Genomic DNA, 216,183 nt, shown 5'->3' with positions numbered 1-216,183 from the left:
CGCCCCGCCCTCGGAACCCGAAGCTCTAAAGCCGAGATTAGAGGCTGGGGGTTGTGGGCGGGCGCCACGCCCAGGCCAGGTGTGCGCGACTCCAACAGGTGCTCGGCCGCCCTCCCCCGGCCCTGGGAGCTCGGCGTAATGGCTGAGAGCTGGGGGCCAGGCAGTGCCCTGCGGCCCGCCGCGCCTCCAGGTGTCCGGCTCCCCCAGGGCAGCCTGCGGGCACCCGGGGCGGGGAGGACGGCAGGTGCTGACACCGGAGCCGCGCTGGGGTACGCGGCCTCTCCTGGGACCGAGGGCCCTGGCCCGCTCCCTCCCTTCTCCCGCGCAGGGCCGGCCGAGCCGCGCGGCGTCCTCCGCGACGCTGGGGGCGCTGCAGCCGCGCTGGGCTGGGGGACGCCGCGACCCCGTTGACCCTGCGCTAGCCTCCCTGCGCGCCGGTCCGCCATGGCCGCAGCGTTTGTGCTTCGGAACCTGTACCGCGCGCGACCCGCGCTTCGCAGTCCGCCCTCGGAGCTGCCATGGTGAGCCCGGACGCGGTGTCCCTGACCACCCGCCCCACGGCCGGCCATTCCCGGCCCCCTGACAGTACCTCTCCGCAGGGCCCCGCGGCGGGGACATCGGCTCACGCCAGCGGATGACGAGCTGTATCAACGGACGCGCATCTCACTGCTGCAGCGCGAGTCCCCGCTCGCCATGTACATCGACAGCTACAGCAGCCGCGGCTTCGTGGTCAACGGGAATCGCGTGTTTGGACCCTGCGCGCTCCTCCCACAGTCGGTGGTGCAGTGGAACGTGAGCGCTTCCCTACAATGAGGAAACCGAGAGCCCGAGTCACGGGCCTGCCTGTCCCTAGCAAACCTGGCTTTTCTTTCATCCCGCTCTGGAGCAGGTACAGGGTCTCTGGGAAAACCTACGTGGGCTTATATTTAACTTGCCGCCTCCCCACACAGGTAGGTTCCTACCAGGACATCACCGAGGAAAGCTTCTCTCTCTTTTGGATGCTGGAGCCCCGGATAGGTATTGAAGGAGGGGAGGGCTGAAGTGCTGAGCCCCAGAAAGGCACCCTCTCGACCGAGCTGGTTGTAGACTAGCCGAGCCTATCCTTTCCTAGAGATTGTTGTGGTGGGCACTGGAGACCGGACTGAGCGGCTGCAGCCCCACGTGCTGCGAGCCATGAGGCAGAGGGGCATCGCGGTGGAGGTGCAGGATACAGTACGTCCGGGACTGGGGATCGTAGAGGGGGAGCCCAGGCCGAGCCCTGGCCCTGCTGACGCTAGCTTTCTCTTTGCAGCCCAATGCCTGTGCCACTTTCAACTTCCTCTGTCATGAAGGCCGAGTGACAGGAGCTGCTCTCATTCCCCCACCTGGAGGGACTGCACTCACATCTCAGGCCCAAGCTGCAGAATGAACAACCAGAACTTAACCCGACTTGTCCAGGAGGGCCTTGTCACCTTCTGCAGAATGCAGCGATGCCGAGCTTTTACTAGCCCCTCCCCTTTGGCACTGTAAGACTTGTTTTGCTTACCAGCAAATTAATAACTTAAGCTGCTTGTCTGATTGTCTACTAGCTGTGTTGCTGGCCAGGAGCTGTTGGCTCAATGGGTTCTTGGAGGGGGTTGTGAACGAACCAGGGGGTCATGGCTTGGCCTCTGAGAGGCCAGGGGGCAATACAGGCACCTGTTCCAAACTGTAGGTCTATCTATTTGCTCACATACAGATTTGAGGGGACCTCTGTGCTTCCTCCGTGATGTCCCTTAGAGACTTACATTAGAGAATACATGAAAAGTGAAAGTGTTAGTCACTTAGTCGTGTCCAACTCTTTGTGACCCCATGGACTGCAGCCCACCAGGCTCCTCTGTCTATGGAATTCTCCAGGCAAGAATACTGGAGCGGGTTGTCATTTCCTTCTCCAGGGGATCTTCCCCACCCAGGGATAGAACCTGGGTCTTCCACATTGCAGGCAGACTCTTTACCAACTAAGCCATCAGGGAAGGTTGAGAGAACATATGTGGGTCTAAACCTGGTCCCATGTGGCCAAACTTTGGGCTAGCAGGAGGTCCTGTGGATGCCAGTCCAAAGCCCCATGGACTTTTCCATGACCCTTTGTAAATACCCACAGTCAGATTCTCAGTGTGAGACCAAACTCTTGGGGGCTAGAGCTGATCTGAACTGCCTTTTGAGTTACCCTAGGAGGAGCTTTTGAATCTAGTTAGCAACCCCCACTTCCAGCTCCTTAGAGCATCCTTATCTCAAGGCCAGAGGCCTTCTGTGGAAGGACAGTATTGTGTGTTTGTGTGTCTGTGACAGCAGCAGCTGCAGAGCCCCACCTGCTTGTTGACCTCAAAGATCAGGCATCACTTTTTTTCAAACTTTTATTGAAAAATCGACGGGATGTGCTGTATAATTGCTTTTCAGAAAAGACGCTTCTCATACCTGTAGGCAGAAGAACCAGCTGTGAAATGAGGGCATGAGGATGGAGGCAGGGGAGAGACCTCTATCCCAAGGACAGAGGAGTAGACAGGGTTGCCACTTACGAATGGAGGCTGTGGACACCACCTTCCACCTGGGCTGAGGATGTTCTCTTCTCAAACTTGAGCTCCCCAGAATACATCATGGCTCTGAAGAGGGGCAGATGTCAGATGTGGACAGCTGGCCCTGGGCCAGCCCCGCTACCCAAGGTCCTAGCTCCCTAAGCTTACCGAACTTGGGTCAGACTCTTGGCACCAATATCCTGGCAGGAGTGCTGGATGCCAGCAATCAGGTAGGGAACAAACTTATGGATGGATCCTTTATCCTGAACAGCCCCAGACACCCCCTGGGCCACCTTGATTTTGTCTGCTTCACTGCAGGGAGAGCCAGGGAAACATGGGTAAAGTCAAAACACGGATGATGATGCTGGTGCAAGATTAGCAAGGGGTAACTGAACTGCCTGTCCCACCTGAAATATCGATTCTGGCTGCTGAGATGCTTGTCCATGGCATCGAGAGAACCCATACCACGGTACTTCTTTAGCCGAATTCCATCAGAGAAGAAGTACTCGCCAGGGGCCTCAGTGGTAGCAGCCAGGAGGGAGCCCATCATAACTATGGACAGAAGGAGTGCTGGGGGAAGACCCTGAATGGCATTAGCAAAGGAGTCCCACCAGGCTTCCTGAGTGTTGGGTCTCACCTGTGGAGGCTCCAAGGGCCAAAGCTTTGGCAATATGGCCCACATTTTGGATTCCTCCGTCAGCAATGACAGGAACACCAAAACGCCGCGCATATTCTGACACCTTGTAAACAGCTGTTGCTTGGGGCCGCCCGCAGGCCAGCACTGTTAAGACATGGAGGACGAATGGAGGGCTGGAGTTAGTGGGGACAGACAAGAGGCTCTGGTGCCACAAATCAGCATCCAGGAGCTCTCAGCTCCACCTGCACCAGCCTGGTTGAGAAAAGTCTTGCCTGGGATGGCTGCTGCCCCGTCTGCCTTAAATAATACAAATAGCTGTGATGGCCTCCACTCACCCTTGGCATGTGCGCGTGCATGTGTGCATGGCCCAGGGCAGCCTCAGGCACGTGCAGTCCGCAGCCGGGAAAGCCCCACCCAACTGGTATCAGATGGGGTAGGGGTCACCGTGCAGTTAGTACCCAGAGACCCACCCCTTGCTCCCTGCATGGTGGGCTGCTCAGGCAAGATCAGAGCAGTGGTTGTGTGGAAAGGGAAGCCCAGAGTTGGTCCTGAAGCTGTGCCTACTGCAGAAGATGTGGGCAGAGCAGGGCCTACCTGGAGAAGGGCCTGCCCTATAAACACCCAAGAAGAGGAGGGAGCTGTGTTCTTGAGCAGCTCCCAAAACCATGGTCTGTCATTCACTCTGCCTTGCCCACCCGTCAGCACCACAAACCCCGGGAGCTACAGCTACAGTCAACCAAGCAGCCGGGCAGTGGGCAGCTGGGCCGGGCCAGTGGGCCGGGCCGGACTTACTATAGCAGCCCGTGACAGTAGAAGGGCATTTGGGGCTGTGGGACTTTATGTCTGGAGGGATCTTGGGAGCCGCTAAATAAAACAAATAGACCAGAGTTTAGAGAGGGCACGGAGCAGGAGCGAGGAGGCCAGGCGGGGGAAGTGGCAGGTGAAGGACGAGAGCTTGTCTTGCTGTTACCCATCCAAGGGGCCTGTGTGGCCCTGGGGCTGCCCCTACTGTTGGACTCTGTAGCTCCCAAAAGAGCACTTGGCTCTGAGGCATGTGGGGCTAAGGGCCCTGCTAAAGCCTGGTCTTTGAGGCCCTTGCCAAAGCATTTTCTTACCTTCCTGAGTGATGCAGATGGAGCCACTGCCCATTCCCACCCGCAGGGCATCTACGCCAGCATCAATGAGGTTCTTGGCCTGAGCAGCCGTGACCACTATAGGGAGAAACAGGGAAAGGCTCATGTGAAGGTCTACATGGGACCTAGCTCCCCAACTCTCGCCCCACATACATCAGTGCCCCCTCTTATCTCACCATTCCCTCCAATGACTTGGATACTGGGGTATTTCTCTTTGATGTACTTGATCATGTTGATCTGGAAGATGGAGTTTCCTTGGGAAGAATCCTGGGACAGAAATGTAGCCCCAGTGAGACTGGTATGGCAGCTGCTCCTACCACCCCACCTTGCCTGGGCTGCAGCTCACCAAAACCACTACGTCCACACCGGCCTGGGACAGCAAGTCTAGCCGATACTTGTCATCCTCATGAGTGCCAATGGCTGCTCCACACAGCAGCTGCTTCTTGGCATCTTTGGAGGCCAGTGGGTAATCTCGGTTTTTCTTCAGGTCTGTCCGGGCAATGATGGCCACCAGCTCATCATTTTCATTTACAATGGGTAACTTTCCTGAGGGTAGGCAAGACATAAATCAGGACATTGGTCTTTGGTTCCTAAACCCTTCCTACCTCGAGGACTCACCCTTCTTGCTACGCTGCAGAATTTCATTTGCTTCTTTCAATGTGATGCCTGCAGGGGCTACCACCAAGTCTTCCCTCTTTGTCATGATCTATGAGAAAGGAGAGTTATGAGGAGGGACATTAAGAGATCAAGTCTCGCAACAGACCTTGCCCTAACTCAAGGGTGAGGCTCCAAACACCACCATGTTTAGACACCTGCATCCAGCCTACCCTCGTCAAGTAAACACAACAGTCTGTCTATTGGCAAGAGAAAGAGTTTAGTAGAAACGACACCAGGTACATGGAGCACATTACAGAGAAAGAGCCATACCAAAGCAATGACAAAGAAGAGGCTTAAGTTCGTCCTTGAACACTGGCCCCCTCTGGGAGTGGCAAAAAACTGGGGTATGCCTGCAAACATTTTGGCAGATTCAAAGCTTTTGGTGGAGAAGGGATGCAGGAGTCCTATTAAAGGGTCAGAAACTTGAGCATTCGTCCTTCCTGAACACTAGCGCCCTCAGAGATGCCACTTGGGCACCAGAATAGAAGCCTCTAATCTTTAGCCCTGGGCTGTCAGGCTTTGGATGTGCTATTACCCACCTCTCCCAAAAGCCGGTCATGCTCTTCCTCCTTGAGAAAATCAATGTCCCTTGAGGAGATGATGCCCACCAGGTGGCTTCCCATCCGGCCTGTGTCAGTGATGGGGATACCACAGAACCCATGCCGGGCCTTGGCTTCAAACACATCCCTCACGCGATCCCTGGGACTGAGGACCACAGGGTCTGTGATGAATCCCTGCTCATATTTCTGGAAAGGGTGGTAAAAAAAGGTACTTCTGAACCATTTTCATCCAGCTCTTGGTCTGAAGCCTGGGATCTGTGCCAACTCCCCCTTTGGCAGTGCCACAGGATCAAATCACAATCACACAAACACTTCAAACCCAGAGCTAGGAAACATGAGTGGACTGTAGGCACTGTCCACGTGGTCCTCTTCTGCAGCTGTAAGACACAAAGTCTCAGGCTCCTCCTCAGGAAATGAACCCCCACAGTGAGAAAAAAGTGAGCAGAATAGATCACCCATCCCCACCCCACTCCACCACCGTGAAATTCCCAGGAACTCATGATCATGATCCTCGCCGTTCTGACCTTCACTTTCCGAACTTCATTGGCCTGGAATTCTGGTGTACAATTGTGATGAATGAAGCCAATACCACCCGTAAGCTGCAGGATACACAGAAAGAAAACAGGGAAAAAGTGACCAAAAAACTGTATCATGATTGTATGCCTCTGGGAAAGACAGATGTGGCCCCTGCTTCTGCCCTCACACTGTAGTGCTCACCGCCATTGCTATGGCCATCCCAGCCTCTGTGACTGTGTCCATGGGTGAGGAAACCAGTGGGGTCTTCAGAGTGATCTTTTTAGTTAGAGCAGAGGTCAGGTCCTAAAGAAATAAAACAGACTAATGTGCAACAGCACTTCATATACCTCAAGGCAGTACCATGTTCCCCACAAAACAGGTGCTCTGTATGACCTGCATGCCAGTAAAACCCTTCCATAGGCATCCACCCCCAAACACAATCTACTGAGGTAGCCGAGAGGGGATAGCAGCACCTTATCCAACCCTGACACTCAGGATCCTGCTCCTGTCCATACTCACCACTTGGTCTGCAGTGAAGTCGATGTACCCGGGGAGAATGAGAAAGTCACTATGGGAGGGGAATTGGGAATAAGGGTTAGGCTTACGGCAGCCTGCGATGCCATCCTCACAGATCATCTCTGAAGGCGTTTGAGCAGAAAGGGCAATGATCTAAACCGAATATCACAAGCAAGGCAGAAGTAGAGAACAAGACAGAGATGGAGACCGGGGACCTTTTCTGCCACCAGCTGTCATCAGCACCCCTGGCCAACTGACAACTCCATGTGCCCAGAGAACGGAGTTCCTAGGCTGGAAATCCCGGGCGCTACCAAGATGCCTTCTCCATCCCGCCCGCTTCAGACCTGTCAAACCAAACCTCAGATACCAGTGGGGAATTTCTGGAACCCTCCCCCCACGCCCAACCTAAGCGGGCTCAGTGGAGGCCCCACCCGGCCTCCCTAGCACGCCGCCCCTCTCCTTGCCCAGGTGAGCCCGCGAGGCCCGCACTTGTAGGTGAGGCCGTCCCCGCAGTTGAACAGCTGCTGTGCCGTGAGCCCGTCGTCCGGCACGTAAGACGTGCCCCCGCTAATCAGGTAGTCGGCCATGGCTAGGCGGGGAAAAGCCGCGTGTCTCCGAGGACTGCACCGCAGAGGCCTCTGTCTTCTGGGCCGCGCGAATATAAACTCACCGATATCGTCACTGCGCCATGCGCGTCGCTTACGTCAGGACGCAGCACGCAAAGGCGGAGCCCATTGGCCTCTAGGGCGGGGCTGGCGGGGGGAGCGCATGCGCACAGTACGCCCTAACCGAGTCGCCGGGGAGTTCGAATGTTTCCCGTCGCAACCCCCTCCCGGAGGACCTTGCCCTGAGCAATTAACAGGCAAGGCTTGGCTTCCACTGTCCCGCCAGACTCTTCCCAAATAAAGAGGCGTTGTTCACTAGCATGTTGAAAAGACGTGCTTGTCATTCTTAATAAACAACTAGATTAAGAATACATAAGAGAAACAGAGTGGTATCTTTATATGATACACAAGTGTATGTTACAAGAATTCCATCAGGCACAGAAGCCTCAGGTTTAAGGCCTCAGTGTTAGGCCGGAGTAGGGGGGAAAAAAAGGCATGGTAAAGTTTTTACTTTAACATCTAAAATGTCACTTGTCATAAAGGAGGGTGTAATAGAAATTGTCTTTAATAAATCATAATTGAAGTTCCCCTCATTTTCCTTCCATTAAGATGCTAGGTTTGTGTCTGAGCATAAAGAAAGAAAAGACCGTGGCTCCCCCGTGGTCAGCGAAGTCTGCCAGTCAGAGAGGAAGCCAGCTGGGGAGATTCCCTGGAAGGTCCATCCATCATTAATTCCATCTTTCTGGAGGAAAGGAAGGGGCCACATTTCTCCTAACAGTCCAAGCCCTTTCCTCAAGCCCCACACACACACAAAAAAGTCAGCCAGCAACTTTGCAGGACATCTGGCTCTCAGGAAACCCTGAGCCCCTATGGGCTGAGGAGTCCCCACAGCAGGTTTATGAAGATGCACAAGGGGGCAAAGTTTCCTTTTACATTTGAAACAGAAGCAGTCTGAAAGGCTTCATAACTATACCAATAAAAAAGAAAAGAAAAAAAATGGAGGCCTCTTCTTTAGTGTGAAAGTCTGTCCGTTTTTTTCCTGGATGGTCTCCCATGCACCATGGCTGAGGGGTCTCTCAGTGCATGGTGCTGGCGCTGGCCACTGCAATGGCCTCCTGAATTTCTCGTATCACCAGGATCCGAGTCAGCATCTGCCCCATCTGCTCTCTGCTGATAGGCTGGACTGAGTACCAGATCGGGCTGTTGGGGGCCACCACCGGCTCGGGCGTCAGGTAAAAGGTGTCATTCCGGCCTTTCACACTCTGGGGGCTGGAGAATATATGGGTAAAAAGCTGGGTAAAAGTGTCATAATCTCAACCTTCCCACCTTGAACCTCCTGGACAGATGCTATCTACAAAAGATGGGAAGTTCTGGAAAGAATGGTGGCATAACTCCTAAGCTCCACGCAGCCAGGGCACACTACCTCTAAGATGTCCTTACTTTCTGCTCCCCACCTCGCACGCTGAGTCTTCTGATGAGGCCTCCCCTGGCTCAGCTACTTGAGTCCAGCCATATCTGACGCTGAACCAGTTTCACCACCTATCTCCAAGTCTTTGCTTATGCTGTTTCCTCTACCCCATCCATTCATTTCTCAACTTTATCTATCTGACTTCTCAGCTTGCTGTGATGCTGTGGCCTCTACCTGGACTCACACCCACCCCCAATGTTGTGCTGTAGCATATGCCATCCTCTAACAGTTATTCATCCACTGATTCAAAGTTTATCAAGGGCTACTGTGTGCCAGGCCTGCACTAGGTGCTGATGTTAAAAGAAGTGAATAAGACCGAAGAGTTCCCATATAATGAAGTGTAGTTACAGGTAAGAGGGGAGACAGACAGCAATCAAAACAGTTACATAAAGACAAAATAACAAGCAGTGGTAAGGGCTACAGAAGAAACAGCCAGAGGGAACAGGTAGGCAATCTGGAAATACTTCTCTAATAAAGTTCTTTTAGGAAGAACGGATAGGATGAATAGGAGCTAACTGACCAAACGTTGGGGGTGGCATGGTAAGCCCAACAGGGAAAAATTCTGTGCACAGGTCTTGAGGAAGGGAGAGTAAGATACCCTTCAGTAGAGAAAAGCAGTGTGACTAGAGAGCCAAGAGCTATGAGGACAAGAGGTTAGCAAGGGAGCGTGCATGAAAGGCCCTGTGGTAATTAGGGCAGTAATTAGGATTACTGTCTTTCTTTGTAGAATAAAAGGAAATCACTGAAGGTTTTCATCTAAGTAACACAGTAAGACCTACCATGTTGAAAGATCTGCTGGCAGTGTTGTGAGGATGATATGCCCAACTGCAGAAGCAAGAAAGAGCAAAAGCCAGGAAGAGGATCTCCCCTAGACCTATGGTGTAGTGACCAAAGGTCAAGACCAGGAAAACAGGGCTATATGTTCACTATGTGACAGAGGCAGCCTCTCTGTACCTTCCCCCCTTCACCTTCACCCCCTCTCCACTAAAGTGGACCAGCAGGGAGCAGCCCTGGGCACATGCTTTGGGAAAACCAGTAAGTGTGCTTCTATATTTAGCCTTTTGAAATCTGCTGTTACTTAGCCTGGGAACTGAGAATGCTTCTGTGAGCACGTGTGTGCACACACACCCACACGCAGATACACACATGCACACACACACAGGCGTGCACATACCCACACCCACACCCCCAGTCACACTCAGCTTCCTCACCATTTAAAGAGGTAGAAATCGTAGAGCTTGATTGGGCATCTCAGTGGGTTCTCTGGATTTTCCGTCTGCTCTGCATACATGTCATCTGTAACTATAAAACATACCCCCCACCACAGACAGGGCATCAGACTGCCTTTACTTAGGCTCAGATTAGGAACCTCAGGCTTTCAGCCATCCCAACTAGGAAATACCGGGAAGGAAAAGGGTATGAGGCATGGGCGGTGAATATGAAAGGAAAAGGCAGCTATCATTTCTGGGGCATCTCTGCTTCTAGAAGAGTTTGACGTCAGTGACTGGGGAGAAGGGAAGGGAGCATTCCTATCTGCAAATCCCCTAGTGACACTCGTCACTAGCCCCCCAGGCACGAGGGCTGGGCAGAACTAGTAGCACCTGTTTCTGCAACCCCTGCCTCCTTCCCTACCTTTCTGGCCAGTCTGGTGTATCCCAAGTGCCTTCAGGTACCGAATACTCGTGCTTTTATCCTTGGGATTAGAGGGGTTCTTCTTTGTCTGTCGTAAGACCTTGGAGAAGGCCAGCTTCATGTGCTGGTCCACTGTCTTCAACAGGAAGTATCTGCACCACAAGCGAAAGCAAGGCAAAGGGAGGGGTGCCAGGAGGAGACCATGACTTACCCTCCGCCATCGGTGCTTCAGAGGAGCTGCTGCCCACATTCCCACAATCTGGGCAGGCCCACACCCAAATACACTCTCCAGTGGAGGAGTCTCATAAGGACTGATGGTAGGGACCTGGCAAGGCTGTCTGCCTTACTGGTCACCACACAAAATGTAGCCAAGTGGGGTGGAGGGCTTCACTAGCCCAAAGGCTCTCAAGCATGTCAAAGGATCTCAGAAGTCCATCTGGATAGTTTCTACCCTCTTCACTGGGCAGATGCTAGCACTGGCTAAGCATGGAGCCTCTGGAACACTTACTTGGTGTTAAAGAACATGAGGGTGGTCAGCAAGGTGGAAGGGGAGTGAGCCCCGAGCTGCTTGCACTCCCACAGCATCTCCTCAGTCACGTGGCTGGGCAGGACATAGCCTAGGAGGAACAGAGTACTGCTACAACAAGAGGATGGCAGGATGGGAGGCATGAGGCACAGCGAGCACCACAAGGGAGTACAAGTTTAACTGGAGAAGTCTTCCTGAGATATAGCAGAATCATCTGGAAAGCTTGTTAAAACACAAACAGCTGAGTCCCAACCCAAGTTTCTGGGGGAGGACCCAAAAATGTGTGTTTTCAACAAGTTCCTAACACCACACTTTGAGAACCCCGGCCCTCCATTATCGCTCTCACTGGATGTTAATTCTTCCTCTAATTCCAGGTTAATATCAGGTAAAAGGACATCCCTCAGAGAGCTGGCAAAGTATAAATCAACCTCTGCACATATGCAAACTTCTCTGAAAAGAGCATACAGAGCTTTCATCATAGCTTCCAAGGTGTCCAGACCAGGGCCCAAAGAACTGGTATACATGCCCCTGTTTGTCTTTGTTAAACCTCTATGTAATCCATTCTCATCCCCCTCTGGAAATAGAGGAGAATGATATTCAGATCCCTGATAGGTTTCCCCGACAGGGTAGGTTTTACTTTCATGAGCTAACTGAAAGCTGGACAGGGACAAAGGCAGTGGTTTGATCAAGGGCTCTGGACACGCAGGTCTATACCAAAGATGACACAGGTTGATCACCAAGCCCCCTTCATGTGTTCATAAAACAGTCAATGTCCAAGTGTGTGTGTACCAGGCACTGAGAACATGGTGAAACAGCAGCAAACACCAGCATTCTCCTACAGGAGTTTCAGGATTCTCCAGGCAGGCACCAAGGGTGGCTGTTTCTAGAAGCAGGGGAAAACATGTTCTGCCCAATACATTCCTTTTCTCTGGTCTTGACAAAGCTGGCCCTCTGATTTCATTAGTACTCTTCCACCTCTTTAGGGCTCGTCTGCCTCTACTCTTCTATTCTGTGGCCCAATAGCAATAAGATAAACTTCCTCGCGGCTGCTGTTTAGTTGTGAAGTTGTGTCCGACTCTGCGACCCCAACAACTGTAGCCCGCCAGGTTCCTCTGTCCATGGGATCTCCCAGGCAAGAATACTGGAGAGGATTCCCATCTCCTTCTCCAGGGGATCTCCCTTAGTCTCAGACAAATCTTAAGCAGGATGAGTGACAGAAGATGCTCTCCTTGGGGAAGGCTAGCCCTAGGAATGGTCCAGGCATACATTTAGGATTGCTCTATTTTCTCTGGGTTCTCTCTGCCACCTTGTCACTTCCCTACCTTTAATCACTTCTGAACAGCACAACTTAAAGTGAACTTCAGTATCTGAAAATCAGAACTCCTAGCGTGGGTGACAGGAGTTACAGATAGAAACAACATATAAAAGCCTCATAGTTCTGAATCTGAACTGTAAAGTATCAAAATGTTCTATTTTATATTTATTTTTGTAGTTCTGCCTAGAAACTATGACCAACCCAAGAAGCAACGAGCACCCCTACCACCCAGATGGTGGTAATGAAATACCATTTAACACTGAAAGGAACCAGCCTCCATGGAGAGCTGACTGATTCCACACTGGGAGACAGAAAATGGCCAAGATAAGCCTGGAACATTTTTGGTGAACCAGAAATCAAGGAAGTAGGGTCATGTCAAATAGACTTAAGAGCCAATTTAAACAGGCTCCAAATGGCCAGACAGAACAATTTGTACACCATTAAAGATACCAAGTGCAATGAATTGAATCATTAAATATGTTTAAATTAACTTGCTCACAATGATTCTTTAAACAAAGAAATCCCAGCTGAAGGAAGCTGGTAAACCAACTCATTACTGTCAAAACTGCTAAACAAAGGAGAAGGAATAAGCCCTCATCCTGCTTCTTCTATATAATCTCTACTGCTAGGAAATCAAAGAGCTGATGAGGGAAATTTTCTCTTTGTATTTCAGCTAATAAGGAAGTAATAACATTAGAATACCAATGCTTGCAACTCCTAATGAACCAATGGATCCAGACATCATGGGCACCCACCTAGGATGTAACCCTGCCAAGAAGAAACACACAGAAAAACCAAAACCTGATTTATCAAGTCTTTATATGCAACTACCAATAAACTGTAAATACAGGGGACAGAAGAAAATGTTAAATTACAGCATGGAGATATTAATAGCAAAAATTAGACTGTAATAATTTAAAAGCCTCATTTCTTCCATAAATAAACTGCAAGAAAAGTTAAGTTTATTTTTGAATTTAATTAAAAGTTATTAAATTAGGATTAAAACTAAACATTAAAAGGTATCTATGCAATTTCAATGTGTGGACCTTATTTGCACCTTGACTCAAACAAAGAAAAGTGACATTTATGGGACAATTGGAAATGTGAAAACGGGCAGATTTTGATGACACTGTGGACTATTCTTTTTCTAAAAAAGTAAAATAATGGCACTGTGGTACATCAATTATGCTAAAATATTTATGGATAAAGTGTCTGGGATTTACTTCAAAATAATATGGGAGGGAGAAACAGATAATGTATAAATGGAACAAGATTTGCCATGGGTATATGGGAATGTCATTATTCTGTTCTGCTTATTTTTATATGTGCTTGAAATTTCCTTAACAAAACTTTTAAAAAAGCGTATTTTATACAGCCACACTTGGTCTGAAAATCTGCAAATCATGTATAGAAATTCACTTACTCAGGTGTCTGTTCTAATGATATCTGCTTAGAGAGGCTTCCTTCCTAACGCCCTTAACACTTTCCATTCTCTGTGCTTTGTCCTTTGAAGTACTTAATTATCATAAATTAACTTGATTATTTATACAGTCTCCCCATATTAGACTGCAAGCTTCATTTTTTCACTACTGAATTGTATAATCTACACTTGGAACTGCCTGGCACATAGTAGACACTCAAAAGACATTTGTTTAAATGATCCTTTTTTTTTTTTTTTTTACCAGTTAAGCAGTAATTATGATGACAGATGATAACTAGATTACATCGTTTCACAGTATGACCAACCGTATCAAGTCTGTTGTACACCTGAAACTACTACGTCAATTTTATCTCATTTTTAAAACTTAATCAGTATACATTTTATTAAATGCCAGAGCCAGGCTTAAAACTCAGATATTTGTGTGGACCTAAGTTTTTACATCATCTGGGTAAATAAGAAGAAGCATGACTGGTGCTTCCTAAGGTAACATAATGTTTGGGAATTCAGCCATTCTAACAGGTATATAATGATATATCACTGTATCTATGTATGTATGCACATATGTATCAATATTTATGCCAGCCGCTTGCTGAATCTCAGTTCCCCAACCAGAGACTGAACCCAGGCCACAGCAGTGAAAACATCGAAATCTAACCATTAGGCCACCAGGGAAGTCCCATCACTGTTGTGTTTAAATTTGCAACTGACTGATGATATATGATAAGTATCTTTTCAGATACTTATCTGCCACCTTCTTTGGTGAATCATGTGTTCAGATCCTTTACCTATTTTTTAATAGGTAAAGGTTCTTTCTTTGTTTTGTTATTATTGACTGTTTGACATTTGGGTCTATGATTCTTTTCTTTTTTTTTATGTGGTTGTCCAGCTGTTCCAGTAGTGTTAGTTGAAAAGACCATCCTGGGAATTTCCTGGAGGTTCAGTGGTTAGTATTCGACACTTTCACTACAAGGCCCGGGGTTGAATCCCTGGTCAGGGAACTAAGATCCCATGAGCTGCAAAATAAAGCCAAAAAACAGAGAAAAAGAAAAAAGGACTATCCTTTCTCCATTTAACTGCCTTTGCCCCTTAGTCAAAGATAAATTGATTACACTCATGTGGCTTTATTTCTGGACTCTGTATTCTGTCCCATGGATCTGTCTATTGTTTCACCAAAGACCTGCACACAATGTTTACAGCTGCTTTATTTTAACTGCCAAAACACTGAAGCAACCAAAATGCCCTTTAATTGGTGAACAGAAAAACAAACTGTGGCACATTCATACAATGGGATACTATTCAGCAATAAAAAGAAACGAGCTATCAAGCCATGAAAAGACATGCAGGAACATTAAATGTATATTGCTAAGTGAAATACTGAAGTATTACTTAATACTGAAGTATTCTAACTATGTGACATTCTGAACAAGGCAAAACTATGGAGACAGTAAAACAGATCAGAGGTTGCCAGGGATTCAGGGGGATAAAGGGAGGGACGAATTAAGTGGAACCCTGGGGATTTGAGAGCAGCAAAACTTGTATGTGATACTGAATTGTAGGTACATGTCATTATACACTGTCAAAATCCACAGAATATACAACAGAAGGGTGTGAACTCTAATGTGAACTACAGACTTTAGTTAACAATAAGGTATCAAATGTTGGCTCCTCGATGTTAACAAATATATAATACAAGATACTAATAACAGGGGACACTCGGTGTGATGGAATATATGGGATGCCTTGTATATTCCACTCAGTTTTCCTGTAAACCTAAAACTGCTCTTAAATATATTATTAAAAAAAATTATAATAAACAGCTCAAACATTCTCCTGTGAAACTCATGTTCTTTCCAACACAATATGATGCCTAGGTTATTCATGGGTAAAGCAAAAATTATATTCTATATATGCAGAAAAAGCCCTATATGTAATATAATTAATCTACAGATGAAATAGTTCATAATTTCTAACTTTTGCAAGGATTCTAATTTTAATCAATAAATTTAAATAGAAAAAAATGGAGTAACCACTCCACAGTCCGCATGCCCCTGTGTCCTTGCCACACCACACCAGCCAGGTTCCCTGGTGAGCCATGCCCCTCCGTACTGGGCCAAGCAGCACAGAGACCAACGCTGGGGCCTGCAATGTACAGCCCCCTCACCCACATGCTATTATCACAGCAAGCCACACAAGCAGCTCATCTTTTTTAAACCCAGGTTCAAAAGACATCCAAGGACTAGGAAGATTCTTACCAAGTGGAGTGACTCGGGGCTGAACGTCCTTCAGAACTTCATGCAGCCACTCCGTAAATCGAACATAATAAAGATCGGAGAAAATGTCATCAACCCGTCCATTCTCAAAAAGATACTAAAAGGAAAATAATCAATAAAAGCTGTTGGTAGACTCTTAACAAGATGCTGAGGGAAGCAAATAATTTTCGAGCAGTACCCTCACATGTCCCTACCCATTCGTCCCCCATTAACAAACCAGCACACTGAGTCAAAACCGCCCAGTGCACAGTACTTCCACAGCATACTTCAGGATGGGAACTAACTCTCACAACACTCTTGAAAGTTGGCCAATGGAGCAGATTTCGTGAATGCTACTTCACCCAAGCAAGGCACTGTCTTATGGTAGCAAAAAAACATGATGCAGGCTCCAGGGCCAGTCTCTTACTAGCTATGGTTAAGTTATGTAACTCACGTGAGTCTTGTAACTTTGGGGGCTCAGTTTCCTTGTTTGTAAATGGAGAGGACTATGCCTGCCTTGCATGAGTAAGAGAGCATGGAATGAGACAAAGCATATACCGTAATTCACCCAGTGCTCCCAGTGACTGCTAAGAAAGAGTAACAAAATGGGAGATGGGTTTTTCTCAGGCCTCAGCAACAGGGTGAGTCCCAGTCAGCAAGTGTTCTTCCATTACACCGTGGGCTTCTCTACAATAGCATTCAAACACTAGGAAATCCCCATCTGGTCTCTGACACTGCTGGTCCTAAAATGAATCTCCCTGTTCATCTTCATCTTAGATATCTTGAAAACCTAACTACAGTTGTATAGTCTAGCTAGACTCTTTCAAATAATTATTTTGCATTAATGCAGGAAACAATGAGAAAATGAACTATATGTCAGCACCAGACTGTTCTGGGAGAATTGCTTTCCTGCAAACTAGATGTTTAACAAAAAGTGTTACATAAATGTTTCATGATTTTTAAAAAAAAGTCTCTAATGTAATATATCATATTTTAACAAACATTTCTCCAGATTGAGGGATTATTTTATTATCTGATTTTCTAAAGTGAACATGTAGATCTTTTCCAATCTAAAAAAAAAATACATTTAAAAACATTTCCAATTTTTAAAAAATGTACATTTAAAACCTCATTATATAGTTGGAAGAGAGTATCTTTATTGTTACCACTTCTAATTTGACTACACAGCAAATACCCAATGGGAACACAAGGCAAACAGGTTCCTATGAAGCTGTTTCCTACCTTTTGAATACACAGGAAAATATAGTACAGCACATCTGGGTCATAGGGTTCACCTTCTCCATTTCGAGCTTCCCGTGTCATCAGACAGAGCCCATAATTCAACTCAGCCACAGCAGAAGAGATGAGATCTTCCTGGAATCGTAGCAACTGACGCCCTACAACATAAGTCCCAAAGGTCAGTGAGGGTCCTGGCAACAGCCATTTCTTTATTGGCTTCTTATATCCCTGGAAGGAGGTTACAGAGCAGATACCACCCATCAAGGCACTGGGGTGAAAACAATCACTTGTATCTGTGATCAAAACTAGCCTACAAAGACAATAATCCTGTTTGCCCTATTACCAAAAGGGTTCCCTTCCCATCTCACATATCCCCCAATGATTAGAGCCAAGAAATGAAAGCAAAAACACAAAACCCACCCTCTGTAATATGAGAAAGTATATGAGGATAATGCTAAGTAAGAAGGGCCCTAAGAACACTCACTAGTTCTTGTCTCCTCCCAGAAGTCTCTGCCCCAGAAATACATATGTACAAAAATGCCTGATCTTGGGCACACCCCACAAATCCTGCTTGTTTATAGTAGGTCCAGCCTGCCTCTTGTCTTGGATTCAGCACACTAATTCAGATGGAGCGCCCAAGTGCCCAGAGCCAAGGGATACACTTTCCTGCCATCCGTCTTCCTGCTGCTTCAGTGCCACTGCATTTCACACACAGTCCAACCCCCCTGCCCTCCCGAACACTTACTCCCAATGGGTGCCAGTCTGTTCTGAGCATCCTTCTCAAGCTCAGCATTCTTGGTCTGCGCCCAGTTTTTCCACACCTCAAGCCCTTCTTCTGGCTTCAAAGAATTTGGAAGCAGAAGTTCTGGTGAAGGCTGTGGCTGTGACTGTGGTTCAACTTCAGCAACCTGGACAGTCTGAGCCTATGAGAGAGAAATCATCAAAACGTGTCAATAGGTCATTTGACAAAACTGCCAGAAAAATGCTCTAACTCTTTTAACTAAAAAGCTGCACTTCTGCTTGCTGTCCTAAACTTTGGAGTCCTGTTCTTTATTTCAGAGACAGCAATGGCTAGTGCAAAGCTTCTTAATCTTAACTGTACTTTTGAATCTCTTATTTTAAAACACCAATACCTGAGCTCCACCTCAGAATCTCTTTTTAAAGAGGTATCAGACAAATCTTCCCATGTAAAAAGGCAATTCTAATCTTTGGTCATTGCCCAGAGCTACTGGCACAAAGCACTGCTCATCAACTACAATGTGCAAATAAATTTTATTAAAACGTGGATTCTGATTAGGAAGATCTCACGTGGGACCTGAGATTCTGCATTTCTAAGAAACCCCCAAGGAAGGGAGCTGGTCTTCAGACTACACTTTCAGTACCAAGTGTCCAGACTGTTAAACTTAGTTGCACCTTAAAATCATCTGGGCTGCTTTTAAAAAATATCCATGCCTGGGCCTTGTCCCTAGGGATCCTGATTTAATTGGTCTAAGGTGGTGGCCTGCCATCGGTATTTTTAAAAGCTCTCTGGGTTATTCTAATGTCCAGTCCTGGTTGAGAATCATCATGTTCCTTCTCAATAATACTGCTTTGGCTCATAAGGACATTTTCTGAAGACAGGAAGCACTGTCTGAGCTTCCCACCTCCAAATCAAGAACAGTCCCATCCTCAATGGTCTGAGAGCCAAACTGTGCAGACAAAAGGACAGAGAATGTCCATGACCCTCAATCACAGTCCCCATCAGGCAGGATAGACACCAACACAGATACAAAGCACAGGTTCTTGGGTCTCACAAACCTGTCTACATTGTAAAACAAATTCCCTTGAACAATTTTCTATGCCAGGGCCTACCTAAAGGGCTGAAAAATGCCAAATCATTCAACTTGAAGGCTAAACAATGAATATATGACACATACATTTGCTTATCAATCAATAAAAATAAAAACTGTCCTACTAGCTTTGATATAAGATACATTATTAAACAAGGAGATAAACAAGGAGATAAACAAATACCAGTGCCAGACTCTTAAATGTCTGTTGACCCTGGAGCTCCCCTCCAGACACACTTCTCAGTTCAACCACCATTCTTCTTGGTGAGTCTCCAAAACTTGCCCAGTTAGGATCTCCATGTTTGTGGAAATGATTGCTAACTACGTGCCTCTAAGCTAGACCATGCCTTAATATACTCAATGGGTACTGTGTATCTCGGACTGAACATCCCAAAGCCACCTCAAACTACTATCTAGGGAGAGAATTCATCACTTTGCCCACCCAGAAGTATTCTCCTCAGACTTTCCTCCCTGTTGCTCAATGGCAACACCATCTACCCAAGTAAGAAATCTAGGAGTCTGACAGGGTTAGTAGGTGAGAGCAGTGCTTCTCTACTGTCTTAGCAGCCAGGTTCTCTTCACAGTGTGCCTCCACTCACTACATGTAACACTCCCAACCACCTTGACAACCAGAATTCTTCCACACACATTCAAATGTCTATCAGTGGGTAGGGGAAACACAAGTTTCATCCAGGTTAAAAACTACTGATACAAGTGCACCCCTGGTGTAGAGTTTTTCCTATTTAAAATGGAGCCCTTAAAGAGTTGGGAAGTGACATAATCCTACATTTTAAAAATATTATTCTTGATCTATAGAAAATGGAATAGTGGAAGTAGGTGCTGGTGGCCAAGACCAGGATGGTGGCAGTGAAATGATTTAAGAGATTCTGAGAAGTTTGGTGGCAGAACTAATGTGGCTTGTTGATGAACTGACTCTGAGGAGGAAGGGAACGCAGACTCAAGGACTCTGGCTTACATAACTAGGTAGATGATGGTATCATTTTCTGAGACGAATAGTTTTTGATAGTGGTAGAGGAGATGCTGACGAAGAGCTGAGATATCTTTACCAAACGCAGGTAAATAATAAGTGGGCTGCTGAAAGTATAGTAAGGGTCTGAAGGGGAAAGGCACAGTCTAGAGATAAAGAGCTATGCGTCACTGCAGTACATGGACTGCACATAGGTTAAGACATGGGCTCAGGAGCCCACCTATCCAAGGCTGAATGTCAACTCTGCCACTTGCTAAAAGGTGACTTTAATCTCTGTACCTCAGTTTCTTCATTTGTAAAATGGAGATAGTAGTACATACCTCTTAAGGTTGGTGTGAGAATTAAAAGAGTTATTACATGTAACGCTATGGACAGTGCCTGGCAGAAGGTGTCAGGGATTATTACCTTCTGCAGCAGTCATCTAGAGGATTCTGAAAATCATGGCAATGGACAGAAATCCCCTAGGGGAGAAAAGAGCATTAGTACTGAGCTCTGAGAAATACCAACGTGTATGGTTCAGACAGAGGAGATAGAGACTTCAGCAAAGTCTCCTGAGAAGGACAAATAACCAGTAGGGTGGGAGGAAATAACACAGAAGTCCAGAGGAGAGTTTCAAGAAGGCAGGCTTGGTCTGCTCTATTGTGTGTTGCTGTTAATGAGATAAAAACAGACATGCCTGCTGGATCTGGCCATGGGGAGGCAGGTCAACGATGACCTTGACAAGAGCAGACTGGGTTGGTCATGAGCTGGAAGAGGAAACTGGTCAGCGAGTAGAGACAGCCTGTGCAGATAATGCTTGTGAAAACTCTGGGAATAAAGCAAAGTGGAGAAACAGGGGAACAGATGGAGGTGGGTGTGAGGTCAAGGGAGGGAGGTTTTGTCACAAATCTGGTTTTAAAGACAAGTTATAAAAAACCTTTCAAAAGGGGTATGTCAGGTGAAGGAACACATCAGCTCTCCCTAGGGTTCAACTCACATCACAGCACAATTATCTTCACATGGGCTATGAGGGCTCCAAAGGCAGAGGCTGTCTTATTCATCTCTGTTCCCCAAAACCTAGAACAGAGCCCAATAAGGGGAACAGAGGGATATCTGTGGTGTAAATGGGCAAGCTAATCTTTCCTGCATGATGGGCATTCTTCCCAATATTTCTTTTCCTGGCAATAATCTTTGACATATGTCCCTATAAAGGGACATGTGTGTCTCCTTTGCTAAAGGAGATACAGCCTCTGAAGAACATGAAGAGCACAGGCTTACTAAAATGGACTCTAGAATAAGATTTTCCAGTTGAAGGGCCCAGATGTGCAAATTACTAGTAGAGCCCGTTGAGCAACAAAAGAGCCCTGAACTGCAAACTGGATCATCAGGCCCAGGAGAGTGGAGGAGAGGCTGAAGTTCAGCACAGTGCACCATGACAAGTCTCTGGGTGGTCTCTCCTACACGCGAATCTATTCCACACACCACTATCTGATTCTTCTGAATACCATCACTCAGGCAGGATTCTGGAAATTTTCCCACCACAGACCATACCAACTCTTCACTTCAGGAAGACAGTCCCTTTGCCCCCTCCACTAACTCCTCTCCCACAGTTTTCCCTCCTCTCATGTTAACCTAGGCATACCCCTTGTGCCCACCCGTAGCTCTGCATTCATGCTGTGCCATTCTGTCAATCTAAGCTATAAACAAGAGATCAAATGCCAGTTTTTCCACAAAGATGCTCCTGTTTTAACCCAGAACGATTTCTGAATTCCCGCCTGACTTTTGTGTTAGTATACATTCACACTTGATTATGTTGCTCTATAAAGAGTTTATAAAGAAACAGAAACCATGAATTCTTACTTCCACCAGATTATCAGCCATCTGAAGCAATGACTCTGTCCTATTCTTCTCCTAGGCCTGACAGCTGGATTTTAACAGGTCCTTAATAAAGTCACCTAGGATTAATACACTGTTGCCTCTATGAAACCACTTGGCCAGATGTTGCTTATCCAATCATTTACTGCTTGAGTTTCTGAGTGTGGTCCCTGGTCTGACAGTGCTTTGTTGGTGCCAGCTCCCTCACATGCACTCCCAGAGCACCTGTGCTGAGGCACATTGCCTTCAGCAGTCTCATGAGACCAGAGGCTCTACATCTAGTCTAAATGTCTGCTAGACAAGGGACCAGAAACTTTACTAATAGTCTTAACAGGCGGACCTATGACAGCCTCAAGAAGACTAACAATTAGCAAAAAGAGCCAAGCAATTTTAAAATTAAAATTTCGACAGGTCTATTTTAGCAACTTATCTATAAATCTAAAATCATTTCAAAAGAAAAAGTTAAAAAACTTAGCTCAACATAGATGCCATGACAGAAAACTCATTAACCATGACCTATCTTAGTATTTTTAAGAAACATAAAAATATCGTTGGAAAGTCCCACTTGTAAAGGTTGCTTATTTAAGAGTCCCAAAGATAATCACTTTTTTCTTTTTTTCGGCCATGCTACAAGGCTAGAGGATTTCAGTCGTCTGACCAGAGATCGAACCCATGCCATTTGCAGTGGGAGCACAGAGTCCTAACCACTGGACTACCAGAGAATTCCCCAAAGATAATCACTTTTAACAGGCCCACCAGGAAATCTTTTAGATCTCCTACTTCACCTATACTGTGTCCAGTGTAGTCCATCTTTAGATGACAACTAAAGAAGGAACAATTTAACAGCTTCTCCACTGTAATGAATTTACAGCCTGTATGTTCAACTACAGAAGTTCCACTAGATCTGTTCATTTGCGATGCAGAAAGCAGCTTCTGGGACAAAAATAACACTTGGGGTGACCCGTTAGTCTCAACCTAAAACTTTACTTTTCCTAAAAAGAGATCACAAAAAAGCACTCTGAGCATTTACCCCCAAAGCAGTTTCTGGTCATTTACCTCCAGACACCAGGCTAGAATGCCTGCCTATTCCATACCCTCACCCCGTTCCCTCTCCCCAATCCTAATTAAAACACTAAATACTGTATTACTACTGCAAGGCCAACATCACTCTAGTAAACAAGCCAGAGGTTGCCAAGCAAGTTCGGTGTGGCACTGGGCCCCAGGGAGGCAGGCTGCCCTACAGGTAAGTCTCACTTACTGAACAAGTAACCTGGAGCTGCTGCTGCTGCTGCTGCTGAGGCGGCGGCGGCGTCTGTTCCTGGGGGGTCTGTTGCTGTGGCTGCTGCTGGGGGTCCCATATATGGACAGTCTGAGCTGTATTCTGGTATGTGCCTGCCACGGCCTGCACAGCCACTGGAATGTGGATGTTGCCATTCATGAACTGTGCTGGAAAGAGAGAGTTTGCAAGGGTCTGCACTACCTCTTCATGGGAGTTTTTCACTACAGATGTGGTGCCCACCATCTTCTCCTTGTCATCCTCCAGCTTCACAGCTGCCAGGGCTGTGGGTGAGCCACTGACGTGAACTGCGTTGTAGGCTTCCTGGGGAATGGCAATGTGGGTAATGCTCTGCTGCTGAGGGTCCCCCCGGGGCTGGGCAGAGTAAACAGGTATGGTCCAAGTTTCTCCTGTAGGGCTAGTAATGGTCCCAGTGGCACTGTACAGGTGGGCACTGTCTACCGTCAGTAAGTCGGGCCTCAAAGACACGTAACTCTGCTGCTGGCCCTGTGGAATGGCCAGTACAGTGGCCACTGGCTGCCCTGAGATGGCGTAGGACACAGTGATGGGCATGTCCACTTTGCGCTTCTTCACTGGCTGGAGGACACTGGCTGTGCCAACCCGCCGTTCCCCTTCCCGAGGTGAGCCCTGCTGAGACGGCGGTGGGGAAAGGGCACCCACAGTCTGGATTTGGATCTGCTGACCCCCAGCAAGAGACTGGCCAGCCACCAGCTGAGCCTGGATCTGCTGGTGCGGGATGTGCTCCTCCGGGATCTCTGGAGCCTGGATCTGCTGGGCCGCCTGCATGTGCTGCACCTGGATCTGGGCCGCCTGCAGCTGCGAAGGGCTGGGGCTCTGCAGAGATGGGGTCTGGATGGAGGGGGCTGCCGGCTGTGCTGCTTGGCCTTGGATCTGCACCTGGACGTGGATGGGCTGCTCAGCAGGCTGGTGAACGGTGAGTTGCGGGGAGAGCTGCTGAGCCGAGACCTGCTGCGGAGACTGCTGTACCTGTACCTGTACCTGCAGCAACAAGATGTGGCAGTGAGTGAACTGGACAACACAGAGAACCCAGTCCCGAAGGGCAGAGATCTCAGGCAGGAGCCCTGCGTACTGTGAGGAGGAGGGGCTGCCATACTCCAGCCTTCTGAGGAAGCCGTAATCTCTGAATATGCTGCGTTCAGAGCAACACACAGCCACCTGAGAGCACTCAAGACTAGCACACGAGAAATATCAAAACTCTTGCTCATTTCTTACCTTCTTTTTAAAAGTCAGCCCTTTTGTTTTCGCATACTCATATAGTAGTATAAGAATACAATGTATAAATATATACTTAGGTGTATATTCAAAAAATAGTTTATCCATGTGGTTAGTGATTGAAAGTGTGGGGACGTTGTTCTAAAGGGTCAGAAAGAGAAGTACATTCCACAGGCATTCAACTCCCAACTCAGGATCAAAACTACTCCCACCACAGACAAACCACAGTAGAGACAAAATACTTGAAATCCCTTTATGAGACATCTCCAATTTTGCTGCTGTAAGACAGGCACAGATTCTTTAGAGCGCTTATTTACGATACCTTTATTTTACAGGAGAAGCCACTCGATTCCTGATAATTTAATCTAACTAAGGTGACTATATCCCAGATAACACATTTCTGATGATAATGCAGTTCATGTCTTACTGCTGTACTTCAGCACACAGAATGGCATGAAAAGATGCTACACATGGTATGTAACTTTAAAACAGACCATATTTTTCCATCAGACATTTATCTAAATTATTCTGAATGCATGTAGGAATTAGGAAGGTAGAAAATAAGAAGGTAGATCAGTGATTGTATACATCACAAAAGATAACCAAAGATGATGCTGGGACAATTGGCTGTCCACATAAAAAGAATGAAGTTGGACTTTTTTCTCACATCATACACAGAAAATGGTAAAGGATCTGAACAATTCTCCCAAGATAAGAAAATGGCTGGCAAGCACATGAAAAGTTGTTCAACATCATTAACTGTCAGGGAAATGCAAAGCAAAAGAAGATACCATTTAAACCCACTAGGACAACTGTAATAAACAGATAACAGGGGTCTCCCTGGCGGTTCAGTGGTCAAGACTTTCAATGAGGTGGGCCTGGGTTCCATTCCTGGTCTAGGAACTAGGATCCCACATGCTGTGTGGCACAGTCAAAAAATAAAATTAAAAAAGAAAAAAAAAAGACCACAATTTTTTTAAGAATAAAAGATACTGTTAGCACGTATACAAAAAAAATTGGAATTTTCACACACTGCTGGTGGGAATGTAAAATTGGTATAGCTGCTTTGGAACAAAAGTCTGGCAGATCATAAAAAAGTTAAACATAGCATATGACAAAGATATGAAAAACAAACCGTATGACCCAGCAGTTGCATTCCTAGGTACATACTCAAGAGAAAGAAAAACTATACTCACAAAAAACTTGGACATAAATGTTAATAACAGCATTATTTATAGTAAGTGAAAAGTGGAAACAACCCAAATACCCATCAACTGATGAATAAAATAAAATGTAGTACTTCCATACAAAAGAATGTTGTCTAGTAAGAAAAAAATAAAACGCTGATAAAAAGCTACAACACAGATGAACCCTGAAAACATTATGCCAAATGAAGTTAATCGCAAAAGACTACATATTGTATAATTCCATTTATATGAGTGTCCAAAATAGGCAAATCTACAGAAATAAAGTAGATTAGTGCCTGTCCAGGAGATAGGGATTGGGGGAAATATGAAGTAACGGCTAAAGCCACAAGCTTTCTTTCTGGGATGATGGGAATGTTCTAAAATTGATGTGATAATGGTTGTACAACTCTGTGAATAGACTAAAAACTATGAAGTTGTACACTTTACATGGAAATGAATGAATTGATATGAGAATTATACATCAAGAAAGCCATGACTAATTAAAAAAAAAATCATAGGCAAGGAGGAAGTCACATAAAGAGCATAGACCTTGAGAGCTGTCTTGAAATGCTGCTGTACTTTCCTGGCTACAAGTCCCTGAAGCTTCTGTTTCCTGAGGAACAATAAAAAGGGCCTACCTGCTTACCTCCTCACAGAGTGGTCATGAGCATGAAATAATCTTTACTGACATATAGTAGGTGTTCAAAACGAGAAGGCAATGGCAACCCACTCCAGTACTCTTGCCTGGAAAATCCCATGGACGGAGGAGCCTGGTAGGCTGCAGTCCACGGGGTCGCTAAAAGTTGGGCACAACTGAGCAACTTAATTTTCAGTTTTCACTTTCATGCATTGGAGAAGGAAATGGCAACCCACTCCAGTGTTCTTGCCTAGAGAATCCCAGGGACAGAGGAGCCTAGTGGGCTGCCGTCTATGGGGTCGCACAGAGTCGGACATGACTGAAGTGACTTAGCAGCTTAGCAGCAGCAGCAGGTGTTCAAAAAGTTGGTTTGCTTCCTCATAAGCAGTACACCAGTGAGTCTCAAAATGTAGTTTCCAGGCCAACATCATCATCACCCATGCAACTTGTCAGAAATATAAACTTTTAGGTGGAACAATTAAAACAGAAACTCTAGGGAATGGGATCAGCAATCTGATGCATGCTCAAATTTGAGAATCAGTGCTTTACACCAAGGACATAAAGGAAAGTATGAAGCCAATTACTAAAGAAGAGCTGCTTTCAAGTTTTCTGGTCTCAGGACTCTTTTAAAAAAATGACTGAAGACGCCAAAGAGCTTTTCTATAGATAGCAATATTTACTACATTAGAAATTAAAACTAGGAAACTTAGAAAAATATTAATTCATTAAAAATTACCATATAAACCAATATAAATGTCAACATAAATCATAAATTCTTATGAAAAGTAACTTTATTTTCCAAAACAAAAAATCTATAATAAGAGTTGCATAAAATTTTACATCTTTGCAAACCTCTTTAATGGCTGACTTAATTGAAGACAGCTGAATTCTTTGTATTTGCTTTTGCAATCTGTTGTGCACACGTCACACATGGTCTCTGCAAAACCCCACTGTACACTCATGAGAGAACGAGAGTGAAAAAGGCATATAAACATCTTCATATTATAATAATAACAGCCTTAACTTTAAGGAATCACTCTTAACACTGTAAGAGCAATTAAAATTTCAGAGTGCTGGGAACTACCAGTCCCTGAACTACCCTTTAAGAATCACTGTTGTAGAGTTAAATACACAGTATGTTTTTTAACTATATTATTACTGGCTTAGAAACAAAAGTTCAAAATCTGGTTATTATCATTGAATTGTAGTTCATATTCTTAATGATTTTACTCTATCTCTTTACAATGACTTTTCCTAGAAAGCATTTATCAATATTCAATCTTCCAACACAAACAAGTTAGCAAAGTACTAAGGAATCAGAACTGAAGGCATTTACCCAAATGAGGCATTTACTCAAATCAGAATAAACAGGTAAAGATAATCTGATGCTACTTTATATCCTAAGTAGTTAGAATTTACAATTAAAAGAGTAAAAGTTAAAGCACTTTCTGACATTTCCTTACCAATGTCAACATACTGTACAGGGTATCAATTATATGTTTATAACCTTTACCCATTAAGAATCATGTCAATAAAAAATTAAATATTACTTGTAATACCTTTCATATCTTTATTTATATAAAAATATAACTTTTATCTGATTAGGTAATTACTACAGAGTCACTGCAAAATCACTGCAGAGGGCAAATGCAACTATGAAATTAAAAAACATTTGCTCCTTGGAAGAAAAGTTATGACCAACCTAGACAGCATATTAAAAAGCAGAGACATTACTTTAGCCAACAAAGGTCCATCTAGTCAAAGTTATGGTTTTTCCAGCAGTCATGTATGGAGGTGAGAGTAGAACTATAAAGAAAGCTGAAAGCCAAAGAATTGATCCTTTTGAACTGTGGTGCTGGAGAAGACTTTTGAGAGTCCCTTGGACTGCAAGGAGATCCAACCGGTCCATCCTCAAGGAAATCAGCCCTGAATATTCATTGGAAGGACCCATGCTGAAGCTGACACTCCAATACTTTGGCCACCTGATGCAAAGAACTGACTCATTTGAAAAGACCCTGATGCTGGAAAAGATTGAAGGCGGGAGGAGAAGGGGACGACAGAGGATGAGATGGTTGGATGGCATCACCGACTCAATGGACATGAGTTTGAATAAACTCTGGGAGTTGGCAACGAACAGGGAAGCCTGGAGTGCTGCAGTCTGTGGGGTCGCAAAGAGTCAGACACGACTGAGCGACTGAACTGAACAGAGTCACACTGAAAATCTGAAAAGTCAGTGAAGTAAAAAAAGTTTTTTAAATTTTACTTGAACTTATGAGGAAATGAAATTAAAACTGAAGGAATAGCTGAACTTTGAATATTTCTTCACACCAAGAAGCTCTGACAAGATTTCTCTTAAAAAGAAAAAAAAAAAAAAAAAGACAAAAATCTAAGACAGACATTCAGAGCTGATACTGTCTTTATTAACTACTTAATTTTCAAGGTAGGTAAACTGTCTCAGAAAACAAACTGACACACTGAAACCTTAACAAAAAATTAAAGAGAAAAAAAAGGCAGTTTGAAACTTAAGCTTAGATTTGAAATGATTCTAAAGAAACACAAAAAGAAAAAAGACCATCCCAAAGATACGCATGTACTAGGAAAGTGATATATTGATGGGGGAGAAGGACATTTCCGGAGAAGGTGAATTTGGTTTTATTGTTTTAAAAAGCACTATTTCTTACCTTCTATCAATCCCTCATAAATCACACTATATTTCAGTTCCCTTCACATCTGAATCCGTACTTCTCATTCAGCAACCCCCACCATCTTTCCCAGAGTTTTTCAATTGCTCTTCTTCCCCTCTGTTGATCAGAACAGATACACTTTATTATCCATCTGGGCTTTTGATGACATAGTATGTACAACGCTAATTACTTTCTTCTTGAGCATTCTGACTTCCTTTTCAACCTGGACAGACTGCATTCTAAGTCTTCTGTACAGACTTAAGATTTAGATTTCAATTCTGAGCTGGTTCTGTTTCTTTTATTCTCATGACTTTTTTAAAAATTTATTTTTTAATTGAAGGAATAATTGCTTTATAGAATTTCGTTGGTTTCTGCCAGACATCAACATCTCATGACTTCTTTCCTATATTTTTTTTTTGATTGAGTATATTAAGTTTTTCAGATATGTTTGAATGTGGTCTTCAGATTAGCAGCATCAGCACCAACCTGGAATTTGTTAGAAATGCACATTTTCTGGAAATGAAAAAACTGCTGGAGATAACTGCATTGCCAAATTCACATCAGCATTATTTACAATGGCCAAGACATGGAAACAATCTTAAGTGTCTGTCAATACAATGAATATTATTCAGCCATATAAAGGGGGGAAATGCTGTCATCTGTGACAACATGGATGAATGGTGAAGGCATTATGCTAAGTGAAATCAGAGAGAGAAAGACAAATACCACATGATCTCATTTATATATAAAAACCTAAAAAAAAAAAAACAACCCCAACCAAACTCAGAAAAACAGATCAGATTTGTGGCTACTGAGGCAGAGGCAAAGACAAGAGGAATTGGATGAAGATGGTCAAAAGGTACAAACTTCCTAGATAACTAAGTACTAGGGATTTATTTATTTAGTTGGCTATACCAAGTCTTAGTTGCAGCATGCAGGATTAGTTCCTGACCAGGGATGGAACCCAGGCACCCTGAGCTGGAAGTACGGAGTCTTCACTGCTGGACCACCAGAGAAGTTCTGTTCTAGGGATATAATGTACTACATGATAACTAGTTAACACTGCTGGATAGTGAACGTGAAAGTTAAGTGAAAGTTAAGAGAGTAAATCCTAAGTTCTCATTACAAAGGAAAAAATGTTTCTTTCTTACTCTGTATATGAGATGATGGATGTTAACTAAATTTATTGTGGTCACCATCTCATGATATATATAAATGAAATAATTGAGCTGTACACCTTAAACTTATACATTGCTGTATGTCAACTATATGTCAATAAAACTAGGGGGCAGGGGGATATAAATTCTCAGCAGTGACCCCAGACCAGCTGAATTTGTAGTGGGAGAAGGATGGCCATTTCTGTTTTAAGAAACCCTCCAGGTGATTCTAATGTACCCTGAAGTTTGATAACCAATAGTGTAAAAGTTTTATTGGACCTCACTAGCTTAGGTTCTTCGGAGCAGGCAATGGCACCCCACTCCAGTACTCTTGCCTGGAAAATCCCATGGACGGAGGAGCCTGGTAGGCTGGAGTCCATGAGGTCGCTAAGAGTTGGACAGGACTGAGTGACTTCACTTTCATGCACTGGAGAAGGAAATGGCAACCCACTCCAGTATTCTTGCCTGGAGAATCCCAGGGACGGGGGAGCCTGGTGGGTTGCCATCTATGGGGTCGCAGAGTCGGACACGACTGAAGCGACTTAGCAGCAGCAGCTTAGGTTCTTAACCTGTTTGCAGATGAATAATCTATTTCCTTTTCCTCAGTGTCATTCAGAACCTAAGTAATACAGAGCTCAACACAACATAAGGACTGAGTACTCCAACTAAAAAGCAATGAGAAAAACCAAGAAGTAATACATGTACTACCCCGCTTAGGAATCTTTTCTTCCAATCACTGACACTAAAAACAGTAATATTTTTTGTTCTGTTCTGTTTTTGGCTACTTTGAGTATAAAGCCAGTATTTTATGTAAGAATAAACCGGCTGAGTGTGCTGGGTCAATTCTGAAATTCCATCCCATAAACAATTTTAAAAGTTACTTTCTTATTTCCACAAAAAAAAAAGAATAAACAATTCTTCTCTCGTATTTCCCCAAAGCTGCATTTGTTACACATTTTTAGCAATCACTTAAAATGTGGTTAGTCCAAATTACATTGTGCTCACAAGTTCAAAACACAAAAAGATTTCAAAGATTTGTGCCAAAAAATGGTAAAATAATTTATCAACAATATACAACTTAATGCTGAAATAACATATTAGTTTAAATAAAATGTGATTTTATTTTTTTAAACGTGATTTTAAAAAGTCAATATCACCTCATTCTTCCCTCTTTTTCCATTTAAAATTTTTTTCTTGAAATATAGTTGATATACATCTTTCCCCTCTTGTATAAAACAGGCTACTAAAAATTTTGGAGAAGGAAATGGCAACCCACTCCAGTACTCCTGCCTGGAGAATCCCATGGACAAAGGAGCCTGGTAGGCTACAGTCCATGGGGTTGCAAAAGAGTCAGATACAACTGAGCAACTAACACTCACACTAAAAATTTTAGAATAACAAATGTGACTTACATTCAATTTCATCCTCTGAGTTTCACTGAGGAGGGACTGAGGAGAGGACAGTGCTCAGTGTGGCAGAAGAGATCCCACTAAGTGAGGAATCACAGCACCTGGGATCCAAATACACCTGTGCCTTTTAACAACTAGTCCGCAAATCCTTGGCTGAACTTTACTGTTCAAAAAAACGCTCTTCTGAAAGTGGTAAAAATCTTTATCCAAGTATCAAACATTTACCAAATTCTTAATATACAAATGAATAATCTACATATGGTGAGGGAAGAGATTTAAACATGGGTAAAAGGCTAACATGTCCACTGACAGACAAATGGACAAAGATGAGATATATATACATTTATATATATATAAATACACACACACACACCACTATTCCTCAGTCATTACAAAGAATGAAATAATGCCATGTGCAGCAACATGGATGGACCTAGAGATTACCATACTAAGTGAAGTAAGTCAGACAAATATCACATATATCACTTCTATGTGGAATCTAAAAATATGACACAAACTTATCTTCAAAACAGAAACAGACTCACAGATATAAAGAACAGACTTGTGGTTGCCAAGGGGGAGGAGGGGGGGAAGAGGCAAGTATTGGGACTTTGGAACTAGCAAGATGTAAAGTATTATATATAGGATGGATAAACAAGGGACTACTGGATAGCACAGGGAACTATATTCAATGTCCTGTGATAAACCATAGTGGAAAAGAAAAAAAAATATATATATGTATGTGTATGTGTAACTGTGTCACTCTGCTATATAACAAAAACTAACATATCATCATAAATCAACTATACTTCAATAACATTAAAAAAGAAAAGACTGGACATGAAGGGCCAGAAAAGGCAGCAATAAACGGCCCACCAATCTGAAGTGATGATCAGGATCTCAATCAGCTCACAAAATGCCAGTGAGAGAGTAGCTGATTTTAGTCCTATTTTTGGCTGCAGAATACACATTCTGACTTCTGCCTCCCCCAGGCAGAAGCTGGAATCACTCTTTCAACATCTCCCACAGCTAGAGTGCAGGCCTGTGACCAAGACTTCCCAATTTAGACACTGCATGAAATTTGGACTCAGAAAGGAGCAACATGAGGCAGCAGGAACCACAACCTCCTTTTCTGGTGAGAGCGGAGGACTGTGGCAGAAATGGAACAGGATGGCATAAATCCCAATGAGAGACCATGGTAGGACAAGGACCTGTGCCCAAGGGTGTGGCTGCACGTCTTTGGCAAAGCCAGCCAGCAATGTGACCTGAGTCCTTTCCTGGCCGTGCAGCCTCCAAAATCCATTCTCTGACCCTCCTATAAATTTCCTGAGCTAACTACTACCCTTTAGCCAATTCTTCTGAGTAAACTAGGAGGAGGGAGGTGGGGGACTAATTGCCTGATACTTGTAACTAAAAGTCAAAACTCAGATGGATACAGAAAATGTAACAAGTTGGAAACTTTAAAACAGTGTTCAGGGGAGGAGGGTTCAGGATGGGGAACACATGTATACCTGTGGCGGATTCATTTTGATATTTGGCAAAACTAATACAATTATGTAAAGTTTAAAAATAAAAAAAAATAATACAAAAATTAAAAAACAAACAAACAAACAAAAAAAACAGCGTTTACCTTAGGAGAGGAAGATGTGCAAAGCGGTACTAGAGATCTGAATTGCACCTGCAAAATTTTATGTCTTTAAAAAAAAAAGGCAAACTGCCAAAAACAGCACAAACACTTGTTATAAAGATTTGTCTGGATACTTTTCAAATGTCTGAAAAGCAACTAGGGCCCTAGGTAGGAATTGAACTAATGAGCAGAGCAGGAAGAAAAAACAACAGTAGCTATGATTTATTTATTGAAGGCTTACTATGTGCCAGGCGGTGTACTTAAGACGTAGCATTTTATGTAGTCCTTAAAATAACTACAATATAAATTATTTTATTCTTATGATATAGATAAGGAAATGGACTCAAAGAGGTTAAATCGCCTGCCTGTGACCACATATCTAAAGAATCAGAGGAGGATCAAACTCATCTTTGTCTAAGAGCCAAGCCTGGCTCGTAATTACCTTCTTCCTCACTCTCAGCAACTCTACACGGTGGTGAGAGGATACTGCTGCTAAGTCACTTCAGTCATGTCCAACTCTGTGCGACCCCATAGACAGTAGCCCACCAGGCTCCCCTGTCCCTGGGATTCTCCAAGCAAGAACACTGGAGTGGGTTGCCATTTCCTTCTCCAATGCATGAAAGTGAAAAGTGAAAGTGAAGTCGTTCAGTCCGACCCTCAGGGACCCCATGGACTGCAGCCTTCCAGGCTCCTCTGTCCATGGGATTTTCCAGACAAGAGTAATGGAGTGGGGTGCATTGCCTTCTCCTGGTGATGGGTTAGGGAGTGACTATACCAGCACAGAGAGAATGTGCAACAGCAAAAGAGGAAGAGGGACAGAAGTTGGGATGACAAATGAAGAAGAGCTGCACTTTGATCTATGAACCTTGAGATCTTTACTTTTAACAACAAAAGAGTTGAGTGCTGAGAAATCCCCTTCCTCAAAGCATCCTACATTGAGTAGGACCAGACTGAACCAGCCTTATCTGAAGCCTCAGTTCCTGCCCTGGAGAGAAATGTAGGGAAGAAACAACCAATTCTGTGGGTGCTAAGTAGAATCAGACTCCTAGAATTCACCAGTGGGTCTTCTCTCTGGCACACAGATTTAATTCCATGTGGACGCTTCAGGAAGTACCCAACTCAAGAGGGTTCTTGAACATGAAGTTTCAAATGAACCATTTTCACCTAGCTCAGGCAGACCTATCCACAACAGGAAACTTAAACCTTTCCTAGTATTGTACAAACTGTTAAGGTATTTACATGAGAGCGCTACCTTTTGCCTTCAGATAGTACCCCCGTCTTAAACAAACATATGCTACTTGATATAATGAGAAATAACAACTTTTGGTCTTTTCTCTGATTCCTCGTCAGAGCTCCTAAGACCTTTGTAATTTTCGAAGTGATAATATAAATGCTAGGACCATATTATGTTCTAATGAGGTGACTCTTGGTGGGTTCCTGGATGAGGGCTCATCACCTCAAAGACAAAGCTAAGACTAGAAACTTGATACTTTCAGCCCCACCCCCCTTTCTCTGGAAAGGGAAGAGGGGCTAGAAATTGAGTTACTAATCGATCATACCTACATGACGTAGCCTCCACAAAAATCCCCAAAGTAAGAGGTTTAGGGAGCTCCTGGGTTGGTGAATATATCCATGTGCCGAGAAGGTGGTACACCCCACCCCCATGATGAAAGAAGCACCTGTGTTCATAACCCTTCAGAACCTCACCCTATGTGTATCTTTATCTGGTTGTTCATCCATATCCTTTATCATTTCCTTAATTATATAATAAACTGGTAATGTGTTTCCCTGACTTCTGTGAGCTGTTCCAGCAAATCATCAAACCCAAGGAGGGATAGTAAGAACCGCAACTTATAGCCAGTTAGTCAGAAGTACAGCTGAGATAATCTGGGACTGGCAACTCTGAACTGGGGGTGGGGGTGGGGGGCAGTTGTGTCAAACTGACCCCTTAACTTGTGGGGATCTGACACCAACTCCAAGCAAATAGTGTCAGAACTGAACTGAATTATACACAAGCCAGCTGATATGGAGAACTGGTCATTGTGGAGGAAACCACACACACATTTGGGGGCCAAAACTGTTGAGGGTGGTAGGAACAGAGACTGAACAGACACAGTGAGTTTTACTCTGACAGCTACTCTAATTAACCTTTGACACATACCTTTCTCTCCCATCAATTCACTAGAACTATTCTAGGGATATAATTACTTTGTCAAATATTATGTGGCTGCTTCTAGACTGGAAAGATGAGAAATTTATGGGGGCAGAACAAACTCTCTGGGATGGTGACAGATGGTTTTAAAAAAGCAATCTAATTTTATCACTTTTTTTTTTAAGGTAATCTAGAAAACTGCCTCTGCCCTCAAGGCAATAAACTGTTTTGAAATTTCAAATGACGTTAAGATAGGCATAATTTTACATTCTTATCAAAAGGGTTAGGTTGAGACACAATACTATGGGCAAAGAGTCTTAACAACTGAACTGAGAAGGCAGGCCTGCTCAGCTCCGTGTTTCAGTGGACACGTCACCTCTTTAGTCTCATCCTTTTACTCAGTGCACTCTACTTACGCAGCCATTCTGCTGTTTTTTCAAATGAGCAGGCTCCTGCCTTAGCGCTTTCTGACTTCGAATGCTCTTTCCTCAGATAGCCATATGGTTCATTCACCAACTCTCTTTGGTCTTAACTCACATGTCACCAGCATATTAAGGCTCACCCTGGCCACCTGCATTTGCTCTGTTTCTCTTTTTCATTTATCACTATATAACAAGATTTTTTAAAATCTTATGTATCATCTTACCCCTCCCAGCTATAATACATGTTCCACAAGGTCAGGAAGCTTCGTCTTGTTCAATGTTGTCCCTAAGCATCTAGCAAAAGGCTTTACACATAAACACAAATACATGGAGGTGTCTAGGAAAGAGAAGAAAAGGTTAAAAAACCATAGTCCTACACAAGTTCAAAGCAAAATATTCCCAAGCAACACCTTTTTTTTAATTACAAAGAAGTTCATGTTTAATCAAATAATTTAATAATTTAAATAATCAAATAATTTAATAATTCAAGAACTCTTTCTTAGTCTCCTACCCCTTCAATTCCTCTCAGGCTTTATTACTACTATTTAAGGACTACCACATTCTACATATGTTAAAAGCCAGTGATACTAAACTGCTTATAACACTCTACAATCTGTTAAACATCCCACTTTGTCAACATACATAGATCCACCTCATTCTTCTGGCTACACAGGACAATATACTACAGATGTATCATTATTTCCCATGTCCTTTACTGAAAGTGACTTGTTCCCAGTAGCACTACTATAAGTAATGCAGCACTGAATATCCTTATACACGTTTATCTGTGAACACAAATGTAAGGCCAAAGGTATGCATACTTAATACATTTGACAAGTATTGCCAAATTAACTGTCAAGAAAATCCCACTAATTTATCCTCTCATACCTTTACTGCCCTGGGTAAACTCTTCATAAATGTTTTCCTATCTAATAAATAAAACATATTTCATTTTAAAAACTTACACTTCCATAGTCACCAGAAGCATGAAGTGTCTTTTCATATGCTTACTAGTACAATCTGTATTTCTTCCTCCATGAACTACCTATTTATATTCTTTGTTCATATTTCTAATTATTTTTTCTATTTTGCATGCTCCTTGTGTAGTAGAACCAGTAGTTAGGAGCACAGACTCGAGTTAAAACAGCTTGAGTGCAAATGCTAGCTACGGGAAGATGAGTTAACCTTCCTATGTCCCATGTGCTTATTTTAGTTTCAAAAATATACTTTAAAGAAAGAATATATAAACCTATAAAAGAGATCAGAAAACCAACATGTGTATAAAATAATTTTATAATTGCTAGGCCCATATTTGAGCCTGCTGTCACTCAAAAAGAAAATGTTTTTTCAAAAAAAAAAAAAAGAAAATGTTTTTTCAGTCTTACATAAAGTTGTATCTTTAGTCATATATTTATGCAAATAATCTGGTTTAGTTTTTTTTTTTTTAAACAAACAAATTTTTATCATATTTAAGACACTCGGGGTTTTTTTGGCTGCACTGCATAGCTTGTGGGATCTTAATTTCCTGACCAGGGATTGAACTCAGGCCCTTGGCAGTGAAAGTTCAGAGTCCCTAACCACTGGACCTCTAGGGAATTCCCTTAAAAGGTCATTTTTAATTTTAAATATGGGGGGGGGGGGGGACTGCTATTGCACATATCATATACCACAAACCATATCTCAGCAACTTGTACCAGTAGAAATTTATAATAAGATTTTTAGGACTACTTGAATAAACAAAAACAAAAACCCCTTCAAATAGGAAAAAAAAAATTTTTAAGGAAAAAATGAGGTTTACTCTACCTACACAAATAACTTGAATTAAAATCGATGACCTGTGTGAGAAAGGGAACCACACATAAAACGTAGCCTAACAAGTTAGCCAAAATGTAGATACACAGAAAAAAAATACGATTTTTACCGAAAGAGCATTGATAATTATTACTCAATTATTATATCAACTGCTGATCAAGCTAAGATTCCATGAGCTGTATATACAATTAATTTTTATGCAGGAGTTCCCTGAGACCTCAGAATTAGTTCAAAGATTCTTTCAGGGTAAAAAAAGATTGAGGAAAACTATTTTAGAGTTTACTTTCTTCCTTAGGAAGGCTCTTCACAACCTAAAAACCACAAAAAGTTTCTATACTGCCCTTTCATAATTCATTGCTTTCTTTTTATCTGACTCTTTAACCCACCTGGACCTAATTTGTATTATGAAAGATATCCAACTTTATTTCCAAAAGAGGAGTAGATGCCTTACTCTACTAATAGAATATATCTTTTCCTCACTGATCAGCAGAGCCATTTTCATCCTATACCTGGTAGCTACTCATTATGTATACCGACACATAAACGTGCTTTGAAGTCCTTGGTGAAGTTCCAGCTTCTCAGGTTAGGGGACCCTAAGAACTGCTCTATCTTTCGTAAAAGTTTCCTCCTACATGAATTCCTCTATCACCTGATGCTGTTTGCTTCCTCTCTTGTGGCAATTTCTTAGATTTAGTGGATTTTAAAAAAAAAATCATTCCCTATTATTTTTATTTAAGTATCAGATCAGTCACTCAGTCGTGTCCGACTCTGCGACCCCATGAATCGCAGCACGCCAGGCCTCCCTGTCCATCACCAACTCCTGGAGTTCACTCAGACTCACATCCATCGAGTCAGTGATGCCATCCAGCCATCTCATCCTCTGTCGTCCCCTTCTCCTCCTGCCCCCAATCCCTCCCAGCATCAGAGTCTTTTCCAATGAGTCAGCTCTTCGCATGAGGTAGCCAAAGTACTGGAGTTTCAGCTTTAGCATCATTCCTTCCAAAGAAATCCCAGGGCTGATCTCCTTCAGAATGGACTGGTTGGATCTCCGTGCACTCCAAGGGACTCTCAAGAGTCTTCTCCAACACCACAGTTCAAAAGCATCAATTCTTCAGCGCTCAGCCTTCTTCACAGTCCAACTCTCACATCCATACATGACCACAGGAAAAACCATAACCTTGACTAGACGAACCTTTGTTGGCAAAGTAATGTCTCTGCGTTTGAATATACTATCTAGGTTGGATAGCTACTATATAATTTTATAAGATACAGGTGTACAATATAGTGACTCGCAATTTCTAAAAGTTGTTTTAGTTAGATTTCTGATGGCATTTTTTTTTTCCAGCACGGATAGAAAAAAAATTTTTAAGTATCTCTGTAGTCACTAAGAATGGGAAAATCTGAGTCCATGATATTGGAACCTATCTCATGGATTTATTATTGTACTTCTTCATCCATTTACAAGAGCTTTGGGTTACAATGATGATGCTAATAGGTGATCTCAATTAGCCATCTTGAATATAAAGTCTCAAAAAACACATTAAAGTCAAATTCCAAACTATTTTAATCTTATGAAAAAGATCCAAGCTATAGATAACAGAATAATTTTTTTTTTATAATAATTTCTTAAACCGAAAAGTCAGCCTTCTCTTTTTACTTTTCCTGTATCCTTCCTTTCTCATAAAGATCAGAATTAACAACTTCATCCCTCCATGTGCCAGATGTTTTCCTGCTATCTCTTTCAGTCTCACTGAATGGTACTATCCCTACCAACACATAAAAAAACTAGAACTGAGAAGATTAAGATCATATCAACAAATAAGAGGTCAGGTCAAATTCAAGCCCAGGAATGTAACTCCAGAGCTCAGGTCCTTCCAATACACCCACTTACTTTGCTAAGGAGCAAAGTCTTCTATCTTACCAAACACACCTCTTCACACTCGGCCTCTCCATCATGTTCCACGTCCTTTCCTATTCTCCTGGTAGAAATCATCGAGGGCAAAGTGATATGCAACCACAGTAGAAAGTAGCAAGAAAGCAGCATTTGTAACTGGAGGAGACTTTCAGTTTCATGTGTGGAAGTGTTAGTCAGTTCACATAAGGACTCCCTAAAGACGACAACTTGTATCTTCTCAATAAATGTATTAAGTTTCTTCTTCTTCAGTAAGCTTACTATCAATTAGCATTATCTCTTGAGGCTTATATCAAATGCAGGCCTAGAAATCTACAGGTGACCTGAGTCATGGAACTATACAACTAAATGAAGGTCACTAAAATATAATAGCCTTTCCATTAAAAAAAAAAAGTTTAAAATATTCTACTTTTAGTAATGAGCTAAGATGAGCCCTCCTATATTCCTGATCGGCTCAGGGTGACACAGACAAGAAGGGAAGCTCTGGTCACATGCCGTTGTGACATATCCAAATCCAGTCCCAGAAGACCTCTTCATGTCTGTACTGCTCAGTTCTCCAAAGCAAATGGTAAGTTCAGTTTACAGAAGTGACAAATATTTTTAGTGTTAACGATGAAAGCCCTCGTGTAAAATAATATGTTTTGAAAAATAGAATATTCTTCTTAGTGAAAATAACCTGACATTTGTATACAGATGTGATGCTCTACTAACCAAAAACCTAATGGCAAATTCCATTCAATAGGATGCACCTCAACAGTGATCTCCCCTTTACCTGAACCTGCTGTGGCTGTTGAACCTGGATCTGCTGTTCTGGCTGGGTTTGAGGCTGAACACTCGTGGTGACTGGACAGGCAAGTTCAAGCAAAGACCCGGCCACTTCGGTGCTGTCTGTGTAAATGCAGTTCCCACCCTGCTGGTACACCATGGTAGTGGTGGCTGTCTGCTGGAACTCCTGAAGGGCTTCTGGCCCCTTAGAGGCTAGCGAGTCCAGAAATTCCTTCATCCTGTGTTGCGGGACAGACCGCGCCTTCACTCGGATGTATTCTTCAAAGGAGATGGTGTTCTCCAGAGAATTATTCATATTGCAGAGTCCTCAGGGTTCCTAGGAATAAAACAAATGAACAGAAGTCAAAACTATGCCATGGTTTTAACATACTGAAATGCACAGAGCAACCATTCTAGCATTGGATTGGAAATATTCAGGGCAGCTGCATACATAAGGAATCCGAAGTACAATTTTATTAAATAACCTTTTTTTTTTTCAATTATTGGCATCTGAAATTTGTTTCCATTAACATTTCTTAAATCAAACTATCACACTGAAAACAAAAAACAAAAGCATTTGTCACAGTACTGGATGAAATGGGCTGAAAACACATACTCCACCCATCACTTGGCCAGGCCAATCCCATCTTCTCTGCAGAATCAAGCACTAGACAGTGAAAGCCATAGGCAACACTACTCTGTAACCATCAGAAGACTCCAAGGAAGGTAGGAGCTGGGATTCCTACCAATATGTTCTAGTTCCACTGCCAACTATGTTTTACACTGAAGGGACACGTATGCCACCTAGCTGTGGCATGACCCTAGACACAAGGGATGTGTTCATCTCCCCCACTCCCCCAAACACCACAAAACCTCATTTTGCTATCAACTGCTCACACTCTTTTGTTGCATAGCTTACTGGTTAAGAGCATGGATTTTGGAGCCAAACTTCTTGGGTTTAAAACCCAGCTCAAACTCTCCTTTGCTGTGTTATCTTGGACAAGTCAGTTAACTTTGGTTTTGTCTATAAAAGAGGGATTAAAATAATATTTGCACCATAGACATGAGGATTAAATATGTGTAACGCACTTACAAAAGTACCTGACATATAGACAGTGCCATATAAATATTAACTAATACTACTTAAATAAGTAGGAGACGGAAGTTGAATAGTACCTTAAGTAACTAGGTTACTTCCAAAACTCAGAAATCAATTTTGCAAGTTTTTCATCAGGGTGTTTACCTTAAGGTACAAGGGTGGATAATAGCCCTCAAGCAGCTGGGGGACAACCACTATCTATCCGTGAATGCTGAGTGTCCTGTACGCTTTCATACCATTCTCTCTTGACCACTACCACCTCCCAAACAAAAGCAATGAAAGGGTATGAAAGTAACACAAACCAAGTGAGTCTCTTTGCCCAAAAAAAGACTCTCGGTCAATCTCAAATATCTAAAAAAGTGATTTGTTCCCTTGAGCCATCAGACTAGAAATATCAGTCTTTCACTGCCCGGATGCTGTCTTCTGTTAACAGATACAAAGTGGGTGGGTAATCCTCTCATTATTATCTTCCACCTGGCTCTAAACTCTAGTAGACAAGACTGTATCCTGGTCCTCTCTGAATGGCTGACACACGTAGGTACTTATCTGTTGCATCTGGAATTCAGTGTGGAACAAGAAGGATTATGACTCTTTGTTCCTGTGACATGTATAACTTACAACAATAAAATTTTCTGCTTTTCCCTAGTAAATGGTTAATCTATACCTTGAAGGGAAAAAAAAACCCACCATATATTCAGGGCAAGAGACCAAAGGAAAAATATGATCCGTACTCCTATTAATTTCCTAACACTGGTAATACTTCTGTGGGATGCTGTTTAAGTATATAGTATACAAATTATATTCAGGTACTTTCAAAGAGAACAGACCCCAGCAAGAAATCTTTTATTATGAGACCCATAATACATTGCAAATATATTTCTCCATAAATAAAGAATACTATATATACCTTATCCTGTCTAAGATGCCTAGACCACTACTCTCAGGGAAGCCTCCACACAACAGGAGTTAGGAAACCCCAAGCACAACAGAGTACAGAAAATGCCAAGTACAGGTCAGGGGAGTGAAAGGTGAAGCTGTTGCTGATGGCCTCTTATCTTTTGAAACTTAACTCCTATCTGTCCCTTTCTCATCTCTTCTAACCACCTCTCCTGCCCAGGTCTCCCTTCTCTCTGATGCAGAGACTCTCAGTTATCTTTCCCAGAACAGAAAATTAGGAGGTCTGCTACGAGACTTCAAGATTAAGCTATCAATAATGCCCATGGCACATAAAACAGGGGCAGCATCAGGGTTTCCCAGGTGGTGCAGCAGTAAAGAACCACCTGCCAGTGCAGGAGACTTTAGAAACATGGGTTTGATCCCTGCGTTGGGAAGATGCCTTGGAGGAGGGCATGGCAACCCATTCCAGTACTTCTGCCTGGAGTATCCCATGGACAGAGGAGCCTGGAAGGCTATAGTCCATTGGGTGGCAGAGCATCAGACCCAACTAAAGCAATGGCATGCACGCACTCAAGGCCAAGCACTTCATATTCAGAGCAGGCCACTCCAGCACAGGTGACCCACAGTCACTAACCACATTGGCATAGACTGTGTCAAAGCTTCCCTCTGATAAGAGCATCATAACTGAAACTTCCTTCTTAAGGAAGCATCTCTCATACTATAGATCTAATAACATTACAAAGTTCACAGTATGTGACCCTAATACTCAAGTACATACAACCTTCTGCTCAAAAAGGGATAAAGGAGAGAATTGTGTGAACCACCATTTACCAGTTCTTTACTATGCCGGTACATATTTCAGTTTTTCACCTCCATTACAGAAGACCAGCAGGGGGCAACTGAAATTTACACTTCTCCAAATTCATTTTTTTCAATAATTAGTTGTATTCCTGTAAAATTCTTAAGAGATGGCTTGAAATGTGAAGATTGTCTGTGCTAGAATGGTAGCTATTGTTTCAAGCAATTTTTTAAGAAGTATAGAAAATCAGGCAAAAAAAAACCTTTTCTTGCTTCAAATCTGGGAGAAGGTAAGTATGAACAAGCACAAAGAAACAGAGTAAGTTAACTTTACAGAATCGGAAACCTTCACACAAATACTGCTTGGTAAAGGTAGTCCACAGAATCTTCTGAGTGACCTTGTTTCCCTTCACTCTTTCAAGTTTCAGTAATCAAGGAGGCTTAAACCTCATCTGAAGTCTGACATTAAGTACAAGCAGAATTATACCAACTCTTCTTCCCAGAATCAAGCTTTCTTCAGTTTTCAGTGTAGAATTCCACCTAGTTTTGTTTCCTATTTTTTGTCTTTGTTTTTGTGAAAGTGAAAGTGAAGTCGCTCAGTCCCATCCGACTCTGTGCAACCCCATGGACTGCAGCACCCCAGGCTTCTCTGTCCATGGATTTTCCAGGCAAAAGTACCGGAGTGGGTTGCCAACCCAGGAATCGAACCCGGTCTCCCACACTGCAGGCAGACGCTTTAGCGGGGAGGGTTAAAGTAACACACCTATTGTTTTTAAAAAAACTGCTCAAATAGTACAGGAAGGTATAAAATGAAAAGTAAAACCAGCTAAGTATGCTATGACCTCTGCTTCCTGATCTATGAATTTTAAACACTCATCTATCCTCTAGGAAAGGTAAGTTTAGGGCATTTAAAACACCTTCCTCTCACTAATCCCTGCCAGCCATATTTTAGTTTTTGTCACGATCAGTTTCACCACAAGAATAGTCCAAATATAAATGTATTCCCTAAGCAGGACAGCAAATAAAACACTCATCTCTCAGAAAGAATGGGATAAAACCTTGGAAAAGTATCTGCTATAAAGCCTCAAAGTTCATTCTTTAATTTTCCATCAAAAAAAGAGAAAACACCAACAGTTTTAATTAGGAAAAATTCTATAAAACTTAGAAAATGTTGATAAAGGTTCATACACAAGTTCATTATATTCTTCTCTGTTCTTATGAAAATATTTGAAATAGCCTATGACAAAATCACCTTTTGTTTTATAGCCAGCCATGTATTTTAAGTAGCTGAGACTGTCAAGTATAAAACCCTCTGCAGTGCTTCAAGCTTAGAGTCTATCGTTGGCTCTAAGCAGAAGCCATTACTTGCAATTCCCATTGCTTTTTCCTTTCACTAAGCTCCCAGCAAGTTCTTCACTGGCTATACAAGTGCACAGAATCATGTGAGAACCACTAAATCAGAGGAAGCTAAAGAATATTAACAAATAATGGATTCGATGCAGAACTTAAAAATTATATAATGGAAAAGTCCAATTTGAAACAACATTTCAATCTGCTCATTTATACACAAGGCTTCATTTCTTGTCCTTTTAACCTGCTCACTTGGCATTATCTACCAGACCAACACATCCCAATAATGAAAGTACACTAAGTCAGCATTTGACCTGATACAAAAGTACTGCTTAGAAGGGGGTTGAGAAAAAGGCTTCAGAAATACATTTAAATATTTGAGACCAGACAGTGATTAAAAACAACACTGAGATAAATTAAGGAAATTCTCAATAGGAGTGATATTTCTTTGTTTTTATGCTCAGAAAAAGTCTACCTTTACCATAAACTTATTCACCTACAATTTTTAAATTTATAGTATATCTTTTATCAAATGCTTTGATTTAGAATTTCTTTTGCATCTGAGGTAAAACTCTTAAGTTTATTTTTTTCAAAGACCCAACAACTTGTCCCTGTATCATTTACTAAATTACTGAAATTTCTTTGCCCAATGATTTAAAATGCAACTCTGATTATACACCAAATTCATATAAAGGTCTGTTTGTTTCCAAGCTTTTTGTTGATTCAGCAGATCTTTCTGTAACATAGTAACTTTAAAAAAAAATTTTTTAAGCATGTTAATACCTACAAGATCTACTTTCCCACAACCAAAATGTGTGGTTTCAAACTAAAAAAATGTAATGACACAGAAAGTACATTATGTGTGAAAAAGAAGGCTAATACAATTGTATTTATATATCCTGGTATGGCTTAATTACATACCTAAGAAGAAAAACTGGCATAACAGCAGCTATGCCTGGGTGGTGTGGAATAACGGAAGACTTAAATTTCTTCCTGTTTAATACACTCCTGCATTTTCCACAACTTGTATTAAATTAAAAAAGCAGTTAAAAAAATAATCCTTTTTGTACAGTGGTTATACCACAGTAAGAGACACACGAAACAATTTTGGTTGATCATAGTTTGATTCCCACCGCCCCTCAAAATCTGGAACTCTGAAAGACAAAACCATCAAGCTACATAAGTCTGCATAATAATGAAGACTGTTCGCTTCAAGATGTTGCTCACAAGATACAAAAGGCTGAGCCCTGGTAACAGAGAAAGAAAAATGGATAAACTTAATGAAACTACAACTTATAACTCCCAGAGAAACAAGATTCTTAATTAGCTTCAAGGCAAAGACTTAAGTGAGGAGCAATAAATAAACTGATTAACTAAAATAGTTCTGAAAAACATGAAGCTGGAGGGTTAGTTGAGTACTCTCAATTTTTGGAAGTGAGAAATGAAGGGGGAAACACTCTGCAGCTCTTTGAGGTACAGTCTGTAACTAAGCATTTGCTTCTGAATGAATACTTTAAGTACAGCTGCTTTGCAAAACAATAAACAGATGAACCAACCCCCCACCAACAGACCCAGGAAATTTTCCCTATAACCGCACATATTTTTATGGGTTATTTCCCCTATACTTCCTTCTACAAGAACTAAGAGCAGGTCGTCAGTATACCACAGTAATCATCATTCCAATTACTTTACCTCTAGTCCACAAGAGGAAAAAGTCACTCCAAAGCAACAATTCTACATTTCTGTTTGCTGATTTTTTTTTTTTTTTCTATTTAGGTACCACGGGAAGGCCTACGTGCTCAGGGGAATCACCCCTTCTTGAGTGCCCTCAAATCTGATAGCTCTTCCTGGCTCCCCCATGCAGCTCTGCGGAGTGGGTCTTGAACATGTGATGAACTAAGAGAAGACGCTCAGAGCTGCCTCAGAGCCCTCCTCTTCCTATTTACCCAATGGTCGTGCTTCTGGGCTCCCTCTCAAGGTTCACATCTACTAGCAATGGATCCTGATAGCTTAGTTCTGGTTTGAAGAACACATTCCAAAGGAAAAAAAAATCAATTTCCATTTTAAGGAGTCAAGAGTCACAGTCACATTTGTCCTAATTAACAACTAAGGAATCATTTCAAAGAAGGAAATTGGGAGACACTGTTCTATTCTTAAAGATATCAACCCACCATAGGGTTTGTGATAGAAATTAGCCCATTAGGACATTCACTAGACAGAGAAGCTCCTCATTTAGGGGTATTTTCACTATGGATCTAGTTGTGGACAACACACTTTCAACCAGGAACTTAAATTCACATTCCTACCAACGACTGATGAAATGTAAACTGGTACAACTGTTTGCATTATCTAAATGAAGCTGAAAATATGACCCAGCAATTCTATCCCTACATGTACATGACACACACCCATACAAAGGTACATAAACAAGAATGTTCATAACAGTATTGTTAACAGCCCCAAACTGGAGGGAATCTACATGTCTACCAATAATAGAATGAATAAATTATGGTTTGTTCGAACAGCAGACTACTACACAGAAATGGGAATGAATGAACCACAGCTGCACACAATGCTGAAAGATACAAAGCACAAGCACAATGCTAAAAGATACAAACAGCATGACTCCATTTATATAAAATTCAAAATTAAATAAAACTATGTTGTCGAGGGATACAAAGGTAGTAAAAAGAAAAACAAAGAACAGGATTATCACAGAAATCAGAATAGTAACTGTCCCTAGGGAGTGAGAAGCTATAACCAAGAAAGGACTCATGAAAGGTTCAAAAGTGGCGGCATTATTCTATTTCTTGAAGAGGTGCTAGTTACACAGTGGTTCACTTTAAAATTTTTCACTAGATTGTACACAGACCAACTGAATTAATATGTATAGACAGATATTTCACATACACATGCCAAAAAAAGAGCTTTCTGACACAGCCTAGCAGCTCTACATACAGTTGTGCACTAGCCTAAAGTGTGACACCAAAGGACCATTCTTGTTCCCTTTTCAGCAAAGCAAGGGGTTAATCTATCATTTCTTCATGCACTTACAATTAGAAAGCACAATGCAATGTGACAGGAAAAAACTAGCTAAGCATTTAAGTGAAGCCTGGACTTAAAACATCTGGAACAAAATGCAGGGCACCTACCTATAATGAAATGGAAAAGAACAGGAGTTCACCTAACATTTGAAGCAAAGAAATAAAAGACCATTACAGAGAGAGGCTGGCCATTTAAAAAGTATACAAGCAAGATGCATGGCACATCAAAGACAAACTAGTATTTGATTCAACTTAAAGAAGGCATGCAAGCCTGAAGGAAGAAATCACTGATTCTGAAGTTGTCATGATGGAGGACAGCCACACCCAAAGCCCCTTAACTTTGGTTACCTTTTGGAGCAATTCAAATTTACATGAAACTTCAATCACTATTTGATCTTTTCTTTAAAATAGCAACATATGTGGAAAGGGGCTGTGGAAAGGCAGAGGTTCGTGGAGACACACTAATTATGCATCACAGAGGAGTGGAAGTAGGACATCTTGTAATGGGGAAATTTTAGCTAATGAGCTTATGGAAAAGTATTATCTACAGACACCAATTTAAAATGCAGACTTCAAACGTTAATGGTTAAAAATTTCAGAAAAAGTAGTCTTAAATGGTATATTAATATTTTTAAGTGTATCCTAGATAAACTTGCTGCTTGTCTTTGAAACATTCTGATCCTTTGAAAAGGTGATGCCTTGTCATGCTAAAGCCTGAAAGTTGCACTGACATAGTTTAAGAGGAAAAAACTGTTCAAGCAGCAAACTGGCTGGATTCGAAGATGCAGTTCTCCCACATACTCAATTTTCTAGCACCAAGTCGTTTCTGGCAGACAGCACCCAGAATGATTGGCAGGATTTGTAATGTTTCAATATTATCAGGAAAAAAACTGCACACATATTCCCAGCATATGAATAATTTTAACTCACCAGTCACCATGGTGCATACATTTCTGCTGCTTGTCCTGAGTTCTTAAGACTTGTAACATTCTGAAGAAGACAGAACAAAGAAGTCCTTCCATCCCCAGCCTCTTTTCAAATTTTAACTTGTTCTTAAGATAATATCGTATATTAGGAAAAACTACCCCCATCATTTTCAAGTTTGATTGCTAATTTTAGTTCCTCTTAGCTTCTTTTCCCTTAAATTTAATGAAGCAAGACTGTAAAACATAAACTAGCAGATAGTCCGACTTAGAAAAAAGAAGTGTCTATTTCTCTGAACAAACCTAGATTTTCCCTGAAACCAGAACACAGTAAAGGGATTTTTAAAAAAAACAAAAAACAAAAAAAAACGCTGAAAAGGACTGAAATCCTAAAGTGAAATCAAAAGCGACTTTTCCAGGTAGATTTCAGGAATTTCTGCTGAGGATCTTTGGAATTACGAAAGAAGGCAAAACACTGACTCGGGTTGTTCAATTCTGTTCTGGGCAACTTTTTGGCTGAGCAATAGCGGGCCCTTTAACCTAAGAGAGTACAAGTAAGCCCCTCCCAACCACACAGAGGAAAAGGCTGCATTTCAGGATTTAAAGCGGCATTTTAGAGCTCGGGTAGTTTCACAGCGTCCACAGAAGCGGATCCCCTTCCGGAGCGCACAGAGGTGACGTGTAAGAATTGCGCTTTAATGAAGAATTACTTTCTAATAACAAGAAAACAGGTATCACTGACGGGCCTTCTAGGATTTGCCTTCCCTTTCCAACACAAAGCATCAAAACAAGGTGAGAAAAGTCGAGGGGTTTCGCTGCCCTCAGACAAACAGCGATCGGTTTCAGAATCAGGGTAGCACCCTCCAAGCACCCACCCCGCACATGGGCCTCGGGACACCGCATTCTGAAGAGTACCAGCAATCTCGCCCACTTCGCTGAGGAGCGGGGCCGCAAGCTAGCCCGCAAAGCAGGTTGGTTTCTCCTCAGGCCTAGGCCCCGGCGATCCGGGGACGTCACCTGAGCTGCAAGGGTCCAACCCACAACCTTCTTTAAACTGCAAGCCGCCCGTCCGCCCGCCGCCCCTCCCCGCAGCTGGGGTGTCTTGCGCGCCGTCGCACCGGTGCCGCCACCCAACAGCACGGCGCGCGCCTGCCCGCGACCCTCGACTTCTGGGCGCGCGCCCCAGGAAGCCGCAGCGGCCCACGGGCTGCAGCTCCAGGAGCCGAGATATCCGGGCCGGGAACGCGCACGTCAGCGGCCACGCGCACCGGGAGGGCCGCACAGCGCGCGCGCGCCCGAGCGTATAAACAGGCCCGGACGCGCGCGCCCACCAGCGCGCATTCGCGCGCCGCGCCCACCCGAATCCCCGGGCCGCCCCTCCCCCACCCAGGGGGCGGGGGCGCGCGAGCCCAGGGACGTTCTCGGCTCCGGAGCCGCCCCGAGGTCTCCTGGGCCCAGCGGCAGCGGCCCGCCCGCCCCCGCCCGCCGTTGTGTCGGGTGGGCCCGCTGTCTCAGGCCCGCAACCCCGCTGCATCCCTGCCCCCACTGGAGTCCTCACCCGGCGACGTCGCCGCCGCCGCCACCGCCGCCGTTCTACCCGCCGGCCCCGCCGCACCGCTCGGGGCCCCGGTTCTGCCGTCGCCGCTCCAAGACCGACAGGATTTTCCCCTCACAGCTCCCTGGGCGCCATCTTACATTCAACCCTCACAGCCAATGAGTGCCGAAAGCCTCTCTCGCGATAATTGGTGCGTCGAATCCCGCGAGAATTAAGGCTGCCTCCTGGCCAGACTTAAAGGGAACGCTTCTGCCGAGGAGAGAGGCCGAGCGTAGGGCTGCAGTAGCGGCAAGAGCCTGGGGTGTAGGGCGGAGCGCCCCGCCCTCAGACGCCCCTCCACGTGGGGCGGAGCCAGGGCCGGAGATCGGCCTAGCCTTGGAGCCAAGGCAGGCCGGGGCTTGAAGCTCAGTCTCAGGACCCTTCTGCCGCCTGCCTGGGCCTCCTTAGCGCAGCCTCACGCGGTGCGGAGAGCGGCCTCTTACTTAAGGTGGCCCCCACAACCTCTGACCTAGGCCCAGCGCCTCCAGCTGCTCAACCCACCTGGGAAGCCCCAGGTCACTCTCCTCCAGGACCCCCTAGCATCTGGGACCCACGCCTCACCCTCCATCTGCTGTCATCCTAATTGAACCTTCCGCAGCCCAGTCCACCTTAAAGCGGGCCTCGGGTAGTCTGGTGTTTGTATACAGCGAAAATGTGGAGGGTGTTAAAGCTGCAGGCACATGCGGGCCTCACCAGTAGCCCACACTGCCCCAGAGGGGAACAGACTGCCATATACCCTTTCTTAAAAAGGCCTCTGGACCTTTGCACTTGTTCCTCCTTCCTGGCAAACCCCTAGTCTTTTGAGGTTCCCCTCAGGAGGCACCTCCTGAGAATAGTCTTCTGAGGCTCAGGCTGGATCAGGAACCCCGGATCAGCGTCACACAGGCCCCAGGGCCACGTCTTCTGCACAATGCCTGGTCACCCTCTGTCTCCCCAACTAGATGGTGGACTTAGAAGGGCACCACACAGGTCTTCCTCATTCTGCTGTGCCTGGCACATAGTAGGTGCTCAATAGTTTTAGATGATTGGACTAGGAGCCAGACCTCTCCATCTGCCTAGGCATGCAGGCAGACACAAACCTTCTAGGTTCCTCTGACACAGGGCTTCTAACGGTGCAGCAGCATCCAGGACCCACGGTTCCCTCAGACTAGGAGCAGAAGGTACCAGTCAGGCCCAGGCCTCTCCCCCAAGTGCACCGGTGATTTCAAAGCTGTCAGTACTGCTCTGTGTGCAGTATACCTTCCCTCCACCCCACGGCATGACTCCAAGGCCCTCGGGTGCTAGGAGAGCAGAGAGATAATACACAGACTCCAGGGGATTCAGCTGTTCTTTATTGACATGGAGTCTGGGTACCCCTAGCCTCCAAAAGGATGAGGTAGGTCCACAGGACTTGCAGTTCACACTTTTCCTGGGTCCTCCTTCAGTGTGACGGTTCGGTTGAAGACAAGCTGGAGGACAGATGGGCAAGAATGACCACCAAGCCCGAACCAGGCCAGGAGGCCCGGGTGAGTCTCACCAGACACCCCACTCCAACCCTCACTTCATCCCAGAGGAGCTGAGCGCCGAAGAACTCTAGTTCTCAGTAACTTTTTGACTTTGGTTAAAGGACTGGCTGGCTCTGGGTCTCCATTTTGTAAGAATTATAACAATCCCTATGCCAGCCTATCTTGAGGAATAAGTAAGGAAGGGTTCATAGAAAATGTGCATAGCCTTAACCTCTGAGCCTATTTTCTCCTCAGTGGAACGTGGATCCCACTGCAGGTGGGGAGGATTAAGTAAGAAAATGTCAGCATAGTGCTTGGGGTAGAGAATGGCGGCTACCATCGGCATTGTGGTGGAAAGGTAGATTCAAGCACCTGTCCCTGGTTGCTGTCTGGATCCACGGAAAAGTAACCAAGGCGCTCAAATTGGAACTTGTCGAAGGGCTTTGCCAGGGCCACAGAACAGTCCACTAATGCAGCCTCCACCACTTGTAGCGAGGCCTGTGGGCAGAGAACTCAGGTGGCTATCGAGCCAGAAAGGCCCACCACCCTCACCCCATACCCCATGAGCCTACCGGGTTCAGGTCACTTAAGAATCCACCAGGCACCTCAGCAGGATCCTCGGGGTTCTTGTGCTGAAATCTGTAGCCAGAGTGAAGGTCAGACTGCACTGAGCAGCCACAGCAAGCAATGCCCATCTCATAACCTGCCCCAACCCCAGCTCTGCTCACTCACAGTCGCTCATAGAGGCGGATCTCACATGTCAGAGGCTGTGATACCCAGTGAATAAATGCCTTGGGCTTTTCACCAGCATCTGCGCGCCTGCAGGTCACCTTGAGGCTTTCCACACAGCCACTGGGGCCCTGGGAAGTCACGGGGCCTGCGATCAGACTTGGACCCTGCTACCAGGACTGCACGCTGCACCAGATCCTCACCCCAGCAGGCACTGCAGCAGGAAGCCTGCAGCTGGCTCTCACCTTGACAACATGCTGCAGCTCGATGACGTAGCCTGTATGCCTCAGGCCCACGGGCTGGCCCCATGCCAGGCGCTTATAGCCTGGCTCTGGCTCCTAGAGTTAGGAAGGTGGAGAAACACAAGAGGCTACAAAGGTCAGAAACACAAGAGGCTTCTTCCACCCCTATGTCTGGCAGAGACTGGTTTGAAGAAGGGATGATGGGTCCTCAGGACTGAGCTCAGGAGCAAACCGGACCCTTCACCCCACCCCCAACTCACCTCTTTGAAGTCCATCCTTTCAATGAAAACAGTGGATCCAAAAGGAACCTGATGGAAGCCCTTGGTCTCATCAGCTGGGAAGTTGGGCACCTGGATGTCCAAGGCCTGGCGCAGAAGTGTGAGTCACACTAGGCACTGGGATGCCCACACCCAAATCCAGGTGCACACCCCCCTCCCCCGCTCCCCCCCACACACACACCTTGAAGGAGACTTACCTTGGTGGCAGGAAAATTGGTGATGACCACCTGTAACGGCTCCAGCACAGCCATGGCCCGAGGGGCTGTGTCATTCAGCACATCACGCACACAGGCTTCTAGCAGATGTGGTTCCATTGTGGTCTGTGCCACTGTCACTCCCACCTAGCAGGAAAGGTCAGCTTCAGTCGCAGCCATGACCACACACTGCTGTGCTCAGCCCCCAGCTGCCCACCCAGACCACTGGGCTATACCCGAGCACAGAAGTTGTTGATGGCCTCGGGCGGAAAGCCCCGGCGTCGTAAGGCTGTGAGCGTGAAGAGCCGGGGATCGTCCCAATCCCTGTGGGCAAAGAGGAGACGAGAAGGCCGTTGGCGGCACATGCTACTAGTACCGCCAACCTTTGATAAGCCAAAAAGCCACACGCACCGCACAGCGCCAGCCGCCACAAGCTGGAGAATCTTCCTCTTGGAGACGACAGCATAGTGCAGATTGAGGCGGCCGTACTCCCACTGCACGGGACAGTAGACGTCCAGCGCATTGCACAGCCAGAAGTAGGAGGAGCGTCTGGGTGGGGGCGCAGAGTCAGGGCTGGCCACCTCCAACCCAGGACAGACTGCCGGAAGGGCTGCTGGAATCCCACTGGCCCGCCCCTCCCCACCGGCCCAGCTCCCTCACCGGGCCTGGAATTCCTTGGTGCAGAGTGAGTGGGTGATGTGCTCGATGGAGTCACAGAGGCAGTGCGTGTAGTCATAGGTGGGGTAGATGCACCTGCAGGGCACAGGCAGTGGGCCCCACCATCCAGCCCCACTCTGCCCGACCCACGGCCCACCCCGCCCCCAACTCCGCAAGCCCACCCCAAGCTCCCGCTCACCAGGTGTCCCCTGTGCGGTGGTGCGGCGTGTACTTGACGCGGTAGGCCACGGGGTCCATCTTGCCATCCTCCATCACCAGCTTCATCCGCAATGTGGCCTCACCCTCAGCAAACTTGCCCTTGCGCATTGCCTGAGTGGGAACAAGGGTTCGGGATGCAACTCAGCCTGACGGCATCTCATTCCCAGCATTCTGGCCCACCCAGACCCAACTGCACCCCCAGATCCCCACCTCGAAGAGCAGCAGCGACTCCTCTATGGGACGGTCTCTCCAGGGTGAGGGCAGTGGGTTGTGGCCTTTGAGCTCCTCTCCTCGCTGGTGGCACACGTAGGCCTGATCCCTACGAGGAAGGGGTGTGAATGCCCGGCATGGCTGCACCCTGGTCAGCCTGTCTGGCTCCATACTGTGGCCTCACCTGCGGATAAGCTCCACAGCCCAGGCATACAGCTGGTCAAAATAATCGGAGGCATATGTCACCTTGTAAGGGGTGTAACCTGGGGGACAATGGGACAGTATTAGCAACCAGGCAGGAGCACCCAATGGCAAGCTGTGGCCCAGTGAGAGGCCCATGGATAATCAGTTTGGCCCAGGCCCTCCCCAGCCCATACCCAGCCAGGCCACCATGTCGTATATGGCAGTGAAGAACTTTGCTTCCTCTTTCTCAGGGTTGGTGTCATCAAAGCGCAGGAAACAGATCCCATTGTTGGCCTAGGAGAATTGCAGTATCTGTGAGCTCCCGTTATCATCAGCTCCTACGATCCAGCTCATTAAACTGGGACCTTCTCAGAGCTCACCCATGTCAGAATTGAAAATATCTTTCACTCACCTTCCTATATCTAAATGCCCTAAACAAGGCATCTCATACGAATGTGAGATACAACACAGTCTCATCCTAACTCCGAGAAGTGGCACTGGGAATTTCCCAAGATTTGAACTTACTGCCTCACCAAGATCTTTTTCTCAATGAGCCCAATTGGGTGGATTCTGAGGTATCTGTCACACATTTCTAGGTATTCCCTTCAAGGCCTCTTTCTGCTCTGGGACACTTTATGGGAGCAGCAAGAAAAGTAGGGACAGACACCCCTCTGGTACCTGCTCATGGGAGCAACAAGCAGTCATCCTGCTTGCCAGGTCCCCAGACACACTCACCTTGGCATAGCCAAAATTGAAATTGATTGCTTTGGCATGTCCAATGTGCAGGATTCCATTGGGTTCTGGCGGGAACCGGGTACGAACCTGAGATTAGGGGAATGGGAGCAGAGGAAGCAGGTCAGAGCTCAGACTATACTAAAGGATGACCCTTCCTGGGGAGGCCATCATGACAGGTAAGGTGGAGTAGCATGTAGGCAGCCCAAACCGCAGGCAAGTGATGATGGCATAGCTTGCCTGCCAATACTGCCACACACCTGTCCTCCGGTGATGTCCAGGTGCTGCTTCAGTAGATCCATGGTATGAGGAGTGGTCACATAGCCCGGGGTCTTGTAGTTCTCACCTGCCAGGGCCAGAACAAGCCTGATGACACCAGGCTACAGCCCAGGGCTTCCAACCCCAGGGACTTGGCTATAAGAATTGCTACTAAGACCCAGCAATTGGTCTAAGACCTCGGAGGCACAAGAAAAAGAACCTCTCTTACAATATTGAGAATGTCAACTGATGAAGCCATATGGAAAATAGTATGGCGGTTCCTCAAAAAACTAAAGAGAGTTGCAAAGGAATTAACAATCTTACTTGTGGGCATGTATCCAGACAAAACTATTATTTGAAAAGATACACACACCACTACACTCAAAGCATTCAATAGCCTTGTCTTGGTTACATTTAATAGCCTTACCCTGGCTATGTTCAATAGCCAAGACATCGAAACAGCCTAGATGTCCACCACCAGATGAATGGATCAAGAGGATGTGGTACATAGATACAATGAAATATTACTCAGCTACCAGAAAGAATGAAATAATGTCATTTGCAGCAACATGGACAGGCTTGAAGAGATTGTCATATACTAAGTGAAGAAAGTCAGAAAAACAAATACCATATGATACCATATGATACCACTTACATGTGGAATCTAAATAACGACACAAACGAACATACCTACAAAACAGACTCACAGACACAGAGAACAGACTTGTGGTTTCCAAAGGAAAGGAGGGGAAAGGGAGAGAGAGAATGGGAGTCTGGCATGAGCAATGTAAACTGTAATACGTAGGATGACCAAACAACAAGGTCCTATGGGATAGCACAAGGAATTATATTCAACATCCAGTGATAAACAACAATGGGAAAGAACGTGAAAAAGAATATATAACTGAATTGGTTTGTTGTACAGCAGAAATTACTCATTATAAATCAACTATACTTAGTAAAATTGAAAAACAAGATCCAGCCCTCCACAGAGTTTTTCAATCTGCATGCTCACCAGGTTTGTGGAACTTAAGTGCCTCGCCTCGGAGCTGCTCCATCAGAGACAGGGTCTGAACAACAGCCTCACCTGCAGAGAAGAAACAAGGAAAACTTATTCTCTGGATACAGCTATCACATCCAGCTCCAGGAGGTGCCTGTCAATAATATCCATATCCTGTAACCAGAACAGAACCAAGCAGTCCCCTCTTCCTCCAACCCCAGAAACAAGAGATACATAGCCAGACTCCTCAGGCCTCCTCTGGCTAGTTTCTGAGTAAAGGAAAGGAAGGAAACACCAGAAATTCCAGTCTTGCAGCAGAAGACAGACGAGTAAATGACAGCCTGAGGAGACTGGGCTGTAAGGATCCAGCAGGTGGAAAACCCAGAAATCGGGGAGCTGAATGCAACAGGAGCCTCAAGCCTCTCACCATTCTCCACCACATCCTTTGCTGTCCTTTGGTCTGTCTCTTCTGGCCGAGCCTTTGCCACCTGAGAGAAGTTCAAAAGTTGGTCAAGGTCTTAGGATTATTGGATTCAAATACCCCCTTCCCCAAACTGAAATTTCACCCTACCCTACCTCCTCCCCAGGGACCCCAGACCATACTCAGTCCCACCTTGGGCTTCTTCTCCAGATCAGTCTCTGTCTTGGGACCCAGAAGATGGAGGACCTGAGCAGAGACCAGAGTCAGAGCTGGGACAGGACGCCATGACTTGTCCCACCCACACACCCACCAAAGGGCTCCTGGGCCTATTTACCAGCACCACCTTGAAAAACCTACCTAGCCCATCCCACCTCTGCTCGTCACATGTTTCTGTGGCCTCAAATACTCTTTCCCTCCTGAGGGTCCATATTAGGCTCAGGTAACAGAAACAGCCATTTACACAGAGGAACTGTGGGGCCAGCATCGAGATAAGCCATCTACCTCAGCCATCACCCTCCTGTGATTCTCTGCCAGCATCCTGAGATGAAGGCCACATCACCCCTATTTACAAGATGAGGAAACTGAGGTTCAGAGTAAAGCAACTCATCCCAAATTAGGCATAACCCAGGGGCCCGGGTCTTTGATTGTTCGCCAGGTGCTCCCCCCTCTACCCTAGGCACTACTATCCACCATGAGAAGAGGAACAGGCTCTCTTCCCCTCCCAGCCCTGTGTACCCCTCAGTGGACTCGACATTCTGACAGGGCCTTTGCCTGCTTCAGCTCAAAGAGGCACCCACCTGCATGTCTACTTCATGCTTGATCATTTTGCCATCTGCCCACTTGAGTGCAGCCCGAGCCTCTCCTAGAAACATGGACAGAAGGAGATGCAAAAAGGCAAAGCAGGACATTTCCCATCCTCTTTCCCAAGAATAAGGGCCTGGCTGACCTCAGAAACCAGAGCGAGACCACTTCTAAGGTGCTCCTATTCCTCCTCCCACCTCCCTCTCACTCATCCCCAGAAGAAAAGGCATGTCCAGCGAGAAGAACATAGTCCCTTGCCCTAGGCCCTGCTCACCCATCAGCAGCCCCATGCTGAAATGGTAACGCTCTACCAGGAGCTTGGCTCGGTGGCGATTTATGGCAGCCTCCACCTACAGAAAGCCAAACCATGTGGTTCAGAAATGCTCCGGGAACCCACACTCTCACCCTGGGGTCTTCCTGATTGGAAAAGCTGAGCCACTCCTGTTCAGGGTCAGTCCTAAGGAGGTAACTGATGGCTGGGGAAAGACTCACGGCCTCTTCAATCTGTTCTGGGGTCACCACAACGCCCACACCGCATTCCTGCTCGAAGTCCTCAGTGTTGATGGGATCCAAGGGATGACTCCGCACATACTCAAGGGCAGCTGAAAAAGAGCGAACGGATTTGTGGCATCTCAGCTCCAAGAAATAAGACAAGACCCTAATCCATCCAGGAAACCCCAATAAATTTGGCTCCTGGGAAATTAAGTCGTGCCCCTCTAGAGAAGCTCTGAGGCCTCAGGAAAGAAGCATGTATTCTGAGGGAAATTCCTCATCAGACCTAGGTTTCTCTAAGTCAGTCTCACCGGAGGTGGCCCTCTCCATCTGTCAGTGCCAGGGCCTCGGTTTAGAGAACTAGTAATCTAGAGAGACACCGAGGGACTTCTCAGAAGGGACAGAAAGGGGTCTGGGCTGAGAGAAGTTTGAGGTGGAAGCGCAGGTCAGGGAGGGGTCTCACCGCTCAGCTGGGTCTCAGTGTGGATCTTCCTACTGGTTATGTAGCTCACGAGGAAAGAAAGGCGCCGAGGATCCCGGAGTCGGGAGGCCAATCCATAGAGCAGGGTCCCGGTAGCCTTGTCGATGGAGGAGCCCAGAGTCTGCTGCGCCTGGGGTCAGAGGGGTCAGAGATAAGCCCCACGCCCAGTAAGAAAAGCCTGGGCAAGACAAGGTGGGCTGCTTGGGGTTGGGACCCGACCCGGCGTTGCGCTGGGGCACAGTCGGCAGCCGGGGCCAGGGACTTAGGTTGGCACCTGGGTCGCCGCCTCGCGTAGCTGCGCGCTCAGAACCGTGTTCTTGAGCGTTTCGCGGGCCTTCTGCTCGCTCAGGCCGAGGCCAGTGAAGAGCGACAAGGAGTCCAGAGCCGCCATTGCTGGGACGCCGGAAACCGAAAGAAAACTTTGGGGCCAATCTGAACGTTGGCATTAGCCCACGGACCAATAGGAGAGCAATGCTGTCAGGGAGAGCCAATAGTGTCCTTCCTTGGCGGGAGGGGGTGGGGCTCTCTAGGGTTACTAGCTCCATTTAAAGGGCTGAGGGCGGCCTTTCCGGACGCTTCACTTCCGTCTTCGTAGTGGCGACCGGGCTTTTAGGAGGTGCTTTGCCGCGGATCAGGAAACAAACATAGACATGGGCCTTTGCTCTTCGACCTTTCCCTTTCAGCCCTGGAACCCTCGTGACCATCCCAGTTCTGTTCTTGGGAATATGTGAGTCCCTATCATCTTTCTGACGTCACAGCTTTGGAGTTGTCATGGAAACAGTTGAACAAAATGAAGCCCGGGAAATCCTGTTAAAGATTCCAGAGAATGTCTGAAATGGCCCATATGATGGGCCCCACTAGTCTGGCACTTCACTTCTTCAGCACCCACCTCACCACACACCTGGCCAGGAGGGACCTCAAAACGTTCTGTGATGATTTGGTTTAAAATCTTCTCTGGGAATTCCCTGGTGATCCAGTGGTTAGGACTCTGCAGCTCACTGGTGAAGGCCTGGGTTTTCGTCCCTGGTCGGGGAACTAAGATCCCACAAACCACGCGGTGCGGCAAAAAAAAAAAAAAAAAGTCATACTTAGCACCCTTACCAAACCATCCATGTCAGGAGGACCACAAGATCAGACCTTGAAATTCATATATAGGTGTTGGACAGGATGTTTTATCAAAGCTGAGATAAGGTGGGACAGAGGAGGAAACAAGGAGAATAGCCTGATAATGCAGAAGCGGCAGTGGCCATAGAGCTGAGACTCAGAGAAGCCTTGTGCGGAGGCCCGGCCCGGGGAAGGGTCATGGGGCAGGCTCAGCAGCAGCAGAGCTATGGTCAGAGGGGGACAGAGCCCCTTAAGCAGTGCATCCAGCACATGCAGCCCACCAGGGTCCAGACACTTAGGGCTGCACCCAGTGAAGGCCCAGGACAATCCTGTTGCTGCCCACACCTAGCAGACCCTCCTCCAGCAGTGTGTCAGCACCAACAGCCAGCTTAGCAATTCCACTATTACTGCAGGGCCTCACACCCAGCTCTCCAGGCCCCTCTCCATGACCAGTAACCCCACGTGGTCCTTGTGCTATTATTCCAATAGAAAATAACCAACTCTGGTCACAGGGTTAGCTTTCTCCAGGAGCTCCTGCTCACCACCACCCCCTAACTCCAGCCAAGGCTGAGGGGTACTAGCAGGGCCCACATGCTGGGCTTTTCGTAACACTGACCCAGGCTTGGGGGCAGGGATGGACCACTGCGGTTGCAGGGCCCTGCCCCACCCTTCCCTGCCTTACACTCTTTCTGGCTTGCTTGAACACCTGCCTATGACTACTTTGTTGCTCCCCATCCCCCTCCAGCTGGAGATACCCACTCCTAACCCTGTGCAGTTGGAGACGGAAGTCTCACGAGACTTGCCCTTGCCTTGCAGTATGTGTGCACAAAGGCAAGTGTGCTGGGACATGCCTGCTGACCCACTGTGGGCAAACAGCCTGGGATACCTGCCAGAAGCCAAAGTCTCAAGGAATCAAGGGAGGAAATGGCCTGGCAGGGGCCTGCACCCTCCCTTCCACAGGAAGCCAGCCAAGATTAGCTCTGGTCCTCTCTGCCTATCCTTTTGGAGCAGGGTCTCCTTCCCCAAAACCCAGTTTTTTTCCTGCTCTATTCTCCCAAGGGATCCAGATGTTTTGCAAACTACAGCAAAGAAATACCTGAGAAAAGGAGGGACTGCCCTCCACCCACATGTCCTTCCTGTTCCCCAATAAGTCCTTCCTGACCTGCTATCTGTTTGTCAGCCCCAGTGCCTACACCTTTTATTCCATGCTGTCAGCTTCTGGAGTTTCATGGGGTAGAGTCCACCTCTTGGGTCTGAGGTACTGATGTTGCCAACCATAGCTGCCTCCAGGCAGGACTCAGAATCAGTGGAATCAAAGGGCAGAAGTCAGGCCCCAAACATCTGCTGGCACTGGGGGCTTGGCTTTATGATCCAAAGGGCCTGAACTGGAACCTCATCATTTTTCCTCAGACCAGAGCACTTTACAGGATCTTTGACACACACTCACTCACTCACTCTCTCTCACACACAGATGCTGCAAAGGGGAGGTGGCCACAGGACCTAGTGTATCACAGTGACTAAGTCTGCTTATTTGTCATTTATTTTTAAAATATATTTAAACAGCAGCAATCACTTCCAAAATGCCAAAAAAAAAATTACAGTTTTTTAGAATAAAATTATAACGTTTATAATGCGAGTGAGAAAGAACCGAAGGTACAACTGAGAATCAAACCACGCAGCACTGGGGGTGGCTGGAGAAGCCAAGGCCCACTGGTTGGGGTGGGGGGGTGGGTCAAGGTGACAAGAGGTCCCAACCTGTGAGGCTTCCACCCTCAAATCATCCCCCCAACTCCCCATTGACGAAGCCAGTGTCCTCTAGGTTAGAGAAGGAGAAGCGGCAAAGCGCTGGCCCTCTGGGGGGGATCCCACAAACCCAGTCCCCCCACCAGCCAGGGACCTGCTAATCGACCTCCTCCATGTTGCTGTAGGTGGGGGCTGGGCGGTCCACAGGGGGGGCGAAGCGTTCAGGGGCTGTCCGCGTGGGGGCCACCTCGGGGGCCTGGCCAGGGCCTAGTCCCTGCAACAGAATATGAGGACAGGGGTTGGGGGCTGCCCAGTATGCCGCCTGGCATCCCGGGGGTGCTGGCTTTGAGCCCTGGCACCCAGGGGAGGGCCCCAAGGCAGGCGCAGACAGCAGCGGCGTTGAGACAGAGAGACGAGATCGGGCCTGAACAGTCTCGCTTTATTAACACTTTAAATACAAGAAGCTGCTTGAGTAGGGCTAAGCCCTAGGTCAAGGGTAGGAGCAGCAGGACAAACGGACAGACGGCTGGAAGGGATACCCACCCTGGGATGCTCTGCCCCTGCAAGAGCCACAGTCCCCACCCTGTCCCCTCAGAGGCACCCACTGAGCCCCAAGTCAGTCCCCACCACAGAGGCAGGCATGGCCTGGTGGGGAAGGTAGGTGGACCAGCTCACAGCAGCTGCCTGCCGGTGAGCTCATCTCCAAGGGCTCTGGGATACCAGAGGATAGAACACGTTGAGCACAAGGGCCACCAAAGCTGCCACGGTGCCCAGAACAAAGTATCGGAGACAGCCCTCGTCTGGTGTGGTAGGGCCACGTGGCGGGGGGCCCACCCAGTCTTGGGGCCCCCAGGGACCCAGAGGTGCAGGCCCCTCGGGTACCGGCTCCTCCTCGGCCTCCAGCTCCTGCCAAATCCGGGAAGCCTACGGTGTGCGGAAACGGCCATCAGCGCCCAGGGCAGGGGTGAGTGGGGAGGGAGACCCAGTGTCCCTAAGACCCCTGGCCACAACAGTCCCACCCAAGATAACTGGCGCTAACCCCCTACATCCCAGGTCAGGCGGCACAGAGGGCAGGCAGGAGCCAAGTGGGTCACTCGCTGGGTTGTTGAGACAGAGCACCAACCGTGACAGGTGAACCCTGAAGGCACTGTGGCCTCAGGACACCCCCCAGTGGACATGCAGCTTCCCGTTGGGGTGCAGTTAGTGTTGGGGGCTAGCCGGTCAGTGTTTTAGCCCAGGCTCCCCACAGAGGAGACTGGCTCATGGAGGACATAACTGCCAAGCCCAGAGTCATCTCCTGGCTCCCTCCCACCTATGTGCAGATCCTGATCACAGTCTCAGAGTCTGCGCATAGAGGGCTGAAGGGAGAGCAGCGCCAGGAGGAGACTAGTCCAGGAAAGAGTTGGGGCTGTGCCCACCAACCAGGCCTGGGACCCACGTCAGCAAGAGACAGAAGATCCTGAAGGCCCAGCAGGAACAGATGCCCACCTCAGAGAGGGGGACGGCCACACAAGGCTATGGACTGCTGGCGCAGCCCTGGCCTGAGTGCATGTCAGAACTCGGGGACAGTCATAAGGGAGGGTCTGTGGGCCAGCGTGTGGGGAGCAGCACAGGGAAAGCTGGGAGTGCTGGGTACAGTCCATTCACAGCCCGGTCAAGTCTGTAGCAGCTCCTGGCCTGTATTTGATGCACACGCCCCTGGCCACGTGTTGGTGTGTATGTGCCTCTGTGAGTGTCCCTACAGCCGGTAATGGCTCTGGCTAAGGCTGCAATGTGAGGGAACCCCATCTGTGGCTTAAAAAGCCAGGGCTTTAGGGGCTGAAGGAGAAGAAGCTGTGCTCTATGCGCCGCCCCCCAACATCTGAGAGTTGGGCCCCCCTAGCCTGTGAAGCCTCCCCGTGCCTCACCTGGCTGGCAGCTGACTCAGCTGCAGGGCCCAGGTCAGGGTGGTGCTCAGAGTGACCTGCCCGGGGGGGCCTCTCCACGGGAGAGTTCCGCCGGCGGTAGAAGAGGACATAGGCATAACGCGTCACCACCTGGCTCTCGTCTACCGTTGTCACCGTGCTGTCGTCGAACAGGCGCCAGCCTACGGCAAGGCGGGGAGAGTGTGAACAGGGCCTGCGCCACCGCCCCTCCCGTCCGTCCTGTCGGCGCGTGTGCCCTCACCCACGTCGCTGCGCTGGCTGCTGCGGTCATTGGGCAGGCGTGCACAGGCGGTGTAGTGGCCGCCAATCATGCCCCCGTAGTGGTTGATGACGGCGTACAGGTCGTAGCTGGGCAGCTGCTCCTCTTTCTGACCGATACAGAACTTGCCCAGGTCCAGGTTCCTGCGGGGCCGGCCCGAGAGTGGTCAGCCAGTCAGCAAGTGTCCCTCCCCGCCGCCACCACCAGCCCTGACTGCAGGCAGCAGGGCCCTGGCTCACCGGACGGGAAACTCCACCAGGTCGTTGATCTTGTCACGCCAGATGAAGCTGCGGAAGGAGAAGCGCTTGAGCTGCACGATGAGCACATTGGGCAGGCGCCACAGCAGCAGCTGCTTGGAGGCCTCGCGGTGCTGTTTGCACTGCGGGCAGTACCTGAGCGGGGATGGGGCACGGTCAGGGGTGGCAGAGCGCCTGGCGCCCTCGCCCCCCACCTGCCGGCCACCCTGGCCTCACCAAGCCTCCTCGGGTGCCAACACCTCCGGCCGTGTGAAGAGGTTGAGGCACTGGTCCAGCGTGAAGTGGCCGGCACGGGCAGCCTCGCCGGCAGACCCAGGGTCCTCGGCGCACTCCAGCTCCTTGGAGGCCACCAGCACAAACTCCTGCAGGCGCTCATTGTTGCGCCAGACCAGGGCCAGGCTGCAGTCGTCTCCCAGGTCCAGTGGGACGTCTCCTGGAAACGGGCAGGAGGGGAGTCACACTGCTGTGGGGAGCTGCCGGCCCAACCCACACCAGGGCTCCCCCGCCTGCCGGCCTCAACCTTTGTCCTCTAGCCGCTGCTCTCGGTTGGACGCATCAATTCTGTAGATGAAGAACTGTGGAGTGTGGGCACTCAGGGCTTCACTTGGGTGTTGGTACCCGGGCACAGCAGCTGAGAAAGGACACAATAATCGGAGCTCTCCTGTCTACCAGGGCCTGACCCAGCTCTCCCCTACCTTCCCTACCCCAGAGCCTTTCAGCAGACTTTTACCTTCAGGCCGGGACACCCTCTCACCAACAGTCAAGGCGCCAACTTCAACAGGCCCACTGGCCACCATCTCAGAAGAAATGCCGCTGGTGCTGGGCACAGGGCCCCGATCAGGGGATGCCCATGCCCGGGAGGCCCCAGTGTCCCCCTCAGCCACAGGGGTCACCAACTGGAGCTCTGGTGGCTGAATGGGGTCCCTGTCACTGTCCCCGGCCTCCAGGGAGCTAGTGGAGAGTAGCGTGGTGCAGCCAGGGCCCTGGGACTCCAAGGCCATGCGGCCGGGCTGGAAGGGCGGCTGGAACACACTCACAGAGTACCTGGCGACGGGCCGCAAAAGCCAGTAAGAATCCAGACCAGCATGGCTGGCGCCTCTGCCTTCCACCCCGCCTTAACCCAGGTCCTGGGCACTTACCGGGCATAGCCCTCTAGCAGCTGAGCGAGACGGGCGTAGGTGAGGCGCGAGGCGGGGACACTGACCAGGAAGGGGTAGCCAATGTTCTCGGGGCGGCAGAGGCCCTTGTGGTCAGGCCAGTGGGTTTTCTGACAGAGCCTGGAAGGAAAGTGGAGGGAAGAAGGGGGCTTCAGCCCTACCTCTGCACCAGGGCCAGCCCAGCTTCCCCAGGGGTCTGGGAGAGTGGCAGCAGATGGGGACAGGTAGAGGACTTAAGACACCCAGGCTTTACATGAAGAGGTAAGGTGGCAGGTGGAAGCAGGAGCAGGGACGGGGCAACACGGGAGTCCTCACTGGTTGCAGTAGCCCACGCGGTAGCACCGGGTACAGCGCTTCAGCTTCTCGTCCTCTGACTGCTGCTTCCGCTGGCAGGCTGCACACTTGGAGATGGGGATGCTGGGCACCTGGGGGCGCTGGGGTGGGTGGCCTGGCTCAGCGAGGGCAGGCGGGGCAGGCAGGCCATCCCCGCCCCCCCCAGGACCCTGGGTCAGCGGGGTGGCCCCTACTCACCTGTTGTACCTCTAGCACCACCACCCGCTCCTTGGCCAACTCTGGGGACAGCAACTCGAAGCAGAGGAGTGTGTCGGACGGGGACACGGTGTCCAGTGAGTGGGAGGGCAGGAACACACGGTGGAAGCGATTCTTAATCACCTGGGGATAGAGAACACACAGATCCGATGTGAGGACGAGCACTTCCCCTAGCCCTGCTCCAAACCACAAGATCTGGCCTTGATCTTGGATCACTGGGGACTTGTCAGGGGTAAGAAATATACGCCTCCACTGGCAGCAGCCTCAGTGCCCAATAGAGTAAGGAGCCTGGTGCATACAGAGGATGTAAGATCAGGATTGGGACAGCTATGAACCGTACCAGCTCTCCACACCAAGGGCCTCAACCCTGCTGTCACCCCAGTGGGCCCTGTGGAGACTGCAACGTGGTTACTCTGAAGGGGCCACCTTCCAAGAAGTGTGCCCCAACCTCTACCCCGGTGAGGAACAGGACACTGCCAGGCAGCAGCACACAGATCGGGGAAAACAGGAGGGAGAAGCACAATGCAGAAGAACCAGAGCTGGTGGACGGCTAGTCCTGTGGCCCAAGGTCCTTATCTAAAGAAGAGCAGCTGGGGGCCACCACCAAGAGGGGGAATATATTCAGATGATGGCAGGGAACTGAGGGAACCTCATGTGCATCGCCCAAGTGCCTGGTTTCAACCACGCCTCATCTGGCAGCATCCCACCTGTCTGTGCAGTCACATGCACATCTGCGTGGACACATACAGATGCTAACAACTGCACACACGTTATCTGTGTGCTGCGAACACAGACACACATCCCTGTGCAGAAGGGGCAGGGAAGGACAGACACACCTCAGCCAGACGCAGGTTCTCAGGCTTCACATGGACACTCTGAGATAGGGAGTCCAACACTTCGCTCGCACTGGAGTTCTCTTTGCTGACGCTCACCAGAAACTGTGGTGACAAGAGGAGAGTGTCCGTCGGGGAGGGAGGCCAGGGTCTAAGGCCATAGCCCGGAAGTACAGGCCAAGTTCTCACCTTGATGGGCTTGCTGTGGGGCTCCCGGGCGAAATAGAAGACAGGGAGAACCTTTTGCTTCTGGGGCAAGGGCACTGGCAGGTACAGGAACGGGTCAAAAGTGATGGAGACCTGCAAATGCACAGGTGCCACTGGGTGGCCGCACAGGGAGTGGAGGGGCAGGCTGCTGGTGCCCAGAGCGCCCGATCCAAGCCCGGGGATGGCTCTCGGGCCTCACCGCCCAGCCTCAGGCTGAGTATGTTGGACAGACCAGGAGAACCGGTACGAGAGAAGGATCCCTGTTTCTGACACTGGAAGCCTGCTCCGCCAGGCCCCTCCCATGTGCCTTTCCAATTTTTCCCATACCCCACTCCATCTCAAGTCACCCAAAGAGCGCTTTCCCCTCAGTCAGGAAGCCCTTGCAGCCTGACCTCTGCAGCCCACAGGGCCTCAGGCCTCGCCCGAGCTTCTCTGCCCAAACTGTGCTCTGCAGCACCTAAAGGTACCCGCGCCTCTGAGCCCATTCTGAGTAGGCTAACCAGGACAAGCGAGGGGGTGCCTTTTTTTCTAGGGAGCCCGTCACACCTTTGCACACACGGGGCACACCAGCTTCGACTTGTACTGGCCCTGAAACAGGTCCACGATGAAAGAGTCGTTCCTCATCTTGTGCCGCTGCCAGGCTTCCTCAGCCACCACCTGAGAAGCAGAGTGGTGAGGGCCGAGGAGATCCGGGGGCCGGGACGGGAGGGACACAGGCGCACCGCTGCCCCCAACTCTGACCTCATCAGGCCGCCCATCTGAGTCCACAGTCTCCGTGTAGGGCTTATTCTGAATGCGGTTCAAGTCCTCGTGCAGCCCATCCAGCAGGAAAGCCATGAACTCCTGGGCATCGTGCTGGGCGTAGCCTGTGAACTGGCTGGCCTTGCTCGCCACGATGGCCTGGATACATGGGCAAGGTGTGAGCCCAGAGCCCCAGCACCGGCTGGCTGGCCCTCCCCACCCTCTCCAGGAGTGGCCACAGATCACCTTCAACTTGGAGGGCTGGAAGGCATGGTGGGTGCCCTTCCACAGCGCCCGGAGCAGCACAGCAAAGCCGATGGCCAGACGCCCACCAGTCCCCAGCGGGTTGTTGTAGTTGATCTCAGCCTCGAAGGAGCGGTCTAGGGACAGCAGCCCAGCAGAGATGTGAGCGGGGGCAGGTGTCCCCCGTCCCTGGGCTCCAGGTGCTGCTCTCACCATGGAAGAAGTCCCGCAGCTCCCGCGTGTTGGACAGAGACTGAATGACGCTGTTCATGAAGCAGGTGTTGCCTAAGTTGACGAGGCCGGTGAAGCCTGGCAGACACACCTTCTTCTCTTCCTCCTCTTCTTCCTCCACGCTGTCTCCACTCACCGGGCTGTGGGGCATTGGAGGCACCATACATGTGGGCTTGGGCTGTGGGAGCAAGAGAAGCATGAGAGAGCAGCCCTGAGCTCTCCAGCCTCCAGCCCTGGCCCTCTGCACCCCGAGATTCTCACCGACGCCAGGTGTGGCTCTGACTTTGGGGCTACATGCTCCACGGGGGTGCGGGTGGCCACCCCATCGAGGCCTGTGTCCTCAGATCGAGCCTTGGGTTTCTCCTTCTCCACGGCCCGGGCTTCCTCCTGGCCTGTCAAGGGATGGGGTGTACCTCCCGGTGGGGCTGAATCCAGGGGGGATGGACCTGTCGGCACGGCGACCTTTGCACCACCCACTGCACCTTAAAAAGGGGGAATGGGGGGCTGGTGGTTAGCAGCATGTGGCAGGGGGTGGGGGTCCGAGTCCCAAGGACCAGGCAACGAAAGGAGCTCGTGGGCAGACCTCGTGCAGCCGGGGCCTCCAGGCCCCCCCAGCGCTGGCTCTGCCGCTTGCGGAGGCAGATGTCGATGCGCGAGGCCGTGAAGCAGAAGGTGCACTGCTCGGGCTCGATCAGGTTCCTGCAGGGGAAGGCTGCACTCAGGGCCTCTGGTGGCCAGACGGCCCAGGGACATGAACTGCAGGGCAGCAGGACAGGCAGAGGGGCGGGGCTGGGCACCACCCACCTGAGCTTCACCTGCCAACGGAAGATGGTGTGGGGTCCACAGCCCGGATGCAGTCTCAGGAAGTTTCCGTCCCTGCAGGGGCAGGGCAGGAGAAGGAGCGTGAGACACACTGCCCTGCCTGAAGCACACTGTCTGCCCCAGGTCTGCCCACCCACCCACCTGGTCTGGAAGATAAGCGTGAAGTCCTGCTCACGGAAGAGCACTCGAGAGGTGTCCCTGCGGATTTCCTTCACATACACGTGCACCACCACTGAGTCCGGCCCCTTCTCGTACGAATCATTCTTGACAAATGCCAGGTTCACCGTGGACTCGGGCTCTATATTGAGACCACAGCTCAATGCCACCCAGGACAAGTTCCAGCCTGTTCCTATTCTACTCCCTGCCCACCCACTCACCCACCCACCTTGCAGCTCGAGCTCGGCCTGCCCAACCCCAGCCCCACCTTTACCATCCACCAAGGCTGCAGCATCTGTGGCCACTGCCATCTCCTCCTTGGAACAATCGTCCTTCTCAGGGTCTCTGCTCCGAGCCACGGTAGGGGACACTGGGTCGCTCCTGGGGGCTGCTGCCTTCTTTCCTGTCAAAAGTGCTAGATTCTCCTCTGAGCCCAGGAGGCAGGTCTGGGGGGTCAGTGGTGGTACACGGAGCTGTTCCTCAGCCTCAGCCTATTCATGGCGAGATCATGGGCAAGATCAGCCTTGGGTCTGGCGGGCGGCTCCCTCTCCACTGGAGTCCACACCCTTCCCCCCTCACCTCCCAATCCCCAAGCAGGCACCCCACTCTCACCTGGGTGGCCGGCTCAGCCAGGAATTGGGGGGCATCACCCCGAGGCCCAGGGCCATCTCTGGGCCCTTCCCCCTCTGGCCCTCTGCGGAGATGCACGGCCCTCTTGGCGCTGGGCCCTGCCTGGGCCCCAGGACCAGCCCCAGCGCCTACCTCACCACGGCCCTGGGCCCGCTTCTGGTTGCGGGCTTCCTGCTTAGCCCGCCGGGGCTCAGGGCCTGGCTCCAGGGCAACGGGAGATGGCTCCTGCCCATTCTCCTGGCACCGCAACCCTGGCACCAACTCCTGGGTCCCTAGAGGTTTCTTCTGCCAGAGATACAGCAGTCAGGCTCTGTCAACTACACTGGGGATCCCTGCCTCTCCCCTCCCACCACTCTGGGACTTACCAGCAGAGAGGGCCACGTAAGCAGAGGCACCTTCTTGGGCAGTGACAGCTGCAGGAGGCCACCTTTGCGAGCCTGCACTTTGGTGCAAGAACTCTCTATCTCGGCATAGAAAACACCACCCCACTGCCGACCATCTGGCAACAGAGTGGAGGAGTCAGCTGGGGCAGGGGATATCAAGGGGCTCACATACACTGCTGGCCTCGGAGCAGAGGGACGTACCTGGGAGCCGCAGCACACAGTCCGTGTCTGTGAAAGCAGCGTCAACTTCCTCCAGCCGCAGGGGACCGGTTCCCACGCGCAGCTTGACAATCACCTCATCAGCACTCTGCCTCCAATCGAGCCCTAAGTCTATACAGGGAGTGACCAAAAGATTGTGAGGGTCTCGGTGAGCTTCTGGTGAGGATCAGCAGGTACCAGACACCAGCCCTAATGGAACTGCTCTAGACAAGGGCTATACCCCCACAGCGCCCACCACCACTCTCCCACCAACCAAAGCACTCTAGCATCCAAAAGGCCTATTCTTTACTCACCCTCTTTGGTCTGCTCCTCCCGAGGAGTGAATGCTGACCCTGACAACAAAGGAAAGAACAGGGAAACGAAGATAGACAGGTAGCCTCCGAGACTCGAACACCCCATCAAACACCATGTTGAGGACTTCAGTCAAGTACTACAAACTTGAAAGCTGATGCTGTACCCAGCCTGCCACTGATCCATCTCTCAGCATCAGATGAGGATGGAAGGAAGAACAAAAAGAGTCATCTCCCAACCCCCCATGTGTATGCTCAATAGGAAGGGAGGAGGAGAAGGCCACAAAGGCTCCAGGAATGCCACTCCCACCTCTCCTAGGATCGCCGTCTTTGCTCTCCTGGTTTGCTCGATCCTTCTGCTTTTTCTTACTGGTTGCCTCCTCCAGTCCTGGGGGCCCTCTCCTTGGGCCTGTAGCGCTGGCCCCACCAGACATCTTGAGCCGCTTGGTCGACAGCCAGAGTGCCCCGGGGTCGGCAACGGCGTCTGGGTCAGGGCTACGACGCTTTCTTCCTGGCCCAGCTATCTTGGCAACTCTTTGTGGACAAATTCTCCAGCAAGGAACAGACAGCCTAATGAGAAGGGGACCAGTGATCACTACCAAGGGCCGGAGTTTGCTCCCTGGTTACACCCAGGGCTCGGCAACCTAGGACATTTCTAACCCTCCAGAGCAGTGTCTCTCCAATACCTGAGGCAGCCCTGGCTACTCTCAGACGATTCCTAAGGGGGACTAAATAATGCACGTAGGAGCAACCACTTCTGGCTGAGCCTCCTAGACGCTGCCGCACAGACCCACAGAGAAAGAAGCCTCACTAAGGAGGAGCCAGGTCAGGGCAGCCATGGCCTGGGACCAGGCTCCTTCATCAATCTGGAGACGAGCCATGGCTCCAGCCCACAGGGCTGGCGCTCTGAACAGGGTGCTCACTTTTCCTTCACTCTCACTGGCTGCTTAGTCACCACCCAAGAAGTAGGAGGTGGAGGAGGAAGCCAGGAAAGGAGGAGACAGACAATTAAACAGCAGGAGGCCGGGGCATTGTAGCTGAAAACAGGCCCAGCCCAGGTGCTACCACTGCCCAGGCACGGTCTTCAGGTTAAGGTGCCCCACCTGCCACATGACAGTTTCCACCCTTCTCTGAACCTGGTTCTATGCACTGCTTGCTTTTGTTTTCTTTTTTCCCTATGTCTGAAGAGATTCTGCTCTCCAGCTGCTGTCCTATGCAGAGAGGGTCTTGCAAAAGCTAAGGTGAAAAGGGTATTCAGATGTCACACTTCCCTTTCAGCAATATCCTCACCTCAAGGCGCCCTGAGGTAGAGACTGAAACAGACGTTATCCCCTTCCTTCCCAGGTCCGCCCCCTCATCAGCTCTGAGCCAGAGACTTCTACCCACTTTCCCACAGACCCACAAGGGGATTCTGGGCTGTTTCTCCACCCAATATAAAGTTCTCAAAACTAAGATGAGGGTGGGGATGAAGAAGGTGTGTATCCAGGATCCCTGGCAGCCCCCAGCACGGCCTGAGACAGTGGCAGGGCAGATAGTGACCAGTCTGTGTTCCCCAGTGTGAGTGTGTGTGTGGGGGTGAGTGGGGGGAAATGTCGGGGGCGGAAAGAGATTCTTCTACGGGTCTGATGTGGGACTGGTGGGCTGGATCTCCAATCACGACAGATCCAGAGTCGAGAGATGGACATCCTCCGCCTCTTTGCTCCCATGCCCCAGCTGAAGGTCGCGTCCCTCCCCTATCCTCTTGGGACGTTGAGGAGGGAAAGGGGCTGCCTAGAGACCCAAGGTAGCCTAATCCGGCCGCGCCGGGTTACTGACCACAGACTAGCGCCCCAGCCGGGCTGCGACCCAGTTCCAGCCTCCGAACCCCGGGCCCACCACCACCTCCTCCAGAAAGCCGCCCTCAGTCGCCGCCAGCCCTCTCGGAGACGGCCGGCCGGCCACAGGCTGAGTGTAACAACCCAGCCTGCAGTAGTGGGCCCAGCAGGCCGCCGGACTCGAGGGGTGGAGACTGGACGGCCCGTGACCTTGAATAGGCCGCCCCGGGCCCGCGTTGCGGCCTCCCCGCTCCGGCGCGACAGGCGAGCAGCGGCCAGCCCCACTCACCGAGCGAGGCCGCCGCCGCCGCCGCCGCCAGCCCTCTTCGGGCCTTGGCAACCCGCTCTCGGTTCCGGTTCCGGCGTCAGGTCGGTTCCGGTTCCGGCGCGCCCCTCCCCCGTCCCGGCGCCGCCGCCACCACCTCAGCTGCTTGTTTTGTTTCGACTTCCAGTTACGGCCGCGGGTGGCTGCACGCAGGGCCGGTGACGCACATCCGGCGGGAGCGGGCACGCGGCGCCGGGCAGCTTCGGGGGCGGGCCGAGCGGAGGGGGCGGGGCTCCGGTGCCTGGGCCTCGCTGGGGCCCGGCGGTGGCCGCCTCTACAGACTCCTCCCAGAGACCCCGCCCTCCCCAAATCAGAGTCCAGACCACACCCGGGAATTCACACTGGTTTATTGGGGGGGCCTTGCCAGGCTGAGGACTGTTCATGCACAGGCGATCATGCGTGCGGGGTAAGGCTAGGGACCGGGGGGCGCCTCGGGCAGGGGTCACTGGCAGGTGTTGTAGATCTGGACCTGCAAGTTGATGGCCTGAAGCACACTGCGCATCCTGGCCTCCAGCCCGTCCAGCTGAGCCGCTTTGCCCTCCAGCGCCCGCTCGTTCTCCTCATAAGTGCCTTCCAGCTCTGGCAGAGACGGGTCTCAGATGAAGGGTCCTTCTCCCAGAGAGCCTCACCTTTCTGGGGCCCTCCCACCCCCATCCTCACCTTGCAGCCGCTGCAGCTTGTCTTGAGCGGCTTGCAACAAGCCCCGAGCCTCGTCCCGCAGTTGCTCTGCCCGCGCCTGCGCAGCCAGCACACCCTGGGCCTTGCGCTCAGCCAGGGCCCTCACTGTCTGGTACTGGTCCCCCAGGGGGCCCTGCAGCAGCTGTGGATGTAGAAGCCGGGGGCTGAGTGGTGGCCCAGTGGAGGCCCAGCCTCTATCCCCAGCCCTTCCAGCTGGCTCTGCCTCAACCCACCTGTTCAGCTTCCCGGGCACGATCCTGGGCACTGCCAGCCGTTTCTTCGGCACTCGAGGCTGCCAGGCTATTCCCTGCTCGCTTCAGTTTCAGAGCCTCCAGGAGACCATCCAGTTGCTGAGCCCGCTCACCTGCGGAGCTCAGTGCCTGCTCAGCACCTGCCATCCTCTCCTGCACCTGCCGTGGGTGGGCCCAGGATTAAAGGGGTTTATGTGGTGTGCTCCTAACCTGGGCCCACTGGTGTCCAGGGAGGCCACACCTGGTGTAGGGTCTGCTCTGTGTCCTGTGTGTCAACCACTGCCCCCTGGATGGCACCCTGAGCAGCACCCTGTGCCCGCTGGGCCTCCTCCAGTGCTGCCTGGACTGTCTCTGCCTTCTGTTTCTCACCCTCAGCCCGGCTCCTAGGGAAGAGAGGGAGTCAGAGCCTGCCAGTATCAGGATCAGGTGTCAAGGAGGGGGCAGCGGGGGTGCAGGAGGGTCCAAGGTTGGGGATCAGACCGTGCCCGCCGCGCGTCGTTCAGGAGCTGCTCGGCCCGGCGCACGTCTCCCACAGTGCGCGCCAGGATTGTGTCCACATCTGCCAGGCTCCGGACCCTCTCTGCAATCTCACCCGCCAGCTGCTGGATCTGCTCAGGCGACGCTGGGATGGAGAGTTCTAGCACCCGGGTGGCCACCATCTCAATGCTATCAGGGTCAGCCCCCTCCTCTATGGGGACACAGGCAAGGACTTAAGGTCAGAGCTTGGGCACAGGGACACCATCTGGGGATATGGACTCAGAGACCACACATGGGGTATGGATTTGCTAGCAGGCAGAAGGACAGTAACCAGCAGCTAGTAACCACAAGGACAGGACTCTACATGGGACACAGATTTGGGGCCATGGACTTTGGGATGACATAAAGGCAGGGCTCGGGGTCCACACATCCTGGGTCCCTGCCCATTGGTGGTCACAAACACAGGTGCCGTGTGGGCTCTGACTCAAGTATGAACACAGACACAAGGGAAACACCACGTGGCCTGGGCCACAGGGAGGCTCACGGCTGAGGAAGTCTTTCACATTCTGGATAAGTTGCCGCAGTTCCTGGTTGGCCTGCTCCACCTGGCCCCTGGACGCATGAGCCTTGTCCAGGGCTGCCTGGGCCCGCTGCTGGGCCTCGCCTGCCTGTCGACGGGTTTCAGCTACCTGGCTGAGGATGCCACCGCCTTCTGCCAACGCCCGCTGCAGCTCTGCCTGTGTGTGGCGGGCCCGACCCAGCGCCAGGTCCGCCATGGCTGCTGCCCCACTGCAGCTGAGGCCCCCACAGCGGGGCTGCCCCTCCTCATCCCGGCAGCCGGCACCCCCGCAGGGGCTCGTAGCACAGGGCGCATCTCCTGGGGACCCACACACCTGCCAGGCACAGAACAAGTCAGGGCTGGGGGAAGGAACAGCCACACCCACATGTCCCACCCCACACTGAGCCTTACCAGTTCGTTGATGCCTGTCAGACTCAGGGCGTGGGTACGGGCAGAGAGCTCGCCCAGGGCCCGCTGGTTGGCTATGTGCCTGCGGTTGAAATCCTCCCTCCGGGCACTCATCAGGGACTCTGTCCGGTGCCGGGTGTCTGCTGAGTTGCTCACAGGGCTGGGCACTATCAGGGCCGACATGTTGGCACGGCGTTCTGCCTCTGCAGACAGGCTGTGGGCCTGGCGGATGGTGTCATAGGCACCTGAGTTGGGCAGAGGCGGGCAGTCAGCTGAAGATCCACCCTGATCCAACTGCCTCAGGGGTCACCAACTCACCCAGGAAGTTTGAATGCTTGAGCAGGTCCAGATGCTGGTCAAGCTGCCGCAGCGTGAGATTAAGTGCAAGCCCGTCTCGCTCTAGACTACTCAGTGCGTGGTTGGCGTTGAAATTGTCATCCTGCACGTCTGTAAGCTCAGCCTCCAGCCGGGTCAGGTGCTCCGTGGCCTCCCCGATTTCGCGCCTGTGTGAAGTGATACAGAATTCAGGCCTGGCGCGTTGGGCCCCTGCCCCATCCCACCACTCATCCTCGGGTTCGTCCGCACCGCAGCTCCTTTGTGGCCTCCACGAGCTGTGCAGTGGAGGCGGCGGAGGCGTTTCGGGCAGCCACGATGCCCTGCACAGTGCCCAGCTTCTCCTGCAGGTGCCGGAAACTGCTCTCAAAGGCACCCAGCACGCCCGTCTGCTGCAGCTCTTGCGTCCACTGCTCCAGGCGCCGTGTGCGGGCCGCCAGATCCTGCACCACGCGGTCCCAGTCCCCAAAGCACGCGTGGCAGGGATGGCAGGTGGGAAAGACTCCCGAGAAGCCACGGGCACACTGGTCACAGCGCACGCCAGACACGCCAGGGCGGCAGCTGCAGTGGCCCGTGGAACGATGACACTGAGGTGTATCTATCCCACGAGGGTCACAGTCACAGGCTGTGTGGGCAAAGGACAGACCACAGGGTCAGGGTGCCAGTGGAGCACCCTGGGAAGCACCCCCCCATCTACTCTGGCCCCTCTAGCCCCCTTACCTCGGCACTGCAACCCAGGGTCTCCCCAGTGGAGCTCCTGGCACTCAGAACAGGTCCGCCCGCCGAAACCAGCACGGCAGTGGCACTGACCTGTGAACTAGAGTGGGAACAGGCAGAGGTCAATCAGGGGCAGAGCCGAGACCGGAGGCAGGCAGCTGGCCCCACCCACCCAGGGGTCCACAGGAAGTGCCCTACCTCGTTGCAGGCAGGGCCTCTGGCTCGGCTCGGGTGGCAGGCACAGGGCTGGCAGCCACGGCCACTGGTGAGGTTCCAGAAGTTGGGGGCACAGCGGTCACAGCTCAGGCCCTGGACGTTGGGGAGGCATGGGCACTGCCCACTGCTTGGGTCACAGTTGCAGTGGTCAGTGGATGGACACTGCCGGGCATCTGTGCCCAGCAGGTTGCAGGTACAGCCTGTGCCAGCCGAGATGGGGACACCAGTCAAGGGGTGCACACCAGTCAAGGGGAGCCCCACCCAGTGGTCCTCTCCCATCCCCACACTCACGGTGACAGCTCTGTCGGGCAGCCTGCCCATGGAAGCCAGGCTTGCAGTGGGCACAGCGCGGCCCCTCCGTGTGGTATAAGCAGTGCAGGCATTGCCCCGAGTGGGGGTCACAGGCATCCGGGTCCGTGGGGTCAATGTTCCCACTGCACTCGCATGGTTGGCACCCGCCGCCTGGCCTTGATGGGTCCCCAAAGTGCCCGGGGGCACAAGCTTCGCATCGCAGCCCTGCCCACGGTCGGAGGGTGGGGGGGAGGCGTGAGTGCTCAGCCCAGCTGCTCCACCCTGGTCCCGCGCCTGAACCTCCTCACTCACCTGTGTAGCCTGCCCGGCAGTGGCACACAACCTGCTGCGAGTACCCATCCCTGTGGCAGGAAGTAGCAAAGTGCCGCCGACTCCCGGGGCCTTCGGGGCAGGGGCAGGGCCGGCACTGGCCCCCGTAGGGCAGCCGGGGGTCCCCATGGTAGCCAGCAATGCACCTGCAGGGAGCAGAGGGAAACGCTGCATCCTCCCTGAGCGGTGTGCCTACCCACCCGCTCGTCCACGGCTGCTCCAGGCTCACCTTTCACAGTGCTCACCCCCAGTGTGGTCCCGGCAGCCCAGGCAAGTGCCAGTGTTGGGGTCGCACTCGTCTGCGTGCCCATGGCAGACACAGGGCCGGCAGCTCGGGAACCCCCACTGGCCTCGTTGGCAGCGGTCACAGCGAAGCCCAAAGGCACCAGCTCGGCAGGGGCACTGCCCACTGGTGGCATCACACAGGCCACTGAGCGCCCCCTCGGGGCTGCACTGGCAGGCTGGGGGCAAGGCAGAGACTGAGCCAGGGAGGGGCTTTGAGGGGAAGCTGGGTGAGGTCAGGGTGGAAGGTCAGGGGATGGAAGAGAAGGTCAAGTGATCAGGGCTGAGGATGTGGGGTCCGAAGCCAGAATGAGAAGGAAGAAGTAGCACCAGAAAAAGGAGGAAGAACAGTAGTGGGGAGGGGGGCAGACAACTGGAGGGATGAGGCCAGTGAATACCTTGACAACCCGTGGGGCCAAAGCCATAGTAGCCAGGGGCACAGAGGTCACAGTGGCGCCCAACCACTGCAGGTTTGCACCGACACTGACCGCCATGGGGGTTGCACTCGGAGCTCAGGGAGCCCTGGGGGTCACACTGACAGGCTGTGGGGAGAGGGAACAGGGCAGGTCAGGCTGAGCCCCCACACCTCCACCCCACCAGCCACACCACACACACTCACGCAGAGCTCCGTTGTAGAGCAGCGTGGACAGGCTGATGAGGAGGGGGGCACAGGCCTCAGAAGGAAGGGGCTTGCTGGGCATCAAACCCTCCTCGTGGCAGCGGTAGCGTTCAAAGGTGGCCCGGCGCTCGAGAGAGGCTGCGTCACCCCCGCTAAACATCTCCAGCACCAGGACACGGGGCAGCAGCACCAGCTTGAGAGATGAGAAGGAAGAGTGCAGTTCAGAGCCTGGACCACGTGGGACCACCAGGACACGAAGCTGGGTCCCCCCAGACCTGCCTGTTCCATCCCCAGCGCTGTCCATCTGGCCACCACTACGAGACCCAGCCCACAGGCCCCACCATCTTGGTAGGTATGGGAAGAAGGAGGTGTTCACCGAGTCAATGAGTAGGCTGGCTCCGGAATAGGGGGCCTCAGGCTGGGCACTTCCTCCTGTTCGCACCAGCTTGAGATGTAGCTTGTAGGAGATGCCAGGCTCCAGGCAGACAGGTCTGGGAAACACCATGTGCCTGGGGTAGGGGAGGACAGGTATGGGGGTCACCCAGAGTTCCCCTATGCCTCTTCTTGGGCCTCCCCTCGCCACACCCAGCAACCAAACCACTGGCCAAGAAACAGACTGCGCTGGGCCACTGTCTGGGCCACAGCTGACAACCAGGCAGAGAATCTGTATAGAAGATTCCCATAAACGTGCCTTCACTGGGATCATCACCTGTGCTGAAAATACTTCATATGGCCTTGCAACCCCACAGCATTTCCCTGGCACAAATATTCAGTTCAGTTCAGTTGCCCAGTTGTGCCCGACTCTTTGTGACCCCGAGGACTGCAGCATGCCAGGCTTCCCTGTTCATCACCAACTCCCGGAGTTTACTCAGACTCATGTCCATCGAGTCGGTAATGCCATCCAACCATCTCATCCTCTGTCATCCCCTTCTCCTCCTGCCTTCAATCTTTCCCAGAATCAAGGTTTTTTTCTGAGTCAGTTCTTCACATCAGGTGGCCAGAGTATTGGAGTTTCAGCTTCACCATCAGTCCTTAATAGCTTCCAGTTTTCCCCCAGGTCCTTTTTACGCTTCCTTCAACCCCCACCTCCAACCTTTGACCAAGGCTCCTCTTCATCAAGACTGCATCACCTCCCCCTGCCCCAGGTCATTCCCAGCAGCTTCTAAACCCACCCTAGGGTTCTTCTTCGATTCTCCCTGAAAAAATCTTTACTCAAGATTCAGGTCTCCCTCAGCTGCTGCTCTTTGTTCTCCTGCCCAACACAGCCCTAAAATGTAACCGTAGTCACTGCGTCCACTCTCTAAGCCTCCCACTCCCGAGGAGCTTGTGTCCCAACATGCCATGCAGTCGGCCTGTCCCAAGGTCACCGGTGACCTCCCTGTAGCCAAACCCAGCAGCTACTTCTCTATTCTTATCTGCTGAGGCGTCCAGCACCATGCAGTGAGAACCGTACGCCTTCCTTCCTCAGACGCTCTTCTCAGTTTCTGGGACCTTGTCCAGACTCCTGACTTTTCCCCATCCCCCAGCTGCTCCCTCTCTACTGGGTTCTAACACTAGAGTACCCCAAAGCTTGCTTCTGCTCCTCCTTCCTTTTTCTGGTCATTTAATTGAGAACCACCTCTTTACAGACAAGTCTTACATCTCCAACGTGAGCCCTCCAGTAATTCCAGACACACAAATCCAACCACCCCCGGCCTTGTCCCCTCATGTCTCAGCATCTCAGAAGTGCTCCCCGCTAGGTCTCCATCTCAGAAAAGAGCCCATGCCACCCAGACGCCCAAGCCCCAAACCCTGGAGACACCTTTCCACATTTTCTCCCTTTCCTACATGTCTAAGCTGTCAGCTCTGCCACCAGAACCCTATGGAAACTTCCTTTCCTTGCCACCTCAACTGCTACACCTGTGTCCAGCCTGCTGTCATTCGGCTAACTCAGTAACTTCTAGCAGAGCTCCCACCTTCCACCTGGGCCCTTTAGGTCTATCCTCCACTGGGAAACCAGATGAGTCTTTGTTAAATGTAAAGTTGGCCAAATGTCCATGGTGGGTACAGCCAGGCTCATTATGCTATTCTCTCTGCTTCTATGTATTTCTATTTTTCAGTTCAGTTCAGTCGCTCAGTCATGTCCGACTCTTTGCGACCCCAAGAATCTCAGCACGCCAGGCCTCCCTGTCCATCACCAACTCCCGGAGTTCACCCGACTCACGTCCATCGAGTCAGTGATGCCATCCAGCCATCTCATCCTCTGTTGTCCCCTTCTCCTCCTGCCCCCAATCCCTTCCAGCATCAGAGTCTTTTCCAATGAGTCAACTCTTCACATGAGGTGGCCAAAGTACTGGAGTTTCAGCTTTAGCATCATTCCTTCCAAAGAAATCCCAGGGCTGATCTCCTTCAGAATGGACTGGTTGGATCTCCTTGCAGTCCAAGGGACTCTCAAGAGTCTTCTCCAACACCACAGTTCAAAAGCATCAATTCTTCGGCGCACAGCTTTCTTCACAGTCCAACTCTCACATCCATACATGACCACTGGAAAAACCATAGCCTTGACTAGACGGACCTTTGTTGGCAAAGTAATGTCTCTGCTTTTGAATATGCTATCTAGATTGGTCATAACTTTCCTTCCAAGGAGTAAGCATCTTTTAATTTCATGGCTGCAATCACCATCTGCAGTGATTTTGGAGCCCCCAAAAATAAAGTCTGACACTATTTCCACTGTTTCCCCATCTATTTCCCATGAAGTGATGGGACCGGATGCCATGATCTTTGTTTTCTGAATGTTGAGCTTTAAGCCAACTTTTTCACTCTCCACTTTCACTGTCATCAAGAGGCTTTTGAGTTCTTCTTCACTTTCTGCCATAAGGGTGGTGTCATCTGCATATCTAAGGTTATTGATATTTCTCCTGGCAATCTTGATTCAGCTTGTGCTTCTTCCAGTCCAGTGTTTCTCATGATGTACTCTGCATAGAAGTTAAATAAGCAGGGTGATAATATACAGCGTTGATGTACTCCTTTTCCTATTTGGAACCAGTCTGTTGTTCCATGGCCAGTTCTAACTGTTGCTTCCTGACCTGCATACAGATTTCTCAAGAGGCAGATCATGTGGTCTGGTATTTCCATCTCTTTCAGAATTTTCCACAGTTTATTGTGATCCACACAGTCAAAGGCTTTGGCATAGTCAATAAAGCAGAAATAGATGTTTTTCTGGAACTCTCTTGCTTTTTCCATGATCCAGCAGATGTTGGCAATTTGATCTCTGGTTCCTCTGCCTTTTCTAAAACCAGCTTGAACATCTGGAAGTTCACGGTTCACATATTGCTGAAGCCTGGCTTGGAGAATTTTGAGCATTACTTTACTAGCGTGTGAGATGAGTGCAATTGTGCAGTAGTTTGAGCATTCTTTGGCATTGCCTTTCTTTGGGATTGGAGTGAAAACTGACCTTTTCCAGTCCTGTGGCTACTGCTGAGTTTTCCAAATTTGCTGGCATATTGAGTGCAGCACTTTCACAGCATCATCTTTCAGGATTTGGAATAGCTCAACTGGAATTCCATCACCTCCACTAGCTTTGTTCATAGTGATGCTTTCTAAGGCCCACTTGACTTCACATTCCAGGATGTCTGGCTCTAGGTCAGTGATCACACTATTGTGATTATCTGAGTCATGAAGATCTTTTTTGTACAGTTCTTCTGTGTATTCTTGCCATCTCTTCTTAATATCTTCTGCTTCTGTTAGGTCCATACCATTTCTGTCCTTTATCGAGCCCATCTTTGCATGAAATGTTCCCTTGGTATCTCTAATTTTCTTGAAGAGATCTCTAGTCTTTCCCATTCTGTTGTTTTCCTCTATTTCTTTGCATTGATCGCTGAAGAAGGCTTTCTTATCTCTTCTTGCTATTCTCTGGAACTCTACATTCAGATGCTTATATCTTTCCTTTTCTCCTTTGCTTTTCGCTTCTCTTCACAGCTATTTGTAAGGCCTCCCCAGACAGCCATTTTGCTTTTTTGCATTTCTTTTCCATGGGGATGGTCTTGATCCCTGTCTCCTGTACAATGTCACGAACCTCCGTCCATAGTTCATCAGGTACTCTATCTATCAGATCTAGGCCCTTAAATCTATTTCTCACTTCCACTGTATAATCATAAGGGATTTGATTTCTATTTTTACAGGATAAAAAGTTTAAAAGAAATAATGATTTTAAAAAAAAGATCCATGAAACAAATACGAACCCCCCAATATAATAAAAACCTTAATCAGGCCAGTTACATCCCTGCTCAGAGCACTCTGACACCCTCCCAAGCCCCTACAGGCACCCCCCAATCCTGACACTGAATGGGCTCCCCTCAATTCCTGCCTTGGCCTCTGGAACTTGGGCCCCTGAAGGAGCAGACCTGGTTCTCTCTACTTCCTTCCTCTGAGCCACACCGTGCCCAGCAGCATCGGCAAACAGCAGCCAGGAGGAGCAGGCACTCAAAGGAACAGATGAATGAGCAGTTGGAGTGGAGCAGCCGACCCACAACCCACCCCCCAAACAGTGGTAGGTGCTCCCACTAGCGTCCTCACCTGCTGCCTGGCCGTAGGGTCCCTGGGATGTGGTCGTCTTGGGGCAGCACGTGCCCACATGGGCTGCGGGCAGACACAGGCCCTGGACGCTGCACGGTCAGTTCCATCTCTGCCCACTGCTCTGGCACCTGGGGGGACACGGGATGATGGAGGAGGTGCTCTCACGTGCAGAGGGTGAGCTCTGGGTTAGGTGTCGCAGGATCTGACCTGGGGCTCCAAGCGCAGGAGCACGTCGTAGTCCATGGCTCTCGGTACAGAGGCCACCACGAACTCCAGCACCTGGCCTTCCTGCAGCCTAACAAAGCCCGGGCCGGTCCAAGATGGAGTGCCCCCAGGGGTCACCAGACGCTCCACCACATCGAGCACCTGGGAGGCAATGCAGCCGGGGGTGGGGGGATCTTCTGCCACAGCCTGTCCCCAGGCCCCAGCTCTCCAGTGGACGCCCTGCTCAAGGCAGACACCCTCCCTCCACCAGGCGCCACCCATAACCCAGCCTCTCCATCCATAGTGCCATCCATGCCCTGCCCCCCAACAGTGCCCCGCTTACTTGCCCCCGGGGTTCCTCAGCCTCCCAAGTTAGGTGGTCAAGGAAGGGCCGGAAATAACCAGGCTGCACCTGCTCGCAGCGTCGCCCCACCATGTGCTGGCGGCAGCGGCACTGACCCGTGGCCTCGTTGCACCTGGGGAACACGTGGTTACTCCAGAGGATCCCGCCCTCCTGCCCAGGATCCTCTCCCCAACCACCCAGGGCCCCTTATACAGCAACTCACTGGGGATCCAAGGCACCACCGATGTCGCAGTCACATGGACGGCAGCCGAGCAGGTCGTGGCTCAGCCCCCAGTGGCCAGGCTGCGGGACAAGAGGTTGCTGAGGGCCCAAAACAGACTCCCCTCTCTGCCCAGAAGAGAGTCCGATGATGACTCTCAGCCTCTACACTCCTTGGGGAAAGCATGGTCCCCAGACCACTGGCTCCCACCCTTGGCCTCTCACCCAGGTTCAGGCCCTAAGCCCTCAGCACCCACCCAGGGGGGCATGGACACCACCCCCCAGCCCTGTGCTCTGAGGACAAGCGCAGAACTCCGGCCCCCCTCCAGTCACACCAGGCAGCGGTTGCAGCCCTGGCCGGTCACCAGACGCTTGCAGAAACAGGCTCCACTGTTGCGGTCACAAGGGGTGCCCCCCGGCACCGTGCCCCGTGGGTCACACTGACATCCTGCAGGGAAGGAGACATCAGCACTGTGGGGAGCTGGAGCAGTGCTCGTGTCTGGCTGGGTCAAGAGTAAGAGGTCCAGGGTCAAGGTCAGGACTGGAATCAGGATAGGAGGCACATACGCTGGCAGCCCAGGGGGTTGTTGGCACTGAGCCCAAAGAAGCCGTCGCGGCACTGCTGGCAGCGAGAGCCCACCACGTGTTCTTTGCAGCGACACTGGCCCGAGACCAGCCCCAGGGCAGGGTCATCGTGGGGATCACAGCGGCCCCCGTCTTGGGAACCCATGGGGTCACAGTCACAGGCTGAGGGCACAAAGAAGTGCAGAGTTACCCTAGGCCAATGAGCCCAGCACCAGTCAAGTCTCAAGCCCCACCCTAGATTCCCAGTCTGGCCCCCACCACTCCCCCACCCTCCACCCCAAATCTCTGTAACTTGGCCATAGTCTGGCACATCCTCTGCTCTAACCCGGGGACAGCCTTCCTGCTCCAGGGTTCAGTTCCCGCCTTACAGCGGCACACAGCAGGGTCACGCAGGTCCTTGGTTGGGTCCCGGTAGAAGAAGGGCCGGCAGAGCTCACATTGGCGCCCGGCTGTGTTGTGCTGACACCCATCACACACACCTCCGCTCACATTGCCAGATGCCAGGTATATGGCCATGTCGAAGTGACAACTGTGGGCGTGCCCGTGGCACTCGCACTCTTGGGAGAGGGGAAGGAAGAGAGGGCAAAGGTCACTGGAGGGACCGTGCCCTGAGAGGAAGGGACTTAGGGACCCCCAGTGCCACCTTAGGTCCCTGCCACCGGCCAGAATTTGTGGGTGGGGGTTTGGCTTTCTACTGGGCCCCTCATCAGAGCACGCTGTTGAGAAGGGTTGAAGGAGTCCCCGGGGGCATTGAGACCAGGATGAAAAGTGAAAGTGTTAGTTGCTCAGTTGTGTCTGACTCTTTGTGACCCCATGGACCATAGCCCACCAGGCTTCCCTGCCCATGGAATTCTCCAGCAAGAATACTGGAGTGGGTTGCCATTTCCTTCTCTAAGGGATCTTCCTGACCCAGGGTCAAACCCAGGTCTCCTGCATCGCAGGAAGTTTCTTTAACCATCTGAGCCACCAAGGAAGGCCCCTTCACAAATCCTTTTTTTTTTTTTTTTTGGCTTCAGGATCTTAGTTCCCTGACCAGGGATTGAACCCAGGCCCTGGCAGTGAAAGCGCTGAGTCCTAACGACTGGGCCACCAGGGAATTCCTTCCTGATATCCTTCAGACACAATCTAGGTGTTAGGGACTTAACCAACCATCTCTAGGTTGTGCCCTGGGCATAGCCAGGCCACAGAGTTTTGGGGCAGTGGGGGCTGGGGTCTTACTCACTCTTGCAGGCATGACTATGGCGGTCCTCAGCCGGGTGCCAGGGCAAGTCGTGATAGAAATCCTGACACTGCTCACAGTTAAGGCCGCGAGTGTTGTGTTTGCAGACGCAGGCCCCATGAACCTAGGAGGGTGGGCAGGCGAGTGGTCAGCACGGCCCAGCCGGGCCCGCCCCTGCCCACAGCCCAGCTCAGCCAGCCGAAGGCCCTCACCATGCCCTCAGCGTGGGCTGGTGCCCCTGGGGCAGGCGCACACTGTGAGGCGTGTCCGTAGCAGAAGCAGTTGCCACGCACGACCAGCTCATAGAGGGCATAATAGTACTTCTCGCGGATCTCCCGCCGGGGGTCAAGCAGGTTGTCCCCAAGTGTGTGTAGCCGTGTCAGGTTTACCCGCAAGTTGGTGATCTTCAGCAGGTCTAAGCAGAGGGAAGAAGACTGGGAACCCACTGGCCCACACCCAGCCAGGGGGCTGAAGCTGCCAAGGTCACCTTGGGAGACCTCCTGTCTCTAGCTGTATGAGCTAAACTGGACTTGGCACCTGCCCTAGGAAACACCCAAAATAGCTCCCAAGGCCCCAGAGAGTTAGCAGCCGGACTCTGGGACTGTGCCAGGCTCAGAGAAGGGAGCACTCACTCTGGATCCGTGGGCTGTAGGGGTCTGGAATGGGGATGGCAGGGTCCAGCACCCGATAGATGACCTGGGAGGGCATGGAGGCATTGCAGACACTGGACCTGTGTCCAAGGGCACGCCCACCGTGCCCCCTCTCTGCCCCAAGCCCAGAGGCCAGCCCTCACCTCGCCTTCAGTGGATGGCTCAATCTCTGAGTAGCGGGACTCACAGACAACATCGTCCCAATGCCGTGGTGGGGCCAGCGGGACTCCAGGGAAGTCTGCCGCACAGTCATAGGAGAAATAGCGGTACACGCGCCACGTGCGTCCAAAGTCAGCCGAGCGCTCCACCAGCATGGCAGCGGGGCGAAATGTCTGGGTGGGGAGCACGGCTCATCAGCGGGCACCAGGACCCAAGTCCAGCCCAGGCCTGTCAAGAACCCTGTCCAGCTGGGGCCTGCTCTCAAGCAGCTCATGGAGAGGTAGGGGTGACCAAAGTGAGCCAAGAAAGAATCGGGAAGGAAAGCCACCCCGAGTGGGGAAGTCAGGATCCCCAGGGAGACAGCGCCTGACCCAGCCTGGGATTGGAGCAGCGTGTACACAGGCCTGGAGGTGGGAGGCAACAGAACTGTGGGAGGTGAAAGGGCCTCCCATCTAGCCAGGGCACAGCATATGAGTACAGAGAGGCTGGACTGAAGATCTGGGACTCTGTTCATGGGCACTGGGGAGCCAAGCAGGGTGCTTCAAGCAGGCTCCCAGACATGCGGGCACCTTGAAGGTCATGATGAGGTGTGTGAAATGGAACTCAGCCTCCAAGTCCAGCTGGATGGTGACCATGGGGACACCTGGGGCAGGAGTCAGAGGTCAGGGCCTTGAGGCTATTTGGTGGGCAGCCCTGCTCCCCCCATACCCCACCCGCAGCCTCACCATTCTCTGACTGCCACCAGGCTGCCCGGCGCTGTGGTGCAAAGCTGGTAACTACATTCTGGATGCGATGGCTGTTTGGGTTGTCTCTGGCAGAGAAGGGGCGCCGGGAGTCACACAGAAAGCATTTCTTCTCATCCTGGGTCGGATCAGGGTCAGGGTCAATGTCTCAGCCACTGCTAGTCCATCCTGACTCGGACCCCCACCTCCACCCCAGTCCCACCTGCAGGTGACTGACGATGCAGTAGGGCTGGGGGCCGCGCAAACCACAGGTGGACGAGGCGGTCAGTCTGTCAGCGCGGCCCACCAGCAGGTCGCCTGTGGCAGGGTAGCAGCTTCCCCGAGAACAGCTTGGCACATCCGGGGCTGGGGCCTGGGCCAGGGCGGTGACCAGCACTGGGAACAGGGGGTCAGCTGGTTCTACTACACTACCCCACTCCCCGCAGCCCCTGATCCAGCTACCCCAGGACCCACCATCACATCCCACCCCCGCCAGGCCTTCACCGGGCCCTCTCACCGCTCAGCAGCAGGCCCAGATGAAGCTGCCAGGGCCCAGGCTGTCCCGGCAGGTCCCTCCCTCGTCCCCCTGCTGCGACCCACTCCATCCTGAAGAGGAGAGGAAGAGGATGATGGGGGATGAGAGGCCTGGGGCCCGTGCCCTCCTATCCCCTCCCTTGGGGTCCCATGTTGACTCTGCCTGTGTGGGTCCTTGGCTGATTCCCCACTCGGTCCTCTGTCGGTCCAGCGGTCCCTCCACTAGCGCGGAGTCCAGCGACTTTGAGCAAAGTTGGGAAGTATGGCAGGAAGTAAAGCATGGAGCGGATCTCGGGCGGGAGCGCAGCTTTGTACAGAAAACCCCTACCTCTCTGGGAACTCTCACTCTAGAAACTAGACACAGACCGGCTCACCTGGAAACCTTTATTGTGCCCCCAGGCCCAGGTCTGCACAAAGCCAGGGGAACACTGGGGTTTGGGGTCCTAGGCCACTGTAGTTCAGGGACAAACCAAGTAGGGGTTGTGGCATAAGCCAAGGAGAGGAGTGTCATCTTGGAGACCTCAAGGGGCCATGGAGACTGTGTCCCCAGTGTCGTCGGTGCTATGCGCGTCTCCATCACTTAGGCTTTTCAGTCCCAGGGCTCCAGCATCAGGGGGGCGGTGGAAAGGCGCACTCAGGGTGCCAAGCCCCCTCTTCCGGGACTGTGAGAAGCTTTAGGACAGCATGACCGGAAGGGCAGGACAACATGAGGGTTTGGGAGAGGTGGAGAAAGGCCATCCCCTGTCCAGGCTCTCTGCCTCCCCCAGTCGCTACAACAAGTAGGCATGAGAAGAACTGTTTCCTGGTATGAAAAAGGGAGCTGGGCACCGACAACAGACCACAGCGGTAGCGAGTGAATCCAGATCTTCCGGCTATTCATCCACTCCGGACGTTTCGGCCCACCGGGAGCGCCCAGATCCGGGCTTGGAATGCGGGCTGCGGGAGCGTGTGCCCCACCCAGGCCCCTGGGACCTCGGCGGGGACCAGACTCCGGGGTCCATAGGGCCCTGTCGGGACAACTTTGAGCTTGCTACATCTGCGCCTACTGTCTTGAGTCAGGTGGAGAGTACCCTGGAGTGGCAGGCCCAGGGAAAAAAGCTGGGGTTCTTTAGGGGAAACATCAAGGTTCACCAGTTATCTGGAGTGGGGTCACCAGACACCAGGGGGGTCACGTGGTCAATCTAAGGGGCTCAGGGATACTAGAGGGCGCTCAGAATTATGGATCACTCAGAGATAAGGCTCTATCAGGATCTCGGGGAGCACTAGATGGCCTCAGGGAGTTGTCCGTGACCCCTCCTATTTGTCAAGATCAGCGCACCACTAAATGACAGGCTGTCACATGGATCACTCAGGGTCAGCAGGCACTCTGGTGTCTCTGGGCTCTCAAGGTCAGGGGATTCCTGGGTCACTGTGGGGTCACTTGGAGTCAGACCGAAGTCAGCAGGTGCCGTATGCCCTGGCCCACAGCCGCATGTGGCCCAGTAGCTCTGCTGCCCGCTGCTCGAGAGCCCACAGCGTGGCCACTTTCTTGCCCAGTGCCTCCTCATTCTGAGCCAGGCGGCGTTCCAACCCTGGGGATTAAGGTCATCTGAGCCAGGCTCTGACCTCTGGCCCTAATCTCTGACCCTGGTCCTCATCTCCATCAAGACCCTGACTCTGATCCCAGCCCTAAATAAGCTCTAACACTAATCAACATTTGACCCCTCTGTTCTGGACTTTGACCCCAGCCTGATCCTCATATGAATATGGACCCAACCTGGATCCAGCCCTGACCCTCCCACACCATCCCTCTAACTCTGACCCTGACCACCCCCTGTACCCACCCATCCTGGCCCAGCCACATACCCTCCAGTCTTCTCCAGCTGTTCTGTACCAGTGTTAGCAGCTCTCGGGCCTCAGCGCGCGCCCGGTGTGCCCGCTCTCCTGCATCCTGCACCGCGGCCACAAGGCTGTCCGTGCCCTCCTGCAACTCCATCACACCCAGCTGGGCCACCTGCAGCTCCTAGGGCAGGGCTGGCTCTGAAAGCCCACCCACCTGGACCCTACCATCCCAAAAGCACTGCCTCCTGAAGTTCCCGGGAGGAAGCAGGGCTTTAGAACTGAGACCCTGCCTCAGCCCAGTGTAGCCCAGTCCCACCTAAACTCCAATTCATGCTACTCCACAGGGGTCCCTGGGACCCTGAAGTCCGCTTTTCCCATCTCACCTGGCCCAGGCTCCTGGCCATGCCCAGGGCATGCGTGGCTTGCTCTTCTGCCTCCCGGGCCTGCCGCTGAGTCAGGGCCAAACGGGTCCTGAGAGCCACAGGTCCACTGGACAGATGTCCCAGTACTGGGGTCACATCCCCTGCCAGTGCAACCTGGGCCAGGTGGCTGGCCACCTGGGGTGGAGATCAGGGGATCACAAAGAGCTCACAGCACGGCAGGGTATTTAGCACTGTGTTGTCAGAATAGGTCAAGGATCTCAGGGGAAGAATAGAGATAGCAGCCTCTGAACAAGAGGCGTGAGGGACTGAAGGGCATGGGGGCGGGGCGCGGATCACCTCCTGTACACTGGCCTCCAGACCGTGAAGTCTCTGTTTCACCACCTGCAGCCCTTGCTCTGCAGCCCTTGCATGAGTTCCCGCCTCAGCCAGCACTCCCTCCAAATCCAGCGCTTGGTGCAGAGCCCTGGCTGTACCCACCCTGAAGGATGCAGGCAATCAGTCTGGCATTCCCTTCCTCCCCACCCTCTGACCTCTACCACCAGCCTCCTGGCCCTTCACCTGGTCTGCTGTGCCCAATGGAGGACACCTTCAGCTTTGGGCAGCTCCTGACCCTCGGCATCTGGTGCAGGGAGGGCACCCTGGATCTGATCCAGCAGGAAGGCAAGGCCCGCTGCCCCATCTTGGGGGACAGGCACCACCAGCCCACGCCATGCCACCAGCTCTATGCTCACAGCATCTGCACCTTCAGCTGTGGGAATGGAGGTAGGGATCCTGGACGTGAACTCTGATCCCTGACTCAACGAGCCTTGACCCTAACCTTTCACTGACCCTGCCTCTGATATGACTATACTGTGTGCTAGAGACTGTGTGCATGCTCAGTCATGTCCAGTTCTTTGTGACCCCATGGACTGGAGCCCGCCAGGCTCCTCTGTCCATGGGATTCCCCAGGCAAGAATACTGGAATGGGTTGCCATTTCCTCCTCCAAGGGATCTTCCCAACTCAGGGACCGAACCCATGTCTCCTGCACTGGCAGGTGAATTCTTTACCACTGAGCCATCTGGGAAGCTCATGCTAGACGCTTCCAAGAACCAATTGTTACATTTTCAGGAATTATATTAAGCGCTTGTTAAATAATGTGTGTGTGTGTGTGTGTGTTCAGTCACTCAGTCTTGTCCAACTCTTTGTGATCCCTATGGACTGTGGCCCACCAGGCTCCTCTGTCCATGGGATTCCCCAGGCAAGAATACTGGAGTGGGCTGCCATTTCCTCCTCCAGTTGTTAAATAATAGGTAGGCTGATATCAGCCATGATGGGAATTACTCATACCATGAAAATTGACAAACATTACAAATCAAGTCCTCCTGACCCCTAGGTCTAACCTGTTCAAGATTCGCTAGCACACTAGTGCTCCCACTGGACCCCTGGTCAGCCCTGACAAGTCTTCCTCATTCTAGGAGTATCCTAGCAGGGTCCTGGAGACCCACCTGCCCCTGCCCTCAGCAGTGAACAGACATATAACCAGCAGACATGTACCCAAGAGGAAATGCTGGACGGTCTGCACAGTTGCTTGCACACGAGCCATGGTGGCCACGCCCCAGGGCCCCCTTGCACGACGCCACGTCTCCCAGGCCTGGATTCCTGTGGAGCTTGCAGTGGCCTGGGTCTGCCGTAGCTGGTAGGGGTGGGCCATATATGGAATGTGTCTCTTGTGAGCCCATGGCCAAGGCATCGTACCCTGTGACTCCCCCAGGCCCCCCTCCACAGACCCCACAGCTCTGTACCAGATGCTGGCACTGCTCCAAGGTGATGAATGCTATGTCCAGGCTATGGGAGGAGTCACGGGAGGCAATGAGAGCCCACTGGGAGGTAGGCAGGGTCCCAGGGCAAGAGGGAACACCAGAGGGCACAGGAACATGGGCCAGCCCAGGTCCCTGACCCCTGCATCCCTGCCAACAAGATCAGGGTCCCAGTGAGGAATTTATGTCCTGGATCTCGAATGGCCCTACATTCAGTTTAGCCCCAGGAGAGAGTCCTCTCCTTGGCAAAACATCCCCCAGTGACCCATATTTCCACCCACCACTCCAGCTTTGTCTAGCAGTCCCAGAAGCCGAGGGCTCAGCCTCTGGACCCTGTCAACCAGCCCCTTCAATTTCAGCCGCAACACAGCTGGCCCTCTGGGCCGGCCTGTTGCCCACAGTAGCTGCTCTGTCCACCGCCGGGCCTCCTGGGCCTGTCCCAGGAGGCTTTCTGGTCCTCCAAGTGTGGCCACGACCTGGACTGTACGCAGGGCCTCTTGAGAAAGCAGGGCAGCTGAGGAGACCTGGGCCTTAGCATCTGTAGGTGATGGGAATGACAGAGGGGTGGCTCGGGGCTCCACTGGCTGAGGTGGGGTCCATCAGCCTCCTGGGCCCCCCAGATACATAAGCAAAGGCACCTATTCCCTTCCTCCTGGCCCAGCCTTGCCCCCACCCTCACCTGTGGCCCATCTACCTTGGCCTCACCTTGGGCTCCCATGGCCTTCCTGGGCCAGGCCAGGCCCTTGACACAGTCTAACTCCTGGGATAATTCTTCCAGATGTTCACACTGTCCCCTAACCCATGAGTCTCTCTCTGCCACAACCTGTGCTGTGACCCATAGTGTCTGGCCCAATGTGGTTCTTTCTGTCCTGTGGGAAGATGGAATATCAGCCTGGCCACAGATGCCCTTTTCCCCCTGTCTCCTCACTCCAGAGGACTCACCTCACTTTCGAACCCAGGACTCAGATAGCCAGCCAGAGACCGTCTGAGTCCCTGACCCTGGGAGGCCAGCTGCAGCCCTCCTCCCTAATGACCCCAGACCCCTTGCCTGAGTCCGGTGATCCACTCTGTAAATTGTTGCAGGGGACCTCTGGTGGGGGAAGGTGATTCCAGGAGTGTCTAGGCCTGCTGGAGTTTACCCTCCAGGGCCTGCAGCTGATCTCCCCGGAGCCCAGCACCCCAGCCAGGCATGCCCTGGCGCAGGGCAGCCACCTCATGGACCATGGTGTCCAGATGCAGCTGGAGGGGAGCCAGGCGTTGGTCCCAGGAGGCGAAGCAGGGAGGGCAGGACGTGCAGTGTGGGAAGCTTCCTGTGGAGCCACGGGCACACGCCTGGCACCTCGGCCCTGAGATACCCTCTCGGCAGCGGCAGGTGCCTGTGTGCGGGTCACAGCTGGGCGAGATGGAGCCCTGGGGGTCACAGGCACAGGCTGTGCCAAGAGAGACAGGGTCAGGGCAGGGAGCAGGTGGCGCTCACCCCAGCCCCGCCCCCACCAAGCCAGGAAGAGGAAAACTGCCCTGTGTGAGCGTGGTGGTCTCTCCTAAGCCACTGCTCCGACGGCCAGGGGTACTGGCATCTACCCCGGCCAGAGGGGCCATCCCGAGTGGCTGCCTTTGGGCAGGAAGACAGCCTGGGGCTCCAAGGGCTCTGCAGCCCAGGCTGGGGTCAGCTCGGGTCAAGACTGGCAGGTGGGGTCAGGAGAGAACCACCCAGCATGTCTGCTCCACAGACCCACCTGACATGGCCTTGCCTACACTCTTTCCCTGTAGCTGTTTTCACGACTATTACTTTAAGTTTTGGAGGAAACAGCCATGAACACGTTGTGCACTCCCTCAGGTCAAGCCCAGGGTTCCCCTGCCCCCGCCACCCCACCCCAAGGGCCCTGTCAGGACGGCCTCACCCCTGGTGGTGGTGGAGCGTGTGAACCAGTGTGCCCCGCTCACCTCTGCACTCCTGCTCCGGGTCACCCCAGTACCCATCCTGACACCGGGAGCACGTGCGGCCCCCAAATCCTGCCCGGCAGGGGCACTGACCCGTGACCTGAGGGAAAAGAGTGTGGCCAGTCAGTGAAACAACGAGGGAGGGAGAAGGGCAAGAGGGCCCAGAGCAGCACACTGGTGCCGCCCCTCAGCCCTGTCCCAGCCAGGCAGTACCCACACTTGTGCTTGGCAGCAGGCTCCTCCCCTCCTTCTGCCTCTGGTCTGAGCCCCAGGCCAGCCCCCACTTTCCCACCATCCCCCGACGGGCCCTCTGCGTTCTCAGCTCCTGACAGGCCCCTGTGTGTCCCGAGTTGAGCGCCCCGCTGTCTCCACACCCTCTGACTCCCTGACTCCCACCCTGTCCACACCAGGGACCCGAGAACACACTTCAGATCTTGTCTCCTTCAGGCACCAAATGAATGGGGTTGGACCTGTGTGGTCTCAGGTTTGCTCACAGCTCACGTCACACGAGAGCACAGACACACAGCTGTTCGCAGCCCTGTACACCTCTGTGTTAACACTCACACCGGCCCTAAATCACACCATGTCACAGGCATGGACATGCACTCACACCTGGCCACGGCCGCGTGCCACGCACAACACGGGCTGACTCACCGGGTGACACCCCGGCTGCAAAGTGTGTCGGGCGTGGCAGCTGCAGGGCTCACAGCCCCGGGGCCCCCCGAGGTTCCAGAAGAGGGGGGCACAGCGGCTACAGTCCCGCCCCAGTGTGTGGGGGCGGCAGGGGCACTGCCCGCTGACCGGGTCACAGAAGCAGGCTTCAGCCTCAGGTGGGCACCTTACAGGGCTGGTGCCCCGGGGGTCACAGCTGCAGCCTGGGGACAGGAAGGGCTTGACAGGGGCTGAGGAATGCAAATCCACCCCTCCCCCACCTGGGACGCCCTCACCCACCCCACCCACACACTCACGCCGGCAGCCCCCTGGGCGCAGGGCACTGCCGTGGAAGCCAGGCCGGCAGTGGGCACAGCCAGCGCCGTGGCTGTGGTGCAGACAGCGCTGGCAATGTCCGCTGTGGGGGTCACAGGCGGCTGGGTCACGGGGATCAATATTGTTGTTGCACTGGCAGGGCCGGCAGGGACTCCTTCTGGGGTCATCTCCAGGCCAGGGGCGCCCAAAGTAGCCGGGGGAGCAGCGGTCACAGCGGGGTCCTGGAGTGGATGGAAGTGAGAGGGGGTTATGTTAGGTGTCTTCCTATACCTTCGGGGCCTCTGGGTCCCACTTAACCAGCCAAAAAGTCTGCCATCCAGCCAGGAGGGCAGAGGATAGGATAGACACACTGTGGCCCATCTTCTTGGTCTACAAGTTCCACGCCTCTAATGCATTAAGAATGGGAACTCTCGGGACTTCCCAGGTGGTCCAATGGTAAAGGATTCACCTTCCAATGCAGGGGACACGGGTTCAATCCCTGATCGGGGAACTAAGATTCTATATGCCCCATGGCAAGTAAGCCCACGCGCCACAACTAGAAAAGCCTGCTCACTGCACCCACTGAGCCTGTGCATCACAACAAAGACCCAGCACAGCCAGAAAAAAAGAATGGGAACTCCTTGAAGAGAGGAGCCCAGCCTGTAGCTCAAACACACAGGTGGCACTGGCAGAGATTTGCTTTGTGGACCTAACAGGACTGTGAACAAGTGAGCGGGGCTGTGGGTTGGTCACTGCCAACCGTGCCTCACCTGCATAGCCGGGGGCACAGAGGCACAGGACACGTCCACTGGTGCTGTCCACATGGCAGGAGGTCCCATGATAGAGGCCTGAGCCAGGGTGCCCAGGACAGGGGCAGGGCTGGCACCGCTGGCCTGAGCCCAGGGTGGGGTCTCCATAGTAGCCATCCAAGCACCTGGGGGCAGTGGCATGTGGAGCGGGGGCCTAGACCCTCATCCTGACCCCTCCCCAACCCTTCCAGGGCAGCCTCACCTCTCACAATGCCGGCCTGTGGTGGCTCCGCGGCAGTCCTGGCAGACGCCTGTGAGTGGGTGGCACAACTCGGCGTGTCCATTGCAGGCACAGGGCTGGCAGCGTGGGAAGCCCCACCGGCCAGAGAGGCAACGGTCACAGCGGCGACCAGCACAGCCTGCCCAACACGTGCACTGCCCACTCGTAGAGTTACAGACGGCACTGGCAGCCCCCTCGGGGTGGCAGCGGCACTCTGGGAAGTGACAGGGCAATCAAGCCACATAGAGAAATGACATGCTGGTCCCAGACCCCACACCCACGGGCCCTGAAGGCTCACCATGGCACCCGGTGGGCCCGAGGCCAAATGTCCCAGGCAAGCAGCGGTCACAGGTACGACCTGTGATATTAGGGCGGCAGGGGCATTGCCCCCCCAGTGGGGCACACTCGGTGCTCAGTGAACCCTGCAGGTGGCACTCACATGCTGGCAGGAGAAATGGCAAAATCAGATGAACCCTGCGGGGCCCACTGCAACCCCCATCCTCCAGTCCCCCTCCAGCCATGGCCACACGCTCACCGAGGCCACCTCCATGGAGCAGGGCTGAGATGCTGCAGGCGAGGCGGGCACAGGCCTCAGGCATGCTTTGGGGTGGGCTCACCCTCGCTGCCTCCAGGCAGCCCGCCTCGTGGAGCTCCTGCAAGCGCCTCAGGGCCCCCGGGTCCACGGACCTCAGTCCAGGCAACTCTCCAACCCGCGGCAGGAGCACTACCTAGTAGGAGGGTAGAGGGTGGAGGGCAGGGGACAGTAAGCCCCGTCCCACTTACTCACACCTGTGCTGGAACTTCCGTTTGTACACACGTTGGCCTTCACAGCCCCTTCCTGCCGCTTTCCTGTTTCTCTTTTGAGTCTATTTCTCTTTCCTCTCTAGTGGCCCCAGGGATTCCCTGGTGGCTGAGACAGCAAAGAATCTGCCCACAATGCAGGAGATCGGGGTTCGATCTCTGGGTCAGGAAGATACCCTGGAGTAGGGAACGGCTACCCACTCCAGTATTCTTGCCTGGAGAATTCCATGGGGTTACAGAGTTGAATATGACTGAGAGACTCACACACACATCAGTGGCCCCAAACCAATCTAGGCACTGCCACCCTCACTCCGAATCACTGCAGCAGCCACCCTCTAGCAGTGTCTTCCCTGCTCCAATCCCTTCCAGGGCTCCCACTTCCCCAGGACAAGCCCCTCCTCTGGCCCACAAGGTCCTGTGAGGCCTGGTGCCTGCCTGGCTGACCTGCCCTTGGCACATGTGTTCTCCCTGCCTGGATCCTCCTCCTTCCCTCTCTCCACCTACCTCAGGCCTCTTGGTGCAACTCTAGGCCTCCATGACTCCCTGTCCCTGGGCCCACTGCACCCACACTGTCCTGCTATAATTTGTGTCTCCCCCAGATGTGGCGGGGAGCCCCTAGGAGCTCACTGAATCCAGGAGGATCGTGCCCCCTTCGGGTCTCCGCCCCTCCTTGGTCCGCCACAGCCGCAGGGTCACGGAGTAGCGGGTTCCGGGTTCAAAGCAGAACGGTCTGGAAAGAACCACGGCTCTGCAGGGACCGGGGAGAGGAGTAAGGGTGGGCTGAGGAGGTCATGATCACGCGGTCCAGGAACGCTCCATTTCCACTGTGCAGACGTGGGGTCTGGTGTTTCATCATACGAGCAGTGAAGAAACATTAAGGTGGAACTAAACCCTGCCCTGTTTTACATTAGGTCCCTGTTTTGAATGTTCTATGACATGTTAGCTTCCCTGGTGGCTCAGTGGTAAAGAACCTGCATTGGCAGGCGACGCGGGTTTGATCCCTGGACTGGGAAGATCTCCCAGAGGAGGGCATGGCAACCCACTCCAGTATTCTTGCCTGGAGAATTCCATGGACAGAGGAACCTGGCGGGCTACAGTCTATGGGGTTGCAAAAGAGTCGGACATGATTTATCAACTAAAGATGTAACATGTTGGGCGTTTCCCACTTCGTTTGGGTATTGCTTCAGATGTGTTGGCTACATAATAGAGTCTTGGTTTGGGGGTCACAGGGTTCCCCCTACCTGCGCGCATGGGTCAAGGTCGCCTGGAACAGCTGCTCTGAGGGCAACGGACGGGCACAGTGGGTACTGCGGGGCTGTGACTGGGCACGGACCCGGACTAATGCCTGCCACACTTCAGGTGCCTAGGATCAGGAGCCAGCAGTCAAGAAGCTGCCCCAACCCACCACCTGGCACCACCCACCTACCTGGCTGGCAACCATGCCACTGACCTGGGTCTCATAGCGTAGGACGATGTCATAGTCCAGGGTGCGAGGCACTGTGGGTGCCAGCAGAGAGAGGCCAGCCCCGTCCACCACACGTGCGAAGTCTGAGCCCCTCCCCAGTGCAAAGCCAGATCCCTGATGCAGGGGCGGGGGCTTCCCTGGGGTCTGGATGTGAGACACAGACTCCTAGGCCCAAACCATTCCAGGACCGAGAACACTCAGGATTCAGGTTCCCATTCCTCTAAGATCCCAGTGACCCACAGCCCCAGGGCTTGGGCCCCTCCCTACTAAGACCTAGCGACCTATGACCCAACCCTGCCCCTCGGAGTCCTTACCCTGGGCAGCTGGTGGCTGTACCGGGCTTGCCTGGCACGTTGGAGGACACAGTCAGGGTCACGCTGTCTCCAAAGTCGGGGCCCGAGCCAACCAGAGGAGGTCCCTGGGGCTGGTGTACAGTAGCGGGGAGCAGGCCAGGGGGCTCCCTGGGGGCAAGTCAATTGTCAGTGTCCTCCCATACTGTCCTGGCTGGGGATTTTTTTTTTCTTTTGGCCACAGTTTGCAACTTGTGGAATCTTACTTCCCTGAGCAGGGATTGAACCCACCACCCTCAGCAGTGAGAGCTCAAAGTTCTAACCACTGGACCACCAGGGAAAACCTGTCATGGGAATATGTTCCCACTCTGTTCAAGTCACCAAACTTCCAGCCATGCTGATTCCACCCCTACCTGGACCTGCCTCACCTTCCTAACCCTGTCCGGCCTCTTCTTCCAACTAGCTCTCTCTGGACGTGCTCTCCCTGCCCTGAGCCCCAAGGTGTGAGCCTTGATTTCCCCCTGCCCCTGCTGGACACTCACAGGCAGCTGGGGGTCAGCAGGCTGGAGGCTGCGGCCATGCTCTGCTTCGGCAGTGGCCTGGTCGAGGGTGGCGCAGAAGTACCCAGACTGGAGTTCCTGGCAGCGGCGGCCATGCAGGTGGGGGCGGCAGAGGCAGAGGCCCTGCCCTGCAGAACACCTGGGCCAGAGTGGGGACGGGGATGGGACACAGTCGACTCCCCAACTCTCTCCGCTGGACCCAGACCCCCAGGCCCTGCCCTGTACCTGTTGCTGTAGGCACCCCCAAAGTCACAGTCACAGGGCCGACAGCCTAGAGAGTCACTGCTCAGACCCCAGAACTCAGGCTGTAAAAGAAGAAGGTGGGTGGAGGAAGGAGAGGAAGATGTGGGCAATGAGAGGACCATCAGGAGCCTGGGGCTGAAAGTATACGGGGACCAGTAGTAGGAAGAAGCTGGTGGGGGAGCTCAGGGCTTGAATGCTCTTCTGTGTCCATCTGGGAAGGCCAGAGGGGCCCCTGGTGGACTCCTGCACGGCTCCACAGAGGGGAGGTAAGAGGAGGAGGACACAACCAGGAGTAAAATAAAAGTTAAAGGACTTGAAACGTTCAAGGAGAGGCAAGAAGGGGATGCTCCGAGTGCCTCTTCAACCTCTTTTACTGTGAAACACCTTTAAACTCAGTGCACCATACTTCTGCCACTCCTTTTAACTGCTTTTCCTTCTTTTGTTACCAAAGCTCCCCCATGCTGGCTCAGCTAGCCAGGGCGGCGCTGACTCTGGTGACCAGGTCAGGAAGTGGCACCGACCCACCTTCAAGGCTCAGTCTGCACTCACACTTGTTACAACCTGGTACTTGCCAGCTTCTAGAAGCTCAGCACCCCATTTCAAGGTCAGATCAGAAGCGGGGGGTGGGGGGGTGGGGGGAGGTTCAAGCCTCACCAGACAGCGGCTGCAGTCCCGTCCAGAGACAAAGCGTTTGCAGTGACAGGCACCGCTGGATGGATCACAGGCCTGAGTGCTGGGGACCCGGCCCCGGGCGTTGCACCTGCAGGCTAGGGCACACAGCTGTCAGAGTGCTTCGGGACTGCTGCGGGGGCCGGGGTGCTATTAGGGCAGTAACTGGGGACAGAGCAAGGAGGACCTGGGGATGGGGGTCACGCTGAGGGTCACTCACGCTGGCAGCCTTCTGACTGGGTGAGGCTCAGGCCATAGTGACCTGGCCGGCAGGAGTCACAGCGCTGGCCCCAGACGTGAACTTTGCAGCGACACTGCCCAGAGAGGAGACCCTGGGTGGTGTCTGTGTAGGCATCACACAAACCCCCTTCCAGGGCACCCATAGGGTTGCAGTCACAGGCTGGGTCAGGGGTCAGAAGTGGGGACAGAGTCAGGTCAGAGGTCATGTGAAGTTTAAGGATCAAGGTCACAACTGGGATCGGGGACTGGAGGGCTCACGTTTGCAGGAGTGAAGGGAGCGGGGGTCCTCCAGGGGGTCCCGGTGGAAGAAGGGCTGGCAGAGCTCACAGTGGCGCCCGGCCGTGTTGTGTTGACATGCATCGCACACACCTCCACTCACGTTGCCAGATGCGAGATACAGGGCCATGTCAAAGTGACAACTGCGGGCGTGCCCATGGCACTTGCATTCTGGAGCCGGGCAAAGAAGGTGGGCATGGAGTGGGCTGACCCATGGCAGGTGTGGCCAGACAAAGCGGGGCATGGCACCTACCCTGGCAGGTGTGGGGGTACCCAGGCTCTGCTGCCTGCCACGGGTGGTCCTGGTACAGGCCCTGGCAACGTTCACAGTGGGTACCAGTGGTGTGGTGGCGGCAGACACAATGGCCATGCACCTAACAGGGATGAGGGCAAGATGAGTCGGCCCTGGTTCCCTGGCTTACCCTCCCACCAGCCACTGGTGCCCCTCCGGGAGTACTCACCATGCCTTCCACGCTGGGTGGGGACCCGGGTGCGGGCCTGCACTCGGAAGCATGGCCGTGGCACAGGCAGCTGCCTGCAATCACTAGCTCATAGAGAGCATAGTAGTAGAAGGGGTGGCCCCTGAGGCCCCCCAGGGGCCTGTCACCCAGTGTGTGCAGCTTGGAGAAGTTCACACGGAGGTTAGTCACACGCAGGAGTTCTGGAGACATATGGAGAGCCCTCAGGTGCACAGAGGTTGTGACCCCTCTATGCCAAAGGTGGAGGCGGCACTGTGGGGTTTCTCCCCTCTCTACATCACTGAAGCCACTCCTCCAGCACCTGCGCTGTGCGATTCTCCCACCCCAACCCCCTGAGTATACCGTTTTAGGATGAGCACATCCCAGTGGCGATTATCCCACCTCTGCGCTGCGTCAGACCTGCCATCACCCCGGGGCTGAGACAGGCACACCCCACTGCTCCCTGGACACCCCTTTCCAGTATCACTAGATACGGGAAACCTGCTTCCCCAGTGCAGTAAAGGGCCCCATTCCCCAGCCTGTCACTAGACTCAGAGATCAGGTCTTCACCCAGCCAAACCACTTGCGGTATGTGTATTTATTGACTGCCCATCTTATTTGTTATGTGAGCTCCAAGACAGTTACCCTGTCTATCCTCTCCACTGAGCACTGCCCAGATGCCAGGCCCACAGTGGGGCTCCATGGGTCCACGGCCCCCTTTCTCTACACAGCTTAACTCAGTTACCAAGCCAAGGCCACCTCCTGTATCTCTTTGCCAGAGGTCCCTTTTCTTCTCATCAGAGGAACACGCTCTAGGCCTTAGAAGGGTGAAAGGTGTGTGTGCACATGCATGCCCAGTAGCTGGTAGTAATCTAAGTAAGTCAAGGTGGGTGGAGATCGTAGAACATAGATAAAAAGCTACTTTGGGGTTTGTCATCCTGTTCTGGCCCTCTCCTGGCCTGGTTCTGGGCTGCCCTGCTGGGTTATGTTATGTTTCTCTTGTCCTTTAACAAGATTTATTTCACAAGGAAGAGATCCCACCCAGAGACATGATGGCACCACCTGGTGGCAGCTTCCGGAATGCAGTAAACTAAGGCGGGGTGGGAGGGCAGACAGGACCATGAAGGGGCTGTGATGGGGAACAGGGACAGTGGCTCACAGTTTACGGGGTACAGTGTGATACAAGTAGAGGTGGGGGAAAAAGATTGGTCTGGCAGGGCCAGGAGTGATGGGGACCACAGTAGGGCCTCCTCACAAAGGACTTCAGTGATGGGGCAGAAATATAAACTGCTAGCATGCTGGTCCCTATGCATTGGGCACAGGTATGGGGAGCACTAACGGGACATGCATGGGGAGCCCTGACAGGGGCCACAGTAAAGGACCAGGATGCGGCAAGGCTGCGAAACAATCGCTGGGGGGGCTGAGCTGGTTTGCCTGCCGCTCTGCCCAACTAGTGCACAAACTTAGGCAGGATCTCTCCTCCCACAGGTAGGTTTCTGGTTTTCCTGACACACAAGGAATCCAGGACTGACCGTGGGATAGTTACCCTGAATCTCCGCATTGTTTGTGTTCTCCGCCAGAAAGGATGGGTCCAGAACTTGGAAAATTACCTGGGAAGAAGCAAGCCTGAGCCTCTGGCTTCATGCCAGGGCCCCACCCTCCTTCCTCTGGGCCTGACCTCTCCCTCAGTGGCAGGCTCGATGTCTGAGTAACGCTGGTCACAGACGAGGTCACTGACTCTGCGGCCAGGGGCAGGAGGGATCCCAGGAAAGAGGCCTGAGCAGTTGTGGGCAAAGTAGCGGAACACATGCCAGGAGTGGCCATGGTCCACTGAGCGCTCAAGGAGCAGAGCTGCTGGGCGGAATGTCTGGGGACAAGAGAGGGTCCTTGGGTCACCAGGGGTACCCATCAGTGGTGGCCATCGGGTCAGGATCAGGAGGCAGAGAATAAGACTTCAGGGTGGGGCGCTGGGTCACCTTAAAAGTCATGATGAGGTGGGTAAAGTAAAAGGCACCTTCTAGGTCCAACTGGATGGTGACATTCTCAACACCTGTAACCACAAGGGCTGCTCAGTGGCCAGGCCTTGACCCGAGCCCAGACCTGCACACAGGGGCACACGAGGACCCTCACCACTCTCTGCTTGCCACCAGGTCTTTCTGCCATCAGGGTCACTCCGGGAGACCACATTCTCAATGCCATGGCTTTTCCCATCCCGAGAATCACAAAAGCAGCAATTCTGAGAGTCCTGGAGAAGCGCCTGAGGAGAGTTACTCAGCAGAAAGTGTATGGTTGGCCCCTACCCGCCTCCAAAACTTCACAGCAATGACCTGAACTCCCATGGGAGCTGAACTTGTCCAAAAAACCCAAAGATACCACCTCCAGAGGCCATACCCTTCTCCCTACCTGTAGTTTACTGACAACACAGTAGAGTTCAGGGCCATGGAGGCCACAGGTAGATGAGGTTCGAAGGCTCTGGCCACGGCCAATAACCAGGTTGCCAGTAGGTGGGTGGCAGTTGCCACCTGAGCAGCCGGGAGGAGGCATCATGTCTGGTACCTCCTGGGCACTTGTTCTGGGAGCCGGGACTTGGAGGGGGCAGGGTCTGAGTAGAGATCCTAGGGGTACCCTCCCCCCACCTCACCCCATCCCCCAGGAAAGCCTGGTGATTTCTCCTCCCCCTCCAAAAGGCTCTCAGGGAAAAAGACTCATCTCTCACCCATGGGTGGCAGCAGCAGCAGCAGGGCTAAGAGAAGGGGGCCTAGCCCGGCTGGGGCTCCTGGGCAGTGGGAGCCAGCATCAGGCCTGAGAAAGAGGATGCAGAGTGGGGCCCTAGCTGGGCCGTCCCCAGGATCTGAGTGCGGCCCTCAGTCCCATACCCATACTCACATGGTAGCTGAACGCAAGGCTATCAGAGCCAGGGAGCATGCAGGGTGGGGCCACGGCGCAGCTGGGAGCAGGGAGGTCCCCAGAGCCGGAGAAACCAAGGGAGGCCGTGGATGGGGACAGGATATTAATGGCGGCCACCAGATGCAGACGGAGGGTGGGGAGGGCAAGCGGCACACAGAGCTTCTCCGCCATCCAACGCAGCTGGCGCTAGTGGGGCCTAGTGGGGCCGCGGTTCAGACTAACCCACACGGGCAGAAAAGACCTGATTCTCATTCAAATGAGCTTCCACCCCAGCCCTGAAAGGCTGTTCTCTAGGAGCCTCTGGGGAATGTGTCCCCCTCCCCACCAGCCCCAGACGCTGCCTTTCAGGCTGGGCAGCCAGTGAAGGGCTGGCAGATGGGCAGGGAGCTTGTTTTGTCCAGGGCCCAGGGCCCTACCCCCTCTCCAAAGCAGACAGAACCAATAATGTTTGAAACGCACAGGCCCCCGTTGGAAAACGTGCTGAGACTGGACCTGGAAACGGAGCACTTGGAACCCAGGCAGAGTACAGAGAGAAGCAGTGTGCAAACTTTCCAGGCTCAGCAATCACAGCACTCCACCCACCCAAGAGTGTCCTGGTCAGTGAGGAGACTCTGGCCCTACAACCCAGAGCCACCCTGACCTCTGACTCAACCCCCAACCCCTTGCCACCAACTGGGGAAATTCAAGCTAGACCCTCTCCTGAAAGGAGCAGAACACAGAACAGGCAGAAGTACTTCAGCCCATTTAGGCCTGGCTCTGCCCCAGACAAGCCCCGACAAGGCCCCAAGGTTTCAGCCACAGTAGACAAGGCCAGCTGTCTGCACCACCCGTTCCCTGGACTAAAAACCTGTGGCTGCAAGCTGCCCCATGTAGTCACCTGCTGTCCTCCTCCAAGGGGCCTATCTGGGCAACACACCAGGGCAGCCCCAAGGGGAGGTGTCCCACTTGAGTGGCTCGGCCGCCCCCCTTTCACTCATACCCATGACGTTCCCCAGGCTACCAGGCTCCTCTCTGGCATCCTTGTTCCTGGGGCTACTTTTCCTATCCGCTCAAGCTGGCCTCCCAGCAGTCACATATGCGAAAAAGACCAGAAAGGGCAGGCGGGGAGACTGGAAGGTGGAAAGGTATAAAACGTGATAGGTGGACAGCAGACATACAACTTGAAGAATAAATCACAGTGCGCGGCGCCATGAGACCGCCCCTCCCGTCTGCCCGCCCACCCCACCTCCTCCAGTCTCTGCAAGGAGGTCAGTGGCCCTCAGGGCCCTGGAGAGGCACCCGGAGTCCTCGGGCTTGTGGAATCCATGTGCATTGCACACTGTGTCGCTGGCCACACACACAACAGGGCTTGGTTTCCCCAAACACTGCTGTGTCAAGGAGTCAGGGTGCTGAGTGTGGTGGCAAAGGCTGCAGTCGTATTACAGGGGAAAGGTTCACACGGAGGATCCGCTGAGCCTGCTGCCGCACCTCGTCATCTGAGGCCAGTCTGTCCACCTTGATGGCCCTGAACTTCAGCAGCCTTGCTGTTCCAGGTCCGAGCTGCACCTTAGGGGATCGGGGCCCAAGCCGTGTTCTCTTGCGGGGAGAAAGGTCCTTTGCTTCCTCTGTTCTTTTCCTCTTCTGCCCCACAGTCTCAGGGCGGCTTTTCCGGCTCCTCCTTGCAGTCCTGCCCTGAATAGACCCTTTTGGCCTGCCCCTGCCCCTGGGCTGGGTCCGAGCCACCTTTGCCTTGGCCTGCACTGCTTTGGCCTTGGCCCTGGCCCGCACTTCTCTGGCCTTGATCCGAGCTGCCTTAGCCTTGGCCCTGGCCCGCACAGCCTTGGCTTTGGCCCGGGCCTGGGTGGCTGTGGCCTGTGTTTGAGCCACCTTGGCCTGGGCACAGGCAGCTTTGGCCTGAGCCGCTTTCGTGCCCAGAGCACCGCCATCTTTCACTCGTGGGCCACCGAGAGACCCAGTGACTTTGCAGGTCTTGCTCTGGAGCCCAGCGCCTTGTCGGGGTCCAGACCTGGGGCCTCTTTGAGCCAGACACTTGGAGCCCTTGCTTGTGGCTTTTCTGGGAGCTTTGAGCTGGGCATTCCCCAGCCTCTTCCCTGGACCTTTCCTCACCTTCAGGGGGGAGTCCCCAAGTGACAGCTGCAGTGATTGCGCCTTGGGTTTGGCACCCAAGCAGGCCACAGGAGTTTTGATGGGAACTAGGGCCTCAAGGACAACGGAGAGTCGCATGGCAGGGTAAACACCTGGGTAGAGGTGGGTGGGAAAGCCCACCGCCGCACCCTGGGCACGGCCGGCACTTGATTGCTTCAGGGAGCTCAGCAGCAGGTTGGTGGTAGCATGCTTGGCGAGGCCTGGGGTGGACGCTTTGGCCAGCCTGCCAGACAGTGGCATGGGGAGCAGCGTGGCCCGGCCCGCAGGCAGCCGCACGGCAGTTTGGGGAGCACTGGCTGGAGGTGATGTGGCAGCTGGGGTGGGGGCACGAGCCTGAAGTTTTGTCTGGCTTGGAGGGTTGGCTGTGCACGAACTATAGCCATAGACATCGCCGCTGCGCAGGATAGTAGGCTGGAAGCCATCATCCCGCAGGCCCTGCAGGAAGGCCACAAGCTGGGCCTCAGTGGCACTGAGATCCTGGCTCATGGGGTTGAAGACAAGCAGCGCTTCCTCCAAGGCCTTCTTCCCCGCCGTGGAGATCCGTGACCAGGAGTGCACAGCTTTCTCCTCCACATGCTGCACCACCACGCTCATGGCATTAGGCACTACAGGTCTGTCTGGGGATCCACAAACCAGCAGCTGGCACCTCCAAGGCAAGAGGAAGAGAGTCAAGAAGGGCACCATGAGAGGGGCCAGGACAGACAGGTCAATCAGGGCCAGCATTCATAATATCCATGGACACACAGGGGCCTGGTCAGAGTGAGACAAACACTCCATAGAGCAAAACCTCAAGCTTTCCCACCTACCAAGGTGAGGCGTGCGTTGGGAGGTAGGTGGTGAACTCATATGGGTCAGTTTCTTCAGGATACATGCCCATAATCAGAGCTATCCAACCTACTGCTGGGCCCCTGCAAAGATCTGAGTTTGGCCAAAATCCTAGTACTAAACTCAACACTGGGAATACAGGTAAATACCTCTGTCTGCCAGGAGCCCTGTATAGAAGGCAAGATAGAGACACCCTTAAGGTTCTTGGGACGCACACTGGCATACAGCTCAGCTTGCCAACGGAAGGATTCCCCAGAGGAATATCCATGTGGCATGTGAGTGATGAACATGAAAGGACCACGTGGAGATGCTACAAAAGGGGGAACAGCCAATGCAATGGCTCCGAAATGAGAAAGAGTAGGGCAAACCTGCTGTGACTTGAATCTGTGGTCAGGGCTGGGAGGGTCAGCTGGAAAAGGCAGGGAAAGCAGTGCAGTTCAAGCTTTGAACGCTGCTTGAATGTCAGCCTAAGGGCCCAGACTCACACCCCAAATTCATGACCATTTCTGGCTTTCAGAGTTCCCAGCCAAGGCACTCAGAGGTACAATTCCTAGCACTAGAGCCATGGAGAGCAACCCCAGAGAAAGAGCCAGCCTCTCCTTCAACAGAAAGGAAAAAGATGATGAGTAGCAGGTACTAATAAATTATCTCTAGACAATCAAAGGACTTGAGTTTGAGCAAGCTTCTGAAGATGAAGGACAGGGAAGCCTGGCGTGCTGCAGTCCATGAGGTCTCAAAGAGTTGGACACGACTAACTGACTGAACAACAACTAGACAATCAGGCAGCCTGGGGCCAGGCAGCCAGACCAAGAGCACAAAGTCTGACAGTGGGAGCCACAGACTCCAAGTAAGATGCTTAATAAAGTGGGCCCAAGAGATCTGATACTGCCCATTTGGAGCTTCTGGCAAGAACCAAGTTGTCCCAGGCTTCTCTGAAGAAGCTGCAGGCCGTCAATCAGGACTAATAATCTAGCCCAATCCGGCACTGAGGGGTCCCAGAGGGAGCTCCGCAGCTGCACAGGAGCATTAAAAGATCAGCTGGGATCAGGCAGGTCCCTGGAGCCAGGAGGTGCGTCTGTGCAGCTTCCTCCTCCACCCTAATGGAGCAGAAGTTTCAGAACTCCCTGGAGGAAGTGCCCTGGGGCCCTTTGTTTGGAAATATTCTTGGATCCTCAGGTGTCTCAGGCACTTCCCCTCTCCGGAGGCCATTCTCCAAGTACAGTCCCTGTACATGACTTTGGTTCTTTTATTACCCCACCCCCACCCCCGCCAAGGGGGGTAGTTCCCAGAACTGTGAACTGTACAATAAGGATGTTGTGGGTAAATTGGGGCTCTTCCGCCCAGATTGGCCAGGGCCCTTGGGAGGGGTCTTCTGGGCTTTCCAAAAGGCTCCGGAAAACAGAGGCTGCAGCCCGACCCTTGACTTCTCAACTATCCCTGGGGCCGGCAGGGGAAACTGATGACAAATGCGGGACGAGAGCAGCCCCATCCAAGCGGAACCGGGGTAGGGAAGATCAGGGGCCTCAGGTTGGGAGTCCGCGTTCCTGGTGCCCAAGCCGAGAGTTGACGCGGGGGACCTTGGAGGCAGCGAAATGTACGGGTAGGCAGTGGGAGCCCGACCGGGTCGCACAGCCCGAGGGTGGGGTCTCTGGGCACGGGGTGGGGGGGGTGTTTCATCCCGGCCACCGGAGGGCGCTGGTCCCGAAAGAGCCGGCCACCCGGCCCACCGCCCTGCCGCCTCGCGGACGGCCCCTCCGCGGCGTGGCTAGGCCCGCGGCCCCAACCTACCGGCGACGCCGCGGGGACCCAGGACGCGCCTCTGCACCGCCTTCGCTGATCCAACATGGCCGCCTGCTGCGCACCGGAAGTCACCGCGCTTCCGCTTCCGGGACCTGGCCCGCCCTAATGACCCTTGACCCCCCGAGACCCCCGTTTCCCCCAAAGTCTAGGAGCCGGACGAATAGGAACCAGAGACGACTTCCTGGAGGAGGTGGCAGCAGGGACCGCTCTAAACCTTTGGGAGCCTGTGCAGGAGTGTGAGGGGCAGAGGTGCTTTTAGAAGCCTATGGGCAGTCACAGAGGGTGTCTGGATGCTTCATCTGGGCACTGGTTAATAGCCCTCCTCATTCCCCATAAAACCCCAGGATCCTCTGGCTACTCTATGTTTCTCTGCCTATACAGAGGGGTCTGGGCACCCCTAAAGAGAAAAACACTCCATCCTAGGCCTAACCTTGTGCCCCTAAGCACCTCAGGACCTCAGCCCTGGTGGTTGGGGTCCTTTGTGCCTTTAAGCACAGCCAATATATCCAGCAGGAAATGCAAACTCTCCTGCTCCTCTAGTCAATGCTTCTAGTCCCCCTGTGTTGGTAGAGAGAAGGAAATTGTGGGCTCTCAAAGGCCAGGGTTTCAGAGGGTGCAATCAGGAAGTCCCACCTTAGCACTCTCAGTCCCCAACTGTGCGTGAGCCCCATTTCTGCCCCATCCATGGTTGAGAATTAACTGTTCATTCTTAGGACTAATTCAGCCTCACCTTCTGCCCAAGTTCTCTTCCACAGCTTCTCCAAAGCCAGCAGTGTTGCCCTCTGTATGCAAGTGGGGCCAGGCCTGTGTAAACAGAATCCACTTCCATGAAGAAGCAGAGCCCAGCCTCCAGGGATGGCATGGGCCTAGATGTGTCCCGAAAAGAGGATACATCTCTAGTGATGTCCAGTCTAGAAGTCAGTGCAAAATGGAGGACAAAAAAGGGTAGGTCCATCCCCAGTCTGTATCCATTCCAGACATTAGAACTAGGGGAATGGTATGGCTGAGGGAAAGTGGTCTGGGGTCTAGTTCTCTGAGGGGAGGCTGATCCTTCTGCCTCTTGGCACCCAATATATCTGGGATGGAGCTCTCTGGGATCATTCATCAGGACCAAGTCTGACTTGACCTAGACTCTGGTGGATGCTGACTGGGATCAGATGAGATGAGGTTGAAGAGACTTCAGGGTCATCCCAGGATCCAGCCCTTGCTTTCCACATGGCATCTTTTAGCTATTTATTTGGCTGTGTCAGGTCTTAGCTGTGTCTTAGTTGTGTCAGGTCTTAGCTTTGTGTCCGGCACACAGGATCTTCGTTGTGTCATGCTCTTGTTGTGGTGCATGGACTCTCTGGTTATGGCACATGGGCTTAGTTGCTCTGAGGCATGTGGGATCTTAGTACCCTGAGCAGTGATTGAACCTGTATTCCTTGCTTTGCAAGGCAGATTCTTAACCACTGGACCACGAGGGAAGTCCCTCCATTTGGCATCTTTTCTAGCCCTGAGTGATGGCCCCTAGACCCATATCCACCAAAGCAGAGATGTGGTGAAGATCTAGATGTGAAGGAGGCCACTGGTCTTGAAGGGATCACCCCAGGAGGGAGTCTGTGTGCCAAGGAGGAAAGCTAAGGCTGGGTCTTGAGGAGCCACTTCCTAGGGTGGGAGAGGAAGCAGGGCCTGTAAAAGACTCCAAGAGGCAGAACAAGAAACAGGAGAAAGCCAAGGTCACAAGGGGTGAAGCTTTGAAGATGCCAGCAAAATTTCAGTTACGAAAAAGATCACAGAGCCCCTCCCCCATTTTTTATGGTGTGCCCTGGTGACTTTGGCAAGACCAAGTTTTGAGGACCAGTGGTAGTAGATATAAGGTTGACGTTAAGGCAGTGGAACCTGTAAGAGAAGATGACTTCAAGAGTTTGATTGGAAGGAAGGGGACACTGGAGGGACTTCGGGTGCTGGGAGGGAGCTAAAGGTAGGACGCTTTCATGTGCTTAATTGCTGGAAAGGAGAGGGGAAGAGGCCTGGAAAGGGAATAGTGAGAAATGTGAGAGGGTGTGCAGGAGAGTGTGAATACTCTGAGGAGGAAGGTACCAGTGGTTTGAGTGAGGAGCATGTTGAGAGAATGGAGTGGGAGGATGGAAGCCTTCTACCAGGATCTGTAACCAGCCTTGGCACCATTTCCCTGCGGGCCCTCTAACTTCGTCTGCCAGGCCCTGAAAGGGACTGAAGACTCTCTGGTCGTGGAGAAGGCAGGCTAAGGTATTCATGCCCCGGAGCTCCTCTCAGCCCATTTCTGATGGAGGTTTGAGAATCAGTACCTTAGCAACCCTTGCTCTGATTGGAACAATAATGTGAGGCCCATGTTCTGTGCTGGCTCCCAGAGTCCCCAGCAGGATTTGGTCCCTGTTGCCCAGAGTGGGAACTTGTTTGACACACCCTTAATTGGCTGGTTTCCCTGTCTTCTTGCCACTTCTCTGCTGGCGCTTCCTGTCCTCATTGCCCACATTAACTATGTGCATTTGTGTCTCAGTCTCCAGGTGTGCTTCTGGGGAAAATGAGGCAGACTGTTTATAAAATAGGGACAGGATGGTAGCAAGCACAAACATCCATGAGGACCTCTGCTCTTAGGTGACCACTGACCTGTACAAATGGGCCCCAGCTCACAGACTCAGCCAGTACTCTTAATGCTGAGAAGATAGGATGAGCCAGGGTCTGGGTCTAAGGTAGGTCGGCCTCTGTCACACCAACTTGCTTTGGCCTGACCCCCGAGTTGGCTAGAGGCAGGCACAGGACCGTGAGGATGGACAGTCACAAAGTGCCTTGGGTCCCAGAGTAGCCCAGGCCTTAGGCCCCACGGGATAAGCCCAGAGTGACCTGACTGGGAGGTCTGTGGCCTCTGACTCTTCATCCTTTGCTCAGTTACACTCCCCCACACAAACTGTCCCCACCCAGACCTGTGGAAGGGCCTGTCAAGTACTGAGGCTGGCACCTTCTGCTCCTCCACCCACGGCTAGCCTCGATGTGCATCAGACAACCTCTTCTGTGCCCTGTCCGAGCTTGGGGAAGGGAGACCCAGCCATTGCCCCCGCCAAGTCCCAGGCCTTTCCCTAAGAGGCCTCAAGGGGGCGCCGCCGCAAAGCCTGTCGTGGGCTCTTAAGAGCGCAGTAGCGGTGGGCGGGCGCCCGCTCCCTAATTCCCCAGGTTCTCCCGGTCGGACCCTTCGCGGGTGCTCCCAGGCTGGGTCCCGCTCAGAACCGCCCGCATTCTACACGTGTCGTGAGGCCCATCGCCGCTTCCTTTCTCCCCGCTGCCCGAGGTCGGACCCCAAATCCTGGGCAGGCCCAGTGTCCACGTGTCCGTCTGTCTGTTCACCCGTGTGCCGGTGACCATAGGTCGGTGCGCCCTGCTCCGGCCACGGCAGGTGCAGGGTTAAAGCAGGGGGAAGGGTTTCCCGAGTCGCGAGGGGGGACGAGGGGCGGACCCCGTCCAGCCCCGCCCCGCGCCGGAGCAGAGCCTGAACCCCGCCGGAGCCCGGCCTCAGCCCCAGCCAGAGCCGGCACCAGCGGAGCCAGAGCCGTGGACCCTGCGCCCGGCGGCGCCGGAGCCCGGGCCGGTGAGTCCCGCGGGAGCTGCGCTCAGGGGAAGTTTGGGGCGCGGGGTGTAGAGCCCCAAACACGCTCGTCAGGACCCGCCCCCCTCCCCCCCCAACCCGCCCCCGTTACCCGAGCTGGAAGTTTGGGGCCAGGAGGCCCTGGCGCCAGGGGTCCTAGGAATATGGCCCCCCTTGGAAAAGGAGAAGACTGGGAACTTGGGGGTCTGCTGTAAAGTCCAGCTATCCATTTCTGCTGGCAACGCCCTGGACTCAGGGAACCTAGAGTGCAGTGCTCCTAGGTTCCCCAAATCACCCTCCTCCCCTTTCCGGACATCAGGTCCCCGGGGACGGGGCATGGGCAGACCCCTGAGGATAGACCTTGAAGCGAAATGTGGGACTCTGGCCTCCAGCCCCTCCCCTCCCGGTTCCAGGACCCTGATCTTGGTCTTTTGTTGAGGAATGGATGGACTCTATGGGATGATTCTCAAACGGGATGTAAGGATACCGAGTCTGATCTTTGGCAGTAGGTGGGAGACCCCAGTGGCTGTCAGAGCACCCTGGAAGCCAGTAAGGGGGAGGGTCCAGTCTAACTCCACCGATGCAGAGCACCAGGGTGTGGACTGTTGAGGGGAAGGGAACGGGGCTAGTGTGGAAAGTCCTATTCTAGTTACTTTACCTCCCACCTAGACCTAGATTCAACCAGGGAGCAGCTAGGTGAGGGCAAGGTATGGGAGGAGAGTTCCTCAAGCCCCAGAGGAAGCGGGGAAATTGCCTGGGTAATTGGGAGACTGCCCTCCTTCCCACTCCGGGAAGGAATCCACAACAGTGTGGTAGCCAGTGGGGGTGGGTCCTCCCTCTGCTTTTCCCAAGCAGTTTGGGGCCAGGGTGCTCATCAGTATCCTGGGGGGCTGGTCAGTGGCTCTGACTCTTCATTTTCCGTCTCTTCTGTAGGTGAAGACCAAGTCCCTGGACTGGCCCCACACTCCCTTATAGCCCCCTTAGAGTCAAGATGAGGCCCCATCATGCCTTTCACTGAGGCCTGCAGCCTGAGCAGATAGCATGGCCTGCCACTATAGGTGAACACCATGGCTACAGGAGGAGACCGGGCCTTTGCTTGGCAGGTGTTCCCACCCATGCCCACCTGCCGGGTATATGGCACAGTGGCGTTCCAGGATGGGCACCTGCTTGTGTTGGGGGGCTGTGGCCGGGCTGGACTGCCTTTGGACACTGCCGAGACATTGGATATGGCCTCGCACACGTGGGTGGCACTGGCGCCCCTGCCCACTGCCCGGGCTGGCGCGGCTGCTGTGGTACTGGGCAAGCAGGTGCTAGTGGTGGGCGGTGTGGATGAGGGCCAGAGTCCAGTAGCTGCTGTGGAGGCCTTCCTGGCTGATGAGGGCCGTTGGGAGCGTCGGGCCACTCTCCCTCAGGCTGCCATGGGGGTTGCAACTGTGGAGAGAGGTGAGTCGCCTCCCAGGGAAGGTCTGTCAGGTGCCCCAGTAGCCTCCATTCTTTCCTGACTTGGTCCCTTTACCTTCAGAGGCTGGGTGGGAGCTCTACATTTTGCCTAGGTGCTCTGGACATGGATTTGCCTCCTGTAGCCTTCCCTACCCAGCTTTGAGCTGGGCCAGCAGCAGGCTTGACTGAGTTTTCCAGCTGTGAGGTGGGCCTCAGAGCCCTGGCTAGCCGCCAGCATGACGGGAGGGCCAGGCCGCCTCCCTGCCCCATTCCTCCTCTCTGAGAGACCAGAAGGGGTGGCCCAATAGCTCCCATAGTTATAAATAGTCTGGGAGGGGAGGAGGGGACCAGGGCCTTGGCTCAGAGCCCAGCGAGTGCTTAAATTCCTCGCACCACACAAACAAACCTGGGAGATGGAGATGGACAAAAGCCAAGCTGGCCTGGAGGCAGTTGCCATGGAAGCCCTTAGCTGACTGGCCATCTCCCCGAGGCCCTCAGACTTGCCCCCAGCTGACTCTGAGGCTGTCACGGGGCAAGAACCTTCTCTAGTGAGAGGACAGGGTACAAAAGTGCTCGCAGGAGGCTCGTGGACAGGACCCTCATCCTGCAGGCCCAGGCTCCTTCTCCCAGTCCCCCAGCTGATCCCACACCCTCTCCCCAATCTGAGCTCTCTGTTTAACAGATCTCCATATGGCCCCCACCCCTGGCTTAAACCACTCCCCCCAATTCCCCCATGGTAATTCCCACCTTGTGGCCTCCAGGTCTGACCACGGTCCTGCTTGGATGCCAGACTTGGTTGCCATAGCGTCTCCAGGGAGACGGAGACAGATTATAATTAGATCAACTGCCTCCTGCTCTTCACTTGAAGAGGGCCTGGCCAGAGTGGGGATCCTAGCTCTCCCAGCCCCCACACCACGAAGGCAGAAGGGTTTCTGCTGCTAGAGAGGGGTACCATAAATAGGTGTGCCCCAAGCCACCCCCAGGCCTGACCAGGGCAATTGTCAGGGTGGAGGACTGTGGCCAGGCCCAGGGATAGTCTGTGTTACTCTTTTCTCTGCAGATGGTATGGTGTATGCACTGGGGGGAATGGGCCCTGACACGGCCCCCCAGGCCCAGGTTCGGGTGTATGAACCCCGCCGAGACTGCTGGCTGTCACTGCCCTCGATGCCCACACCCTGCTATGGGGCCTCTACCTTCCTGCATGGAAACAAGATCTATGTCCTGGGTAAGGACCTGGGGATGTGCCAAAGTGGTTTGAAGTCCAGAAGCTTCAAATTTATCCCTATAGGTTAGTCTGGAATGGTGGGACAAGAGCAGCTTTGTTGGGTTGAGTCAGGGTTGCTCTGAGGCTCTTTCAGTGGCCCTGCTAAGGCTGGAAAACCAAAGCCCAGTGCCTACGGATCTTTGGGGTTGATCCATGCTCTGGTATGCACACAGCTGGGTATGGGTGGCTAGGGCGGGCAGTGGTAAAGGCTCAGCAACCTGGTAAAAGAAGGGCCTCCCAGGTGCCCCAATTCCATTGGCAGGGGGCCGCCAGGGCAAGCTCCCAGTGACTGCTTTTGAGGCCTTTGATCTGGAGGCCCGTACCTGGACCCGACACCCAAGCCTGCCCAGCCGCCGGGCCTTTGCCGGCTGTGCCATGGCCGAAGGCAGCGTCTTTAGCCTGGGTGGCCTGCAGCAGCCCGGGCCCCACAATTTCTACTCCCGCCCACACTTTGTCAACACTGTGGAGATGTTCGACCTGGAGCATGGTGAGCAGTGGTTGGTGTGGGCTACCCTCCCACTCTCCATGGGATGGAGGGGTGCAGAGTGCGTGAGGGGGCTAGCCCTCACCTCCTCACCTCTCCTGCAGGCTCCTGGACCAAGCTGCCCCGCAGCCTGCGCATGAGGGACAAGAGAGCTGACTTTGTGGTCGGCTCGCTTGGGGACCACGTCGTGGCCATTGGGGGCCTTGGTAAGTCTCTGTGGGGCTTGGGATAGGAGGGGAGCCCGAGACAGGAAGCAGTAGCCCTCCGCATGAGCACCACCTCCTGCCCTTCTCTAGGTACTCCAGGGGTCAGGACTTTATGAGTTTTCCTTTCCCAACAGTCAGTGGGTAGTCTACCTGGCTCAGCCTTTGGGGTGTCTCTCAGCACCTAACTGTGGGTTCTGTAGCGGCAGGGGCCCAGAAGATAGAAACAGGACAAATGACCACTGAATGAATGGAGAAGTAGGAATGTGAATGAATAGATAAATGAGTAATGAAGTGGGGGCAACGGGTAGCAAGGCCTTGGGTATCCCATCCTGGGGCAGCGTATGCTGGGCCATGCTGTGGGCTCAGGGAGCAAACGAGCTACAGCCACTGCAGCCTGTGCCCTTTACATGCTCTGTCTCCTTCTGGCAGGAAACCAGCCGTGTCCCCTGGGCTCTGTAGAGGGCTTCAGCCTGGCACGGCGCCGCTGGGAGGCACTGCCAGCTATGCCCACAGCCCGCTGCTCCTGTTCTAGTCTGCAGGCTGGGCCTCGGCTGTTTGCCATCGGGGGTGTGGCCCAGGGTCCCAGTCAGGCTGTGGAGGCCCTGTGTCTGCGCGATGGGGTCTGAGTGCCTGGTGGGACCTGTCCACAGGAGCAGTTCTGTGCCAGGAGCAGGTGTCTGTGGTTCCTTTCGCTGCTGAGAAAGCTCACTGTGGCTCTGTGGGGTGAGGGAGGCACAGGCCGGGGCACTTGAGACGCTGCCCCTGGGCCGTCGGGGTGGCCTTCATTTTTAGCACAGGACACCCAGACCCTTCGACCCACCTTTACTCCCATCCATTCGTGGACCATGATGCCCAGCTCCACCCTTGCTCTGGAAATTACTGGGCCTCTGACCAACTGGGAAGTGGGAGAGGGCAGAATTGGCCTCCTGCCCCACGGCTCGGTGCCTGCCTGGAGTTGATCAGGCCCACCCCAATGGCTATTCCTGAAAACTCTTCGCTGTCAGCCTGCCTGGAAGGCCCCCGTAGACCCAGAAGAGTTCAGAGAGGGCGGGAACACAGAGGGGTGTAGGCGTCGATGTGGGGACCTCCAGAGGGCCAGAAGAACATTGACTGTGGGCCCTTCACACTGCTGGCTGTGTGACCTCGGGCAAGTCACTTCACCTCTCTGTGCCTCAGCATCCTCATCTGTAAATGGGGACCTCGGGGACCTTCCTGCCCTGCCTACCTCACAGGGCTGTTGTGAGGACCCGGGGGTTCAGATGTGGAAGTAAAAGTGCTGCTAACTCCGGCTTGTGGCCTCTGCTGTGGACTCCTATGTTATCCCTGTGTCCCTGGCTCTCTTCTGGGGACCTCAGTTTTCCTAGGGATGAGGGTCTAGAGGAGCCTTTAGGATCTGGCCTCAGCCCTCAAAGGGTTCTGGTGTGTGTCTCAGCCCCACCAAAGCCTGCACTCCTCTTCTGTGACTTGGATGACCACCCTCTCCCACTGCCCTGGGTGTTAGAGCTCACAGAACAAATACCATAGAATTAAGATGATCTCCAGATCCATGTCACACAGCATCACCTCCGTGGTGGGGGTGGGGGTCCAGTGGGGGTTGGGTCCCTCTGTACCAACTGTGGGGAAGCTATCTCTTAGGCATGGCAGTGTGGCCACTCACCAGATGCCCTGGAGGCAATAGCCTCCCAGAAGAAGCAAAGCTGCCAGCCCTGGCCTACTCCTCCACTCTTTGCTGCCCACCAGTAGGGACTGCTGACTCTGCTTTCCCTGCAACCATACTGATTGCAGGAGGTTCATGGTTGGGTTTGTGGCCAGAACGGATTTGGGGTCCTGGAACCCACATGCTGTGTCCAAGGTAACCCTCATGGACCGTTAGCCTGGGCTGTTAGCACAAGGTGCCACGGCACAAGCAACACAGGAGGCAGGCGGAGGGCCCATCTTACTGTTCTCCAGCCTCTGAGACCTCTCGGGCTGCAAGCACAGACCTCTGGGTCAGCCATCCTTGTTTAATGTTCTGGACCAGTTTAGACACTCAGAGACCCCAGCGTGAAGATAATGCTGCAGCAGCTTGGGTCTGGGGATCCCCGGGAGGTCAGGCAGTGGGTTGGTGACTGGGGTCTGGGGGCCCAAGTTGTCGCTGCCACAGTGGCCACCCCGGGATGGCTGGCAGAAATTCTGCTGGTAGGTGGTGTTAACGCGGAGAGGCTGGATCTGCACAAAGTGGACAAGGCGCTGGGGGAGGTCCCCGAGTCCTGGCCCTGACCGGAATTCGGTCTGGTAGGAGGATTCGAGGGGCCGCGGCTGGCGCAACTCCAGTTCACAGGGTGCCCAGCGCAGGAAGGTATGCTGCTGCCACAGGCGCTCCAAGTCTTTCCGCCTTCCGATTCCCTGCAGCAGGCAGTAGGGGCCCTTCTCAACGGTACGGGCCCTTAGCCCACAGTCTTGGCACCAGGTGATTCCTTGGGCCCCTCCTATACCCCAGCAGGCCTGGTGATGCCTGGCCTCCCTGGCCTGTACCCCAGACTCTTTGAACTGCATCCCAGCCATGCCTTCCATTCCAGAGTGAATGGAGCCCCAGAAAGTCAGTGGCCCTAGGATATTTGCACATTTTCAGGCAAATGTGGAGGAAGCCAAAGCAGAGGGACCTCTGTTTGGGGAATGGCTGTTTGCCAGAGGAAAGAGGTTATCAGGCAGACAAACACTCCTCTGGATAAAGGAGCCTGCTCTGCCCACCAGGTCTTATCCCCTCCACCCTACCTCAATTTCAACCTAGGCTGGAGGGCTGCCCATTGTTCTTCCTCTCTCCAGCACTCACCTTATCGAAGGAAGTGCGGTTGTCATGCTTGGAGAAGAAGTGTTGCTGTGGTGGCTCCTTGAAAGACAGAAAGAAAGAGGGTGAATGGGGGAAAATGATGCTTAGCTGTCCCTAATATGCTATTTGAAGGTCCCATAATGGAGAGAAGTTGCCAGGAGCCACCACCCCTAAACCGCCAACACCTTGAAAAGGCAGATACAAATTAAAGCAACAGCTTATTCCTGGAACATCTCATCCCAGCACTTGCCCTTGAAGCAGAAGCTTTGGGGTCTCTGATTGAGAGAGGGGCTGAGGCATCTTACCGGACATCCTTCATCAGTGGGGCAGCACTTTAAGTTTCACACCGGGCCTTTAACCCTAGATTGTTCACGACTAGGCTCCAGCTCTCTCCTCTTTTAGTGTCTCATCAGTGACCCAGGCTCTTGGCCCTAAATATTATACTACCTGGAAACTGACATTTTTCTTGATAGCTTGAGCTCTCTCCTGAACTTCAGACTAATTAGCCAACTGCCTGCTCCATATTTCCATGTAAATGTCTAACAGACATCTCCAAACACATGTCTTGGTTCTGGATCATTTCACAAAACCACCCCACTGACAGGCTCCCCCAGCTCAGGTCATGGCAGTTAGATCTTGCCAAACACCCCAGAGGCCGCTTGATTCTTTTCTTTCATACCCTGAATCCAGTGGGCCAGGAAATCCTATTGATACTTCCTTCAATATGTACCCAGATCAGACTACTTCTCATCATGGCCACTGCCTTCTCTGGTCTAAGCCACATTCTTCTGATGCCTGAATACTGCAAGAGCTTCCCACTTGGTGTCCCTGCTTCCAGCCTTGCCCCTCCAGCCTACTGTACTCTTAGCAGGTAAAATAACTCTTAATATGTAAGTCAGATCACACTCCTGGTTTGCCAAAAATCAATAGTTTCTCAAGTTTATAAAAGTCAAAGTCATCATAGTGGTCCATGAGACCCACATGATATTGATTTCTTCACTACCTCCAGCCACACTGCATCCTCACTGCTCCTCAAACACTCTAGCTACTTCCACCTCACACCTTTGAACTACCTCTTACTTCTGCCTGGGACTCTTCTCCTGGCTGGCCATGACTCCCTCTCACCTGTTACTTGGGAGGCTTTCCTTGACCACTAGAGTTCCATCGCCCCAACCCTGCATTTTTCACCTTCTAACACATTGTATGACTATGTATGTTGCTATTCATCTGATGCCCCTGACTAGAACACAAGTGCCTCATGGGTAAGGTCTGTCTTACTCACATCTGTAACTCCAGCACCGAGCTTGGCACTGTGCTCAATACATATTTGCTGTTAAATCAATGAACAAGGACAGGGACTCCCTGGTGGTTCAGTGGCTAAGATTCTGAGCTCCCAAGGCAGGGGGCCTGGGTTCAATCCGTGGTCAGGGAATGAGATCTCACATGGGAACTAAGAGTTCCCATGCCACAATTAAAGATCCCACATGCTTCAGTGAGGGGCTTCCCTGGTAGCTCAGCTGGTAAAGAATCCACCTGCAACACAGGAGACCCCGGTTCAATTCCTGGGTCAGGAAGATCTGCTGGAGAAGGGATAGGTTACCCACTCTAGTATTCATGGGCTTCCCTGGTGGCTCAGCTGGTAAAGAATCCACCTGCAATGTGGGAAACCCGGGTTCACTCCCTCAGTTGGGAAGATCCGCTGGAGAAGGGAACAGCTACCCACTCCAGTATTCTGGCTGGGAGAATTCCATGGACTGTATAGTTGCAAAGAATCTGACACGACTGAGTGACTTTCACTTTCACATGCTTCAATAAAGATCAAAGGTTTTTTGTTTTTAGTAAGATCTTTCATGCTGTAAGACACAGCACAGTCCAATAAATAAATGGTTTTTAAAAATAATATTATTTTAAAAAAGAACCTACTATATAGCACAGGGAACTCTAAGTAATACTCTGTAATGACCTATATAGGAATAGAATCTAAACAGTGGATATATATACATGTGTAACGGATTCACCTTGCTGTACAGCAGGAACACAACATTGTAAATCAACTATACTCCAATAAAAATTATTTTTAAAAAAGATTTTATAGATTTTTTTTTGATGCACCACATGGCTTGTGGGGTCTTTGCTCTCCAACCAGAGATTGAACCCCGGGCCCTCAGCAGTGACAGCATGGAGTCCTAACCACTGGACCACGAGGGAATTCCAAGACTTTATAGATCTTAATACACACAAATGGGAAATTTGAATGAGAGAGGTGAATTACATCCGTGTCAATGTCCTCATGGTGATAGTCTATTATAGATTTGCAAAATGTTACCACTGAGGAAACTGGGCGAGTCATAAAAGGGATCTCTCTTTACAGCTTCTTCCAACTGCCTATGAATCTACAGTCATCTCAATAAAAATTTCAATTAAAAAATCTGGGGGTCTGGGGTATATTCCAACTGCCCCCTCCCCCGATTCTTCCTGCATCTCTATCCTTAGCCATGGAACTGTACACAGCCCTAGAATGTGGATGCCTCGGCTGTTGAAGGCAGCTCTGACTTTGGAAACTCACTATTCTTACAGTGACAGGATAATCTATCAACTCCCACTGACTTGAGTTTTATTCTCACAACTGTGGGAGCCTGGTGAAAAGTGCAGTCATTTCCTCTCCGCCCAGGCAGTTCAGAGTATTCTTGTCCCCAAGGAGAATTTCACCTGCATCTTTGCTTCTAAACCACCAAGGGCTCCTTTTCCACTCGGGTAGTAAAGCCCATGGCCTCTGAGCAGGTAGGGCTTGGGCTAGGATACAAGCTGAAGAGCCCTTGGGGGAGAAGTAGGTTTCCTGGATGGGTCAGTGTTTGCCTGTGGGAGGGCTAGGAGGCCCTGTGGAGGCTGAACAGCATGCAGTTAGGGGGCTACTGAGTTGGGGGGGGGAGCTCTGTGGCAGACTGAGGTGTGGTGGGGATGGGGCAGAGACAGGGACACACAGCAATCACGGTACGACAGGACCTGCCTCCAACCATGAGGCCCTGGCATTCTGGTCTGACCTGGAGAACAAATAAGCCCAGGATTACATTTCCCAAGAGTCAGGCAGGTGAAGGCTAGAAATAAATTAATCTGGTTTAGAAGAAAAAAAGAGTAAAAAGAAAAAAGAATTTTCTTGCATCTGAATGACAAAATTCATATCTGCCCCAAACTAAAGGTAAATGGATGCCACATATTGGAAAGGTTTTCTACAAGAATAGCTGCAGTCAGCTAGCTGACACCTGGTATCTCTCAGCAAATAAGGGGGAAAAAAATGTGCACCTTCCCAGAGCAGTTCCACTAATTAAAACAGCTTTAGATCTAGAGTCAGGAGACCTGGCATTTGTACAACCTAAAGCCCAAGACACATAGATCATGCTATTTGGGGTTGATGATAATGCCAGCATATAACTAGTCTTGACTTTAATCAAAACAGGTCCCCAAATATGTCCCCTACTCTGTTCTTGGGGGGACAGGTTGAGAGGACATTCAGGTCTTTGGGATGAGAACTACCGCTGAGGGCTACTACAGACACCAAGCAGGACGTGCCCAGGTTGCCTCTGTCCCCGCGCTGCCCAGATCTCATCATTCTCTCGGGGGAGGTGGCTCCAGACTGGCAGTCTGGAGTCGCATTTGGGCCTGGCTCAGTACGCAGTGACAGACAGCCCTTCCAACTGAGCACGGTGAGGAAGCTCAGGCTCTGCGGCATGGCAGACTCCAAGACCCTGCTCCTGGCCTGGGAAAGCAATTTGTAGCGAATCCAGATGGCGGAGCGAGTAGGACCTGGCTGGAGGCCGGAAGCAAGAAGCTGCAGTGGGCGGGGCAGGTTCCAGGCACACCTCCAGGTCCCTCCTCCACCCTGCTCTTTCCCAGAGTCTGATGTGAACTCAGTTCTCACCAGGCTGACTTCCCTCGGACCTGAAAGGAAGCCAGAGAGGAGATGGAGGAGAGGAAGGAGATCTTTCTTCTCTGGGCTCCCTTTCAGGACAGCCCTCCCTTGCCTGTGTCTTACCACTTCTCTCAGGATGGCCCTCTCCACACCACTCTCTCCTGGGTTCTAGAAGCCATGCCTTCCTCTTGCCCCTTCAGGCCCAGCAGTACTGGCCACTTGGTTGTTACCACTCTGTGAGACTGCCTTCCCCTGAAGCCCCCACACCTACCCCTGTGTATGAATGCACTCCTGAGTGCTCCCGTTTTGAGTGGGCTTTTTGCTGTTGGGCCACTCCCTGACGCTCAGTGCTCTCTCCTTGTCTCTAGACCTGGAAGCATGGAGGGCATAGGACTCCAGCACCCCTCTCCTGTTATCCGGGAGCCTCTTGCAGCCACTCTAGGCCACTTCTGCCATCACTCCTACCAGTCCTCCTTGATCACACATGGAGGTGAATGTGTGCATGCGTGTGTGCTAACTAAATTGCTTCAGTCGTGTCTGACTCTGTGTGACCCTATGGACTGCAGCCTGCTAGGCCCCTCTGTCCATGGGAGTCTCCAGGCAAGAATACTGGAGTGGGTTGCCATGCCCTTTTCCAGGGAATCTTCTCAACCCAGGGATTAAACTTGGGTCTCCCGCCTTGTAAGCAGATTCTTTACCTTTGGAGGCACTAAGGAAGCCCATGGGGGTGGATACCTGCCACTTTTCATGCTGTTCTCCTGATCAGAGGAGGCTTCCTTCTCATTCCTGAGCCCCTGGACTATGAGGCTGACTGTGAGCTAGGCCACTGACTTTTAGGGCATCAAGGAATTCATGCTGAAGGACAGTTGTCTGCAAAACTCAAGGCTTACTTCTTGGATTCTGGAGGCTCTCACTCCATGATCACCCATCCCACCTTGGCCCTGATCCTTCCTCCATTCAGAAAGAGCGTGAGCAGCACTGTCCAGCCCAGTACCAGCTCTTATGCACCCTACCAGTCAGGGGAAGATCTGACATTTCAGGGACGAGGGCCCAGGCCTCATGCAAGTCCTGGGGATAGGCTGGCCTTGGGTGTCAGTTCAGCTGTGGTTGGGCTGAGGATGTTGCTCTTGCGGCCTGAGAGCAGCAGAATGTGGCCCAGCTGCTTGCAGGGCTGCTTCCTACCTGACAGCGCTGCAGGAACACTGCTGGAGGCTGGGGCTTGGCTGCAAGGCGGTATTCTCGAGCACTGTCACTCCTGAATTGGCCTCTGTAGTGCCCATAGAAGCCACTGTTGTGCTGTAACAAGGCAGGCTTGAGGGTGAAGCCCACCCAAAGCCCCCTCCCAAGTCTCAGACTTCCCAGGCTAGAAGCCTTTCCTGGGCTTTCCTGACAGAATAAAAAGAATCAGAGGAGGAGGGACACCCTGGAGAGGAACCAACAGAGGAATGTCTCCATCCATCATTAGAACAGTTGGCCTCAGCTGTGCTGGGCAACTTGGGAGGGTTATGTGTGTAAGCAAAGGATTCCTTCCTTTCTTCTTCTCACCTCCCTCTCTCCTTCTCTCTCTGTCTCCCTTCCCTCCTTCCTCTCCTTCCTCTCTTCCTTCCTCTGTCTCTTTCTTTAGAGCATCCTAATATGGGCTGGCAACCTGCAGCAGTGAAAAGACAGAAAGACCCGGCTCCTGTGAACCTTTCTTCTAGGGAGGAAGTAAGACAAGTGACTAGAGTCAGGAAAGAAAGAACCTGATGACTGGATCCAGAGTGACAGGCAGCAGGGGATAGCATCTCATGACAATGGGGGTGGTACCTGAACGTGAGGAGGAATCAGCCACGTAAGGAGCAGTCAAAGAGCATCCTATGTGTGAGAACTGCAAGTGCAAAGATTCAGAAGGCAGAGAGAGACTTGTGTTGGAAGAACCAAAAAAAAAAGAGAGAGAGAGAAACAACAACAAAAAAAGGCCTTATTGACTAAAAAAGACTGTGAGCAAGACGAAGAGAAGTGAGGCGGTCAGGGAGGGACAGGGCCTGGATTGGATTAGGAATATGGATTCTAAGAGCAAGGGACGACCTCAGTAATGGAGGGAACCAAATGGGTTCTAAGTTGGGGTGACTTAGGAAGCACTGAGCAGAGTTTTGAGAACAGGGACACTATCTGGTGGTGAGGTCCTTTCCTGAGGGATCTGAGAGGAAGTTTCCTTCCTTGTCCTCCCTGAATTAATAAAGATCACAGGTCCCTGAAGAGCAAAGATTAAATTGATCCATATTCTGCACCTGTTGACAAAGTCATGAACACCTCTTTGTCGCACACTTTGCTATTCTGGGGCGAATAGTGCACCATCTGAAACTGGAACAACGGATGAACTTCCCAAAAGAAGTACTTCACCAAAAGTGGATACTTTTGGAGAGAATTTCAGAGACAAGGACTGGCAGAAGACAGAAATGAGCACCCATCAGGGGTATAAGAAGCTGTATTGTACTGATGTCATGAGGCTTACAACATGGTTGACCATGTCCTGCCAGGGAAGTCCTGTGGCCCGACCTCATTGTTCTCAGCGCTCCCTGGAGAGGATAGTCTGTCTAGCCCACTCCACAGTCACAGCCCTGAGCAGAAAGAACCTGTCCCAAGCTGGCCTCTGGCCATCAAAATAGGCTTCTTATCTTTTCATCCCACTGAGGGCTTAGGTCATCCAACTTGTCTGTCCATCCTTCTACTACTGTCAGACCTTCCTCTCTATTCAGTTTATTTCAACAGTATTTACTGGGCCTTGACTGTATTCCAGGCATGGGACATAGGGCTAGAAGGAAAAAGTCTTTACTCTCAAGATGTTCCCTGTCTAGAGAGCAGTCAAACTACAGAAGTTTGGGAAGATCAAACAAAAGACTGGGAATAAATGGGGTGGCAAGAGGACTAAGAGGATCACCTAATCAAGGCCTGAGACCAGGACACAAGGAAAGGGGCATGGTGTCAGGAAGAATAGGTCAGCTCTAGGGGGCCCACAGAAAGGCAGAGCAAGAATGGGCAGTTGGGGGGTTCTCCTCTAGCCTGGAGGCTAGATAAAACCCTTCTCACTTTACTCCCTTGAGTCATTCAAATTTCAGGTACTACCCCAGGGCCAGGGGCTAGGATTAATTGTAAAGTGCATTCTTACCCAGGAGCCTACTAAAGCACTTTGCATCTTTCCGGTAAAGGAGCAGAAAAGATAAACTTTCCTCTTGTCTTTTTCAGGCTACTTCTGGAGAAGGAGCATCTCAGCAGGTCAATTTCTTGTTGCTTAGTGACAAAGGGAGGTTGTGACTACACAATGCTCCTGATTGTTGAGGCAGTGCCCAGCCTGCTACTCTCTTTGTGCTTTCTGCTTTGTTCTTCTCTTTGAGAGAAACCTGCCCCTCAGCACTAAAACCTGCCTCTCAGCTTGGGAGAGTTCTTATATATAGAAACATATAAGGCTTCACAGTGGAGTCTGATGAACTCACAATGAAATAGCAAAGAACATTTTAGAGGCAAATCCTGTATTTTTAAAACTGTAACCATACTGCCAGGGATATAAATTTAGAATACATTTCATGGAGTCAGAAGCAATGCTAAAGGGACTGGTGGCTCTTAGGATAAAAATGCTGCTTCAGAATAAGGCTCCGTCAAGTTCTCAGGAGTTTGTGGTAACCGAGAACAGTAACTGTTGGCAGGTGAATGTTACAAGGTCCCAAGTGAAGGAGGAGAGAGCATAACAGTGGAGCAAAAGCAGCAGCATGAAAATATCTGACACCGTGGTTCCATTCCAAGTTAGCCTTAGGCAGATTATTGTCTCTCTCATTTATAACATAGGCATGTGAACATTTCACTCCCTTTTCTAACATGAAGAAGCTGGTGATGAGCCTCTAAAAATGTGCCAGTGAAAAGTTCAACAACAGGAAACACTCAGTAGGGCTTGTGTCATTGGCACAAGCCCTACTAGCCAGAAAATCCACCCTATTAGTATAGTTACTCTGGAGATCCCCTCCCACATGTATTCACAACTACAGGAAGTTCATTGCTATATCTGTATAGGGGAAGAACTATAAAAAGGCTGAATGGTTAGAGCACAATGAGAAAACTGGCCTATAATTACACAATAAAATATTGGAGTTGCCATAAATCGGCTACAGATACTTGAATCCATAGAGATAAATCTTAAAAATGGTAAGTCAAGTAGTTGTAGAGGGAATTCCCTGGCAGTACAGTGGTTAGGAGTTGGCGCTTTCACTGCCAAGGGCCCAGGTTCAATCCCTCATAGGGAACTAAGATCCCACAAAAGGTGAGATATGGCCAAAAAAACAAACAAAAAATTGTATAATTTGACACAATTTGATTTATGTATATACCTATGAAACATAACCACGATCAAGAAGCAAACATATCTTTCACCCTCAACTTTATTTTTGCCCATTGGTATTCCTTCTCTAGGGCATTCATTGGCCTCAGGCAACTGCTGAGGCTAACTGTCTTTCTATTATGATAGATTAATTTGCATTTTCTAGAACTTTATGTAAATGGAATCATTCAGTATGTGCTCTTTTGTGAATTTGTCTTCTCACTCAGTATAATTGAGAATTATCCATGTCATTGTACCTGTCAGCTGTTTATTCCTTTTTATTGCTTAGTAGTTTTCCATTGTGTAGATGTGCCAAATCTCTCCTCTTGCTCTTTTTTTTAATAATTTATTTTTTTTAAATAGGTTTAATCTTTTAATTTTAGGCTCACTGAAAAATGGAGCAGAATGTCCACAGATTTCTCATATACTTTCTGCTCCCACACATGTGTACATTTATTATAAATGCTGATCCAAGATCAACGCATCATTATCACCCAAAGTCCAAAGATTACCTTAGAGTTCACTTCTGGTGAGGTACCTTCTATGGATTTGGACAAATGTATAATACATAATGATGTGTATGCACCATTATATTAGGTTGGTGCAAAAGTAATTGAAGTTTTGCATTGCTGAAAGTTGCCATTTGATATTGGAATACATTTTAAAATAAATGTGGTTGTTATACATCATTTTAATATGTATTTCTTCCTTTATGTGTTTTTGCTAATGACTTATTGTCATTTATTTTATATTTATTTTAGACCAGGGAAATGATGTCAGATAAGAAGCAAATTCGAGCAATTTTCTAACTCGAGTTCAAAATGGTTTGTAAAGCAGCAGACACAAGATCAATGATGCATTTGGCCCAGGAACTGCTAATGAACGTACAGTGCAGTGGTGGTTTAAGAAGATTTGCAAAAGAGACAAGAGCCTTGAGGATGAGGAGCACACTGGTCGGCCATCAGAAGTTGGTAACTACTAACTGAGAGCAATCATCAAAGCTGATCTTCTCACAACTACACGAGAAGTTGCCCAAGAACTCAACATTAACCAATCTATGGTCATTTGGCATTTGGCATTTGGCAAATTGGAAAGGTGAAAAAGCTGGATAAGTGGGTGCCTCATGAGTTGACTGAAAATTTAAAAAAAAAATAGTTTTGAAGGGTCATCTTCTCTTATGCTATGCAACAACCACAAACCATTTCTCAGATTGTGACATGTGACAAAAGTGGGATTTTATACGACAACTGGCAACAACCTGCTCAGTGACTGGACCGAGAAGAAGCTCCAAAGCTCTTTTTAAAGCCAAACTTGCACCAAAAGAAAGGTCATGATCCCTGTTTGGTGATCTGCTGATGGTTTAATCCACTACAGCTTTCTGAATGCCAGTGAAACCATGACATTTGAGAAGTATTCTCAACAAATCAATGAGATGCACCAAAACCTACAATGCCTGTGGCAATGGTCAACAGAAAGGGTCCAATTCTTCTCCACAGCACCTGACTGCACATCACACAAACAATGCTTCAAAAGCTGAACAAATTGGGCTATGAAATTTTGCCTCATTGGCCATATTTACCTGACCTCTCGCCAACTGACTACCACTTCAAGCATCTTGACAACTTTTTGCAGGGAAAATGCTTCCACACCAGCAGGAGGCAGAAAATGCTTTCCAAGAGTTCCTCAATTCCTGAAGCATGGATTTTTATGCTACAGGAATAAACACACATTTCTTATTGGCAAAATTATGTTGATTGTAATGGCTCCTATTTCAATGAATAAAGATGTGCCTGAGCCTAGTTATGATTTAAAGTTCACAGTCCAAAACTGAAGTAACATTTGCACCAACCTAATAGTATCATATACAATAGTTTCACTGCCCTAAAAATCCTCTGTGCTTCACTTATTCAACCCTCCCGCCCACTGTAGGCCCTGGCAACTAGTGATCTTTTTACTATCTTCATAGTTTTGCCTTTTCCAGAACGTCATACAGTTGGAATCCTGCAGTAGGTAGCCTTTTCAAGATTGGTCTCTTTCATTTAGTAAATAAAATGTATTTAAGTTTCCTCCATGTCTTTTCATAGCTTAATGGATAACTCTTTCTTAGTCCTGAATAATATTTCATTGTCTGGATGTACTATAGTTTATTTATCCATTTACCTACTGAAGAGGAAATCTCAGTTGCTTCCAAGTTTTGGCAATTATGAATAAAGCTGTTATAAATATCTATGTGCAGGTTTTTCTGCATGCATACATTTTCAACTTTTTTGGGTAAATACCAAAGAGCATGATTGATGGATCATTGGTAAGAGTTAGTTTTTTTTTTTTTTTTTAACTCAAATCTGGCTATATTTCACTCCAAAATGCTGTGTATGACTATTATTTTCTGTTTACAGTTGATCTGAGTTCCATTTCATTTGTGGTTATACAAAACTACCTGGCATTCATTGAGCACAGACATAATGACAGGGCAGACAGATGATCCAGAAATGCGGACACCCAAAATAAATGACCCTGGGGTCAAAAATTGGCCTGTGGATACTGATATCCTTCTAAGAACTCAAAAGAGAATAAACTTATTCAAACTGCCGTTCCCTCCTGTTTCTTTCCCAAATTTAATAAATACAATGATACACATAAAAATTATTCTCTCAGCAGAACCTCTTAGACGTTAATGCAAGTCAAATTCTATGACAGCCAACATCAACAGGTCTTTTAATGGAGCTAGAATTTCACACAGTTAAATGCTGCTTAAAGTAAGTGGGCCTACCATTAAAGCTATGTCTGTGGCAGTGATCTGACCTACAATCACTTCAATACACCTTTTCATTTTTATCAGGTAAACCTCTCAGGAGGGGACTATGACAAAGGGGGAAAAAAATTCTAAACAATCTACTTTACCTAAGCTCAGTGTGATTCCAACAGTTACTCAGTGTGACTATCACTGCGTTATTTTTCAAGAAATACTGAAAACTTTCAGCAACTACATTCTGTATTTCTAAGGTTCAATGAAGAAGTGAAGTCGCTCGGTCGTATTCGACTCTTTGCCACCCCATGGACTGTAGCCTACCAGGCTCCACCCATGGGATTCTCCAGGCAAGAATACTGGCGTGGATTGCCATTTCCTTCTCCATAAGTTTAGTTTTATAAGAAACTGTCAAAACGTACTCTGAAGTGGCTGTACATTCAGCATTCCCATCAGCAACGGATGAGAGTTCCTGTTGCTCCACGTCCTCACCAGCATTTTGTGTTGCCAGCTTCTGGGTTTTGGCAATTCTTTTTGTTGCTGGGAAAGATTGAAGGCAAGAGGAGAAGGGGGTGACAGAGGACGAGATGGCTGGATGGCATCACCAACTCAATGGACCTGAGTTTGAGCAAACTCCAGGAGATAGTGAAGGACAGGGAAACCTGGTGTGCTACAGTCCATGGGGGTCACAAAGAGTCAGACATGACTGAGTACTTGGACAACTGGTGCACAGTGGTATCTTTTGTTTATTTATTTTGTTTCTCTAATGACATACACTGTTGAACATTTTTCCTGTTTATTTGCCATCGGTGTATCTTCTCTGGAGAGGTGTTCTATCTTCAAAGTTTTTTCCTATTGTTGAATATTTTGAAATACCTTTTATGTACCAGTCTTTTATCAGCTAAGTCTTTTGAAACCACATACCAATCAGGTTTTTGTCCCCTCTACATTACTAAAACTGCTCCTGTCAAGGTCACCAATAGTTAATTCTCATTTTCCTTGATTCATTAGCAGCATCTGACACTTAACTTCCTCTTTGATGGATGGTCCTGGAGGCTTCCACAACTCCTCAGTCACTGCTGGTGTTCCTCCCCTATCCCTAACCACTCCTACTCTGACTCCTTTGCTGCTTTTTCCTCATTGAAGCCTCTAAACTTTGCGTGTCTTGGGACTCAATACAATCTGTTTTCCATTCATACTCCTTCATTGGTGATCTCAAGCCACTTCACGGCTTAGACAGCCATCTATAACTATCTGAGAGCGTCTGCATGAGCGAGGGGATTCAGGGCAAGGTGTGGGTGGACAGCAGGGTATGAGTATGCAGGTGTGAGGGTCCATCTCGTCAGGTGTGTGTAGGCTGGGTGTTGCACAGCAGTATGTGGTGAAATGTAGGTCAGCGGACCTGGCCCAAGATTAAAGGCTTCACAAACTATTAGGACTGTTAAAACCGTTAGCAGCTTGCTGTGGCAGGAGCGGGCCCAGGGGAAGGGAAGTAACTCTCATTGGTCAGAGCGCATCCTGGGGGCGTGGCCAAAGAGCTTAGGCAACCTCCTCGGGACCAAGCGGCCTCTAGATCAGGCGCGTGCCCTCAGAGGTGGAGGCCGGAGGGGGTTGGGCAGGGCAGGCTGGAGTGTGGTGGGTGGGGGGTGGGGAGTCGGGGGATGGAGGATGGGGGGGTCGGGGGGTCGTCGGGGGACGCGGGGGGCGGGGTGGTCGGGGGATGGAAGGTGGGGGTGTGGTGTTGGGATTAGGGTTAGCCCTTTCCTTCTCTGTGAGGAAAGACCACCCTGGCTCTTCAAGGGACTTGACTTCAGCTTCCCTGGGGAGCTGTTTTCCTCAGGTTCTTTGGGGACGAAGGCTTCCCGGCCTGCCTCAGAGACCAGGAAGAGAGTCCGCCCCCGAAGTCAGGGTGAACCGGAACCCAGGGAAACCCACTGGGATTGGTCATTGATTATTATGACGGGAAATCCCTTGGAGGGGTCTGGAAAGGACAAGGAATGACTTATTTAGTCTACGATCCCAGAGCATGTCTCCTGGTAGAAGAGACTGAAAATGAGAAAGAGCGACTGAACCGAGGTTGAGGCAGGCCTGGTGGAGGCCAGAAAAACAGACTAGTTTTCCCTGTGGCCAAGTAGGGGCACTTGGAGGACCCTGCACTGCGATCTCAGGATTCTCTTAGTTGAAGATGGGGTCAGATGGGAGGGCTCGGAGCCCCTTAGGACACACCCTCTTCAGCCCCATATATTCCTCCCTGCACATAACCATGCCAAGGCCCTTCTTGTGGAAATAGTCACTTGCACTGAAACCTTTCCCTTCCTTTTCTGCTTCCTTTAATGGGATTGGAGGATGAGAGAGGGAGGGAACTCAGCCCCTGTAAGGTGTTAATATGTGCATTTCAATTTTCATTTACCTTAAAATAGCTAAGGTCCAACTAAGAATGACTACCTCTTCATTACTAATGTTATACTAGTATCTGTGAGGAGAGGGATTTTTGTAGATGGGATTTCTACCCTCTGAGAATATAAAAGCATGTATACAGATAGCATGGTGACAGGTGAATGCACAGAGGACAGGTAAACTGAGACTCTTGGCACATAAAGCACCAGGTGGCTGTTAAGCACAATTGGTATAACCATAGAATTTCTAAAACCATATTTAAGAAACCTCTTAAGAGTAAGTTAGGTCTGGAACCTGGGGAGTAGTTATTCTAAACCTCAAACAACAGGTTATATAAATTACTCTATCAGCATAAACAGAAGTGAAAAACAATAGAGGATTTATCATCTATATGTAGTTATAAGGACCTTGTTAAAAAAAAATGACCTTGTAGTGATATGTGTAAAAGTGTCTAGATTCTAAATCTACACTTTAGATGGAGGAAATTCTGCTAGTGTGGATGGAAGAAAAAAAACACAGACTATCAAAAAAACTCGGACATACACACCCCATAGACTGTAGCTCGCAAGGCTGCTCTGTCCATGGAATTCTCCAGGCAAAAATACTGGAGTGGGTTGCCATTTCCTACTCCAGGAGATCTTCTGGACCCAGGAATCCAACCCAGGTCTCTCCTGCATTGCAGGCAGATTCTTTACCATCTGAGCCACCAGGGACCCCCAAACATGAAGATCAGGAATCCCATATTTACTTTATCTCCTTTATTAAAATATATAATAAAGTCTGTGATGATCCAGGGACTTAAATGTAATAATTGAAAACAATGTGTTTTAAATTTATGGATATTTGGAAAGTTTTGCTCCATTGTCCTAATTTAGTTCCCATTTACTCATTTAATAATATTTTGTATTATTTGCTAGCACTTATTATTTGCTATGCACAATTTGTAGATTTTGAGGGTATAGCAGTGAACAAAACAGACAAAAATTCCTATCTTCAAAGAGCTTAAAACTACATTCTGGTAGGCATGGGTGTGCATGCTGAGAGACAAAATATGATAAATTAATAAAATATATATTAGGATGATAGGGTAGAGAAAAAGCAGGGAAAAGACATAGTGATGATGATGATGATGATGATGGTTTTGGCCTCACCACTTGGCATGCAGGATCCTAGTTCCCTGACCAGGGATAGAACCTGTGCTCCCTGTAGTGGAAGCTCAGAGTCCTAACCATTGGACAGCCAGGGAATTCCCATATAAGGGCTTTTGTGTTTCTTTTACTGTGAACCATTGGCTCAGATGTCCTGACCATTTTCTGTAAGATTTGTAGTGTGATACAAAATTTTCTTTTTAAAAATGTTATGTAGTCAGATTTGTCAGTTTTTTTCTTCTGGACTTTTTGAGTCAAAGTTTTCCCCACTTCCAGGCTATAGAGAAATTTACGTTTCCTCCACTCCAGTGCTTTTATGGTTTCATATTTATTTTATCTCTGATTCATTTGTAATATTTTGTGACATATGGTGAACAGACTAGATCTGATTTTTTTTGATATATCTATTCAGTTATCCCAACTCTACTTTAAAATGTTTATCTCTCCCCAACAAATCTGAGATACTACCTTTATCATAAACATACATTTCCATTTCAGAAAGATTTATTGCTCTGTTCTACTGGTTTGTCTATCTAATCCTGTGCTAATTTATGTGATGAGATGTGAGGAAGCATCTTGCATTGTTCCTGATTTTAGTGGGAGCGTTTTTAGTTTCTGACCATTAAGTGTAATGTTAGCACAATATTGTAAATCAACTATGCCCCAATGAAAAATTTTTTTAAAAGGATGATGTTAACTTTGGGTTTGGGGGTAGATGTTTTCTATAAAGTTGAGGAAATTTCTGTTTTTTTACTTTGCTGAGAGTTTTTATCATGAATGGGTGTTGGATTTTATCAAACGGTTTTTTGTATCAATATGGTTGTATACTTTTTCTTCTTTAGCCTGTTGATGCAATGAATTAGCAGTTCAGTTCAGTCTCTCAGTCCTGTCTGACTCTGCGGCCCCATGGACTGCAGGATGCCAGGCCTCCCTGTCCATCACCAACTCCTCGAGTTTACTCACACTCATGTCCATTGAGCCGGTGATGCCATCCAACCATCTCATCCTCTGTCATCCCCTTCTCCTCCTGCTTTCAATTTTTCCCAGCATCAGGGTCTTTTCCAATGAGTCAGGTCTTCGCATCAGGTGGCCAAAATATTAGAGTTTCAGCTTCAATATCAGTCCTATAATCCTAATGGATTATATTAATTGATTTTCAAATGCTGAACTAGCCCTGCTTGCATCTCCTGTTGTGTATAATTCTTTCTATGCATTGTTGGATTCAATTTGCTAATAATTTGATGAGGACTTTGCATCTATGTTCATGAGAGACACTGGTCTGTAGTCTTCTTTTTTTGTAATGTCTTTGGTTATATTATTAGCATAATGCTGGCCTCATAGAATGAGCTAGAAAGTGTCCCTTCTGCTACCTCTTGGGTGAGGTTATACAGAATTAGTATGGTTTTGTCTATAAATGAATTGGTAGAATTTACCTGTGAACCCATCTGGACAATATTGCCAGTTTTTAAAATGAATTTTCTTCAGTTTTCATCTCAATGATCTAGCATATTTATCAAGAATTATTTATAATTTGAGCTAATTATTTAGCCTATCTGAATCTTCACAAGCTTTTAAATGGGGATAACAAAATCTGCCTCACAAAATCATTAAGCTTATATTCTGCAATGTGTCCAGCACTGTGCCTAGCACACAGTAGATACTGTGAAAGTAGTACTACCTTTAGCCCCTTGATTCTGTGGTCTATTGACTTAACTTTCTTGCAAAACAAATGCTTATAAACACACAAATGTGTGTAATGTTTTAGAAAGTTAGAAAACTTCAGTGTAATACATTTCTCTAAACAAGGTTAAATTATATTAATGTATACCAAACTACCTGTATTTGTTCAGAACTTATGCTTCATCTTATCTAGATCTATACTGGGAATCTCATATGTGTGGGTATCATTTTCTGATGCTCTCAGTGGTAATATACAATCTGATACATATGAATGTTCTGTGGGATCAAGGAGACAAAATTGAAAATTGGGCTTGTTTCATAAAATCCAGGCATTATGATCATCATATGAACTGTATTATGTAGTATGTTAGATTGGCAGTGAGCGGAATAGGAAACTGCTGTAAGAGGTGTGGGAAGACACTTTTGCCCATAGCACTTATTCTTCAACCAGCTTCTTACTGCCCAAATTCCACAGCTTTCTTGGCATTCCAATATCCTATGGGCTGAGAAGAACCAGTCTTTTCGGGAAAGGTTATAGATTAAGTCATTCTTTGTATCAGGCAATGAAAGAGGGGTTTATTGGTCTTTTTCTAAAAGCAGATTATTAGTAGAGGTGGCAGAACAAGAAACAAGAAAGCAAAGGATGGCAGGCAAATTTACTTTTTTACAGGTGGCTGGGTTTGGGCTCTGATATTGCGGGGAATTTGCATGCAATTTAACTGCAAGGAAAAAAAAACACAAAACCTATTTCTGGCAGATACGTAATGGGAATTTTCACCAACTGGATGAGAATATAACTGCTGAAATGCCCTCATCTACATATAACAGTCACTGTAAAGTAATCTTTGGAAAAGTACTGTATTAACCTTTTAAATGAATGTTCCTCTCTTTTTAAAGGGAATAATCATAAGACATGAATTTTAATGTCTGGAATATCAAAGATATGTTCAGTATCCCCTCAGGCTCTGGGTAAGTTTTCTGGTTATGTATTCTTCTACTTGAGAAGATTGATTTCATGAAAACAGGCTCCCCTTCGTATGGGTTTATAGTAATAGAGTTACCCCATATAGCTTCTTCCCCTCGCTTGTCAGCACTGTAACCCCCTCATACTGTCTTCTCCCTTTGCCTATTTTCTGATTATAAAATTAATATCAATTCAGCTATGTGTGCTAATTCAACAATGACTGTCCAGCACCAGACCTAGGGACTATGAGGCCTGTGAGAGTTAGACATGGTCCAACATCTAGAAACTCTAACCTCATTTGGAGCAATTGCTATTGAAACAGCAAGGAGCAAACTCAAGACAATGTATTCAGCTGTATCGTACAATTTGTAGGTAACCACTCCAACTGCTAACAGGCCTCATTGAAATATTGTTCCCTCTACCACTCCGCTGAAGTACTTAGATTGGTGTCCTCTAGCCATGCAGAAGGGCCTGCTATTGCTAGTTTGGTGGGTGTGCCCCAGAAGTGGTATATATGGAGGGATTTCCAATTGTTTTTGGCATGCTTTAATCTTTGAATAGTTTTTTTTCCTCCTAACACCTTCCTAAAGACAGCAAAAAACCTAAAACATTGTTCTTTTTGTTTTTTCCTTGAAAAGAAAAAAAAGGCTTACAGTTGATACAGAGTAGGGGAAAAAATATATGTTTAATTCCAGATCGTAGCTTGAAGATACAAATCCTACATGACTTCTGTAGGCTCACAGAGCTGTTTCTTTTCCAGCCCAGCTAATTATTCTCTTTGACCTAAGAACGGAGTCACAGAGAGCTATTTAGCTATTTTGAGCAATGATTATGCAAACCATATTATAATATATGTGTGTAGCCCATTACCTTAGCTAATCTTAGAAAATGATTCTATGAGTCAAAATAATTTCTCTTCTCTGTTCTGAACAAGTAGGGTTTATTTCTTTCTTGTATTAATATATAATGATTCCTTTGGCTTAGAATATGTACTTATGTGCTATCTATTTTAAATTTAGCATTTGGAAAAGGAATGATCTGCCTGTGTGTTTTAATGAAAAGGATGTTTTCTTGGGTTATACAACAGCATTAAGTAACATAAACTGTTATTGAGATGTCTTTCAAGTAAAAACTTGAAGACTATATGTTTGTCTATCCCCTTATGTGCTATCTCTGTGTAGACTCAGTACACTGTATTCAAGTGTGATTGTATCATTATCAATATCATTATCCCCTTCAAATGTGAGATTTAGACTGGCATAGGTATCCATGGGAAGCAAGTTGGGGGTCCACAGCTAGAAGTATATAAAACAATCAAGGATAAGACACTAAAGTGTAAAAGGGAATAATACAGTGCTTAATGGATCTTTCTGTGTGCAAATCTGAGTTGATCATATTCTTCAGTCTGTATGAGACCTATATTAGTCTGCTTGGGTTGCCACAACAAAGTACAATAAACTGGATGGCTTAAACAACAGAAAGTTATTTTCTCACAGTTCTGGAGATTGAAAAGTCTTAGAACTGAAAGTCCTATGCCAGCATGATTGGTTTTTGGTGAAGACTCCCTTCTTGGCTTGCAGACAATTGCCTTTTTCTGTGTCCTCATATGATGGAGAAAGAATGAGGGTAAGCTCTTTGGTGTCTGTTCTTATCAGGACACTAATCTCATCAGGAGGGTCCCATCCTCCTTACTTCAGTCACTCAGTTGTGTCCGACTCTTTGCGACCCCATGAATCGCAGCACGCCAGGCCTCCCTGTCCATCACCAACTCCCAGAGTTCACTCAGACTCACGTCCATCAAGTCAGTGATGCCATCCAGCCATCTCATCCTCTGTCATCCCCTTCTCCTGCCCCCAATCCCTCCCAGCATCAGAGTCTTCCAATGAGTCAACTCTTCGCATGAGGTGGCCAAAGTACTAGAGTTTCAGCTTTAGCATCATGCCTTCCAAAGAAATCCCAGGGCTGATCTCCTTCAGAATGGACTGGTTGGATCTCCTTGCAGTCTAAGGGACTCTCAAGAGTCTTCTCCAACCACAGTTCAAAAGCATCAATTCTTCAGCGCTCAGCCTTCTTCACAGTCCCACTCTCACATCCATACATGACCACTGGAAAAACCATAGCCTTGACTAGACGGACCTTTGTTGGCAAAGTAATGTCTCTGCTTTTCAATATGCTATCTAGGTTGGTCATAACTTTCCTTCCAAGGAGTAAGCGTCTTTTAATTTCATGGCTGCAGTCACCATCTGCAGTGATTTTGGAGCCCAAAAAAATAAAGTCTGACACTATTTCCACTGTTTCCCCATCTATTTCCCATGAAGTGATGGGACCAGATGCCATGATCTTCGTTTTCTGAATGTTGAGCTTTAAGCCAACTTTTTCGCTCTCCACTTTCACTTTCATCAAGAGGCTTTTGAGTTCCTCTTCACTTTCTGCCATATGGATGGTGTCATCTGCATATCTGAGGTTATTGATATTTCTCCCAGCAATCTTGATTCCAGCTTGTGCTTCTTCCAGTCCAGTGTTTCTCATGATGTACTCTGCATATAAGTTAAATAAGCAGGGTGACAATATACAGCCTTGCCGTACTCCTTTTCCTATTTGGAACCAGTCTGTTGTTCCATGTCCAATTCTAACTGTTGTTTCCTGACCTGCATACAGGTTTCTCAAAAGGCAGATCAGGTGGTCTGGTATTCCCATCTCTTTCAGAATTTTCCACAGTTTATTGTGATCCACACCGTCAAAGGCTTTGGCAGAGTCAATAAAGCAGAAATAGATGTTTTTCTGGAACTCTCTTGCTTTTTCCATGATCCAGCAGATGTTGGCAATTTGATCTCTGGTTCCTCTGCCTTTTCTAAAACCAGCTTGAACATCTGGAAGTTCACGGTTCACATATTGCTGAAGCCTGGCTTGGAGAATTTTGAGCATTACTTTACTAGCATGTGAGATGAGTGCAATTGTGTGGTAGTTTGAGCATTCTTTGGCATTGCCTTTCTTTGGGATTGGAGTGAAAACTGACCTTTTCCAGTCCTGTGGCCACTGCTGAGTTTTCCAAATTTGCTGGCATATTGAGTGCAGCACTTTCACAGCATCATGTTTCAGGATTTGAAATAGCTCAACGGGAATTCCATCACCTCCACTAGCTTTGCTCGTAGTGATGCTTTCTAAGGCCCACTTGACTTCACATTCCAGAATGTCTGGCTCTAGGTCAGTGATCACACCATCGTGATTATCTTGGTCGTGAAGATCTTTTTTGTACAGTTCTTCTGTGTATTCCTGCCACCTCTTCTTAATATCTTCTGCTTCTGTTAGGTCCATACCATTTCTGTCCTTTATCGAGCTCATCTTTGAATGAAATGTTCCCTTGGTATCTCTAATTTTCATGAAGAGATCTCTAGTCTTTCCCATTCTGTTGTTTTGCTCTATTTCTTTGCATTGATCTCTGAGGAAGGCTTTCTTATCTCTTCTTGCTATTCTTTGGAACTCTGCATTCAGATGCTTATATCTTTCCTTTTCTCCTTGCTTTTCGCTTCTCTTCTTTTCACAGCTATTAAGACCTCCTCAGACAGCCATTTTGCCTTTTTGCATTTCTTTTCCATGGGGATGGTCTTGATCCCTGTCTCCTGTACAATGTCACGAACCTCCGTCCATAGTTTTTTTTTTTTTTTTTTTTCCGTCCATAGTTCATCAGGCACTCTATCAGATCTAGTCCCTTAAATATATTTCTCACTTCCACTGTATAATCATAAGGGATTTGATTTAGGTCATACCTGAATGGTCTAGTGGTTTTCCCTACTTTCTTCAATTTAAGTCTGAATTTGGCAATAAGGAGTTCATGATCTGAGCCACAGTCAACTCCTGGTCTTGTTTTTGTTGACTATATAGAGCTTCTCCATCTTTGGCTGCAAAGAATATAATCAATCTGATTTCGGTGTTTCAACATAAATTTGGGAGGACACACACATTCAGTCCGTATCTAGGTCTATATTGTGATTGTGTATTATAGCGTCTTCTCTCCCTCCAGTCCTGCTCCTTTCCTTCCCGACAGACACACATTCTAGGGGAGTTAATGTGTATCCTTCCCATTAATCTTCTACATATTCAATTACATACTTGTTTAATATGTATGATGTAGGCTTATAAATTACATTAATACATGAGAGAGTTCATTACATTTTTATTTTTCTTCACTCAAAATTATGTTTCTGAGACTTATCCATGTAGTTATATGTAAATCTAGTTTATTAATTCTGACTACTGAATCGGTTACATGCATAAGCTGTATTTTATTTTTAATCTGTTCCCTTACTGATAAACAAATTCAACCTTTTAAAATGTTCTCTTAATCCCTAAAGATTTTCTGACCTTTGATCTCCAAAATGGTGTTAAAGCCCATAATCTTGTTGTACAAGAAATAATGGTGTTAGTCCTTAATGTTTGAATTCCCATCTGATTGTTCCAAGGTTGTTGTAATCAAAATGTCTGGCATTCATAATTTCCTTCTTTCTTTAGAGGTAGTACTGGCAGTGTGCAGGGGACTGGGAGGTCAAAAAAAAGCTAGCATTCTGCCCAGAATATTCTGAAATAATTTTGAATTATGGTTTTCATTTGTTCAGGATGTTTGTCTACTTGATATACTTTTATCGTCTTGCTTAATTTCAGGGCCACTAAGTCATCTAACTGGAATAACAATCAGACTGATTACTCCAGTCTCAGTGATTCCCAGTTCCTTTTTGGATCCCAGTTCTGTCCAGAAGGTTCACAGACCCTGTCAACACCCGTGGACTCTGAAGTCCACTTGAGACATCCAAAACAGTCACAACAGAATTCTCTGGATGTGAGTTTGAATTCCAGAATTTCTCTGCACATGTTTCACAGTCATTATGGAGATAAACTGTAAAGATGACTTATTATGCTGCACTATATTTTAGAATTGTACACCTCTAAGGATCACTGCCCTAAATAGATTTGTGTTTGATTGGTGATTAATTTGACTTGGTAGTCTGAAATGGAAAACATTTAATTTGCATTTTCTTCTATTACTAAAGCAACACAGAATATTTCCAGTACTTTGACCACTCCTAGGGAGTGCCAAATATTACATGGCATTTTCTAAGGCTTGTCATATTATTGTTTGTGAATATTCAATAAGAAAAAAGAACTTTAGAAATAGAGACAAAGTAATATAAATATTATTCTATATGGACATTTTTTTCCTAAGAAACATCAGATGCTTTGTAGATTTAGTCATTAACTCCTTGAAAAAGGAGATGAGGATACTGAGGCCTAAGTTGATGAATAAGGGCCAGAAAGTGTGAAAGTGAAAGTCACTCAGTCGTGTCCAACTCTTTGCAACCCCATGGGCTATACAGTACATGGAATTCTCCAGACCAGAATACTGGAGTGAGTAGCCATCCCCTTCTCCAGGGGATCTTCCCAACCTAGGGATCAAACCCAGGTCTCCTGCATTGCAGGTAGATTCTTTATCAGCTGAGCCACACGGGAAGCCCAAGGGCCAGAATCTCTTGATTTTTTGGAGATCAGCTTGTTTTCTTTTGTGAGTCAGAAATATTTTTTTTAATTTATTTATTTTGGTCTAGAACCAGATTTAACTTTATACACAGACTTAACTGCATCAGATAGACTTAATAAGATTAGGTCACTACTGTAACTTAGCAAGGTATGCTCTGAGATAAGTATTTTAGTACAAAAATTGGTACCCAGTGATGTGAAGGAGTAAGTGTACTACCTGAACGTTTCAGAGTAAGTTTTGCTTTGGAATGCAGGAAATGGCTTACCATGTGCCATTTACATTACATGTCAAACTTATCAGTAAGTCTAGTTCATCAGCAACTGAGCAACAACAACTTGAGTTAAACTTATTAATATAAAAACTTTAACACATTATCTCAACACAGCATAATTTTCTGTTGTTCCCTTTAAACTTATATAATTGATTTTAAGCCATTTTAGCTGACATTTTAAATATCTCTGGGCTGGTAAGGCAGAAATTATATTAGTAAAAAGAGTTGCTTTTCTTTAATATAATTTTCTGGTGCATATGAAATAAAAAGGAAATACTACATGCTGCATTGGATTTTAGTATTATAGTTTGCACTTAAGTGTAACTCTGCTTTGTATAGAAAATAGTGAATGCTATAAATATTTTTATGTGTGAAAGGCTATGATGTTTTTCTTTTCCACTGAACAGAGTGAACCTAGTATTTTCACAAAGTACCAAACAAAACCCCAGCTGCTTGGAGGAGATCCAAAAGATGGAGGCTTGTTTCCTCTTCCTTTGTCTCTTGGAAAACCGAAAGGCCTCTTGGAACAGTTTGAGGAGAAAAAGAAAAGTGCAAAAGACAAATGTGACAGGTACACAAAAACCTTTCAAGTGGATGAGACAGCTTCTCTTTTCTGAGTGAAATAGCAAATGGAATGTCAGTAGTTGAATAATTCAGTTTCAGCATGATAGCATTCTTACTTTTACAGCTCATCTAGTAATTACTCTTTATTTGCTTTCTTAGGCTGCCACAGTTTTGGTGTCTCTGAATATTAAGCTAAAGGACTTCTTAGAGAAATGCAATATTCAAGTAATGTTAGGTTTATTCTGCCTAAAATTCTGTCCTTTTTCTTCAGATCATCAGACTTAGGAACTTAGTTAACATTTGTTTCAGAGTCAAGAATATAGCACATGAATTCTTAAATCATAATTCAGGCTGATTTTCTCACTTTGAAATGTTGGTATTTTTAAAGATATAGCCTAAATTTTATACATATTCTTATTTGTTTTTTATATATATATATATAAGCAAATTTAGGACTATACATTAATTTGTAAATAAATAAGTTGCAGTCACTGAGGAAATTAACTTGTTCATTTCTCCATAGTAAGTTAAGAGGACATCCTTAGTTATCACAGAAATTGTAACACCCAAGCAGAAATATACTTTATTATTTCTGTCAGTAAAGATGTGTCATTTAGCATCACCACTAATGCTTTTATGTTGATTTTGTTGTTGTTCAGTTGCTCAGTCGTGTCTGACTCTTTGTGTTCCCACAGACTGTAGCCCACCAGGTTCCTCTGTCCATGGAATTTTCCAGGCAAGATTACTGGAGTGGGTTGCCATTTCCTTCTCCAGGGGATCTTCCTGATCCAGGGATAACTCATATCTCCATATCTCCTGCATTAGGAGCCAGGATTTCTTAAAGAATTCTAGATTAGGAATTCTTTAAAAGATTAGGCATATTCTCCACCGTATACCTATACTCCTTTACTGAGAAAAGCAAAATACTCTATTTGAAGTGTTTGATTCTGCTGGTAAGTAAACATTTCCCAGATGCTGACAGATTTCTTTCCTCTAGGAATCTAGGCTCTAGGATTCATAACAATGGTACAGTACTACACGTGAGCAGGTTCCGCTCATCTTACTGCCTCAAATTAGTCTTAAGGTTTTTGTTCTCTGGGCTTTTGGATTATATTATTTTGTTTGATCACAATTTCTGTAACTAAAAAAACTTTTGGAAACATTAAGTTCTTGATATTTCTTTCTTCCCTCTCTTTCCCTCCCTTCCTTCATTTCTTTATTTCATTTTTCATTTCCTTTGCTGTTTTGGTAGTGAAATGAGTTTATTTATTTTCTTTTCCTTTTTTTTTTTTTTGTTTGCATGGCTTGTGGGATGTTAATTCCCAGACCAGGGATTGAATCGAGGCCCTCAGCATTGAGAGCGTGGAGACGTAACCACTGGACCACCAAAGAATTCCCAGAAATGAGTTTCTGTTAACAATTATTTACAAGATGGAAAAAAACAATAGTGTTTATACAGAAAGAATAGATGATAAGGACACTGAAGATCCTCTTATCCATTAAAAAAATTTCAAGTTTATGATATTGATTTAAATGCTAAGCAGAAAATCATAATTTTCACAAATTCTGGCAAAAACAAACCCCATTTTAGATTGCTGTTTTCTGTCAATAAGTGCTTGTCAGAAATGTGATGAAGAGTGAGAAAAGTTTAAATGAGAGAGAGAAAGTATACCATTGTAAATCTGGAAGCAGGAAAATGATAAGGCATGGTACAGAGTTAACATAAGAGATGCTACTAATCAATAAAACATGTATTTACATATTGTGTTTTGAAAGTACATGTTTTCCCAAATGAGTAGAAAGAGCACATGAGGTTAAAAAAAATCTCACAAGAAGCCTTACTCATTCACGTTGCATTTGTTATAACTCTTTTGATAGCAAATAAACTAGCCTGGATAAAAAGGAGAATATATTAGTCCTCTTAACCAATCTGGGAAGGACAGGGAATGAAATGAAATCAAAATCTGTCTCTTTTCTGTGCTTCCCTCCCCATCTATGCTTCATTCTCTCCTACTAGAGACCAGCTTCCTACTAACACAGAAAAAGAGACTCTCACCCCTTAGTTACAATTTGAAAATCCTAGTGAAAGCTTCTGATGGATTTGTTTATTTGGTTATTGAGGGGTGAGTGAAGAGGGGGGTATGACTTGAAGTTCTCATCGTAATCACTTTTTGGATGCAAAAAGAAACAATTCTCCATTAGAGGTGGATGCTGGGCATACTAGACAATGGGATGTTCATTACCCAGATTATTATTATTTTTTAATCAATCATGTTTGAGAAAACAGATTAGTCTCATAACTAATGAATAACCTAAGGAACACAAGGAAATTATAAAATGAGCCATATTCTTTCAAGATTGGGGATCACCACAGTGAAATCTGTTCATTCACTCACTCAATAAATGCTGTGCTAGGCCCAATAGGGCACACTGGGGATCCCAAGGGGAGGAATAATGGTACCTGTCTTTGAAGTTCTCAGTCTTGTTAAGGAAACAGGCATGTGATGGATAAATTAACAAGTGAGCCAGAGTTAATAGTTGTGAGCAACAGAAATAACTATTTAAATGAAAAAGGAATTTATTAAGAGGGTATTGGAATGGCTTCTGGTTCTGACTAAGACAGAATAAGTATATAATATCCTATTGCTCCCACTGAATGCAACCAAGCCCTGATGGTGTGCATGTAGCATCTGAGGACTCTGAAAAATAAATAGTAGCAGATAGATTAAGGAAGGGAACTTGAATTTGAAGTATGATAGCCTACCCTTAAGATTTCTGGGGTTTTGTTTTTAACCAAAATGTAAGATGTTTGCTCTGTGACAGACACTGTTAAGAAAATGAAAAGACAAGCTACAGACTGGAAAAAATATGTGCAAACCACATTTTCAACAAAGGACTTGTATCCAGAATATATCAAGAACTCTTAAAACTCAACAGTAAGAAACAAGCAACTGAATAAAAAAATGGGAAAAAATTTTAGCAGACACTTCATCAAAGAAAACATATGGATGGCAAATAAATACATGAAAAGTTTCTCAACACCATTAGCTATTTTGGAAATACAAATTAAAATCACAATGATATTACTAATATGAGCAGATGATATTACTACTCATCTATTAATGTGACTAAAAATAAAACAGACAAAATTTGACAATGCTGGGCAAGAATATAGACCAAATGGAAATCTTGCTGGTGGATATGCAAAACGATACAGCCCCTTTGGAAAAGTTTGTCAGTTTCTTATAAAATTAAACAATTTATTGTCTGCCTCTGCAGTTCTACTGCTAGATATATATCCTAGATAAATGAAAACATGTTTTCATAAAAGTCTATACAATAAAGTTTATTGTAGCCTAGTTCATAATCACCAAGAACTGGGCACAACCCAAATGCCCTTCAGTGTATGAATGGATAGACTATGGTATGCCCATACAGTGGAACACTACTCAACAACACAAAGGAATGAACTATCGCTACACAGCAACACAGATGAGCCTTAAAGGCACTCAGTTCAGTTCAGCTCAGTTGCTCAGTCGTGTCCGGCTCTTTGTGACCCCATGGACTGCAGCACACCAGGCTTCCCTGTCCATCACCAACTCCCGGAGCTTGCTCAAACTCCTGTCCATTGAGTCGGAGATGCCATCCAACCATCTCATCCTCTGTCATCCCCTTCTCCCGTGCCTTCAGTCTTTCCCAGCATCAGGGTCTTTTCAAATGAGTCGGCTCTTTGCATCAGGTGCCCAAAGTGTTGGAGCTTCAGCTTCAGCATCAGTCCTTCCAATGAATATTCAGGACTGATTTCCTTGAGGATTGACTGCTTTGATCTCCTAGAAGTCCAAGGTGCTCTCAAGAGTCTTTCAAAGGCACTATGCTGAAAGAAACCAGTCCAAAGACTATATACTATATGATTCAATTTATGTGACATTCTGAGAAAAGCAGAACTATAGGGATGGGTATTAGGTCAGTGATTACCAGGGATTAGGGGTGTGGGCTGGTCTTTACCACAATGAGACAGCCTGAAGGATTTGTTTGGGGGATACTGTCTCATATCCTGGTTGTGGTGGTTGTTACATGAATCCTAAATTTGTGATAAAACTCACAGGACTGTGTACACATACATATACAAATTTCCTATGTTAATTTAAATTTTTTAAAGTGTTAAACATTATTGAAAGATCTTAAGTGGTTCATTTTATTAGGATTATGTTCAACTGCATTGACATATGTACTCTCATTCTCGTAATAATAATAGAAGTATTTAAAAGATGCTTATTTTTCTTTAATGCAAAAAATCAGCCTGAAGTGTGTGGTCCAGGGCTAGAATGGTAGCTCCATGGACCTCATGGCTCCTTCTAGAAGCGTGAATCTAGCAGATCCCTAAAGTATGATCCCTCTCAGTCCTCACAGTGCTTGGAGCTTTTATATCAGATTTCCAGACAGTTGATGGATGAAGGAAGGAAGAAGGGTATTTTCTGTTCCCTTTAGGATTTTGTTTTTCTTGGTCATGCCATGTGGCTTGCAAGATCTTAGTTCCTCAACCAGAGACTGAACTTGGGCCAACGGCAGTGAAGGCATGGAGTCATAACCACTGGATTGCCAAGGAATTCCCGAGGATGGAATGTCATCTACCTAGGTGGCAGGGCATGGCGGGTGGAGATTAGGAATCCAGTTTGCAAGGAAGAAAATGAGGCCAATTTAAGTTTCTGCCACAGTCATACGATTGCCAACAACTACCTACCATGGACAACTTTCCAAACAAAGTCTCAAAATCAGTCCCGTGCAGATTCTGCTGCCTTCTAGCCTCTGCCCAGAGTGCACTGGACCCTTCGCTCCATTGTTGTCAGTGTAGTCCACTTTCATCAGTCCCATGGAGCTCCATCTTTCTACCACGAGAGCCACAACCACCAGAGAAAGAGGTCACAGTATTTTTACCCTGACTCCCAATCTGACAAGGTGTATGTGAAAGGAGAGCCCAAGTTCAGGAAAAGCTCAGAAAGCAAGCCCTGGCACTCTCAGCCTCAAGAGGAGGAAAGGGACTCTGCTTCTTCCCAAGATCCCTGATCTGAGGAACTCCTCAAACAGTAAAGAGGATCAGATGGAGAACAACCTAAAATAAAGAAACTAGACTTTTCACTCTAAGTACAAATTTGTAAATGCTGTAGTAGAGGTTTCATCCAAATGCTTTGGGAGCCCTGAGGACAGGCTTCCAGTTCTGACTGGGGGCGTGAGGAAAAACTCCATCCAAGGGAGCACATCTAAACTGAGTAGGAGTTTTGGGCAGAGATCTTGGGTCTGTCAGATTCTCAAGTCTGCCTCTGAATCAGCTTATTCTGTGAACCACCATTAACACTGTTTTATATAATTCTGCTCTATTTTTGCATACTTTCAAAAAATAAAAATGGAATTGTTTCCTATGGATTATTTTCAATCTGTTTTTTAATTTAATAATATTGAACAGTTATATTTCTATTTCATCTATAAAATCATTTTGGTGGCTGCACTGTGCTCTTTTATATGGATCATTTAGAGGGTTAGGGTTTTTTTTTTTTTGAGGGTTAGGTTTTAAATGTTTAATACATATGAGAAATACCAAGAATATACAGTGAGGTAATGATAATCTTTCAACAAATGATGTTGGGAAAACTGAATCCCTATGCAAAACAATGGAAAAGGATCTTTAACTTATACCATTCACAAATATCAACTCAAAATGGATTAAAGACGTAAATGTGAGACTTGAAACCACAGAACACCTAGAAGAAAACATAGGGAAAAACATTCTTGACATTGGCCTTGGCAATGATGTCTTGGATATTACACAGGTAACAAAAGCAAGAATAGACAAATGAAATGACATCCAAGTACAAGCATCCCTCAGCATCCACAGAAGACTGGTTTCAAGAGTCCTTGCATATACCAAAATCCAATGATGCTCAAGTCCCATAGTCGGCCCTCTATATCTTCAGTTTTGAATGCACAGATTTAACCAATTGAAGACGGAAATTTCTGTCCATGTTTGGCTGAATCTGCAGATGCGAAACCCTGGAACGTAAGGGGCCAACTGTATTTATTGAATGAAAAATCAGCATATAAGTGGACCCATGCATTTCAAACCTATGTTGTATAAGGGTCAACTGTAAAAAGTTTCTGCACAGCAAATGAAATCAACACAGTGAAAAGGCAACCTATGGGACAGAATATACTTGCAAACCATACATCTGATAAAGGGTTAATATAAACATTAAAGGAATACCTACAACCCAGTCGCAAAAACAAAATAACCCCGAAATATCCTGATTAAAAGATGAGCAAAGGAATTGAATGGACAGTTCTCCAAAGAAGACATTCAAATGGCCATCGGTTATACGAAAAGATGCTCAGCTTCACTAATTAACAGGGAATGCTAATCAAAACCACAATTAGATATCATCTCATACCTATCAGAATGATTATCATTTAAAAAATTAGTAACAACTGTTGGCAAGTATATATACACTGTTGATGGGTGTGAAAACTGGTGCAGCTACTTTATTTTAATTTTTTTGCCACATCGTAAGGCTTGGGGGATCTCAGTTCCTCGAGGTCACACCTGCGCCCTCGGCAGTGAAAGCTCAGAGTCTTAACCACTGGACCTCCAGGGAATTCCCTAGTGCAGCCACTTTAGAAAACAGTATAGAGGCTTCACAAAACATTAAAAACAGAACTACCACATGATCCAGCAATTCCACTTCTAAGTATATACCCAAAGGAATTGAAATCAGGATCTTGAGGAGATATCTGCACTCTCATGTTCATCACAGCATGGCTATTATTTAAAATAGCCAAGAATGGAAGTAACCTAAATATCTATCAATGGATGAATGGGAAAGAAAAAATGGTATGTACATACAGTGAAATATTCTTTAGCCTTAAAAAAGAAGGAAATCCTGTCACTTGTAACAAATGAATGAACCTGAAAGACATTATGATAAATGAAATAAGCCAGACACAGAAGGAAAAATACTAATTATATGCTACCACTTATACGAGGAGTGTGAAATAGTCAAACTCATAGAAGCAGAGAGTTGAATGGTGGTTGTCGGTGGGGAATGTGTCGGGGAAACAGGAAGTATTACTCAAAGGGTACAAAACTTCAGTTTATATAAGACAAATAAATTCCAGAGAGCTACTATACAGCATAGTGTCTACAGTTAACAATACTCTATACTTGAAATTTTGTTTAGAGGGTGGATCTTTGTTAAGTGTTCTTATCACTAATAACAATAAAGAAAGAGGGTAGAAGGAAACTTTCTGAGGTGGCAGATGTATTTATGGCATAGATTGTGGAGATGGTTTCATGGTTGTATACTTATCTCCAAACTTGTATATGTTAAATATGTACAGCTTTTTGTGTGTTAATCATACCTCAGTGAACTAATTTAAAAAATTGAGTACTGACCACTGAGAAGAGATGATGACTACAAGCAACTGGCACAGCTGTCATTGTACAAGACTAGGAGTTCTTTTTGTTCAAAATTTCTACAGTATTGCTCCACTACCTTATAGATTTCTGGGTGCTTTTAAGCGGTCTGCTGCCATGCAGATTCCTAAGCCTGTATATATCACCTGCTTTATTTCTGCAAATTTTTAGGACCTTCTCATTATCCTTAGAGTTCTGAAATTTTACAGCACTATGGTTTGATGTGGCTCATCATGAACCCTTGGCATGGAGGAATTCCTTTTGCCCTATAAACTTGTGTCTTTTGGTTCTGGGAATTTTTCTTTTATTATACCTTGGAAAACCTCCTATTTTCACTCTTCTTATTGTCTGGATCTCCAATTTTGTCCAAGCATTGAATCTCCTGCATTGATTCTCTAATTTTTTTTTTTTTTACTATTTACTTGTTTTTCATCTGTCTTTTTTCTGTTTTCTATCACATTTCCATACTGTATCTTCTGGTTAATTCTATTTGTTTAATTTCTGCTATTTTAATTTATAAGTACCTTTTCTTATTCTTATTATCTACTTTTATAATTTAATATCATTCTGTTCTTATCCTTAGTTCACTAAATTTTTCATTTTAGATTTTCATTGTTTTCAGGTCATGTCTTAATCTTATTCATAAAACTGTATGGTTTGTAAGACTCTGAAATGGTACTATCAAATTCCTCTTTTAAAGTCAGTCTTATGGAGCATCCATAAGACTGTGGCATGAAGAGCTGTCCTATTGGGGTTCAAAAATTGATATATGCATTGTATAAAGAAACAAAATCTGTAAAAAATTTTAATGATGAACCTTGTCTGATTTTTTTCAAAAGTGGGATATTTGAGGAATAATTATGATAATTTATTTTTCATTAAAAATCAATATCATTCCCAGAATTATCTCCATTCTTACAGACAAAATAATAGTCATTAGACTAATATGTGTCCAAGAATTTTTGACTATCCATAGGAAGTCACTATCCTCTGAAGCCATGTTGCCATAAAAATGGAAGCTGGTGTGTTCTACTATAGAAACCACTTGAATTGCTAAAATTCAACCTCATTTAAGATCCATATAGAGTAAATTTTAAAAAACAGAATAAAGTTTTGTTTCACTTTGGAAATCATCACGAAAAGTCAGTGTCTCCTTTTCTAATCTGGGCACTAAGATTTCTCAGGGTTAAGTCTTCAGCTCTGATCAACCACTGTTTTGATGTTGCACCGGTAGAATCCTGCTATGTTCATGGAATCAATTTTGTTACCTACTGCTTAAATATTTTGCAAAGGTTCACTTTCCTTTTTTCTTTCCTATTTTAGTGAGACTTTATACAACTTCATTTCCCATATCAAAGAAAGCATTCACAAGGTAAGTATGCCACATTTCAAGGTGTTAAAACATCTTACATTTTAAGAAGTTTAATAATTGTATTGGTTTTTGTTCATGTAAAACGGCAGTATTTTAACTACCCTTTTTTTATCATTAAGTGACAGTTTGCCAAGTTAGTAAAATGAGGCAACAGTCTGTGAATTATTTCCTAATTTGGGGTTTCTTAGTTACAGACATCAGTGGAAGAGTCTGAGGAACATCTCAGTTCCAGAAGTCAGTCTATTTTGGATTCTTTGGAAACTGTGGCCAAGACATGTGAGTGTCTCGTGTTTGAGGTTATCAGCAGGGGGCACTGGTGAGCAGTGACCGTGAACTTGCTGACCCTAGTCAGGTTTCTGCCAGTGGTGAGGTTCCACAGAGTGTTTCAGATGAGAGAATGGGTACATAAGATGAGCCCTGAAGGGATGTGGAGCTGAACTGGGTAGCAGGCCCCAGCCGTGTATGGGAATGCCTGGTCCCTCCATGCCTTTTTTGAAGCACCAATCCCCTACCCAGTAACCCAGCTGCTTCAAGGCAGATGGTTCTGCCAGATTTCTAATCTCACCACCTGAAGTGAATCAACGGCAGCCCTGAGTCTCAAATGAACTGCTGGCTGTGTTGTCTATAAAGGCTCCCTTGCTCCCTTAGGACTTAGAAATAAAGACACCACTCCTTCAGGAGTCAGAAATATTCCAGTCACCTACTGTTTTGCTTGCTGCCTTCACTTCAATGACAGCTGTTTTGTAGTGAATCACAGCATCTTTCTCAATTTCAGTTACAGTCTGTGGTCTGTAAAGTCCTCTGTTCGGTCAATTAGTGATTTACGTTTAGGTGAAACCATGGTTCAGGCCCTTATTCATCAGAAGGGAGCCATGACACAAGTTTCCTTAGATGAACACTTCCCCTGGAACCAACAGCTTTTCAGCTCAACAGCAAGCTGATGACTGCATCTGCACTTGTTTGCATTTGTCTCTGTGTTTATTTTTTTTACTTTAAACAAATTGAAGTCAACTTATTCAAATGCCAAGGGATGGATTGCTCATGATTTACAAAAATTAATGCCTCTGTGTAACTTTGAAATTAATCCCCATCTGTCTGCAAAGAAGAACTGTACTGTCTGCTGGCTTCCAACCTGAGTATGCCACACACGGGGCCGCTGTGCATTTGTTTAGAGACCAGTTCTGGAAGCCCAGACTGTTACCCTCACAAGAAGATGCGAGACAAAGAGCAGAAGGAAAAAGGCGGCTAACGGTGTTTAACGTGATAAAATAGCTCACTGTAAGTGCCGAAAGGCAGGCACTCTTTTTACTCCTCACATTTAAAACTGGGTGAAATATTGATACAGAAAGGAGGACTGCAGCAGAGGTGTGGCATTTAAGGCCCAGAACAGGGAATGGAAGTGCTCAAGGCCACAGCACAGGGTCAAGGCAGAGAGAGGAGAACTGAGTCTGCAAAGGGAGACATAGGGATGCCTCGGTAGGCATAGGGATCCTGATTCTGCACTCCTGACAGTTCCTTAACTTTCAGAGCTTAAGACTGACCAGGCAAACAGTAAAACACTGTGGCATTACACTACTTAAAAGCCAGGTCATTCTTAAAAATAGGCACGCAAGTAGCCTGCCCAGAACCATTCCCTTTCTTGCTAGGTAGTCACTTAGGAACCAGGTAAATCTGCTGTCAAATGGCTAGGCCCAGTCCAGCTCACCTAGAGCACCGAAGCTGCCAGTCAGTGCATTCTGCAGGCTTTCACTAGGCACTCACTGTGCTTGGAAGGGGGAAGATACTATGTGAAAGCACTCTCTTGGTTTATTATGTAATTCATGCCTTCACAGAATGAGGTCATAAAGTCTTTCCCCAGTCATACTATGCCTGTACAACCAGAAGGATCACTCAAAGCCATCTAATCTAACTCCCCTTCTTCTTCAGTTGAGGACACCAAGAACCAGACGAACAGAATGAATTGCCAAGGCCATTCACAATCCACTTTACCTTGGGTTTAGGTGGGGTAATTAGTACACAGCAGTACTTTCACCTAAGATGTATAAATTCTATTAAAAAGTATGGTCATTAGGAGAATAAAAAGGAGAGGCCACTATCAAAATCAGGAAATATCTCTTTTGGAAAATAGGTAACTCCATACATCAAAATTCATTCCATAGGAATCAACATACTGTGTGGTGATTAAATCATAAATAGAACTATAAGAAGCATAAGCAACATTTTTATAATTTTAGAAGGAGAAATGCCTTTCTGAGCAAGGCACAAGAAGAATGAAAGCCATCTATATGAACCATGTTGGAATGGAAATATTTATTAATTGGTAAATGAAGATAGCAAGGTGCTTGTGTTCACATGGCTTGCTCCAGGACACATCTTATGGCAGAGAGAGATCAGTCAGTGAAAATTGGGAAGGGTACCCTATAAAAAGGGAGGCCTGAGCAAACTCCTCTTGTACATGGAGCCTTCCAGACCTTTACTCAGGTGGCTTTCATTAGCACAGCAGGGAGAGCAAAACTATGAAGGGGAATCACTGGCCGTCAGCGGAAAAGCATCAGCGTACAACCTCATCTCAATGGAGCCCTTGTTGAATCTCTAAAATAGAAATAAAATCTTTTTTGAGGATGGCAACAAGGTGATGGGGAGTAGAAGGACCTTCAGTTCACCTCCTTTTACAAGCATGCCAAAATCACAAGTAACTGCTGAACAACCACCAATAAAAAAGACTGGAATCTACCAAAAAAGGGGGGGTCAAATTCAAAGACATAAAAGAGAAACCATGGGATGGTAGGAGTGGCACACTTACAATATAATCAAATCCCATCCCACCCAGGTGGGCGACCCACAGTCTGGAGAATCATTATGTTGCAGAAATTCTCCCATATGAGTGAGAGCTCTGAGCCCCGTGCCAGGCTCCCCAGCCCGGGAGTCCGGCACGGGGAGGAAGAGCCCCCAGAGCATTTGGCTTTGAAGGGCAGTGGGGCTTGACTGCAGGAGCCCCTCAGGACTGGGAGAAACAGAGACTCCATGCTTGGAGGGCAAAAGCAGCGACTCCCTGCTGGTCTTGGAGGGTTTCCTGGAGAGGTGAGGGCAAGGGCGGTGGTGGGGGACTTAGCAGGGTCCTGCATGAACTCTGGCTGGAGGCGGACATTCCGGGTCCCTGGTACCAAGACCCGGCCCCACCAACAGCCTGAAAACTCCAGTGCTGGGACGCTCAGACCCCACAGAATCATCTTTATAAGAAAACAGAGAGCTTCCCTGGTGGTCCAGTGGTTAACAATCCGCCTGCCAATGCAAAGGACACAGGTTCAATCCCTGGTCTGGGAAGACTCCACATGCCAAGGGGCAACTAAACCTGTGCAGCACAACTACTGAAGCCAGTGCACCATGCGCTGAGAGCCTGTGCTCTGCAGCAAGAGCCACCGCAGTGAGAAGCTGTGCACCGCGACAAGAGAGTAGCCCCCAGCTCCCGGTAACTCGAGAAAGCCTTCGAGGCAAGGAAGACCTAGTACAGCCCCCAAATAATTAAATAATCAATAAAATTATTGTAAAAGAAAATAGAAATATTGGCTGTATACTGGCAGTGCACTCAGGGGTCCTGCGGATCTGTCTCTTCCTTCAGCAGTATTTGGATGGAACAGACCTAGGGATGCCCTTTGCTCTCGCCTCTGACCACCCTCCAATTTTTTTTCCATTCACAGATTTAAGAGTCAGCCACTCAGCTATCCTTGGCCACCAGGCCCAACCAAGACCATTTTTTGAGATTAACTCCTTATTACCCATCAACCATGTGAGCTCCCAGATTTGTTACAATTATTCCATCAAGGTGGAGGCCGCTGTCAACTGCCTGGTCAACAGGCCTCTGCAGGCCTCGTCTCCTACCTCTCTCTAGAGGGTGCAGGACACTTTTTTCCGCATATTGGCTGAGCAGAAGCACCAGGGTGTTAGTGTCTCTGGAAAATGCAAAACCAGTGTGGTGGCCACTCCCTGTTCCAGGACGTGCCAAAGCCATCTCAAGAGAAGTGGGTAAGGCCCATGACGCTTATGGAGACGGCTATGTTCATGGAGAAGAACCGGAACCAGGCCTGTGTTGACCTGCACGCCCTGGGCTCTGTCGCGCAGAACCCGCCTGTGGCTTCCGGGAGAGCCGCTTCCTGGAGAGGCAGGTGAAGCTCATCAAGAAGATGGCGACCACCTGATTAACCTCTGTGGGCCGGCTGGTCCCCAGGCAGGGCTGGGCGAGCATCTCTTTGGAAGGCTCACCCTCAAGTCTCCCTGTGGTTTCCGCGCTTCTGCCTGAAGCCCCTCTCTGCAGCCACAAGGCAGCTTTTTAACCACCCTGGAGCCCTCTCCCAAGCCTTGGACCAAGTGTAAACAGGAAACCTTTTTGAAGAAAAAGAGATTGTGCAGAGTATGGAGGTGGGCTTTAAATGGCATATTTTTCTTAAAAGCTAAAAATATCTGTTTATAACCAAAGCAGAAGTGAAATGAGTCCTCTTCTCTGGAAGACACACACACACAGGATCTATAACCTATACGTGGGTATGTGCATATATTAATACAAAACTCCAGAAAATGCTCATAATGCTAAATCCAGGAAGCGAGAACAAAGTCTACACGGGAGCGATTTGATCATTTTTCACTGGAAGCATTTTTATACTGTTATAGTTTTTAATATATGTTTAATGGCTGTGTCAGGTCTTAGTTGCCAGCACTTGGGATCTTTCCTTGCCGCAGAATGGACTCTGTGGTTGTGGTGCCTGAGGTTGGTTGCTCCAAGGCATGTGGGATCTTAGTTCCCCAGGTAGGGATTAAACCCGTGTCCCCTGCATTGCAGGGCAGATTCTTAACCACTGGACCATCAGGGAAGTCCCTATGCTGTGATAGTTATTAAAATAAACCAAAAAAATGGATAGATTTTGGAAGTAATGTGCTCAATACAAAAGCTCTTTAAAAGAGAAGACACTAAAAAAATAAATAAAAAAGTAAAAGACCCTGAATGTGTTTCCTAGGGATAAAGAAAGAATATGTGGGATCACAGACTGATGCTTACTGATTGCTGAATCTAGACTTGAACACTTTGCTTGCCTTCTTCATTCTCTGCTTTTGTGGCTGGTAATGTTCACTGTTCCTAAGAAACATTGCTATTCATGAACTCATCTAGGGTAGGATAATTACATTTGCTTTCTACTACAAATATCAACATAGATGTCTGGAAAAATATTTCATTAACTGAGTTTAGGAGCAGGGATCCAGTGCTTGAAATACGAGTAAACAGTCTTTTTCTAATTGGTCAACACATGGAATTTACCATGATCATAACTACATTCTAGAAAGATCACTCTGGTGACAGAGCCAAGAAGGCAGGTCAAAGATGACTTGGTGCCGTCACTGGGGGAGTAGGTTTCAGAGTCCCAGCAGGTTCTGAGGTTGAGTCTGCTTTGGCCAGGATGTCCTCAGGGAGGGAGGGAAGAAGAAACAGTGGGGGAACCACCCTGCTCTTGCTTTATCTCCTCAGCAAGGTTGATCCAGATAGGTGCTGGCAGAACAGGCTCAGGTGGCCCATGCCAGCTTCCAGTTCCTCCTCCCCCCGCCGACCCCCCAACAGCAGCCTAGGCAGGGTGGAGCATACCACAGTCTTCATGTGGTGAATTGTCATTGTTTTGTATTTAGGGCAGGAGACTGCAAAAGCTCAGAGTGGTCTGATGTTGGAAATAGTGCAGGACAAAGGCAACGTGGACCAGGCCATCCTTGAGTTGCAAAAGAGACTCGAAGCTGTAAGTGTTAGACTCTGACCCCTCTCCCCAAGTGTGTGTTTCTGGCTTTGTTACTAAGACCTAGAGACATCTTTAAAATTGCAAATTTTCAGCCAAGAACAGAGGCCACCACAGGCCCCTTGGTATCGGGCCGGGGGAGAGCCCAGCTTCCTTTCTCAAGGTTCTCTGGCATGTGGACCCTAGGGCCCCTGCTCCAGAGTGTTGCCATGCTTCCGCTCATAGTACCCAGCAGGGTACAAGGTTCGGTTCTGCTGGCCCATCCTTTGTTTTGTTCATACATTTTATTGTGCCTTCTGAGTTGCACTGTCCATAACTCCTTACTTTTTCACTGCCTTTGTTTAGAGACGAGCAGAGTTTACAGAAATGAAGTCCGACCTGAAGCACCTTGAAGTTTTGGTTATCCAGCAGAGTAAGGACTTTCAGCAGCTGTGTGAGCATCTAGGTCAGCTGAATATGCCCAGTGTTCTAGCAGAGTTAAAGCGATTGACCTCCATCGCTCTGACACCCAAACACGTGAAAGACAGTGCCTCTCAGACCTCACCACCTCTGGCGCAGAGCCTCAGTTTCCCCAGGCAGGACAAATATACCTCTGAGAAGCCAGTTACATGGCAGGCCCAGGCCCTCCCTGCTGCATGCAGTCTTAGTGTGGGCTCCCCGAGGCCCAGGGAGTTTGCCGTCTGGGGTGAGGGATCAAAGAGGGATGTTCTCCAAGAAGAGGCTGTGCAGCCGGCAGTTGGAACCGGCAAAAGAAACAGGCAAATCAAGGGCAGGGCCGTGAAGACTAACTGCCAGAACTCGGTTACTAAAACAGGCTCTGAGAACTGTGGCTCTGCCATCCTGGGTCACAAGGTTCCTAAAGATAGGGACCCAGTTTTCCAAGGAGACTCGCAACTTATATCTCGAGGATATAAGGACTTAAACAACTCTGCAACCAGCATTAAGAACACCAGCCAAAAATGGCAAGCTAAAGGTGCATTTTCATGTCACCCTTGTGAGCAAAGGTTGGTGACTGAACAGAAAGGCGTAACTGTAGAAAGAGGGAAAAAAGACAAGCAGCAGCCCAGGAAAGCCCCCAGGAGACGGTCCCTACGCAGGAAGCAAGAACAAATGCCCAGCAAAACCTGTGTTTCTAATTCTAAATATCCTCGGCCTCCAGTTTCCAGCCCACAAAGTTCCCCCTGGGGGCAGCAGGAAACTCTAGCTCAGCCCCTGCAACTTTGGGGCCCTAGGAGCCCCACAAATCTAGTCTGCTCTGCTCAGGGAGGAACAGTCATGCCCAGTAAGACCACGAGGGCAGAGCAAGGGAACCTCGTGCAGTGTAGCGGGCATTCCTCCCAAGACAACAGCCTGCTTTTTCCCAGTTTCCAGGGGGACCACAAGATGAGCTGGTTCAGTGATCTCAATGACCTCAACCCCAGGGCAGAGTCCCTTCAGTCCCAGGAGTCAGGGAAGAATATACTCTATGACCTGGGTTTTGATAGCAGCGATGATGGCTTCTGACCAGCCCATAATGACTTTGGCTGATGGTTTTTGGTCTCATTGGAAAGACAAATCACAGAACATTTCGGGTGGCTGATGGCAGAGTTCTCAAAGCCTGCCTGGAGTCTTCAGGGTCAGAGGCTGGGCTTGGATGGGGTGGTGGTGGGGGTCAGTGGAGGGCTGGGGAGCACATCTGGCATTCTGGGTACCGGGCCTCCCCAAGACAGAGCATAAGGGAAAAGTGCATCCTTATTCATGGGAGTGAAATGTGTGAAGAGGGTGTGAGGAGAGCTGGGGCAGCAGCCCGGGAGTGGGGCATCAGCAGGAGGGTATTGGGTCTGGTACAAGGAGAACTGCCGTCCATACGGAACATCCAGTAGGAGAAGGGCTCTCACAAAACTGTTGCTATGGCAGCAGGACTCCCAAACACATCTTTTTGGTCTTCAAAACATTTCCTTCAGATGACTAAGATCTTTCCGGGCCTCAGGATTTTTTAAAAAATTGTATCCGTTTTTGCTGTGAGAAATGTCCATTTTTGGGGTCAGTGGATGTATTCGGGGCACACACTAGGTCAGACTTCTTGTGAACAGAGAAATAACTGTGTTAAAGCCACGAAGGAAAGACAGGTGACTCACACTGCATGCTGGGAGCTGCACTTGTCACAGCCACGGAGTCCCAGTCTTCTCCCCAGCTGTTTTCCCCTGCCCTGTTTTCCACCCCTTTTTAAAAGCTAATGAGAGCTGCTGCAGGCCCTGCATCATTTGTGGAGAACAGTGGGCTTATATGAGACTTTGGCTTTCCATCTGTATCTTGTTAAAGTTTTTGAATTTTTGCAACACATATTTCTTTTGTAATTCAAAATGATCAAATAAAGATAAAACTTTAAAAAGCATGTTTTTTTCATTAAGTTTGTTGATCTTCAGTTTACTCAAGATCAAGATGCATACCATCTTTTTATTCCTTCTCATAAGTTTTAATAAACCACACCCTACTCAAACTGTTATGAAAGTAAAAATGCTCATGGATGGACAGCTTCCAGAATTTGCCCATTTTCAAGCCAGTACAGGGTTGAAATAGGGCTTTTGTGTGTGGGGGGCGGGGGTGGGGGGGTGGGGAGGGGTGCTGTGCCAGGTGGCTTTTGGGGATCTTAGTTCCCCAACCAGGGATTGAACCTGGGCCACTGCAGTGAAAGTCCTAACCACTGGACTGTCAGGGAATTCCTGAAAATGGGGCTTCTAGGTGGACCATAATAGCTCCTGATTTTTATTTTCAGGGGTACATATCCCACAAAAATTTGGTAGAGTTTAATTTGCCTGTGATACCTTTGGCAGGGCTACCAGGCAACCTAAGCTGCTTTCAGTCTCATTTCCAGACCAATGGCCTCCTGTGTTCTGTGGCCACAAGCAATGGCAGCAGCCCTCTGTAAGGGCAAGCAAGTGAGACTTGGGCCCTGCCTCAGGCTGCCCTGGACTGTGCGCCCTCTGTGGATCTCTCGGGGTTATCTGTTCACCCCTCTGCTAGCCTCCACTGCCTTCCCTGCTGGTTTTCTTTGCTTATGCCAAGGTGGCAAGGGGAAATGGAACCCAGCCCTTCCCAAACAAGCTACAGGCGGCTGTGCAGCAGTTACTCTCAGGCTTATAGAGCAGAGCAGTCTGCATTTGGAAATGTTTTATTGCTCTAAGTTGAAAAGTTTAATCATTTTACTTCAAAGCTGAGACCCTGTTGAGAAAACTCCACCAACATTTATGACTGTGGCCTTCTCATTGAAGTTTCCTTCCAACTTTAGAATGCCAAGGCAGGACCCTCTATTCCTTAATTCTGCTGTGTTATGAAATCCTGTATTTCTTTCGAAGTATTTTATTTTGTTTAAAGTCAAAAGGCCAGAGTGACTCAGTGTTACATGAGCTGGGTGTTTTTGTAGAATAAGCAGTACATTTAATACCTAACAAGGCTGGGCTAATTAAAATTACACTGCCTGTCTCTAGTAATCATCAGGAAAGGATATTATATTTCTTATTTTATTCCTAAGGGTTTTTTTTTTTTTTAAAAAACAAACTATTGTGTTCCTGCCAAATTTGGTGAGCATGACACAGCCCAGCACATCCCTGAAGCAACATTTTTGGTTCTTTGGATGCTGATAGAGATGTATGTAGCTATATAGGGGCGGATGTGGTGGGAGGTCTATTGGCCCAGGGCCCACCTAGGGGGTCCTCTCTCTATACAACCCCAGCTACAGTCTGAGGATGGAAAAGAAGCCACTCGCAGCACCTGTCTTGACAGTCAAGTATCAATTTAAACATCACCTACAGAGAGCCCTCTGAAGGGGCCTGCCCTCCTCATTGCCCATTCCCTTAGCCTGTTTTCATTTCTCTCAGGTAGTTCCATCTGAAATGATACTTTAAATCTGTATTTTTGCCCACCTTGCACAGTGGAATATAAACTCCAGAAGCAAGAACAGCAGCTGTAAAAAATAAAAGAACAGCATCCATCTCATCCCTACTGTATTCTCAGCATCCAGGAGCGGTGTGTCACTAGGAGACGCCTGACAAGTATGTGCTGAGGGCAGGGCCAGCTTGCTTTTCAAACAGCTCCTGGCAGCCTGTCCTGAAAGTTGGGTCTCTCCAGTAGCCTTCTGCAACTTCCCTTTTTGTCTCAGATGTTCCAAAGGGCTCCTGATGACAGGTCTCCTATAAGATGCCCATTCCTTTCTCCCAGGCCAGCTCCCACCCAAAGTACCCAGAAAACCACAGCCTTTTTGCCCTCAAAAAAGATAGCTGCTTCCTACAAGAGCTGATTAGGTTTTAAAATTATTTTTCATGCCAGGCCTTAGGCCGAAACTCTTCATCAAATCAGGCATTTTCCAGCTGGCCTAGCACAGAAAGTCCTTCCCCACTAGGGCTGCAATCCATTGTCAGTAAATTTCCTGAGTAAAACTTTGTTCCCTCTATAAATATTTAGCAGGAACCTAAAATATTAATGTTCTCCCACGTACCCCAGGGAGAAAGCAAATTACCAGAAGCTCAGATTGTCACCGGATGACAGCCTTTTCAATAACGACCCACAAGCAGGTTCGGTGGCCTCTCGAGTTCCCCTTTCTGGTTCACTGGCCTTCTCTGCCGTATCAAACATCTTGTGCCACGGTTAAGAGGAGGCTCCCTCTGGTAGCGGGTGAGCCCCTGGCCCGTCATTCAGGAGGAGGGAATCCTTTTCACCAATTTCTTTGACCATTAACAGCTCACGGCTTCTCCTGTGGCAGGATGGTGCTGCCTTACCAGCACATTCCTGGATACCAAGGTGAGAGGCACAGATCCCCCAGGTGGTCTGTCTCCATCCTCCTGGTCTCCTGACCCCCTTGGAGTCTTCCCTGGGCTTGGAAATGCAGGGTCCAGCAGAATGTTAAGGAGGCAGGGCAGGTGGGCCAAGAGGTGGCTCCCCGACTCCCCTGGTGAGGGGAGCAGGGGGCGGGCAGCCCTGAGACTCAGAGATGAGAAGGTAGGCTTGTGTGCCTGATTATGCTGGCTGGAGCCACACTGAGGCAGACGCCTACTGACCATCAGTGCCCCCAGAGCTTACCTGGCAAGAATTCAGGCTCTAGTCTCAATCTCTGTGGCTAGACAGCCAGGCCCAGGAATGTAGGGAAACACTGAAATCTGGAAGGGGCTGAGGGCGGGGTCACTGTTTCCAGTCCTTGGCCACCCTTGAATCGTCCTCTTGAAAGAACTGCTGCTTTACTCTCAAGCCTCAGCTGTGGCCTCTGCTCCTTGCTGGAGCTTCACTTGGCATTTACTCATCTTTCCTCTTTCCTGTCCCTTCTTCTCCTGTCTTTTCCTCCAGTTCCCAGCCTCTCCTTGCTTCTGTAGACCACCTTCTGCCCTAAGGTTTGTTACAAAGTTTACCAATACACCGACAGAGCTGGTTTCTAGTGATTTTGGCCTCGACCCTGCAGGCAGGATGCAGCCAGAGGACCTGGAAACCCCTCCTTACAGAACTGGATGGGCCCAGCTTCTCACATGCCTTGTGCTGTAAGTTGAACTCGCAGTTGGCGACTAGCCGGTTCCAAAGCTCCTATTTATTCTTGAAGCTGCCTTGTTTCTATTTTGATTCTGCTAATCCAAACTGCAGTTTGGTGTTTCCACGGAAACAATCCAGTGATTGTTTGGCTTGCCAAAATGAACTGCGGGGGAGAGAACCAAATGACGTAAAACATTTTTAGTTTCTCACATATCAATGTCTCCCCAAGAAGTCTTTGGTCTCAAGTTTTATTAAAATAAATGTTCTAGGCGAATTAAAAAAAAAATCTAGGCTCCTGTTATTCCTCCATCTCAATCCCTAGAGACTGGCTCCCCAACCCTCTGCTCTGAGCAGATGAGCACGCTTCTGCCTGCTGCCCTGAGGCACGTGACAGAGGCAGATGTCCCTTGGGCACCTTGGGGAGCCAGGGAGGCAGAGACAAGAGACGGTGTCACCAAGGCAATGACCATGTGGCCATCCCAGCTACTCTGGGAGTGGCATGCCAGAGGCTCAGGGCTCACCTGCTTTACCCAACAGCTGTTTCTACAGTGAGGAAAAGTTCCTCCTTTAAGGAGTCCAGGCTGGATTAGTTCTTTGGTAAATCTGAATTTTCACACAAAGGCTTTGCTAAGCTAGAGGTATACTTGTCTATCCAGCCAGGAGAATCTAAAGCCTCCCTTCTGCCCCACCCCTAACCCAGGCTCAGCCCTCATTCCCAAGTGCCACAGTCCATGTCGCAGGCAGAAAAAAAGTCCTCTTGTTTCAGTCTTGTAGGGTTAGCACTGGATCTCTGCTCCCAGCAGACACCCCCTCTGCAAAGCCTCTCCAGGGAGAACTAAGTGCTGAGAAACAGCTCTGTGAGACCTAGAGCTTCTGGCCCTGAGGGTCCAGCGCTGCAGGGAAGGGTGAGCCACTGGTGAGGGTCCTGCCGAGCCCCCCGTGCCAGTCCTGGGCCTGCTGCAGTTCCCGAAACTGTGAAGGTCACCTCTGGGCAGGTATCTGGTGAGGGATGCCCACGGCTGGCTGGCGGAGGTGAGGGTTTTAAAAACAACTCTAATTTCTTCTTTCTGCAGATGTGATTCAGGTCCACTGCAGATAAACTGAGAAGCATAGACAAAAAAGACTAAAACCCTCCTTGTCTTCCTCAGTAACAATGTCACAAACTTGGGATCAACTGCATTTAAAAAAATTTTTTTTGCAAATTTTGGAATAAATTCAGATTTACAGGAAAGGTACAAAGATAGTAAGTTCAAATATATCCTTCACTTAGCTTCTCTTAAAGTTAACCTCTTGCATAACTGTGGTGTACATGTCAAAACTAAGAAACTAACATAAACATATTAAGAACTAAACTTGAGCTTGTATTTGATCTATTTTTCCATGAACGTCCCCTCTCCATTCCAGGACGCAATCCAGGATACCACTGGATGTAGTCACTGTGTCTCCTCAGTGTCTGCTGCTGTGTGACAGATTTTGAGTTTTTCCTTGCTTTCCTGACATTGACAATCTAGGGTACTGGCCAGGCATCCAGAGAATATCCCCCAATCTGGGTTTAAAATGAAGGCCCCATCTCGTTGCATCCTGTCAGGGCTGGGTGAGGGGCACACCTGAGGACAGCATGGGTGGGATGCACCTCCATCACCTGGTTAAGTGGTGTCTGCCAGGCTTGTCCATGCCTCTGCCCTCTTCCCCAGCTCTCTCCCTGGAAAGTGAGTTACTAAGTCCAGCTCACTCTCCATGGGTAGTGATGGGCAGAGACTGGGGAGGATGGGGATTACTATGCCTCACCTCCTGTGGGAGACGATCCACATCAATATATATTATTTGGAACTCACTGTTGGGAGACCTGGTGTTCTGAATATCAAGTCGCCTGACATGTATCCATCCAGACAGCCCCTTCTCCCGAATGTGGCAGCCAAGAGGCTGTAAGCATTTCTTCTCACCTGCTCCTGTCCCGCCGGCTCAGGGACTAAAAAGTGAACCTCGACACCACCGTCTGCGAGTGTTTATTATCCACTGCAGGGACTGTCAGGTGGCTTGGGAGGAGCCTCTGGTTAGCCCCTCTGCCCTTCACCCGGCAGTGGAGGCCTGTCCCTTGAAGTGGCCAGAGGCTAGTCCTCAGGGTCAGGCAGGTGCCTGGCTTTGCACCGCTAGGAACTAGGTGCCAGGTTTCCACCTGTGGGCGCAGATGAATCTCTAGGCCTGTGGTGGTGACGGGGTGTTGCCGCCAGCCCTGCAGCCTGCCTTATGAAAACACAGCCTTGTGGGGCATCTTCGGCCCCTGGGCCTTCCTCCCCAGCTCCTTGAGTTTTATGTTACAACAAACAGCTCTGCACCAGCCTTGTCGCCCCCATCCTCTCCTATGAGCCAAGCGGGTGAGCAGTTCCCTGACACTCAGCTTCTGGGAGATATCATACCTTACTCAACAGTTTATTAGGTTTCCTGAAAGAACATCATGGTTTTGAGAGATGGGTCCAAATAATCCCTGATAGTGTCCTTTCTCTCAAGTGGTGGGGCTGGAGCCAGCCCTGCTGAGCGGCTGCCGCCACGCTGACCTCAGAGGGCAGTGGGTCAGCCCCTCCCTGCCCCCGTCCATCTTATCCCAGTACAGTCACTGTCATGGGAACCACCTGTGGCCTCCCGGAGGTCCAGTCCTGGAACGGGATGGATGAGGTTCAGGTATGAAGTGAGTGAGCAGGACCTGTGTTCATCCCTTCCTTCCCCCCTCAGCTGAGGGCCCAGATGTCTGATGTGAGTGTATGGTGGGCTGGCCTCACGGGAATGTCCTGCCAGAACAGGAGCTGGATGCTGCCAGCTCCCTGGACACTAGTAGGAGGCCTCTGATCTGGGCAGGGGTGAGGATGGAGGGGCTGAGGCTCTGGCCATGAGGAGGGCATGATGCCAATGCAGGGGACAGGCAGCCATGTGTGTGGTGTGTACAAATGTGGCAGAGGGCCTGGGGCCAAGGTCCCTCTTGAGGCCAGTTCCTCCACTGAGCTGGCCTGGGATGGGGGGGTCCCAGGGGATCAGAAAGCCCACACTGCTTGTGGAACTTGTATGTTTTCAGGGGCCCATGGAAAAGAACATCAAGAGACACAGCAGAGGCCCACGACCTGCACCTGCCTTGGGTACTGCGTATATTGAACAGCAATCCAAAAAACAGTCAAGACGTTGGGGGGGAAAAAAAGTGAAAAAAGAAACATTTTAAAGCAACAGAGTTAAAAAACAACAACAACCAAAAAACTGAGCTGTCAGCTGAAAAAGGGACACCACTAGAAGTTAAAAGGTCATGGTAATTTGGATTCTGCTAAGCCTTTGAAGTGGCCCCTGGTGACTGTGACTAACCTGCACAGACATCCTAACCTCAGTCTCCTACTGTAAGGAATCAAAGCTGAAGTCAACTGTCCTTACTCAATTTGGTATTTAAAAGAGGTCATCAAATTGTAGTCCTCTTCCAAGTCCAGAACAGTCTCCACGATATTGTGGTCATCAAAAGCCTGCCTGAGGCTGCCAGAGTCTGCATCCGGGGCCTTCTGAGGGCTCTCGTCCACCAGCAAGGCCCAGGCTTCCTCCTTGAAAGGCGAATCTTCGCAATGGCCACACACACGGTTCAACTCGTTTTCAAATTCTAGTTTACCAGCCAATTCTTCAATAGTTCGGATGCTTGTATGGTCTTAAAAATAAAAACATTCAGCATTAGAATTCCAGTGGGAGAATTCTGAAGACATTTCGGGCAGAAGTTAAAAACCCAAATGGGTTGCCGTGTCCTGGGAGCGTGCAAAGCCGGTGCTCCTGACCCGGGCTGGCACGCTGTTGCACTGTGATGTGGGCATGGTGCCCCCCTTTCTAGTGCAGGTATTTACTGAGTCCCAAACATCCACTGGTCTCCAAGGAGGGTGTACATGGGAGCATACAGAGATGCGTGTGCTTATTCTGGCTCTTGGGGAACTATTCCCTGACCTGAGGACACAAGACACTGTGTGGGGTCTTTTGAATAAGTAAAATGCTGCCTATTGGGATTTCCCTGTCGGTCCAGTGGTTAAGACTTCATAACCTCCACTGCACGGGGCGTGGCTTCGATCCCTGGTTGGAGAACTAAGATCTAACCTGTTCAGGTGGCACTGGTGATAAAGAACCCACCTACCAGTGTGGGAGAGATAAGACATGTGGATTGGATCCCTGGGTCAGGAATATCCCCTGGAGGAGACCATGGCAATCCACTCCAGTATCCTTGCTTGGAGAAACCCATGGAGAGAGGAGCCTGGCGGGCTATAGTATATGGGGTGCAAAGAGTTGGACATGACCCAAGCGACTGAGCACAGCACTTAGCACAGACAGCCATGGACCACAGCCAAAAGGGAGAAAAATGCTCCCTGTAGATGTTAGGGGCCATGGAAGGAGGTAAGCAGAGGCAGTGATGACTTCTGTTCGCCTACTGGGACCATGGGAGGAGGCTCAGGTCACTAGAGCAATGGCAGGGATCTTGCTTTGTGCCCCAGGGCATGCACCACCCCTCACCAGACTGCCTCCTTTCCTGCCCCATAACCTGGTGACCCTTCAGAGCCAACAGCTTTGGGCTGCTCCCAAGGCTACGTATCTCTTAATTAGGAGCTGTCTGGCCACTGTGCCTTGTGTAAAAATAGGGCGCATGAAGTTCACATACAGAATATACAGATGTGCGTATAGCAAAAGTGTCTACGCCAGGATATACCGCACTATGTCGCCTTTGTGGTGGATGGCAGAATTAAAGGGGAGCTTTCGGCTTCTAACTTTTCTTTCAATCTTGTGTTGCCACCACCCACCCGAGCTGGACTACTCCCCCTCTCTTCATCTCTGCCTATGTCCTGTTTCCGTCACAAATAAACTCATCCACCAATAGCGGCTGCAGTCCTTGGCCTTTGGGGATTCACTCTAACTGTACATTTATGAAACATTTATGAAATAACTTGATGGATGTGACTCCTCCAGGCTATCAGCTCCACAAAGGCTCTCTGCATGGAGCCTGCTGTGAACCAAACAAAGCTACCAAGCCGATGGAAGAGACATTAAGTATTTTTTATAAGACACTTGCTGACCTGGGGGCTTGGGTGAAGGATCTATCCTTTCAGGGAGAGGATGGAGCAGCCCTCTGAACTCACCAATCATATCAAGCAGATCCTTTGTGACCTCTTGGCTGGAACCACTGAGTGGGATGCCTGTGTCAACTTTCAAATCCTTCTCTGTATCATTCCTGCAGCCCCCGGGAGAAAAGAAAAAGGCAGAGGATTAGATCCTCTTTCAAGAAAGTATCGGAGGTGAACTCAGTATTAGATAATCTTAAAGGCAAACACTAGTCCTTTAAATTGCCATTTATGTTGTGATTTGAAAACTGGGAACCACTAAGTCAGTGAAGTTGACTAAAAGCATCCTAATGCCCATTAATGTCTGTGAATAAGGGAACAGATATTTGTAATACTGAAACAATTAAATGGCTTCTTCAGTCTCTGCTTCCAGGGCAGCCAAGATAGCAGGAACTGGAAATTTCAGCCCACATGGTCCTCCTTGCTAAGAGATGATGCAAAAATAAACTTAAATTTTAATTAAGCCTTTAAAAGGTACCTAAGACCGGGCAGTTTGCAACCACCTGGGAGAAGACAAGGCCCAGGGAAGACTTAGAGCCCCCAGTGAGTGAAGTTGCTCAGTGGTGCCCGACTCTGTGTGACCCCATGGACTGTAGCCTACCAGGGTCCTCTGTCCGTGGGTTGCCATTTCTATCTCCAGTAGAGTCCCCAAGGGGAGGGAAAATCAGTGTTATGGACCCAGCTTAGGATTTTCAACAATTTTCCCCCCCTCTAGATAGGCGATTCCCCCTAATTGTAGCTGTTAAGCCCATGAGATTGGAATCACCTTAGACTGTCTTTTCTCCAGATCTCCTCATCTCCTGCTGCTCGCCAAAACTGTCTTTCGGGTGCCAAAATGGAGGAACGCATCAGGATGTTTTCCTTGCTGCTCAGAGGTTTTCTTTTGGGGCAGAGCGCCTGGGGCTTTGCATTCACGGGGGCATGGTTTGGTGCAAAAGCCACGTTCTCATTCTCCGGAGCGCCAGGGACCGGAGAGAATGGAGCCGCAGAGGAGCAGGCTACCAGCGGGTGCCTCCGGCAGAGGAGCCGGTGCACCGGGAGGGGGAAGGAGAGCGGGGCGGCGTCGAGCTCCACCCGCGGGCGGCCCGAGCACTCCTGGGAATGGCTGACTCCTTCAAAGGCCCGGTCGATGGCTGCAGTCAGCTCCTTTCTGCATCTCCTCAGTTTCTCAGACATCTTCCCTACAAGCGACCGTGTCTTTATTATGTAATACACTGGAAATGCACAAAACAATATGAGAATCGCGGTACAGATGAGGTTGTAAATCGCCCACGAAGGGGTATTTGTCACCGTTTCCTTGAGCCACGCCACAGGTCAGACCCGAGAAACCCACTCTCAGGAGATTTTCTCCTCGCGGGAACAGCTGCGTCCCTACTTCTCCACCGGAGAGGGAGGAACCCGCGATCGATTGAGCCCGGCCCTCCTCCTCGGCTCCCGGCCACCCCTACTCCTCTCAGGCCCCACCCCGCGGCCGCCCAGGGCGGAGATCCATGGCCGCGTCCTCACCCATCAGCCGGAGAAACCGCACCGCCGACCCCGCCAACGGTCGGTAGGTCGGTCGTCGCGCACTCTCATCACCTGATCGCGCGTGTCCGCGACTGACGAGCCCAACCCCCACGGCTCGGGTTAAAGGTCAGACAAGGGACGCACGGATGGCCTCGGTTCTTTGAACCCACGCAGCGTGATGGGGAAGCAGAGGGTCCACGCACGCACGGAGGGGACAGCGACAATGGCCGTGAGAGCAGGCCCGGGGAAAGGGTGGGGAAATCAGACCACGGTGGCCGTAGCCGAGGGGCGGGGATCTCACTTCTAACCAAAGTCCCGGGCAAAACGGGAGCCCTTTCCAAGCCCAGGAAAGTTCCTCTTCTGAAGCCAACACGGAGAAACGGCTCCAGGAGACCTGGTACCCCGCAGTGTCCTGTCCTGATATTTAAGTGAGACCTAATACAAGCGCCACACGATATCCAACTGCCTCAATTCATCAAGGATGCTGGGAACAGAACTGCTAGGTTCCACAGGAGACTGAAGGGCAGGAAACCCCACCACCAAATAGCATTTGGGAGATGGAAGCTGGAAATTCCTAGGTGACTCAAAGGGAAACAGGAAGGGGCGTCAGTGGCAACTTTTTAGGGTTATTATAAACCCATCTCAGTGCACAGCAAGGGAAAAGGGGACGACATCAAGTTTACTTGAGGTTGATTTACTGTGGGTAGACCACTGGGAGGACCAGCAACCAGCACCAGAATCCGAAATCCAGGAGGGCAGGGCGGCCCCAAACTCCATGACAGTGTGTTCCCCTCCACTCTTTGGAATCCGTCAGACATTCTCCACTGTGTGCTCCCCACCGCCAACCCCAACTCTGCAGCTCTACCTGTTTTACAGAAAATTTTTACCACCTGTATAAAAAAAAATAATTCAGCCTCTTGACATAACCCTTCTGAGCAAACAGGGTCTTTTTTTTTTTTTTTCTTCTGCTCATAAAAGAAGGAAATTTCCTCATCTGGTTTTTAGACAGAACACTAGCAGTCTTCAGTGCCAAAGGTGTTCTCCTGGGGGACGGCACTGGTGCTGTGGTGCAGGGTCACTGGGCAGGTCAGTTGGTGTCCATGCTGTAAGTCTCGTCATCCCCCGTGCCCTGCTGTGAGCTGCTTGGTCTTGCACCTCCATCAGAAGAGCCAGGAAAACTGAGTGACGGCGTCTTATGAAACTCATCGTCTCGACGCTGGTAGAACAGCACGTAAGCTGCTTTCGTCTAAACACAAGAGGCACAACATCCATTCACAGGTTCGAATAATCACCCATTCCCCCCAAGCTTTGCTGTCTGTTCAAAACACACCACCCTCAGGGATCCGCTGTCTCGCCCTGCACATCCACACACTGAAGTGATGGTGAAAACCGTACCACCTACAGCTGGCTCATGCTGACCATGCCCAGGGAGTCGGGAAAGGTAGGAGCCCTGTGACAGACTCACAGGAGAGTCAAGTGTCTCGTTTAGGAAGGGTCCCGGAAGGAATGGTAGTGAATTCTTTCTCCACCACATTTAGCTCCCACTGTCCCAGCAGGATGACTCAATAACCAACTAGCCTGGGAGACTCTTCCCAGCTCTAATCCCTAAAGGTAAGAGTGGGAACCAGATATGAGGGCCTACTCACCACTATCTGATCCTCACAGGCCAGGGACACATTGCTATCATCAAAGTAATACCACTTCCCGTTCAGTTTGTTCTTCGCGTACGCAGTGTCTGCCAAAGCAAGAGAATATGCTAGTTGGTCATCAAGAGAAATGATCTGGCTAGCTCATTAGGCTGGCACTCAACAGCTCCAAAACATGACACATATCAAGAGTCTGAAATTAAAGGTAATTTACGCTTGTGTCCTAACAACGGAAAAAGAACTCATCCTTAAAAAAAAATAAGATCTTCCCTTCTCAAGAAGGCACTAAAAGGGTAAAAATGGAGCTGCTGGGGACTAAGGCTTTAAACTGTAATTTTGGGGAAAACAGCTTTGAGCACTAATTCAGAGCTAGGGGACCCATAAAAGGAGCTGATATATTTTAAGATTTAAGCAAAAGAATATTTGTCAAAAACATGCCAAGTCAAACATTCCCACTGTATCCAGGAATGGCTGTCTATTGTTGTCTCTCACTGCTTCTGGAGCCTGTGGGGTTATCCCAGTGAGAGACACACTGGGGGCTTGGGTTGGCAGAGCTGGGATGTGAACGAGAAAACTTAAATTTATCTGTCTTTGAAACTCTGAGGCAAGAATCTGTGGCTCAGTAACAATTCCTCACACCAGTCCAAGTATTTTCCAGAGTGAACACTTCCCGTTTTGATTTTACACTTTCCGAGCAAGATGTGTTTACAACAACAGTCCCAGCAGTGATACCCGATTGCTGCTCTACTCAGACTCTCAGAAACGACTGAATCTGATGGAGATCTGGTTTCTGGTCTCGACCTGCTGCGTGGCTCTGGCAAGCTGTTTAACCATTCTTCGCTGCAGTGCTTACTGTACCAGGCGGTGGTGAAGAACACAGGACAAAGTGACAGAGAAGGTGCCAAGGGCCTGTCCCTGCTGTCCATGCTTGGCAGAACAGTATCAAAATCACGGTGTTCCAATTGTGGACCCAAAGTGGGTCTGCACACAACCAGCCTAACCTGGATAAGGAAACTGAAGCATATGGAAGCTAAGTAACCTGCCCAAGCAGTACGTTTTTACGCCAAAAGAATTAAAAATGAATACATGGGTCCAGTATGAATGAATACAGATATCAAAATTAATTTGCACAGAAAAAAAGTGCTATAGGATGCGGTATGATCACAGGTATTGCAAGTAGCCACTCTAGAAGAGTCCCAATTTTTAGACAGGCACAATTTTTCTTTCCCACCCATTCCTACAGCTAGTTGGTAGTCCTGTGACCAAGCTGTAGCCAATGAGACGTATGTAGAGGAGTTGAGGGGGATTTCTGGGAAGTCTACTTAAAAGGGAAGGTCACGCCCTTTTTTCCCCTTCTTCCGATGGCCTGGAATGTAGACCTGAGGGCTGGAAAATGAGCAGCCATCCAAAGGCAGGAGGTGATATGGTAAGAATAGAGAAGCAGGAGAACCGACTTGGGCCAACAGAAAAAGCTTACCAGTACAGGGGAAAAGACTGGGGTTTGGGGCAGTTCATAATCCACTGTGAGGGTAAATGGAACTAACACCTCCCATGGTGTCATCTCTTGGGATCCTGACACGGGGTGTAGTGGCAGTTCTCATGGTGCAGATGCAACAGAGGAGACGTGAGGAGACCCAGCTCCTCACTTCAACATCACTAAGACCTTTCCATGAACAAGTAACCAAACAGACTAGTAAAAGTATAAATGTGAAATTAAACCCACACATTACAGACATTTCGCAAAATAAAGTAGAGCAAAGTAAAAAAAAAAAGTAAAACGAACATTCTGGTCCCTCTCTTTCTAGGCTGTCCCCTCTCCTATCACAGTTTGCCTTTTGTTTCAATGTACATAGTTGTGATACTACTTTCTGTAATGATGCGATTTTGTGTAGCTGTTTCCCCTGAACACATCATGGGCATTTCCCCACGGTATTAATAATTTTATTTTGCAATGGCTGTGTGCTCTTCCATCAAGCACATGGACAATACTGCCAGCTGCTGATCACCAATGCTGTTACTCATTTTCCACTAGTGAAGTGAAGTCGCTCAGTTGTGTCCGACTCTTTGCGACCCCATGGACTATAGCCCACCAGGCTCCTCCATCCATGGAATTTTCTAGGCAAGAGTATTGGAGTGGGTTCCCATTTCCTTCTCCAGGGGATCTTCCCAACCCAGGGAGCAAACCCAGGTCTCCTGCATTGTGGGCAGATGCTTTACCGTCTGAGCCACCAGTATAAATGGGTAAATATCTTTGTATATGAAGCTTTTCCCCAAAGTCCAGTAATTTCAGAAGAGTAGATTTACTGGAAGTGGATTATTGGATTAAAGGATATGAAGCACCACCCTAGCAAAACAACTGAGGGGCAGCCTGCAACTGGAGGCCTGCAGAGCTGTGTAAGTTAAGTCCTTAGGGCAGTGGCTGGCACACAGGGAAGGCTGGTGACAGATGAGTGGCCAAGGGCGTTTCAACATCTCAGAGGGGAGCAGATGCCAGTACTCACAGTGGCCAACCCCCATGGCTCCATAGTGATTGGACACGGCGATGAGATCGTACACATATGGCCTCGCTGACGGGTCACAGACAAACTCCGACATGTTCAGACCTCTAAGCACAGAAAACAAAAAGAACCCTTCAATACCTTAAACTGTGAGAAGTCAGAGCGATCTAGCCACCCCTTTCATAGCAGGAGGCCCTCAGAGACTGCAGAAAGAACAGATGAAGAGTCCAGACAGAAGGCGCCCTGGGGTCTTGCTCTGACCACGGACATGTTAGGCTGGAGAAGGGAAGCCTCCTGGGGAATTCCAACCCCTGACAAGATGGCAAGGAAGGGCTCTGGGCACAGACATGAGGGCTGTTGCAACTGTGTAGAAATGGCTATTACTGTCAGAATCACAGTTAGTGCCATAAAAATGTAAGCTAAATACCAAAACAGGCCCCTCAAAGCATTTTTCCCCCTAATGTTTTATTTCTAAAATTTTAAATATACAGAAAAAAAGAATTTGACGACAAATACCTCTATTTGTTGACTTACTGCCATCTAGGTCCTCCCACTGATGTGTCTTACACTGCATCTATCTGTCTACCCGTACACCTGCCCCTGAAGAAAGCATTTTTAAATCTGCATGTTGTGGGCAACGCCTACCTTGCTGACCGATTGTGTCACCTACACTCTGTACCCTGGGACCTGAGAGGACCCAAGCAGACAGCCAGTCCCAGCCCCTGCCCCAAGGACAGGACTGCGATGGATCTGCACCACCAAGGGCGGCCCCCAGCAATCCAGTTCTCCCCAGATTACTCCCTGGTTCCTTGTGCCCCTGCATTAACGTGGTGCAGCACGTTCGTGTGCTGTCCTACTGAGTCTGGGCTCCCAGGAACCAAGGTAAGAAGACAGGTAAGAAGACCAGGTCAGTCAAGCAGCATAGGGACTCAAGAGGGGACGTGGTTCCACCAGAGAGACTTCCCCAAACAAGGAGGAGAAATGAGCCTAAAATCTTAACTGCCCAGAGCCCAACAACACACACATCTTAATGCAGAAAAGCCTTTGGTGGCAAAACACTCTATCAGTGCCCAGATGGTCTGCCTGGTTTTTAATTTTCCCCAAAATACCACTGCAGCCCAGGGACCCACCTGACTGGGAACTCCACGACTGTATCAAGCTTATCCCTCCAGTATCTATTGTAGGAGAAACGTTTGAGGTGGACCACCAGGATCTTCGGCAAGGACCACAGGTCAAACTTCTTTGTGGCCTGCTGGTGCTTCTTACAGTTGGGACAGTACCTGAAACAAAAACCTCTGCTGAGTGGGGAGGCGGGGAGCCAGGGAGCCAGGGCCACCTGGGCACACAAGCATGGGGGTAACCCCGTAACATCCTGTCTTGCAACCATCAGACTGCTTCAGGGCAGCGAGGTCTCTAAGCCACCTTCCCACAGAGGGTGATGGCCTTCTGAGGCTGGAAAGCACAATTCACGCAGAAACACCTATGTTTCTCTGTCAGCCATGTACGAAAGTGACGGATCCAAATGAAAAGGTTTGTGTTACACAGATGGCCCCAGCAGATCTCGGAGCCCCAGGGTGCCTGGGCGCCCCTGCTCAGAGTGGGGAGCTGCCTACCAGGGGTCATGTTCCCCAAGGGTCTCCATGGTAGTGAAGAGCTCGATGCAGTCCCTCAGGGCCACCGCCGTCTTCTTTTTCTTCTGAGGTTGCAACATGCTGACGTGCTTCTCGTACGTCTGTGAGGAACAAAGTGCTGAGTTGGCTGAGGAAACAAAACCTCACCAGGCTGAGCCACCACCTCATGAGCTCTCATGCCTGGAATATAACGTACTTTCTGGAGCTGCGAGCATTTAATAACAAAATCTTTTGCTGCTTTTCATTCTCAGTCTAAAAGATAAGCTGTGAAGCCGGCTATGGAACTGGTGAGAGAGACCTCCCCAGAGCAGAAACCAGCACTTCCCCTGACCAAGAGTCCCGAGTGACCTACCTCAGATTCCTGTTCGTTGTAGTAGCAGCTCCGGGTCTCACTGTCCCAGTCGATGGCTAGCGTGGACCGAGCTGTGGAGGAGGACCAAAGTGTCACTCGCTACGGAAAGGCCAGCAACAGGAGAGGTTCTGCCAGCGACGGGGGGGAGGAGCAGCACGCTCAGGCTGTGTTCTAATACCTGCCCACCCAGAAGCAGCCACCGCCGAGAGCAGCGCTCTGTCTGGGGCCAGCCAACCTGGAACCCCTGGGCCCCAGAGCCTCTGGCAAAGACTTCCTCCGTATACGCTCTAAAGACTGTGATATGCTCTAAAGGCTGTGATACACTCTAGACTCATGGAACGACACAGAATTCTGAAAGGACGCAGGTCGAGATGGAGTAACAGTGATTGGCTTCTCCTCTCTTCTTAAACCACAAGAAAACCTGACAAGATACATAACACGACTGTTTCCAGACACTGAGTATTAGGCAAAGCAAGAGTGAGATCCCTGAAAGAAGGCAGAAAATAAGGTGATGCCCACATGGCCCACGCTTACTGCCTGAAGGCATCTTCCAGGCCATAGCATAGCAGGAGAGAAGGGAGATTTGATTCCTGGGTTGAGAAGACCCTCTAGAAAAGGGATAGGCTACCCACTCCAGTATTCTTGGGTTTCCCTAGTGGCTCAGCTGGTAAAGAATCTGCCTGCATTGTGGGAGACCTGGGTTCGATCCCTGCACTGGGAAGATTCCCTAGAGAAGGGAACGGCTACCCACTCCAGTATTCTGGCCAGGAAAATTCCATGGACTGTGTGGAGCTGGGATACGACTGAGCGACTTTCACTTCACACTAAACAGAAGAAGCTGCCCAGACACCATGGAGCTACAGAAAGACTGACAGACATAGAGATCCAAAGCGATCTCAATAAAGCTGTTTCAAAAACTCAGTATTTTTAAGTTTTTGTTTTTTTTTTTTTTTAAGGGAAGAAAGCAAGGTAGCTAGCTGGAGAACATGTAGCAAATCTCTTCTCTAATGAAGAAAGTTAAAGACACGAGATGCTTTTGCAGCTCCCTTCCTGACCCTGGGCGGGCACCTTCATCATCCACATGCACTTTCAACACACAACACACACTCCATGTGGATGTCCCTTCTTGTCTACAGATCAAATCAGGCTCCAGGTAACAGCCTGTGAAATCCATGCGCATCCTCTAGACTGGCCACATCTCTAGAGTATTCTCATGGAACAAAAGAAATCTGCATTTATTCTCCTATGTCCGGGGAAATGCTGCCACCTAAGGAGGGTCACGAGAAGTGTTATCACTGACAGCAAAGGTCCCGAAGGGTGGTGGGACTGAAGGGACAGCGTACTTCATTCTGAAGTCATCAAGGACTGAAGAGAAAAGCCTGACAAGAAGGCCGAGGAAGCGGCGGCAGGAAGGGCTAGAGCCAGGTTCCGTTTCTGAAATGGTCTTTGGGGAGCTGCCAGCCAAGGATCACTCAAGTGTCTGTCCCCGGAGTCACATGATGACACTACAGAAGCCCAATGTGGTGAGCGCTGAGTACAAAGGACTTTCCAGTAGACCCTAAGTCCCCCAAAGCCGAGTTTGCAAAGTCAGAGAAGGTGCTTACAGTTGAGTTTCAGTAGTTTCCCATCAGTGGCAAGGGAATTTATGTCAGCTGTGCCATAGGAGTTCACGAGGCTGAAGGTAAAAAGCTTTCTGGGGCAAGGCCGGCCTTTGTTCTTCTTTTGGGTGGCCTCGCCGTGGTCACTTCCTGGCTCATCGTCCCCACTGCCCTCCGTTTCTGAGAGCTGCTCTCTGCCTTCTTCCTGATGCTCCATTTCTTCTTCATCTTCACCTAGCACACAAATGAGAAAGAAAAAAAAACAGTGTACGGAACATGCCACTGTTTCAACGCTGAAATTTGTACTTCATGCCTAAGTGTGGTGCTTCCTTCCAGGTTCTGTCCTGTGCATGGGAAACTATATACACTTCTCTGCATTCACAAGGCACTTAAATTCACGCGTGACCCTCTTCACAACCTGGTCAGCAGGCAAGAGGGCACTGCTATTCCACGAGGAGGACGCAGGGGCCCAGAGAGGTTCAAGGAATCAGGCAAAGGCACAAACCTGAGTCAGCAATCCTGCCAGTCCTAAATTTGGGCCTCTTAACACTTGGTTACTTTACTGGGCTTCACCTGACACAGTCTGACTCTTCAACTTGATAATTAGGCCAACAGAGAGAAAAGGACCAAATATTTATTTTTTTTGGCCACACAGCATGTGGGGTATTAGTTCCCTGACCAGGGACCGAATCTTCGCCCTGTGAAGTGGAAGCACAGAGTCTTAACCACTGGACCACTAAGAAAATCACCAAAAGACCAAAATTAAACACATACTCAATACTCAGGAAGACAGGCTGGTAAGAAACAATTTAAATGCAAATTTTTAAACATGATAACACAAATATTAAGTGAAAATCTTCAGTTCCTCCACAAGGAACCTGCGGACTCTCTCAGCAAGTATTTCCTGAATGTCCTCCAGGTGCAGCTGCCATGACAGGTCCCAGTAACAGGGCATACAGGATCCTCCCCTCCTTTTTTCTCTTTATTCCTTTGGATTGCCAAGTTTCAGGAGTTTTAAGAAGGGGAATTCCCTGGTGCTTCAGTGGTTAGGACCCAGTGTTTTCACTGCTGTGGATCAGGGCTGAATTCCTCAGCAGGGAAGTAAGATCCTGTAAGCCAAGTGGCACTGCACAGCTCTCCCCCACCAAAAACGAGAGAGAGAGAATTAAAAAAAGAGAGAGAGAGACAGAGCTTTAAGAGGCACTGTACAGACATACACTGATGAGTATTTTTCCCAGAAAACTGGCTGGTACATATGGCTGCAATAAAAAGATCCATGATCATATTTTTTGCTGTTGGGCAGCCAAAGGGGAAAGCTTAAGGTATCAGGTACGTCATTTCAACCAAGATGGGGACAACTCCAAAAGGTGATGTAAAAGTAATAGGGGAAGAAAAGATTCAAAGTAAGAAGTTTATATAGTCAGGGAAATAGCAGTAGAAATGGAAACTGATGAAAAGAGGTTAGATGTATATTGTCCATAAAAATTCACTTTCAAGGACAGTGTGTCTTGGGAGTGTTCATGAGGAAGGAAAAGTCGGGCCCAGGATAATGCAGCACAGTTCCCTGCCAGGCCCCAGGAACAGCAGAGCCATGGATGAGGGTGTGACATGGGTCCCCATGAACAGGGCTCTGAAACAGCCAGTGTGCACGAGACTGCCAGTCCCAGCTCTCACAGAGGTTCCTTCCCTAACCAGCTCACTTCACTCCTGGAGCAGTGGCACTGCGCCGTTTACACCCAGCCCTGCCAGGGACTCAGACTCAGCAGGGCAGCCACCATGGACCTAACAAGCAGCCATGACAGTAAAGAAGTGAGAATTATTTCAACATTAAACAAGAGTTTGAAGCCTACGCACCAAGACTCACTGCTGGGATTTGAAAGAAGGAAGTAATTCTTCCTAATTAGGAGAATGACAGATGGCATGTCTAAGAAACTAGGCTAAGTGTGTAACAACAGCAAATACTTACATGGTGCTATTATTAACTGAGCATCTAGCATGTGCCAGATACTCTAACCACACTACCTCATTAAATTGTAACTTCAACTCTGTGAAGCTGTTGTCATCATCCCATTTTGCAGATGGATAAACCAAGATTCAAAGGTATGATACAGTGACTTCTTGAAGTCCACCTCCACACCTCAAGCTGGGAGTCACAGTGCCACAACTTCCAGAGCACCAAGAACCTACAAGTCACCGCAGGTCTGCTAAGAGAATACCACTATCCTCAAACATCTCTGCTTGTGGGACTTCTACACAAAATATGCTCCTGTTCGTCCCTAGTGGGATGAGAACATGATATTCTGGGCAAGAATAGGAGTATGATTATAATAGACACATAAATCACTAGGACGATTTGGAACATCCTGCCAGGACCAAGTCTATGGTTGTTACTTTTTTAATGTCAATTTCTCACTTTTCGGGACCCTTCATGTCATGCAGAAATGTGGGCATTTGCAACTGAGAATTTATATATTCAGCTCTTTGCGAAGCATAGGAATTGGAGGACATTTCCAGTTTTATAGGAATAAAGCCACCAAATCAGTCACCTAGGCCGCCCAAAGCAGGATGACAGCCACAATGCAGGTCAGACACAGTTTACTGTTCAGACGAGCTTGTGAGCACAAGGCCACAGGAGGACGGCAGCGAGGGCTCTGGGTTTCCTACAGTATGGTTACCCTACTGCTAATCCAGCCGTGGCTCTTCACTCTCACAGCAGGAGCTGTCCAGAGCTGGCCACCACCCGTAGCTTCCTGGGTAGAAAGAAACACCCAAGAGAGCCTGTCTCTGCCTTCTGATAGGCTGGGAGGACGCCTGGGGCAGCGGCTGCAGCACGGTGATGGGGAAGGGCCAGATAACAGCTCTGCAGACAGAGCTGGGCTGTGGAGGCAGCCGAGTGTGTATTCAGCAATCCCAACAGAGCAGAGGCAGATCCTGGCTCTGCTTCAGGACCATGGGCAAGTCACTTGGTCCTATTAATGCTTACTGTCTCCCTGAGGTGAGACCCAGCCTCCACGTCTAAATTCCATGAGGCGTCCAAGGCAGACAATGGGCTCTGCCAGAGCAAAACGGTGCAGACACGGCTGTCAGGTCTGCTCTCTGGACTCAGCCCCCAGCACCCCCTTCCCCCTGCCTGCTCAGAGCCTCCCTCTCCCAAGTGTACAACACCTTTAGAAGAGGGAGGCCAGGAGGGGTTTGACTAGTCACAGCCCCACACCGAGGCACGCGCTCACCTGCACAGCCGCTCCTGGAGCCATTGCAGGCTCCCAGCTCCAAGGGCGAGCTGCCTGACTCATCAGGCAAAGGCTGTTTTATGTATCGGCTGGAAAGAAGAAAGAAATCGTTAGTTGCAACCGTTCACTATTTTTCTCCTCTCCTCAGCTAGAAGTTGTTCCTATATATTTGGGCATTATATATTCCTATATATTATATATTCAACTATTCACAAAGCAATTTATGTAAATAAAAGGGCCTTAAAAATCATGGTATGGCTTAACACTTCAAGAAACTGAGAGGAATCCAAGAGATAAGATGCCTAACTACCAGGTCACTGAAGACTCTCAGAAAGTCTGTTCCTAACCTTTGATGACTGTTACATGGCACCCTCATGTAAAAAAAAAAAAAAATTCCCAGTAATGTTAACGATCAGCTTCAGAATGATGGAGTACTTCGGAAACTGTACTCAAAAAAAAAAAAAAAAAAAACTGTACTCAAATATAAAATACCATCAAAGCACCAGACTTCCTCAGGCAGGTGACTGAGAAGTGTGAAGACATGACTCCAGGGACCAGAGGAGCCTGAGGTGCTCAGTGTCATGTGCTTCAGGTATGCCCGTGGCCTGTCCCAGAAGCACCTGCCCCTGCCCTCCCAAGGGTCACCACGATGGTATTTCTGAGAGAAGGGAGCACAGCAGGGCCACACTGGCACTCTGCAGGGGGCAGTCGCTGCGACTACTGGACATCTCTGATGTTAGAGAACCAGCAAATGGCATTCCCCCCACCAACCTGATGCGCTCACAAACCGCCTGGTACAAAGACTCGAGGGTGAGCTTGTGCTTGGGGACAGAAACCAGCAGTGGCTGCCCGTACAGCACTGCCCCGGTAGAAGTGCTCGACGGCCTAGATTTCCTCTCCCTGAAGTACACGGGAAGCGTGACACACTCAGAGCCATCCGGGGAGGTGCTGCAGACTTCGTACCTGTGTCAATCACACGAGAGAGCACTTTTAATGGCAGGCTCCGGTGAGCAATGGAGATCCGCACTTCAGCTACATGGCGGCCAGGACTAGGGCTACTAGAACAGAGCGTTCTTCAGTACAGAACGTGAATAAGGCATTTCCAAGAGGATGCTAGAGGCTGGGTCAGGAATTTCAAGAGGGTCACTGTCTGTCAACACGTGAACCTATACCACCGAGGCCCTGGGGCTAACGTGATCCTCCTTCCCACAGCCATGGCCTTAAAGTCTGTGCTCCTTCAACTGGGACTCAACACAGACTGAAGCTGGCATCCAGACCATCACCTCAGACACAAAGGCACATGGGGGGCCCAGCCACCAAGTTCATCTTCCGTGACCCACCAAGGAGCTCAACTTTTAGAAAAGGCATTCTTAGTGCGCTGCCCTTTGATCAAACCAAATACTGTACAGGACGTATACCTAGAATAGAAAGCCAAAGACTCTTCATTTCCAATGAGAAAGCAAATTTATAAATCCGTTGGCCATCTTTGTTCAAAAACACTCAAGTAAAAGACTCAGATTTAATTTTTTCAAAAATCAAAATAACCAATGAAACTACTAAAAGACAAACCAATGATTTTGAAAAATGTGTCTTACTTAGCGAATACATGGGAGATTTATAGATGTTTTATCCTGGAACAGATGTTACCAAAATTGCTGGCAACCGACTGTAGTCTTTCCCTCTTCCTATAGGGGGAGACACAAACTTACTGATTCAATTCTCGAAAACTAAACACACACACATACAACCCTCCCCAGATGCCTGACAAACAGTCCTGACTGCAGTATGTGCAGGAGTTCAAAGAAAAACTCACGAAGACGGCTAAGATGTGCTCTAAGGTAAGAACCCTAGGGTCCAGCATAAAGGTCAAGAACGAAGCCTTGAACCGGGAGGCTGGCTCGGGATCCAGTCCCCCTTGCCTCTCGCTGGCTGCGGGGACCAGGCCAAGCGCCTAAACCTCTGTTTATTCAGGGACAATGGGATCTATCATCTACCGTACAGTGTGGAGGTAGTAACTAAGAAACTCAGTCTCACAGTACCTCACATGCTCATGAAGTATTAAGTGCTCCAACTGTGTTTTCGTAAGACCATTATCAACTTATCATAACAATTTGCTTTCATAATGACTGGCCCTCAAGCCCTTGGAAAAATCCTCTGTGGGTGGTTCGCCAATCTTTCCACAAGGTGATGCCCCAGTTCTTCTCAGTTTAGCTATGTTCGAACATTAGTCTCTGGAGTTGAGGGAGACTGTGTTGAGGACTTGGGGTCAGAAGTGGACAGTCCCAGCTCTGTGGCCCCTCCATCTGTGAAGTACGGGAAGGTGGCTGGGAGTAGGGCAGCAGCCTGTGCTCCTGTGTGAACGGAATTAAGAATCTTGGGTGTGGTTAAGAACGCTTCCTTTTAGAGTGACCAGAAGTTACAGGCCCCAGAAACATAAAGGGAAGGAAATGCCTCCCTTGTGGACTGTATTCCTCAACCCAAACCAAAAACCAAAACGAAAACCAAACCCTGAAAACCTCTCTCAGCAGAGACAAATTTCTGAGTGAGAGGGACTGAGGAATATGCAATGCGGGTGTGGTCCCCATGCAAACTGCTCTGACAAGCGGCTGCTGGGGGGTGCAGGCAAGCTTCCGCTCCACCCCACCCAACCCGGAAGAGGGATGGACACACACACAGTCACACACACACACACACAGTCACACACACACACACAGTCACACACACACACACAGACACACACACACACAGAGTCACACACACACAGTCTCACACACACAGTCACACACAGTCACACACAGACACACACAGACACACACACACACACACACACACACACAGTCACACTGAGCAGCCCTGAGGCAAGAGGACTTGGAAGGGGCTGAGGAGATGGGCTGCAGTTGGAGTGCACTGTCCCCAAAGGGATGAGAAAATTCCATCTGCTGCTGCTGCTGCTAAGTCACTTCAGTCGTGTCCGACTCTGTGCAACCCCACAGACGGCAGCCCACCAGGCTCCCCTGTCCCTGGGATTCTCCAGGCAAGAACACTGGGGTGGGTTGCCATTTTCTTCTCCGAAGCATGAAAGTGAAAAGTGAAAGTGACGTCGCTCAGTCCTCCGACTCTCAGCGGGCTCCTCCATCCATGGGATTTTCCAGGCAAGAGTACTGGAATGGGGTGCCATTGCCTTCTCTGACTTAAATCGACTTTCCCTGTTATTCTGAGATGGCACCAGTGTGAGGACCCCACCACCTATGGCTTGGAGAAAGAAAAACCCCCTTCCTGTACTGTGTCCCTTCTCCTGTCTTCCCATGACCCCTCACAAAGCTGTGACTCTTCTTGAGAAAAGCATTTCTGACAGCAGTATCATCTGCAGGACCACTGAACAGGCTTTCTTAACAAGGAGCAACTGCTGACAAGAGCCTTGCCCACGCCGAGAAAAGGTATCTGGAATGCCTAGCTCTGAGTGCCTGTAGGCACTTAGCACTGGTGGCTGCCCACAATTCCCTGAATGTCCATCTCATGCGCTCAGGGGTCAAGGCAAACCCACCAGCTGCCAGATCTTCACCAACTAGGCAAAGCCTCTGGAATTTTTCCACTGACCCCACAGCAGAAACCCCTAAGTACTCACACAAAAATGTCATCCCGAGGCATGATGTGGTTTAAACCTTCATCCATTTGGAAAATCTTGTGGAACCGGTGATTATACACATCTGTGACCACCATCTAAGAATCAACAGGAATAGCGTACTTAATACTCAGGTGCAGACGAAAAAAAAATGTGCTGCAGGGGTGCTGCTTCCAGCGAGATTACAATGTGGCCAGGCCCAGAGCTCAGGCGTCAAGGGCTAATGGAGAGCAGCAAGGCTGTCGCCAGCAGAGAACATGCCGGTAACACCTGTCCCAAGGTTTATGACAGGATCTGCCCTCCAGTGGTGGGAGTGGTGGGAAGTGGCTGCGGACCAGAGACCAGTCGTCATCCAGATCGATCTGGGGTGTTCCCTGGGGCTGGAGATCCCCAAGCCATCCTCACATACAGAGGAAAAGAGCAAACCCCAACCACCAAGACCTACAACTTGACACCAGCAGGAGGTGCAAGGGGAGTGGGGAGAAGGGCATTGACCAGGGCTGGGACAGGGGAGGGGCTGCGGGGTCTCCAGGAGGAGGGGTCCTCATGCATGGAGAGGTCTTCACTTTCCCCACCTCCACGTGGGGCCAGGCTCAGCAGAAGGGCCAGCATGAGCAACTGTTTTAAAATAAAGATTTCCTTTGGGACAGGAAAGAAGGTGAAGCTTCTCACAATACAGATGAGGTCAAGGTCAGGTAAGAAAGGGAGGGGAGGTGACAGCAGAGTCCCACTCCTGGCCCTCTGACCACAGCCAGGTGTCCTCCATGATGGAAAGACTGTTCCAAAGGCCAGAAGGGACAGTCTCAGCCACACTGAGCACAGTGAACAGGGACCAGGATGTCAGAGGCATCCAGATACAATCACATGTGCTGGCCATAAGAACCAGCCCCCAAAAGTGACTAAAAGTTTGAAAACTAACTCCAAAGGACTATGAAATGCCCCCAATAGGCAGAGAGCCACAAAACACCCCGCCTTACGTTTTCTGCAGCAATGCCAGACAGCTTGGAGAGAGCCTCACACAGGTCGGACACGGCCCCCATCAGTGGCACAACCACACGGTACTGCAGAGGAGAGAGAGGAGGGGTGACGAGGGTGCTCTGGAGAGGAGCGGGGAGATGAGCTGGGAGGAGCAGGCACCATGGAGGGTGGAGGTGCCCGTGGTGAGGACAGGGCCAGATGAGCTGCCAGCAGAGCGAACGTGGAAGTCTTTGGCCTCAATGTCTGTCTCTCTATTCAGGCAGCACCACGTAGAAGCTGGGCCATCTCTTTCTCTGCTACACATGGCTTCGTTTTTTTAACTTTTTGGAGATGGTCACTACTTCCTTTTAAAAAAATGTTAAAATTCTACAAATTGCCAACCAGTCTTTGTCATCTTTCTTTAGACAGAAGAAAATAAAACTAGAAGCAGCATGCAGTGAGCCGCCAGCTGGGCTGAACACCTTTCCATCTAGCCTTTTGCTCTGGCCAGGCTCTCCCAGTTGATTCAGGGGTGAACATGACCAAGGAAAGTACTGTTTCTAGTTCCTTAACGTTCAGATTTAAGTATTTTGTAGTAGATCAGCCAGGTTCCTTTAGACAAATGAATGAAGCATGGGGGAAAAGGTGACAGCAGAGCCCAGAGGACCTCCACAATACACATTAAAAAAAAATTCTTCATTCATTGGGCTGTCCCGGGCCTTAGTTGTGGCACACAGACTCTACTTGTGGTGCATGAGCTCAGTGGCCCTGTGGTATCTGAGATCACAGTTTCCCAACCAGGGATTGAACCTGGGAACCACACACTGGAAGGCGGACTCTGGATCACCACCCGGAAGTCCCCATGATGTGCTGGAATGCCACGGGATTACACAGAGGTCTGATGGAGGACACAGGCACACGCTCAAGGCAAGCACCAAGGGATTTCAGAGGCAGCTGATGGAGCTCCTGTCGTAACAGATGGAAGCAGCCCCACTCTGGGTCTGCAGGCCTCTCACAACAAGGCATACGTGAGGGTGCCGACTCTCTTACCTGGGTAGGCCTGCAGCGAGGGTCGGCAGGAACTAGGAAGATCTCCATAACTCGGTCTTTCTTCAAGGGCAATGGGAGAGTTAGATAGCAAAATGGGTCAAAGGTCACAGAAACCTTAGCACATTCTGGGCAAACCAATGTAGATTTGAAGAGGCCATGGAACGTGTCCACGATCACAGAATCATTCCTCAACTTATGATTCTCCCAGGCTTCCTTTGCCACCACCTGGAAGAAAGGAAAGCGGATAAATAAAACATTCTCAACATCTCCCAGTTCTTAACCTCTGCACCCGGAATGATTCACAGCAAAATCTGAGATGGACTGTGAGGCAGTCTGTGTAGCCAAATACTGGGTCCAGGCCAGTGAGGGCCAAGACTGCTCTTAGCACACCAGACTCACTGCACATGCCAGCCCAGTCCCACATGTAACAAAGTGCGAGCACAGGTTCTGGGACAGAGACGAACTGACAGCACTGTGGACACGTGGGCCTGCCGGGGGGGACTGTCTCCTAAAGCTCCCAATAATTCAAAGGCCCTTCAGGGACTTCCCTGGCGTCCTGGAGTTCAGACTTGGCCTTCCAAAGCAGGTGAGTGTGGGTTCAGTCCCTGGTCAGGGAGCTAAGATGCCACATGCCTCTTGGACAAAAAAATAGAAAAACCAAAAACAGAAGCAACAAGTTCAATAAGAATTTTTAAAAAATGGTTCACATTAAAAAATACCACTTGAATTTAAAATTTAAAAAAAGCTGCTTCATGAGCTAGCTCTTGGTTTTTCCTTTAAGATGTGAATTCTACTTTGAAGTATTCACATTGAAGGGACTTCCCTGGTGGCCCAGTGGTTAAGACTCTACATTTCCACTGCAGGGGTGCTCCAGCCTTGAGCCCTGGTTGGGGAACTAAGATCCCACAGGCTACACAGTGCAGCCAAACATTAAATAAGTAAGTTAATTAAATAAAAATTTAAAGCATTCATATTGATCACACCAATGTGATAGGATAACTTAAATACTAAATTCCCTCTTTAGAGATCCAAAAATCAAGGCAAAAAAAAAAAAAAAAGTGCCCTAAATAATATTATTAACAAAATACTTTTAACAATCATAGTTGGATTTTAATGAGAGGAGTAATAATCCCAAAGGCCCACACTACAGGCACTTTTTTCCAGGGGCTTCCCTGGTGGCTCTGATGGTCTGGTATACCAACAAGGAGCATCAGAGGTAACCAGAGTTAGCCCCTTTGTAATCTGCAACACATTTCTCTATGAGACTGCATGTCCATGTCACCAATAACAGTGAGAGAAAACCAGAGCCCCGCCACCAATACTCTGAGACCAGAAGAAGGCCCCTGGAGGTGGCTTCTGTGGAATATTTTTGTCCAAAAGTCTCTAGTATCATACCGCATCTGGCCGCCCATTGGCATCCTTCAGCTCTAGGTAGGGTTTTTTCTTCACACGGTTCAGATCTTCATGCAAGCCATCTAGAAGAAAGGCTAAAAGCTCCTGAGAGTCTTGTTGTTGGTAGCCAGAAAACTGAGGGGCAAAACGTCCCACCTGAGTCTACAATAAAAGCAACCATATTAGAAGGTTTTCAGTTATAAAGAACCAGGGAAGTCAGATGGGAAACTGTCATCAGAAATAACTTTGTAGTCACCTAGGACCAGAAGGAAGAAGACCCTTGGTCCAGTAGTCCCATTAACTTCGCAAGGGCCTAAAGGCAGGTAGTTCTCACCGGAGAGAAGAGGGCTAAGATCTGAAATTCAGGATGACTACAGATTGGGAACCTGAGCCACCACCTTACAAGTAGAGTAAACACTGACTCCCTAACTACATCTCCATGAATCTTTCTCCAACTTCCTCCTTTGGTTCAGTCTCCCTAAGAACTTCACAAATGGTACCTGCATCAGCCAAAGGAATCCTCCTGTACGTAAGAGCCCTCCTAAGGGATAGAGAGCTTGGGATGGACATGTACACACTGCTATATTTATAATGGAAAACAAACAAGGATGTACTGTATAGCACATGTACCATGTTCCATGTTAAGTGGCAGCCTGGATAGGAGGGGAGCTTGGGGCAGAATGGATGCATGTATAGGTATGGCTGAGTCCCTTTGCTGTCCACCTGAAACTATTACAACATTGTTAACTGGCTATACGCCAATACAAAATAAAAAGTTTAATTTAAAAAAAGAGAGAGAGAGAGCCCTCCTGGCCATAAATGTCTGCCCTGTACTGTTCTACGTCACTGATCCTCAGAATGCAGTGCCCAACCAGTGGCATCAGCAATACCTGAGCACTTGACAGAAATGCACGTTCTCAGGCCCCAGCCCAGACCTATGGAAACAGAAACTCTGGGAATAGTCATTTACACGTGTTGCCCAGGGATTAATGTGACCAAGAGGATGGAAAGAATCTGTTTTCAATTTTAATAAACAATATAAGGTTTTAATTTTCTCCTTGAGCTTAGGTGCTATTTTTTTCCCTCTGTGAATCAGATGCTTCATTAAGTCTCCTTGAACCAAATAGGATTCCCAGATTTCACCACATGGAGGCAAGCCACTTCTCCCTCGGCAGGAACATTCAGAGCAAAGGAAGAAGGAGCTGTTTCAAGTGCCCACTGCAGTTCACCCACCTCCCCATCTCCCTAACTGATGGATCCAAGTGAGAACTGCCCCTCACACCACCTTCCCAGACTGTCAACCGAATTCCTGACTTAAGGGGCTAAACTGAAGCCACAGTTGGTGTAAGTTCCAGTCTCAGAGAATCTGGAAGAACATCTCAGGTAATACTGGATATTAGGTTGAATTTTTATGGTCTGGTTTAGGGTACCAGCCATTTAAAGTGGCTCAGCTAGTAAAGAATCTGCCTGCAATGTGGGAGACCTGGGTTCAATTCCTGGGTTGGGAAGATCCCCTGGAGAAGGGAGCAGTTACCCACTCCAGTATTCTGGCCTGGAGGAATTCCATGGACTGTATAGACCATGCGGTCGCAAAGAGTTAGACGCTACCGAGCGACTTTCACTTTCACTTTTTTCACGGTAGAATACGGCATTCTGAGCAAGCAGCTTACAATACAAATGGCATCTGAAGAACCCTCATCCCAGAGGTGAGGGTTAAGTCACTTAAGATAAGTACGTGCTAAACGACTGAACAGAAAAGAAGGATCTGACCATGCAGTCTCAGAGCCCATCTTAATGCCAAAGTGCAAGTAAGGGAATACTTCATTACAACATTAAATCACTCTCCCCAAAATAGGAAAAAGGAAAGACATATATCAACCCACCTTGAACATGCGAGGTGCCACGTGAGCATCCCTGCCAGACCACATCTGCTTAATGAGCTCTGCGTAGGCCTCTGCAATTTCCCCTTTCATTCCCAGGGGGTTGTCCCTGTTGATTTCGGCTTCGTATTCATCTTTGAGAAAGTAGTCAGTCAACGGTGCTGTGTTGCTTAAGCACTGAAAGAGAAATGATCACAGCTCACACGCCTTCTGGAAAGCACACAGACACACAGGAAAAACCCAGTTCTAAATGAGCAGTGAAGGTCACTCCACAAAATGAAGGTCACTCCCTTCGGAATTCTCTGGAGGGCTCACAACAGGAAGGCACAGTCTCTCAAAGGCCAAGGCTGGTGGCCACATAGTGATGAACCTTCCAGGAACACTGTCTTGAGACAAGCTCACCACCTAAGAACTGTCTCTGAGACAAGCTGAGAGCAGAGGCCGTTGATCCCAAGTGCCTGATCACGCAGTTTACTCCTTCACTCTGTCAGTATATTTACAGACACTGCTTAATTTTTCAGGTGTTTAAAGCAGTCTGGTTTTCCTAGCACAAACCCCTCCCGCTTGTTATGTGTTACTTTTACTTAGACCTTACTGATTTTGATTTGCTAAAATGTTATCTACATTACCATATCTCACAAGTATAGCAGCAAGTAATCTGTATTCTTTCCCTATAATATACTGTAACTGTAAGGAGAATTACTTTCAAGTGAAGTCTATGAGTCTGAGCAAATTAACAAACTGAGGGTCATCTTTAGGGACCCCCAAACTTGCAATGGTGTCAGAAATGAAGGCAGTTATTAGGGACTGTGCCCTCTTAACTTTGTAGCTGGGCTCTAACTCCAGCCCATGACCCCAACAGTCCTATTACACAGTAAGCACCCAATAAATATTTGGTGGATGAATAAATGAGGTTTCAACCGGCATGAGCTGAGATAGCTCACTGGTGAAGATGGTCAGCCTCAGGCAAGAATACAGTGGCATGGTACCAGCTGCTCTGAGATCTCATCCCATTAGAAACCAACCAGGCATGTATTCCAGTACTTTTTGAGATCATTCTCTAAGGGTCAACAAAACTCAAAATATTTTCACTATAAAACCAAACCAAACTGAGAAGACATTTTGAAGCCAGGAACACTGATGAGGCCATTCTGTACCACCCAGTGGCTATGCACTGGCAGATTCCTGAAGTACTAACCATGGGTCGTTAGGGACCCTGGAGAGGATCCTCCCAACACCGCAGAGGCCACTCCCACCCCAGCCTCAAGTACTGTGGAGACCCGGTGTTAACTGAGATGGCAGCTCTCCCCCTTACCTGCAAAGCGGAGTTCATGAAGCAGGTGTTCCCCAGGTTTCCAAGTCCGCAGAGCCCAGGTTGGACGTGAGTCAATGGGGACTCCTGACAATTATACGAAGCAGAGAAGCCAGATCCACTGGAAAACACAACCCACACCAGCAATCAAGTGAGTGCTGCTCACATGCCCTCAAGATGCCTCTTGGGGCTTCACCTGGGCCTCTAGAATTCTCACTTGATAATGATCCCATGATATAAATTCTCTTTACTCCCCTCCCCAGCCCTCCAGCTCCCCCAACCCCCACCTTGACCTGACATGCTGCTGCTGCTGCTAAGTCACTTCAGTCGTGTCCGACTCTGTGCAACCCCATAGACGGCAGCCCACCAGGCTCCGCTGTCCCTGGGATTCTCCAGGCAAGAACACTGGAGTGGGTTGCCATGACCTGACATAATAGGTGGTAAGCACATCCTTAAGGGGAAGAGATGCCGTTTGAATCCTCTGCTCTCTAGCTTTATTATGGAGAAAGAAATGGCAACCCACTCCAGTATTCTTGCTTTGGAAATCCCATGGACAGAGGCGCTTAGTGGGCTACAGTCCACGGGGTTGCAAAGGCTTCAGCAAATGCTAATTCTATATCCCTCCAGAGGGCTAACTGCCAGGTGATTTTGGGGAAGAGCACTGTGGTTACCAAGATGGAAGCCTGCGCCTGCCAACACCCACCCGGCCACGCTTGGTCTTGGCAGTGCCTGAGTGTACGTGCACTCTCTCTCTCGCCTCACCTTCCTCTACCACTCTATCTGCACTCTACAGCAGGTGCTCTGACACACCTGGAAAAAGGATCACAGCCACACAGAGGAGAAGCAGGCAGTCCATGCCCCACCCCCCAGCAGCTGACAGTCACCCTGATAACCATTCTGCCAGAAGGCCAGCCCATCCCTTCACAGACAAACACAGTGATGGGAAAACATCAGCTGGTAGGAAGACAAGAAACGTACACCAGAACTAGGAAGCACTCTTTACTGGGGGGATGAAATGGAACGAGAAGCCACGTGCAGCGGGTTCTCACGGGGAACCTGAGTCCTGCATGTGCTCAGGGCAGCAGCAGAGGAGCTGGGAGGGAGGGCCCGGGAGAGGAAGGAAAGTGAAAGGACCTGCTCTTACCCCCTGCTGACACCGGAGCTGTGCATCCCCGAGGTGTTAGTGCTATCACCATTTGCAATGGGAGAGGCAGACACTGAGGAATAGGGGCTTGCTGATGATTTTGGAGAGGTAGTAAAATTTCTGCTAGGCGCAGTGCTTGATCTGGGAGAGAGAAGCAGAAACAATGCTACTGACTTTGTGCACAGAAGCAAGTCCTCTTTAAGGCTTGCTTGAGAAGAAGGTGTCTTCTCAAGAAACACATGTTCTCCACATTCAGTTATTTAAAATTAATTGCAAATAGCCCATTTTCATGCTACTTCAAGGTAAATTTTTATTGACGTGAGAGTAAAGAAATTAATTGGTCTTCCTGTCTCATTCATCCACATGGTCATACACTGAATCTTTCAGTGAGATAAACCACAAGGCTGACCTTCAGGGCATCCTGGTTTGATTGATAAATCATCAGCTTCCCTGAATTATAAGAGTTGCCAGTGAAAGAGAAAGAAAAATGGTGATAAGAAATGAATTATCTCAAAACGCTAGACCTAAATTAAACAGATGGCTGTAAGTACACCAGAACACGAAAATGGCAATTTAGTGTCACTGTGCTATTCCAGGCAACTGCTTTTGTTTCCTGAAATTTACCAAAGTGAAAAACCTCTCTGTTTCAAACTTCTGTTTCAGTATTTTTCAGAGTGTCTTATTTTAGATTTATTCATAATTTTGGACTAATTAACTCAAGGACTAATTGCCCCAAATCTTAAATTGACAACAATTTTATCAAGTTTTCTACCAAAATCCACATAAGACAGGTAGAAGGAAATGAGTTATCTGCAATGTTTCAAATACGTAGTACAATGATGATTTTCCTTCCAGATTGGGAGTTATTTTTAGAATAGAGAAAATAATTAAGCTGGGTTGTCCCTGCAGAGTGCCCAGCCTCATTGGATCTGATGTCAACCAGGGCTCCCTGTGAGAAGAAAGTGGGGTGTAGCAATAAGGATGAGCGATCCTGTACCCACACTGCAGGCAGATGTCAGGGACTATTGAGGGGCCTCAATGGGTGTCAGGAACTGAGTTCTGCTTCACACTCTGAAGTTACAGCAAGGGAAAGGGAAAGAGGGCTCCCCAGGCTCTCAACCACCCACAGAAATGCACCTTCGCTAATCCTGAAGAACATTTGCTTCACTGAGCCTCATCTTCATGCTGCAGAGAAGTCCAAGAACTATGGCAGCTCCTTAAGTGAGGCCTGGCAGAGCCAAGGGACACACTCTTATGGCACACAGGGGACTTCAACAAACATCTAAGGCCTGTCCCAGGTGCTGCCAGAATGCCCAACCTCCTATGCAGACAAGTTGCTGCCCAAGGCTGGGCTCATACAGCAGATTCTGTTAACTCAGGTCTACAGATACTATAAGACAGTGAAATTCAATTTCTGACATACAAACCTCAAGGCACATGGCTTAATACTCCCTTTTTTAGTCATCGTTCACTGGTAACTTATTTTATTCTCTGAACTTAAGAGGGCAAAAATCCATATAAGGCCATTACACGTATTCAGCATCTGTCAACTTCTTAAACAGACAACCCTTCTGGTTGAAATGAAAGAAAATGAGAAAAATTTTATTTGACATTCATATACAATGTTTCAGAAAATAGTGCCAGTAGTTTTCAGAGTAAACTCAGTCAAAAAGAAACCCAGGGATTTCCCTGGTGGTCTGGTGGTTAAGAATCTGCCTTCCACTTCAGGGGATGCGGGTTCAATACCTGATCAAGGAACTAAAATCCCACATGCCTTGTGGTCACACGCCGCAATGAACGATGACCCAGCTGAGATCCAACACAGCCATAGGTAAAAAAAAAAAAAAAAAAAAAGAAACCTAATGATGACTATCTAAGGATATGTTTTATATGCCTGAAAACTTACATAATACAAAGTGCTCTTTGTTGTTTTTTAAACTCTACCTTCGAAAGACAAATCAAAAAGTAAGACCTCTGTACACAATGCCTTGACCTGTACCTGGGAAACGCTTGGGCGCTTGTCACTTGTCAGGCAACTTGCGAGCACACCCGAGGGCACTGCGAGCTGGGAAGCAGGCAATGGTAGGAAGGAGCTGACATGGGGCAAGACCTCACTACCAACTGTGACCGAGTCTCATGCCACGAACATTCTGAAAACAGAGGCTACATCTCCAAATAATGGTCCCCCTGCTCCCAAAAGATACTCTGGCCAAGCCTCTGGTCTCCTGGCACCTTTCTCCTGAGGCATCTCCTGATCCCAGGCACGCCAGGTCGTTACCATCACACGGAAGCAAGCACTGACCAACGGCTCTGTAACACTCACGCCTGCCCTCCTTGCTCCGTCGCGCTCTGCCTGCCTCTCAGACGCTCTCCAGGCTGAATGCTATGCGGAGGAGTCCACTCTTTAAGTCTACCCTCTGAACCCAGAGCCCAGCATCTGGCATTATCCTTAAGACAACAACCAACTAGTAGCCACAATCCTCACCACCTTCACAACATGCTAGGCTGTGATCTTCCCCACACACACCAACACTGTTAACAAGAGCTAGAAGGAGATGATGGAAAATAAATAAATAAATAAAGGGGACGGTGGTACAGAGCTAACTAGGCCTTATAGATATCAGGCAAGTAAAGTTAGAATTAAGAAAGAGACAAAAAAATTGCGACCGGATCTACAGAAAACCTTGGCAGAACAGAGAGGTTGGAGTAATCCACAGAAAAGGGAAAAAAAATAATTGCAGATGCTCACAATTAATCAGGTGGCTTTAACTGGTGAAAAAAAAGCTGAATGGAAACAATTTCATTATGCTTTCCTCTTGCCAGGATACATGGAAAATTGATTTTATGAGTGGGTTGTTTTTTTAAAAGAAAAACAGTGATTAAGCCAATCACTGACATTCCCTGGATGATATATTGACTTGACATACTTTTCACATTCCCTCAATTTCATCCTACATCTTCTCTGACAGACAACACGTTACTGAACATTATTTTTAAAAAAAATTCGATTTGTCTTTTGAATAAGCTGAACGCATCTATAGGTATTCTAATTACCGTTATAGCTGGACCTAATTCAGTCTATGTTTTTTAATTACCATACTTTGCCGTTGTTTTTTCCCCTCATTCTTGCCTTCCATCTCAATTTCCCTTTTAGATGACAGTTTCCTAGCTGCATCCTATGGCGCTGTGATTTAGAAGAGGAAATACATGCTTTGGTTTGGTGCAAGGTTCTTGGTACACAGCTTCTGAAATTGTTGCAATGTCTCAAGTGGTAAGAGGAATGGGAACATCTTTCGTTACATTTTGGTCTTCTATCTTTGGCTCCTGAAATTGCTCCAAAGTGATAAAGGTGAAAAGTGTCTGTTGTTCCTCCGGACACAGATCTTTCACCCACATCTCAATTCATGCATATGACTTTTGGAAAGTTCCAAAGGATTGGTGGGGGTGGGGGGCGGCTTGCTGCTGGCCAGGGGAATCAACCTTGTGATGAGAAGGTTGGCTCTTTTGCCCTTAGCCCCCCACACCCACCTCTGGAGAGGGGAGAAGGGCTGGGGATTGAGTTCTGCCACCAATGGCCAAGCAGTTGAATCAATTCTGCCTGCTTACTGAAGCATCCACAAAAACCCCTGAAGTATGAGTTTTGCTGAGCCTCCAGGTTGGTGAACACACGGAGGTGCTAAAAGGGTGACTGCCTGGAGAAGGCACACAAGCACCTCACTCTTCTCCTGCATCCTGGCTATCCATCTCTACCACTTCACTGTTCCAGAGTTATACTTTTCCATAATAAAGTGGTCAAATAGCAAGCTACCTGAGTTCTGTAAACTGTTATAGCAAAGTATCAAGCCCGAGAAGAGGGTTGTGGGAACTTCTGATTTACAGCCAGTGGGTCATCAGAAGCACAGGTTAACACCCTGGCTTTGGGAGTGGCATCTGTAGGGGAGGCAACCTGGTGGGACTGAGCCCTGAGCCTGTGGGGTCTGATGCCATCTCCAGATGAACAGCTGCAGAACTGAGTTAAATTGCAGGACACTCAGCTGGTTTCAGAGAATTGATTAGCATGAGGGAAAACCCTCACATACTGGGTGGCTAGAAGTACTAGTAGAATAAAGTTGTTGTTTTGGTTTTTTTCACCTCCCAATAGCTATTCTTCCATTCTTCTTTAGTTTCTAAATTCCGAGTTTTAGCTAGACCCCTTGCAACTGCTGAAAGGCATTTCCCAGCCTCCTTTGAAGCCAAGTGTGGTCACAGAATTTGCCAGAGAGGTATAAAGGGCCATCTTCTATGTGATTTCTGAGAAATATCCTTACAAGGGAGGGGCACGCCCTTTCTCCTGATTCCTCCTCAGCTACCTGAATGCACATGTGATCGGTTCAACTACAGCGGTCACCCTGGACCCTGAGGTGACCACCTTGGGAGCTGAGCCCACACAAAGCAGTCACATGGCAGAGCAGCCGGGTTTCTAACAGCAGCAGTACTGCACTGTCCTCCTCAGAGATTCTTTTTGGAAAGATGTGTGTGTACCCTACTTAACAGACTAATTTTCAGGTCTTTCTTCACTGCTAGCAAACCTTTCCTAATCAATACAACATGTTAAATAAAAGACATAAATTCTACTTTTGTACTTCTGGTAGTTATTCCATTAACTTATTAGGATCTGTTAACTATTTTTCTCTTTCCCCATCAATTACTTCAACTTACTAACTACATTTCCATCTCTCTTTACTGCCTCCTCTCCTCACCTGTCTTCCATGTCAGGATTATTCGGTATTTACTTCTGGATTGTTATTGATGCAGGCTTTCTTAAACCTTTCTTCTTAACTATTACTAAACTTTTTATTGAAGTGTTACATACAGAAATATATAAATCATGAGAGTACAAAAGTGAAGACTTTCTTGGGAATTCCCTGGTGATCCAGTGGTGAGGACTTGGTGTTTTCACTGCTGAGGCCCGGTCTGATTCCTGGTTGGGGAATGAAAATCCCACAAGCCATCAGTATGGCCAAAAAAAACCCCTCAAAAGACATTCTTATCAAATGATGGCAAAAATGTTAATTACTCAGTCATGTCCAACTCTTTGCAACCCCATGGACTGTACAGCCTGCCAGGCTCCTCTGTCCATGGAATTCTCCAGGCAAGCATACTGGAGCCAGTAGCAATGACCTCCTCCAGGGGATCTTCCTGACCCAGGGACTGAACCCGAGTCTCCTGCACTGCAGGCAGATTCTTTACTGTCTGAGCCACCAGGGAAGCCATGCACCTATATAATCACTACTGCACTCTCCCCCAGACCAAGAAGCAGGACAGCACTACCTCCCACGTGTCCTCCTCACGCTCCCTGCAGTCACAATTCTTTCCAAAGCTAACCTCCATGGTGACCTTGAGACGCACAGATCGGTTGTGCCTGTTCTTAAGCTTAGTATCAGGGACTCATACAGTAGGCCATGTTTTGGGTCTGGCCTCTCTCATTCAGCATCACTGATGAGCCTCAAGGCTGTCATGGCCGGAGAGAATTCTGTCACATGCACACACCACAATTCATTCTATTTTGGGTGGCTATTTGGGTTAGCTCCAGTTTGTGACTATGACAAGCTGTGCTGTCATGAACATCTTTGAACGTATCTTTAAGTGAATGTGAGATGTATTTCTGTTGGTTGTAAGCCTAGGAGAGGCTCGCTGGGCTGTAGATGCACACAATTATTCATTCAGTGCTTGCTGCTAAATCTTCTAAACTTGCTATACCACTTTATACACCCCACCAGCAGGGTCCAACACCTCAACCACACTTGCTACTACCCGCCGTTTTCATTTAGCCACGCTGGGGATGTGCAGAGGTGCCGCATTATGGCTTGAATTCACCATTTCTGGATGCTTGCCAAGGCTGAACGCCTCTCCGCATGCTCACGAGCCACAGGGATAACTTCTTTCTTCAAGTCACTGTTACAGGTTTTCTTGTCCCTTTTTCTAAAAGGGGTGTCTGACTTTTTCTCACTGACCTAAAGGGGTTTCTCTGAAATTCTAGGTATAAACAATCTGTCAGACATACGCACTGCAAATACCTGTCTCACTCTGCGGCTTGCCTTTTTACTCTACCATGAACAGTTCTTAATTTAAATCATCCAACTCGATTTCCTCCTCTACAGTTTGTGGTGCTGTGTCTTGTTTAAGCAATCTTTGTTTCTCCCGAAGTCCTTGCTTTCCAGTCAAGAGCACACTTTACTAGCTGCACGCCAGTAGATCTGTATGCTGGATTTTACTGCCTGCTCCCTACCGCCACTTCTCCCAAGAGGTTTCCAAGAGGACCTCTGTGTAGAAAACCTTCCAAGGTCATCTTCAGCCAGAGAAAAAATTTACTTTATCCTCACATTTAGATAATAGTGTAGTAGCTTGTAAATTCTAGTTTTAAAGTTATCCTACTTAAACATGAGTTTGAGCAAGCTCCAGGAGATGGTGAAGGACGGGGAAGCCTGTCGTGCTGCAGTCCATGGGGTCACAGTCATACGTGACAGCGACTGAATGACAACAACTTTGATACTGAAAAAGTATTCCTTAGGTCCACAGATGCCACTGGGAAATTTGATATCAATCTGCTTCTCACTCATGACTTTCTCTTTCAAACAGATTTGACATTTTTGCTACATCTCTGTTGTTACATTTCAATCGAACCTGTCTTGGTGTGGGCTTTCTTTTATCTGTCCCGTTTAGCACTCTTTACATTGAAGATGTTTCCTCTTTCGTGATTATGAAAAACTCATGGCCGCTCCTTCTAACGTTTTCTTTCCCTTGCCCATCATTTCCTCTCTGCTCCTGAAATTCCTATTATCTGGACATGGGCAGTTCTACTCCCAGCCTCCATAGTATGCTTTTTTTTTTTTAATTTACGTTTGATTCATTTACAATGTAGTGCCAGCATTTTTCTATTATCTTCTACCTCCTTATCCCCTAGAATTCTTCAACCTGAGCTTTCGACTTCTACCTTCAGTCTTCAGCTACATTCCTTCTGCAACTCAACCCCGCCCTGAATTCTTTGTTCCCATGTTACTTCTCTCCTTGTTTCTGTTTCATATACCCATTTCCTCTTTTTCATGAGGATTTTCAGCATTGACTGCATTCTCCTAAGCAGCTGGGGCTGTGAATTCTGCTCCAACTAGCACTGCCTGTCAATCTATCACTTTCCTTCTATTCTGACTCTGGTTGTCAGCTTCACACTGTGGCTCCCTGTCAGCCTTTGGCCAGGTGAGATCCACCCGTTCTCACTTACCACAGCCCTCCAAGGGGCTCCCAGAGGCAGAGGTGGAATCCAGCATCCCACACGGCTCACCTCAGTCCTGTCACTCCTCTGAGCCCAGCCACAACGAACTCCTGCTGCTCTTCAACCAGGCCCACTCGGCCCCAGGTCTCTGCAGCTGCTGTCACCTCGGCCTCACAAAACTGTCTGCTCAGGAAGCACCCACGCCCTGCTGTTTCCCTTGCCTCCTTCATGACCCTGTTCAAATGGCACCTCAGCGGGGCCTCATTATCATCCCGTTTATGCCCAAAGCCTTAGCACTTGCTCATTTATCTTCCTTGATTTTTTCCCCAGAGTACTTGTAAATCTACAAACATGTGTCTTTCTTATTTTCTGCTCCTTGAGGACAGAAATTTTGTTCCCTTTATTGCTGCATCCCCGGCACCTAGAACAGTGCCTGACACTACTGGGGGAGCAGTAAGGTGAGCTATGCCTTAGGAATTCTGCTCTGAGCTCATTCAGGACTGGACACCCTCTACCAGGAGACTCTAACGTTAGGGGTGTCTCAGTGAGGCAGTGCTCTTTTCCAAAAGTGGTTTCCCTTCCCTGGAACCTCTTAGGTCTGAGGCTCTGGAAGGAGTAGGGAGACACAACAGGAGGAAGAGAAAAAGACCCAGTAACTGCCAACAGTCTGCCTTGGCCCGTACACTTGGGCTCTTTCACTCCAAGCTGTCAGCCCTACCTCAGAGACTAGAATCCAAGTACCTTCTGTCTCCTAAGGAGGTTGTCTCAGTTTTTATGTTATTTTCTCTTAGTTCTGTGGCATTTCCAGTTCCAAGAAGGGAGTGAGAAGGCTGCTGGGCTACTGTTACCTGTTTCTTAGGCTGCTGTCACAAATCACCACAAACTTAGTAGCTTAAACAACACAAGTTTATTATCTTATGGTTTTGGAGGTCCGAAGGTCAAAATGATTGTCACCGAGCTAACTCAAGGTATGGGCAGAGCTATGTTCCCTGGTGAAGGCTCTAGGGACTTCCAGAGGCTGCCCAGCTTCCCTGGCTCACGGCCAGTCGACTCTGTCTCACATTTCATTGCTCTGACTCTGCCTCCACCTTCACATCTGACTCTTCTCTGTCTCCCTCTTCTGTTTATAAGGACCTTGTGATTATGCTGGGCCTACCCAGATAATCCAGGATCATCTCCCATCTCAAGATCCTTAATCACATCTGCAAAGTCCCTCCTGCCAGGAACCTAACACATTCATAGGTTCTGGGGATTAGGACATGGACTTCGTCAGGTGGGGGAGGAACACAATCACTATTCTGCATGACACAGCTATTCCGTCATCTTTTCAGGAATTGGGGATCAGAGTTTCTTACACTGAAGTCCATGGCTAAGCTTTAGCGGGGGGTCTATAAAACCCTTGAGATTGTTGGCAAAATGCTGCCTCTTCCTGTGTTTCTCAAGAGAGACCTCACAGCTTTTGTAAATTTCATAGAAGAGCTATGAACCCATTACCACAAAACACTCACTGTCCAAAATCTGACTGAGGAAGACAGCAAAGACCAGCATCCTCCCAATAACTACTGGAATACAGACACGATTCCCCAATCTTACACTGTATGAAAAATCCACCACTCCTTTCTGTCCCCTTCTCAGAACATGCATTAACTCCACACCACACAAGAACGTCTCCTGAAGACAGGGGTGCCTGGAGTCCCAGTTTAGTACTAGAGTAATTCCCCCAGGAAGTGACAGGGCAACTATCAGAAACACTCCCTGGGGTAAAGAGTGGGATGGAATGGAACTATTACCTTTAAGTAGTTAAGACCCTATGTCTGAGCCCTCTCTTCCTCCATCAAAGCCCCTGCCTATAGGTGGAAAAAATAAATGCCCTTGACAGAAACAAAGCCACATCTTGGCAGGGCAGCATCCCCAGATCCCGGCCCCTCCTCTTCCCCATCTCCTCCTCAAAAGCAGAGGCTCAGTGCCTGGTTGACAAGTCTGACAGCTTTCCCTGGGATGGCTGCCCAGCATGCTGGTTACCAAAGGCCAGGATTACAGACTTTGGATACAAAAGCAAATGTTTTCCATCTGGTTTAAATGTTTTTCTTTGGCGTCTCTCTTATACCCGTGTGCCCGGCCACAAGAGAGAACAAGTTCACTTACTTTGATTGCTGGGTCTGCCTTGGCCATGTGCCATCTTCATTTTGGGGCTCAATTACTAGCACCTGAGTGAAAGAGGAAACCATATTAGGAACGTGCAAACCATCTCACTTGCTGACATGCTCAGGACCAAAAAGGTATCTGTCCACACATCCTGGTGGAGCTGTCTGAGGGGGCACGCCTGGGCCCTCCTACCTGACCCTGGTACAGCCCGGCATCCTGCACAGTGTTGTCCAGCTTGCTCAGCTGCTCGTAGGTGTTGCTCATGTATTTGTTCCACAGCCGTGTCTCACGCTCTGCAGGGATGTTGAAGAGCTTCCTCATCTCCTTCTCGATGGTTGCTGGGGACAGGGAGACACATCACTCTGGGCTTTCTCCCGGTGCAAGGACAACAGCCGCCACAGCAAGCTGAGGCTCATCTTCCGTCCTTTTGGACGGTCATGGGATGCTCAGGATCAAAAGATCTGACTGACCTCAGCCCCTTGGTGACTCCTAAGGCCAAACATCTTGCATGGGGCGTCTTTTATACTCAAATACCCAAAGACAGCCCCTAGGCTTCTCATTATTCGATGATGTGGGTCCCCGTTTACAACACAAAAGCAACATGGTATAGTTAGAAAACGAACCTCTGGAACTAAGACAGATTTGGTTTCAAATACTAGGTCTGCCATTTTCTCACTGAGATTTCTTCACCTTTATTACCATACCATACGTTAAGTAAGCAGAGAACATGTGCAGTGCTTCTTACAATATGATTGCCAGGCTTAGCTGTCCACAAGAGAGCCCTGGAAAGCAGGCGCCCAGGTCAGGACAGGTAACCATAATCCGAGACTACCTGGGTAACAAGTCTAAAGAGGGCGCCCCACCTGCCCACTCATTAGCCACCATGCCCTGCACACTCACTAGCTTCCTGGAATGCCAGCCAGGGGACTCACCGATGGTGTCTGCCTTGCTGAAATGGCAGCTCAGCACGTTGGTGGGGTCACTGTTCTCACAAAGCTTCAGTTCCAGCAAATATACCTCCACCTTGCAGTGCTTGACAAACAGGCCATGTTCTACCACCTGCAAACGAGAGCGCGGGTGAAGGAGCGCTGGCCCCACACCGGACAGTCTGGGGAAGCAATATGGCTCATCAGTGACAAAAGGCAGAGTATATACGACAACGAGTGTGAGCTTTAAAGTCACCAGCGTGTGTCTCAGGAGTTTAAAAATCTTATTTCCACTGGCCCCAGATAGATGAGGTGCCTAAGAAGAAATATTTTCAGTGAGCCCAGACTCTTGCATATTCCCATACAGAAAAGCACTAAATTCCTTCACTTGAGATTATGTGGTTTTCCTTTACTTAACAATAATCTTTCAATGTTCAGACTACCTGCCCTTTGTTGCAAAACTTCTCCATAACCTGGCTCCCCAAGCCTCGCCTCTTCAGAGCAAGTCTCTCAGGGTCACTTGAGATACTGTCTCCTGGGGGCTTGAAGTTCTAAAAATTTCCACCAAATAAAACATAACTCTCAAAGGAAAAAAAAAATCTTATTTCCACTCATTAGGACCAACCAAGAGCATCGTAATGGAACCAGAACTAGCAACAAGAGGGCACAACAGGAAAGTCACTGTTCATCTCTAAGTGGAGATCGTGATGATTCCCCTTGCAGGGTCTGTGGAATCAGGGCCTGGAGAACACAGTTAAATCCTTCGGCAGTATGCTCACCACACAGCAGGACTGTCGGCATTAGGGGACACCTGTGAAAGCTGGCCTGCCCCTCACCATTTGATTCCTAACCCCTCTCAGAGTCCCAGGTTTCAGGTTGGAGAAAGAACGTATTCCAGCCCTGAAGAGTGACACTTAGAAGCTTGACCTCAGCACTGCAGCCCTTCCCTGCTCTGCTAAGAAGGGAAACTGCACACCATGCAGAGTGAGAAACACACCCAGTGCCTACTCCTCCACCAGAGGAGATGTCCCCCACGATGGGACAAGCAAACAACTGTGGCAGTCAGGGTGGTGGTATTCTTGTGAGTTCTGGCCACCAGAGGGGTTGACAAGCTGGGTTTCTCTCCCAGGGCCTGCCTTCCCTTAGATATTGTTCTTTTCTCGGCTATTAACACCTGTTTTCCGAGGTACTCAACAATGTGATCAGAGATTCCTAACTACAGGGGGAAGAGCAGTATCAGAAAAGTTAAGTTAAACAAGAAGCAGCACATTACTATGTGTCCATATGCCAAGTGAACTTTCCCTCAAAGAAGCTTCCAGAATGCGATCTCACTGTACTTCTAGACATATCCCAAGCCACTGGGCAGCTGTGATGTTTGGAGGCCTCCATTCAACAGCTTAGGAACGTCTGTACCCCAGGAAAGCAAAAGCAGTCAGTGCCAGGGAGCACTCACGGACACTGACCAGCGGGTGGGACAATGCAGGTACTCACTTTTCTGACAATGGGCTGCTGGCCTTCTACGCAGCCATACCAGTTTAGTAACTTATTCCAGGCCTCTGCTGGGACCAAAACATAGTCCAATTCATCAATTAAATGTTCCTTTAAGGTCTGACTCTCAGGATCTGAAAAAGGAAAACAGCACATAGCTCACTGCTCTTCTCCCCAGAAATGCCTGTTTTACATGATTTTCATCTACTTTTCAGAAACAAGAAAAGTATTTATGGGAACAAGTACAAAACTCCAAAATTCTGTCACTGGCTATAACATAGAGCAGACCTGGATGATTATCTTTAGCTGTGATTTCTGAGCAGTTTGTGAGGAACTTGTATTTCTTCCAAAATTGGAGGGAGAAGGAAAGAAAGAAGAGAAAAACACCGATTTACATTTTCAAAGTGCGTCCAGCTCCACAATTAAAAATGTTTTATTATGAATATTTAACAATATTCTGCTGAATGAAACTGCATTGAAATCAGATATCACCTTTCTTTGAAAGATTTACTAAGCAAGCAAATGAAAACATCACTGAAGTTAAATTTATTTTTACCAAGAGTCATTTACCATTCTTAGTGTCCAAAACTCCAAGACAAAAACTCAGCTGGACACTAGCCATACAGAGAGAGAATTTCTTTAACATGTGAAGCATCCATCTTACACCCCCACATGGAGGCAACTGGGATTCAGAAAAGGACATCCATGGACTTCCTTGGTGGTACACTGCATAGGAATCTGCCTGCCAATGCAGGGGACACGGGTTCCATCCCTGGTCCTGGAAGATTCCACATGCCACCAAGCAACTAAAACCCTCGAGCCACAGTTACTGAGCCTGCGTGCTACAACTACTGAAGCCCAGGTGCCTAGAGCCTGTGCTCTGCAACAAGAGAAGCGACTGCAATGAAAAGCCGGTGCACCACAACAAAGAGTAGTCTCTGCTCACTGCAATGAGAGAAAGCCCATGTGCAGCCAAGAGGACCCAGCACAACCAAAAAAGAAAGAAAAGGACATGCATGGTTTGAAATACACTCTCTTAAGGGAAGCCCACAGGACTGGATCAAGGGAAGACTGACCACCTCCCACCCAGGGAGCGCCCCTGCTAAGCCTGTGCACATCAGCACCCACTCCTGCAACAGTGCCACTATTCTCTCCCAGACAAGCGAAGCCACACAGCCAGGGGAGCACAGTGCCCACAATGGTGTAACAAAGGCAGGCAATGTTAAAAATAAAAGCCAAAAGCAGCACTCACAAGATGACCAGGGCTTCCTATCTGGTTCACCTTTGCCTCTGTCATTTCCAAGGAAAAAGGAAAGACACTAAATAGCCTTGGAGAACAGGAATCCCAAAGTGAGAAGGATGCATGGATAAACAAAATGCCGTGTATAAGCACAGTGGTGTATCATTTAACCTTTAAAAAGAAAGAAATTCTGACAGGCCATAATATGGATAAACCTTGAGGACCTTATGCTGAATGCAAAAAGCTGGTCAGAGACAGACAAATACTGTATGACTCCACTTATACTAGGAATCAAGAGTAATCAGAGACAAAAAGTACAATGATGGCTGCCAGGGTCTGGGAGAAAGGAGACTGGAACTACTGTCTAATGGGTATGGAGATTCAGTTGCTGCTATTTTGACATTTGTATTTATTTCTTTAGGACATGCTGGGTCTTCACTGTGGTGTGCGGGCTCTCGCTACTCCATGCGTGCTTGGTTGTGGCATGTGGGATCTAGTTCCCTGGCCAGGGATTGCACCCAGACCCCTTGCTTTGGGAACGCAGAGTCTTAGGCACTGAACCACCAGGGAAGTTGTGAGATTCAGTTTTACAAAATAAAAAAGTTCTGGAGATTGGCTTCACACCAATGTAAATATACTTTATACTACTCAACACTTAAAAATATTTAGATAGTACAACTTTCCTGATGGTCTGGTGATTGAGACTCTGCACTTACACTGCAGGGAGCACAGATTCAACTCCTGGTCAAGGAACTAAGTCCCCATATGTCACAAGGCAAGGCCAAAATAACAGTAAGAATAAAATAAATTTAGATGGTAAGTTTTATGTGTATTTCACCATAATTTAAAAGGGAAAAAAAAAGTGGCTCCTCACTGATGAGCCAACTGTTTTCCACAGCAGCTCTGGCACAATTATTCACACTGACAGATCATACGTTTTCTATTCAGCAACAGAAGGATGATCCAGGAGGAGTACTTGAAACTAAAGCTTCACACCTCAACTCCAAGGTCTTCTCTGATTCGCAAATTAAAACTCACGAACGTTCTTCACCAATCTTACCTGGAGACATATACCTTCTTCATTTCTAACACTAAAACTATGCAGGTCTGGCTACCCATGCTGTGCCCAACAGCAGCCACAGACCTTTAAAGGTGGGAAAGGAGCCAAGAGCTTTTAGCATCATTAACCCCAAGTACATCAGTTCTACAGGGCTTTCTCCTCTGAGGCTCAGTGACGATTTTCTCAAACATGTCATTCTTATGACACTCAAGGCAAACACAGGAACTTAACTGGAATTTTCAATACAGTTCATCATTTTTACTTAAAATTGCATCAGCCAAAGGGCACCATAGTAAAAAGCACACAGGGGTTTTGCAATAAGGACTGAGCCTTTGCAAATTTCTTCAACAGAGCAAATAAAGGGGAAAAAACGAGAGCACAACTTGGTCTTGGCATAAGGGTTCCCTCATATATACAGGAGGGGCAGAAGTGGAAAATGAGAGAGGAAATGAGCAGACTGCATTAGTGAGGATATGCCCTACCCACTCCTTCCCACTCCTTCAAGAGCCCCTTCTGTAGAGGCAACTCCCATGACCGTAGGCGGCAGGCAGCCAGACTGGGACTGGCAGGTGACTGAGAGTCCAAGAGCTAAGAGGGCGGCCCTCATTGGCTAGAGATAGGCCATTCCTGCTCTGTCAATGTTCCAGGGTCTGAACGGAATGTACTTCTCGCCTCCCAAGCACACAACAAATGTTTCCAGCCTAATCCAGTGACATCGAATTGAAAGACAACAGAAGAAATGCTTGCCCTCAGCTGAAGGTCATAGCAAATGACTTGAGGGTCCCTCCAGCTCTAGGATTCTCAACACCAATACTATTAAGAGCCTTAAGTGGGATGGGAGGTGGGATGGAGGTTCAAAGGGGAGGGGACATATGTATACTTATGGCTGATTCATGCTGATGTATGGCAGAAACCGATACAATATTATAAAGCAGTATCTTTCAATTAAAAAAATTTTTTTCTAAGCCTTAAGAATTCTCCTTCTCAAATAAAGATGGAAATGAACAAAGTGCAAATACAATACAATGATCCTTTGGGGCAACTTCATGGTATACTTCCACCTACAACAGGAAGAAAAGCCTGTAACATTATTATGTCATTCATATCTCCCAAAAAATAAGGTATACACTGAAGCACTGCTCGTTTTTTTAAAACACCCAGGATGGTGTTAGGTATCTGAATCAAGCCTCATGCACTGTCTGCCTTCCTGCTGCCTTGACTGTGGGCCCAGGCAACAGATCATCTGTCATGCTTGCACGGGAGTCTAAAAGCAAGGCAGAAAAAAGGCCGAGGAAAGGCCAACTGCCGTTTCTATGCATCCAAAGGTGCAAGCCAAGCTCGGCCATGTCACACTTCACTTTTTCAGTCACTTCTTCCATGACGAGCTGGTCTGTGTTTCTAACTCTACTAACTTCCACCTCCCCTCACACTACTTCTCTGACAAACATGGCCACCACAGCAATGCCTGATGAATGTTGTCAGGTCTACAATTTGTCCCACTGCAAAGGTAACAGAAAATTCTGGTTCCTAAATTTCAGATTCCAGATGCAGTTTCAAAATAATATCCTGTTTCCTTCCATTCAATATAGTAATCTCAAATCTCTAGCAGAACTTGAAAAAAAGAAATGATAAAGAGGGACAGGCAGACATTCCTCCAGACATTCCTCACTAGGACATTTCTGCTTTTACTAAAAGGAGTTAATTCAGGAAAAAAGCAGCTTCACTTCTCTGTGAGGGCCTGCAAACACTTCTGCTATAGACCCAAGTCAAGGCCCCTTGTTTCTATCCTCTCACAGTAAGAAAGTCAGGTTCATGATACCTGTGGCAAACAGGTATAAACACAACCTCAGGCCACCATGACCTCAGTTTACCCCAGTGGACATTTCAGTTAGAAAAGCAACAGGGTACTGTACCTGAAAAGAGTCCGGAGTTATCTATCGGGCCAGGATACAGATTATGTTCACCCACATTGTACATATCCCAGCTGTCGAAGCCCACGTACTTCTTCCACTGCTTGAACCACCGGCTGTCAATAAGATACCTAGAGACAGACAAAAAGGGACTGCACCCGAAAACCTGAGGTTGTACATTTCTGCAGCTGCTCCCTACATTTTTTAGGGTCCTTCCACTTGGGGAACAAGCAATCCCTACTAAAAAAACACACTCTCAAGAGCAGGAGCAGGCCAGGCCCTCTTGGGCCTGGAACAGAAAGCCTGGCCCAGGGGATGCACTGACTAAGTGAAACGGCTGTTAAAAGAATAAGTAAAAGGAAGGAAATGGCTAGCTTCAAAAATGCTTGTTTAAAGAAATTCTTTCTATGGGGAAAACCTTATTTGCTAATGACCATGTCATTACTTTCATAATGATCTTTACAGAGGTCCTTGTCCAGGCAGGCAGTTTGGATACACTGCTTTGCTTCATGTGAAGAGCATTAAACCAATTTTCTTTCTAAAAATAAGGTAACAACATAACACACTTCAGTTTTCCTTTGAGGACCAAACGTACGTGTGTGTGTGTGTGTGTGTATATATATTATGTATATATACAGCACGTGCACATATATACATACAGACTTATATAGATATATACACACATATATACATACAATGTCGTGGTGTGTTTATCTTATCAAAAAGCATTATGTTGACCTGGTTATATTTTAAAAGTATCATATGCTGTTTTATTAATACAATTAAGACAGAAGGAGGGGGAAACCTCTGTAGGGGAACAAAGCGTAACAATTACATTGGTGAGTCCTTCAAATTTTATAACCAACACACTTCAGAGGAGACCAGCCAGCTTCCCTGAGGCCACAAGGATCCATAAATATATCCACATCTCTAAAATGCTCTTTTCTCTCCGAACACTTTTACTGTGTGATTTTAGTCTATCTGAAACCTCCTCTGCTTCTGCTGACTATTCTTCACGTGTCACCACGATTCGGGATATCAAGTACTTCTGCCTCCTCTGCCTATCACAGCTTGGCCAGCTCAAGGACACTGTAACGACTGAATTCCTAGTTTCTCTTCCCTGTTCAATTTCTCTGTCACTGTAATACAGCCATTATCACCACCACCATCGTTTCTTAAAAAAGGGTTGCTCAACCACATTCAGTGCAACGCCAAGCCCCAGTTTCTGTTTCCACACAATAATACCACCCAGGAATCTCTTCACTAGCGGAAGTACTGTCCCTGGTACTAGGTAATTTATTAAGAAAAACTTACTCAGACTTGCTCGACTAGGCTCTAGGCTAACCCGCCTCTTTCACTCCCGAAACGCTGCTGCCATTATTTTTAACATTTGCTACCAAAATAACCTGGGACTCTCAGACAATTGTTCAGCTACTGACCTTGACGTCTGTCCAGCAGCTTACAAGTTACAGAGTATCTACTTATCTACACCTCAAGCACCTGAGGGCGAGGGCACCAAATATCGTTATCTTGATCTTAAAAATAAGAAGCCAGGGTCTGTGAAGTGTGAACGCCTTCGCCCAAAATCACAAAGTGAATTCTCAAAGGTAAAGGACTCTCCTCAACCGCAAGGTCCCCGGGAGTACTCCCCTTCTTTCCATCTCGTAGCCCCAGCCTCCGCTGGATACTCCCCCTGGGGCTCCAAGAAGACCGGACGACCCTCAGCTCCACCCACGCTTTCATCCAGTGCTCTCTTCCCTAAGGGGCGGGAGTCCAGCCACTCTCAGAGTCACCAACATCTGCCCTGCCCAGCCTCTAGCCAAGCCGGGCAAGAGGGGCCGGGCCTGAACACCCGAGCGCCGGCCCCTGGCCCAGTGGGGCAGAAAGGCGGGCCCGGCGCTCACCACTGCGCCCCTCGCTGGAGAGTGGTCCTCATCAAGGCCCCGAGCTCGGATTTCTGGGTCTCCGCATCCGGTCGCTCACGGTACCCTCCGCCTTCCGCCATCTCGTCCGCGGCCCCAGCCCAGCCGGCCCGGACATCCGCCTCGCGCACAGCGTGCTGTGGACCGCGCCCACGCGCGCACGCACGCACTCACGTGCGCGCACGCAAGCCTCTCCTCTTGCGGCGGCCGGGGCCGCCGGCCCGCCCCTTGCTTTCCCCCACCCCTAACGGCGCACCACCACAACCCCCACCCGGCCCGGACTCCTCCGCGCGTGCGCAGTGGAGCCGGGAGCGGGGCCGGAAGAGGAGGCGGGCGTCGGGAAAGAGGTGCAGTGTTCTCAGCCAGGCAGGCGTCGCGGAGCCGGCGCCGTCCGGCACACCTTTCTGAGTCCAGCCCGGCGATCTCGAGGAGTCACACCACAGGCTCCACGACCCTTCGGGTACCTCTTCTGGCCTGCGGGGTTATCCTGGTCTTAAATCAACGCAGCGCCAGGTGCGAGGAGTCCTGAAACTAGATTTTCTTGTTTTCACTCCAGCCATTCCGCTTTCAGCGGAGACCTCAGGCGAGCCCTTATCTGCCCAAACGTGAACTCCTGATCCCTGTCCGGCAGGCCCTGCGGGAATATTCTCAATCATCTCCGTCTGAACCCCAGAATCACTTGGCCCAGGCCGAATTCCACAAGCCCTCCAATGAGCTACCTACTTTATCGGGCAGGCAAGCAGCCACAGGGGGGCGATAGCAACGGGGGTGGGAGGAGCGGTCAAGGTATATTCTCCACATCAGGTACCCAGGCTGCTGCTTTGTTGTTGCAACAAAGTACAATAGCCTGAACACGTTATGGCTCCCACTCGACCGTGCCTACAAGAAACACAGCCCTCCTTCTGGAGGGCTAGACTATATGTGTCTAGCACCTCCTGCCCTCAGAAAAATTAGACAAATATGACTCAGTACCTGCCTTTATCCAGTAATCCCTTTTTTTTTTTTTTTAGTTCTGCCAGTTTATTGCTACCAACCCATCACCCTCCACCCTCATGCACACATGCTCAGTCATGTAACCCCATGGACTGCAGCCCGTCAAGCTCCTCTGTCCATGGACTTTTCCAGGCAAGAATACTGCAGTGGGTTGCCATTTCCTTCTCCAGATCCCCATTTTTTTATGCACCAGGGGCCTATTTCGTGGAAGAACTGTTTTCTTGAGGTGGGAGGCGGAGTGTTGGGTGGCCTTGGGGAAGATTCAAGCGCATTACATTTCTTGTGCCCTTTATTGTTTTTACACCAGCTCCACCTCAGACAGTCAGACATTAGATCGCAGAGGAGGAAGACCCCTGCTTTACCCAATCTAATAGAGAAGAGGAGCTATTCCACAAATAAGCACCAAGTCAAGTAGTGTGTGATAAGCACCATTAAAGGGTATAAATCAAAGACTGAGACCCCAAGCTGTGAAACGGAGCCTTTCACTTGAGTACCTTTTGAGTGTGATCTTGAAAGCATAGAAATGATGGTGCATGTTAAAGGGGAGGAGACTAAAGGGGTTAAAGGAAATTTCTGGAACAAGCAGGGAAACTCATAGAGTGAAGATTAGGCCAGTTGAGCTGGACACAGACTACTGAAAGGGCCTGAGATCTCTGGCTAGAAGGGAGGCTGGTCCCATATATCCTACATACAGATATTGTAGGAGGTTTGAGAACAGAGAGAAATAGCTGAGGGTACTTTGCACAGAGGTACAGCCCACAGTAGGTCTGGTACAGCCCAGACCTACTAAGAACCCTTTGGAAAGACGTCTGTGAGGAAAGAGAAAAAACAGGTGCAGAAGAAAGAACTGGCCTGGTGAAGTTGAGGTAGGTCATTTGAACAGAATTACTACTTTTTTTAGGTTGAGTTTTGGCTAATTGAAATTAATATATTAAGCACTATCTGCTAACAGAGGCCCCTTGGCAGCTGGGTAGATAGTGGGGCAAGGTAATTTGGAATTAAAACTGCCTTGAGGGACTTCCTTTGTGATCCCGTGGTTAAGACTTTGAACTCCCAATGTAGGGGGACCGGGTTCAATCCCTAATCAGGGAACTACATGCCACATGCCACAACTCAGACCCATAGCAGCCAAATAAATAAATAATAATTTTAAGAAGTGCCTTGAATAACTACATAGCAGTTAATCCCATGTGCATAAGAGTTACCATCAAATGATGATAATTCTACATCTCGATCTTGACACCCCCAAGTGCCTGTCTGTGGAAATTCTTTTAAATTGTTAAAGTTGTTATCAAACTAGAACCACTGCTTTTAGTCCTATTTATGGAAAATGAAAGCTGGGTTAATGGGCATGACTGAACCTACATTACAGTGTCTGCTTCCCTCTTCCTTTTTTAGCAGTTCCTCCTATACCGTTTATGGCATGGGTCAGATTCTTAAGGAAGTAGGACAAGTCAGCACCACTAGAAAGGGGGACAAAACCTAATTATAAAAATGAAAACTTTGGAAAATCTTTTTTGAGCCTGGATCTCTTCAATGCTATTCAGTAGCTGTAAAAAAAAAAAAAAGTACACTAATTATGAGTAGTTCCTAAAAATTTATGTTCAAATAACCAAGTGTTGTAAGTTAAAATGCAGGGAATAAAGTGACATTTCATAAGCAGAAGATCACCATTATTTCTAAAGTTTTCAAACTTTCATAGTGCGTTTGATTATTACACATTAAAAACAGAACTAGAAACCATGAACATTGGCGTGCATGTTCCTGCTATTGTGGGAGTGACCCGCGGATTTGGGAGGGAAGGAGTTGAGTAATTCAACTCAGGACACACCCTGGCCCCAGGACTGGATTCTCTGTTGGGCCGTTTCCCCTAGGGGAGGGGTATAGGCCTGGTAGGCCCCTCTGTTGGCCCGGTAACCAAACCTCAGAACTGAACAACTCACCCATTGCCATGGGACCTTGGAGCACAACAACAGGAAGGAAAGCAGGAAAGGGAACTAGAGGGAACAGGCCTGACTGACTGGTCACATACCCGCGGTCTTGGATGGGGATGATCTAAGTGAGGGTTTGTAATGTCTGGGTGTGTAAACTTTAAGCTTTATTTGGTTTCAAATCATAAAGTCCTTTCCTTGGCTGGTGCTATGGCTTACTCTAAACCTCCTCCCCAGTCACCCTTGGTCTACACCTGCCGAGCAGTCACAGAGCACGTGTGGCTGTATTCACAAATATTGAGCACCTTTGGATTAGAGGTGGCATCAGGAGAGAAATATTTTTTGTTTCTTCCTTGCCTGTGCTTTTTTTTTTTTTTTGCCTGCTTTTTTAGCTTGCCTGGGGACAGTGAAAAAGAGAAAGGCTCTAGAGATACATTTTAGAAGAATTAAATGTCTTATCAGTGACACTATCACCTCTGTGGTATAAGGGGTAGATTTACTGGGGGAGGGTGATGTTTCCAGGGTGGCTCAGTGGTAAAGGATATGCCTGCCAGTACAGGAGATGTGGGAGACATGGGTTCCATCCCTGGGTTGAGAGGATCCCCTGGAGGAGGAAATGGTAACCCTCTCCAGTATTCTTGCCTGGAAAATTCCAAGGGCAGAGGAGCTTGGTGGGCTGCATGCAGTCCATGGGGTGGGCTGCAGTCCATGGGGGTCACAAATCGCTGGACCCAACTGAGCAACTGAACACATACACCGAGGAAGGTAACAGAGGCAAAAAACTGAAGGAATCTCACAGAGGATGTAGGGTCATTTTTTCCCATGTTGGAGACTCATGCTGTTGCAGATTCCATTCTGGTTATGCCCCTGTCAATAGGCAGCCCTGATTGGGCAAGGAAGGTGTTGCACCCTGGGCCTGGGTGTGGCAGTGCCTTCTCTTCCTGCTTGAATTCTGTTACCATCAATATCTGAACCTTAAAAAAGTATTTAGGTATTAATTGTGTGTGTTTGCCCTTTGCACAGAGCAGATTCTCAGTAGGCATTTCTTGGGTGAATGAATGAAAGAATTATCCAGATAGTAGTCATTTTTTCCTTTGAGTAATAGTCTATTATGTACTAACAGCCCCTACCCTCCAAGGGTTCACAGCCATCGTGGCTGGGGAAGATGTTTTCACGTGTAATTATAGTGCATTGTGTGATAAAAGTGCCGGGGGGGGGGGGGGAAAGTGCTAGGGGAACATGAAGGGTGATGCTGTAGACACTTGCCTAGGAAGAAAATAATGTAATATAAGCAACTGGTGTAGGAAACAAAGGTATGCTTAACATCCCTCCTGGCCTCTGAGGATGCATAGTGAGTCTGCCAAGAAATCCTCAGGGGCCAGGGCTTCTTTATTTTTCATTTTTGGACAGACCAAAGAAAAGATATTATTCTTTTCTCTAAACAATTTAAGTCCATTTCTCATCTGGTCACCTTTTGTTTATTAGATGCCAGTTGAACCATATGTTAAGACTAAGAAGTAGAGGATATTTGCTGGATGATATGAGCCATTGGGCATTTAATGAGGGAAATTTCTGTGGAAATAAAATAACTACAAACCTTAAAAAAAATTAAAAAAAAATTTTTTTAGAGAGCTTAGGAATAGGCTGTTTTATTTTATTTATTTTTTGAACCACGCCTTGGGGCATGTGGGATCTTAATTCTCTGATCAGTGATGGATCGAACCTACACCGCCTACATTGGAACAACAGAGTCTTAACCACTGGAGACCGCTAGGGAAGTCCCAGACCAGGGCTTCTTTAGATTCATACACAGGTACCCAGGCACAGTCACAAGCTGGGGACAGAGGCCGGGGCAACAGATACGCAGGACTGTAGGACGCCATCCAAGGTGGGCTGAATGTGTGCCTGGATACTGCCTGACCCTAGGCAGTTGGATTAAGTGCGCCTGTTCTTGGGTCTCCTGTCTTGGCCTTGCTGGCCACGGCTACCCTAGACCTGGCAGGGGTGCTGGGAATAGGATTTCTGTCTGCAGGATGAATGACGGCAAGGCTGCTGGACCTCTGCCCAGTACATCACTGTCATGTCCTGTCAGTTTCAATGCTTCTGGATGCAACTTACAGAATGCCCACCACCAAGTGACCCACCTGGTGATTTTGTTTTTGCTTTTTCACGTGACAGGTCTGGAGTTGAGCTCTTGGGTAGGTCAAAGCTGAAGGATGTCCGATCTCAAGTCGGCTTCCCTGTTACCCTCAGGGCCAGGGCCCATGAGCCCTCACTCCTTGGGCAAGAACCTCTCTCATCTGAGCTCCCACTTCCCAGTCCAGCAGTTCCCGATGCCCAGTAACTTGCTGAGCAGCGCCAGCTGGGTTTTATTTTAGTGCCAGCACAGGTGTGTCACACCTCTATGAAAGCACGCTCTTCCAGCCTATTTGGTGACCATAGTAACAAAAACCTGCCAAATTTGGAGTACTGGACCTGGATCCCTATTCAGTCTTTATAAATCCATGCCATGGATGGATTTATTTCTCCTGGGGAAATTGTTAGCCGGTATTTTTCACTCAGTATTACCCCAAAGTTAAAACTTATGAGAGGGACTTCCCTGGTGGTCCAGTGGTTAAGACTCTGTGCTTCCAATTCAGGGGACACAGGGTGGATCCCTAATCTGGGAACTAAGATCCTGCATGCTGCAGGGTGTGCCTCCCCCCCCCCCAAAAAAAATAAAATACGAGAAAAGATTGATCAGGCCAGGAATGCCTCTCTGAAAATAAACTTGTTTTAAGTGTTGTCCGTTAAACTCCATGGAGACCGAAGAAGGAAGTCATCTGATAAAGGGCTAATTGTGCAAGAAGGGCCTGACCAAATGGGTTGTATCAGATTTTGTTTTTTCAGCTTTGCTGGGGTATAGTTGACAAATCTGTAAACTATTTACTATTTAAACTATTTACTGTGTACGTAATGGTGCAATATACACATACGTGATTTATCAGATTTAATGTTGAAAGAAAGTTTAAACTAGCCTTTCTGGAAGAGCTTCTGAAATGGAGGCTTCTGAACCTGTTGCATAACAGCAGGGCCCAGCCCTTCTCGGAAGACCTGTGGACTCAGTTCTGCTGCCCGCTCCCAGATCAGGCAGTGTCCCAGAGGCAGTACTACCTCAGGCAGACTTGCTGGGATTCCTTCACTTTTACTTGTTAATTCGAGCTGCTGATTCATAATGGGGTGGAGTGGGTGCAGGTCCCAGCCAGTAGCAGTAGGGTGGTGTGTGTTTTCGGGGAAGAGGTCTAGTTTATGCGAAGAAAGATGAACCCTTAGTGGAGCTTTAAACTGAGTCTTCCTGAAAAAGAGAGAGTTGGAAAAGACAGTTAAAGGAGGCGGGCAACTTCCAAGTCTGAGGAGGAGGAGTCACCAGCCAGGCTGCATCAGCTACATGGGGGGATCTCAGAAGTTCCTTTCTCTTAGAGCTCAAGGCATAAACTGAAGAAGAAAAAAAAGTAGGTGATGAGGGGTGAGTCACTGGGCACCCAGACTCTCACCCTCTGAGGTGAGACAAGTCACTCACAGATGTCATCAAGTCTTGGTTCTAAGAGGGGCACAGATAGGGTGGGGTCTAAATGGGCAATGGAACTTGGCCTTTGGTCACCTCAGAGGGGACTCAAAATCTGAGGTGGAGGGGATTTCCCTAGCAGTTTAGTGGTGAAGACTCCGTGCTTCCAATGCCAGGAACACAGGTTTCATCCCAGGTTGGGCAACTAAGATCCCACACGCTATGTGGAGCAGCCAAAAAGTAAAAAAAAAAAGCTGAGGTGGAGAGGCCTTGAAGCCAGAGGGAGGTGGTAGGCCTGTTGATGATGGAGGAAGAGGGAGCCAGAACAGTTACTGCCCTTAATGAACTAAGGGCAGACGGAGGGGGAGAACAGCAGCAAAGCTTTCTGCTTAGGGTTGGAAGAGAAGTTCTTCAGAGTTGATTCCAACACAGCAGGGACTTGAGTCACTGATGTGACCATGAACACTGGGACCCCAGAATCTCTGGACCACATTCTGGAGTGATAACGAAGTATCTGGGTGCTTGTCTGTCCAAACAGAAGCTTCATTGCAATGCTCACTTCGGGGGCAGATATACTCCAATTGCAGTGATAAGAGATTAGCATGACCTCTGTGCAAGGATGACATACAAATTCGAGAGGCGGTCTGTATTTAAAAAAAAAAAAAATTGAAAAAAATATAGAAGCAGCTTCACTGTGTATACCCCTGCAGAGTCCCTTGTGCAGTGATAGGAAGTGGCTCCAGATCTGTCTGTCTCAAGAGATTACTGACAGCAGGGACCACAGATGGAGGGGCTGGAACTGAGCCACACCTGGGAAATGGCAGCTGGCCTCCAAGATATGCCCGGCCCTGAGCCTGGCTTTGAAATTGCAACTGCTGGGCAGGGTCAGAGCAACCAACTGTGTACTCTGTTGACTACCTGAGTGGCAGCAACCAGTAAGCACAGCTTCAGAGCAGACAGAAGTGCTGGGTAGACCTATGCAAAGATCTAGCAGTGTTCTGGGGAAAGTTATGTCACATGAGCTACCAACTGTGTAAAGTAGACTTATATGGTCCTAACACCTGGAGAAGCTATTACCAAAAACAGGACTGGCTGCCTGATGGGCATAGAAGTACCTACTTCTTTTATGTCTGCACTAGATCTCAGTTGTGGCACATGGGATCCTTAGTTGCAGCACCTGGGTTCTAGTTCCCTGACCAGAGACTGTACACTGGCCCCCAAGTTGGGAGCTTGGAGTCTTAGCCACTGAAACACTAGGGAAGTCTCTGGCATCCAGAAGAAGAGTTTTACTGGGAGGTGACCTTACCTGGGAGGTCAATGGGCAAGGACTCAGGAGGCAAGACTCAAATCCGTGTCCCTAATCCAAAATCACTGCAAATGATGACTGCAGCCATGAAATTAAAAGACGCTTACTCCTTGAAGAAAAGTTATGACCAACCTAGACAGCATATTAAAAAGCAGAGACCTTACCTTGTCAACAAAGGTCTGTCTAGTCAAAGCTATGGTTTTTCCAGTAGTCATGTATGGATATGAGAGTTGGACTATAAAGAAAGCTGAGCGCAGAATTGATGCTTTTAAACTGTGGTGTTGGAGAACTCTTGAGAGTCCCTTGGACTGCAAGGAGATCCAACCAGTCCATCCTAAAGGAAATCAGTCCTGAATATTCACTGGAAGGACTGATGCTGAAGCTGAAACTCCAATACTTTGGCCACCTGATGCAAAGAACTGACTCATTGGAAAAGACCCTGATGCTGGGAAAGATTGAAGGTGGGAAGAGCAGGGGATGACAGAGGATGAGATGGCTGGATGGCATGACCAACTCGATGGACATGAGTTTGAGTAAACTCTGGCAGTTGGTGATGGACAGGGAGGCCTGGCATGCTGCAGTCCATGGGGTCGCAAAGAGTTGGACACCACTAAACTGAACTGAATCTGGAGTTTGATCAAACTTTATTGAGTTAGGGGAGGATGGGTTAGTATGCAGAAGCGCTAGTGTGGCAGGTTTTGATTGGAGGGCATTAGAACTTGGCCATTTAAGGTATGGTCTTCCTGGACAATGGACCTTTCACTTTTCAAAGTGTTCAGGTTATGGTTATGTCCAGGTTCTTTTGATTCTATGTCAGGGAGGAGGGGTGGAGGTGGAGAAACTTTGATTTCAGGCATTATTAGAGGTTAAAAATTTTCTCCTCTGCACACGCTCTGGGCTGCATTTGTGGTTTTGTTCTGTTGTCTCTGAAGAACAACTCACTATCGTGGTATCAACAGAGGAGGGCCAGTTTGGGCTGGCTCTGCAGTTACAAGGCCACAAACTAAACAAATGTGAATGGCAGCTCAGGGTGTTATTTGTGAAGGTCATTTTGAGCTGAACAGATACTCAGAAAGGAGAGGCATAACTCCAGGGAGGGGGTTAGGCAGTTTCAGCCCTTGACTCATCTTCCTCTTTTTTAAAT

General features: G+C 48.9%; 14 protein-coding genes and 1 non-coding gene across 50 annotated transcripts; 4 read left to right on the top strand and 11 right to left on the bottom strand.

Annotated features, from left to right (window-relative positions):
- The first annotated feature begins 437 nt into the window (after positions 1 to 437).
- NDUFAF3 (NADH:ubiquinone oxidoreductase complex assembly factor 3) lies at positions 438 to 1,559 on the top strand. Its single transcript, XM_061397608.1, has 5 exons — positions 438 to 521; positions 600 to 792; positions 951 to 1,017; positions 1,112 to 1,212; positions 1,292 to 1,559. Exons 1-5 carry the CDS (start codon positions 445 to 447, stop codon positions 1,406 to 1,408), a joined length of 555 nt encoding a protein of 184 aa, XP_061253592.1. The 5' UTR covers positions 438 to 444; the 3' UTR covers positions 1,409 to 1,559.
- IMPDH2 (inosine monophosphate dehydrogenase 2) lies at positions 1,426 to 7,238 on the bottom strand. Of its 2 annotated transcripts, XM_061397582.1 has the most exons (15): positions 7,040 to 7,214; positions 6,554 to 6,602; positions 6,236 to 6,337; positions 6,043 to 6,117; positions 5,498 to 5,704; positions 4,920 to 5,007; positions 4,648 to 4,847; positions 4,478 to 4,568; positions 4,284 to 4,379; positions 3,961 to 4,032; positions 3,169 to 3,312; positions 2,939 to 3,083; positions 2,700 to 2,843; positions 2,535 to 2,618; positions 1,426 to 2,433 (listed from the first exon to the last, which is right to left on the bottom strand). In XM_061397582.1, exons 1-15 carry the CDS (start codon positions 7,135 to 7,137, stop codon positions 2,412 to 2,414), a joined length of 1,617 nt encoding a protein of 538 aa, XP_061253566.1. In that variant the 5' UTR covers positions 7,138 to 7,214; the 3' UTR covers positions 1,426 to 2,411. The 2 variants fall into 2 exon arrangements, with proteins under 2 accessions (XP_061253566.1, XP_061253567.1); XM_061397583.1 differs by lacking the exon at positions 3,961 to 4,032 and having other exon boundaries at positions 7,040 to 7,238.
- A 240-nt stretch (positions 7,239 to 7,478) lies between these two features.
- On the bottom strand, positions 7,479 to 49,747 carry QRICH1 (glutamine rich 1). 4 transcript variants are annotated; one of them, XM_061397569.1, is made up of 11 exons: positions 49,220 to 49,340; positions 48,109 to 48,168; positions 39,998 to 40,327; positions 22,955 to 23,992; positions 17,771 to 17,948; positions 17,029 to 17,183; positions 15,790 to 15,904; positions 10,764 to 10,872; positions 10,256 to 10,407; positions 9,835 to 9,925; positions 7,479 to 8,424 (listed from the first exon to the last, which is right to left on the bottom strand). In XM_061397569.1, exons 3-11 carry the CDS (start codon positions 40,304 to 40,306, stop codon positions 8,232 to 8,234), a joined length of 2,340 nt encoding a protein of 779 aa, XP_061253553.1. In that variant the 5' UTR covers positions 40,307 to 40,327; positions 48,109 to 48,168; positions 49,220 to 49,340; the 3' UTR covers positions 7,479 to 8,231. The 4 variants fall into 4 exon arrangements, with proteins under 4 accessions (XP_061253553.1, XP_061253552.1, XP_061253551.1 ...); XM_061397568.1 differs by having other exon boundaries at positions 48,977 to 49,329; XM_061397567.1 differs by lacking the exons at positions 48,109 to 48,168; positions 49,220 to 49,340 and adding an exon at positions 49,660 to 49,747.
- A 1,257-nt stretch (positions 49,748 to 51,004) lies between these two features.
- On the bottom strand, positions 51,005 to 58,512 carry QARS1 (glutaminyl-tRNA synthetase 1). Its single transcript, XM_061397571.1, has 24 exons — positions 58,351 to 58,512; positions 58,059 to 58,206; positions 57,596 to 57,705; positions 57,378 to 57,453; positions 57,100 to 57,164; positions 56,495 to 56,548; positions 56,309 to 56,369; positions 55,897 to 55,968; positions 54,884 to 54,969; positions 54,627 to 54,713; positions 54,086 to 54,185; positions 53,893 to 53,971; positions 53,709 to 53,817; positions 53,479 to 53,609; positions 53,283 to 53,375; positions 53,034 to 53,171; positions 52,859 to 52,946; positions 52,626 to 52,769; positions 52,411 to 52,515; positions 52,154 to 52,246; positions 51,912 to 52,039; positions 51,752 to 51,818; positions 51,552 to 51,677; positions 51,005 to 51,143 (listed from the first exon to the last, which is right to left on the bottom strand). Exons 1-24 carry the CDS (start codon positions 58,465 to 58,467, stop codon positions 51,093 to 51,095), a joined length of 2,328 nt encoding a protein of 775 aa, XP_061253555.1. The 5' UTR covers positions 58,468 to 58,512; the 3' UTR covers positions 51,005 to 51,092.
- Positions 58,513 to 60,702: 2,190 nt separating this feature from the next.
- USP19 (ubiquitin specific peptidase 19) lies at positions 60,703 to 70,259 on the bottom strand. 15 transcript variants are annotated; one of them, XM_061397548.1, is made up of 26 exons: positions 70,136 to 70,259; positions 69,829 to 69,867; positions 69,518 to 69,646; positions 69,299 to 69,432; positions 68,916 to 69,218; positions 68,572 to 68,794; positions 68,289 to 68,445; positions 68,130 to 68,201; positions 67,909 to 68,024; positions 67,587 to 67,807; positions 67,308 to 67,503; positions 67,098 to 67,231; positions 66,852 to 67,010; positions 66,657 to 66,767; positions 66,093 to 66,203; positions 65,907 to 66,008; positions 65,053 to 65,193; positions 64,837 to 64,955; positions 64,504 to 64,641; positions 64,095 to 64,408; positions 63,885 to 63,995; positions 63,581 to 63,797; positions 63,347 to 63,499; positions 63,090 to 63,250; positions 62,831 to 63,009; positions 60,703 to 61,197 (listed from the first exon to the last, which is right to left on the bottom strand). In XM_061397548.1, exons 1-26 carry the CDS (start codon positions 70,257 to 70,259, stop codon positions 61,081 to 61,083), a joined length of 3,981 nt encoding a protein of 1,326 aa, XP_061253532.1. In that variant the 3' UTR covers positions 60,703 to 61,080. The 15 variants fall into 15 exon arrangements, with proteins under 15 accessions (XP_061253532.1, XP_061253535.1, XP_061253534.1 ...); XM_061397551.1 differs by having other exon boundaries at positions 67,587 to 67,801; XM_061397550.1 differs by having other exon boundaries at positions 68,578 to 68,794.
- A 2,036-nt stretch (positions 70,260 to 72,295) lies between these two features.
- LOC133235722 (laminin subunit beta-2) lies at positions 72,296 to 86,582 on the bottom strand. 2 transcript variants are annotated; one of them, XM_061397539.1, is made up of 33 exons: positions 86,478 to 86,582; positions 86,298 to 86,386; positions 86,004 to 86,176; positions 85,784 to 85,919; positions 85,628 to 85,701; positions 85,043 to 85,231; positions 84,882 to 84,945; positions 84,462 to 84,664; positions 84,253 to 84,373; positions 83,399 to 83,587; positions 83,013 to 83,192; positions 82,781 to 82,893; positions 82,450 to 82,529; positions 82,227 to 82,359; positions 81,887 to 82,045; positions 81,680 to 81,807; positions 77,502 to 77,634; positions 77,126 to 77,318; positions 76,905 to 77,048; positions 76,454 to 76,685; positions 76,207 to 76,370; positions 75,895 to 76,119; positions 75,586 to 75,803; positions 75,391 to 75,487; positions 74,923 to 75,295; positions 74,656 to 74,840; positions 74,341 to 74,582; positions 73,915 to 74,263; positions 73,374 to 73,581; positions 73,135 to 73,276; positions 72,876 to 73,052; positions 72,625 to 72,784; positions 72,296 to 72,543 (listed from the first exon to the last, which is right to left on the bottom strand). In XM_061397539.1, the coding sequence occupies exons 2-33, from the start codon at positions 86,383 to 86,385 to the stop codon at positions 72,407 to 72,409; spliced, it is 5,409 nt and encodes a 1,802-aa protein (XP_061253523.1). In that variant the 5' UTR covers position 86,386; positions 86,478 to 86,582; the 3' UTR covers positions 72,296 to 72,406. The 2 variants fall into 2 exon arrangements, with proteins under 2 accessions (XP_061253523.1, XP_061253524.1); XM_061397540.1 differs by lacking the exon at positions 75,895 to 76,119.
- A 102-nt stretch (positions 86,583 to 86,684) lies between these two features.
- Positions 86,685 to 91,104, bottom strand: LOC133235738 (laminin subunit beta-2-like). Its single transcript, XM_061397591.1, has 9 exons — positions 91,021 to 91,104; positions 90,597 to 90,853; positions 90,301 to 90,465; positions 90,053 to 90,191; positions 89,077 to 89,266; positions 88,855 to 88,996; positions 88,519 to 88,692; positions 88,160 to 88,316; positions 86,685 to 87,885 (listed from the first exon to the last, which is right to left on the bottom strand). Exons 1-9 carry the CDS (start codon positions 91,031 to 91,033, stop codon positions 87,752 to 87,754), a joined length of 1,371 nt encoding a protein of 456 aa, XP_061253575.1. The 5' UTR covers positions 91,034 to 91,104; the 3' UTR covers positions 86,685 to 87,751.
- A 330-nt stretch (positions 91,105 to 91,434) lies between these two features.
- On the bottom strand, positions 91,435 to 103,172 carry LOC133235725 (laminin subunit beta-2-like). Of its 2 annotated transcripts, none has more exons than XM_061397557.1 (26): positions 102,140 to 103,172; positions 101,970 to 102,055; positions 101,657 to 101,838; positions 101,384 to 101,510; positions 101,230 to 101,303; positions 100,932 to 101,120; positions 100,800 to 100,863; positions 99,257 to 99,456; positions 99,049 to 99,169; positions 98,778 to 98,966; positions 98,500 to 98,679; positions 98,265 to 98,377; positions 97,593 to 97,672; positions 97,350 to 97,506; positions 96,832 to 96,978; positions 96,503 to 96,661; positions 96,294 to 96,415; positions 95,680 to 95,800; positions 94,787 to 94,979; positions 94,550 to 94,693; positions 94,234 to 94,465; positions 93,993 to 94,156; positions 93,225 to 93,464; positions 92,911 to 93,131; positions 92,260 to 92,356; positions 91,435 to 91,745 (listed from the first exon to the last, which is right to left on the bottom strand). In XM_061397557.1, coding segments are annotated over exons 1-26 (3,915 nt in total). In that variant the 5' UTR covers positions 102,142 to 103,172. The 2 variants fall into 2 exon arrangements, with proteins under 2 accessions (XP_061253541.1, XP_061253542.1); XM_061397558.1 differs by having other exon boundaries at positions 101,384 to 101,498.
- A 105-nt stretch (positions 103,173 to 103,277) lies between these two features.
- Positions 103,278 to 107,824, bottom strand: CCDC71 (coiled-coil domain containing 71). 2 transcript variants are annotated; one of them, XM_061397584.1, is made up of 2 exons: positions 107,661 to 107,824; positions 103,278 to 104,951 (listed from the first exon to the last, which is right to left on the bottom strand). In XM_061397584.1, the coding sequence occupies exons 1-2, from the start codon at positions 107,822 to 107,824 to the stop codon at positions 103,541 to 103,543; spliced, it is 1,575 nt and encodes a 524-aa protein (XP_061253568.1). In that variant the 3' UTR covers positions 103,278 to 103,540. The 2 variants fall into 2 exon arrangements, with proteins under 2 accessions (XP_061253568.1, XP_061253569.1); XM_061397585.1 differs by lacking the exon at positions 107,661 to 107,824 and adding an exon at positions 106,919 to 107,017.
- Positions 107,825 to 110,431: 2,607 nt separating this feature from the next.
- On the top strand, positions 110,432 to 127,055 carry KLHDC8B (kelch domain containing 8B). 3 transcript variants are annotated; one of them, XR_009732633.1, is made up of 7 exons: positions 110,432 to 110,534; positions 111,465 to 111,974; positions 113,032 to 113,196; positions 113,498 to 113,722; positions 113,824 to 113,925; positions 121,010 to 121,131; positions 125,751 to 127,055. XR_009732633.1 is itself a non-coding variant. In XM_061397596.1 (6 exons), the coding sequence occupies exons 2-6, from the start codon at positions 111,599 to 111,601 to the stop codon at positions 121,030 to 121,032; spliced, it is 891 nt and encodes a 296-aa protein (XP_061253580.1). In that variant the 5' UTR covers positions 110,432 to 110,534; positions 111,465 to 111,598; the 3' UTR covers positions 121,033 to 127,055. The 3 variants fall into 3 exon arrangements, 2 of the variants coding, with proteins under 2 accessions (XP_061253580.1, XP_061253579.1); XM_061397596.1 differs by having other exon boundaries at positions 121,010 to 127,055; XM_061397595.1 differs by lacking the exons at positions 121,010 to 121,131; positions 125,751 to 127,055 and adding an exon at positions 114,355 to 115,214 and having other exon boundaries at positions 110,433 to 110,534.
- Positions 115,914 to 123,879, bottom strand: C22H3orf84 (chromosome 22 C3orf84 homolog). Its single transcript, XM_061397606.1, has 4 exons — positions 123,790 to 123,879; positions 121,824 to 121,937; positions 116,738 to 116,794; positions 115,914 to 116,331 (listed from the first exon to the last, which is right to left on the bottom strand). The coding sequence occupies exons 1-4, from the start codon at positions 123,814 to 123,816 to the stop codon at positions 115,915 to 115,917; spliced, it is 615 nt and encodes a 204-aa protein (XP_061253590.1). The 5' UTR covers positions 123,817 to 123,879; the 3' UTR covers position 115,914.
- A 1,982-nt stretch (positions 127,056 to 129,037) lies between the features above and the next one.
- Positions 129,038 to 157,268, top strand: IHO1 (interactor of HORMAD1 1). 5 transcript variants are annotated; one of them, XM_061397574.1, is made up of 8 exons: positions 129,038 to 129,329; positions 133,858 to 133,929; positions 138,584 to 138,758; positions 140,133 to 140,296; positions 149,075 to 149,123; positions 149,312 to 149,399; positions 154,794 to 154,897; positions 155,240 to 157,268. In XM_061397574.1, exons 2-8 carry the CDS (start codon positions 133,874 to 133,876, stop codon positions 156,395 to 156,397), a joined length of 1,794 nt encoding a protein of 597 aa, XP_061253558.1. In that variant the 5' UTR covers positions 129,038 to 129,329; positions 133,858 to 133,873; the 3' UTR covers positions 156,398 to 157,268. The 5 variants fall into 5 exon arrangements, with proteins under 5 accessions (XP_061253558.1, XP_061253559.1, XP_061253561.1 ...); XM_061397575.1 differs by lacking the exon at positions 129,038 to 129,329 and adding an exon at positions 129,451 to 129,644; XM_061397577.1 differs by lacking the exon at positions 129,038 to 129,329 and adding an exon at positions 129,451 to 129,866 and having other exon boundaries at positions 149,318 to 149,399.
- A 761-nt stretch (positions 157,269 to 158,029) lies between these two features.
- Positions 158,030 to 167,600, bottom strand: C22H3orf62 (chromosome 22 C3orf62 homolog). 3 transcript variants are annotated; one of them, XM_061397599.1, is made up of 5 exons: positions 167,014 to 167,600; positions 166,274 to 166,721; positions 165,526 to 165,617; positions 163,799 to 164,060; positions 158,030 to 160,550 (listed from the first exon to the last, which is right to left on the bottom strand). In XM_061397599.1, exons 1-5 carry the CDS (start codon positions 167,015 to 167,017, stop codon positions 160,469 to 160,471), a joined length of 888 nt encoding a protein of 295 aa, XP_061253583.1. In that variant the 5' UTR covers positions 167,018 to 167,600; the 3' UTR covers positions 158,030 to 160,468. The 3 variants fall into 3 exon arrangements, with proteins under 3 accessions (XP_061253583.1, XP_061253584.1, XP_061253585.1); XM_061397600.1 differs by lacking the exon at positions 158,030 to 160,550 and adding an exon at positions 160,622 to 163,041; XM_061397601.1 differs by lacking the exon at positions 158,030 to 160,550 and having other exon boundaries at positions 163,508 to 164,060.
- Positions 167,601 to 167,691: 91 nt separating this feature from the next.
- USP4 (ubiquitin specific peptidase 4) lies at positions 167,692 to 207,432 on the bottom strand. Of its 7 annotated transcripts, none has more exons than XM_061397561.1 (22): positions 207,248 to 207,432; positions 205,347 to 205,474; positions 201,137 to 201,267; positions 199,652 to 199,778; positions 198,912 to 199,057; positions 198,720 to 198,781; positions 189,326 to 189,466; positions 188,185 to 188,302; positions 186,873 to 187,046; positions 184,993 to 185,151; positions 183,598 to 183,822; positions 182,568 to 182,651; positions 181,594 to 181,688; positions 178,740 to 178,931; positions 177,969 to 178,057; positions 174,745 to 174,972; positions 173,141 to 173,211; positions 172,771 to 172,889; positions 172,288 to 172,437; positions 171,161 to 171,264; positions 168,660 to 168,748; positions 167,692 to 168,259 (listed from the first exon to the last, which is right to left on the bottom strand). In XM_061397561.1, the coding sequence occupies exons 1-22, from the start codon at positions 207,346 to 207,348 to the stop codon at positions 168,101 to 168,103; spliced, it is 2,892 nt and encodes a 963-aa protein (XP_061253545.1). In that variant the 5' UTR covers positions 207,349 to 207,432; the 3' UTR covers positions 167,692 to 168,100. The 7 variants fall into 7 exon arrangements, 5 of the variants coding, with proteins under 5 accessions (XP_061253545.1, XP_061253547.1, XP_061253546.1 ...); XM_061397563.1 differs by lacking the exon at positions 207,248 to 207,432 and adding an exon at positions 205,789 to 205,912; XM_061397562.1 differs by lacking the exon at positions 189,326 to 189,466 and having other exon boundaries at positions 207,248 to 207,421.
- A 6,852-nt stretch (positions 207,433 to 214,284) lies between these two features.
- LOC133235808 (U6 spliceosomal RNA) lies at positions 214,285 to 214,387 on the top strand. Its single transcript, XR_009732671.1, has one exon. It is a non-coding gene; the product is annotated as a U6 spliceosomal RNA (small nuclear RNA).
- The last annotated feature ends 1,796 nt before the right edge of the window (positions 214,388 to 216,183 follow it).

This window comes from Bos javanicus, chromosome 22 (assembly GCF_032452875.1).
Source record: "Bos javanicus breed banteng chromosome 22, ARS-OSU_banteng_1.0, whole genome shotgun sequence".
Taxonomy (NCBI): domain Eukaryota; kingdom Metazoa; phylum Chordata; class Mammalia; order Artiodactyla; family Bovidae; genus Bos; species Bos javanicus.
Note: the sequence above shows the minus strand (reverse complement) of the source record. Positions and strands in the feature narration are given on the sequence as shown.

Excerpts from the sequence above, each read along its gene's own strand:
- NDUFAF3 (XM_061397608.1), top strand. The coding sequence starts at position 445 with ATGGCCGCAGCGTTTGTGCTTCGGAACCTGTACCGCGCGCGACCCGCG. Across the intron at positions 1,018-1,111 it reads GATGCTGGAGCCCCGGATAG|AGATTGTTGTGGTGGGCACT; the intron begins GTATTGAAGGAG and ends ATCCTTTCCTAG. Across the intron at positions 1,213-1,291 it reads CGGTGGAGGTGCAGGATACA|CCCAATGCCTGTGCCACTTT; the intron begins GTACGTCCGGGA and ends TTCTCTTTGCAG.
- IMPDH2 (XM_061397582.1), bottom strand. The coding sequence starts at position 7,137 with ATGGCCGACTACCTGATTAGCGGGGGCACGTCTTACGTGCCGGACGAC. Across the intron at positions 4,033-4,283 it reads CATCTGCATCACTCAGGAAG|CGGCTCCCAAGATCCCTCCA; the intron begins GTAAGAAAATGC and ends TGTTTTATTTAG. Across the intron at positions 2,434-2,534 it reads GGTGTCCACAGCCTCCATTC|GTATGAGAAGCGTCTTTTCT; the intron begins GTAAGTGGCAAC and ends TTCTGCCTACAG.
- QRICH1 (XM_061397567.1), bottom strand. The coding sequence starts at position 40,306 with ATGAATAATTCTCTGGAGAACACCATCTCCTTTGAAGAATACATCCGA. Across the intron at positions 17,949-22,954 it reads AGCTCCAGGTTACTTGTTCA|GCTCAGACTGTCCAGGTTGC; the intron begins GTAAGTGAGACT and ends TCTCTCTCATAG. Across the intron at positions 8,425-9,834 it reads GATTTCTACCTCTTTAAATG|CCCCCAGAGTGTGAAAGGCC; the intron begins GTGAGGAAGCTG and ends TATATTCTCCAG.
- QARS1 (XM_061397571.1), bottom strand. The coding sequence starts at position 58,467 with ATGGCGGCTCTGGACTCCTTGTCGCTCTTCACTGGCCTCGGCCTGAGC. Across the intron at positions 53,172-53,282 it reads ACCAAGGAATTCCAGGCCCG|ACGCTCCTCCTACTTCTGGC; the intron begins GTGAGGGAGCTG and ends GCCCCCACCCAG. Across the intron at positions 52,040-52,153 it reads AGCTGCAGCATGTTGTCAAG|GGCCCCAGTGGCTGTGTGGA; the intron begins GTGAGAGCCAGC and ends GTGACTTCCCAG.
- USP19 (XM_061397541.1), bottom strand. The coding sequence starts at position 70,259 with ATGTCTGGTGGGGCCAGCGCTACAGGCCCAAGGAGAGGGCCCCCAGGA. Across the intron at positions 67,504-67,586 it reads CAGAGCCACACCTGGCGTCG|CCCAAGCCCACATGTATGGT; the intron begins GTGAGAATCTCG and ends TTGCTCCCACAG. Across the intron at positions 65,194-65,906 it reads AGAACCTGCGTCTGGCTGAG|GTGATTAAGAATCGCTTCCA; the intron begins GTGTGTCTGTCC and ends CTCTATCCCCAG.
- LOC133235722 (XM_061397539.1), bottom strand. The coding sequence starts at position 86,385 with ATGGAGTGGGTCGCAGCAGGGGGACGAGGGAGGGACCTGCCGGGACAG. Across the intron at positions 77,049-77,125 it reads GCTCTACAACGGAGCTCTGC|CCTGTCAGTGTGACCCCCAG; the intron begins GTGAGTGTGTGT and ends CTCTCCCCACAG. Across the intron at positions 76,120-76,206 it reads CTGCCGGGCAGGCTACACAG|GGCTGCGATGCGAAGCTTGT; the intron begins GTGAGTGAGGAG and ends GACCGTGGGCAG.
- LOC133235738 (XM_061397591.1), bottom strand. Across the intron at positions 89,267-90,052 it reads CGTCCAGCATTTCCTCTTGG|CTGAAGGTGCAGATGCTGTG; the intron begins GTACATGTCTGC and ends CCATTCCCACAG. Across the intron at positions 88,997-89,076 it reads CATTGGGCACAGCAGACCAG|GGTGGGTACAGCCAGGGCTC; the intron begins GTGAAGGGCCAG and ends TGCATCCTTCAG.
- LOC133235725 (XM_061397557.1), bottom strand. Across the intron at positions 98,378-98,499 it reads CCAGTCAGAAGGCTGCCAGC|CCTGCAGGTGCAACGCCCGG; the intron begins GTGAGTGACCCT and ends TGTGTGCCCTAG. Across the intron at positions 91,746-92,259 it reads CCCGGAGCAGGAGTGCAGAG|CCTGTGCCTGTGACCCCCAG; the intron begins GTGAGCGGGGCA and ends CTCTTGGCACAG.
- CCDC71 (XM_061397584.1), bottom strand. The coding sequence starts at position 107,824 with ATGTATCCTCTTTTCGGGACACATCTAGGCCCATGCCATCCCTGGAGG. Across the intron at positions 104,952-107,660 it reads GAAGAGAACTTGGGCAGAAG|GTGCCAGCTGCTGGTTTGTG; the intron begins GTGAGGCTGAAT and ends CTTGCCTTGGAG.
- KLHDC8B (XM_061397595.1), top strand. The coding sequence starts at position 111,599 with ATGGCTACAGGAGGAGACCGGGCCTTTGCTTGGCAGGTGTTCCCACCC. Across the intron at positions 113,197-113,497 it reads AAACAAGATCTATGTCCTGG|GGGGCCGCCAGGGCAAGCTC; the intron begins GTAAGGACCTGG and ends TTCCATTGGCAG. Across the intron at positions 113,723-113,823 it reads GATGTTCGACCTGGAGCATG|GCTCCTGGACCAAGCTGCCC; the intron begins GTGAGCAGTGGT and ends CCTCTCCTGCAG.
- C22H3orf84 (XM_061397606.1), bottom strand. The coding sequence starts at position 123,816 with ATGCAAAGTGCTTTAGTAGGCTCCTGG. Across the intron at positions 121,938-123,789 it reads GTGCTTTAGTAGGCTCCTGG|CACAACAGTGGCTTCTATGG; the intron begins GTAAGAATGCAC and ends GCCTTGTTACAG. Across the intron at positions 116,332-116,737 it reads ACCGCACTTCCTTCGATAAG|GGCCCCTACTGCCTGCTGCA; the intron begins GTGAGTGCTGGA and ends ACCGTTGAGAAG.
- IHO1 (XM_061397574.1), top strand. The coding sequence starts at position 133,874 with ATGAATTTTAATGTCTGGAATATCAAAGATATGTTCAGTATCCCCTCA. Across the intron at positions 133,930-138,583 it reads AGTATCCCCTCAGGCTCTGG|GGCCACTAAGTCATCTAACT; the intron begins GTAAGTTTTCTG and ends GCTTAATTTCAG. Across the intron at positions 154,898-155,239 it reads TGCAAAAGAGACTCGAAGCT|AGACGAGCAGAGTTTACAGA; the intron begins GTAAGTGTTAGA and ends GCCTTTGTTTAG.
- C22H3orf62 (XM_061397599.1), bottom strand. Across the intron at positions 165,618-166,273 it reads TGGAGAAAAGACAGTCTAAG|GAATGATACAGAGAAGGATT; the intron begins GTGATTCCAATC and ends CGGGGGCTGCAG. Across the intron at positions 164,061-165,525 it reads GGATCTGCTTGATATGATTG|ACCATACAAGCATCCGAACT; the intron begins GTGAGTTCAGAG and ends TTTATTTTTAAG.
- USP4 (XM_061397561.1), bottom strand. The coding sequence starts at position 207,348 with ATGGCGGAAGGCGGAGGGTACCGTGAGCGACCGGATGCGGAGACCCAG. Across the intron at positions 172,890-173,140 it reads ACAACGAACAGGAATCTGAG|ACGTACGAGAAGCACGTCAG; the intron begins GTAGGTCACTCG and ends TGTTCCTCACAG. Across the intron at positions 172,438-172,770 it reads CTTGGGGAACATGACCCCTG|GTACTGTCCCAACTGTAAGA; the intron begins GTAGGCAGCTCC and ends TTTTTGTTTCAG.